The 288,358-nt window shown below is 46.7% G+C and overlaps 1 protein-coding gene across 9 annotated transcripts; it reads right to left on the reverse strand.

Moving 5' to 3' along the window:
- Positions 1-58,009: 58,009 nt before the first annotated feature.
- On the reverse strand, positions 58,010-190,958 carry EPHA4 (EPH receptor A4). 9 transcript variants are annotated; one of them, XM_064152761.1, is made up of 18 exons: positions 190,770-190,958; positions 189,837-189,904; positions 184,954-185,617; positions 141,436-141,591; positions 124,978-125,316; positions 91,444-91,568; positions 90,116-90,275; positions 89,036-89,147; positions 81,869-81,927; positions 80,994-81,107; positions 80,238-80,423; positions 76,255-76,316; positions 75,512-75,721; positions 72,382-72,531; positions 68,482-68,675; positions 65,051-65,206; positions 63,871-64,763; positions 58,010-60,465 (listed from the first exon to the last, which is right to left on the reverse strand). In XM_064152761.1, exons 1-17 carry the CDS (start codon positions 190,858-190,860, stop codon positions 64,649-64,651), a joined length of 2,961 nt encoding a protein of 986 aa, XP_064008831.1. In that variant the 5' UTR covers positions 190,861-190,958; the 3' UTR covers positions 58,010-60,465; positions 63,871-64,648. The 9 variants fall into 9 exon arrangements, with proteins under 9 accessions (XP_064008831.1, XP_064008833.1, XP_064008832.1 ...); XM_064152763.1 differs by lacking the exons at positions 58,010-60,465; positions 63,871-64,763; positions 65,051-65,206; ... (9 more) ...; positions 91,444-91,568; positions 124,978-125,316 and adding an exon at positions 140,837-141,275 and having other exon boundaries at positions 190,770-190,908; XM_064152762.1 differs by lacking the exons at positions 58,010-60,465; positions 63,871-64,763; positions 65,051-65,206; ... (9 more) ...; positions 91,444-91,568; positions 124,978-125,316 and adding an exon at positions 140,837-141,285 and having other exon boundaries at positions 190,770-190,908.
- Between the last annotated feature and the right edge of the window lie 97,400 nt (positions 190,959-288,358).

The raw sequence follows: 288,358 nt of genomic DNA on the forward strand, positions 1-288,358 counted from the left end.
CATCTGAACTGGATATAATCAGAGCCTCAAGTTCACAAATGAAATCATTCCTTGGTCAGGACCCACAACATCACAGGTGTGGAGTGGCAGTCTCAGGTGAGCCTGATCAGGGCAATGAGGAGTCACTCATTGGTGCATTCAGGGTCCTTATATACTATACACAAACCTGTGAAAGTTTGGAAAACCAAAACAAAATCCCCAGACCCAACAAATGTTGTTTATAGTTCTTCCACAGAAAGCATTTCAGAATGAACATATCTAGTCCAGGGAAGACAGACAAGAGCAGAAAGACACAATGTGGAGACTGGGAATTTGCTTTTCTCTTTGAAAAGAGGTGATCACTTCCAACAGCAGTTAAACGTTCTATAGAAACACCTCCAGCATGCAAAGGATGTGAAATGATGTAGTGCTATGCAGAGCTGATGTTACAATGTTTTCAGTCCATAGGTCACGTTAAAACAAACACTACTTCTTGTTCACCTCCAAGACATCTATCCTATGGAAAGATTAAATGAGATTTAGGCTGACAGCTATGCTTTATGAAATGGAAGTCATTCCCAAGGACAAGAATTTGTCATGTGAAAACCTGGCATTTGAGATTACTAAATGAAGAGAGATCATGGGAATAAACCACCAGATGGGAAACACTCTTGTCATGAAGGTCCCCTTAATAGGCTCCAGCTTGAGGCTAATCTGAAAAACTGGCTTTGGACACAGCAACAAACTCACCAACAAGAATCAATGGCACTGACTCAGATAACAGCCCAGGAAACAGCTAAATGAAAGTGATGCATGAACTATAAGGGTGTCTGATGTCATAAAGTTATACCAGGGAAATTATTCACCTTGCATAATTTCTGCCTGAAATGGTGATAAACTTCTAACCATTTTCCACAGCCACAGGAGCAAGACAAGCCTCACCTCACCTAAGACAGGCTGGCTAGGGAGCTTAGTACAGACAGGAAAATTCAACACCCTAGTACTAAAGACATATTCCATCTGTAAATAGCTTCACAGAATCATGTTATCCTTTACTGAGATACTGACTAGGAGTGAGTCTCATCTCCTTTCCAGTATCCTTGCAGTGATGTCAACCTCTTAATGCCAGTGGAAATAGTTTTAATTTACTGCTTAACCAGAAGGAAAAAAAGATGCATTAACCTTACAGGAATGATATTTAAATGTCTCCAACATGGGCAAACAGCTAAGTTACTTTCATTACTATGTGAACAAATAAACAAAATTATATTCTTCCTTCCCACAGGGTGTAAGCCCAATGGGCAAACTTTCTACATACTGCCTCTTAGGGGAATTGCTTTTTCAGTTCTAGTACCACCTCACCATGTTTCAAAGAGAGCATTGTTCCTAAAGCACGCTTTTTCTGCTGGAAGCAAAGAAAAACATCTCAAGATCTTGAAGTCCTGGCATCTGTCTAAAATACCCCCAAGAAGCTTGCAGTCCTCAGAAAACAGGCTTTCTCCACAAGGCCCATATTATAGACAAAGCCCCTACACTAATTGGTTTTTATTATCTTAATAATCTTAACATTTCCTCATCTAATAATGGTTAATTTAATGTGCTCCTGTAATGCACTCCTAAATTACTACTTTGTAAAGAACCAAAAAACACCCAGTGCTGATTTCAGGTTTCCACACATTGCATTAATTATCTGGAAACGTCTCAGAGACTTCCTAGAGCAGATTTTCACCATCCCCTTATTAGCCCTCTTACAGACGTTTTAAACATGCTGTAGCTACTCCAAGTTCATCATCCTTGTAATTTACACAAACCTTGTAAGTGATATTTGTAAGCATAGAAGATCTGGAAGTGGAAAGAAATATTAGCTGGCCTCCTGCTTTGAGCTCACAGATCTCCCACTTGAACAGATGTCCTGAGAATTGGCACTGTAAAGAGATGCAGACCCCCTTCTCCACGGAATGCAGGGGGATTGGGTGCATATAGCCTAGTCCATCCTTGCACACAGGTTAACTTCCAGGTGCTTGTTTGTTATTTAGAGAGAACAACTTGTGAACCCAGCAGGAAGCAGAAATGAAGGAGAAGAAAAAAATCAGGAAAATAAAACAATGTGAAAAAATGTCTTCCTATCAGAGTAGGAAAATCATTGTAAGCACTAGCATGGGGACACTGAAATACCCAGCAAGGCATAACCCGAAAGATATAACCAGGTAACTCGGATATTAAGACAAGTTCTTTGCTTTTTCTCCACTACCAGTGTGACAGAAAAGCCTGGATGAGGCACTCAGTGCCATAGTCTGGTTGACTGGATAGGGCTGGGTGCTAGGTTGGACTGGATGATCTTGGAGGTCTCTTCCAACCTGGTTGATTCTATGATTCTATGTCAGCCAGAAGCCTAAATCCTGGATTTGCTGAATAAAATCAAGCACATACCCAAGAATCACAGAATCATAGAATCAATCAGGTTGGGAGAGACCTCCAAGCTCAGCCAGGCCAACCTAGCACCCAGCCCTAGCCAAGCAACCAGACCATGGCACTAAGTGCCTCATCCAGTCTTTGCTTGAACACCTCCAGGGACAGTGACTCCACCACCTCCCTGGGCAGCCCATTCCAATGGCAATCACTCTCTCTGTGAAGGATCTGGACACAGGAAACACCTCTTAGGAAGTATAATATAGAAGGCAGGGAAATCACTCTATGCCACTGTTGCAGTGTAGAATATGAGGGTCCCTTCCACATCACAGTTCTCTGCTGATGCCAGAGTCCAGTATTCTCCCACCTGACTCTTTCAGATACTCCATACTTGGAGACATAATATTTAATATCAAGTCTATTTTTTTAAAGACAAGATAACATTACAGAGGATTTCTGATTTAGCAGAATGTTAGGAAAACAAATGCAAACCTAAGTTACACTTAGCAAAATACATATCAGTGTTCATAAACAGTTCAATCAGAATTCAAATGCGATTCTCATTACCAGTGTATGCTCACTGTCAGGATGCTGGGCATCCTCTGCTGCCAGGAATGAATATGTGGGTTGACAGCAGCTCAAACACACTGCTCTCTTCAGGTTTTATACTATATGTTGGGCCAAGCAGCATATTCACTCCCCCCATGCTGGTTTGGCTAACTCAGGGAGAAGAGTTAGTGAAGGTGGCCTCTGAATATCTTCATGCTAAGTCAGACCACTGAAAGTGCTATGGTGACTCATCACCTGCATTATCCCCTGGGCTTCACTTCACCCTGGCCTATGTCCTCTGATCTTTTTTTGCCTTTTAGGGTGCACTGATCAGTTACACAGCTCACAACCTCTCAGTGTACACACTACCTCTTTTTCTGGTCAAGTTGAAACAACAGAGGGAGGCTGGACAGCTTCTACTCTCTCAAGGAGTGAAATGAATGAAAGACTACTTATATCTGCTTCACAACAGGAAAAAAAAAGGACAGAGCAGATACACAATTTACAACACCTTAGAGAGCTATAGTGAATAGTTCACACAACTGAAACTGGGTTTATGCCAGCTGCAGACCTAGAAATATGTTGCTGGACATTAAGTATCCTTCAGCAACATTGTGGCTTGGGTCAGAATGATTTTTCCACAACTTATGAGGAGAGTCTGGGGGACCTGGGACTTTTTAGTCTGGAGAAGAGAAGATTCAGAGGGGATTAAATAAGTGTTTATAAACAGCTGAGGGGGTGGACAGGCTCTGCTCACTGCTCCCTGGGATAGGACAAGGAGCAATGAGTGTAAGTTGCAGCACAGGAGGTTCCACATCAACACAAGGGGGAACTTCTTTACTGTAAGGGTTCCAGAGCACTGGCACAGGCTGCCCAGAGAGGTTGTGGAGTCTCCTTCTCTGGAGACTTTCAAGGCCTGTCTGGATGTGTTCCTCTGTGGTCTGTGCTAGATTGTGTGGTCCTGCTCTGGCAGCAGGGTTGGCCTCGAAGATCTCCTTGGGTCCTGTGACCCATGAAGAACCACTCTTGATAAAATAAAGTTGCTAGTACTATGACTTTCAAACCTTGTACAGACATGCTAAATACATTTGAGTCTTAATCTAGCTGTGTTAGGTACGAAGAGAATGGATTTGAAGAGAGCAGAAATAGCAACTTCTGAATGAACAATAGAAGATATGACTGTGTAGAGGCAAATGTTTTCACTCACATCTCATCGTCACTAGCAAAGAGATCTTCCAACAGAAAACATTTTTGTGCAGCAGCAGAAGAAAATTGTTGATATTTTCAACACCAAAATTTTTCTAAGTATCTTTCCTCTGCTTGTACGCAGCTGCTCCCAGAGGTTGCTGACAGCTTCCCACTCTATCTCCAGATGAAAGCACATGGATGAAGGTGAGCAAGACTATCAAATACCTCCGGTATTCCCATGGGCAAATGGAATTCACCGAGCATGCTCAAGAGAGTGTTTGTGTTTGTGTATGCAGTCCCAGTGTAAACAATGTGCTTCCTCAAAGGAGTAGAGTCACTTGCTCAGCTGCAAAGTTTGACAAACATCTCTTTGCACTTGTTAGTCAGTTAGGATGAGACTCCTCATTCAATTCATTTTGTAACACTCCAGAGCTCAGTACTCAGTAGTTTGGATTTGTTAGTGTCAGAAGCAGGGTCTGCCCTGCAGCAGATCTGCAGCGGGACCTTGACCGCCTGCACAGATGGGCAGAGTCCAAGGGGATGGCTTCAATAGCTCCAAATGCAGGGTGCTGCACTTTGGCCACAGCAACCCCATGCAGAGATACAGGCTGGGGTCAGAGTGGCTGAGAGGAATCTGGGGGTGCTGATTGATACCCACCTGAACATGAGCCAGCAGTGTGCCCAGGTGGCCAAGAGAGCCAGTGGCACCCTGGCCTGCATCAGGAATGGTGTGGCCAGCAGGAGCAGGGAGGTCATTCTGCCCCTGGACTCTGCACTGGTTAGACCACACCTTGAGTCCTGTGTTCAGTTCTGGGCCCCCCAGTTTAGGAGGGACATTGAGATGCTTGAGCGTGTCCAGAGAAGAGCAACGAGGCTGGGGAGAGGCCTTGAGCACAGCCCTATGAGGAGAGGCTGAGGGAGCTGGGATTGGTTAGCCTGGAGAAGAGGAGGCTCAGGGGTGACCTTATTGCTGTCTACAACTACCTGAGGGGAGGTTGTGGCCAGGAGGAGGTTGCTCTCTTCTCTCAGGTGGCCAGCACCAGAACAAGAGGACACAGCCTCAGGCTGCACCAGGGGAGATTTAGGCTGGAGGTGAGGAGAAAGTTCTTCCCTGAGAGAGTCATTGGACACTGGAATGGGCTGCCCGGGGAGGTGGTGGAGTCGCCGTCCCTGGAGCTGTTCAAGGCAGGACTGGACGTGGCACTTGGTGCCATGGTCTGGCCTTGAGCTCTGTGGTAAAGGGTTGGACTTGATGATCTGTGAGGTCTCTTCCAACCCTGATGATACTGTGAGACTGTGATACATCTCCATATCAGGTGGGAGTGCTCTAATTGAATTTGCACTGGCCCCAAGCAGCATCAGGCATGGCTAAGGAAGGCTTCTTTTCGTCAGTATTAGTCCTTTGGACTTTGGCCTCAGAAAAATCCTGACAAAGCTTAAATTGTATCACTTACAAGGTAAAATGCGAGATGGAGCTCCTTGTGTCCCCTAATTTTATTAGCTAGGCAAATGGTATATTCTCTTGGTCAATAATCTCTCAGAACTAGCCTGTTTTAGGAAACTATACTGCTCTGTATGAAGGAAGAGAGATTAAAGACAAATAGGATCCATTTAGAGCAGACCAAGTTGTGTGCATACACACGAATATGGCTGGAACAGAAGCACTCAGTCAGAAGCATATAAACAGTAGTCGGAGGAAAGCTGTGTCAATAAATACTGAATTATAGTTCTTGGCTCATTGCTGTGTAGAGTATTTCCAATTCACTTGGATCAGCCACAGTGCTCAAGGTAAACTTGTGACAGTTTGAGTCTTCTCTCCCCCAGAATCCAAGAAAAGTGAACAATTTACTGACTCACTGGAGCCTTAGAAACTAACAATTGCATACTGGTGAGTTTGTGCCAACCAAAGAGCAGAAATGATAACAATTGTTCTTTCCACATCCAATGGATATTTTTCACATTCCCTGGTACCTTCTCATTTCCACTCCTCTTCATATTTCACAGAATTCCAGCATGCTGGCAATTGGAAAGGACCTCTTGAGATCATCTATTCTAATAATTTGCTATTGGAATGGGCTGCCCAGGGGGGTAGTGGAGTCACCATCCCTGGAAGGTGTTCAAGAAAAGCCTGGATGAGGCACTTAGTGCCATGGTCTGGTTGATTGGACAGGGCTGGGTGCTAAGTTGGACTGGCTGAGCTTGGAGGTCTCTTCCAACCTGTTTTTTATTATGATTCTATGCTTCTAACTCTCCTGCCATAGCAAGGTCACTCAGAGCAGGTTGACCAGGATCAAAAATGTTCAGGCAGGTTTGGAACCCCTCCAGATAAAGAAACTCCACAATCTCTTTGGGCAGCCCAATTTGGTGCTCCAGCATCCTCAAAGGCAGGAAGTTTTCCTCATGTTGATGGAACCTTCCGGGTTCCAGTTTATGGCCATTGCCGCTTGCCCTGTCACTGGGCAGCACCGAAAACAGTCTGACCACATCTTCTTGCCTCCTGCTCTTCAGCTATTGATAAGCATTGAGAATCATAGAATCATTCAGGTTGGAAGAGACCTCCAAGATCATCCAGGCCAACCTAGCACCCAGTCCAATCCAGTCAATTAGACCGTGGCACTGAGTGCCTCAGCCAGGCTTTGCTTGAACACCTTCAGTGACGGTGCCTCCACCACCTCCCTGGGCAGCCCATTCCAATGCCAATCACCCTCTCTGTGAGGAACTTCCTCCTAACACCCAGCCTGTACTTCCCCCGGCACAACTTGAGACTGTGTCCCCTTGCTCTGTTGCTGGTTGCCTGGCAGAAGAGACCAACCCCCTCTGTCTTCTCCAGGCTAAATAGCCTTTGGTCTTTCAGCCCTTCCTCATCACAGAGATGCTCCAATTTGCTCAGCATCTTTCTAGAACCCACTGGACTCTCTCCACTACTTCCCTGTCTCTCTTGAACTGGGGAGCCCAGAACTGGACACAACACTCCAGATGTGGCCTCACTAGGCAAAGTAGAGTATGTTTATCTTATTGCCACTGTTCTCTTGGTTGTTGAATACTTTGTTCACCCTTTTAGATAATGTCACCTTCTATATCACCTCCCTTGGCTTTGACTTTGCCAACATTTCCCACCCTTTTGCATTTCATGTACTTGATCTTTTTTCCCTTTCTATTTCAGTAAACTGCTGTTTCCACATTTGCCCTTTCTTTGGATAAGCTTTCCCCTAGAGTTTATCAGCCCTGACACTCCTCCAAACAAGTTATTTGTGAGACCTCAGAATTTAATAAGAGAAACTGAACTCTGCTTTTTATATGGTCGGATTGCTTTGGCCTGGACATGTTGTTTCACTAAGTTTTTTTTAATTATAGACTCATAAGGACATGGTAGCCTAATAAATGCTGCAGACTGACCCAGAAAGCCTAGTAAAACATTCACATTGTCTGCTGTAGTGTATGAAGCAGTTTATATCACTTTCTTTTCTGTAATGCCTGAGCATCTCACAATCCATATCCCAGCTGTGCCAGCAGCGTGCAATGTGACACAGAGCAAGCAAGTAGCCCTGTTTTACAGCTGATTGAGGTACAGCTCTATATGCATAAACAGGATGCAGCAGCTGTCAGGAATACAGAGAAGCCTATCTGTCACTCTAGGGTTTGTGGCAGTGGACCAGTGACCCTATTTGCTAAGCCTCTGCCCTGACTGGCAGCCAGCCTCTTTACTGACAGGGCTCGTTCATCTCTCTGCAGACCACTTGATGCACCACTGGAGAGCAGCTTTGCAGTGAAGCTGACTCAGTGATCAGCCTTTATCTGGTTTGCTCTGGGAGAAAGGGCTGTAGGAACATGCAGTGTCTGCTCTGTTCTCTAGTGTAGCTTTTATGACAGCCAGCTCATTTCAATTAAATTTGTTAGAGCAGAGAGATATCTCAGCAGAGCATTTCCTGTAGATTTCAGTCAAATAGACAGAAGGATATCATGAGGCCTGACTCTGAGAAGGGCTACATCATGGTATCTACTTATTAGACACCAGGGAATGAACAGTAACTTTGTAAATGCCCATCTGTGCTTCTCAGATACTGAGGAGCAATGTAAGATAATTGTGTGGGAAACTCCAGCATCGTACTCAGAACCATAGAAACATTTAGGTTGGAAAAGTCCAACTGTTAATCCAACACTGCCAAAACCACCATGAAAATGTGCTCCTCAGCATGACATAGAATCTTAGAATGGTTTAGGTTGGAAGGGACCTCAAGGATCAGCCAATTCCAGCCCCCTGCCATAGGCAGGGACACCTCCCACTAGAACAGGTAGCTGAATGCCTCATCCAATCTGGCCTTGAACACCTCCAGGGAGGTTGTGGAGCACAGAAGCACAGAATGTGATCTTCAATCACATTGGGTGTTTCTGTGCTTCACAGCCTCCCTGGGCAACCTGTGCCAGTGTCTCACCACCCTCACTGCAAACAACCCTTTCCTAACATCTGGTTTCAATCTCCCCTCTGCCAGTTTAAATCCACTACCCCTTGTCTTGTCATTACAAGACCTTGTCAATAGTCCCTCCCCAGCCTTCCTGTAGCCCCCTTCAGATACTGGAAGGCCACTGCAAGGTCTCCTCAAAGCCTTCTCTTCTCCAGGCTGCAGAGCCCCAACTCTTGTAGCCTGTCCTCAGAGCAGAGCTGCTGCAGCCCTCTCAGCATCTTGGTGGCCTCCTCTGGACTGGCTCCAACACTTCCATGTCCTGCTTGTGCTGGGGGCTCCAGAACTGCACCCAGGACTGCAGGTGGGGTGTGAGGAGAGCAGAGCCAAGGGGCAGAATCCCCTCCCTTGCCCTGCTGCCCACACTGCTCTTGCTGCACCCAGCACAGGGTTGTGTCTGGGCTGCACTCACACTGCAGGCTCCTGTTGAGCTTTTCATCATCCCTGACCCCCAGGTCCTTTTCCTCAGGGCTGCTCGCAGCCACTTCCCACCCAGCCTGGAGTTGTTCTCCTGGTTGTGCACAATTACACATCTCTTAAATCTCTCCAGGAATGGGGACTCCACCACTTCCCTGGGAAGCCTGCTCCAGGGCTTTACAATGCCTTCAGTGAAGAAATCATTCCTGATGTCCAACCTAAACTTCCGCTGGTGCAACCTGCGGCCATTTCCTCTCACCCCGAGGCTATTTCCTCTCATCTTTATTCTGTAAGGAATGAGGCTTTACTAGTGCCAGTGCACTGCTAATTGCATGATCACAACTGATCTTGGAGCAAGCCAAGTTTGGGTTGGGTTGTTTTTAAATCAGAATGACTCAGAATTTAAACTCTCATTTATAAAATCACAGGATTGTTCCAGTTGGAGAAGATCTCTGAGATCATCAAGTCCAACTGTTAATGTCACACTACCATGGTCACTAAACCAGGTCCCAGGTCGCCATGCCAACACGAGAGGTTCTCAGCAACGAAACATGGGGGTCATTAACAAAATAACTGAAGGTTCATTTAAGACCAAAGTGACTGAAAAGTGAGCATCAAACGCTGACTTTAAGGTGTTTAAGAGGCCATGCCCTCTTATGCACATCTAGATGCACAACAGAAGTGGTATTAAGCAGTTGCACTTTCTTTCACAGGAAACCTTTTGCTTACGTTGAGCCTCAGTCGGTAACTATTTTTGTTCACCTTGCATGGCCTTTCTCAGCAAAACCCACTGGTTTGTATTTTTCTGTACAGCTCCATTTCACAACTTTCACAGCAAAAATGCCATTTCTGAAAAGAACTGTTCTCAGCACATTCACTAGTAGCCATTTTATCCTGTAGACTGAGACTTCTACGGTTGAAATATTGCCAAGTTCGGCCTTAGCAATTAGCAAAAGAGAAGACAAAACTACATCTTCAGAGGAGCTTCTCAGTGTGCATTCTTCATCCAGTGCAACCAGTTGTGCTTCAGATCACACAGAGACAAATCTTGCAGCCAATAAAATCTCCTGTCTTTATCTCCTGCCTTGTTTTCTTTCCTCTCTTCCCCCTGGTGTGGGATAATTCCCTGTAAAGATCTGTCTTGCTCTCTAGGTCCTGTGTTGTTTCTTCTCTCTTTTCACACAACAAGCATCCCTTGAGTGGAATAATGCCCTGTAAAAGCTTAATAGTACATGTGCTACATATTGTCTATTTGGGCTTTAAATGCCTTCCCTGGTGTGGCATAAATACCTAGTGAAAATCTGTCCTGTCTTTATGTTCTGCAGTGCTGTTTTCGAATACCAGCGAATTCTGCATCTGAACAACCTCAGATCCTTGTTAATGGCAATGTCATAAAAACAGGTGCTGATACCATGAAAATAAATTATATCCTGAAATGTTTCCCCTTAATTTCTGGAACAACTTGTGCCAGCAAGAATAGGTGGGGTTCTGTATGAGTCACTGCTACTGGTAAGCAGTTGAGCTGTAGGAGACTGAGTATTAACCAAGGGTTAAGGCTGGGCTACACACTAAATCAGTGGCAGACTCTTCATTCCCAAAAGGGAAGACAAGGAGCACAAGGGAAAGAGACTGATGGGCTGGGAAAGGAAACTATAATAGCTTTCATGAAAATAATAGTAATAAATTGAAAGGAATGAAATAGATACAAACCAATGCTGAACCAAATCCTTTGACGGCAGTTACATCACTGACACCACTGATGCTGTGGGGAGGAACTGGGGAAGTCCCAGTCTGCACTCAGTGGCAGATGGGAACCAGATTCAGGAGATGAATTCTGGCACTGAATTCAGGAACACACAGCCCAGGAGAGAAGGCAAGACAGAGTCTTCCTTGGACGCTGACCTTTGAAGAAGAAGCTTGACCCTGGTGATCCCTCAGCTTACTACTGAATACTTTATATGGAATGGAATCCCTTTCTGGTCAGTTTAGGGTGAGCTGTCCTGTCCGCTCCTCCCTGCAGGTGTGACCTCTTATTGCAACCCAAAATTGGGTAGAAGATTTATCAATGACCTTGGTCTGTACAGGAAAAAAGATAAGCAAGAGCCTTTCTCCACCCCAACCCTTGGTGGTAACTCTAACCGTTAGTGTTCTCGCTGCTAGAAATAACGCTTCAGAAAGTGCTGTCACTGAGAAGAGACTGAGCTGACAAGTCAAATCACTGAACAGAATTAGTTCAAACCTTCTGGCTCAAACCAAGACACAGGAAGAGAGGTGTAGTAGAGAATTTGGGCACAGACCTTTGAACAGTGTAGGTAGGAGAAGCTCACATCTACTCTCATTCCTGTCTGCAAATGATAATAAGCAAGAAATAAACACAGTTGTTCTTACTCCACCTAGAACACAGAGGAGAAGAGGATTTGATCTGGGATGGCTATTTCTATCTGCTATCTTCTGCAGCCTGCTGCTGAGGGAACAGAAAAATTAAGTGGTAGGGCTGTAGGCAGACAGCTCTCCATAATCCAGAGTACCAGGAGGCCTGGATACAGTAGATAATGCAAAGGCATGAACAATATAGGTGTTATATTCTGCAGAACATGGTGCTGCTGCCCCAGACAAGCTCACAGCCACCAAAGCTGCTTAGCTCCTGCTCAGCTGCTTCTATCACACTCATTCCACTTGGCTTTTTCCCCCTTCTCTCTATCAGCACTGTGCAAACTCATTTTCTTCTTTAGCTAAAAAAAAAAAATCTTCCTCACCCACGAGTTTAAAAAACAAGTCCCAGCAAGCTGGAATGTGATGGTCAGTTACACGTTACTGCTTTATGCATTTTCTGTGGCAAATCAGCATTTATTCAGCAGTCATTTGCTGCTCTAAACTAACGAGCAATGAGTGTGACAAATTCTGCTGGTAGTGACTGTGCATTTTAAGGTGATTTCAGAGTGCATGATCTCTGTGGGAACAGCCAAGCACAGTTTGATTCTCATATATATAACTTTAAGACTCAGTGATAAAGTCCCATTAAAGATATCCTACCCTCTCGACTGGGTTTTTTATCTCTGGTAATGTAATGTTAGTGGCTCTGATGCAGTATGGATGTCCTTGGACTGATTTAATTGGGCAGAAGTCTTTGAAATATGCCACAGGCTAATTCACTTTGAGGGTTTAAACAATGAATCCCTGTAGAAAATAATATATTAGTGGGTAAAAAGATGAATTAATGGCAGTACTCGAATATCATCTCTACAGCAACCAGAACAGCTGAATTAATAACATACCAGGGTTTTATTATGGCTTGAGAATTACAGCTATGATGACACTATGAGTAGCCCAGCCTTCCCCTTTATTGGACCTTTGTAGACATAGTAATCCTTTGGCCCCTGGAGAATGTGATCCCTTGTGATGACCAAGCAAGGTTACACTATTTACACGACCATCTCCTCCCTTATCCATCTCTCTCTCACATACATTTCTCCCCTGCTTTCCTTTCTCTGCCAGGTTCACACACAGGTCACAGACCAAAGCATCTATGGGATATCTGGATTTATTATGAATTTGGCTGCCCTAACTTCAAATCAGAGAATAAAGGAGATCTTATTCTGCCCACAAAGTTTCTTGTGATAAATATATGAGCATTTAAAAAAAATGCTTTTTAAGGAATATTAAGAAATCAGGAGGAAAACTCTCCTGCCACATGCTGTGGTAAAAAGCTGAGGTGGGTCCCTGCACAACCAAGTGAAGGATGCCAGATTTCCACAGGAGTCAAAGTGAGTGGAATGCACTGTGTATTTCAAGTGGTTTTTAATCTCATGTCATTGTTCAAAAAGGCCTCTCTGTGTGCATCTGGCATGAGAATATTTATTGTACTGTCCCTGTATCTGCACTGAGAATTTCAGGGGAAAAATCCTTCAGCTACAGCATTATCTTCACTTGGTTAAGTGCTTCCTTGATTGATACTTGTGGCATTTTCTCTCACAGAACAAGAGAGATGTTTTTACCATTATGGTTAGTTCTTGCAAGTGCAGCATGAGGCTGTTCAATATTACAGATACCTCCTAATGCTATCTGTCACTTTGGTCAAGAACTTCAGAGTGTTTGCTGTATGAAAATTGGTTCAAATGCTCCAAAAAAACTCAAAGAAACCTCAAGAATATGAAGAGGTTTGGATGAACTTGAGGGATCAAGCAGGCAAAACATCACTTACTGTCATTTTTAAATCTCTTTCAAACTGGAGAAGAGTTTAGGGTGGGACTAAAGAGACCTGTGGTTCCTAGCTACTTTGGGGGCTGGGTATTTTTCTAGTTACAGAATCACAGAAACATCCAGGTTGGAAAAGACACTCAGAAGGACCAAGTCCAACTGATAACTCTGCTTTATGAGGTTCACCCTAAACCATATCCCCAGGCATCACATCCAAACGAATTTTAAATGCATCCAGGGTTGATGACTCAACTACCTCCCTGGGCAGCCCATTCCAACGCCTGACCGCTCTTGCTGTGTGTCCTTGGTTAAGGTGGATCCCTCCTCTAATAAAGTAAACATGGATTTTGGAAAGTCAGGAACATTCACAGGCTCACAGGATGTTAGGGGTTGGAAGGGACCCGCAGAGATCATCATGTCCAATCTCTCTGCCAGAGCAGGACCATACAATCCAGCTCAGGTCACAGAAAATCTCCAGAGAAGGAAATTGTAGTTCTTATGGTTTAAACTAAACATAACAGTATAAGGAGAATAAAGTACTACAGAAATATGGTAACCTTTAGGAATATGGGAAAGGAGTCAAGCGGCAGTGAAGCAACAAAAGCAGCAGCAGCCAAAACAGCAGTGGGGGAAGACAGCAGCAGACACAGCAGAAACAGCAAGGGAAAGGCCCAAGCTGTGCTTCCAGACATAAAGCTCTGGATGCTCCACTGAAACGATATTAACTTATCTGTTGTTGCCATTATATGGCCTATCCCTAGAATGTTCACCTCTCCACTCAGAGCTTCCACTTCTAAGTTTCTCTGTTCTGACTTTTTTTTCTGTCTGATGTGGAAGTTTAGCTCAGACACACTGTGAAAACACCTCCCCTGATATCTGATCTAAACCTACCCAGCCAATGCTTAAGGCCATTCATAGAATCACAGAATCAACCAGGTTGGAAGAGACTTCCAAGATCACCCAGGCCAACCTAGCACCCAGCCCTGTCCAATCAACCAGACCGTGGCACTAAGTGCCCCAGCCAGGCTTTGCTTCAACACTTCCAGGGATGACAACTCCACCACCTCCCTGGGCAGCCCATTCCAATGGCAAATCACTCAGTGAAGAACTTCCTCCTAATCATCTCTGAGAAGAGGCCAGCACCAATCTCTCCACAATGAAGCTGTGAAGAGGTAGCTGTAGACAGCCTCTTTTTCAAACTAAACAGCCCCAGCTCCTTCAGTCACTCTTCATAAGATTTGTTCTCCAGGCCCTTCCCCAGCTTTGTTACCCTCCTCTGCACTGGCTCCAGCACCTCAACATCCTTCTTGTAATGAGGAGGCCAAAACTGAACACAACAGTCAAGGTGTGGCCTCACCAGAGCAGAGTACCAGGAGACAATCACCTCCCTATCCCTGCTGGACACAGCATTTCTTATGCAAGCCAAGATGAAACTAGATGGGGAAACAGTACATTTAGGAATTTATGTAACTACTTGTGACCAGCTCAGAATCAAAATCTGAGCTGGGCACAGCTGTAAATAGAAACACCTTTTGGCTTCCAAGTCCCTGGAAGAACATGACAAAAGAAGTAGGACAAAGATCTGTACAAAGCAGCAGAGGCAATGGTGGAAGGAAACAACATGAAAAAGCAATGAATTCAGTGTAGTAGCTTTACCTCTGAATGCAAAACTACTTTCCAACATACTCAACCCCTTTTTACAGCACATACACTTGGCTGCACTTCTGGATATTTCTATTCTATTTCATAGACATTTCCTGTAAATGGGGATTAAGCCATTTCAATCATGACCTGCTCACATAACAATTACTCAGGCAAAAGAGCTATTAAAATCAAATGGGAGAGTTTGGTCCATTTAGAGAAAGCAGAATAAAATCTATTACTACTGGCATTTTCCTAAACCTATGTTGTTATGGGGACTGAAAGGAGTCTTTTGCTGCTCAGAGTCTCCCAGAGGATAATCTTACCTGTAAGAGACTGCTAGGTTAGTAACAGATCAAACTGAGTTGGGCAAAAGCAATGCCTAGAGCTCTTGGGGTGAGAGCACGGAGCTTGGTTTTGCTGCAGGCTTTTTTGGATGTACTTGTGCTGTCATTAACTGTTCTGCACCTGGAACTCCACCTGCCTTATACTGGCTTTGCTAACTGAGATTGGCATTTCTTCAGAGAGGAAATAGTGTTTGTCTGCACTACAAATGGGTATGAGTCTGAAGCAGATATGGGCATACCTGAGCTAGGACCCACAGGGTAAAAAGTTCTAGTGGTAATAGCAGTAAAGAAAAGAAAAGAAAATCCATAGAGAAATGAAGCAGCTAAAAATTGGTAACTCAGTTCATTTAGGCTAGACCTAAAATGCAACTTTTTAAATACAGAAGATAATTAAGACATCGAAAAACACTGGCAGAGGAATGGTTCTGTTTCTCAGTCACTTAGGTCTTTGGATTCTCTACATTTGAATACGTTTCCAGTGCAAATCTTTTCAGATGCAGTATCACTCAAACCGAAGAGCTGTCAAAATTGCTAGGTCAGGTTCTCCAACCCACATCAGCAAGGTGGCAGGTACATGTTAAAAAGGACTCCCCTTACTTCAGGAACTGAGAATTTCTTTGTTAATTCCTCACTGAAGTTCAAGAGATGAAGTGGGAGAGTGTGTAACTGAGAATTTTTTCTGAGCTCCATAGATTGTCAGAGCCTCCTGTTTTGTTCAACTGTCTGAAGTCAGAGAGCTCCTGTTCAACGCTGTCTTAGTAAATCTCCTCACCTGCTACCTACAGCCATACAAGAAGATATCTCAGTTAACTTTTCAGAGGAGGGCCATGAAGCTGATCTGAGAGCTGGAGCATCTCTCCTGCAAAAGCAGGCTGGGAGAGCTGGAATTGTTCAGAGAAGACTCTGGGGAGACTTTAGAGCAGCCTTCCAGTATTTGAAGGGAGTCTCCAGGATAGCTGGAGAGGAGCTTGTTACAAAGGCATGTAGCAACAGGACTAGGGGTAATAGCTTCAGACTGGAACTAGCTGCATTTAGGTTAGACATTAGGAAGAATTTCTTCCCCACGAGGGTGGCGAGGCACTGGAACAAGTTGCCCAGAGAAGCTGTGCAGGCTCCAAGACTGGAAGTGTTAAAAGCCAGGTTGCACAGGGCCTTGATCAAACTGATCTAGCAGGAGGTGTCACTGCCTATGCCAAAGGGGATGGAACTAGGTGATCTTTAAGGTCCCTTCCAACCCAAGCCATTCTGTGAAATAGATATATGTGAGACTGAAAAATCACATCAGAACCGATAGAAACAGGCCCAACAGAGGGAGGAAAGGAGAATATGAGAATTGTCACTCATTTAAGAGGGGGCAAAACTGTCATTCTTCACTGTTATAAATACTGCCTGTGCTGCAGCAATGAAACTGTATACCTGGAGCAGAAATGTGAGTCATTATGAATCTGCCCCAGGCCAGTAGGCTATGAACAGTGCATTGTCAGCTCTGTGAGTGTAGCAGGAGCCGGTAATCTGCAGAGATTACAGGTGAGGGGGCAGGCCTGCCATCGTAGGCCAACAAAATGCACCTTGTCTTTAGCTCACAGCTCTTCACAAACACTACCCTGCATTCATTTTCAAGACATCGTAAATTGGACTCTCAAAATCAGGTTTGCTTTGAGGTCTACAAGTTGAGTTATTGGCACTCCTCCGGGAAACAGGCTGTGAAACTCCTGCATTGAGAGTAATCTGGAGCATTTTGCATGCTGGTTTCAGATCAGCTAGTTTGTCTAATGAATGAGATGTGAAATGAGGTCCTAGGGCTCAGGAGAAAGCCGAAGGAGGATTTCTCAGTCGTGCTGAAGCTCAGAGCATTAAGATCGCATACACTGTTACATGTCAGTGCGTAACAAACACCCAGACAAACCAATCCATCACCAAGCCTTCTGCAAAGCATTAGCAGGCAAAAGCGAGGGAAAGGGCAAAAGGAGTGGATTTTGAATGCCAAGAATTTTTAAAGGAAATAGATGTTGTGATGCAGAGGCTTTGCAGGTAGAACAGTGTCTGCTGGGGCGCTGAGCTTGGCTGCTGAGAAAAGCCCCAGACAAACGCAGCACAAGGCATCCCTACGCCTATAGGCTGTTTCGGGCCCAGAAGCACACACAAGACAGACTGGTAATTGGACTTTTTGTGCTGGTATAAAAAGCCCAGACTCTGTCTGTTTGCCTGTGCAGGCACGTCAGTATTGCTAAGAAACTTCGAAGGTGCTTGAAACTATTTTCAGACACCACAGTCTGAACCTTTGCCACAAGTAGATTGTTGTAGGAACTGAACGAGGACTCAGATTAAAGAAAATGTTTCTCAGTTGCAAACTACAAATGCTTTGTCACTTATTTGCATGCATAAATGTAGAGCAGAGCGTGTGGGTGCCACCCAAATATAAAAGTTTCTTACAAGCTATAATAAGGTTGTGATTTCCATACATAATGTCCCATATATAAGCACTGAAGAGTTTCTCCACAAATTCCCAGGCCTGTCCCTACCAGCCAAGCTGAGCTCTTTCCTTCTCATGCAAATATTGTATGAGAAGGGTGTGAGCAGCACAGGTTGCTGCAGTAGAAAGATTCCTCAGGCCAACCTGGAGCTTTGCTAACATCTGGGACAACCCCTGCTTCAGTGACTCTGCAGCCAGGCTCTGCCACTCGGCTGAAGGCACATCACGTAAGAGCGAGCAGGACCTGCTCTTGGTTCTCTCTCCAGAGCTCACAGGGCTGACAGGCATGAAGAGTTCAGAGAACTCACAGACAGCTCCAGTGAAGGAAGTCATCAGATGTGAGAAAAAAGGCTTTTTTTCCTAGAAGAACAGGAAGAGAGCAGGCTTTCAGAAACCAGAATGGTGTGAGCTTTTGGAGGGAAGGGAAGGAGCCAAAGCTGGCCTCACTGCTGCGTCAGGTACTGTGCTTCTCTCTACCAGAGAAAGTGTTACCAAAGCCATCAGTCGGATGTAGGCATCGGTGCTCTAGCTGAGTGAGGTCCTCCCCTTTCTGGTCAGTGCAAAAGGCAGATCGTGTCCTCACAAGAACATAAATAATCTAAGAAGGAGTTTCCCAAACAGTAGATGGATGGCTAAAACCCAACAGATCCTTTCATAAAACCAAACTTCACAGTATCACAGTATCACACAGTATTATTAGGACTGGAAGAGACCTCACAGATCATCAAGTCCAACCCTTTACCACAGAGCTCAAGGCCAGACCATGGCACCAAGTGCCACGTCCAATCCTGCCTTGAACAGCTCCGGGGACGGCGACTCCACCACCTCCCCGGGCAGCCCATTCCAGTGTCCAATGACTCTCTCAGGGAAGAACTTTCTCCTCACCTCCAGCCTAAATCTCCCCTGGTGCAGCCTGAGGCTGTGTCCTCTTGTTCTGGTGCTGGCCACCTGAGAGAAGAGAGCAACCTCCTCCTGGCCACAGCCACCCCTCAGGTAGTTGTAGACAGCAATAAGGTCTGCCCTGAGCCTCCTCTTCTCCAGGCTAACCAATCCCAGCTCCCTCAGCCTCTCCTCGTAGGGCTGTGCTCAAGGCCTCTCCCCAGCCTCGTTGCCCTTCTCTGGACACTTCATCAAATGCTCAGCATTCAGAGCCAGCAGTGACCAGCAACAATAAGTGCAGCTGCTCAGGAGGCTCCCGGTGTCTCCGATTCACTCGGCGCCCATATCTGCGGTTCCCCTGCGGATATCACTGCTTCAGGACTGAGCTAGCTACATTCTGATGAAAAAAGAACACAAATCACATCAGTTTGTGAGCAACTCTGAAACCAAATACCACCCATCCTTTGAACTCTCTCACCACAGAGTTCTTCAGCAAATAGCCTTTGTCACTGGAGTCATGGCTAAGCAGTGCTCCTATTTGTCATTTACACTTCATAGAGGTAAAGGAAGGTAGATAAAAACCCGTTAGTACTGTATGGCTCCCAACCTCCATTCGCTGGCAGTAATTAAACCCTGCTGTAAAACTGCTACAAATACCTCTCAAAAGCAGGAACAGATGTTTGTTTTTTTATGTTTTTGCAGCCAAGCAGTGACAAAAATCTGACAAGTTCTATAAACCAAAGACATGGGCACTTCAGAGGAAACTTCCTCTGTGATTTTGCTACCACACTCTCTTCATTTGCCAGCAATATTGCAGGGATAAAGCACAATCATTTTCTGATATTATTATTATTCTTTGTCTTTAGTAACACAATAAGTGTCAGAGGAGCTGTGGAAGAAAAAAAATAATAGTGGTAATAATGAAGCACAAGGCTTACAAATTTCCAGTTCTCTTTCCAAAGCATAATAAATCAGCACAATCACTCAGACTTAGTTACGACCCACAAATCATATCCCCGTGTGGCTTTTATAAGCTATGATTGTCTAATTAATTTTGGTACTCAATAAACATCTCCTGGTTATTCAGAGCTACCTTTTTTTTTGGGGAGGGTAGGTACTGAATTCAATTACAGCATGAGATGTTCACAGCAGTGCCCAAGCTGAGAGGTGCGTTGAGAGTTACATTTTGCACTTTCCTGTTTAGGTCTGCTGCAAAGACAGCCTTGGTCTTTAGCAGAATTCCAGCATGGTGGGAGATGGAAAGGATCTCAGGTTTGGAATCTCTTCAGAGAAGGAGACTTTATAGCCTTTCTCTGTATCGTGCACCAGAGCTCTGACATTCACAGGAAGGAACATTTTCCTCATGTTCAGGTAGGATGGAGGTGTTCAAAAAAAGACTGGATGAGTCCAGTGCCATGGTCTAATTGATTGGACAAGGCTGGAAGATAGGTTGGACTGGATGAGCTTGGAGATCTCTTCCAACCTTATTGATTCTATGATCTCTTGGGTTCAGTTTGTGTCCATCACCCTTTGCCCTGTCACTGAACACCACACTGAAAAGAGTCTGGTCCCGTGCTCTTGGTGCCCTACACACACACACACAGACACACACACATGCACACTTTAGCTATTGGTAAGCACAGATAAACCCCTCTTTATTCCTCTCCAGGCTATACAGCCCGAGATGTCTCAACTTTTCCTCATCAGAGAGATGCTCCAGTCCCCTCATCCTCCTGGTAGCCTCCACTGGATTCTCTTCAGTAGTTCCCTGTCTCACTTGAACTGGAGAACTCAAGAACTGGACTCAGTACTCCAGATGTGGCTTCAATAGAGCAGCACAGGTTGCTGACTTGTTGTCCAACAGCACGTCCCAGGTCCTTCTCCAAATGTCTGCTTTCCATCAAATCAACACCTAACCTCTACTGGTGCAGGGTGCTATTCCTTCCCAGGTGCAGGACTCTACAGTTGCTCTTGTTGAATTTCACGAGGTTCAAAACATGTTACTAAGCCACCCTGATGAGTTGCTTTCCCATAAAGTAAACCTCTCCTCCAATTCCAGAGTGTACATATTCACCAGGGAGTTCTCATGATAGTTTGTCAGTAGAATGAGATGAAGAGAGATGTTTGATCTTCAAGGACAAAAACTGATAGTAGAGATATCGTATTCCATCATGAGTCACATAAGCAACCGGAAAGCAAAACTCTCATCTCAGCTGGCTTTAAGCTAGTGAAATGCAGCTTAAACAAAGAGGGAGAAGACAGCAACTAGATTTGAGAGAATGCTCAGCACCCCCGACTGGGGCAATATCTTTAAAGATCCAAGACAGACACCTGCACAAACAAAGGGTTCTGCTCAGTGTCAGGAATTTATGAAAACTGGGCCACTCGGTTAAATGTCTTCACAGCAGCTGAGCTGCCTAGAAAGCCTGACACATAAATTACCCAGAAAATATAGTGCCTGCATAGGTTCCTTATTGAAAAGCATGATGACACCAGCTACCACTTATTTAAACTCGTGCATTTCATTATGTCAGGGCAATTGCTACCCCGGTACATATCTTATTAGCGCTTATTTATTATCAGTGTTAGGGAGGTTAACTGCACTGTTATTTCCTCTGCTACTGGGCTTTATTGCATGTCTGAGGCAGAGAGTTCTGACTAAGCTTAGGCAGCAAAGGAAATAACAGAGGCCGTGGCTTAACAATAAATATCCTCTAAAGGAATAGAGCAATCAGGTAGGGAAAAACAAAGCAAATTTCTTCTGAGGAATATCAAGAGAGGAAAGCTAGGGCACCCGCCCTGATGAGAGCTAGATGAATAACCCACAAAGGTCACTTAGCCAAGAAATCAACATTTTTTTCCCCTTTCTTTTTTTCTGTTCCAAAATATCTGTAGAGAGCATGATCTTCACTTGTTTGGCAAGTTCCCAATGGTTTTGATTTAACATAATGGGTTGATTCCTATCAGTTGCTAAGGAAAGTCATTTCTCATTGTACAAGAAACAGTAATTAGTTGCTGCCTGGTCAGAAAAGTTACCTTGCACTACTGCTGATCTGTCATTGCATGACCTCAAAAGCTTTTCCACTACCAATACTCACAGTCAGTTTGAGCATTCACTTGTTTAAAAGCTTTCCTGTCACCCCTTCAAACACTTGTCAATGTGATTACAAAGGAAAGTGATATCTGTAGGAGTTTGTCTCTGTAGGAATAGTACAGAAAAGAAGTGTGTTGCATTAAAAGTAGCATTTTGGTATTACCCAGCTAGTTAAGAGGAGCTCTTGTACAATAGAACAGTATGACACCAACGTTACTTGCACACAAGTAAAGCTACATTAAATAGACCAGGGGAATCTGAAAATATTGAGAGTAGCTACATGCTAATCAAACTGTAAACCCACAGCTGTAATTTTCTATGCATTTCCAAATGGTTCATTGTGAGTGCATGTCCTGGGGTACCCCAAATTAATTCTTCTACCTCCCACTCCAATGGTTTGAATGGGAGAAGAAGGTCTGAAAACCGCTTCCCCTCACCCTGCCCTGCGGGCTTGAAGGGGGGCAGCAAAAACTGCCTTTCTCCACATGAGCTGACCATGTGGAAACCCCCACTGGAATCAGACTGGTGGCTGGCTGGGTTTTCGTGCTCAGTATAAATGGTAAATGGACACATTATCTAGAAAAAGGATAAATAGAACAAAGGTTTTCACCTTGAGAGTTCCTGCCTTGAGAGTTTCTGTCTTGAGAGTCCCCTGCCACTGTGAAGAAGTTTTCTGCTGTGACCGGACTGTCTCCACTTTTGTACAGCTCTTGGTTTTATCCCACCCCTTCTTTTGGACAGTTTTCCCCACTTTTGCACCCTTTTGTGCAAACTAGCAGGCTTGGCAAGCCTTGAGGTCCTTTGAGAGAGAGCCAGAAGCATCTGGACTGCACTCTCTCAGACCCTATCAACAGCCAACATCCTGGCTGCTTTCCAGACTGAGGAACCCTAGTGGTTTTGGCTCTCCCCTGCCATTGTGAAGGCAGCATTGTTCCATGACCATCCCACTCAAGAAGAAGTGCTTGAGATGTTTCTGAGTTTGGCAGCTCTGCCTCTCACCTATGGCGTGGATCTCTATGATTGGATATTGCCTGCAGCATCAGAAGGCTGCTCCTGCAGAGGAATCCAGCAAGGGATCATTGCCGAATGCCTATCTCTCCTTCGTGAGTAACATCCACTGCTCCCTTAATCTTCTGCTCAGCCTGATTGCTAGTGGGGTAAAGCTGTGTTTATAGCTTAGCCTTTGCCATTTCCTGACTTCCTAAATATCTACATTGATCTATGATGTCCTTTTGGAAGAAATTCCTGATCGAAGTGACTCTGTTAACAAACTAAACTAGTTTTGTATATAGTTTTGGGAGCAGGGTTCCAGGAAAATAAAATCATTCTATTTTTTATAATTCCTGACTTGGCCATGTTAATCCCCTGCCTCCATGGCAGTGCTACACACTAAACTTCTTTACTTTTTGTTAAAATTAGACTAAATCAGATAGCTTTTTTGGGAAAAAAAAAAACAAGCAGACAAACAAAACAACACCACCACCACCCAGTCTTAAACATACAGGAACGCATGGATTCACCAGTTTACAAAATAAACCCCCTGTTTATTGCACAAAATGATGATTACTCTCCTGCAGGCTCCAGTAACTCACATGAGAAGGTTCCTACACACACACACACACAGACAGCAACCCCTCCCCAGCCACTGAAGTCCCTGCACTATCTGAGCCAGGAGCTGGGTCTGCCATCCACAGAAAAATCCCACTTCTGAAAAGGAAAAAGATTTGCTGCACGTATTAAGACCTTGCAGCTTTCTGTGTTCGCTGAGACAGAAGCAAGCACACAACACACAGATGGGGAATCAGAGTGGCCACCTTCGCTGCCACCTGCGGTTCCTGGCTAAACAGACATTTTCCTTCACAGTAATATTGGGAACACTGAAGCCCAAAGCACGTATCAAGCTGCAGTTGATACAATGACTGCTTTGGCTGTTGATTTTCACCTAACATAACATTTGGGAATATATTTGTTGGATTTACTGCTACACATGCAGAAAACACTTTTTAGCTCCGCTCCTCTCAGCGTGAGTCCCGTAAATACATGCACACATTCTATATCCATGGATACATTTTGTATGCATGTCTGTAGAGTAACTCTTCACTTTCAGCTCTCTTCTCATCAGATCCTAAGAGGAATATAAACAGGAGCAAATGCCCCAGCATGAGGAGAGTTACCCACTGCTGGGAAAGACCTGACAGAGGGAGATGGGGACCCCCAGAGGGGTCTGTGGGTCCATGGCAGCCCATGAGCCCACTCAGAAGAATGAGTTGAAATAGAGGCTTCCAGGCAGCACTGGTGGGGTCAGCTAGAGGTGCACTCATACTCCTAAGCAGATTTCTTTCACTCTTTCTCCCATTGCTCTTTCCCTTATGAAAGTCATTGCTTCACTTTGCTCTCTTTTGCCTTGATGAACCTCTTAGAAGAGCACAATATTGGTACTGTCTGCTCTGCTTCCTTCCAGATGCTTCTTTTCTATTTGGTGTTTGGCAGCCTTGATATTTCATCGATGGCCTGATTACCACCTGCATGGGAGATATTGCTGCTGCTTTTGCTCTTTCATCTGCATAACCCAGAGATGTCAGGGACTAAAAAAGCCTGCTCAGGTCATTTGGGCAGTGCCTCCTGCAGGAGGGGACCCCATCTACTGTAGGTTTATTAGTTCTTTAATTAATACCTATAGGATCAATTCTCAAGAATCCCCTACATCTTCATCCAGGTTATTTGAAAGGCTAAAGACAGTCCAGAACAGTTTCCCTAATATTTAAATTAGCTTTCTCTTTTTTTGTTCGTGCTGCTGCTCCTAATTACAACATTGCATCTACAATGTGGCTGAATCCTTGGTTTTCATCAACATACATCAATTCTATTATTTTGCATCATTTTGCTCCTTACCTGGTATCCTGCTAAGCATGTAATATTTACCAGAACACTTTATGTTTGCCTCTGTACAGCAATCCTTCCATCCCACTTTATTTCTCTCTTATCAGTACTTTTCAGGTCTCTGATATCTTTACAAGATATCCCACACATAAGCACAGGAGGATGCACGCAGAGATATCAAGGCCCCAAGATAGCACTATGAAAGACCAAAGGCAGCTAATCTGAGGAAAAATGGATGGCACTAAACCCTCAAGGAGTTAAAGCAAGCCCCAGCCTGTGGTTTATTTTCTTCAGGACATGTTGCAATGAATGTTTTTCTTCCCATTATATCACTGCTATATCTCACTGCAGATCAAAGCTAATTTTATTAAAACGATCAATCCCAAGTCTTTTTGCTACATCTTTTCTTGTTATATCACTCCCAATTTGGAGCGCGCTGTAGGTAGGTTTTGTTCTCATATATATTAGTTTGCACTTTTCCACAACGTATTTCATTTTGTTTTCAGCACAAGAGTCAAATCTACCTGTGGAATGAATAGTTTTCACTAGATAAATTAGATTTTATCCATAGGCAGAAGTGGAGTGGGGTGGATAATGCAAAACTAATGCAAAACCACTCAAGGAATAAAGGCATTTTGTAAGAAGACTCATTAAAATTTAACACAACGATGCTCTGGTTTTATTACCATCCATACCTTTGCTTTCCACAAATATCATCCAAAGTGAGTTGTAGAAGATTTTCTCTGAATGGCTGAGAAAACAAATCTTAACTTTCTGTATATGACCCTAGAGACAGGGATCTGATTAGGAGAGTTTTGTTGAGATAGATAAGAAGTCAAAATCGTATCATACACATGGTGGCAATCTGTGCTGTAGAGCAGGTGTGAAAGTTGATTCCTTTGACTACAGGACTGAATAGAAAGGCTATAGACAACCTGAAAGGCTGAGTATGGAAATAGTTAACTAAATTGAAAGTTAAATTTGTGAAACATTTAATCAAATCATTTTAAAATGTGGCTGAGTTTTAAAAAGAGTCAGAGACTGTATCCAAACACTATGGATAAAAAAGTGAAGACATTGGGAAGACACTGTTCTTGGAGTTACACAATTTCTTCCATGGGAGAGTAAATTGGGCTACACAGTGTAAGACTAAATTCAGGTAAGAGGACTTCTGAGGTATGAAAGAATAAGGCTGGGGAATAATAATTAAATCTACTTAATCTGGATGAGAAGCATGAGGAGAAATAAGTGAGAGGAAAATCCTACTGCAAGTCTGGACAAGAAGTTCCACAGGGAGTTTTCTAACCATAGGAGACAACCAGCCAAGGTGCCAAGGAGCACAAGGATGCTCAGCAGTTCATTTGTCCTTGCATTGTAGAGATCCTGCAAATCCCTCTCTTGCTTTCTGCTTAGATACAGGGAACAGGCATGAGCCCTGCTCTGGATGAGGGCTGCTCTAACTCATTTCTAGATGCAAGGCCCAGATTTCCAAATTGATGAAAAGCTCAACATGAGAAACAGTGTGCACACGCAGCCCAGACAGCCAACTGTGTCCTGGGCTGCAGCAAAGCAGTGTGGGCAGCAGGGCAAGGGAGGTGATTCTCCCCCTTTACTGTGCTCTCATCAGACCCCACCTGGAGTACTGTGTACAGTTCTGGAGTTCCCAACACAAGAGGGACATGGGACTGTTGGAGCCAGTCCAGAGGAGGCCTTGAAGATGCTTAGAGGGCTGAAGCTGCTCTGCTATGAGGACAGGCTACAAGAGCTGGGGCTCATCAGTCTGGAGAAGAAAAGGATTAAAGGAGACCTTATAGTGGCCTTCCAGTATCTGAAGGGAGCCTGCAGGGGGGCTGGGGAGGGACTATTTACAAGGTCTTATAATGACAGGATGAGGGGGAATAGATTTAAAGTGGCAGAGGGGAGATTTAGACTAGGCGTTAGGAGGAAGTTCTTTGCAGTGAGGGTGGTGAGACACTGGCACAGGTTGCCCAGGGAGGCTGTGGCTGCTTCCTCCCTGGAGGTGTTCAAGGCCAGTTTGGATGAGGCCTTGAGCAACCTGCTCTAGTAGGGGGTGTCCCTGCCTATTGCAGGGAATTGTAGCTGGATGATCTTTGAGGTCCCTTCCAACCGAGACCATTCTATGGTTCTATGCTTCTCTTTCGGACACCTGTGCTGTGCTTACCTCAACAGGCTTCTGCACTTCATAGCTTGTGTGCTGCACCCAACTGCTATGCAGCAGTTGAAATTCAGTTTGAAAGCAACAATTCTTTCCGGAATTGTGCATTAAGAAAACAAATTTGGAAGCACATTGCTCTGTCCTGTTCCAGGCTTTTCTTTCAACAGAAACAGCCCACCATATGGATAGTGTGATCATGTTCTCCTGTTGTTCTCCTTCCCTTTTTAAACAGACACTGGATACAGAGAGTGCATCTCAAGCCATTATGGATACTATATGCTGTAATAGGATCCTTCTCCTGTAACATCTCAGAAGCACACGAGAAATGACTTTCTTGCCATTCTTAGGTGACCATCTTTAAATAATGCATAGGCAAATGGGTGGATTGCCATAGAAGGGCGGGGGGTGAAATAATTTTTTTCCATAGTTTCCAATGTTACTTCAACGAAACACTCAAAGATTTTATTTATTCAATTGCTTTAGGAAGTGTTTGAACCCACTCAGCCGAGAAAAGAACAAACCAGTGCCATCTGGAAAAGGAGCTCCTAGCTAGGGTAAACTTGGATTACTGTATACAAGATGTGTCCTGTGATTTTCTGTCTTGCCAGCCTAGTGGGAATGTTTTGCATTGCAACACAGGTGATCCCAGGTTTGATTTTCGTTTCTACTTCTCCACCTCAGGTGAATGAAGGTGCCAAATCTGCTTGAAGATAGTTATCAAAACCACATTCTCACTCCCAACCACATTCTCAGCTCATTCAGCCTTCAAGGATCAGTGCACCCCAGTATGAGGTCAGATTGGCAGAGGCACTAGGAAAAGGTCTGACAGGATGAGAAACACCCTGCTCATAACAATCCAGAATCAGCCAGCTACTGGAGGAAAAAGAAAAGCCCAGGGAAACCAAAACAGCTCTCAACTCATTTCAGGACGTGCCTTGCCCTGTGCAACACAGAGCTGGGGAAATCCTTGCTGGAAGCCCAGTTGATAGCACACAGGTTAATCACCAGGCTGTGCAAGACAGTAAGTAGGTGCACAAATTCCTTAGCTGTATTCTGCTTTGCCCAGTGCAGCCTTCCTTCACTTCAATGTTGGCAAGCTGTGGATTTGGTTTTAATTTCTAATGATGAACTACAACCTCTCTTGTTATCAGTTATGAATACAACAAGCAGTCTGCTGTTTCACTTCAAATTCCATATCACTCATGCAAGTTGTAGGTTTAGTCAGCTTAGTATCTCTGAAATAAAGTATTTGCCAGCAGGAAAATGGAAGGTTATCTCGTATTAAATAAATGCATAGCGATAGGGCTTGCTAGGGAGAATTCCAGCCAGATGACTTGTGTTAGTCTTGTAATGCCATTCCACACATCCACATTCATAAAGCATTTCTCAGCCCGTATGAAACTGTAAAAATGCAGAAGGAAAGATATCTTGTGATTAAAGAACAACTTTGTGATCCTTAAAGCTTTACTTCTGTTCCTGGCTTTGTCACATACTGTCTGGGTGACCTTTAATAAAGGAACTACCTCTCAGTGTGCCTCAATTCCTACTTTGAAAACTAATAAAGCATTCTCATTTTATAAATAGACCATCTTTGGTAAAGAAACCATAACTGACATGTTTAAATAACACAAGGGGAGCACCAAAGACAGATCTTCTGACATCTTAATAGTACTGACTTACAAAAACAGCAAGAAAATTATCGCTGTTTCCATCTAGGGCAGAGGGTTGTTAACTGTGGACGTTAGGAAGCTGATAAATGACTTTTTATTTCATGCATTACCAAACATTAGTCTCAGGCAGACTGATGAACTCTGCAGCTGTGGAGTTTGCTTCTGCCATGCTCTGAGAACCAGCACTCCTCCTTTCCCTGCCCTCCCCTCAGGTCCTTCACCTCTGTCTCCTGCCGACGTCTCCTTTACTCTATTCTCAAGACTGTCAAAGCTACAAGAGGTTCACGTTTGAGAACTTCTGACGCACTCAGCAGCCATAAAACGAGGTTGTCTGCCTTCTGCAGAGAAGCAGATAATCTTTCATTTTTCTTAGGACAGCAGTTTTAGAAGAACTTGCTTTAACACACCTCGTCAGCTACAGGGATCAACAAATCTGTGAGAGGGAAATGCTGTTACTAAAAATACCTTTGAAAACCTGACTGGCCTCTTTTTTTTTTTTCTCTTTTATTTAAGGAGGAGGAACAGAAAGTCTAGCCAAAGCCTTTGCTAACTTGACAGACATGCTGTAAGAAAGAGAAAATGGTTCCAAAGCTGAAGCTGTGCTGAAAGGCAGCACTCAGGACTACAGCACGTGGCGATAGGCAGCGCGCAGGGAAACGAGCTCGCCTGGAATTCAGGAATCGACAAACTGGTTTCTTAGAATAATTATGAATCATCATAAACTTCAACCTTCTAACTCATTATGTATTATTAACTGCTAATTCAGCTCTTCTCTTTCTTGTCTTTTGTCTCCTGGGAGAAATGGGAAAGGCGTTTCAGAGCTTCCTTGGAACCTGTGCTTTACAATTGATTACTTCAGCGCTATCCCCAGGAGCGTTTAGTTGCCATCTGAAACGGTGTCATTACTCTAATTTAGAGTGGTATTAACAATTATGTTAATCCATCACTCTGTCCAGAGAGTAACTACATGCACTAATACAGAAGTTTTTCTAGCAGAAATATGCTTTCACATAAGTTATTCTATTCCAAGCTTTTGAGGGCAGGTGACACTGTGGCTTTATTACAGACTTGACATAGGAAATAAAATATTTACTAAGCAAAGATAAGCCTTCCTGGGAATCCACATTGTTAATCATCAAACCTCACCTTCACTCTGGAAAAATCAATGCCACCGAGCAGCTGAGGTTCCATTTCAGCGAGAGCAAGGTACAACCAGGTTTAGGAGGTCTCCTGTAGCCTCAGAAACCTCTACAGTCTGTAGCATTGTCTGATTAAGCAGAATGTACAAACACAAGGAAACAAAAGCTATTCTCTCCACTACAAGGGAATGCATTTTCTTTAAAGAATAAGTACTAATAAAGTTAAGTAACTCTGTGACTTTTGTATTTTAAAAGACTTCTTACAGCAGGTACTCAGCCAAAAGACCATTTCCTGCCAGTGAAATCAATCAGTAAGGAATGCTTTCCAGCAATTTCAGAGGAAGGGAAGCAAGACCTGAGACCTAGATCTTACATCAAGTTAAGCATCCAACTCCCAAAAGTCTGACATTCAAGTGGGGTTCTTACAAAGCATAAGAGCACCTAACTGAAGTGTTCATAGGTCTAAACCAACATGTTTCTGGTGATAGAAACAGAAGAAAGAGACACAGACTCAAGTTGTGCCAGGGAGGTCTAGGCTGGATGTGAGGAGGAAGTTGTTGGCAGAGAGAGTGATTGACATTGGAATGGGCTGCCCAGGGAGGTGGTGGAGTCACTGTCCTTGGAGGTGCTGAAGCAAAGCCTGGATGAGGCACTTAGTGCCATAGTCTAGTTGATTGTCTAGGGCTAAGTGATAAGTTGGATTGGATGAGCTTGGAGGTCCCTTCCAACCTGGCTGATTGTATGATTCTATGAAACCATTCAGCTTCTTTCACTACCCATATTGCTTAGTAATGCCTTGGTAACAGATCTTGGTGCAGATCTGCTTGGAGATGGAGCTGGAAAGAGCCTCGTGGACCTGCTATCTTTGGATCTCGAGTGAAAAAATACAACTGCAGCAAATAGGCTGTTTAGAAAGTTATTAAACTTAGTTACAACCCTTTACCCTGTGCTTTAAAATGAGCAGCAAAATAAAGCATTTAAATCCCCCAACCAAAAAAAAAACCAAAGCCCCCCCAAAATCTCTTCAGTTCTCAGAGGCCACTGTGCAAAGTAACACAAGAGAATGTAGAGAGTTAGCTGCGGTGGGGCGCATCACTTTTAAATTTCAACTAGGGCAATGCTGTTTGGTTCATTGGCATGAACACTATGTACACATCTATGTACACATCAAGGACTGCAAAGCTGGTTTACAGGCAGCTTCACTGAGCAGGTAATTTCTGTTACATCAAGCCCAAGACCAGCCTGTGTCTTTCATATGCCATTCATATAGTTAGAATCATAGAATCATAGAATCATAGAATCAACCATGTTGGAAGAGACCTCCAAGATCAGCCAGTCCAACCTAGCACCCAGCCCTATCCAATCAACCAGACCATGGCACTAAGTGCCTCAGCCAGGCTTTTCTTGAAGACCCCCAGGGACGGTGCCTCCACCACCTCCCTGGGCAGCCCATTCCAATGCCAATCACTCTCTCTGTGAAGAACTTCTTCCTAATATCCAGCCTATACCTACCCTGGCACAACTTGAGACTGTGTCCCCTTGTTCTATTGCTGGTTGCCTGGGAGAAGAGGCCACCCCCCACCTGGCTACAATGTCCCTTCAGGTAGTTGTAGACAGTAATAAGATCACCCCTGAGCCTCCTCTTCTCCAGGCTAAACAGGCCCAGCTCCCTCAACCTCTCCTCATAGGATTTGTGCTCCAGACCCCTCACCAGCTTTAACACAGCTCTAACAGCAAACGCTTAGCTGTAGGAAAACATTATTTGTTCAAAAGTGTTGACACAATTAGTCAAACTTCCTCATTTCCCAACCTTGTATCTATTTATCTGAATCTAAATATATCCCAGGGACAAAGCGGTTACAAAGGCATGCAACAAAACGCACACTTCTATTAAAGCTGGGTGAAACCAGAGCAGAAATGAAGCTACTTTATCCCATTACCAATGTGTGCTTCAATAGCATCAGGTCACAGCCTTGCCCACCTGTACCAACACTTCTGTAATTGATTCCTACAAGTCCTCACATGCTATGGCTTCCAGTTCAATTTAAATGCAGATGGGGACTAATGGAAGGGCTGCACATTTCTGAGCAGAAACTCAGAGAACATATTACTTGCCCATTCAGTCATCTGAATGCTTTTATTCTTTTCCTTCACAGCCTTTATTTTGTTGTGTGTATTTCTTTTAATTATTTTTTTTAAATTTGAACAACATGGGGCTTTTCTCCACGCTCTCTTAAAAGAGAAAAGGGGGGGAAAGAGCTAATTATATCTGAACTGGAGTGTAACCACGGCCCTATTAAATAGGTAGCAGTTATGGGCTATTGATCGTAGTTCACAGGAAAAGCTTGTCATGTAGTGTCAAGAGGTTAATGTAATTACAAGAGCGGGCAGCAGGATCAGCTGTGTCCTCCAACAGGCGAATAACTAAAAGCTGCTTTAGAGACACATAATGTTGTCAAAGCATAAATAATTCATCCCAGCATTTGAGAAGAAATTACTGCTCTGTTCCAGCGTATTATTCAGCCATTAAAATCCTGCCCTTGTAAAGTCTTTTGATGTAGTCATATTTTCAGTCCTAAGAGCAGTTTTGGAGCGTTCAGCTTTTATTAAGCCTTATATTGTGCAGTTTTCAAAGTCTTAAAAAGGATATGAAATAGACTTACAATTTGTTTAATAACTGCATTGCGACTCAGATAAGGAGAGGGAGGCGTGTGGATTTATGGAGTGCCTGTGCAGCGTGAAGAGGAAGCTGTAGTGTGATGTGATGGAATTTTTAACTCCCCTAAGCTGGCCAGAACTAAACGGGCTTCAGCTATTTAGCGGCATTGATAGCTGCAGCAGCCTTCACAGCACTTGGTGACCCACTTCGCACCAGGCGGCTGAGAGAGCCATGGGGAGTATCGGTATGCCCAGCGCTTCTCCTCTTACAGCCTCAGCAACACAGCTTTTTGCTCCTCCTTGTCAAAGTCCGTGGCAGTTTGATAGTGAATGGCTTCCCCTCTTTGCATTTGTGCTGCTTGACATGGACTGCAATGCCTGCAGTTGCCCATCTTTAATACCAGGGGTTATGGTGCTGATTTATGCTGAATTACAAGAAAAAGATGCTAAGTAATTGCTTATTTCTCAGCCTGTGGCTAGACCTGTGCAGCTCAGTACTTCGGTGGGCAGAAGGACAGGCTCCTACAAGGAACTGCTCTCTCCTCCACCCTCCCATCCCCATATCAAGCTAATCTGATGCTCAGACAATTCTGTTAGCCAAAGTCCCCAAACTACCCTTCACTAACAACTCCTCAATGCAATTGATAGAATCATAGAATCACAGAATCAGTCAGGGTTGGAAGAGACCACAAGCATGATCTAGTTCCAGCTCCTCTGCCATAGGGGGAGGCACCCACCCTACCCTAGATCAGGCTGGCCAAAGCCTCATCCAGCCTGGCTTCAACCACCTCACTGGGCAACCCATTCCAGGCTCTCTCCACTCTCGTGCTGAAGCACTTCCTCCTCACATCCAGTATGACTCTCCCCATCTCCAGCTTTGCTCCATTCCCCCTAGTCCTGTCACTACCTGAGTGACTAATTCCCAGTTAACATTTGAAAATATAAGAGAGATTGGGAGTCTCAACTTGTCTGTTCACAAACTTAGGGTTTCTGTGACTTTGACCACCCCTGTATAGGAAAAGACACATAGACACATTGCTGAGGTACATGGCCTAGCACCAGACTCAGGAGTGTTGGGTTAATGATTGGATGCAATGATCTTAAAGGTCACTTCCAGCCTAAATGATTCTATGGTTCTGAGATTTCAAGCTGACTAAAAGTCAGCCCTCTGCTCACACCCCCAACCAAGCTCTCCTCATCATAATTGTTCATCACCAACTCAAGAGCGAGAGAGTGATCTACTGGGAAGAGTCCAATGGGTAGTTATAAGAATGACTGGGGGACTTGAACATGCCTCCTATGAGAAAGACTGAGAGAATTTGGGCTATTTAGTCTTAAGAGAAGGCTGAGAGGGAATCTTGTTCATGTCTATAAATACCTGAGGGGTGAGTGTCAAGATAAAGGCACCAGCTTCTTTTTCATGGTGCCCAGTGACAGGACAAAGAACAACAGTTACAAGTTGGAACACAGAGAGCTTCGTCTCGATATGAGGAGAAACTTCTTTTTGGTGAGGGTGACAGAGCACTGGCACCAGCTACCCAAGCAGGTTGTGGACTCTCCTCCCTTGAAGGCTTTCAAAACCTGTCTGGATGCACTCCCATGTGTCTTGTCCTAGCTGATCCTGCTTTGGCAGGGGATTTGGAGTGGATGATCTCTAGAGGTCCCTTCCAACCCTTAACACTCTGGGATTCTATGGTCTTACTCTCCTGCTAAAGTCTGGTTCCAATCCTTCCTCTGCTCACAAACATGGAAAGCTACAGCTGGAGAAATGCACCTTATGTTGCCCTCTGCCAGGATCACTTCTGCAAGAACACTGATAATATTAGGAGGTCTATAGCGAGCTCTCCGATAATGGCAGCTGTGAACCACTGTTCACTGCTCGTAAAATAAACCATCAGGCTGTATTTGGCATACCACTACAGAAAGCAGTCACAGAGCAGGTGCTGGTCTCTTCTCACAGGTAATTAGTGATTGAACAAGTGGGAGCCTCAAGCTGCACCAGGGTAGGTTTAGGCTAGACATTAGGAAAGAATGGTCAAGCATTGGAACAGGCTGCCCAGGGAGGTGGTTGAGTTACCACCCCTAAAGGTCATTTAGATGTGGCACTCAGCAATACAGTTTCGTGGTGAACTTGCTAGAGTAGGATTGATGGTTGGACCTGATGATCTCAAGGTTCTTTTCCAACCTGAGTTTGGTTCTGTGTTCTATGATTATGCCTGCCAGACTCCAAAGTGATTGGCAGCAATCTGACAGAGAGGAATATAAAGGCAGGACAGGAAAGAAGGTAAATAAAATAAACTGAGGGTGAAGCTGAGCTCACAACTGCATGAAGTAGAAGCTTAGAACTCATTTCAGGGGGAATGGTTCACCAGCAGAAACAGAAGTTGCACAGAAACCATAAAGAAAGCAAAAGACTACAGATTCTCCATTATCTTTTGCCTTATGAAAGCCCTTAGAACATCACCATTCTGGCATAACAGTTACCCTTCTGGCTTCTTTTCAAGAAATAGAAACCAAGTGAAGTCCTGCCAAAAAACTGCTCTTCTAGTTTTAAATCAGCTTTTGAACAAGACATCCCCAAAAGTTTGACACTCTGCCAACAGCACCTAAGGAGACCTTATTTCTGTGAGAAAGAAGAGCTAGTTGTTACCCAGTCACTTCTTTACAGCATCTAAACAGCAAACAAACTTTCAGGGGAAAATAAAAGGCCCAAAGCAAGCAAGCTGGTCCTCACCAGGAGTATGCTTGTCTTTAAGCCATGCATATCCTGGGTTTCTGTGCACTAGTGTACAGATGTTTGCTGTGTTGTGAGGGGAGTTTGTCTTGGCTTTGTGTGTATCTCTGTGGTGTTGACAGTGGGATTTTGGTGTTTCTTGCACTATTTCATTCAGAGCTCAAGGAACAGAGCCAAGCTTATTCCTAAGGGAAGTTGAATTTACTATCTTAAATTCACCATACATGAGTGAGATAATTAGGAATGTGTCAATATCCTGTATACACAGCTTACAGCCCCACATAGTTGAACAGAAGAAGAGGCAATGCTGGGGACTGCAAAACCAAGCTTGAATAGCAAAACAAATGCAGCTTTCTGATGGTTCAGAAGTTACCAGCTGTGGAAAAAAACTACAGAAGGTGCAAAATCAGGAGCTTATACTGCTCTCCTGGCACTTAGTGTTTGCATGGCCTTTGGCAGCTCTGAAGTCACAGCAGAGGGCACAGGAACAGCTAAAGCCTGGTCCTCCAGTGACTCCATGATGGAGAGATTTAGTCCTCCTGAGGACTGTATCCATGTTTGTTCTTGTCACTAAATCTCATCCAGCCCTGTCAGCTGGCCTGGTTCACACCTTACAGCACTGTTTGGCTTCCTTTAACTTATCCTGTGATAAGCAAGGATCAACACTTACTTCCTCTGCAGGCCACACAGTGAAAGGAGGTCTCTGCCTGTGTTCCTGTGCTCGGTTCAGAGCAGCTCAGCCGTTTCCCAGGGCTGTGTGAAACCATGTTGTGGGAGGGGTGACTGGCACCCTGTCAGGCTGTGCTGCCCTTCACTGCCACCTGCACAGGCTGGAGAGGTGGGTGCAGGGGAACCTCATGAAGTTCAGCAAGGGCAAGTGGCCCTGAGCCTGGAGAGAGATAACCTCATGTACCAACCCAGGTTAGAGGCTGATATGCTGGAAAGCAGCTCTGGGAGTGAAGTTGGACAGTCAGTTCAAGACGACCCAGCAATGTGCCCTCATGGGCAAGAATGCTGATAGTGTGGCCAGAAGACCAAGGGAGGCTCTCCTCCTCCTCTGCTCTGTCTTATTAACGCCACATCTGAGGGAGTGTGTCCAGTTCTATGGTCCCCAGCTCAAGAGAGACAGGGAACTACTGGAAAGAATCTAGTGGAGGTGATGAAAATCTGAGGGGATTGGAGCACCTCCCTGATTAGGGAAGGCTGAGACCTGGAGCTGTTTAGCCTGGAGAATCATAGAATGGTTTAGGTTTGAAGGGACCTCAAAGCTCATCCACTTCCAAGCTCCTGCCGGAAGGAGACACCTCCCACTGGAACAGGTTGCTGAAGGCCTATTCCAACCTGGCATTGAACACCTCCAGGGAGGGAGCAGCCACAACCTCCCTGGGCAACCTGTGCCAGTCTCTCACCACCCTCACTGCAAACAACTTCTTCCTAACAGCTACTTTCAATCTGCCCTCTGCCAGTTCAAACCCATTCCCCCCTGTCCTGGCATTACCAGACCTTGTCAATAGTCCCTCCACAGCCCTCCTGTAGCTTCCTTTAGATACTGGAAAGCCACTCCAAGGTCTCCTCAAAGCCTTCTCTTCTGCAGGCTGCAGAGCCCCAACTCTTGTAGCCTGTCCTCATAGCAGAGCTGCTGCAGCCCTCTCAGCATCTTGGTGGCCTCCTCTGGACTGGCTCCAACACTTCCATGTCTTTCTTGTGCTGGGGGCTCCAGAACTGCCCCCAGGACTGCAGGTGGGGTGTGAGGAGAGCAGAGCCAAGGGGCAGAATCCCCTCCCTTGCCCTGTGCCCACACTGCTCTTGCTGCACCCAGCACAGGGTTGTGTCTGGGCTGCACTCACACTGCAGGCTCCTGCTGAGCTTTTCATCAGCCCAGACCGGGTCCCTCTGGATGGATCCCTCTCCTCTAGCAAGTTGCCTGTGCCACACCACTCTGTGCCATCTGCAAACTTGCTGAGAAAACAGAGAGAAGGATCTTATCAACACATCAATATCTAGAGGGTAAGGGGCAAGAGGATGTGGCCAGACCCTTTTCAGTGCACCCAGTCAGAGGTTAGGAGGTAATGGGCACAAAGTGGAACCTAGGAACTTCCTTCTGAACATGAGGAAAAACTTACCTGTAAGGGTGTTGGATCACTACAGCAGGCAGTCTGGAGAGGTTGTGGAGTCTCTTCCTCTGGAGAAATTCCTAACTGCATGGACACTGTGATCCTGGGCACGCTGCTCTGGATGGGCTTACTTTAGCAGAAGGGTTGGGTTAGATGATCTCCAGACGTCTCTTCCAACCCCCACCACGCTGTGACTGTGTGTGATTGCTGTAGGTTGGACATGCACTCAAGCTGTTCTTAGGAAACAAGCCAATTGCTGATGTTTTCACCTGGCTTGAATTTGAAATCTGGGCAGTTCAGCAGTTTTGAATAACATCTGTGAAGAAAGCTACTAAAAGGAGAGAGTTAGGCTTTTTCAGAAGGTTTTATGGCAACCTTTCCAGAAAGCTGATTCCACGATTGCAGCTCACAAAGCTGTCTGAACCCCATCCTTCCCACAGGGCAGCACTGGCTGAGCAGAGGTTTTTTAACTGTTAAGAGATTCACTAAATGACAATAAAATAAGACACAGGTTAAAATCTTCCTTCTTTTGAAGACCATGATAAAACTCCCGGGGGGGCTGGGATTTAACTTGAGGATTACAGCTGCAGCAAGCCAATCCTCTACCAACCTTAGAAGAGTTAGGCCAATTAACACCAGCCAAGGGCACAGCCCTTTGATTCTACTCAGAAAGCAATAATACCCAGCACTGCTCTGCCCAGCCAGCTCTCTGCCATTCTTTTTCATCACAATTTCCCTTCCATCCCTCACCTTTTCTCATTTCCCTGTTCTGACATTTGACTTCCAGAGCCCTCTGAACCCTTAAAAATATTTGCTCCCTGACAAGCAGTGGAAAGAGAGATGAGTTTTTCCTTTGTCAGGAATCTGCTTTACTCGTGTCCAGTTAAAACAAAGATAAAAAGTGATGTCCTCATCTTCAGTGACGAAGGAGCTGTGGCTTTTAAAACACACAAATCAAGTGAAACGACAGCGCAGACTGCCAGCTCCTAATCAGATGTGCATGGAGGGATGTATGCAACACATTCCAAACACTCATGCTGCATCCAGGGATGTCTCAGGTCCATTGTCCATGTCCCGAGCCCTTTAATGCTCAGACTTTGTGTTCTCTTTTGTAAACGTAGTTACATGTTTTCAGTTCATCAGAAGGTGTTAATTTGTGCCTTCTCTTTTCCTTACAACACATCTAAAAGAGTGACCAGAACTTCTCTGAAAAATCTTTGTGATGTGCTTTTTGGCACATTGTTACAAGTTTTTCCTCAGCTCCTTTTCCTCTCCTTATTCCTGGCTTCCCTTTTGTTTCTCAGCCTGGCTGCAGCTCTGCCCCAGCCTCCTCCTCCTCCTTTCAGAGAAACTTTTCAGAGCCTGGAGCCCAGACTGAAGTGAACACAATCTCCTAAGTCATCAGAGCTGCACAGATTTATACCTGCTTACGATGTTTGGTCAGAACTCAAGTTTGTAAGACAAACTGCACTAACCCTGTGCTATTTCATGCCAGGAAAACCCCAGCTGAATTTCTAAGCCATTTTTGAGGCTCCTTTACTCTTCTAGAAGTCTGGGCTTTAGAATATGAACAAGGGGGTTCAGGTTTGTGTGTTTTGCTTTGAAATTACCCTTTCTCACTGGGAAAGTTTGATTGATTCAGGCAGCATAAAATAATCCCATGTAACTCAGTTGCCCAGTCACAGAATGAATTTCAAATAGCCATGAATCAAAGAGAACAGCTCATGAGCCAAATGCTTGGCTGTGAGCTTCAGCAAAGCCACTAAAACTATCCATTTTGGTTTACAAAAGGACATGGAAACAAAAAGAGCAACACTATATATATCAAATGTGACCTACAGTGAGCACACAGCTGAAATGCAGCTGCTTTAACTGGGTTCCTCTTGAACCAAAGCCTCAGAATGTAACATCAAGGCCAAAGGGGAAAGAAGAAACTGAAAAATAAAACAAGTCACAGAATCATAGAATCATAGAATCAGCCAGGTTAGAAGAGACCTCCAAGATCATCCAGTCCAACCTGTCCCCCAGCCCTAGCCAGTCAACCAGACCATGGCACTAAGTGCCTCATCCAGTCTTCTCTTGAACACCTCCAGGGACGGTGACTCCACCACCTCCCTGGGCAGCCCATTCCAATGGCTCTGTGATGGAACTGTAAATTCCCAGGGAAGAGAGGCTCCATGCCATCTGTCCAATGCTGCCCTAGGTAAATACTCAACTGCAAGTCACCTCATCTCCAGGGGTAAATGCCAGTTCATGCAGCTACCTATGGAAGAGATGTGTTGTTCTTTCTGTACAGACTCAGACTATACAATAATCACAATTTGCTCACAAATAAGACCCCCAGTTGCTCAGTTTAAGACTCCATATGCTCTTCCTGCTGATAATGAGATATCAAAGATTATGAGCTAAACCAACAAGACATTCTGATTCAAAAAAGGTAAGCTCATAAATCCATGGAAATCCCTTTTTAATACGAGCAGAAAGGGCTTAGCATTGGTACAAGTTTGTTCAATACTCAATAAAAATTAGAATCAGTGAGGAACAGGGTGGCTGAACAAAAGGTGGATATTCCAGCAGGAAAATAAGACTTAGTGCAACAAAAATCACCTGGTGACTTGTCCTGTGCTCTGAAGCCATTTGCATTATCTGAGCTCTTGTAATTGCCCAGGCAGTCCTGTGCCTGTTGACAATATCAGGTACAACTGTTCTGTCACAGGCAAGGAGCAGTCATCCTCAGAATGTGAAGGACATACATAGGAACGTGGATAACGTTACCAACTTGTGCTGGTTTGAAGCTAGCTAGAGTAGTTTGGTGAGAAGAATTAGATGCTAGGCTGTGAAAAGGGAACAATGGTGGTGGCTGCTGCACTCAGAGGCTTGCTGAGATGGATAAGAACAAGAACACAAACATAGATAACAGAGCTGCTCTCTGGCTTTGGCTGTCTCCCTTCTCTCTCTCTAACCTGCTGTCTGCGTAACTAATCCCTCTGCTTCCTCACCTTCCTGGCTGATTCTCCAAACTCACCTTGAACGTAAGGCAAAGTCTGGGATAAGGTGGAAGGGTAAAAGGGTGGTTGGGAGCCCCTCCTGGGGACTCAGGTTTCTGGGAGGGCTGTTGTGTTTCTGTATTACTTTTTAACTTATCTATTGCTGTATACAGCTGTAAATGGTGTGAATACCTGCTTGTATCTTGTGCTAAGCTGTGAATATGAAGCTTCATTCTAATGCCCAGCTCAGCTGAGTTTAGTCTGGGTGATTTCATAAGGGGGGGGAGGGGAGGCAGTTAACACCCAAACTATCACACAACTGCTTTCTTTGTACACAAAGGTAAGTTGCCCAGTTCCTTGTCTTTATTTCTCCAATTTAAGGGGAGCTGCTTTTTGTTTCTTCCTGAAATACATTTGTATCTGCATCACAAAGCTCCCGTTGGACTCTCTGGATGCATGTCACCATGCTCAGCATGAGCATCCCCAGCCCTGTAATCAAAGTGGGGCTGCCAGAAAATCTCAGTGCATCCAGAACTTGGGGGAAATGGGAAATCCTCACTAGCAGCTATCTGAGAGTGAGAGATGTGTGAGATGTAACAATGGGAAAGAAAAAATGGGAGCTGGAGAATAAGAAATATGAACAATGTGGGATGAGTATAGGAAGGAAGCAATAAAAAATAAAAAAGCCTGACTTCATCAGGCAGACTTTGGAAATTGTCTGCATCAGGAATGAGTGTGGAGGGACTGATGAACCAAGGACAGGTGAGGAAACCCAGTGCTGGCACTGCTGATAGCTGTGTGGGGAGAAATTACCAGTTGGGCTAATTTTTCAAATGAAAACGTGCAGGTTCCTTGAGAGAGAAGGAGAATTTCAGGTGAAACCTGCCAAGTATCCCTAGGGATTCTGCTGAAAGTCCAGCCTAGGCCCTTGCTTTATTTATTGCTCTGTCTGGTTTCTTTAATCAACGACTACAAGTCTGAGCTCAGGCTCAGAACTGGCCATCTGCACTTCTGGAACAAAACTAGTTCTGTCCACCTTTTCTTCCTCTACTGTGAATAAAAAAATCAGTTGGCTTAGTGCTTGACAATAATTAACTTTGGGAGGAGGGAATGGAGACCACATCATTTTTCATCAAACTATAAAACTATAGCCTAAAAATGAAAATAGTTTTAACTGCTTTCAGTTAAAGCACATCCACATACAAGCTCAGCATAAATTTGAGTGACTGTGATTTAAGCCATGCTTCTTTCTTGTTTGCTTCTTTCTCTCTCCCTCCCTCCCTTCAGTAAGCAAATGAAGCTGAAGATTTGCTATGGGACAAAACAAACCATTAACACCCACTGCGAGTCATCAGCTCTCTTGTTCCTCAACCTCTGAACCCAGAAAAGGTTGAGGTACTCAATGCCTTCTTTGCCTCAGTCTTTACCAGTCAGAGTCATTATCCTCAAGCTATTCAGCCTCCCGATAGAGATGGAAAGCAGCATCAACTCCCTGTAATCCTGGAAGAAGCAGTTTGTGACCTGCTGTGCCACCTGGACACTCACAAGTCTACAGGCCCTGATGGGATTCACCCAGGAGTGCTGAAGAAGCTGGTGGAGGAACCTGACAAGCGGCTCTCCATCATCTGTCAGCAGCCCTGGCCAATAGGGCAGGTGCCAGACAACTGGAGGCTTGCCAACATGACACCTATCTACACAGGGGGCCAAAAGGAGGATCCAGGCAACTGCAGGCCTGTCAGCCTGGCCTCATTCCCAGGGAAGATTATGGAGCCGTTCGCTTGGGTGCACTCACACAAAGGCAGGATCCGGCGGGAGCAGCCCAGCCAGCACAGCTGTGCGAAAGGCAGGTCCTGCTTGACCAACCTCATCTCTTCCTGTGGCCAGGTGATCCTCCTAGTGGATGGGGAAGGGCCACCTGGACTTCAGCAAAGGCTGTGACATTGTCTCCCACCGCACCCTCCTCAAGAAACTCGCTGCCATGGCACAGCCAGGCAGGCTCTTTGCTGCGTGTAAAGCTGGCTGCAGGGCCAGGCCCCAGGAGCTGTGGCAAGGGGAGCCAAACCCAGCTGGTCACTGGTCACAAGTGCTGCCCCGGGGCTTGGTTTTGGCACCAGTCCTGTTACTGACTGGGATGAGGGGATCAAGGGCACCACCATCGAGCTTGCAGGTGGCACTAAACGGAGTGGAAGTGTAGATCTGCTCGAGGGCAGGGCAGCACTGCAGAGAGTTCTGGGCGGCTTACTTTGATGGACTGAGGTCTAACATGACCAAGTGCCAGGTCCTGCACTTTGATCACAACAACCCCAAGCAATGCTACAGGCATGGGGAAGAGTGGTTGGAAAGCAGCCCATTGGAAAAGGACCTGAGGGTGCTGGTGGAAGGCTGAGGGTGCTGAACATGGGCCAGCAGTGTGTCCAGGAGGCCAGAAGGCCAGTGGCATCCAGCAGGAGTAGGGAAGTGACTGTGCCTCGTACTTGGCCCTGGTGATGCCACAGCTTGTGTACCATATTCAGTTCTGGGCACTGCTGTGTAGGAAAGACATTGAGCTCCTGGAGCATGTCCAGAGAAGAGCAAGGAGGCTGGTGAGAGCTGAGGAAACAAGGGATGTTTAGTCTGGAGACAAGGCAGCTAAGATCTTACTGCTCTCTACAACTGCCTGAAAGGAGGTTGGAGTGAGGCTGGTGTTGAACTCACCTCACAAGTAACTAGCAACAGGATGAGAGGCAATGGGTTTAGGTTGTGCCAGGGGAAGCTCAGACTGGACATTAGGAAAATGTCTTTACTGAAGGAGTGCTCGAGTGTTGGAACACACTGACCAGGGAGGTGGTGGTGTTACCATCTTTGGAGGTATTCAAGAAGCATGTAGATGTGGTGCTTCAGGATATAGTTTACTGGTCAGGGTAGTTGGTTTACAGTTGGACTTGATGATCTTGGAGGTCTTTTCTAGCCTTAATGATTCTATGAGTTATGAAACTCTGTCCCTTGGGATGCCCCAGGAAGCACAAAGCTCAGATGAGTCCCTGGCTAAACCTGGAAGCACTCTGTGGTCAGGAAGGGCTTGTACCACGTCCACATTTAATTCACATGGAGACAGCATTTTCATCATAGTATCACAGTATCACCAAGGTTGGAAGACACCTCATAGATCATCAAGTCCAACCCTTTACCACAGAGCTCAAGGCCAGACCATGGCACCAAGTGCCACGTCCAATCCTGCCTTGAGCAGCCCCAGGGACGGCGACTCCACCACCTCCCCGGGCAGCCCATTCCAGTGTCCAATGACTCTCTCAGTGAAGGCCTCCACACAGGCCTCCCCACAGCCACCAAGCAGTCACCTGATCATAGAAGGAGATCAGGTTGGAGAGGCAGGATCTGCCCTTCCTAAACCCATGCTGGCTGGACCTGAGCCCTTTGCCATCCCTCAGGTGCGCTCTTATCACCCCCAAGCTAACCTGCTCCATCAGTTTCCCTGGCACTGAGGTCAGGCTGACAGGTCTGTAGTTCCCAGGTTCCTTCATCCGACCCTTCTTGTGGATGGGGACCATGTTGGCAGTTTCCAGTCTCCTGGGACCTCTCTGGTGAGCCAGGACTGCTGGAAAATGATGAAGAGCAGCTTGGCCAGCTCAGCTGCCAGCTCTCTCAGCACCCTGGGATGGATCCCATCTGGTCCCATGGACTTGTGGGTGTCCAGGTGGCTCAGCAGGTCCTGAACTAATTCCTCATGAATTTCCAGGGGAACACACTGCTCCCCAACCCCATCCTCCAGTTCAAGAGGCCACTTGCCCTGAACTCCTCTCTCCTTGCTGTTGAAAACTGAGGCGAAGAAGGCATTCAGGACCACAGCCTTTTTCTTGTCTCCTGACACTATACACACTACACACACTACACAACTCCCAGCCCTGCTACCCAGCCCAAAGATGAAAAAAAAACTTGTATCCTCTAGGAACTGACTCATTGTGAGCTCCTTCTCCCTTCCCAAGTGGCTGCTGGGGGGCCAAGAGCATGGGCGCACTGTAATTGCAGCTCAGACTTCAGAGCTACACAGCAGCTGTGATAGCTTGTGGACAATTTCCACAGCTGGCAAAGGCTAGATACACATTGACCACTGACTTTGCAAAGGTCATGCTGACATGACACAAAAACAGTGCAGGTCAAGTCAGTACAGGAAAAAAGACGCAACGTTAGCAGTGTATTCATCATTTATCTTTAGGCAGACTGTGCCCAGGTGAAAAGTGGCTCCGGAGAAGGAATTTCACCAACCAAATCTCTCTCATTTCAATATATCACCAGTACCACTCAAACCCTTCCAGTAATGCACAGGAACAGGGGGTGACTGAACAGGGCAGATGTGGCTGGGTTGGAGGGCAGAAGGGCTCTGCAGCAGGACCTTGACCACCTGCACAGATGGGCAGAGTCCAAGGGGATGGCTTCAATAGCTCCAAGTGCAGGGTGCTGCAATTTGGCCACAGCAACCCCATGCAGAGATACAGGCTGGGGTCAGAGTGGCTGAGAGCAGCCAGACAGAGAGGGATCTGGGGGTGCTGATTGATACCCACCTGAACATGAGCCAGCAGTGTGCCCAGGTGGCCAAGAGAGCCAGTGGCATCCTGGCCTGCATCAGCAATGGTGTGGCCAGCAGGAGCAGGGAGGTCATTCTGCCCCTGTACTCTGCACTGCTTAGACCACACCTTGAGTGCTGTGTTCAGTTCTGGGCCCCCCAGTTTAGGAGGGACATTGAGATGCTTGAGTGTGTCCAGAGAAGGGCAACGAGGCTGGGGAGAGGCCTTGAGCACAGCCCTACGAGGAGAGGCTGAGGGAGCTGGGATTGGTTAGCCTGGAGAAGAGGAGGCTCAGGGGTGACCTTATTGCTGTCTACAACTACCTGAGGGGAGGTTGTGGCCAGGAGGAGGTTGCTCTCTTCTCTCAGGTGGCCAGCACCAGAACAAGAGGACACAGCCTCAAGCTGTGCCAGGGGAGATTTAGGCTTGAGGTGAGGAGAAAGTTCTTCACTGAGAGAGTCATTGGACACTGGAATGGGCTGCCCGGGGAGGTGGTGGAGTCGCCGTCCCTGGGGCTGCTCAAGGCAGGATTGGACGTGGCACTTGGTGCCATGGTCTGGCCTTGAGCTCTGTGGTAAAGGGTTGGACTTGATGATCTGTGAGGTCTCTTCCAACCCTGATGATACTGTGAGACTGTGATACTTACTTGTGACTTGGCTTCTTTTATACAAAGGGAGAGGTTCTTTTCTTTATGAAAACGTTCCCAAGCTATTTCTTATTGTTACTAATGAGGCTCAACTAGGAAGAAGCCTGTGCTTTATGGGAATGGTGATTGCTCCCAGGAATTGCTCGTGGCATGTGATGGTTTGGGTGTTCCCTGCCCCCACCCCCACCCCCCCCCCCCACTTTAGAGATCACCCAGACTCTGGAAATATGAATGAAGCTTTAATTTACAGCTTAGCTCAATGTACAAGCAGATAGTTACAGTATATACAGAAATAGACAAGGGAAAAGGTAATACAGAAACACAACTCCCCTCCCAGAAACCTGAGTCACCAGGAGGGGCTCTCAACCACCCCTGCACCTTCCCCCTACCCCTCTCAACCTTACCCCAGTCCCAAGGAAGAATGGAGGTTCAGCCAGGGGGTTAGGAAGCAAAATGGCTTAGCCCAATCTGGAGGGTGAGGTTAGAGAGATGCAGCTCAGCCAGCAGCCCCAGCGAGAGAGGTGCCGAGAGATTATCTAATGTTTTTATTTCTTGTTCACAGTATCACAGTATCACAGTATCACCAAGGTTGGAAGAGACCTCACAGATCATCAAGTCCAGCCTGTGAGGAAAGTAGCCATCACCATTGTTTCCTTTCACAGCCTGTGATGTAGTTCTTCTCACCAAAACATTCCAGCCTGCTTCAAACTAGCACATGGCAAAAATCCCTACATCTTCAGAAGCATTTTTAAAATGGCCTCCATGGATTCCACGAGAAATCTGGTCCCAGTCAGGCATATCTGAAAGCTGAGACTGATGGGTGAGTGTCCTGGAGCCCTGGATATCCCAAAATTCCTCTTCCTCCGTGGTTTGAATGGGAGAGGAAAGGCACAAACCCCCTGTTCTACTCCCCTGCCCTGCAGGCGCAGAGTGGGGATGCAAAGGGCCCTTCTGGCACCAGGGGTGCCCTGTGCAGATGCCCGCACTGGGATCGGGCTGGGCATTGGCTGTGCTCTTCGCGCCTGGGAAGTGGTAACTCTGCTCTGTGTCTAGGAAAGGGATAAATATTGGAGGTCCCTGCCTTAGAGTTCTCCCCCGCCTGGATAGTCCCTAAAGAGTCCCCTGGCACTCGGAAGGACAAGCTCCTGAGGGACCTGACTGTCCCTGCTTAGGACAGCTTCCCATCATAAGCACCCTCTGTGCAAGCTTAGTAGGCTAATAAGGACTCTGGGCTGTCCTTTGAAAGAGAGCGAGCTGGAGCTGACAGGCATCTGGGCTGCCCTTTCTCTCAGCCAGCCTGACTCACCTGTGCGTAAACTTTCTGCTCAGCCTGACTGACACTGGGAAAGCTGTGCTTATAGCTTAGCCTTTTCCATTTCCTGACTTCTTCCCCTGTGCTCAGCATTGCTCAGACCACACCTTGAGTGTTGTGTCCAGTTCTGGGCTCCTCAATTCAAGAAGGATGTTGAGGTGCTGGAACATGTCCAGAGAAGGCTAAGGGAGCTGGGCCTGTTTAGCCTGGAGAAGAGGAGGTTCAGGGGTGATCTTATTACTGTCTGCAACTACCTGAAGGGGCATTGTAGCCAGGTGGGGGGTGGCCTCTTCTCCCAGGTAACCAGCAATAGAACAAGGGGACACAGTCTCAAGTTGTGCCAGGGTAGGTCTAGGCTGGATGTTAGGAAGAAGTTCTTCCCAGAGAGAGTGATTGGCATTGGAATGGGCTGCCCAGGGAGGTGGTGGAGGCACCGTCCCTGGGGGTCTGCAAGAAAAGCCTGGATGAGGCACTTAGTGCCATGGTCTGGTTGATTGGATAGGGCTGGGTGCTAGGTTGGACTGGATGATCTTGGAGGTCTCTTCCAACCTGGTTGATTCTGTGATTCTATGATTCTAAAATGTCAAATTTATCTGTGGTATCCTTGTAAGATCTTCTCAATCAAACTGAGTCTGCTAATTAAAGTAAATTAATTGTTGTATAAAGCTTTGGGGCAGGGTTTCAGGAGAATAAAATAATTCTATTTTTAGATGTATTCCTGACTTGACCACACTAATTGCCTGCCTCCACAACAGTGAGTCCTGCTGAATGAGGGCTTGGACCTTTGTTTGGGTCTGAGTCACCTTCTGATAGGTTCTCTACATCATACTAAAAGCATCCCTGTATGTTATGCACCTTCACTGCCAGCTGGAGTTGTCTTGTGTTGAAAATAAACTATAATGACATTCCTGATTTGCCCTGGAACACACACTGGCAGCAGCACTGCTGAGGAAATCACACTTCAGCACTTGACAGGTTCATTTTCAATTGTGCAAGTAAAAGTAATTGCCAGGAAAGTAAAAGTAAAATCTGACACTGGTATTACAAAGTCTGTCTGAATTGTCTCCTAGGGGTGGTCCTGTATTTACAGGCTCTCTCACCAAAAAGATAGATTTTGTACTACCCTGTTGAGATGAAAGACATCTCTCTCTGAAAAAAAAACCTCATTGCTGGATGCTACCAGGCAATATGACAGCAACTTCTTACAGGAAAAAAAATATCCTCAAACTCTTTTCAACAGATCCATAAACTTATTTCTCCTACTATAAAAGCTGATTCAAGACAAGAGAAAAAAATTCATAGAATCATAGAATCAACCAGGTTGGAAGACACCTCCAAGATCATCCAGTCCAACCTAGCACCCAGACCATGGCACTAAGTGCCTCATCCAGGCTTTTCTTGCAGACCCCCAGGGACGGTGCCTCCACCACCTCCCTGGGCAGCCCATTCCAATGCCAATCACTCTCTCTGGGAAGAACTTCTTCCTAACATCCAGCCTATATCTACCCTGGCACAACTTGAGACTGTGTCCCCTTGTTCTGGTTACCTGGGAGAAGAGGCCACCCCCCACCTGGCTACACTGTCCCTTCAGGTAGTTGTAGACAGTAATAAGATCACCCCTGAGCCTCCTCTGCTCCAGGCTGCACACCCACAGCTCCCTCAGCCTCTCCTCATAGGATTTGTGCTCCAGGCCCCTCACCAGCTTTGTTGCCCTTCTCTGGACATGTTCCAGCACCTCAACATCTTTCTTGAATTGAGGAGCCCAGAACTGGACACAGCACTCAAGCTGTGGCCTGACCAGTGCTGAGTACAGGGGAAGAATAACCTCCCTTGTCCTACTGGCCACACTGTTCCTGATGCAGGCCAGGATGCCATTGGCTCTCTTGGCCACCTGGGCACACCGATACCTCATCTTCAGCTTACTGTCTATCAGTACCCCCAGGTCCCTCTCTGCCTGGCTGCTCTCAGCCACTCTGTCCCCAGCCTGTAGTGCTGCTTGGAGTTGTTGTGGCCAAAGTGCAGAACCCTGCACTTGGCCTTGTTAAATCTCATCCCATTGGCCTCTGCCCACCCATCCAGCCTGGCCAGGTCCCTCTGCAGGGCTCTCCTACCTTCCAACAGCTCCACACCTGCTCCTAGCTTGGTGTCATCTGCAAACTTACTGATGCTGGACTCAATCCCCTCGTCCAAGTCATCAATAAAGATATTGAACAGGACTGGGCCCAATACTGATCCCTGGGGCACACCACTAGTGACAGCTGCCAACTGGATGTGGCACCATTCACCACCACTCTCTGAGCTCTGCCATCCAGCCAGTTCTTGAACCAGCACAGAGTGAATCTGTCCAAACCATGAGCTGCCAGCTTGGCTAGGAGCTTCTTGTGGCAAAATCCCCACCCACTCTAGTCCAGCACAGCTCTGGCACACCCAGCTGTATAGTTTGCTTATAATCCTTAGTGCCCCTGAATTCTAACACAGGTTTAGCACATAACTTACAAATTATTCCCAGAATTGAAACAGTTGTGTGGACTTCCTCGGGGTTCAGAATAGCTCCTTCAGAGAAATGCCACAGTCAATCAATTAAGCAAGCTAAAAGTAATCAGTCACCCACGGTTGATTGGATTTAGCAGTTGGTGAGTGCTTTTTGTTCCTGGATCAACTACACCCACTCTCAAAGCTGATTAAAAATTTTTTGATGATCTCTTCCACCTGTTCTGGATGATGAACTGGCTCCAAAACTAATCAACTCCAAAACTAATCACCTCCAAACCCTTGGGTAAGTCAAGAGTAACTCCTAGCAGGCTGCAGCTTGGTGTAGAGACAAAAGTAGGTGAAAAGTGAAACAACATCTGAAAAGTTTCTGGACATCCATTTTTGAGAGCAGTGGCACTGAGGAAAGTGGTATCCTTGGGCAAGGCAAGAGCAGAAATGCTGCCTGCACATACTCAGTAGTTACCACTGCCTGGCATTTTCCTCCCTACCTCACCCAGGGCAGTAGGAAGCCACCACAGAACCGAACACAGTGTACAACAGCATCATTGTGGGTGAGCTTACAAAACTTCAACAAACAGAAACTGAGCTGCTGATGCTTCTAGAGAAGTAATAGCCATATAATGAGGCTCCTTCCCCTCTGTGAGGGATCAGCAAAGCCAGCAAAAGACCCTGAATCCTAGTTCCTGCCATTTCATGGCTCCTGCAGGTGGAGCTGAGCGGCCCCTGCCCATTTGGACTGTTGGATGATTGGGACTATCTCATATCACTGTGTGTCTACCCAAGCCTGAGACTCATTTAATGGCAGAGTGGGTAGTTTAGTTCTCCATTTCTGTCCTCCATCTGTGGGTACTAGAGATCAGAAGTTGGTGAATGACACACATTTTCCCTGCCTCTTCCACAACCACAGTGGAGCACTCTCAGAGAGTCTGTTAAAAAATTCCAGTAGAGGTCTCTAAGGACACCGTGCAGCAATCCTAACCATTTGGCCAAGCAAAACCCATATGCCATCACAATATGAATCTGAAGACAAAGCTGACAAAGAGGAGCTGTGGCTTCCACAGAAACCTCCCTGTCTGTTGTTGGATACCAATATTTTGTCTTGTTAAACATCTCCTTCAAATATTTGCATGAGTAATGGCCACATAAAAAACCACAATAGGCAAAAAGACCAACCCAAGTGTGCTATTGCTGCTTGAGTCATTGCCAAAACACACTTTAAAGTGTATTTTCTGGTGAAAAAAAATATAAAAAACTGCCTAAAATTTTATGTGGCTGAAGAGCAGATCTCAAAGCTGATGCAAGGCAGAGCAGTCCTGCAGAAATCAGTTCACCTGGGAGACTAAATCAACTCACTTATCCCCACTTTCTCCTTATTATCAGTGCCACCTTTCCTAGACCTATATTATGCTGCTTCTATCAACTCAGCAGCCTGAGTGGAAAAGCATCATCAACTTCACCTCTTTTTTTCTTTTTTGTAGCAGCATTTTTTTCTCCAAGAGAGTTGTCACCACTTTTTCAGAATGACAGAAGTGTCACACATTGCCAGCCTGCTGGATGGAAAGTCCCAGGCAAGCTCTCGGAGACACAGTCATCCGGTAAGGCGATGGCTGGGCATTCCTTCACTTCCCTGGGGATTCTTGTCCTGGATTTCTAAGCATTGAAACTTCCAGGTGACCCCAAGGCATGTAGCAGTGAGATCATAGAATCAACCAGGTTGGAAGAGACCTCCAAGATCATCCACTCCAACCTAGCACCCAGCCCTATCCAGTCAACCAGACCATGACACTGAGTGCCTCATCCAGGCTTTTCTTGAACACCTCCAGGGACAGTGACTCCACCACCTCTCTGGGCAGCCCATTCCAATGCCAATCACTCTCTCTGGCAAAAACTTCCTCCTAACATCCAGCCTAGACCTGCCCTGGCACAACTTGAGACTGTGTCCCCTTGTTCTATTGCTGGTTGCCTGGCAGAAGAGCACAACCCCACCTGGCTACAGCCTCCCTTCAGGGAGTTGTAGACAGCAATGAGCTCTGCCCTGAGCCTCCTCTTCTGCAGGCTGCACACCCCCAGCTCCCTCAGCCTCTCCTCATAGGGTTTATGTTCCAGGCCCCTCATCAGCTTTGTTGCCCTTCTCTGGACACCTTCCAGCACCTCAACATCTCTCTTGAATTGAGGGGCTCAGAACTGGACACAGTACTCAAGGTGCTGAGTATAGGTGAAGAATAACCTCCCTTGTCCTACTGGCCACACTATTCCTGATGCAGGCCAGGATGCCATTGGCTCTCTTGGCCACCTGGGCACACTGCTGCCTCATCTTTAGCCTACCATCTATCAGTACCCCCAGGTCCCTCTCCTCTTGGCTGCTTTCCAGCCACTCAGTCCTCAGTGGGGGGACCGAGATGGCACTGAGACTCACAGTCCTTCTGAAAAGCTGAGACCAGAGTTTTAGAGGATTATTGGATTTCAGCCTCCTGAAAACTCTCTCTCTGATGCCTACTCACCTCCCAGATGTTTGCTTGTTCAAAGCATACCTGACCTGACCAGCCACAACCAATGAACAGCCTAAGTGATGATGCTGTGCCAGAGCTAATGACCTCTCCCCAGCTTTCAAATGAGCAGCAGCTCAGCAGCTGAGAGAATATTTCCTAGGACAGGGGGCATCTACCCATCCCCTCACTCACTTGCTTCATGTAACTTTGACCCTGCTTAGGTCAGGCAACAGGATGTTAAAGTCAGTCCACTATTGGTGAAGAGGAAGCAAGACAGCATCTTTTGTGAAAGACACCACCCCAGCAATACTTTTATTGTGAGAGTACCGATTGTGAAGGCCATGAGAGGCAGGAAGAAAGAGGACCTGCAAGGGCAAGACCTGCCTTGGCAGCTCTCGCAGAGACCGGCTCACAGCAGGGTTTGCAGCAGGCTCTGAGGCATGAGGCATCAAAGCAGCACAGCAGGTCCCTCCATAGCTTCCTAACCTGCTTATATGGCTTTTTTGCTGTGATGGTTGGCTTCTGAAAAATCCCTTCCCCAGGTGATTATGATGGAGATGTTTGGGAAGCTTCGTCAGCAAGACTTAGTGCAAAGCTGAAAATCCATCCAGGAAGCAGGAGATCATTACGTGAGTGGTTGCACCCCTCAGCTAAGCAGCTCCAAAGCATTATTAAAAAGTTGGCAGTAGGCACTTACCTGCACCTGTAATTGCCCAACAGCCCTCACTGCCCGGCCTAGAGAGTTTAGTTATTGACCCCAGGGGAGGCAGGTTACCTCTGCAGAAAGGGAGGAGAGCAGGGTGGTGGTTTTGTTGTGCTGGCCAGCACCTTCTCCTTTTGGCCAAAAAATGAAAGCCAAAGTGCCCCAGCCCGTTTCATTCATTACAAGACTTTACAGGCAGAATCATGAGCACCTTCAAGAGCACTGTGAAAATGAGGATTTCATTATCTTCTGTTGGGCTGGTTATGGGCCAGTAATCCACAGCAGGTTACTGGACTATAATTGCCTTATATATATGTACACGTATGTATGTATAAGAGTAAGGTAGTGTAACACACTCCTGTGGCGACTCTCTCCATCCATCCATGGAGAATACATTTCCCTAAGCTGATTGGAACAGAATGCTTTAGGTTTTCATTTCTTTTTTTAAAGAGAACCTCTACATATTCACATAACTTTCTTGGAGGCTCCTGTAAACAAAGAATTATGTTCAGGGCCACTGCTAGAAATAAGATATGTCAGAGGTCTGTAACCCATTCAACAGACAATCAGTCAATGGCCCAAGGGTACTTCCTTGCAAGGGAAAGGGTAAAATAACCAAGGTCAAGGCCTCAAACGCAGCTCTAGTTCTAATCATGTTGTTGATTTAGAGCGTAACATGCCTTTTTTTTTACCTTTTTCCCCTCCCAATTGTCAAAACCTATTTTGTTTTTCTTGATATGTCTAGAAAGGCCCCAATGTCTCTAGAGAAACTATGTCTGCTCTTTGTGCTACTCCAAGGGTAGCTATGAACACTGTCACCCAGATGCAAATAGGTCAGCTTTAAAGTAAATAGACTCGCTTGCCTCATACCACTGCATAAATATGTGGAAAGGATGAGGGGCAGGGAGAGAATAAATATCTTTTGGTAAGGAAATGTTTTGGTAAAATAACACAGTTGGAAGAGTAAGCCATCAGGGTAAAATATTTGGGCAGGATGATTTCCTGGATTTAGGAGTTAAAGGGGAGAAAGAGACAAGAGTCAGAGAGAAGGGAAAGCACACAAGCGTCATAGAATCATAGAATCAACCAGGTTGGAAGAGACCTCTAAGATCATCCAGTCCAGCCTAGCACCCAGTCCTGGCCAACCACTGGACATCTCACTGTTTCTTGAAAAGCTTTTGCTTTCAGTTCACTAAAAGCTAAATTAACTTGAAAAGCTTCTTTGTCTGTGTGAATGACAAAATTGTTTGGGTTGGAAAAGTATAAAGTCCAACTGTTAACCCATCACTGCCAGGTCACCACTGAGCCATGGCCCTCAGCTTCACATCAACCTGTCTTTTAAATCTCTTTGGGGCTGATGACGTCACCACTTCCCTGGGCCAGCCTCTTACAGAGCTTAATAAATCTCTCAGGGAAGAAATTGTGCCTAATGTCCAACCCAAATGTCCCCTGGTACAACCTGAGGGCAGAATTAGAATCTGTATTTCCACCCATGACACATTCTCTCTTAATACATCAACAAGCTGAATAAAGGCGTCAGGAAACTCTTAGTTGGCTGAGCTGCTCCCCCAGGTATGCAAGGAACCAGCCTTTGAAACACGGTTAAAAACCCGGTGGCATTGCTGGGACTTTCTTGTGGCCAACTCTGCAACAAGTTGGTGGCTACCATCACCAGAACCTTTGCCTAGAAGAATTTGGTTAAAAGCTCAAGAAGCTTTCTAAAGAGCTTTCTTTCTGTGGTACCTGTGAACTATGTACATATGTAATTCTGATGGTCCAAGTGCCAGGAAGCCTCTATGTCCTACTCCAAATGGCAGCATCATGAAGAAGCAATCACAGGCTCACAGGATATTAGGGGTTGGAAGGGACCCAAGGAGATCATTGAGTCCAATCCCCCTGCAGGGCAGGATCACACAATCTAGGACAGATCACAGAGGAACACATCCAGACAGGCCTTGAAAGTCTCCAAAGGAGATAAGGCCATGGCCCTCCTGGCACTAGGACTATGCAGCACACCCACACATGTCACCACTACACTGCAAGATCCTTTACACAGCATCCACTCTCTTAGTCTCTGGTTTGGAGCTCTTGTCTTGGAAACTGTCTTTCTCCATGCTCTGATGCCCCTGGTTTGCATTTCATCATTCAGCTTCCCCCGCTCTGACCATGGTTCTCCAGCACAAGCCCACTAACCCACACAAACTCAGCCCACAAACAGAGCAGCAAATACAGCAACTCAACAGCAAGGTCACAATTCCCCTGAGAGGCAAAACCTTGGTGAAGGTGAAAAAAATGGTAGGATTTCTGCCAATGTGACATCTGGCCCCAGGCAAGGTTCAGACAGCAGGATACAGGGGAAAGAGACCATTCCCAGATCATCCCAGGAAAGCAAATGTAACAGTATTATGATCCTGCCCCTCTGCTCTGCCAAGGCCCCCACCTGCAGTGCTGGGTCCAGCTCTGGATTCTCAGCACAGGAGAGACATGAAGTTGTTGGAGAGCTTCCAGAGAAGGCCACAAAAATGATGCTCTGCTGTATGGACAGGCTGAGGGTTGGAGCTCTTCAACCTGGAAAAGAGACCCTTCTGGGGAGACCTTACCATGGCCTTTCGCTACTTAGAGGGGATAGAAGAAATCTGGGGACAGACTTTTTTTGCAGGGTCTGTTGTGATGGGACAAGGGTTGTACCCTAAGAGATTCAGAGTAGGCAGAAGAATGGCATTTTTCACACTGAGAGTGATGAGAGACTTTCCCTGGCTGGCCAGAGCGAGATGGTAGATGCCCCATCCTTGGAACTATCCCAGGTCAGATTGTGCAGGGCTCTGAGCAAATTTCTGTGGTTGAAGATGTCCCTGCTGAGCACAGGGGACTTGACTAGATGAGGTTTAAAGGTCCTTTCCCACCCAAACCATTTCATGATTCTATGATCCCACAGGTTTTTCCAAAGTGTAGTACCTGTTCTCCAAGGAGAAATCTCTAAGATCATTAACAAGATCATAGAATCAACCAGGTTGGAAGAGACCTCCAAGATCATCCAGTCCAACCTAGCACCCAGCCCTGGACAATCAACCAGACCATGGCACTAAGTGCCCCAGCCAGGCTTTGCTTCAACACCTCCAGGGACAGCAACTCCACCACCTCCCTGGGCAGCCCATTCCAATGCCAATCACTCTCTCTGCCAACAACTTCCTCCTCACATCCAGCCTAGACCTCCCCTGGCACAACTTGAGACTGTGTCCCCTTGTTCTGTTGCTGGTTGCCTGGCAGAAGCGCCCAACCCCACCTGGCTACAGCCTCCCTTCAGGTAGTGGTAGACAGCACTAAGTATAGCCAATGTAGTTCATATTGTCGAATGGCAACAAAGAGAAGAGCAGCAAAGGGCTAAGAATAAGAGTTGAGTTACATCAGTAGGGAAAAAAAAAACTAACCAAAAGAAAAAAAGGGAAATAAAACAGAAAAAGAGATAGGAAAAAAACAACACTGCAGTGAATTAACAAATAGGCATTTTTCCTTCATATAAAAAAATCACTGGCACCATTTGAACATAAACTTCATCACACAAGATGTGATGTCAGAAGACATGAATTTGAGAGTGACTGCTACATCTATAAGACAACTAGCCTTGATTTTTGGTTTGGGTTTTTTTTTTCTTCTGTTCAAATCAAGCTGGTTTTGATCTGCTGAGAATCAGTAGTAGGCATCTTTGGTAGAATTAATATTTCTAGGTTTTTTTAGCTTTGAAATAAAGTACATCAGCTCAAAAAACAAAAAAGGAGAGAGTTTAATAAAATTAATAAGATCAGCCTAAGTTCAGCATCCTTCCAACATTACAAACAGCCACAAGATCTGAGATGGTACCATGAAGAAGTAACAGAGCTTGTGTGGTGGTAGGCTTGATGGGGCAAACATGAGTTTATCTATGCTGGCTTGCCCAGACCTGTTCCCCTGCTCCCCTGCACCTCCTGTGCTGGGGGAGGCAATCATGAGAGGGGAGGGCAAAAGTCTTGGCTTCACCTAGTATGGTGAGGCCTGGCAAAGTGTCATTCTGATTTGCTATGTCCAATGCCCCACTAGTTGCAGGCTGGATATTGATAAAACGGATAAGCAGGTAGCATGAGGCTGCTGCTGCCTCATTTTGCATCCTGAATTTGCTTGGAGAGCTTACCAGGAACAGGCTCTAAATGCCTGCACACGATCAGCCTGCATAGCCAGCATGACATTGTACTGAGTCTGCACATTGAAAGTCTTCCTGCTAAGACCAGAGGTCCTGGAGATACACAGATTGTCCAGAGGAGGCAGGAGACAAGGTCAGAGATTGTCTGCCTCCTTTCCCCAGAAGCCTGGGAAGAATCAAGTCTCAGTGGTCAACAAGACAGAGTTCCACATGCTTTGGGTACTGTCTGATTTATAACTTTGGGAGTAAATACTTAAAGCCTCTTCCAGTATAATTTGCATTTGACACTTTAAGAAATAAGTGCTCTCAAGTTTTGCCTGTGCCCTGCCTGTATAAATCTCCAACCTGTGTATTTTTGAACCTGGTGAGTTTTAATGTTAATAAACAGCTTTCACAGTTATTAACAATCATCATCTGGATATCAAAATTCATATAAATTATTAATTTTGCATAAATCCTTCACAGCTTGGAGGTACATGCCAGAGTCATGCAGTTTAAATGAACTTCAGGAGCACGTTCCTCTGAAATCCACCGAGGAGAATTAATCCCTCTGAGACAAACACCAGGATTATTACCCTGAGTTCAGTGGTGGACAAACACTAAGTTAATGGCACAGTCCCTCAGGGATCAGTCCTAGGGCCAGTCTTGTTCAACACCTTTGTCAGTGACATGGACAGAGGCATTGAGCGCACATTCAGCAAGTTCGCTGCCCACAGTAAGTTGTGTGGTGCAGCAGCCAGGCTGGAGGGCAGGGATCCATCCAGAGGGACCTGGACAGGCTGCAGAGGTGGGCACAAGCCAACCTCAGGAGGTTCAACAAGACCAAGGGCAAGGTCCTGCAGCTGGGTGGAGGCAATGCCAAGCACAAATCCAGGCTGGGCAGTGAGTGGATGGAGAGCAGCCCTGAGGAGAGGGACTTGGGGGTGCTGCTGGAGGAGAAGCTCAACAGGAGCCAGCAGTGTGCACTTGCAGCCCAGAAAGCCAAGCAGAGCCTGGGCTGCAGCAGCAGAAGTGTGGCCAGCAGGGCCAGAGAGGGGATTCTCCCCCTCTGCTCTGCTCTGCTGAGACCCCACCTGGAGTACTGCATCCAGTTCTGGAGCCTCTATGACAAAAGGGATGTGGAGATGCTGGAGAGTGTCCAGAGAAGGGCCAGGAGGATGCTCAGAGGCTGCAGCAGCTCTGCTGTGAGCAGAGACTGAAAGAGTTGGGGCTGTGCAGGCTGGAGCAGAGGAGGCTCCCAGGTGACCTTCTTGTGGCCTTCCAGCATCTGAAGTGGGCTACAAAAAACTGGGGAAAGACTTTTCAGGATATCAGGGAGGGACTTCTTAGGCTCTCAGGGAATGACAGGACTGGGGGGAATGGAGCAAAGCTGGAGGTAGGTAGGTTCAGGCTGGAGGGGAGGAGAAAGTTCTTCAGCATGAGAGTGGTGAGAGGCTGGACTGGGTTGCCCAGGGAGGTGGTTGAGGCCCCATGGCTGGAGGTGTTTCAGGCCAGGCTGGCTGAGGCTGTGGGCAGCCTGCTCTAGGGTAGGGTGTCCCTGGCCATGGCAGGGGGATTGGAACTGGCTGCTCCTTGTGGTCTCCTCCAACCCTGACCCACTCTGTGATTCTCTAATACAACATCAACAATCAGAAATATTCCATTTCAGGTTTGTACAGCAACTACTTTATTATTTTCAAATGCAAATGTTTGCATTGTTTGCTATTTTACAATTTTACAAACTAGGTATAAAAGACCATAAATAAATGACATAAGTTATGTGTACCTAAAATTCATGGAAGGGGGGTGGGGTGGGTGGAAATTACAAATTAAAACAAAATAGAAAAAATCTCTATATCTAACCCAGAGATCATTCAAATGCACGAACCAAGAAATGCTGTTAGATTCTTTTTCTTTTCAGTATGAACTAAAGTATAATATGCCTCATACATTCTAGTTTTAACCACAGTCCTTGCATATTCCAACATACTTGCAGTGATACAAAAAAATAAATGCACTCTCTTTTTATTTGTCAGATTAGTATTTCAGATTTTTTTTTCCCTTTTTTTTTCTCTTTTTTTTTTTCCTTTTTTTTTTTGTTTCTGGTTATGAAAATGTCACGTGAAAGAAAAATACTGCTTCTCAAGTCCTGTCTGCTGGTCACTCACCAGCCTTTTGTATTTTATACATATATATTTTTAATACATAAGATCCATCACAAAATTAGTACAGCAAGAAACCCAGACAAACATCAACCAGTGGTGTGTGAACAGGACAATGTCTTAACGAACAGAGGCTCAGCGTGTGAGGCAGTGCTGGTGATGACCTCTTCCCAAAGAGGAAGAGACACTCCAGCCTTCGCTTCCCTTCCATCCCCAGCTCCACCTGGAGCAGCCATCCTTGTTGGCACCTCACTCAGCATGACTATGCTTGGCCTTGGCCAACAGCGTGGTTGCCCTCCTGTCCCTTCAACTGACCCTGTCAGCATGGGCAGGAGTATGGTTAATGATGGACTTGGAGGGTCAGTGAGGAAGGACAAGAGGACGAAGCAGGAGCACCTTTGGGACACCACTTCACGACTCTCTCTGAGCACATCCAGTCTCTCCAGGTCTAGAGGAGCTGTCTTGTAGCAGTTTGCTGTGGTGTGGGTAGCATGGCCAGGAGGCAAGCAGAGAGCACGACCTGCCCCCTCCAAATACTCAGCACTGCATGCTCTCTGGGCTCTGGCACACTGCTGAACTGCTACATTAACAGGGAATTCTCCAATCACAGACAGCTTTTCTGGGTAGTATCAGGAAGTTCCAGCACTGTTCCTTGAGCCACGGAAGAAACTGGGCACTTCACCAGCTCCTCATCATCCACATGAGGAGCAGGACACATCTCACAATCCTCTTGCTGACTACTGTAACCTTACAAGTCTCACTGCATTTTTGTTCCTCACCTGTGCTGGGAGCAAACCAAGCATTTGGGTTCCTACAAGTCAATCACAGCTTGCACAGAACGAGGTGCTGCTGCAGATGGAAGAATTGCATATATTTGTTCGCATTCAACAAGTCTTCAAAAACCTCTTTTTGCAGGTGGAAAAAAAAAAGGCTACTTCAGAATTCAGTTTGGGGTTACCAGGGGATGGATGTGCAGGTGTTTGCTCCATCACCTTGCCACTGAGGAACTGGTTAGCTATGATTGTGAACAGGGCATCAGGATGAATAAATGCCACTTGGAAAAGTCTTTAGCACCCTTACGGATCCCCTGATCCACAACTCCAAAACTAACTGAAATTGCCCCGTCTCAGGCTGCAGAGCTACTCAGGAAGGTTGGTGTGGCAGATAAAAGGTACACTTCCAGATGCAGAAATCTGAACATCTTTTAACATGTGCGTTCTGGCTCCCGTTGCAGACATGAGCTACTGGCCTGCTCTCACATGACAGGGGACTCCTGCACTTCCAGAGGTGTTCCCAGCACATTCATAGGCAGCTCTGCAGAGGAGGTGACCGACAGGCAAACGCACGCACACGAGCACAGGTACGCACCTTTCTGAGGAGATACTCATCCATCACCCATTCAAGGAGAAGACCCCAAACATTTATCACTGCAATGGCACCTTTTGTGTAAAAAGTCACTTCAGTAACGGGTACAGGCAGCTCACAGGACCTGGGCTCTTCCCTGAGGCACCTGGCCTGGCGTCCATGGCAAGATGTGTAGTGCTCTGTCACCTGCACTCATCCGAGGTGCAGCAGTGACAGCAGGATGAGGAGAGAAAACAACAAAATATATAAATAAAACCCAAAATAGGAAGAGAAAGCAGAAGGGGAAGAAAAAACTCAATCCAGAAGTCTGTAGGGCTTTGACACAGTACATTCCTCAAATGACAACTGGGTGCTGAGTCTCAACGAGTTTGTTGTCTCACAATGAAGAAAAAAAATCAGAGTGGGTGGCACAGGAAAAAAAGAAAGTAAAAGTCACTCTCTCTTCAGGGACTGGTGAGTGTCAGCGTGTGGTTTCCAGAATCAGTGCTATGGAAGACACAACTGTGGATCCAGAAGGCTTCATATCTAGTCTGCGTTCCTCCATGGTCAGTATGGTCAATGGGGTGGGCCATGAAAGCAAAACTCAATTTCCCTGTGCAGAAAGCAAACACAAACATGTTAAACAACAAGCAGCCAGCCAGACATGCACCTTTCTGAATGGCTCCTCTTGGAAGGCCCAGCAGAAGTGCTGCTGGGTGCAGCCAGTCCCTTCTTGGCTGGTGCAATTGCTGTTTCATGTCAAAAGGAAAAACTTGAAGTCATCTCTGCACCAGCAAAGAGGTGACATGGCTGCAGGCTCACGGAATTAAACCTCTCCCCACAGGCTGGGGGAAGACTTCCTAAAGCTACAAGAGCTGGCTTGGGCCAGTGAGACAAAAAGAACCAGCAGCTGTCGAAGAGTGATAACCCCTTTGCCTTCCTTGCTCCTTTTTCTCCTTTTCTTTCCCTCACACTACTTCAAAGTCTTGCTTCCATTCCTATAGTAACCTACATACCTGTATTGAGGGACCTGAGACTGTTCAGCCCGGACAGAAGGAGGCTCAAGGGGAGACCTTCTCGTCTCCTAAACTCCCTTCTCATCTAAAACTACCTGAAAGGAGGTTGGAGTAGGGTGAGGGGCAGATTCCTCTCCCAAGGAACAAGCAATAGGACAAGAGGAAACATCCTCAATCTGGGCTAGGGGAGGTTTAAGTTGGACATTAGGAACAATTTCTTTACTGAAAGGGTTGTCAACCCCCAGAACAGGCTGCCCAGCAGAGTGGTACAATCTCCATCCATGGATGCAATTGAAAGCCTTGCAGATGTGGTGTTGAGAGACATGGCTTAGCAGTGAACTTGGCAGTGCCGGGTTAAGGGTTGGACTTGATGGATCCTAAAGGTCCCTTCAAACCAAAAATGATTCTATGATTTCTACATGTCACCTAGTTTGGTTTTTTTCACCTGCTCCCCCCTAGCAAAGCTCCAATTCCAGTGGCTGTCCCCTCACTGGCCATATTTTACCACAGGGAACGCAACCATCAAGAGAAGCCCGAGAACCTGCTGTCAGAGCTGCCATCATGATCCTCATGCTGTAGGGACCCAGTTTACCATTCCGTGTGGAAAACCTTGCAGTGTTGTGAATTACTGTTATTAAGCTCCAAGAAAGCAATTTTACAGACTGGCCAGAAAACTGACTGGTTTACTTGTACGTCAAAAGACCATCTCAGCACAACACAACGGATTCACAGCAAGAGGAAACCTGAATTATCTCTGCCCTTAAGAAGCAAAATAATTTTTGCTGCTGCAAGTCCAAGTGTCAGGTCTTTAAAATGAATGACTGCTGCTGATGTGGCCTGGCAAAGTGACACTAAAACCTGCTGCTTTAAGTCATTGTTCAAAAGAAATCTTACATTTCTTGAAATGGAAAAGCTTTTATAAGTAACGCTGCAGAAGAGTTTTTACTAAGCTGTCATGACTTGACAGGATCCAAATTTAGCATCTTATATTCTGAACAACTTGTTTGCTGAGAAAAGTTGGGAGTGAGGCAGAGTTAGTGGTTCAAATCAGCAACTTAGTGGTCAAAGTGAGAGAGAGTGACGGGAGTGACGACACAGTTAAGTGCGACTTGTCTGAGCGAGCTGCTTTGGGTTTAGAACAAGGGCAATTATTACTGACATAGAAAGCCACTAAATCACTTCTGAATTTGCTGTCAGGTACAGAGTGGGACCCAAATATTACAGACCAAAGAATCAGCCTTAGCACCATCCAAACATAAATGTGACCTTCCTGATAGTGTGCCTGGCTCAGCTGAAACACGATGTCTGTTCTAGAGAATTTGTCATGAAAATCCTCCTCCTACCCAGCACAGCACAAGTGGGCCTGATGCTGTCTTTTTATTAAGGTCATCTCATCACTTTGGTCCTTGAAATGCCTTCAAAAGGAATCTAATTTATAGACTCTGTTCAAAGGGAGTAATAAGTCTTCAATATCATACAACCATAGAAAGGTTTTGGTTGGAAGAGACCTTTAAGATTAATGCTGGGTTACCAGCACAGCCAGGTTATCACTAAGCCATGTCCTTCAGCACTACATCTGCATGGCTTTTAAATCCAGGCTCCAGGGTTGGGGACTCCAACATTTCCATGAGCAGCCTTTTCTAGGCCTTGACGACCCTTTCAGGGAAGAAATTGTTCCTGATGTCTAATCTAATCCTCCCCACGCACAACTCAGAAGTATTTCCTCTTGCCCTATTGCTTGTTCCTTAGGAGAAGAGACTGATCTCCATCTGACTCCAACCTTCTTTCAGGAAGTTGTGGAGAATGAGGTCTTCCTTCCCTCAGCCTCCTCCTCTCTAGGCTGAACAGCTCCAGCCCCCTCAGGCACTCCTCACAAGACTTGCTTTCTAGAGCCTTTACTAGCTTCATTGCCCTCCTTTGGACATCCTCCAGCACCTACCTCACTGTCTCTCAAGCCTAAATGTCTTCAGAGTTTTATCACATAAAGCTTTACACTATGTTGCTTAATGAGGACAACCACATTTTGCAACAGTCACCTCCAGTTAGGGGATGCTTTCACTCACCCTACTTTCCATCCATTTCTCAAAGGAGTTGGAGGGCAGCTTCTCAGGCAGGTCATGCTCCACCTTGTCTGCCACACTCGTAGAGGATGCTTAGACCTTTGCCAGGCAGGCTACACCTGGTCCTCACACCCTGATAATCCAGCTTGTGAGGCTGGTTTCAGAAGTGGTTCCCACAGCCGATGAGGCTGGATTGCCATGTCTGAAGCATAAACTGCTGTGTAACAGATCCATTACCATGCCTGGGACTCAAACTGGGCCAAACAGGCAACATCCACAATCCTTCTCCTATAAAACCCCTGGCACAGCCATCGACACTGATCTTTCAGCAACACAAAGAGAGGTTCTTCTGTTGTTCATGAGAGGACAGAAACAGTTCCTTGTTCTTGGTGGTTTTATGAGTAACTGCTCTTTACAAGTTTATTCTTACTTTCTATGTGATCCATATGTGGTTTGTTTTGTTGTTTTTTTTCCCAAAAAACAAGGGCATTCCTCCTGCTCTTGGTCTGAAATGCCTCCAAGCACTTTAGTCAAGCTCTTACCACTGAACTGAGCCTCAAGATGTACTCCTACAACTTGTCTGCATATCCTCCTGCTCTTGGTCTGAAATGCCTCCAAGCACTTTAGTCAAGCTCTTACCACTGAACTGAGCCTCAAGATGTACTCCTACAACTTGTCTGCATATCCTAGCATGGAACGTCTTGAGAGCAAAAGCAGGTTTTGAAACAGTGCCATTTTCACTAGCATCAAATAGAGCAAACAATGTGAAACATCAAGCAACTAGTATAGGAAACCAGCACAGGTTCAACAGAGGCCAACTGGGAACCCAAAACCCTACACACACTGCACTTCTGGGTTTTCTTTACCTCAGTGGTGATGAAACCCCAGCACAGTTTAAAGAATAAAGCACCATGAACATGTTGGGCTCTGTACTCCACTGACCTTCTTCGTGTGGCAAAGGGAACCCCCTCTTGAAAGAGAAAAGAAGTCTGACAGCTCCACAGACAGGATTGTCACTGCTGACTGCTGGCAAGATATTCACGAGGTGTCTTTAAGCAGTAGGCTTCAGCACAGCACACCACCAGCCAACAAGCTCCCCAGAAGTCCAGCTTTGCCCAACAATCCACGAGGTGGGTCCTTCCACGTCTCAAGCCCATAAGTGGGTACATCACTAACCGGCAGGCACTGATGAGCCACGTGATGTTCTCACTGAGGTTTCCACAAGGTATCGGCGATGCATCGAGTCTGCAAATAATATCCTAGGGTGAATTCTTCATTCCAGTGAACGATGCACAACGGTGGTTTCACCCACAAAGAAAACACTATGGTTGTAATCCTACAGGTCACAGGGAGAAGGGAAGTCGTTCTGGTTTTGTTTTGTTCTAAGCACAGTATCTGGCACCAAACATAGCATCAAAACTCGAACGTGACTTTATATTTATATAGATACAGGTATTTTACACATCGTCGATCAACAGAGAAGCATGTTCCAAGAAACAATTTGTTCCAGGTCTGGTTTCAAATGACAGCTTTGTCATTTTCTGGAGGCCCCCCGCTCCCAACACACACGCTCGCTTTTCTACAATCTGTACATCAAGCAACGCTGCAGATCTTGATTTCGACGGGCGAGGAGACGAAGTAAGAAAAGTGCAGTTCTTCAATTAAAGTGCATGGATGAGGTAAACTAATTTCAGGAGTTTTGAGTTTATTCAGTGCCGGCTCAGACGGGAACCATCCTGCCGTGCATCTGTTGCATTTGGGTGCGCATCGCTTGAACGCTGCTCAGGATCTTGTTCTGGTGCGTGATGGCAGTGATGCCGATCCTTGCCAGGTCTCTGTGGAAAGCAAGAGAAGAAGCAGGGGGCTGAGAAACGTGGATCAGACACTGGCGCAGGGGAAAAAAATATTGAGTCAGCCCCAAGCGGCACAGCAAAAGCAAGGCAGATGTACAGAAATGTTTAATTAAATAAGTGAAGGCAGTGTGGAGGCATTTGAAAGCTCTCCTCCATCCAAATGAAAGGCATTCCAATCCTTTAATGAGTGCAATGATATGCAGCACAAAGCAAAAGAGGCCGATTAAATCCAGATTTACCAGTTTTTTGTTATATTGCTGAGTACTTACTCCTGGTTCATATGCACCACAGCCTCTAGGGTGGTATAGCCGGCAGCTGTGAAGTTATCCTTGTATCGCTCCATTTTGATGGCTTGGAGCCAGTCACCAACAGAAACAACTGCCGAGAACTCTGGGGAGCTGGGATCCAGGAGGGCTGTGCTGGGTCTGGGTGCCAAACAGGAAAAAGAGAGAAAAGTGGTGTCATCTGGGTCAGGAGTCACAGATCAGCGTGTGGTCACTGCAACTACCCTCAATGACTGGGCAGCATAAGGGCGAGATGTCGTGCCCAGTGAAACCAGCGGGAGGGTCAGCACAGCAGCCTACATCACTGCAACAAACTGAGTGAAACCACGGAATCTCAGAATGGGGGGGTTGGAAGTGACAGCAGGGTCACTCAGAGCAGCCTGCCCAGGATTGCAATGTCCAGGCAGGCTTGGAATCTCTCCAGAGAATGAGACTCCACAACCTCTCTGGGCAGCCCTGTTCCAGTCTATGCCTCCTGCCTCTTGTCCTGCTGTCGGGCACCACTGAAAAGGGGCTGGCCCCATCCTCTTCACCCCCACACCTCATATATTGATAAGGGTTGAGAAGATCCCTCTCCTCAGTCTCCTCTTCTCCAGGCTAAACATCCCTAGGTCTCTCAGCTTTTCCTCATCACAGAGAAGCCTGACATCCCTTGTCATCTTTGTAGGATCCATTGGACTCTCTCCAGTATTTCCCTGTCTCAAGAGCAGGAGCCCCAGTAGTACTTCAGACATGGTCTCACTAGGGCAGAGCAGAGGGGGAGGAGAACCTCCCAAAAATACCAAGTAATAGGCCAATTTCTGCTAAGAATTAATTTGACCTTAGGTTTCTCTTTTTGCTTTCAGATCTAATTTGAACCACAATGCTGCTTACAATTTCCATCTCAGACAGAACCAAGTTCACAGAAAGCTCTTTTACTTCATGAGACAAAGAGGATGGCAGCGCTGGAAGGCGATCAGCCAGCTGGGTCTGAATCTCACCGGCAGCAATGCAAGACCTTGCCAATCCTGCATGTGTCAGACCTCAGCTCAGCAGCTATAGAAACACCGCTGAAGCCTGTGCCAAGGAGCTGGGAGCTCACAACCCGCCAGACTGGTTTGGAGGACAAAACTCAGGGCGGGTTCAGATAAATCCTGTTTCTAGCCAGGTTTGCAGGCAAGCTCGGTGTGTTTAATCAAACCCAGGACAGCAGGGAGTTAATCCCCTCTTTAATCAATCCATTCCTGACCCGTGCGTGTGCCAGGAGTGGCAGGAATCAGGCGAGCTTTGATCTTTGTTTGCACCGTGGAATGTGCTTCACATTTTCCCCTCACACAGATCTGCGAGTAATTATTTGCACAGAATTTGCTCCTCTTATTGGTATCTCAGTTTATGATTCCATGTATATTGTAAATCACAGGTGCATGAAACCATTGTAAAATCACTACTGCCTAACCAAAACAATTATCATTTAGCAATTTATGTGAGAACGCACATCATCAAAGATTAGGTGTGCAACAGCATCGTTATGGCTTGCCTGAGGCACGGAGTACGTGCTGCTACTACTTGGTACAACTCTTTCACCCTATTATCTAACGTAAGACCAATGATGGCAACCTAATTAGAGACAATTAAGCTTCACCTATAAAGTCAAATAATATATTCATAATGCTATAAGCAGATCTGAAAATCATATTCCACAGAGAAGAAGAAAGATCTATAAATACCCACGAACGTGAATTGACCTTGAACAGGCTATCAGCTCACACACATACACACAAAAGAATGACCTTGGACAGGCTATCAACTTCTGTAAAATCTATGTATTTTAAAAGAGCACCTGTAAATTGGAAATAAAGCAAGATGGAGGACTTCACACTACGATCCTGAAATCAAATTATCACAGCAGATCATACTGGGATTCTCACCATGTAAATTATTTAAGCCTCAAGGGTAGATACATTTTTACCAGGCTATCAGTGTGATTGAGGCAATCTAGAAGGTATCACAGAATCTCAGCATGGTGGTGGTTAGAAGGGACCCGTAAGAGAATTAGTCCAACTGCGCTGCTAAAACAGGGTCACCCACAGCAGGTTGCTTGGGATCACATTCAGGTGGGTTTGGAATCTCTCCAGAGAAGGCAGCCTGGTCCAGGGATCTAGCACAGTGATAGGAAAGCTTTTCCTCGTGTTCAGATGAAACCTCCTGCATTCCATTTTTGTGCCTATTGCCCCTTGTCCTGTTGCTGGGCACCACTAAAGAGTCTGGCTCCATCCTCTTGCTCCTCACTCCTTAGATACTGATCAGCATTGAGAAGGTCCACTCCCAGCCTTCTTTTCTCCAGGTGAAGCAACCCCAGGTCCTTCTGCTTTTCCCTGTCAAAGAGATGCTCCAGTCCCCACAGCATCTTTGTAGGATTTGCTGGACACTCTGTCCAGTAGTTCCCTGTCTCTCTTGAACTGAGGAACCCAGAACTGGACACGACACTCCAGAGGTGGCCTTCTAGGGCAGAGCAGAGGAGGAACCTTGTACCTTCCCATCTCTTGAAAGATCATTTCCCATTATCTTCCTCGTGTTTCTTTTCTTTTAATCCTTTTTCCATACTCACCGTAAGCAAATTTACCTGACACAGCAAAGTACGTTTGACAGAAACCGAACAAACCTGGTGTAAATTAGTACAGCTGCTCTTACTTCAGCGGCGTTTCACCACCTGAAACAAACCGCGATCTGTCCCAACAGAGACAGTCTGCTTTTACCCTGCAACTCTGGGAGTTTCCTTCCTACCACACTTCTTTTGCACGTCCCAGGTACACCACGCTCGGCAAGCAAAACAAAAGGCAGATGTAATGCAGGATCGGTGGAGACATGAACCTGGCTTTCCACAAAATTAAATTCAAATTCACATAAAAATTAATCCACACCTCCCCAATGCCCGCCAGGCGTTGGCTCTAATCCCAAAATGCTCATTTGCAAATCTTACACAAATCTAGCCTTTATAAAACCTGATGATGTACTTTTCCTGCAGAAAACCACACTGCTCCTCTTAGCCACACAGCATCAAGGCTGCCCATTCAAGCCCTTTCACGAGGAGGGAGAGGGAAAAGAGGCAGCAAACTCTGCCTTCGAACAGAGCATGCCTGCATCAGAACTTCTTTGGGATGTGCTTAAGACCATGCTGTAAAGCTGCTCAGCACTAGTGTGCTACAGCAACAGCTCTGATTGTTCAGTTTTACTCTCTCACAGAGCTAGGAGAACCTGGGGGGTCGAGCACTGTGCCAGCATGACCCCAGTGTCCTCCTGCACAGTGCAATGTCTGCTGTGCCACCTGGCTCTGCACGCTTTAATCCCACTGCTGCAGAGCTGGAGGTGACTTGCGGCTCTGCCTGTCACCTCCACTGTGCTGCCTCATACATCAGCATTACAGAAGCCCAGCTGACCTGGAGCTCTCGCTGCCTGTCCTCTTCAAGCTGTTGGGGTTGCGGATGAGTTTGTCCAGCATGTTGACGATCTGTCCAAATTTGGGCCTGTCACTGCGTTCCTTCTGCCAGCAGTCCAACATCAGCTGATGGAGAGCAATGGGGCAGTCCATCGGAGGTGGCAGCCGGTACCCTTCCTCAATGGCTTTAATAACCTACAAATGGCACAATTAGGAAGGCATTAGAGAACATCAGACACTACTCGCATCTACCATCTGAGTATCATTTGTCCTAGGGCGATCCAAAGTATGGAAACAAATCCACAATTATGTGAAACAACATGGAAAATTGCACTCAGACTCAGGCAGCTGGTGGTCTCAGAACTGTCATTTCTCCTCAGCAGTTCCAAAGTGAAAGGGTACAGCACCCAAAGCAGGCATCGGATACAGCAGGGCGATGCATGGGATACAGGGATGACAAAATAGCCCAGGCTGGAATTAAGCAACAGACCTCACTAGACTAAGGGTTAGAGAAACAATAGCTCCAAGAGCTCTACAGCTAGACTTTAATACCTGTCAGCCTGGGGTCTGATGTCTTCCAGTTGAAATTTTCTCCATCCAGATTGTCCCCACCTGGCCTAGCTCATCTCTGGCAGTACTAAGGGCTTTGTAGAGAACCTGTTCTTTTGCCATTGCAATACAGCAACGGGAACCCTTCTCTGCATCTTCAGCAAGGAAGTTCCACAAGTCCAGCACATCAGCCTAAGTATGAATTTCTTATTTCATAGAAACCAGCAAAATTCATAAGCTGAAGTAATTTCAGACCCTCCAAGAAGGGCTCCAGAGCTTTGATGATTTCCTAGCTCTCTCAGGAGAACAGGACATGGCCAAGACTCAACTCTGATATGACAGGGACATGACTCAGAAGTCTTCAGATCCTAATTAACCTATATGACTTGGCTGTCAGGAATCGCCATGAGACTAGAGACCAGGAGTGCACACAGAACGAACTGCGCTAAATTCCCCTGTTCTGGTCTTGTCCAATTAGTGGCTAAAATCCACTGGGAGGGCAGGGCAAGAGATATGCTTGTGCTATTCATTGATGACAAAGTGGCTCTCAATCCTCCAGAAAGGATGAAGAACCTTGTTTCTTTTGATTTAATAGACACCAAGAATAATTTGAACTCCACTTCTGATGTGTTGTGAAAAGCACTGCTCTTAGCACTGCTGAAAAGAGAAAATGCTGTGCCTATACCACGTACTAAAGAGAGGATGCTAACAGAGTGACGTTGGCTTTTGCTGCCCAGTTCAAGCCACCTATACGATGGTCCAGCACCATACAGCAGCCCAATACGCACTCCCTGCATTCATTGGATTGAGCTCTGCTGTGCTGCGTAGACACGTCTGACATAACAGAGACACATCTGGTGTTTTATTTTCTTGCTAAGACTTGATGACTTCCTGTTAGCAGAGGAAGGCAGGACTGGGTGCCAGAAGAGACATTTCACATCAGAAGGAAATTAAAATTACATCCCTCGTTCAGATTAAATGCCATCCCCATCCAGACAGCTCTGAAAGCGTTCAGCTCCACAGAAGGAAGCAGATGACTTGTAAAACGACTTAACCACTCCCATGACCATATATTCAGATTCACATTTTCTTTTGCCTTTATATGCTTGCAAATCCCCTGGGAAAAGAATTAGGGATAATCTATGTCTCATTTTCACTGCAGTTCTTCTTATTTTTTTCTTCCCCGTTTAATAAAAATTCTATTAGCAAAAGCTCTTATTAGCATTATTATTAAATACTCTTCTGCAAGAGCAGCCATTGTGCACGCTCCCTCTCGGAATCCACTGAAGTAGTCCAGATGGTACAGTTAAACAGGACATGCATAATTTAAGAATGGTCATTTAGTAAAGCTGCTTTTTAATGCCCTCAGGAGGCAGCAGTGCAATTGTCACTAGGATGCTCTGACTGATACACAGAATTGGATTTCACATAGAATCATAGAATCGTTTACGCTGGGAAAGACCTTTAAGAGCATCGAGGCTAATCATTAACCTGACACTACCAAGTCCGCTGCAAAACCACGTCCCTCAGCACCACATCTACAAGTCTTTTAAATCCCTCCAGGGATGATGACTCCAGCACTTCTCTGGGCAGTCTGTTCCAGGGCTTCACAATCCTTTTGGGGAAGAAATTTTTCCTAACGTCAAACCGAAACCTCCCCTGGTACAAGATGAAGCCATTTCCTCTCATTCTGTGACTTGCTACTTGGGAGAACAGAGCAACCCTCACATCACTCCACATTCTCTTCAGGGAGTTATAGAGAGTGAGAAGGTCACCCCTGAGTTTCCTTTTCTCCTGGCTGAACAATCCCCAGTCCCCTTAGCTGCTCCTCATAGGACTTGCTTTCTAGACCCTTTATCAGCTGTGTTGCCCTCTTCTGGATCTGCACCAATACCTCAATGTCCTTCTTGTAGAGAGGGGCCCAGAACTGAACAAAGTATATATCCTACTCCAGATATCCTATGAGAAATAAAATCATATATAAGAATTACAAGCCTACTGAAGGTTGAAAAATTAACCAGGAAGTCCCATTAAATTCAAGTGTTTCAATAAAGCTGAGATTTAATATCAACACTCAAATCTTTCCTCCCCTGACAGGATTATGACCTGCCAGTTTAAACAGATTCATTTCCCTTTCTTCCATTCTTCTTTCTTATTTTAATTGTTTATAATAATTTTCCTAAAGTTAAAAGAAAAGAAAGGAAAAAGGAGAAAGGATTACATAAAATCATAGAATCATTTTGGGTAGAAGAGACCTTGCAGATCATGCACAAGTGGCAGCCACTAACTGGAGAATCACTGACCATAATCCACAGCTGAAGTTTTCAGAGAGTCATAGAATCCAAGCATGGTAGGGTTTGGAAACCCTCTAGATGAGTCTAGATGGGGACCCTCTGGAGGTCATCTAGTCCAACTGTCCTGCTAAAGCAGGGTGACCCAGAACAGGTTGCCCAAGACTGTATTGTCCAGGTGGGTTTGGAATCTCTGCAGAGAAGGAGACTCCAAAACCTCTCTGGGCCAGCCTGGTCGAGAGCTCAAATACCCTCACAGGAGAGGAATTTTTCTCCTGTTAGATGGAATCTGTTGTTTTGGAACTGTGCCCATTGCCCCTTGTCCTGTCACTGGGCACCACTGAAAAGAGCCTGGACCCCACTCTCTTCACCCTCACCCTTTAGATATCAGTACTGATGAGATCCTCTGCTCTCAGTTTTCTCCAGCGGAAACAGCCCTGGGTCTCTCAGCCTTTTCTTATCACAGAGACACTTAAGTCCCCTCAGCATCTTTGTAGCATCCACTGGACTCTCTCCAGTAGTTCCCTGTCTCTCTTGAACTGGGGAGTCCAGACCTGGACATGATACTCCAGATGCAGCCTCACTAGGGAAGAGAACTCCCCATGACCTGCTGGGCACTCCCTTCTTAATGCTTCCCAGGATACCACTGGCCTTCCTGACCACAAAAGCACACTGCTGGGTCATGATGAACCAGCACTTCCAGGCCCTTCTCTGCTGAGCTGCTTTCCAGCAGGTCAGCCCCTAACTTCTAATGGTACATGGGTTTATTCCACCCCAGGTGCAGGACTCTATGCTTGTCCTTGTTGAACTTCATGAGCTTCCTCTCTGCCCAGTTCTCCAGTCTGTCCAGGTCACCTGGAAGACTTCAAGGAAATCTTAGTTCCAGAAAAGTTCTCTGGGCAAACAGTAATCTACCACCTATGATGGCATTCTGAAAACCCAAAGCACATGTCTTACGACCACACAGCAACAGGCACTGAAACACATCAGCAGACATCTGAGGACTAAGATAAAAGCGTGGGGGGAAAGGAAGAGAAAAGGAAGCTCAGAAGGAGACTCACATCTTGATTGGACATATCCCAGTAAGGTCTTTCTCCGTAGGACATGACTTCCCACATGACGATGCCATAGCTCCACACATCACTAGCTGATGTAAATTTTCTGTAGGCAATTGCCTCTGGTGCAGTCCATCTGATGGGGATCTTGCCACCCTGTCACGAATAAAAGAAACCACAGGCTTGTGAGTCACTGACCCACTAACGTGTGTGCCTGTCACTGTCCTACTCTGCCACTACAAACACGAAATGGTTTGCTGCCTGTAACTCCAGATCCTTCAAAGGGCACCCAGCTTCTCTTTTTCTTGCCATAGTCAGATGCAGTTAGGAGGCAAAGCTGCCCACCTGCTTTCTTTAGTTGCAAGGAGAAAAAACAACAAACTGTTAACTATTGTTAAATGTATTTTTATCAGCCCTCTAAGAGAGCTCTGCTCAGAGCTATGCTGAAGCATGAGAACGAGCCAGGGGTTTTACAAAGTATATACTACAGATGTAGTTGACAAAACAAATAAGCAGAGGCTGTTAGTCCCTGTTTCCTTGCCTGCCTGTCTGACCTGTTTAGCCTGTTTCAGAAAAACGGGATTACCAACGTTCTGCTTTTCAAAAAGGTAAAATAAAGAGAGGATGAACTGGGAAGATTTCTGAATGCTGTGATGTTTCCCATGGGCAGTATCCCAACTTCTGCCAGAGATGAGAGGAGGCGAGCGAGCCTCTGGGCTCTCCCAGTGCCTGGGGGAGGAGTTCAGCACCAGAGCAGGGTATGAGGCTGCTTTGATACCTGTTGGAGAGAGCTGTCTCTTGTTACCAAACTGTTTAAAGAAATGAACCCACTTGAGCAGCTGATTTGGGCCACTGAGGTCCTGCACTATTTCAAAAGGAACTCACTCCATCCTGTTTAGCTGATTTTGCTGTAGCTGAACGATCCCAGGCCTCAGATTTTGCCTTTTGTTTATGCTAATATGCAAGGTGTTTTTAATTGAGCTTTTGGTTTCCTGCAGTTCCATCTGGGGAACAACTTAGGCTGAACAAAGCTTTTTAGGTTTTTTTTTCATTTGCTTTTATGCATTTTTGGTTATGTTTATTTTGGTAGGTTCTTTCTCAGCAATATTCTGGATAGTTTTTATCCCTAAGTGAGTGCAGCGTGCGCATACTTAATGGTTTATTGTTCTAATCTCCCTCTCAAGTGTTTAATATGGACTGGTTCCAAAGGCGAGCGAAATCAAAGGGGTCCTTCTCCCGGCGTCTCTGGCGTTTGCATCAGGCCCTTTGTGAGGCAGGTTACAGCAGTATGTGCCTGTGTGGCTGTAGGGTGCTCTCACTTCAAAGAGTTACACTGGGAGCAGAATATATATATGTCTTTTTAAGAAGGATGCTTTAAAAGCTGCGTTCTATCATGTCATCTCTGCTTATGAAAAAGCTCTGCTCCCCTTTCAGACACAGATGCATGGACATTGTTTATACGTGGTTGTCATTCTAAAAATTGCCAATAAGCTCTTGTTATTTAGCTGCTCAAGTACTGTGGAGCTCATCCAAATTTTCCTGATCCTTCATTACTGATACCAGATGAAGACAATGTGCTGTAAAGCAAATGTCATTGATTCCCTGCAGTTTACTCTTGAGAGCAAACATAATACTATATCTCCACTCACTACATTCAAAAGGAAGCTTTTCAATCATGTCTGTCTTGCCCTTGGGTGTTTGTCTAAACTTTGATTTCCCTGACTACAGCTTTTCAAACCTCTGCTTCTGCTCCTTCCACTTGCCACCCTGATGAGAAACACCAAGGCTGGCCAGCGTTTAATACTACATGAGTCTATCCTCCCCTGTAATAAACTGTGAATCCATTAAAGGATGAGTGTTGGGATTAAACTGCAAGATCTGAGTGCTGCAAACAAACTCTGCACTAGGGAGAACAGATGGAGAATGGCAGATATTTTAAAATGAAGAAAATAAGCAATTAAAAAAGGAGACTTAGAAACTTCAATGCTTTTTTTCTTTGCCTGCATGTTAATTACAGAGGTGTTGGTACAAAGGCTGGTGTGATGGTGGGGATGCTGTTTTGTGGCCAGAAGTACCTGCATTAGTACTATTCCCCATGTAGCATACTAAAATGGCTTTCCCAAAACTAGTTAACAGTGGGGTGCTACAATATAGATGAAACAAGAAAGAAACAAAAAAAAATGGGAATGCAGACCAGAATCTTATCCCACTCAAATTGTTTAGGCCAAATTTGCTTTGTGATGGGCAAAACTGCATTTATCCTTTTTTTTTTTTCTTTTGTGGCTTATCTTGTCCCACTTGTGCCCTTAGTGGGACTTGGCACTAGGAAATCATTAAGCATGTCTGTAGACAGCAGAAGCAGTAGAAGTCTAAACTAATTTCTGGCATCGGATTCCTGTCATGGACTCCAAGACACTGAAGGAACCAGAGGAATAGAATCATAGAATCAATCAGGTTGGAAGAGATCTCCAAGCTCATCCAGTCCAATCTAGCATCCAGCCCTAGCCAGTCAACCAGACCATGGCACTAAGTGCCTCATACAGGCTTTTCTTGAACACCTCCAGAGAGGGCGACTCCACCCCAATACATGGGTCACATCCTCAGAGAAGAAATACTGATGCGGGCACTGCTATAGCAGTAACACTACATCAACTACAGTAGCCATGGAGGTGAGGCCAGTGTTCATTCTTTGGCAGTGATAATGGACTTTGCTTGGGACTGAGATTAGTTTAAAACAAACTCTTGTCAACTCCCACACAGGCAAACACAGCCATTAGGCAAGAGAATCATAGAATCATAGAATTAACCAGGGTGGAAGAGACCTCCAAAATCATCCAGCCCAACCTAGCACCCAGCCCTAGCCAGTCAACCAGACCATGGCACTAAGTGCCCCAGCCAGGCTTTTCTTGAACACCTCCAGGGACGGTGCCTCCACCACCTCCCTGGGCAGCCCATTCCAGTGCCAATCACTCTCTCTGTGAAGAACTTCCTCCTAACATCCAGCCTATACCTACCCTGACACAACTTGAGACTGTGTCCCCTTGTTCTATTGCTGCTTGCCTGGGAGAAGAGGCTACCCCCCACCTGGCTACAATGTCCCTTCAGAACACACTGGACATTTTCTTTCTCCCCTTACCCTTGTGGTATAAGCTGCTTCAGGGTCATCTTCCAGGACGCGGGACATGCCGAAGTCAGACACTTTGCAGACCAGGTTGCTGTTGACCAGTATGTTTCGAGCAGCTAGGTCCCGATGCACATAGCTCATGTCAGACAGATACTTCATTCCCGACCCAATGCCACGAAGCATCCCCACCAACTGGATGACTGTAAATCTGCCATCATTCTTCTGCATATGGGGAAAGGAAGAAAATCACAGAGCATTAAGCTGAAAGCTGCATTAGTGCCGTTGCTGGAACTGGCAAAAAAAATCTCTCTGGATTCCCATCTCCTCTCCAATAAAATGTGATGCTATTTCCTCGCTCTCCTGACTAGTGCCCATAATTCACCTGCAAAGTAAAAACGCAGAAGTCCTGTCACAGCTCCCAGTGATGCCATATCCAGTTCGCAATGCATCTGCTTTTAATGAGCCTGTAGCATCGCAGTGCTTTAGAAGTGGAGCAAATCACAACTGCCTCCATTACATGTGGGTTACTTAAGACCCTGCTACTTTAAACACCACATTTCTTCCATATCCTTTCACACTGATTTTGGTTTTCAAGAGGAGCAACACTAGAAAACAGAATTTCCCAAGTCCATACACAATTCCTTTAAAAAAGCTGAATTCTCAGTCTCACTCTGCACAAAAAAGAATCACAATGAAAATGAGAAAATGTCTCCCAGTACAAAATCTCCTTAGCTTATCACGAAGAAATCACCTACCCTGAGGAAGGCATCCAAGGACCCGTTCTCCATGTACTCAGTTATGATCATTACTGGTTTACCTAGAGTTCACAGAAAGAAAAACACAATTCCTTGATGAACGCTGATGTTAATGGGATAAAAATGGGCTGCACATGATTTTACTGCCAAGACACCTGGCTTACACAATCTAATTTAATTTGAAAAGCACCAAGCTTATGCCTCAGCTGTGGGGAGCAAGAGAAGAAATATTATAGGACAGCAACATTTCAAGGACTCCATCTGGAAGGTTAACCCTTTGGTTGACTCACTGACAAGATCTTTAACTAAGTGGCTCCTGTTCTCTAAGGAATACACCAACTGATAATTGAGAGTGAAGAGACAAAGATCTGCTCAAACTTGACAAAAATCTTTAGGGTAATTGAATTTCTTGCAGACTAGAAAGCCTTCCTCTTTCCAAATGGAATTTCAGAGTGCTTTGGTCTCTCTGCCTCCTTCAATGACCAACGCTTTAGGCAAATTAGGAGCTGTCAGCAGCCACAGGGGATTCCAAGATAACTATTCAAGAATGCAAAATTCAAGCTCAACTTGAATTCCTCTCAACTTTCTCTGTCCTGAATTTGTATCCTGTGTCTCTAGTTATTTATAAATGAGCCAAAGCCATTTGCCTTGTGAAGTCAACCAGAGGATAACTGATTCAATGTATGGTGTCACATGTAGGGCATACTGCTTCAGCAGCACTCAGCTTTCCATGATGCAATGCAGAGAGCTGAGCTAGGTATTCTGAAGAGAAATGTGATGTTATCAACATGGGGATGCTTCCTAAGTACCCTTTTGCCTAAACAACAGCAAATATGCAAATAACGCTTGATGTTGTCTTTAAGAGCTTTGCAAAGCCATCTGACACTGAAACTGCACACATTTTGGTACATACAAGGACTATCCATTGTTTCACGAGGTTAAACCACGCTGGATATTTCAGCACCTAGATATTTTCAGAAACAGGTCCAATATCATCTCCATTCAATAGATGAACAATGGAAGACGTAGAGAAGTGCTTATCAAAGGTCACATGGCTAAAGCCCAGTCCCAAGATGAGCACTGTTAAGCTCACCTGAAGCCAAGGGAGCCCCTGACAATCAGCACCAGGCTGGCAGGGCAACCCTTCCTCCTACTTCTGCTTCAGCTACAGGAGCTATAGAGTTTCTTTCTAAATAAATGGCAGTGTGCCAGAGAAACTCTGTTTTTGTACTTCCTGGAGCAGCTCTGAATAAGGGAATGCTATGGGGACAGAAGGGTTCAGTGGACAGGTCTTATTAACTGTAGACAGCTCAGTTCTGTCTTGGTATCAGAACTACTTGACTTTTCTTTGTTTCTGTTATCAGCCTTCTCCAGAACAATCAGCTATCAAAATTATTCTACCATGAAATGTTGCAGCACTGAAAGTTCCCCATATCATTTCTACCTCAAAATTGGTTTGTGTTTTTTTGACCAAGATGCTTTTCCTTTGCCCTTGATCTCTGGTTTTGGAGCAATTCTTTTATTAGAAAACATGCTATAAGGAAAGACTGTATTAAAAATCTTACATCATTTCACTTAGGCCAAGAGCTATGTGTGATACATCACCTCTTTTACTCAGCGTTACTTGTTTCACATTTTCAGTCTCAACCTACACTTTTCAGGCCCTTTCCTACTCCTGCTTCTCCTTCCTTTCCTAACTGATACCAAAACTCTTTCCATTTTGCACCCATGCAAACTGACATATGCAAGAAATGCCTGCCTGGCACATGGGCCCTTTCTGATCTGTCTAAGATAAGTATTACACAAAGCAAACTGCTCTGGACGAAGGGCTGAGTGACCTTAGCTGTGTATCTGCACCCTTAAGGAAAGGGACATGATGAAACATCATTCTCCTTCTAATGCACTTTTGCAAGCATTCTTTGGTAGCAAGATGAAAAACTCTACCCAAATCTGCACGTCACTCTTTCATTTATCCTTTCCAGCCACGACCAGAACCTTTCCACTGAACAAATAGAGCTAAATGAGTTTTAATTAACCTCCCTCAATCAAAAGATACTATGTCAACGTAGAAAGGAGGAAAGGGAGACTCTTTCAGTGCATTAACATGTAATTTCATTACTCAGGCACTTCTTTAGCAGGGGAGGGGGATAGAGGAGAAGTTACCATCAGCGAGTCAATTATTAAAGTACTTGACTAGCAGCCAATAATCTATTCACGGCTTTTTGCTGCCTCTCTCAACCCCCAGCTCCACCACTATTTATCTCACATTTTAATTTTCAGTTTATTAAATGCATTCATTTATCACAGCACTCAGAAAACCTATGGAGAAATTAAGATAAATGCCTTCTTAAGTAGCCCTGTTTACCAAACACACCAGCTTGGAGGTAATGCAGCCAGCTTGCTGTGGAAGCATCACTGACTAGGAGCCCTGCAATGAAATGCTCTTGGGTCAGGCTACCAGCCCCTTGGTGAACACTTCCAATCATTTTCATTTAGTGACAACTGCATTATGCAAATGGAGACAGTCATTTATAACTGCTCAAGCTGGCAAGAGCGGATCCAGCTTCAGTGGGATTCGAACACAAGGATTCCCCTGTTGCCTTTCTTTTAGAGGTGCTAGAAAAATCACTGTGTGAACGTCACAGACTGGCCACAGCTTCCCCCTCTCTCTTTGTTACAATAATAAAAAGAGAATTAGACCTTCAAAACACCACTTCATTTAAGTTTTGAGGCAGGCCCTCAGTAGATGATGGCCAAACTACTCCAAATCTCTGTTTGCTCTAGTGGAACTGGTCTTTCAACCAAACAGCAACCTACTCTATAAGCCACTTTCAATGACTGTGGTAGAAAGCACAGACTAGGAGAGGGGAATGCAAATGGGTGTGGGTAAGACTTTCAGAAACACAAGTGGCAGGTCCCACCAACAGCCAGGTGGGACAGGGGCTTTGCTGTAGTACTGATGGATTTGGCAACCCTCTACAGGTTATAATTTGCTCTAGCCATGTTCTACTTTTTTATCTTTTCACCCACAGTTAATTTTAGTTCCTTGCTCTATGAATATGCTGCATTCATGTTCATCATGCACATCATCAGCCCCAGGTCGTCTCTGCAAACTGCAGCTCACAAGATCACTCTCTGCTTTCTTTGCTACCTGACTATGAGTTCCTACATCTAAAGGGGCTTTTAGCAGCAGGCTTTGCCTACATCCTACCTCAGGCAGACAGAAGTGGGACAACATCCACACCACTGTAGTGGTCCCCTATCAAGTCAGACCCAAGCGTGTCTGTCTCGCAGGTGTATTTTGAGTTCCAGCCTACAAACAGCACCCAGCAAGCACTGTTACTCTCTAAGGTGGGGTCCATGGCACAGTGAGCACAAACAGAATTAACACAAAACCCAAGCCCAAACAAACATAGATGAGCCAAGTAAGTTCAGCAGAGTGAAATTATCACACCTGTATGTCAGAGAAAACAAATAATTAAGTTTCACACTGAAATAGTCCATTTCATTTCAAAGGCTTGCGCCTTACATCTGTGCTTTGTACCTTAAACACATGACTCTCTGGTTTTGTTTTGGTATTTTTCCCCCAACCATTTAAAATTCTTTTCTCACCATCTGCTTCGGCCTATCCTGTAACAATCATCTCAGTCTAGCAAAGATGTGAAAGATGCTGCTTGGCATAGCAAGAAGCAGGGGGAGGGGGGAAGGGAAGCCAACCCTTGCAGTATTAATTCCCCCTACAAAATCTTGTACAAGCTGCCTACAGATAGAGTATCAGTTGAAACCATAAACCCATTTATAGCTGACAACAAGATTAATGACTTGTCCTGCACTGATTTCCTCCTATTAGCTATCAGTGGATCTGTTCCATCTGTCATTTCACAGGAGAGAGGGTAAAGAGAAAAAAACCCAGCACACACCACCAGAGACTTAATTTCTCAGTGACTTCTAAATTGGCCTTGTCAGGAAAATATCCTACTTACATTTAGTAACTACACCTTCCAAGTGGATGATATTGGGATGGTCAAATTGTCCCATGATGCTGGCCTCGCTCAGGAAGTCTCTCCTTTGTTTATCAGTGTATCCAGCTTTTAGAGTCTTAATAGCGACACAAATCTCCCTTTTTCCTGGTACTTTGAGGCGCCCACTGCATACTTCACCAAACTCTCCTTAAGGAAAAAGGCACAAGAATCCATGAACACAAAGCACAAACTGGTGTTGTCAAACTGTTTTGTCAGCTCCTCTGGGTGAACTGTCATACAAAGCTCAGAGGATCAGGCTGAGAGTCAGCGCTGTTCAGCCTGGAGAAGAGAAGGCTCCGGGGATAGCTCAGAGCAGCCTTGCAGCGTTTGAAGGGAGCCTACAGGATAGCTGGAGAGGGACTTGTTACAAAGGCATGCAGTGACAGGGTGGGAGGCAATGGCTTCAAACCTGAACAAGTCAGATTTAGATTAGATATTAGGCAGAATTTTTTCCCCATGAGGGTGGTGAGGCACTGGAACAGGTTGCCCAGAGAATTTCTGGAGGCTCCAATACTGGAAGTGTTCTGAGACAGGTTTGATGGTCCCTTGAGCAATCCAGTATAGCAGGAAGTGTCTCCGCCCATCACAAGGGGTTGGAACTAGATCTTTAAGGTCTCTTTTAACCCAAAACGTCCTGTGACTCTACAATCTCATGTTTTCTAGAAGGAAATGTAAACCTAGACTTAGAACTAAAAATGCAAAAGCTCTGGCACTTACCCACACCAATAACTTTTTCAATCTTTATGCAGGAGGCATCAATTTCTTTGGCAAATTCCCTCACAGCCTGGTTCGGATCCTCGTATGTAAAAGGATCCACATATGTTCTAACACCTGCAAGGCAGAAATGTTTGATTTGAAGTCGCTGATCTACATGCTGCTGAACACAGAACATATGAGACTGAAGCCATAATGATATGCAACAGCAAGGAAAGTGTACAATAAAGATACACTGTCAGCCAGGAATGGCTTGATGAAGAAAGGAAGGACTCGATGTACTTCCCCTCCAATGCAGTTATTTTCAATGTAAACATTTAGTATTTCCCAATGGTGATGTAAGGAACCAGGTTTTTGCCAACAAACGAGCTTCACAAATCACTGCCATCACTAGGAGGCCAACAGCCTGTATATGGACCTGTGAGACTAAACCACATCTCACTTCTCTTTGGGGAGCACAGGTCCTAGGTTTGGTGCCTGGATGACTCAGTAGGATTCAGTCTGGGGAAGGGGGAAGTAAAGCTCACATACTCTTTCCTTCAAGACTGACTCCAGCCCATCTGAAAACTGCTTTAGCAGAGTATTGTGGGGAAAAATCATGCTGAGGTATCACAAGCCAGGAACACACATCTTTCAGTGGAAAGGGACAAAAATCTGATGAACCTTTCTCTTGCCTGTCCCCTCAAAACTTTTTACCCAGGTGATTCTGTTTTCCTGGTTATTAAAGTACATAGTATTGAAGAAGGACGTTTGCAAGAGAGAAACCCAGAAATATATTCATCTCAAGAGGAATGTCATCCCTGATTTTCCAAGCATCACAACACGGCACATGTTTTATGAAGCAAATCAAAGAACCCAAGCAGTGCTGTCTCTTTTACCTTGGTTCAAATGTTTCTCTTCATCTGCCTCTTGCTTAGCCTTACTGTACTTGCTGCGCCTGTCAGAACAAAAGAGAGCATTTCAGTTCAGAACAAGTATCTTTGAGACAAGCTCAATCTTCTTGACCTGCTCAGACTTGAGCTGCTTGCACCTGCCATGACCTGTGCTCCGCAGCTTCCCTCCAACAGCCCGTGACACACCATGAACTTATCAGGAGACTTCCTGACTGCTCCTAAGTGTTACTGGCATCAACAAAACACAAATCTATTTGCATCTCAGCATTTAAAAAAAGACAGCTTGTGTTTTGGCTACTCTGTACTTGCAATCCAGTGTAAAAGGGGGTCAAATTGATTTTCAGCCCTATTTTACATAAGGATTTAAATGCTGCGACAGGGGTGTGCTGGTAGATTGATTTTCAAACATAATTAGGCAAATGCCAATAACAACCCACTTATGTAACTGCAAATTTAAAATGCCAACAAGTCTATTCATCCAGGATGGCAGCAAAAAAAACCCAGCCTTGATCATCAAAAATGCAGGCCCCAAGGATCCTAATTCTTTAATCATTGTATAATCAAAGAGGGCAAAGAACTCCTGACAGCAGAGCTCTTCTACTAACCCTCTCGATTGGAGACTATGGAGTATGTTCATTCTATAGATTATTATTTCTACACCTAAAGACACAATATTGGGCCTGTTCAACATGGAGAAGAGAGGGCTCCAGGAAGACCTTCCTGTGGCCTTCCAGGACTGAAAGGGGTTAATTAGAAAGATGATGGCTCTAACCTAAAAGCCTTGAAATGTTCCAGTTCTGGTGAGACAGAGGGCTTTAAGTAACCTGGTCTAGTTGAAGATGCCTCTGCTCACTACAGGGAGGTTGAACATGATGACCTTTAAAGGCACCTTCCCACCCAAACCATTCTATGGTTCTGTGATACTGTAGCCATCTACACTGGGACTCAAAGTTCCCTATTACCTAATGGTATGAAGATGCAGATGGATTTGGGCTTTTACCCATCACTCACTGGCAGTTCAGAACCACACATAAGAACAGACACTGCTGAAGAGAAGGGACTGGTGCTGTTTACTCATTATCTGCCTGTTCCTATGGAATTCCAAGTCTCCCAGCGTGTCAGACCCAACTCAGCTAACCAGCAAGAGTTTGGGCTGGAGTGAAGAAGAGAGATGGTAAAAGGAGATATCAATCTTGGAAAACAGGACTCAAGACTGGCACTGCCTGTAGCATGAAACCACTACATGGAATGGGGCAGGAGGTGCCCACCATGCCAGGAACACTGGGCTGAGACTGAGTTGATACCCAGAAAATAGTGAACGGGTAATGAAGGAAAAAGTTTGGGTGAGAGAAAGACCTCTCAGGAAACATGAGTTAAAGGGGCTCAAAAACTCAGGAAGAAAACTTATGACTGAGAGCCTCACTGGCAGCAAATTTTCCTGAGTCTCTCCATTCCCCTCCCTCCAGCAAAACCCTTCTGTCCTTTTAGCAAAAAAGCATCCAGCTTCCCTCTCTGTGCCTGGGGAGCAGCAGCTTCCCGTTGACACCAGCAGCCGTTTCCCAGCCCCTGCCTTCGCAGTCTGTTAGTGCTGCTGCTGAAAGCACTACACTGATAATAAAAACTATAAATTAACCATGAAACAGGAGGAAAATACATCTTGTTTGACAGGTGAAGACTACCTGATCTTTGAACCAAGCCCCAGAGCTCCCAACAACACCAAGAGGACTTGAATTCAGACACAAAAAGCAGGTACACATCCAAGCATAAACGGCTGGGAGCGTCTCTCTTGATGAAAGCCAATTAAACACAACTGGCTCCAAATCACACGAAGAGCATTATTAAAAACTACACTGGATCCAAACACCCATTTAAACCATTTGTTTGCCCCAGGCCTTACTGCTCTGCTATAACAGAGCTAAATAATATCCCTCTGACAATGAAAGGCTGAGAGATCTGGGGCTGTTTAGTCTGTGGAAGAGAAAACTGAGAGGGAATCTTCTCAACGCCTACCAACAGCTAAAGGGCAGAAGGCAACAGGATGGAGATCAGACTCTTTTCAGTGGTGCCCAGCAACATGACAAGGGGCAACAGGCACACACTGGAACTCAGAAGGCTCCATCTAAACATGTGGAAAAAGTTGTTTCCTCTGAGGGTGTTGGAGCACTGGAGCAGGCTGCCCAGAGTGGTTGAGAAGTCTCCTCTCTGAAGAGATTCCAAACCCACCTGAACATTGTGATCCTCAGCAACCTACTGTGGGTGGCCCCAATTTAGCAGAGCGATTGCACGAGATGATCCCCAAAGGTCCCTTACAACCCCTACCATGCTGAGAGTCTGTGAAAAGCTGCACAGAATCACAGAACCAAGCAGGTTGGAAGAGACCTCCAAGATCATCCAGCCCAACCTAGCACCCAGCCCTATCCAGTCAACCAGACCTTGGCACTAAGTGCCCCAGCCAGGCTTTGCTTCAACACCTCCAGGGACAGCAACTCCACCACCTCCCTGGGCAGCCCATTCCAATGCCAATCACTCTCTCTGACAACAACTTCCTCCTAACATCCAGCCTAGACCTCCCCTGGCACATCTTCAGACTCTGTCCCCTTCTTCTGTTGCTGATTGCCTGGCAGAAGAGACCAACCCCACCTGGCTACAGCCTCCCTTCAGGGAGTTGTACACAGCAATGAGGTCTGCCCTGAGCCTCCTCTTCTGCAGGCTGCACACCCCCAGCTCCCTCAGCCTTTCCTCACAGGGCTGTGCTCCAGGCCCCTCCCCAGCCTTGCTGCCCTTCTCCAAACACCTTCCAGCACCTCAACATCTCTCTTGCATTGAGGAGCCCAGAACTGGACACAGCACTCAAGGGGTGGCCTGAGCAGTGCTGAGCACAGGGGCAGAATAACCTCCCTTGTCCTGATGCCCACACTGTTCCTGAGCCAGCCCAGGATGCCATTTGCCCTCCTGCCCACCTGGGCACACTGCTGCCTCAGCTTCAGCTCCTCTCTACCAGCACCCTCAGATCTCTCTCTGCCTGGCTGCTCTCCAACCACTCTGTCCCCAGCCTGTAGTGCTGCTTGGGGTTGTTGTGGCCAAAGTGTAGAACCCTGCACTTGGCCTTGTTCAATCTCATCCCATTGGCCTCTGCCCACCCATCCAGCCTGGCCAGATCCCTCTGCAGGGCTCTCCTACCCTCCAGCAGATCCACAGCTGCTCCTAGCTTGGTGTCATCTGCAAACTTACTGATGCTGGACTCAATCCCCTGCTCCAGATCATCAATAAAGATATTGAACAGGGCCTGCATGTTCTTCTCCCAGTTGCTGAACTGGGTGAGAAGGAAGAGGCAGCACAAAGCCCCCCGGTACCACATGGGATCAAGTCAGCTAAAGGAATACAGAAATGGTTTCAGGTATTACACTTCTCTAAGAGTTAAAGAAAAGCAGGGGGGGAAGGTTCTTCATTTTAAGCAGGACACCTTTACACTGATTTTATAAGAGCTCAGCCACAGATGGCAAACATGAAGCAGAACCAGGCTCTGCATGAAAGCATTTTAAGTAGGAAAAAGTGTTCTCTGCCATAAAAGCACAGGTACCCTAACGGCAGCTAAAGCCTCCCCCTCCCCCACTACAACCCAAAGACATGCAAAAAGCAAAGGGAAACAAAGGGATCACTGTGCAAGCAACATAATTGCAGATATTGAGTTTAAATAATACCTTCCCAACTAACTACCTACTTCCACTCCTCCCTGTGTCACCTGTTGACCTCTCCTGCTTGGCTGGGGGTCGGACACTCCTGCCTGCCATTGTCCCCCGGCCCCGCACCATGGGGCACAGTGGGTGCAAGCAGCCTCCCGGGGCAGCTCACCTGAGAGGCAGAAGGAGCCTTTGTCGTAGATCTGAATCCTGTAATTACGGGGATTATGGTGGTGGTGATCAAATAGCCGGCTTCTGGGAGAACACAGAGCCTTTCAGAAGCTGCAGGGGGTCAGGGGCACAGGCACATCTACAGCTGGGGGCTGGCGACAGAGGAGTGGCTGCTCCCACCTCAGCGCCCACCCTCCACACACAAGAGGCTGGGGATGTTGCAGGGCTCAGGCATCAGGCTGGCAGAGCTCTCAATCAAACACCACCAGCAAAAAGAGGGTCACGTCTGAGGTACTGCGTCCAGTTCTGAGCTCCCCAGTTCAAGAGAGAAAGGGAACTACTGTCAAGAGTCCAGCAGAGGCTACAAAGATGATGAGAGGCCTGGAGCCTCTGATAAGGAAAGACTGAGGGACCTTGGGGCTGCTTAACCTGCAGAAGAGATATACTGAGAGGGGATCTTCTCTGTGCTTATCAGTATCTGAAGTGCAGGGGTCAAGAGAATGAGGCCAGCCTCTTTTCAGTGGTGCCCAGTGGTAGGAAAACAGGCAATGGGCATGAACTGGAAAACAGGAGATTCCATCTGAACATAAGAAAAATGTTCCTTCTGGTGAGGCTGCCAGAGCCCTGCACCAGGCTGCCCAGAGAGGTTGTGGAGTCTCCTTCTCTGGAGAGATACCAAATCTATCTGGACATTTCAGTCGGGGGTAACTCGCTGTGTGTGACCCTGCTTTAGCAGAGAGTTTGGGCTAGATAATCTCCAGAGGTGCTTTCAACCCTCACCACACTGGCATTGTGGGTTGTGTGAAATGTATTCTGCTGTTGACGGAGCAGAAGTCAAATCAATCTCTCCATTGGAAGAACTTCACTTTTAGATGATCAGAGGATTCTGCAGGACCATCTTATTCCAACCCATCTGTCTTAGAAAGTTGCTCTTTTCTGATTTAGACTCTCCCAAATCCTTTGCAACTCTATTTGAGACACTAGTTTCAGTCAGTGCTCCTGCAGTGCCTGGTGTAGAGAAACATACACTATCTCCTGGACGCTCTGCTACAGATGCGATCTTAACCTCAGCAAGTTTAAACCAAGCTTTGGGCAGATCAGCTCTTGTGTTAACACAAACACTGTGGTCACAGGACAGAACCAAACAGCTCGAGTTGCATGAAGACAAAGACCTTTAATATGTTCTGTTGTAAAGATGAATTTGGGGATTTGAGCAATGAAAAAGTGTAATGTTAAATAAGCAGTAACAACCCAGGGTTCAAAAGTGGGCACCTGGAGCACTCCTCTCAGCTTCCACACTTGGCTCAGGGATGCAGAGGCCATGTCTGCAGGACAAAGCATGGGCTTGATTGTACTATTCTGACTTTTAGGTCATGGCTAGATTACAAAACCTCCTCCTGGGGACTGTATGGACAAAAAAGCCTTTTCTTCTCTGAAGTAATTTTGGAACAAAGTACAATTATTTTGCTATTAACTTCTGCTGATGTAGGAACATCGTGAAGTGTCCCGAAAGCCCACACCTCTAAATGACATGAATAAAGTGGTTAAAACTGTTAGAGTAATGTTGAATATTAAACTAGATTCTGTTTATTGAGAGCTACTGGAGAGCTGTGCATTGAGGAAGGCTACTAATTAGCAAAGCACCATGCATTAGTATGCACAAAGCAGTTCCAGTGTCCTAGTATTTTATTCTTCTAACTAAGTGTATCCCCTTCCACGGCCTCTCTGAGACCTACCAGTACTGAGTTCTATGACACCTCTGAACCCACAGCCACAGAGAAACTTGCATCTCCACTCCCACCAGTGCCTGGATCTGAATTGTTTCCCACCTGCCCACATGCTCTTTGCCACGTGTTTGTCCAGGGTGAACACTTGTGGGTAGGTAACTGAGGAGACAGCCTGGGCGGTGAGAAGACCTGGCTGAGTGTGCACTCACATCAGCGAGTCTGTCAGCTACCTGGCTCCAGGCAGCCTTTCCTCTGACAGCTTTATAGCTGATACTGAAGAGAATCAATATGAGGGCAAGGGGTTGACATTTCATTTTCTAAGGAGTGATCCATTGAGGGCCAATCACCAAGCAGTGTTTATCAGCCTTGGGAAACGATGGGTTTTTATAGAGGGAGGAGGAGATGGAATCATCTCAAAGCAGCTCAACAGGCTCAATTCTCCAAGGTGGCGACTCATAATTAGAAAGCCAATGTATCCTGCTATCAATCCTGCCTTAAATAATAAAGTGATCAATAAAAGCAGAGAGCAGATTAAGTCATCAAGCTCGGTGATGCTATTTGCTGTTGCAATGGCTTTTAATAAACCTGTCTCTCCACATTACATTTTCATATGTTCTGCTCTCCTTTCCTCCTGTCAGCATTGAGAGATGAACACCCACAGAAAGCTGCAACAATGCATGCCTGCTTGCCAGATATTATAATCATGCTGACTTAACTGCTCTTTAAGACGATTTAAAGTAAGAGCAAACCAAGAGGAATCTGTGCAAGTTTATGGCTGAGGCCATTAAAACTGATCAACAGGGACAGACAAAATGTGCATCTCTCAGATCCCAGGCTTCAGACGCAGAAATGGTACATCCACTTTCATCTCAGAATTACACTGAAGCAAAATCATGCTGACCTTTCTAAATGAGGCTGAACACAGAAATAAAGACAGAAACACTCGTGCTGTGGTTCTGCTACACTGTCCTCCCAGTCACAGGACTGCTTCTGATGCCCGGGCTGAACGCAGGAGAAGGAGCAAGTACTCTGGAGAAGATAATGGTTCTGCTCTGCTGAAATAACCATCGATCCAGTCTGCTTGCTACTGTGTATGCTGCTGAATGACCGTGGCTTCTGTTTTACAGTCACATCCACTCACGCTGTAAGGACTAACCCAAAAGACAATAAAGACTCGTACAGACTAACACAAAAATCACAGGCAGTCCCACGGCTTAGCTGACAACAGGGCAGCTGTTTATTCCCTGTCTACCAGGAGTCACTCCAAGAAAAACTACTGTACCCATATCCATTAAACTTAACTTCCAGCATCCAGAGATCTCTAGCTGGCTCTCTCCTCAATGCCCAGTTACTGTAATCATCTTTGCATGTGAAGGGCAAATAGAGCTGGAACTATTGCCGTTGCATCACACGCTGTTTGGTACTAATGTTGAGAAGATCAAAGCTACATGGGAGAAGGCTTGTAATGCAAATTTACTGTTTATGATGCTAATCAAAGAATTTAGCTTTGTTTGGAGAAGACAAAAAACTCCCTCATGAAAGAGAGAAGGGGAGAGAGAAGCTTAAGTTCTTACCTCCTGCTGATGACAAAGGCTGCAATGAGAATGACCACAAGAACAACACTGCCAGCCACCGAGACAAGCAGCACTGTGGGATTGGTACCATCGCCAATGATGGGGGAAGGAACTGGAAACAGAAAAGGGAGCATTAGGCGTCAGATACCTCCAAAAAAAATCAACCTAGGTAGCACTGAGGGAGGCTTTCTGGCTTGCAAAGGCAGTCTAGAGTAGCACTCAAATCTACTTTCAGGCCTTCATTACATACTTAGTTGACACAACTTTCCAACAGGGCTGTAATTAGCTGAAGATGTGAAGTTTGATAATGATTTGGGGAACTTCGGTTGGCTGGGAACAAGTGGACACTCCTCTGACTTCTACCCTTCAGTGTTGCTCAGAGGATATAATGGCTTTTTTTTCCCCCTAATTGCTTTCCACTCTTCTTTCCTCCTCTCTTTTCTCTTTGTGGGGCCAGCTGATCACTCCCCAGCTAACACTAAGAGATCAAGTTATTTTACAATGTCTGCCCTCTTCCTGCTGGATTGATGATCTTCATCTGAAGGATGTTTCTACTATTGTACATGACCTTAGATCCATTTAAGCAGACCAGTACATCCAAAACAAAATAGACTTGGTCACACTGCCCTCCAGACACCAGAAAGCAAATATTTTGGGGGCTAAGTTTGCATGCTTCCTCAAGCAAAGTGAAAAGCTCTATGGACAACATAATTCAAACGTTCTGTCTTCATATGACTCACTAAGGAAAGGTGTAAATAGGTGAGCTGATGCAGCATACTTAATTGATCTATACCAAGAGCTTGCAAAGGGTTCTGCTGTCATTCAAATGAGACATTCCAAATGCATGTGTCTCCTTACACCACAATAAAGTATTGCCCTTGCTAGAATCTAGAATGTACCATATCCAAAAGGAGGTCTCAGATCAGATGGATGGCATCACCAACAGTCATGGAAGAACACTGTCCTCGAACATACACTCCACAGCCCACGCAACCATTGGTAAACTTCCAGCACACAGCTCAGTTACATCTGCACTGTTTACTTAGGGCAAGACAAAGAAATCAAGGGGCATGTCGTTACCTGTGTTAGTTGTGAACTCGAACGGCCCACTGAAGTCTCCATAGCCTGCTGCTGTCCTTGCCCGCACATGAAACACGTATGAAGTCAGGGGGTTCAAGCCTTTGATGTCTGTGTTCCTGGAGGCTGTCTTCACAATGCGATAGCTGCGCTCATTTTGGTCCTACCAACAAAGAGCACAGGGGTGATCCAGTGAAAATGGATGGCTGTACTGCGAACCATAGAACCCCACTTCCTTGCCAAAACTGTCATGAAAAAACAAGGTGAGTAACAGGGTTGGAACTCTCAAAATACATCCTGAGGGCTCTTGCTGTTGGCCTTGCTCAATACCTCCTGAGCTGCATGCCGCACAGAGCTCTGAGCAGGTCAAAAAAGGAGATGAGGAGGTAGTCTGATGCTCATACATCACTGATTATTTAAGAAATCACATAATGAAATCCTTTGGAAAACAGCCAAGCCTTCAAATAGAATCCTCTTGATGAACAAGCAATATTTTACTCACACATGCTGGCACTTTCTTTTTCTTCCTACCAGGCAGAAGCCATAAAAAAAAATTAAGAAAGAAAGGGCTAAAAAAATATCTTCCAGCAAATCCATTCTTAAAAACTGCTCTATTTTTGGCTGGGAAATCCATCAGAAAATATAATCATCTAGCTCCCCTGCAAATCGGATGCCTTTTCCTGCATGTGTTAGGGAGGCAAGCAGGGATTATCTTTATTAAAACAATTCAGAAGCAGGCATACACATGGACGAGAGCACCGACACAAGCAAGACCAGGTAATTGCTCCTTTCTGCAGAGAGCCTTCAAGTGAAATAGCTCTTTTCATAGTTCCATAGCTGAGAAGTGATTTGCAGGAATAACATCTCCCTCTACCTGGAAAGGCTGAAGAATGTAATTTTCTTTCCTTATTCTCTATTTAAAGCCATCCAGCCCACACTGTCGCTCCCAGCCGAAGCTATCGGCAAACAGATCTAATCATTATTACTGTGTTAGATACTTCGTTATTACACTTCTGTCTATGAAGTAAAGCTAATGTCTCACTTCTGCCCAACGTTATTGATTCTCATTATTAATATGCTTGCTACAAAAGATGAGTTTCTAGGCAGGAAAAAATAACCCACCAAACTCATACCGTAGAGCTGGAACAGCCTGAGAATCTTCTTCTTTCAAGGAACCGTTCAAGTGGATGAAATCCTTAATTGGATTTTACGAAACCGAATCTATTGGTTTTCAAATGACAGAACTCTATCTGGGAATAAACTGCAATGGAATGAAGCAAAAAGCCCTTTCTCAACCCAAGTCGGGCTCCTTGTCCGATTTTGAACCATACCTTCTCGTAGTATTTGACTTCGTACTCCAAGATGACTCCATTTGGCCTGTCGGGTTCCAGCCAAGCCAAGGCAACGCTGTGCCTGGTGATCTCTTTAGCCTGGATCAAAGCAATAGGGGACGGAGCTGCCAGAAGAAAATAAATACACATAAGCAGTATTTTAATGAGGAACATGTATTTTTAATCATAGCTTTCACAACATGAGCACTACTAGAACCTGGGGGGGGGGGGGAGGTGGTTAGAAGCATTAAGTATTTTTCCTGTTCTCTCTCACAAAATTACACGTAGTCCTCTCTTGTTCTTGAGCAATACTAGATTGCTGGATTTTGAAGTAACAATTACAGTTGTCCAAATACTGCCACTTGCATGACACTCAGATATAAACCTCCACAAGAGGCTACGGTACTAAAAGAGTCTGCCACAGTTTTGTCCTTTGCTAGGCACAGTGCATGCAGACTTTTGTTTTTGGTCCACAGTGATTCTCCCCTTCTATCGCTGGAAATGAACTGATGTCACTTCATTAACTACTTGCCTGAACCATGAAATTCCTGAGGGACCTATTTACTCTTCTCTAAAGCTGAGAAAATATTGCCACTGAGTTAAGTCAGAATAGAGCTGAATACATATAAATTTGGACCCTCCCAGGAAAACCAGGAAACTTACACTTCAAGAGCCTGTGCCAGTTAGTTGCTTCAGAATTTCCCCTGCTTATGCCCAAGTCTGCAAGCAGTCCCCCTGGAGAATGAAGCACCTCAGCACCCAAAGGCCAGATTCTGGCTTTGGCAGACCCTTTCCAGGCAGAAGATAGCCAAGACTTGTCCATTGTGCACCAAAATGGCACCATCTGACCCCATCCCACGTGGCAATATTATTGATGCAATGAATAAAACAGGCAGGATTATGCTGCCAAGGGTAAAGGCTGCCCAATCTCTGGGAAAAACTCTACCTAGCAACAAGATGAACTCAAAGATCCTTTAAACTGTATCTGTGCGTAGTAATAAGGGCTGCAACGAAGAAGATAATGGAAAACATCTCATTGTGTGCCCTGCACTCTCAATAGAGCCCCTGCTAATGCTGAAGTTCAGGGTTTTGCCTGGCCGGAGGACAAAGCGTTCTCCCTTTGACTGTGATAGCAGCAGATTCACGGCTGTGCTGGGGGAGCAGGCTTTCTAAAGCTTCATGAACCCGGCTGCCCCTTCCTTGCTGTTGTGTTGTTGTGTGGTCACGTCTCTAGCCAGCTGTTATCAGGCTCTTTTGATGCTGACAATAGCTGGTATAAATGCTGGAGTCTCCAGGGATAAAAAGGGACATTCATGAAATTTTTAATCTTATCTAACAAAGCTGTCCTGTATAACCAGAGATTAGAGGTCTTCCTAAATTGAATATATTTCTTCTTTTGTCCCCCAGAGCTGTAGCCATGTTGCTCTTTTTTCCTCCCCTTTCCCTTTTTGTTTTGTTTCTCTTCCTGCCCTTAACTTTGGGATGACTCTCCATGAAAACATTAAGAGAGCAAAAAGTATCCTTGAAACCTGTATCCTTGAAAACTACCAAGAAAGGCAAATAAATAAAACAGTCACAATATATGAAAGGAAAATTGAATGTTGAAAGCCTCAAACCTACTTGACCATATCAGACAGTTCTGATGGAAGGGAAAATCACCAGTAGATGCCGCACAGTCACAAAAGGGTGTCTCCTCTTGATGTGAAACCATCAGGGAGCCGCTTCCTGATTTACTGTTTGACAGTTTGGCATCTCTGTTAGAAATGCCTCCAGAACCTTCCTCTCTTTTCCCTTGTCTGTCTCTCACATGCAAAGGCAAATACTGGATGACAGAGGAGACTATAAACGCAGCCAACAGGGAGGATCCTGGTGCACTCCATCACGTTAGATCCGTGGCATGACTGAGAACCTGCTTAATAGCCTCCCGGTTCCTCAACGATGACTTTTTTTCCCCCATCCTCTTTGCAGCAAGAATACTGCTCAGCTAATAAATTAGAAATCAGATTTGTTCCCCTAAAATGCACACACGTATGACATTACTGATGAACCAAGAGGAGAGAAACCCGCTTAGTTAATCAGTGCCTCATACAGGGCAGACAGGCAATTCTTTTTTACTGAGCAGCTGTCACTTATGCTGCTCTGAACTCAAGAATTGCAGGGAGAAAGTTCCCTTTCTTTCCTTTATCCTCTTTTTAACCTCCTTGGTTTCCCACTTCATTTCTGCAGGCATTTCTATTTATTGCGTCCTTCAATATTGGGCTGCTAAGTGCTGTATGAAAGCGCATTTCTTCTCTGCTGTAAAATGGCTGTTTGCAGCAGAAGAATATATATAAACTGCTCCTTTTGGTGAAAGACACTTACTTTTATACAGTTTAACAAGTGCTTTCTCATCTCGCTCAGAAATGGACAGCAGCGCACGATACTGGAATAGACAATGTGCTCCTGTCCTCCAGGACACAAAGAGGACTTGCGCCTTAACTCCTTTGTCACAATCGCAGTTGTGTGTGCCTGCTCTGCTTTCCCTTCATGCAAATTCAGCCTACTTGAATATTAACCTCCTTTGTTCTGCATGCCATAGATGAGAAGTTTGTTTCTGTGCCATTTTGTTCTGTCCAGGCTGCCTTTCCACATGCTCCATAGAAATCCTTAGGGTGCTGGAGTCCAGTGACAGCATGACGTATCAGAACTGCAAGAGGCTGTCCAGAAGCTCTTCGACACCTGTGTCACACATGGTCAGCGTAACAGTCTATGCAATAAGGTGCTGAGCTGCAGGTTTGGACCTTGAGGAACTAGGCTCAGTAACCACGGATACCCCAATGCATAGACAGAATCTTACAAATACTTTCTTACTTCTGAAAATAGTCATAGAATCACAGAACCAGCCAGGTTGGACCTCCAAGCTCAGCCAGTCCAACCTAGCACCCAGCCCTGCGCGACCAACCAGACCATGGCACTAAGTGCCTCATCCAGGCTTGGCTTCAACACCTCCAGGCACGGCAACTCCACCACCTCCCTGGGCAGCCCATTCCAATGCCAATCACTCTGACAACAACTTCCTCCTAACATCCAGCCTAGACCTCCCCTGACACAACTTAAGGCTGCTTGCCTGGCAGAAGAGACCAGCCCCACCTGGCTACAGCCTCCCTTCAGGTAGCTGCAGACAGCAATGAGCTCTGCCCTGAGCCTCCTCTGCTGCAGGCTGCACACCCCCAGCTCCCTCAGCCTCTCCTCACAGGGCTCTGCTCCAGGCCCCTCCCCAGCCTTGCTGCCCTTCTCTGGACACCTTCCAGCACCTCAACATCTCTCTTGAATTGAGGAGCCCAGAACTGGACACAGCACTCCAGGGGTGGCCTGAGCAGTGCTGAGCACAGGGGCAGAAGAACCTCCCTTGTCCTGCTGCCCACACTGCTCCTGAGCCAGGCCAGGATGCCATTGGCTCTGCTGCCCACCTGGGCACTGCTGCCTCATCTTCAGCTCCTCTCTACCAGCACCCCCAGCTCCCTCTCTGCCTGGCTGCTCTCAGCCACTCTGTCCCCAGCCTGTAGTGCTGCTTGGGGTTGTTGTGGCCAGAGCGTAGCACCCTGCACCTGGCCTTGTTCAATCTCATCCCACTGGCCTCTGCCCACCCATCCAGCCTGGCCAGGTCCCTCTGCAGTCCTAAAATTCAGGTTTATTTTTCCCCCTGATTTCCAGGACCCACCAGCTGACCTAGGACATATATAACCAGAAGGGTATACAAGATTGGTCAGTGGAGTCCAGTACAAAGAGAATGTCTCCACTGCCAGCTCACCACGACAACCCAGTTGGCAGGCACAGCCTTCTGGGTGAGTTTCTGTGAAATACTCACATTCTTTGTTCTCTCCATTATGCCTTTATATTGTCTCTTACAGGTGATGTGAAACTAAACATGTAACAGGTTGTAAAATGATGCTTTGATCACGAGCAGAATAAAAGACAGCATCTTCTTTTCTATGTGCGTGGGCTGACAGTTCATTACATACACACATTCCTACACAAAACACACTGAAGACAGCTTGACCACGTACACAATTCAGATGTTCACACAATGTTTCAGTCAGAGAGTGGGGGAGTGCTTTTTACTCAGCTTTTTGCACATTCCTTCTCCCTCGTATTTAAGTATCATAGAATCAACCAGGTTGGAAGAGACCTCCAAGATCATCCACTCCAACCTAGCACCCAGCCCTAGCCAGTCAACCAGACCATGGCACTAAGTGCCTCATCCAGGCTCTTCTTCAACACCTCCAGGGACAGTGACTCCACCACCTCCCTGGGCAGCCCATTCCAATGCCAATCACTCTCTCTGACAACAACTTCCTCCTCACATCCAGCCTATACCTACCCTGGCACAACTTGAGACTGTGTCCCCTTGTTCTATTGCTGCTTGCCTGCCAGAAGAGCCCAACCCCCACCTGGCTACAGCCTCCCTTCAGGTAGTTGTAGACAGCAATGAGGTCACCCCTGAGCCTCCTCTTCTCCAGGCTAAACACCCCCAGCTCCCTCAGCCTCTCCTCATAGCGTTTATGTTCCAGGCCCCTCACCAGCTTTGTCACCCTTCTCTGGACACCTTCCAGCACCTCAACATCTCTCTTGAATTGAGGGGCCCAGAACTGGACACAGCACTCAAGGTGTGGCCTGAGCAGTGCTGGGGCAGAAGAACCTCCCTTGTCCTACTGGCCACACTGCTCCTGAGCCAGCCCAGGATGCCATTGTCTCTCCTGCCCACCTGGGCACTGCTGCCTCATCTTCAGCCTACTACCCACCAGTACCCCCAGGTCTCTTTCCTCCTGGCTGCTCTCAGCCACTCTGTCCCCAGCCTGATTTGGAAAGGCAAGACTTGTTTCTCAGTCCCCATCGCTTACAACAGCAAGCACACAGACTGTACCTCTCAGCCCCAGCTCCACCAGAAGAGCCCATTTCACCACGACAAGGTATTTGGGTGTTCAAAACGAGGTCCCCTTGAACAAAAGCACCAAATGTGACTTTCTCTAGTTCAAAGCTCAGCAGTTCCGCTCCCTTACCAACCCCACTCCCTACTGATGTGAACATTGCAGTTTTCCTTTATCTGCTTCCTCAATGACCTGCCATTAAACACCTACCAGTAGTTTTATTACTGTGGTTCGGAGCTTGCGGCCCACAGAGAGAGAAAGAGCACAGCTGCACTCCAAAGCCTTCACCCTAATGCCATAAAGCCATATCCCAAGGCTATGAAGTGCTGAATTGTAACAGTTTTGGGGCACTTTAAAGGATGGTAGAAGCCAAGTGTCAGCTTTTCATTACTGCTCCAAATTAGGAGAGGGGGGGAAAAAACCAGGAAATAAATAGATGCAATAAAGTCTTGGCCACGTAGGCATCCGTGAGTGAAAACAGCCCTTTCTAAAGCTGCAACACACCAGCACGCAGATATCAAGGACCTCACAGTGCCCAGTGTGTTAGTGAAGATGCCTCCTTAACCACAGCAGGCTTTGCTTTCCACTCCCCATGATATGAATTCAAATGGATCGTGTTTACTCGAGGGGTCTTTGGCTGACTGAAAAATATCCCCACAGTTTGTACATTATCTCAGCTAAATTCAAACAACAGATTTAAATTTAATTACTTGAAGCTTAGGGGTTTTTCATGCTTTGCCTTCTTATTTTCCCCCCTCCCCTCAATTGCACACAACACCACTTATTTGTTCTTATCAATGGCTATGTGCTTTGTCAAGCATCAAAATTAAATGCTTGAAAGCGCTAATGATGTTACTATGATTAAGGGGTTTTACCTTCCAGGGTAGATACTAAAAGCCTGCTCCATTATTAATTACTCAAAAAAAAAATCTGAAAATTTAACACTGAAGAAAAAGTCCTCTTAGAAATCAGAAGAGGACCATAAAAGATTGTCTCTTAATTGAGACAAAAGGCGCTGAGAAAGCCTGAAACATGGCAGGTTGCTGTTTCTGAGGGTCTACCTGGGAATATTGGATTTTACAGTGGGATTCTCTAAATTACATTATCAAATAATCTCCCAGCACAGAAAGGATAGACAACACAGAGAATCAAATATGGGTTTAATCATGTCTAAAGGCTACATTTTTCCAGGGCAGATTCTGGCAATTTTATTCATGTAAGAGAGCAGCTTACTCTACTGGCTGTCACACTGACTCAAATCAAGCTAAGGGAGAAGTACCCAGCCCTGTTGAGTTACACGTACCAGAATAAAGCAAAAAGAAAGCAGATCTGCTCTCTCCTGCAAGGCTGCTGTTTGGTTCCTCTTCCCACTGGCCCTTTGCTTGCTGTTCTCTCCTGTTCAGGCAGAAGTGCTCCTGTTTCTGAGCACCACCCCCCCTGTGCTTGGAGAAACGGTTTGGCAAACAAAGGGGAATGCGTTTTGGCTTAACCAACTCTCCAAACACATACACAGCTCCATACAAGTCACATATGTACATAAGGATAAGCCACAAAAGGCTTCTGCACATGTGAATCTATGTGCACACACAGACTAGATGTCTGTGCACATCTGAAGAGCCGAGCTAGAGGCTGGCACCCTGGTTCTTCCCTGCCTCTATGACAGCTATGCCTCTCTCCTCATGACCAGCAAACCTGTGGGCTGGAGGTTCGCTTTAAAAACTAACCACAGGCACATCTTAATTCCTTTCATTATTCCCTCTAAGTGGAGCAAACACTTGTACTAGTGATGATTGGGCCAGGTTAGGACTTGGACAAAGATGTAGAGGCCTGATTGCTCAACCGAGCCACTGGAAGCTTCCCAAGACATTCCCGAGTCCTCTGTCTTCCCACCGTCTGCCTCTCCCTCCTCCAGGAATGATGACTGGCAAGGAACACCTCCCAGCTTGGAAACTGAGACACGCCAAGATCCAGGCCAGCATTTCCAAGCTTTAGCATTGAAAGCAAAGACTTTAAATCTACGCCACTGGAGTAAAGTGCCCAAGGTTATCCACCCACACACGAAAATCCCAGCTGAGGCAACGTGAAGCGGCGTGACAGCTGAGGAGCTTGGCCTCTTTCTCTCAATCCCTTCCACCAGCCATAATACTTCTGCACTAAACCTTCCCTCCCCGTTACTAGAAATTGAGCTGCTCAAGAAAAGCACCAGCTCAGCCACGGGGTACTCTCACAGGACACTTTCATCCCAAAACGACAGGCACGAGGGATCCTCCCTTTCTTTCCAAGCTTCATTGCCAAATTGCCCCGAGAAAGAAAAGCGACAAGCTCTCCAGCCTAGGGACCAGCTCTCATCACTTATGCTTGCAATGATGTGTTCATCAAGAAAGGGGCTAGAAAAGAAGATTTTAAAAGACTGTTAACACAGCATTATTATGCCTCAAACATTTCCTCCATTTTCAAGTTTTCATTTCTTGCCTCTCCCAAAAGAACCGGAGCTGCAAATCCTGCCAAACCACAAAAGCTGGCTTCGACTTGCATCAAATCAGAAGCTTGAAGGAAAACCCAGGCTGTTAGCAGCAACAAATAGTAGTAACTGAGGATTATTTGAGTGCTGTATTTTTACCACCCTACTCCTGCTTCAGTTCTTGAAGACAGGCAGTGTGTATTGGAGACAGAGCCTGTGTATTTTTCGAGTTGCCCATCCACTTCTGTGTCAGTTTTAGCACAGACAGCTCCAGCGTACCAGAAACACTCTAATTTAGAGCAAACCAATCACAGGAGCTGAGGTCTGACCACAGTTCCTAGTGGCTTACACCAGGAACCGCAGAGCTGCTCCAACCCCCCTGATCATTTTAGTGTCCGTCTTCTGGACCTGCTCCATAGGGTCCATGTCCTTGCTGTGTTGAAGGCTCCAGAGCTGGACACACTACTCCAGGTGAGGTTTCAGCAGAGCAGAACAGTGGCAGTGCTGCTTTGGATGCAGCCCAGGCTGCCACTGACCTCCCTGTCTGCAAGCTCACACTGTTGGCTCATCTGCAGCTTTTCATGCACCAGCATCCTGAAGACCTTTTCTGCAGGGCTGCTCTCCCCCGGCCTGGATTGATAATGAGGATTGTTTTGACCCAGGTGCAGGACCCTGCACTTGGTTTTCTTGAACCTCATGAGGCTCTCCTGGTTTCTGAGCTTATCCAGATCCTTCTACATGCCATCTCATCCCTCTAGCAGGTAAACAGCACCACTTAGCTTGGTGTCATCTGCAGATTCACTGAGGGTGCACTCGAAGGATCAGAAATGGCCAAGGCTGGGTGCTAGGTTGGACTGGATGATCTTGGAGGTCTCTTCTAACCTGGTTGATTCCATTGATGAAGAAGATTTTGCACACCCAGGACATGGCTCATTTTGGCTTTCACTTTCTGAGGACCAGATCTTGACAGCAAAACATTATTTTGCAACACTGCCCCCCAGTTCTGAAGGCCAAATACCAAAGTCAGCTAACGCACTGCAGGGCTGGAGTCACTCCAGAGATCTGAATCTACAACCTGCGATCCCAAAGACTGCCTTAAACCCGGGGACCAGAGAATCTGTGCAGCATTTAGCAAGAGATCTCTATTATCACTCAAGCATGGGGGCTGTTTAGTCTGGGAACTGCTTGTTTTCTTTCTGCTAGTTTGCTAAGAAATCCTGTTGGCATGTTCTGACAAGGATAACTTCACTGCTGCCAGCAGAAACACGGCAGAATATTGTGTGTTTCCTGTACGTACGAATGCCAGCTTAAAACAAACAGGAAAACAAGGCTCCGAGTTGGGAGGCAACTGAAAACCTGTCTGAATGGCAAAACCACTTACAAAACCCAGCACTGAAACACTCCTAAATGCTTAGGCTAGAATGATTAACGCAAGAAGGGCGAACGTCCCTAGCACCCTGAATTGCTCTAAGAAACTCTAGAGCTGTAAACAATTTGAGCAGATGGGGAATTAGTCAGCAGCTGTCTGACCTGAGCAGGTTTGGAGCTGCTGGTCACACAGCAGGTCATGCTGCAGTTACTCTTCCCCGTAGCTGAGGTTAGAATCTGACTCAACATAAACAACAATACATTTTTGTAGCCTAAAGAAGGCAGTGTCGATGGGAGGAAATGGACTGAAATTGCACCAGGAAAGGTTTAGATTGGATGTGAGGAGATATTTCTTCACTGAAAGCATCATCAGGTGCACCTTATGTTGGATCATGAGATGCAAAGGCAACAGGCCATGCAGTCCAGACAGAAATTGCCACAGCCATGGCCAGCAAGAACAGGGAAGAGATTGCCCTTCTGTACTCAGCACTGGTGAGGCCACATCTCAAGTGCTGCATTCAGTTCTGGGCCCCTCACTATCGGAAGAACACACTGATGTGCTGGAGCATATGCAGAGAAGGGCAGCAAGGCTTGTGAAGGGCCTTGTGCATATGTCCTACCAGGAGCTGCTGAAGGAGCTGGGGTTGTTTTGTCTGGAGAAAAAAGAGGCTGAGGGGCATTGCTCTCTACAGCTATCTGAATTCAATTCAAGAGAGATGTTGAGGTGCTGGAAGGTGTCCAGAGAAGGGTGACAAAGCTGGTGAGGGGCCTGGAACATAAACCCTATGAGGAGAGGCTTGAGGGAGCTGGGGGTGTGCAGCCTGGAGAAGAGGAGGCTCAGGGGTGACCTCATTGCTGTCTACAACTACCTGAAGGGACATTGTAACCAGGTGGGGGGTAGCCTCTTCTGCCAGGCAAGCAGCAATAAAACAAGGGGACACAGTCTCAAGTTGTGCCAGGGAAAATATAGGTTGGATGTAAGGAGGAAGTTCTTCCCAGAGAGAGTGATTGGCATTGGAATGGGCTGCCCAGGGAGGTGCTGGAGGCACTGTCCCTGGAGGTGTTGAAGCAAAGCCTGGATGAGGCACTTAGTGCCATGGTCTGGTTGAATGGCTAGGGCTGGGTGCTAGGTTGGACTGGATGATCTTGGAGGTCTCTTCCAACCTGGTTGATTCTATGACTCTGTGAATGAAGGCTGGAGAAAAGAGGGGCTAGCCTCTTGTCCCTGATGGCAAGTGATAAGACCAGAGGTAATGGCATTGATGAGGCACTTAGTGCCATGGTCTAGTTGACTGGACAGGGCTGGGTGCTAGGTTGGACTGGATGATCTTGGAGGTCTCCTCCAACCTGGCTGATTCTATGAAATGGTTGCAAGCAGTGCCAGGAGAGATTTGAGCTGAATAATGGAAAATATTTCTCCACTAACAGCTTTATTAAACAGTGGAATTGTCTCCCCAGGTGACCCATGTGAAGTCACCATTCCTGGAGGTGTTTAAGCAGTGCTTAGGACCTGGTGCTTAAGGACATGGCTGGGTCAAAGGTTGGACAGGATGATCTTGAAGGTCTCCTCCAATCAGATATATTCTGTGTTTCGTAACCCTCGAGAGTCCTCCTTTAGAGCCAGGACTAGACACAATTACAAGTAGGATCCCATGACACAAATCTGAGTTGAACACTTGAACATGTTACAATTATCCTCTTACTTCCCAGATGCTTGTCCAGCAAGCAAAGACCACCAGAAGCCAGTGATTCTGGACACAAGATAGAGCATCCCTAGAGTACAGTGGCACTGAGGGAGCAGGAATGAGAAGCTGGAGAACGTAGCCTCTAGTTATTGAAACAGGCAATAGTGTTGGAAATGGTGCATTCATCAATCACTCAAAATAAGTAGTCTGGAGCAATCTGCCCCATTTACATCATCTCCTCAGGGTGCCTACCTCATCACCACACCCTGCTGGTTCCTCTCGGAAGCCTGAGGTAGCCACCAGAACTAATTCCTCCCCAGAAATAGCCTGTCCTTTACCTTTATGTTTTGCTGGAGGAGGTTCTGCTGACCTGCCTTCACAAAACAAACCACCACTCCATCTCTTTCCACAAGGACACCAAAGCTACAGCAGATCTCTCAAAATGAGATGGGTGCAGGGGGAAACACGGTGCCTAAGGATGAGGCACTTCATGCTTTCTTTGCCTCGGTCTTTAATAGCAGGACTAGCTGTCCTCTGGTTAGCCAGCCCCTTGAGCTGGAAGACAGGGACAGGGAACAGAACACAATCCCCATAAGCCAGGAGGAAGTGGTGAGTGACCTGCTGAACCACCTAGACACACAAGCCTGCTGGGCTAGATGGGTTACACCCAGTCGTGCTGAAGGAGCTGGATGTGCTCACCAAGTCACTCTTCAAGATCTGTCAGCGGTCCTGACTAACCAGGGAGGTCCCAACTGACTGGAGACAGGCAAACGTGACACTCAATGACAAGAAGAGCCAGGAGGAGGATGTGGGGAACTACAGATGTGTCAGTGACCTCAGGGCCAGGGAAGGTCATGGAAAAATCAACAGGGGAGCCATAATACCAGTTACAGGACAATCAGGCCTGGCAGTACGGGTTCATGAAGGGCAGGCACAACTTAACGAACCTCCTCTCCTTCTGTGACAAGGTGACCCACTTGGTGGATGAGAAATGGCTGTGGATGTTGTTTACCTGGACTTCAGCAAAGCCTTTGATACTGCCCCCCAGAGCATCCTCGTGAACAACTGGCTGCCCTAGGCCTGGATGGGATGGGTCAAACACTGCCTGGGTGGCTGGCACCAGACAGTGTAGGGAACAGAGCTAAATCCAGTCAACAGCCAGTCACAAGTGATGTTCCCCAGGGCTCAGTGCTGCTGCCAGTGCTGTTTCACGTCTTTATCAATGACCTTCATGAGGAGATTGAGAATACCCTCAGTAAGTCTCCATCTGCCTTCAAGTTAGGCAGGAGTTTGCTCTGTTGGAGGGTGAGAAGGCTATTCAGAGGGACCTGGACACTCTGGTTCAATGGCCTTCAGTCAATCATACGGGCTTCAACAAGGCCAAGTGCTGAGTCCTGCATCTGGGTCACAATGCAGAGTCATTGGGAAGCTGCTCAGCAGAAAGGGACCTGGGGGTGTTGAATGACAGCTGGATGATTATCAGCCAGGGTGTACCCATGCAGCCAAGGCAGCACAGAGAATCCTGGTCTGCATCAGAAACAGTGTGGCCAGCAGCTCCAGAAAAGTGCCTGCTCCCCTGCACTCAGCACTGCTGAAGCCATACCTTGAATACCACCTTCAGTTTTGGGTGCCACAGTACTACAGAGACATCAGCTTGCTGGAGCAGGTTCAGAGGACAGTGAAGGGTCTTGACAGTAAGGTTTATGAGGCTAGGCTGAGGGACCTGGGCTTGTTTAGTCCGAAGAAAAGAAGGCTCAGGGGAGACTTTCTTGCTCTCTACAACTACCTGAAGGGAGATTGCCAAGAGGTGGGTGTTGGTCTCTTCTCACAAGTCACAGCTGACAGGACAAGAGGCAGTGGCATGGAGATACACCAGGGCAGGTTACATAGTGGGAAAAACTTCCATAGCCAAAAAGATTATCACAGGCTGGTAGAGGCTGCCACGGGAAAGTGAGTGAAGAGCCTTCTCTGGCTGTATTTAAAAGCTGTCTGGGTATGGTGCACAGGGATACGATCTAGTAGCAGTCCTGGGGAGGTCTAGGCTGGATGTTAGGAGGAAGTTGTTGGCAGAGAGAGTGATTGGCATTGGAATGGGCTGCCCAGGGAGGTGGTGGAGTCACTGTGCCTGGAGGTGTTGAAGCCAAGCCTGGCTGGGGCACTTAGTGCCATGGTCTGGTCGATTGGCTAGGGCTGGGTGCTAGGTTGGACTGGATGAGCTTGGAGGTCTCTTCCAACCTGCCTGATTCAGTGATTGTATGATGTTTGGAACTTGATGATCTTGATGCTCTTTTGCAACAGAGTGCAATTTTGTTAGATCCCTGTCCCATTCCCCAAGCCCTTCCTCAAGTCAAGCAACCACCCAGCCACTCCTCCCTTTTTCCCATCCTACCTAGAGTTAAAGATATGTATGCCTACAATTGATGAGTCAGACAACAAGGGAGTGTAGAGCTCTTCTTAAATCACCAGTCACCAATGACTTGTGGATCTGTGCCCTGAAAACCACTCCCACACAGCTTTCCAAGCACTTAAAACAGCACATCATGACACCTAAACAATACTGACCCTCTAACTAACGTCCCAAAAGTGCAACCCTTTATCTTGCCTTGCAAAGAACAGCTCTCACACGATGTCTCACGTTTGTCTCTATCAATGGAAAGCCTCATTTCTGCTCCTCAGTCCTTTCTCATAGAGAAAAGATGATAGTTAGGGCAAAATGTGCAACCTGGCACCCAAGGCAACTCATCTCCTAATGCTGTTTTTGGTCCTTGCACAGTTACTTCTTATTTACTCACAAGATGAATGTCTAGATGATAGATGCATGTGCTAAATAACTTCCTCTGACACTTGCTTTCAGCATTAAGAATATTAGATTTTGTAAAAAGAGCTGCTTAAGAGGCTTTTAGAAACTTGGACAAATAAAAGCCTCTGCCCTGTGCATGACTTAGATGCTCTGGAAATAGTGAAGCACCTCCTAAACAAAATAAATAGACGTATGTTATGACTCATTTTGCCAAAGCAGCATTCACTGCTGCCTTGATAAACAGATTGGGCCACATTGTCTCATCCTGGCTTCTGAAGTGCTACAGAAAGAAGTAGAGAGTTGGACTTGGCCACTTGGGTTACTCATCTCAATCACCTGAAGTCAGAAATGGCAAGAATCTTGGAGGAAAAGACAGCAAAATCAGAAACATTCTCATTCAGCTGCGATACACAACTCCAACAGCTACCTCAGGCTGGCTCTCAGACATGCCCTCTTGAGTCCATGTGCTAGTTTGAGGTGGTGTATAGGGTTAACACTCCTGGGGGAGTGACCCTGAACCTGACCCTAGGGGTCTCGGCCCCTCCTCAGGGGTGGGCCACACTCCAGGTGATGGTTAGCCCACTCCCCCCACTTCCTGTGGTATAAAAGACAGGAGTTCTCCTGTCTCTTCCTCTTTTCGCCCCCTTGCTCACTACCTGCGTTCATGACCGCACACACACACTGATACTGTATACCAGCCACGAGGCAGAGACACCATCACACTACTCGGGTTGTATCCATCCCTGTTTTGTATTTTGCTGTTTTTCCCTTCCTTATCCTTTGTAAACTCCCCTACCTCCAATCCCTTTTTTTTTTCTAAGTTATTGTTAAACTTTTCCTTTTTAACTTCCAAATCGAGTGAGATTGATTTATTGGGGTGTCCCTACCTTTTATCTCTCTCCCTGTCTTTTGGGGAAAGGAGGGGGAGGAGGGGAGGGCACTCTATAAACTCTATAAATTCTATAAATTGTCATTGGGTCTACCAAATTTATAAGAGTCTCTGGGAACTTGCATTTGAACCCAAGACAATTTATTTGGCGTCTCAACGTGGGGCTAGGTAGAAAGAATTCTTTCAGAGAAGATTTGGAAGTTAAAAAATGGATATTCTGAAAGTCTTAATCATTAACGCTTTTGCATGGCTGTTGTGGGGCTGGCTGTTAAAGTTTATAAGTTACCATGTCTTCTGGATTGTCATTGATATGCTCTGGGAATATTCTAAGCATTTGCCTGCCCGAGTCTATGCCTATTTCCTGAATTCTGTTAGTAATATCACTGTGTTTAGAAATGTTTCTGGAACATGGAATCAATCTGAGTATATGCATTGGAGCACAGAAGCTCCAGATATTTTGGGGGAAAAATGGTACTGGATAGCTGTTATTTCACTGTGTGTAAATTTGGGTTTGGGAATTAATAAGATAGCGGTGAACTGGGACACGTGGAAATATCGAGTGGGCGCCGCCATTAGGGTGCTTAGGGGGAGGGGTGGTCCTCACTGCCCCAGCTGCAACTGCGGGGGATGGGCGACAGGGCAGACCGCCCCTAGCGCGGCTCCGCCCCGAACTCCGCCTCCGGTCCCGCCCAGGGCAGCCCCCCGGACCCTGCCCCCTCAGCCCAGCCCCCTTCACCTGGCGCCAATTACGACGCGGCCAGCAAGATCAAATCAAAACCCTCCCGCAGATACCGATCCAGGGCAAGGGACCTCTTCGGGAACCAGCACCCCCCAGCAACAGCAACCAGCTGGAAATGGACCTGATAATGGAGTGATCCTTATCAGCTCCACGCCCAGAAAGGAAATCAGGCACATAAGGCAGGAGTATGCAAGGGCAAACGGACAGTCCCTTTTAGCCTGGCTTTTGAAATGCTGGGATGCAGGAGCAGAAACAGTGGACCTAGATCACAGGGAGGCGAAACAGCTGGGATCCTTGTCGAGGGATGGAGGTGTGGATAAGGAGCTGGGAAGGCTCGATGGTACCCACTCACTTTGGGCCAGGCTTCTGATAGCTGTGAGGTACAGGTACCCGACTAAGGATGACATGATTTTCCATCCCCTTAGATGGACAGATATGGAACAGGGGATCTCATACCTGAGGCAAATGGCGGTTCAAGAGATAATTTATGGAGCCGACCAGAGGCCCTCGGACCCTGATGATGTCCGCATGAAGCCAGCCCTCTTAAAGAAACTGACTCAGTGTGCCCCTTCCACATATGCCCCCACATTGGGAGCACTGCTGCTGGGCAGAGACCCCAACAACCTTCCCACAATCAGGGAGTTTGTGAATGACCTAAGACAGTTTGAAGACAGTTTGTCGAGGAAAACCTTAATTGCCACTGTAGAGACCCTCACCCAAGAAATGAACGAGCTGAAAGCCTCTTTCTCTGAAATGCAGAAGGCAGAGGATGACTGCTCCTCACCTTCAGAATGGGTGCAAGTCTCAGCTGTAAGGAACACACGCCGCCGTGCTCCTCCTCCTCCCCGCAGGAGACCAGCCCAGAGCAGACAGGGTACACACAGGGGGTCACTCTGGAGAACACTGTGTGACCATGGGGAAAACATGGACAGATGGCATGGCCAGCCCACCTCAGCTCTATCGGCCAGGGTAAGGGAACTGCAGGGGACAAACACAGGGAATAACTCCTCCAGAAGAGGGGTTGCCCCAGTGTCCCGCAGGCAGCGCTCACGCTCAAGGGGTGGTGAAGCCAGTAACTCAGGTCCATGTGCCTCATGCAGTCACACTGCTCAGAATTAGAGGTGCCCTGTCTCCAGCCAGGCGGAGGCCAGGGATAACAGAGTATATTGGGACGTGTTTGTGAAATGGCCTGGCACTTCTGAAGCCGAGAAGTACAGAGCGTTGGTAGACACCGGTGCCCAATGCACTCTGATCCCCTCCAGCCACAGGGGGACAGATACTGTTACAATTGCAGGAGTCACAGGGGGGTCTCAGGAGTTGACTGTGCTGCAGGCTGAGATAAGCCTCACCGGGAATGTGTGGGAGAAGCACTCCATAGTAACTGGCCCTGATGCACCTTGCATCCTGGGGATTGACTTTCTCCGGGAAGGGTACTTTAAAGATCCGAAGGGGAACAAGTGGGCATTTGGCATAGCAGCTGTAGAGACTACAGACAAAGAGCAGCTGTCTATCATGCCTGGCTTGTCAGATGACCCTTCCGTGGTTGGTACCCACAAGGTGGAAGATGTCAAGTTACCTATTGCTTCTCGTGTAGTTCATCGCAGGCAATACCGCACCAACAGAGACTCCCTGCTACCCATACAGCAGCTGATTCGCCGCCTGGAGCAGCAGCTTGTCATCAGCAAGAGCCACTCGCCCTTCAACAGCCCGATATGGCCAGTGCGAAAGGAGACAGGGGAGTGGAGACTCACGGTGGATTTCCGAGGCCTGAACGAAGTGACTCCTCCAATCAGCGCAGCCGTGCCTGACATGTTGGAGCTGCAGTATGAACTGGAAACGAAGGAGGCCAAATGGTATGCCACAATTGACATTGCTAATGCTTTCTTCTCCATCCCCATTGCAGAAGAATGTAGGCCGCAGTTTGCCTTCACCTGGAGAGGAGTCCAGTACCACTGGAACAGACTGCCTCAAGGGTGGAAGCACAGCCCTACAATCTGCCACAGCATCATCCAGACTGCACTGGAGAAGGGTGGAGCTCCGGAACATCTGCAGTACATCGATGACATCATTGTATGGGGTGAGACAGCAGAGGAGGTCTTCCAGAAGGGTGAGAAGATCATTAATATCCTGTTGGATGCTGGTTTTGCCATTAAGAGAAGCAAAGTGAAAGGTCCTGCCAGAGAGATCCAGTTCCTGGGAGTTCGATGGCAGGATGGCCGACGCCACATCCCTATGGATGTGGTGAATAAAGTGGCCACTATGGTGGAACCCACTAACCGGAAGGAGACACAATCCTTCCTGGGGTTTGTGGGCTTTTGGAAGATGCACATTCCCGGGTACAGTCAAATTGTGAAACCCCTCTTTGACGTTACAAGAAAGAGGAATAACTTTGAGTGGGGACCTGAGCAGCAGGTGGCATTTGACCAGATCAAACGAGAGGTGGTCCATGCCATGGCCTTGGGACCAGTTCGAACCGGCCCAGAGATTAAGAACATTCTCTACACAGCAGCCAGTGAGAATGGTCCTAGCTGGAGCCTATGGCAGAAAGCTCCTGATGAGACAAGAGGCCGCCCACTCGGGTTCTGGAGCAAGGCGTACAAAGGCTCAGAGACCAAGTATACCCCCACAGAGAAAGAAATCCTAGCTGCCTATGAGGGAGTCAGAGCTGCCTCTGAGGTGATTGGGACGGAGTCACCACTCCTTTTAGCTCCAAGGCTTCCGGTCCTGACTTGGATGTTTAAAGGGAAGGGTTCGACTCCGCACCATGCCACAGATGCCACTTGGAGTAAGTGGATGGCTCTGATAACTCAGAGGGCTAGGATGGGGACTCTCGAGCGTCCAGGCATTGTGGAGGTCATCACCAACTGGCCAGAGGGCACTGACTTTGGAAAGCCAGCAGAAGAGAAGGCAGTGACCCGTGCCGAGGAAGCCCCCCCATACAGTGACCTTCCTGAGGAGGAAAAGGCATATGCTCTCTTCACAGATGGATCTTGCCGCCTGGTAGGCAGCAAGCGAAGATGGAAGGCTGCCGTCTGGAACCCCACACGCAGGGTTGCAGAGGCAAGAGATGGAGAAGGCGAATCCAGCCAGTATGCTGAGGTGAAAGCCATCCAGCTGGCCCTGGACATTGCAGAACGAGAGCAGTGGCCAATGCTATACATCTACACCGACTCATGGATGGTAGCAAATGCCTTATGGGGGTGGCTGAAGGAGTGGAAGAGAAATGATTGGCAGAGAAAAGGGAAGCCTATTTGGGCTGCTGATCTCTGGCAAGACATTTCTGCACGCCTGGACAAACTACCAGTTAAAATCCGCCACATCAGTGCTCACATCCCAAAGAGCAGAGCCACTGAAGAGCAGCAGCATAACCACCAAGCTGACCAGGCTGCCCACATCTGCCAGATTGACCTGGACTGGAAGCACAAAGGTGAAGTGTTCTTAGCTCGGTGGGCACATGACTCTTCTGGTCACCAAGGAAGAGATGCCACATACCAATGGGCCCGAGACAGGTCCGTGGACATATCCATGGAGGCCATAACTCAGGTTATCCATGAATGTGACATCTGTGCCACCATAAAGCAAGCCAAGCGCATGAAGCCTTTGTGGTACGGGGGAAGGTGGCCAAAGTACAGGTATGGGGAGGCCTGGCAGATTGATTACATCACTCTGCCTCGGTCTCGTAGTGGCAAGCAGTATGTGTTAACCATGGTGGAGGGAAGCACGGGGTGGCTGGAAACCTACCCAGTACCTCATGCTACTGCCCGTAACACCATTCTGGGCCTGCAGAGCCACATCCTGTGGAGACACGGTACCCCAGAGAGAATAGAGTCAGACAATGGGACCCATTTCAAGAACCACCTTGTAAGCAACTGGGCAAAAGAGCATGGGATAGAATGGGTTTATCACATCCCATACTACCCACAAGCTGCAGGAAAGATTGAGCGACACAATGGCCTGCTGAAAACCACCCTGAAGGCTATGGGAGGTGGAACTCTCAGAAACTGGGAGAAGCACCTTGCAGAAGCCACTTGGCTGGTGAACAGCAGGGGATCAGTTAACAGAGCTGGTCCTGCTCAGTCTGCCCTACTGCCCACAGTTGAGGGAGATGGAGTTCCTGTAGTCTGTGAAAGGAATCTACTGGGAAAGACTGTGTGGGTTGCTCCTGCCTCTGGTGGGGGAAAACCTATCAAAGGGGTGGTATCTGCAGAGGGTCCTGGTCACACATACTGGGTGATGATGGAAACTGGTGTTATCGAGTGTGTCCCTCAGAGAAACCTCTCTTTAGCTGAAAAGGTTTTGAAATCTCAGAGTTGATTCCATGTGTTCCAGATACTTTCAGGTTATCTTGTATTATAGTTGTATCATAGTTGTGCAATACTTGTATCATAGTTGTGCAATACTTGTATTATAGTTCATAAGGGGTTACAAGTTGCTTTTGTAGTTATACCCTCACCACTACACGGCGTCCAACAGAACCTACATCACAGCAGCAGCTATCCAGAGTCCTACAGCATCGCATCACACCACGGCGTCCAACCAGAACCCTGCATCTGATTCGTCACTGATGCCCTGCAGTGAGAGACTGTTCCTGATTTCCCTCCAGAGGATGTCTACAGCCAGCTCATCTACACCTGTTCCCCTGATGCCAGACACCAAGAGAGACTGTTCCTGATGTTTTTTTTCTTCACAGAGGAAAAAGACTTTCCTGAGTTCCAACAAGAACTGTTCCTGTTTCACTGACTTTTCTTCCGTTCCTGCCCTGCTCACATCTCAGCAACCTGCACCGGGCCAGAGGAGCACATCGCCTTGAGATACAGCCGGGGACCAAGAAGGACTTCACGAACTCTTAACCCATGGACACTTTTCCCATCTTTGGAGAAGAAGACTGTTCTTAGGAAGGTGGAAGTGGTCTAACCAAGGGGTGGAATGTATAGGGTTAACACTCCTGGGGGAGTGACCCTGAACCTGACCCTAGGGGTCTCGGCCCCTCCTCAGGGGTGGGCCACACTCCAGGTGATGGTTAGCCCACTCCCCCCACTTCCTGTGGTATAAAAGACAGGAGTTCTCCTGTCTCTTCCTCTTTTCGCCCCCTTGCTCACTACCTGCGTTCATGACCGCACACACACACTGATACTGTATACCAGCCACGAGGCAGAGACACCATCACACTACTCGGGTTGTATCCATCCCTGTTTTGTATTTTGCTGTTTTTCCCTTCCTTATCCTTTGTAAACTCCCCTACCTCCAATCCCTTTTTTTTTTCTAAGTTATTGTTAAACTTTTCCTTTTTAACTTCCAAATCGAGTGAGATTGATTTATTGGGGTGTCCCTACCTTTTATCTCTCTCCCTGTCTTTTGGGGAAAGGAGGGGGAGGAGGGGAGGGCACTCTATAAACTCTATAAATTCTATAAATTGTCATTGGGTCTACCAAATTTATAAGAGTCTCTGGGAACTTGCATTTGAACCCAAGACAGGTGGTACTAAACTACTTCTGCTCGGGGACTTGACTTCTCAACTCAGTCTCTTCCCAGTGACAGCACCACATGTTCTCACACAGAGAGATCGCTTCCAGCAGCGACAACACTGATAGCTACAGTGGCTGCCCACAGCATCATTACCATCAGGGGGTTTAGTTTGATATCAGTTTGGATCTATTAGCATTCATTTTATTTTATTGGTGCTATTTCCATTAAAGCCAGCTTACTTTCTTTCCCAACCCATCAGTCTCTCTCCCTTATTCCCTTTGGGAAGGGAGAGGAATTAGTAGAGAGAACATCTGTTACTTACACAGTGGCCAGCCCAGTACTAAGCCCTGATTCTCAAAAGAACCTAAATCCCCATAATAATCCAACAAAAAAAAATCACAACTACCATCTTAACACTTGAGAGTAACAATTTGTTCTGAAGCCACTAGTTTAAGGAACTTCATCTTTCTTTAAAGAGAAGAGACTTTTATGGAAAATTTGTACTTGCACATGTGCATTGCAGCTCAGAGATCTCTCAATCTTACTTGTAGTTCATACACAAAGCATTCAACTAAACCTCTGGCACACTACCTGCTGTACTACCTGCTAGATGGACTCAACGTGATGCAATCCCTACCTTCAGGCTGTTGAGAAACTCTTGAGACTGAATCAAGGTTTTGGTTTTCTGGGCTAAGATTATTAGTACGCTGTGAAGGACATTGATCTGACAGCACCTGGAGATCCACAGGTCTTCCCAGATGCTGCAAGACACTGCCATATTCCTCATCAAAGCTTCTGAAGTGCCTGGAGGGCCAGGCTCAGAGAGTGGTGGTGAATGGTGCCACATCCAGTTGGCAGCTGTCAGTAGTGGTATGCCCCAAGGATCAGCGCTGGGCACAGTTCTGCCCTATATCTTTACAGACGAGCTGGACCAGGGGATTGACTTTGCAGATGACATCAAGCTAGAAGCAGGTGTGGAGCTGTTGGAGGGTAGGAGAGCCCTGCAGAGGGACCTGGCCAGGCTGCATGGGTGGGCAGAGGCCAATGGGATGAGATCCAAGAAGGCCAAGTGCAGGGTTCTACACTTTGGCCACAGCAACCCCAAGAAGCACTACAGGCTGGGGACAGAGTGGCTGACAGCAGCCAGGCAGAGAGGGACCTGAGGGTGCTGGGAGAGAGTAGCTGAAAATGAGACAGCAGTGCCCAGGTGGGCAGGAGAGACAATGGCATCCTGGGCTGGCTCAGGAGCAGTGTGGCCAGCAGGACAAGGGAGGTTATTCTGCCCCTGTGCTCAGCACTGCTCAGGCCACACCTTGAGTGCTGTGTCCAGTTCTGGGCTCCTCAATGCAAGAGAGATGTTGAAGTACTGGATTGCATCCAGAGAAGGGCAACGAAGCTGGGGAGGAGCCTGGAGCAGAGCCCTGTGAGGAGAGGCTGAGGGAGCTGGGGGTGTGCAGCCTGCAGCAGAGGAGACTCAGGGCAGAGCTCATTGCTGTCTACAACTCCCTGAAGGGAGGCTGTAGCCAGGTGGGGTTGGGCTCTGCTGCCAGGCAAGCAGCAACAGAAGAAGAGGACAGAGTCTCAAGTTGTGGCAGGGGAGGTCTAGGCTGGATGTTAGGAGGAAGCTGTTGTCAGAGAGAGTGATTGGCATTGGAATGGGCTGACCAGGGAGGTGGTGGAGTCACCATCCCTGGAGGTGTTGAAGCAAAGCCTGGATGAGGCACTTAGTGCCATGGTCTGGTTGACTGGCTAGGGCTGGGTGCTAGGTTGGACTGGATGAGCTTGGAGGTCTCTTCCAACCTGGCTCATTCTGTGATTCTCTACTTCACTTTGTGCTTTTGGAAAAGTTGAACTGCAGCACACCTAAATCTCACACTTGGAGCTTTTCTGGCAAGTCCTCTCATGGAACAGAATTAAGCTCCTTTTCCTTCATCCTTAACAGGCAGATTTCTTCAGGAAATTAAAAGCCATTAATAGACCCAATGAGAGAGAAAACAACCTTCTGTGCACAGTATGGCTGCAAAAAGTGAAACTACCTGAAGCTTGATGTTCAATTAAAAAAAAAAGTGACGAGGGACAAATTGGGGAAGAGTCTTGAGCTTCCTAAAACACATAAACCTTAAAATTAAAGTCTTAGTTCATGATGTCAGCAACAGATTACATCATAGGTGGCACATAATTAAACTTACAAAGGGGTTTCATTATTTTGGTTTTATGGCGGATGCCGAGAACTAGTGCATTATTCATCTAAAAACTGTGTCAATTAGAAAAACCCCAAATGGAATAAGCAATTAAATATTAAAGGTGGCTGCCTCAGTGGAACACAGTCAGAAAGATAATTGGTAACGTTTCCTGTGCAATGCAAGGGCCATTACACAGTAGGAACAACTTCGAATCCTAAAATAAATAAGTTAAAATAACAAAGTCTACCTCGTGAGGTTCTGAAGAGCTGTACAAAGAAGCCAACCAGGTTTTGTTTCTGCAGGAGCACTGAGCTACAGTCTGGGGAAGCTTGTAAAAACAGTAATCATAGAATCACAGACGGACTAAGGTTGGAAGAAACCTCCAAGAGCATCGAGTCCAACCGTTAACCTAAGTCCGCCAATCCACCACTGCGCTCTGCCGCCCAGCGCCACGTCTGCACGTTTCGTGCACGCCTGCAGGGATGGTGATCACACCACTTCCCTGGGCAGCCTGTTTCAGGGTTTAAGCATGCACTCTGAAGAAATTTTTCCTGATGTCCAAACTAAACTTCCCCTGATGCAAAATGAAGCCATTTCTTCACATCCTGCTGCTTGTTACCTGAGAGAAGAGATCAACTCCCACCTTGCTCCAACCTCCTTTCAGGTAGTTGTAGAGAGCAATAAAGCCTCCCCTTAATCCCAGCTCAGCAACTGCAGAGCCGAGTTGGTATTGTGAGACTGGGCCTTCATGTTCAGTTCTAGACTTGCAAGAGGACATGGGGAGCCTGCAACAACTTCTTGCAGTGGGTCACTTCAGTGAGCCTAGGACCCTGAGGGAACCCAGAAGTGCACAGGCTGGGTTCTACAAGGCAAAAAACTATCTTCGCTCAAAACCTGCAATCCAAAACATATTCCTTCTTCCAACAGCATGCAAAACCCTGATGTTACATCTCTCCTCCTTGTAAGGGTCACTATGTCAACTCTAGTTCAACTGGGCCATCAACTGATGCAAAACTTTCATCCTCTTCTCATTCGATCCAGACAAAGATGGTAGCTTCCACTAAGGATCAGTCAGACCGCAGAGAAGGCAGGAAGCTCCTGCGATACAGAGCCCCTCGACAGCTGATGTTCCCAGATTAACAAATATCAACACAAATATTCCCTGGTTAAAGACACATATCACCCCTGTGAAGAGTGCTCCAGCCTCCTTTTGAGCCCAGCCTACTCTCTTCAAATCAGTTCTTCCCAGCACTTGCCTAATTGCCATTTTAACCTTAACAAAGGCTCTTGGAAAGGTCCTGCCAGGTCTGCACATCGCATCTGAATGACACTGGAAAGCCCAAAACCTCCGTAGCTCCTAGAGGACTCCCCTTGGCAGCCCTGCCCCAGAGTGCCTGGGGACCTGGAACACTGTAAGATTTAACACTCAGCCACTTCCATATTCCAGTCACTCTGTCTTATTGATGTGCACGCACAATACCCTGATAAACTAGAAGGGAGGCTGCAGTCATTCCATCTGCATTCCCTTTCATCCTAAGAAAGATAAATGGAGGCTGATTCCGAGGACAGATTTAAGGCACGCAGTATGTTATCGAGACAAGTGCAATCTTCCCAGGGAGCCCTTGTAGTGGGTTGTCTTCAGATCATGCCTTTATTTGTTTGCTAAAACAAATGGACGCCACACCAAACTCAATCCGCGCCCGACATCTCTCCCAGCACACTCTACCTTCCCGTTTGGCTTAGCCAAAACTGTCCAACTCCATTATTTACTGACAGGACCGTTTAATGGCACAGGGAAAATCAGAAATAACAAAAAGCTAATTAAAACCTTCAGTGCTTTCCTTTCAGTCTGCTGTGATCTATGGAACTGAAAGACATTTCTATCCACAGGCTGCAGCTTGAGAGTTCTTCTGTTTGTAACAACCCATGGATGTTTTCGATGGATTTTAATACAGACAAAAGCAAAAGAGATTTTATGGAACTGTATAAGTATTCAATAAAAAAAAATGAATCAGTCAATTGTCTTTTTAGGACTAGGCAATAGAATTTGATAGCAGGGATAAAAATCCTAATGAATTCTGTAGGAACAGTTCACAGGACTGAGACAAAAGTTATCATTCCCTTTAAATTAACACTAGGACTTTTCCATAAGGGATGGTTTGACATGATAATGACCAGAGGAATAAAATGCTTCCCAGATCTCTCCAGATTGGATTTTAAAAGGTAAAGCCAAAATCATCATCGACTTTTGTTTTTACCAGTTTGTAACTTTCGGTCAGCCCCAATCCATTCTCACAGTGCCCTACTAAGAGATCTGGGACTCTGCTCCTTGAATTTAGTAATGAAGGCAGATTACCTTAATTGAAGGAGACGCCATGAAATCCTTCAAATAGATGCAGAGAGAGGCTATGCATTTGCCGGCTTTGTTTGAGAGGGGAAGCCCACGGGAGCCCTGCCATGATAATAAAGGGCTCCCTGCACACCCGTTCACACGTGGGGCTAAATGTGAAGTGACATCTCTCAATGAAAGGAGCAGTATTCACTCGTGTGCTCAGCATTCTGATGGCCGCCAAAAGCTGGCAAACATGATTATAGAGATCCAGCAGGCATGCCACAGCTCTATTTAGCCCTTCTGGTTTAATGCAACACTACGCAAAAAACCAAGCAAACAAACAAACAAACACACACCCCCATCAAAACAAGAACACAAAGAAACACTCACAGCATCGAAACAAAGACACCATCAAAACAAAGAAGCCAAAACACTACCAACAAACAGAACAAACCCAAACCAACCAAACCAAAAAACCCACCCAAACCGGGGCCGCCATGGGATGGCATTTTGGGAGCATGACTTCACATACACGGATCGATTTGACATACTTTGTCCTTATATCAGGAGCTGCAAAACATCTGAAGCAAAGAGGGCTGCTTTACCCACCCCTTGGGTCAGTTCAGCATCCTGCCCCCGAGCCACAAGGCACTGCAGGGACTTCAGGCTTCAGGGACTAGTGATGTTTATTTGTGCCACTCTGCATGGCATTTTAATTAGTAACTGTATGGATTTCAAGCCTCTGAATGGACACACAGGGGCAGTTGTGCAGCCTAGCTTTTGTGTTTCCACTCCCTCAAAAAAATCCCGTTTGAGGACATCAGCAGGGGGTTAATGGAAGCTTTGATAAAGTTCTCCGAAGCCTTTTCTTGTTGCTCAACTCCAGACCGGACTCTGCTGTCTCTCTGGCTGCTTTCCAATTAATTTAGTTCTTGCAAGAGCAAGAAGACTTAGCAGCCAATCTAAACATTCGGTAGCCACATTCTCAGGCAGAATCTCCTTCCACATGACAGTATTTCCTTGCCAGCTGCTGAGGAAAGGGCTCAGACTGGACAGCAAGTTTCGTGGATGTGAAATATCGGTGTAAGAAAACATGCAGTTAGTTCAGGGCAAATAAAAGCTGCAGGACCTCTGCAGCTTCACCTCTGTCAGTTCAGTAACTATTCATCTGCACTGACATCGCCGAGACCAGAATTTGACCCAATTTGATGCCCCCTAAAAATACATTTAACTTAAATATAGACAAAGCTACTCAGTCCTGAAATAAAACACTGCAGGTCCCTGTCCCCCCCCCCTCCATTTTCTGTAGCAAACCATGAGATTTGTAAAGATGTGACCAAACTCTTACTTAATTGCAGCATTTATTTCTTGCTTCTGACAAGCAACTTGTCTAAGCTGTTCGCTGAACCCTGAAGCTGGTTATTTACTAAGGATCTTTAGAAAGCACTACTTTTTGTCTCCCTTCTGACCAAGACTTGTATCCCCCACCTTGAATACAAATTCATGGAAGTGGGTGGTGCAGGCAGCTTTGCCAGCAAGCAGTCACTTGTTCTTTTCATTATTATTTCTTTGTGGAAAGATGTAGTTACCTTAAAATAATAATTGAATCCCTCCCAACAATGGTTTTCCCAGTTTTGTTGATAAGAAGGGAGCACGTACGCTTAGGACAACTCCTTTATTACAGACCATCAGCTAAAGCTCGTGCAGGAACACAGAGTTGTTGACAAGAAACTCCCACTTGCATCTGCCACTTCTCAGAAGCTGCTTCCTCAGACATGATCCTACCCACCACTAAACGTGCAGTAGAAGAAATCTGAAGTGGTCAACACAAGGTATCGCTGAGGTTCGGAGAAAGCTGGCACTCAATACTGACACTACCCACCGAAAAGTACTCTCTGGGCATATGCTGCCATGAAATGCAGTGGAATCACTTATCTCTCTGTATCTCTCACTGTCTGAAAGCTTTGTGGTTTCCCAAAATTCATTGCTTGGTTTGCTTCAGAAGTCCTCGCAGTAACTCCTCTTTGATGTACATCTTCAGACAGCTGAAGCCAAAACTCCCTTGGAGAAGCAAAATGAGGGAAGACAAGAGGCAGGTTCTTGTCCTGCACAACCTGGCAGGTCACCTGACTGAGCAGGGCAGAGGAAATACTGCAATGGCAGACAACATCCCAACCCTTCTGCTGGAAAATGTGTGCACAGGGAGGTGGGGAAACTGTTACTTTTATCTAGCACCACACTGATTTAGATTCAAAACCAGAAAGTTGCATATAATTAGCCTGGAATTCTGCAAGATGCTGCAACAAATCACTCAGAGTGTCACGCTCACTGATCACTCCTTGTTCAAGTGCCTGCTTACTAGTTTTGAATCTCTTTCCCTGTTGAATTCATGCCTGACACAACTCCATTTGAGGAACAAGGAGACTACTGATCCATCATCCTTAGCACAAATACCTTTAAAGCAAAATAAAACCTCCCCTTTGCAACTCCCTTTTTCTATTACCCTGACACTCTGCAGGGGAAAAAAAAGAAGAATGCATCAGTGAGAAGCATCACACACACCCCTCCATGCTCTGGACATCTGGCACAGATCCAGATGTTTGCCCAGAGATTATTGTACAGCAAGCCTAGGGGAACCGGGTGGCCAGGGTGCTGCGAGTGTTTATACACACCCAGCTACATGCACGAGTTTCCTCCTGGGTTTGTATGCCTGTACAAGGACTCCTGGTACAGACTATTTGTATCTTTTGGCCAAAGGGAACAAGTAACTGGAAAGGGTGGGACGATGCTCACGGCAAGGACTTTGAAGAACAAACAACAACCAAAAAAAAAAAAAAAAAAAAAAAAAAAAAAAAAAAACCCAAACATTTTGAATTGACTGCTGGATATCTGGAAATGCTACGTGTAGATAGTGCTGTGCCCAGCATGCCTGGGCAGAGACACAAGCTCACCCACCTTCCCTCCTCCCATGCTGGACCATCCAAATTGCTGCAAACATCACCGCTTTCCAAATGGTCCAAAACACTCCCCTAGAAACAGCCTGTGCCAGCACCTTACAGCTGCCCTCCACAGTGCCCCACCAGCTACTAGCCCATCCTCACATCACCCAAAGGAGCCCAGCAGAGAGATGGATTGGAAAATTCTGCAGCCACGAAAGGAAACCTGTGCTGGCCTCCACGTACCCTCAGCAGGCACTAGAGACAGGTGATGTTAGAACAGAAAATTACTTCTGCCAGCTGATGCTGCCAAACTGTTTTGCAACTGCGTGATGAATCTTGTCTCCAAGTTCCCCAGCTATTCAGAGATGAGGTCTTCCTTGGGGTTATATAGCTTTTCAAAACCATGCTTCAACACAACAATAAACAGTTCACCATCAGGACTGCATTAAAAAAAGAATAGGAAGGAGCAGCCCAAACAGCTACAGATCATTTTTGAGAGCAACATTAACTTCTTTTACCACCTCCCTATCGATAAGATTCTCAACATGCACATAAATATCACCACAGAAAGCCAAACAACGTACTGTTCACTCTCAGCGAACTGGAATGATTTACTGTTATTTATGCTGAAACCAGGACTAGGCTCAAGGAACACAATGGAGTTCAGAGAATCAGGTGGATCGATCGACCTTCAGAGTGCCTGTTAATTTTATTTTCCAGGCGTAGTTTAAGGGTATTCATGCAGTCACCCAAGGAAAGCTCTGCGGCTGAAGTCTACTTAACAATATCTTTTGATGTTTCGCTACAGACCAATTCCTTATAGGGAAGTTATAAATATCCAGGGAAGCAGCACATTAAAAAGAAAATAGTGAAACCCGTTGCTTTCCTGGACGTGGCATGTGCTGCTTTTGATCTGCCTGAGCAACTATTACTCTGTCGATGCGAGGAGTGCACACTGACCAAGGGCAATGTCTGCCCGGGAATCTGTACCGCTGCACATCGAGCGCTGCACAGGCTAAATCGCACGGGCAGAATGCGAGGCCTTACATGCATTTGCTGTGCTGTGCTCTACCACACGGGAGGAATGCTAATCAGCCTCTGAATGCAAACGTGGGCTTTCAAAGAAGGTCCACTAAAATACAGAATGGGAATATATATTCCCCTACCAAAAAGTCCAGAAGGACTTGTGAGCCATCTAGAAGCAAGTAACTCCCCGTTTATTTCCTCCTCCCCATCATTTCTAACTTAAAACACAACAACCCTCAAAGGAGCAGGATATTTCAGCTATCCCCCCCCCCCCCCCCCCTTTTAGTCATGGAATTAAGAACATACACAAACAAACAAACCAACCCAAAGGCTAAATAAAACCAAGCTAACATTTTCCTTCCCTGCACTGTCTATATTTCGGGTTCACCAGAGTTTTGCCACCACAGCCAGCCTGTCCCAGAAGAATACTGCATCTTTTCCGCACTGTTCTAGTCCTGGTGGCACCATGACTCATTTTAGCTCCCGCCTGGCAATGGATGCTGAACTACCTCAGGGCTCTGAGGGATGCTGAGGGACCAGGGAAGCATACAAAAGAGGGGGGGAGGATAGCAGCAGAGACAGTCACACTGCACTGTCTCTAAGATGAAGCGGCTCTAAGACAGGCAAACAGACAGGCAGACAGGCAAGGTGTGGGGGATCATACAGACAAAGGAGCTGGGGAGAGAAAGGGAGAGAATGGGATTGAGAGCCTGAGATATTCATAAGAAAGATTAGTTCTTGATCCTGAATATAGGCATCTTGAAAACACCCAGCCTGATGCGATGGGAGAAAGAGTAAGTTTATTTATTTGTACTGTATTTTCATCCTAATTGGCACATCCTGCCTCCATCTAGCTGTGCTGGCCCACTTAAGGCAACACTGAGCCCGAGGTAACCTAACAAGGTAACAAATCAGCAGGCAGCCTGTTTACTCAGAAATACCAACCCTTTCAACTCCAACAAGCAAAGGAGCAAGGAGGACACCCCTCCCTCATAAAACACAAACAAAAAGGAGGGAACTGAGCAAGCAGCGTAACGAGTTTGGATTTTAAATCTCATTTAGAGCTTGTGTATGCTCTTCCCCTCCTCGCACTGCCTTACAAACATCTTTGGCATCCACAGAAAGCATCATTCTTATGGTACTTCCCTCTTGAACATGCACGTAGCAGTGAACCTGGCTGTCAGGCTAGAGATCAACACAGCCCTATTATAATCATTAATAAAAACATACACTGGTCACTGTCACCTCCAAACAACCCCAAAAGCTTTCTGCTTGCTGTGAAAAGGGTCCATTTATTGAGACATTTCATTTTTAATTGCTTCCCAGCATTATTCTTAGCACACATGCAGAAAGAAAAAAATATTTTTTTTAAGCTATTCAACTACCTGGTTGAGCCTCTCCCTGAAATGAGCTCCTCCCAGCAGCACTGCACGAAGAGCGCTGGTTTGCATCTCCTCCACAAGCTCTTTCACGTTTTCAGAAGACAGACAAAGCGCTGATTTCAGCCGAAAGCCACAAAAGGCTACCACCACCGGTGGAGATCCTTAATATCAGCATTTCCCAGTGCTGTGGGCTCCAGCTCCCAGTTTCAACAGCTCTTTGCTGATTTGATTTCTTTTGAATCTTATACAGGATGAGAGTGCATGTTCTCATCTCAAAAAAATGACTATATTAAACATGTGGAAGAGTGAGCTGAATTCAACACTCAAAATTCTTGCAACAATCGCAGCACTGAAGTATTTCACTGAGTTCTGATCCTGATTTGAATGGCAAAAGCTTAATTTCGTTTAAACATTTTTGTACAGTGTTGGAAGCTTTCAAAACAAAGGGGCATAAACTGCCACATTTCATTTATCTCCCAGAATAAAATGGCAAAAGCAAACAGAAACCCACCTGTGCTTTTCGACTGCACCTTTTATGTCACTGCAACACATTGCTTCGATTTTGTCCTGAACGTATTTCGTGCTGAATGTAGCAGTAACTGATTTCTCATTGCTCCCTGTCCATCTCCAAACGCACACTTTATTCTAGAGGGGCTGGCACCATTGTGAGCAAACACACAAATATTCAGATCTCTGACTCCAATATCAAAGCCACACTCTAAAATTTCGGCATATTTTATTCAGATTATATGGCTGAATATTTGGAAGGTCGATTTGAGAGTGCTGCTAAAAGGAAGGATTCTCTGCTCCCTTGCACACTCATCCCTGCTGAATTTGACTCAAAGATAACATCTCCTGTAAACAGTTCCAGTAGACTCCCTGGGCAACATCCCAAAAGCACTGCTCATATCTAAAGAACTACATTAATAGCACTTTTTTTTCCTATCGAGTATTGGGAAGCACAAGCATGGACAGCAAGCCATAAAGACATTTACACATTCTCAGTGCTGGCAGTTCCATTGTTTATTAGCGAAGCAGGAGAAGAATACTGTTAAAGGAAGAACTTGGCTCTAATCTGGATTAAGAAATTGTTGCAAAGGATCCCAAATGCCTTTAAATTAGTGCAAGAAAAGTACAGGATCAAACCCCAGCCTTGTGGCTGTGCTCTGTGGTGACAGAAGTTCTTTATAATGAAATATAGCAAAAGCAAACGAGTGGCACAAGGATTTTAACGCACCCCAGATGCACATTGACAATGATTAAACAGATCAGTACTTGTAAAACCCAAGGGTCCAACTTCACAAACCTTTACTCAAGCAAGCAGCTTCCCTGAATCAATGGGGGCATTTGCATCTGTAAGGACTATTTATCTCAGCTGAGCTCGGTTGGTTTCGGCCACACATTTCCAGTTAAACACTCGCTGCGGCAGAACACACAAAGTCAAATGAAGAACGAAGCGCAGCGGCACCTCGGAGTTCATTTCCATTTGTACCAGCACGGTTTTTCTCCGGCCCTCTGAAGCATTTGATAGACTGGGCATGCTTCTAAATTGGAAATGTTGGCAAAAATACAGATTTCCTGACGTGAACGAACTGCTACTCATGGATAATAAACAAAATCAATTCTTATTTGCATATTCAATCAGATTTTGGTTTACATATTAAAGCAGGAGACGGTAGAATTTTCACACGGTATATGGATCCCACTCACTTATTCATGCATGTATGCATCCTCTAATCCTTACACATGCTAAAATGAGTCAGAATTACTCTTTGCTGGGCTTTCACGGCACAGAAACGCTGTCCCTGCTGCTGTTCTCAGCCTTCTCTCTTCATACAGCCTATGCCAGCACTCTCCCAAGGCTCTGGAATAGTCCCTGCTCTCCATTAGTTGCCTTTTGGCTAGGCAAAGTGATAGTTTGAATTTCTGAATCATAATTTAAAAGGCACGCTGTCAACTCCACGTGTAAAGAACAAAACACGCTGGGGCAGACTTTCAAAGGAGCTGCGGTGTGGACTTGACACCTCTGCTTGTAACTGTCGCAGCAACCCCGAATCTGGCCCCCACTGTCAACAGCGAAGCGCTCTGGACTGCAGCTATAAACCTGCACATGTAGGCTACGTGTGTCTGTTCTTCAGAAGCATACTGGGAATTTGACAACACTCAAATACTGAAGTTTAAACTATTTATATAGTCCAGTACTAACAAAATACACGATATTAATACTGTCCCATCCACCACAAGCAGAAGGATAACTGATAAGCCCGTAAGATACTCTCTGAAGTGCTAAATGCCCACAGCATCTGTGTGACTTGAAGGCAATTAGCGCTGTGAGCAAGTCAACAACAGGTTCAACAGTCTTGGAGGCAGTCTGGCAGTCTGAGTATCTCATCTGCATGTAGAAGGGTGTCATATTCAAATGTATATAATTTTGTGCATTACATTAAAAATTGCACTGAAGCCCTGTGCTAGCTGCAAACAAGGAAGGTTTTCATGTAATTAAAGAACAAAATCGTCCAAATGATCGAAACTGAACCGCAGTCTGCTGAAGCAGCCTGCACTAGATCAAGCACAACTGAGAAGAACAGCACTGCCTAGGGTATGTGAAATAATCAGGTATGAAATAGTAATGCACTCTCCCAGATGAGTGGCATGCAAAAATCAGCCAGCAGGAAGATGAAAGCTCATATTCATGCCAGCTCTGATCAACTGAAACGCAGTTAGCAGCAGTTAAGAAGGTGTTTATTTATCAGTGAGATAGGATCTGGACTCTATCCTGTGCAATCTGCTCTGACTGCCCCTGCTTTAGCAAGGGAGTTGTATCTTCAGGGTTTCCTTACAACCTCCATTACTAATTCTTTGATTCTGTGACTACAGAGGAAGACAGCAAGCAGGCAGGCAAGCAAGCACCAACTCTTCGGCAGTGCTGTTTGGAAGGAAACACAACCCTGTGCTCCCCCAGTAAGTATTTTACCCTCTGTAAACATCAAAGGCATCTTCATGCCCCTGTCGATTGTCTCCTACGCAAACGGCAGAGTTGCTGGTGGCCTGGCTGGGTCCCTTCATATCACCCTGGGCTGCTGTGCTGTTCTGCTTCTGCAGAATGCCTCCCAGTGTCCCTGCAGCGTGCTGCAGCACAGCTCTGCTCCCAGCCACAGGAGTCAAACCCTCTTCTGCCTTCCCAGCTTGAAAGAACTTAAACTATCCATACAAACAACCAGAAAACAAGGGTTTGACCCAGTTCAGCATCTAAGGACTCAGTGCATTCATTTGCTAGTGCTAAATGCAATGGAAATCACAGATTTCCTAAGAACAAGCAGAGAAGAGAGGCAGAGCAATTTGTGCTTCCGTTCCTACCTGCTTGGTTAGTTGTCACAGTGACTGACACAGCTTGGTCCTGGCTGGGATTCTGTTTGGACACTCCATTCACTGCCCAGACTTCAAAGGTGTAGTTCGTGTGTGCCAGGAGGTCTGTGATGGAGACTTTGGTGGTCTTCAAGTCGTTCTGCTGGGGGCTGAAGTGCACACCGCTGCCGCAGGACCGGCAGCGGCTAAGGTCACCGGCACCACACCTCTTGCATACCACGTTGTAGGAGACGTCCTCCCGACCACCTTTGTTCTGGGGGGCAGTCCACTCCAAGTTCACCGAGGTCTCATTGACATTGGAAATCAGGTTCTGGGGAGCAGATGGAGGGCCTAGAAAGAAAGATTCCACATGGTTTTAGGAACCCGGGAAAAACAAACACCTTAGGTAGTACCTCAACACGTAAGAGTCCTGGTTAATAGTGCAGGTTTGCAGCTCCCACTTTAGTCAAGGGCTGTGGGGACTACACGGAAATTTACCTTGCTCTTAAATGAAAGCGAAATATTAACAGGTAAATCAAACTCTGATCTCTTCACCTGACAAATTAACATCACTTTCCAGCTGTAAAGGAACCCTGAAAGCCCTGCACTACAAGTAACAAGAACGTTGTTGTTTGTCATTATTTCTTAGGAAGAAATGTCTGTATTTTACATTTATTTCCCACTGTCTCCCAAGCAAAGCATTAAGCACACAAACTCATGCTTTACTTCAGACTTTTAAGGTCCCCTGCTACCTACAGGCAGATTTCTCCTGAAACAGTTGATTTCCTAATATTTCTCTCTCCATAATAGCAGCAAAATGTTTTCTGGACATATCGATGTCGGCTGACATTCAGTAAACACTGAGGCCCATCAAGCAGGCAGCCAGACGTGGCACTTTGGGATGCAGGAAGAAGATCTGAGTAGAAAACTGGACACAGAACTAAGGCTTTGAAGGAGGGAGAATAAAGGCCACAACAGGGGAGCACTGCAGAATGTGAAAGAAGTCAAGAGGAAAATAGAGCAAGCAGCTGACAGAAGAACCAGTGAAAGAAAACTGGTAAGGAACAAGAGACCCTACAGAACGCTTGGAAATAAGACTGACTCAGAGACACGAGGTCAGCTCTTGCACCACAGGGACAGGAGACTTTAAGACTCATAAACATTCTGCCAAACACTTCCCAGCTGGTTCCAGCATGGGGACTATGGGGCTGGGGACAGAGACAAAAGCAGGCTGCAGAGGACCCCTCCGGGCAGACTGGGTGCAGAGAAGGGGTGGCAGGGGTAGAGCAGGACACTCCTCCCAGCACTTTCAGCAACCTGCTGCAGGGACTGTGATGGTCGCTCTGCCTCCAGCAGTGCTCTACCTTGCTCTGCAATCAAAACACAGGCAGAAATCAGACCCCAATCCAATAAGCACACTGAAAAAGGGTAAGAGCTAATCCTGTGACTCTTCATCTAATTTCAGTACAGTTGAGGTGAGCCAATATTTACTATCCTTAAACTTAACAATGATTCAAATCAACCCCATGAAGTAGATAGGTGCTTTATATATCACAAAAACTTCCACTGAGCATTAAAAGGCAAGCTTATTCTGGGGCAAAACACAAGGATTACACATGCAATACTTGAGGATGGGGCACACAGTAAATATTGCATTGAATACAAATGAAACAGAGTGAAAATGAAGCTTGAAGGATACAACAATCCAAACCGGAATACAGAAAATATTAGCAGCCCTTAGTAATTAGTCATAGTCAGAGCTTTAAATGCAAATAATACTAGCAGAAACATTCTGGAAATAGTTCTGTAGGAAGTCACAAATTCAATTTTTATTCAAGACACAGGAGAGCTTGGGAAAGCTTCTTAAATTTGATCAAAGCACATCTGATAGCTGGAATTTGAAAGAAGTTCAAACAGATCTCCTAGCACAAGAGGAAGGGGAAAGAAAACCCCTGGCATATTTCATTCCAGATATTCCATTCCTGCTACTTATTGAACGTTATAAAGCTAGAAAGGAAAAAAAAAAATCAGCCAGCACCAATAGTTTTGTTAAGTGTATAATTAATATATTGATAATCTCTCATATGCCAAAGGGCTCAAACCAGCTATCAAGCTGAGAAGGGAACTGAACACGTTACAGTGAAATTCTGTTGAACTTATCAAGTGACTCAAATGCAGCAGTGAAAAGGTTAAGCCGTTCAAAGAGGACTGTGCTGAAGATTCATTCTGGCTGCCTCGATTCATCAGGTGCCTCTATCGGGAAGCCTGAGACCTGAGCACACTGAGGATGACAAGGTTTGGAGGGCTGCATCATGTCTGTCCTTGAAGCCACCGGGATCTAACACATTCATCAGGAGCAGAACTTGTACTTCTAGAGAGGCAGATGGGTTAAGGAAAGAGTCTTAAATTACACAGAGGTCAAATGTTTTTACTTATCTTCAGTACCACAATGAAATTACTCCTCTGCAAGAGTAGCTTGAGCTGAGATTGTTCCTCTGTGCTCACTTCAGATATAAGCGATTAATATATTCACTTGGAAAAGAGGGAAATCCTCCCTTCCTGCCAAACCTTTGAGTTAATGAGGGCTGACAGGTAGAATTACTGCAAGCAGAAGAGAGCCCAGGCAGCCCCTCTGCTGCCGGCCCTCCTGCCTGCTCCACCACAGCCCTGCCATTCCTGACTTTTATTTATAGACTGGCAACACTCAGGACTCCTATGGACAAAGCCCTTTGACTCAAAGATCAGTTACCAAACACAGCAAGAGGCATTTCCTGCTCCAAAAGATGCATAAAGACCAGCCGAGAAAGAAAAGGGAAAGGAATTGCTTTTAATCACTCTCCACCACATGGAGATGTGGTGAGACGAGGGCATGTAAGTCAAGCCCTGCACATCTGGACATCGGTCACAGCTATTCCAAGTCTCAGCCTCATACCTCTGCCCCACAGCCGAGTTTGCCTGCTCCCCTGAGTAGGAGAAAGCAGTCTCTGCTTAGCCTGCAGAGGCACAAACCTCCTTTGAAAAACTACATTGAGAGTGCAATGGGGTGGAAGACACTCCAGAAATCACCAACTCAAGCAGCAGGACAAGAACCTATCTAAACCTCATCTACCTCAAAACTCCCTTAACTGGAGCACCGGCACAGGCTCCCCAGAGAGGTTGTGGAGTCTCCCCTTCTCTGGAGACTTTCAAGGCCTGTCTGAATGTGTTCCTCTGTGATCTATGCTAGATTGTGTGGTCCTGCTCTGGCAGGGGGGTTGGACTTGATCTCCCTGGATATCTTCCAACCCCTAATATCCTGTGATCCTGTGAACTGCCTCACTAGGGCTCTCTCTTCAGGACAGGTCAGTGCCCAAAGGTGACAACATTTGTCTTTCTGCACAAACAAGGAGGCAGAAGAACAAACAACAGCCTCTGGAGCAAACCAGCAGCCTAAAGAGACTGCAAACCCAAGTCCAAAAGGTCTGCTCTCGCTAGAGCAGCTGCTGGAGCTGGTGAGAGCTGAGGATGTCTGCCCTCTCAGAGTACGCGGCAGCAGCAACCCCTGAACAGAGACTGCTCCTGTGGGAAACGCCAAGAGCTTTGCAGCAAGCAAAGGAAAAAGCATTTTCTTCCACTTGCTGCAACCACACCAGTGAGAGCATCGCCTCCGCACAGCCAGGAGAGCCGAGATAAGGCAGTGCCAGCGCAAACACCTCCTGCCCCTGCGCACCGCCCGCCTCTGCCGGGGCTGCCCGCTGGTCGGGGGCACTGCGAATGGAAGCGCTCCGCGGGAGGGCTCCAGCGCCCCGGGCACGGCCCGAAAGCGGTGCCGTTTAGCTCAGATACAGCAGGCAGCGCGGGGTTAAACTCAGACTCGCTCTGGTGTCCATTAAGATATTTTCCAAGGCTCTAGGTCCAGTTTCACATGGGAAAATGTGCCAGAATGAATCAAGCTCCGGAGAAGCAAGAAGTCAGTAATTAGTATGTGGGACAGGGCATCGCGGTGTCTAAACAGAGACGCACCCGAGCGGAAAAGCAGGGGAGCAGATGCTTGCAGGTCACGGAGACGAGTGCAGCACCTCCGGCATGAAAAGGAAGATGCGGGGGAGTCTCCCAGCACCGGGCTGACATTACAGCGAGGGGAAAGGCAATTTCTTTTCTTGCTGGAGCACAGTCATCAATGGAGCTGTTGGCACCGGGAGTGGGGAAGAGTTTCAGATTGATGGGCCTCGTTTCAGATGTTGAAACACAGGGCGTATCTGCTCTTTCAGTGGCGCTCAGGATTTGCCTTTTCTTCTGACAGCAGAGCCGCTGCCAATAGATGAGACTTAAACCCTTTCAGGGCCACGGCAGGCTGGAAATGCCAGCGCTGTTTCAAGATGAACCTGGCTAGCAGGATCCTGCAGGAACAGCATCCTGCAGCCAGACCTCTTCCCTTACACAGACCCTTCTGCCCTCCTGCAGGAACCCCAGCCATGGGGCAAGTGAGGGAACTGTTCCACTGAAACATCTGGGATTTTGTCCTGAACCTCAGGATTTACAGTAGTTTCCTAAAGGCCTGCTGTTGCCTGAACCATTTGGCATTTGGAAGCATAGATGTCCAGAAGAGCTTAAAACTGTGACAGTCCATACAGAAAAAAAATAGTCTGTAAGTTTAGGTTGTAAAACAATGAAGTTCATTTTATGAGGTTAGGAAGCTAAGTGCTCTCACTTTCCTTGCTCAAGACAACAGACCTGGAGAGATAAATCTAGAGAGCTGCTTGCACATCTCCCATCAGGAACTGCAAAGCAGGACACGGGGCCTGAAAGCTGGATCCCTTATCCAACCCCTTCAACCAGGACAGGGGAGTGCTCCTCTGTGGGAACACAGGGAACGGAAGTTTTTCATTTGATTCCTTCCTGCAGGTCCATAAATCTTGCTTCACAATAAACTCCTCAAAATCAACTGAGCCATGAAGAAAATGGAAAGGCCTGGGTGGAGCAGTTCATTGTGTGTCTCAGGACTGAAGGAAACACTGAAAAGTCTGTTTAGCAACTAATAATCTTTGTCAAGCTAATCTTGCTATCTTCCTCAACCCTCCTATTAGATTTACCTAAATGTGTTGGGCAATGCAGGTTGTTTGCTTTTCTGTTGCTGCAATAAGCTATAGCTGTGATAACTCTGTCTCCCTCACCCACAGATGGTTCTCTCTGTGTTAAGGACATTGTTGGATCCCACGTCAAATGAATCCTCAGGAAAATGAGAGCTTTTAGGGGGTTAACAGTGTGAGCATTACTTGTACACTAAAAGGACTGCTGTGTTTTAGCACTCTCACCACCATCTCACACTACTTTAACTTCTAAGCATACATGAATGCTTAGAATCATACAATCAGTCAGGGTTGGAAGGGACCACAAGCATCATCTAGTTCCAACCCTCCTGTTATGGGCCAGGACACCCTAGCCTAAATCAGGCTGGCCGGAGCCTCATCCAGCCTGGCCTTAAACGCCTCCAGGGATGGGGCCTCAACCACCTTCCTGCACAACCTATTTCTCTCCCTTCCTATGAAATACTCCAGTCCGAAGCCTCACACACACACCACTGCCAGCCTGATAAGAAGCCTGATGAAAACCATGACAAGGGCACATATTAATCCCTGATGAGCTCCCTCCTGCCTTCCAGAGCTCTGGACATCTCCACGTGCTACGCTGCGTGCTAGCTCTCCGTGGATTACAGGTCTCTGTGGAAAGAGTTAAGGAGGCTCTGTGATTCATACCAGGGGCCAAACTTGGTCCAAGCACTGAAGTGATTACATCCAGGCTGGCTGAGGCTGTGGGCAGCCTGATCTAGGGTAGAGTGCCCCTGCCCATGGCAGGGGGGGTTGGAGCTGGATGATCCTTGTGGTCCCTTCCAACCCTGACTGACTCTGTGATTCTAAGTGACTTACATAGCAAGTTCTTCCCTGTGGAAGCTCTGCGTGAGACTGAACCAGCATGTGTGGAGGTGCAGGTGACAAGAGCCCACAGCTGGGAAGCAAAGTAGGCTGCAGACTAACCCTAGGCGTAACAACATTTCATCAGCAAACTGTTCATTTGCAAGGAAAATAATGTTTTGCATTTACATCAGCTGCCCTGCAACTGAGGGACTGCCAGAGGTTATTGGCTCAAAGTCTGGCTGCTATTCAGATGCCAACCTGCTGAGGAAGTTATCCCAAAGCTCTGTTCTTCCTGACACCAAAAGGGTAAGATATAGAAGGCAGATTTAGTCTAGAGTTAAAGAAGAAACTGTCTGCACTGAGGGTGGTGGCCCAAGCTGCACAGACAGGTGGTAGATGTCCCATCCCTGGAAACATTCCTGTTCAGACTGGGCTGGGCTATGAACACCAGTTGAAAATGTCCCTGCTGACTGCTGTGGAGTTGGATTAGAGGAATTTCGAAGCTCCTGTCCAACCCAAATTGTTCTGTGATTCTATGAACTGGAGGTGTTTCAGGCTGGTGGAGCTGGCAAAATCATTGTGTCAAGGACAAGGAAAGCTTATCCCGAATGCAAGGAACAATTTCAAAGGCAAACAGCACAAAGATGATTAGCTGCAGCCAAGTGAATATTTCTGCTCCCCTTGGGGATCTGTTGAGCTCAGCCCTTCGTGCTGCCAAAAGGGAACTGCAGGAACCAGTGCTCCCAAGTGCCCAAGGACAGGGTCTAATCAGGCTGCAGTGGGACTGCAAGTTCTGCAACATTGCAAGACAGGAGCTCCTCCCTGACAAACCCCACAGACTACAGACCCATGTCAAAGGGCCTGCTGGGCTCCCCAAACTGGAGGAGTTCCAGCAAGACAGGCACAACTTGCCAGGCGTGCAGACAGACACCAGCCAAGTCAACCCCCCCTTTTCTCCCTACAGCTGTAGACCTGACCCAACTACACAACTGAGAAGAACCTCTGGAAACTAACCCTGGGAGCAGAAACGCAAGCACGCTGTGCTGGGGAGCTCGATTTAAATGGTAATGACAAAGTTTTTAATATCCCTGGTTTTACATCTTCCTTTTTCTATTACTGATCTGCCCAGCAAGGTGCTGCTCTAGATGTCTCTGTGGGTGTATGCAGTAAATTCAATTAGAGTTCTCTACAGCTGGACCAGACAGACTCGTTTGACAAAGAACACTGTCTTCATTAAACCAGTTAATTCAGCTCAGCAACAGTAGATGGTTAGGAGGCGTGGATTAAAGGACAGTGAAAAGAGAAGAGAAAGAAATTATTTCCATCAAAACAGCTCCCAAATGACTTTGTTGATCAATAAAAAGCCAAGAAATAAGGAGGGCTTTGCAGCTTGGCTGTATGCTGCCCCAGGATGCCAGAATCCCACGTTTGGACAGCTAACAGCTCCAAAGTTTGGCCAAACAGCTTTTGTTCACTAAAGCTATAGGCAAATAAAAGAAATTCTCCCTTTCTCAGCAATCCTGAGGGCAGAGCACTGAAGACAAAGTACTGAGCTTTGGTTTGGCCAATGTTATCAGACCTATGTAGCCATTCTGTACTACTTTCTCAGGTTGGGGAAAAAAACCCAAACAACAACAAAACACACCAACCCCAAACCAACCACTTCAGAACAGGGCTCTGACACTTAATGCTTTTAAAGTGAATTTAGCACTGATGAGAAATCCACTCTGATGGCACTCCAAATAAAGCACCCTCTGGTCCTGAGCAGCCACCTGTCCACAATCTTCTGCCACAGCCCACCCCCTGGCAGAGGGCTCCTGACCAGGAGCTCCTCTTTCTGTGCCAGCTCAGTCCTCAGCCATTAATAGTGGTAGGGTTTTGGCAGCAACATCACCCATTAAGAACTAAACCGATGTTATCAGCGTTTGGACTGTAACCACATCTTTTTACTACTAACCTAGGGTACGGTTAATATTTATTACCTTGAAAGGTCTGTCTGGGGAAGGAGAGCTATTAAAAATTCAAGCTGAAAGCCACACTCTCCATGGAAGTGCTAATGGAGATATTTCAAATGTACACCCTCCAGAAGGCAAGCCTTCCTTACATGCATCCTGCCAGTCGGTCAACAGACCAGTGTATCTTATACCCACTTTTAAAAGAAAGCTGCTTTCAAAAGGCACCTATGCCACTCAGTAACAAGCAGGGTGAAGCTTCTGAGCCTTGGAAGGAGAAGATGATTAAAAACCCCCAATGGTTTACTGCGCGTGTGTGCGTGCAGCTGTGTCAAAGCACATTTCTCAGGTAGCGGATGTCTCTGCAGCCAGGGCAATGGGTAATTCTTCTCCAGCGGGTTGTCACCCTGCATTCGGTCCGCGTTTGCCTGACGGTGTGAAATCGGAAGGAAGCTTCATTGGCAATTCCCACCAGACATCGGAAAACCTCAAGCATGCAGAAGAGACTTTAATCTTCTTTAACCATTCCTGCGCTCTCCTCGAGGAAAATATCACCTCTCTCTTTTGAGGCAGAAGAAAGTCAACCGTAGCTCCATGAGGATTAAAAATTATTCTAACAAGCAACCACCACCAACAACAAAATACAATAACCTTGCTTCACCCTCAGACTGAGAAAACCCTATAAACACACAGTTAAACGCAGCAGAGTGCCAGCTCTGGGTGTTTGTTAATCCAAGTCAATCAAGGCAGACCAGCAAGCTTCAATGGGCTTGGGACCAGGGCTGACAAAAGGATCCTCTTTATGAGCCTGCTCCAAAGACGCTGACCCACTTCATCTCTGGAGCTTTCAAAGGGATGGCAGGGTATTCAGAAATCTTGAGCTAATTTGCTACATAATAAACAAGATTCATACGAGAGGGAAGGCTGCTATGACTCACCGTCGTTTAAAAGGAGCCTGGTATGAACTGGCCTGTTTGGAATTGGCAGCTTGGCCTTGGCTATACTACAGAGGAGCAGTTAAGTCTTTGATAAGTTACAGCAGCAGGAGGCACCTGGGAATAAGCATCCAACTGCCTAATAGCAAGAAAAGCTAATGAGAAATGCACTATTAGAAGGAGTGGAAAGTCAAGCACATCTGCAACACAGGATCTGAGAGGCAGCTTTTGTGTACAATGCAGCAAGAAGAAAGAGAACAAATAAAGAGGTGTGAAAAAGAAGAGAGCCTTACAATGACCAACTCCAAAGATCTTTAGAGCAGATCTAAAGAGAACAATGAGATGTCACTGGAAGTCCATCATGCGCCTTTAAAGGGGCTAGGCAGACTCTGCAGAGGCTTTCAGCTGTGTCGCCAGCCTTGCCAATGCGAGCACACTGCTGCTACTCTCTCAACAAGATACCTTTACTGGACGGATCACCTTTAACAACTCTAATTGATGCTCTTTTAACTTGACTGTGATCCTAAAATGCACCTCCCAGGAGGTCGGGCTGAACGCATACCAGAATTTGCTATTTTCAGTGGATGCAAACAGTAATTATTAATCAATCTCTTTAAATCCTGTAAGGTCCCTCAGTTAAATGTCTGGCAAAGCAGTGCCTTCAAGAAAAAAGCACTTTGGCCTCTTCTCTCCATCTCATAAAGCTTCATTAAACCTGGTCAACTGTGGAGCTGTCAATAATGCTTCAGTATGTGAGCTGTGAAGCCCTTCAGATAAGCCTTTGCTGTTGATCTTTAACCATTTGAAAGGCAACTCATAACGCTGAGTAAACACCCGGGCTGTGCAATTCTAGGCTGAGAAATAAGGCCCACGCTTTGCTGTGACAACTGTAGATGTTGCTGCCACTAATTGCTTCTTTCAAGCAGTTGTGAGCAGAGCTCCTGTTGCTGTGGGCTAATTTACACAGGCAGTTCAGACAAACCTCTCTTCTCAGCCTGACTATTCCTGACTATTTCTGGTTATAGATTATGTTTTTACAACTTGAGGCCACAGTCAACAGTCTGCAAGATGCAGCAGCCACTTAGAATTCTATCAGTCATCTGCTCTGCTTCCATCCCCTTTCCTTTCTGTGTGTTACAGCTGGGTTTTAATACAACAACTGATTTGGTAAACAATTCTTAAATTACTCAGCCAAGACTCCTTTGGCTTAGTGGGAGCGATGGCAGAGTGGGGATCTCAGACTGGTACCTATGATACACACACCTGTGAAATGGGCATTTTGATTTCTTGTTTACTTGACAAAAGAGCCCTGCTTTACCAGCTTCACAGTAGGCTTTGCCTCTTCCACCTGAAGAACAATCCAACTCATGTTTCTTCTTCTCCCCATGTTAAGCAAAGAGGTCCAGTTACTACTGGCAGAGCTGTGGGAAAACCGGTGTTTGCAGGTGCCACCCCACAGGATCTGGGTTCCTCTTCCAGAGACCACCACAAGAACAGTTTGGATGTGCTAAGACACAGCACCTCCTCTAACACACTATGCTGTAGACAATGCTACCTCTGTTCTCTCACTCTCTTGACATAAAAAGAATTCCACTGTGGATACCAGAAAGTTATCTGACAGTCTGACAGGAAAGAAATCCAACCAGGAAAATAAGTTGTTCTGTCATTGGCCTGTCTGCTGAACTTCTTATTCTGTTAGCCCTCTAATTTGCTTCAACAACTCTACAGAACTGGGTCTTGACTAACCAAATCAAAGCCCCCATGTAATTGAGTAAATGTCTCTGTTAATTTAAGGCTCCGGCTAGAAAATCAGAAGACAGCTAATAAACAGTCTCTCTATTTAAAGAAGTGATGATTTTAAGTCTGCTGATTACAAACACACATTGTCAAATTACTCCCGTCTCTTCTCTCCCGGCCACAACCACTCCCCCTTCTTATTCAGCATCTTCCCGTTCCTTCAGCCCATCACCACAGATGAAGGGAGACAGCCCTCTCCTTTCAGATTCCCGTCACTCACAGCCCTTTCTCTCGCTCTGGCAGCAAAGGCTAGTCTATTTTTCCAGCCTATGCAAGGAAAGAAGGAAGAAAAACGCCACAACACAACATTCTCTCCATATCACTTCCCCCCCTTTATCTCTCACAACTGCCATGCTGCACCTTAAAAAGCATTCTGACACCTGCTTATACCATAAACAACCTTATATGATTTTTTAAGGGATAATTTCTATAAAGTACACACATATATAAAAACTATGAAGACTTAAACAGTAGGTTTAACTTCTGAAGATCAGAGGCTGCGTTGGCATATACTTCACATTATAGACAGTGGGCTGCAAGAGCAGAGGTTAGACTGAATTAACACCATAGTAAGAGTACAAACTCTGGGCAGGAAGCAAGGCAAAGCTGCCTATAACATACTAAGCCAGCATGACTGTGCATTGTACCTTGCTTTTTTTACTCTTCTGAAGGCTAAACCAGTGATAACCAGCACCTGTCTGGAAATTTAGAAGAGGCACGAGAAGTTAGGCTGAAGGCAAAAAAGCACATTTGTTTATTTAGGAGTCTAAGCAATCATCATAAACATATGCTCAAATAATCATCTCCTGGGTAATGACTCACTTGCGAGCACAGTTATTAGGTAGGTAAATTCAGTCTTTTTTGGAAGTGCAGGCCAAATATTTATCTCTGAGAGACATTAAATGCAACACAAAGGATTGCACTGGAGGCATATATTGGGCTGCAACGTTCATAAAATTCAGGTGTTTGGGACCTTTCAGGCCTTTTTTAAAGCCTTGACCTTGGGAAGAAAGGAAGGACAGTGTGATTTTAATACACATGCAGATTTTAACACCACAGTCACACGGCTCTAGTGGAATCCACGTTGGGTTTCCACTGTAGATTGCTCATCATTTCATTATGGTTCATTATGCTGATAACTGTCAGAAAGCATTAGAAGCAGGAGCCTTGAGTAATGGCACTGAAATGGTAATTTAAAAACAATATACTTTCTGGAGGAAATACAGCAGTGCACTAAATTCAATTAGAAGAGGCGAATGTAAAGACAAGTAAGTGAGGTTTGCTGTTTGAAGTCAGCCTCTTCGATTTCTTGATAACCTAAACTGGAGGAAGCCCTTTTAAAGCAAGCACTTTTCTCTTGCATCTCACTAAATTTGCTCTCATTATCTCTAAACTCCTCCAGTTCAAACCGTCTTAAACGCAACCGCTTCAGAAATATTTTGGGCGGCACCAAAATCTCAATCAGTCCATCACCGTTCGGGTGGCACAGCAGACTGAATTATTCAGGGTCACTTACTGAGACAGAGCTCAAGCTGGACAGTCCAAGCTGGTAGTCTTTCTTTTGTAATGGCCTCCCAATTAAAAATCATTAATAATCGGAACCGAACAATCTGAACAATACAAGCCCGTCCTGTTCTCACTCATAACGCCAGCGTTGTTTGTCAAGGAACGGTTACAGATCCCAACTCATTAACGGTGGGGACCCAGGACCAACGCCTGTTAGCTTGGGTGGGAACTCCACCTGCCCACGCCCGGCTGCCATGCAGCCTTACAGAGAAGGAAATGCAGAGATGAGGACCAGGACTGAGACCAATTCATTTCCAGCCTCCTAGATTTGTGTGTTGGTAAAGTCGTTTGCTCTTCGTTAGACTGGTAACCTTAGGAAAGAGTCATCCTCTCAGCAAGTACTGAAACATAATGAAGGTCTGGAACCTTCTCTTGAAGAGTTGCCTTAACATTATCCTTGCAGTGCTTCCAGAAAGGAAACATTTGTGTTTTCCACAGCTTATGCTCAAGTGTTACAGGTCATTCACACACCACCTCCGTGCCCAGACACATGGCGGCTGAGCCCTCTGTGCTTCATATCTGAAAGTATAAACTCCTACGCAAGGCCAAAGCAGAAGAGTCAGTGCAGTTCTGCTCCTCAGTGGCCACAGACATAGAATCATAGAATCAACCAGGTTGGAAGAGACCTCCAAGCTCATCCAGTCCAACCTAGCACCCAGCCCTATCCAATCAACCAGACCACGCCATTAAGTGCCTCAGCCAGTCTTTTCTTGAACACCTCCAGGGACGGTGACTCCACCACCTCCCTGGGCAGCCAATTCCAATGGCAAATCACTCTCTCTATGAAGAACTTCCTCCTAACATCTGTGTGTCCAGGCATCTATGTCTGGCCTTCCGACAGAGCCCACTCCATTGTATCCTATGCTCATGTCCTGCCATATTCTATTCCTACGTCAACGTGCTTTCAAACAGACATAACTACACACCATAGCAGAGCTAAAATAGAACAGAATACTACAAGCACAGTTTGAGTGATTTGTTTGGTAGGATGCCTGGCTCTTGAGTCCACAGTGAAAGGAGATGTCAATGAGAAAACCATGGAGCACCTCTCCTGCCCAGTGCATCAGGAAGTAGGTGTTGCTTTTATGATTCACCATGGGAATTGCGAGGAAGGAAAAGAAGAATAATTCTCCAATTTCCCTTCATCCATGAGCACAAACAGGCTAATGGAAAATCCTGACGGTCTTCCTCCCTCAACCTAGAAGGCAGGGTAAGTGATGAGGCCAGCTAGTCTATTACTAAAGGAAATCAATAACCAGGAGTCAAAGCTTTACAAAAACACATCCTAAGAAGGCTGAAGTTCTTCCTCTCAAAAAGTGTTTAGGAATAAGAAAGAAAGGATCAATCCCCAGTCCATTCCAGGTGTTCTCTTCACATGACCCAATGTTGCATTCATTCACCTGGTCTAATAGTTCTCCAAGTGAACAGAAACCTGATTTTACAAGCCAGTGGAGCAGAGTCTATCTGTTTGCTAGAAGAATGGATCTCAGATACTGTGTTTTATTTCTTCATTAGTGCACCGTCACACTGAGTGATTACCAAATGCAGGGCTGAATGAGAATACCCAGGTTAAAGAGAGCATAATGAACAAAAAAGGTGCCTGATTACTATGGCTGTCAGCACAAGGGAATTGGGTTTGTCACCTGGTTTAACCAACTGGTAAGAACTGATTAGAGCCTGAACCTGTCTGAAGGAGCCTTCAGTGTTCATGCTCCCTTCTGTCTCCACACCTCATCAGGAAAGGCAGACAAAAGAGGAGCTCCTTTCAAAGGGGCTTCCTTCAGCAGAGGTCTTTTAAATACTTTCTGTCACTCATCTTGAGCACATGGGCAGAAGGCTACTCCATGTGGAGACCACAATAAATCCCTTGGGAGTCTCTTGCACTTCAGTGCAGAGGCACACCACAGACTCAGGGCTGTATTTTGTGCCTTTGCAGGTACCACCACCACAGCAACATTCAAGCGCTGCTAAGGTAGACCTCAAAGAGTCAGTGAGAACAGCAGGGAGTGAGGGAGTAAAACTGTCCTACAAGTTAGCTCAGAAATAAGCTCCAAATCTTCCTTCACCTGGAATCACAGAACAAAAAAAAAAAAGAAGCCCTTAAGCTACAGGACAACTCTAATCTGTGAAATGGGACTTCTAGAGACAGGACTGCAGATGGAATTCTGCACATCAAATCCTCCTAGGCCGTTGCAGAGATAAAGACTGAAGCCAGCACCATGGCCCCTGCCCTTTATTTTCAGGGTAAAAGTTCAAGATCAGGGACTTCAGCCCTGACTGGCCTCCAATGGCAGGAATGGGGAAGAGTGCCAGAAGCAGGTCCAAGATTTGACAAAAAGAGCTCATCTTGCAAAAAAAGAAAGCAAACATACATCTCATTTGCTCACAATTCCCCCATCTGGAAGCATTTTGCTTTCTCCTCACACATTTACTCCCTGCACATGTCTATTTAAATTCAACCAATTGATTACTAACTTGATTTCAATTTAGTCAGGATATCACTCACTCACAGGGGTTTAAGAGAAACTTTTGCAGGCATCATGTCATTTAGGGTGCATCATTGGAACAACAGTTTTATTGTTGCAAAAAATACACTTATCATAATGGGCAAGCTTTGTACCTCTTAGTGTACATTGAGTTACAAAATGTGTCTTCCCTCCCCACTTCAGCAAGGCTTCATAATACAGACCTCCATCCCCAGTCAGTGTTTGGCAAAGGATATATGGACCTCTCTACTTTCCTGCTAAGCCAAAGCAGCTGCTCCTGGCTATGCCTAGACCTGCTTAACCACTACCCAGAAAAATTCACAGCTGAAAAGGAGATCACTGAATAAATACTGGAATCAAGAGAGTGTGGGGAAGGGATGAATGCTGGCTTAGTTATGGACATACATTGTTCCTGCCTTGTAAGGTAAAAAATAAGATTTAAATAAATGTGAGTCATCTCTCCAAAAATTATTTAGAATATATTAAAGTGTTACAAAAGAAATATCTCAGTCTTCTCTCAGAGAGATGCAGACTTTCTACATAAATATAGGTCTGAACTCCCAAAATCTAAAAGCATGTCCAATAGCTTTCAGGGAGGGCCACACAAGGATACCCTCTGCTAAAACACAGCCCCTTCACTTACTGCCTCAAACCAACCTGCACAGAGAGCAGATGGATGTTAGGAGGAAGTTCTTGACGGAGAGAGTGCCTGGCACTGGAATGGGCTGCCAAGAGAGGTGGTGGAGTCACCATCCCTGGAGGTGCTGAAGCAAAGCCTGGATGGGTCACTTAGTGCCATGGTCTGGTTGATTGGATAGGGCTGGGCGAGAGGTTGGAATGGATGGTCCTGGTGGTCCTTTCCAACCATAGTGATTCATAGCAATTAGATGTTGTGCTGAGGGATTTGGTTTAGTCAAGGACTTGTCAGTGTGACAGTAATGATTGGACTGGATGATCTTGAAGGTCTTTTCCAATCTAAGACTTTCTGCGATTCTCTCTCTTCCAACCTGGGTGATTCTATAGACATGAAAATTATAGATGATCATGACTTCACAACAAGGCACACCTGGAACCTCAGGTCTTTGGCTGTGTGAGCCATAACAAAGAAGACAAAGAGTTGTTCCAGCCCCCCCATGGGTGTGTTCAGTACACTGTGCCTCTTGTCCTCCCTGATACTAAAGCACATTCCGTTTGTCGTACATGATGTGAATTTCTCTGATAAAATAAACTATACTTCGGGGTTTGGATTCATTAAGGCTTAAGATTTTTTTATTACCACCCCTTTCAGGGGAACACTTTGATGTTCCTAAGGGGCAGCAGCTATATTTTGAACAAATCAGACATATAATGAGCTTATAAATACAGCCAATTTACTCTAGGTAATACAATTAAGGGAAAAGCTTTCACGATTTCAACAACTGTCAAGACATAGAGAGATAAAAGGTGATGTGAGGTACTGGACAAGTCCTCAGGCAGGAGCTTAGACTTGTATTTTATTTCCAGCTCTGCTACAAAGGTGTGCAAGTCACTCCTCTCTTGCAGCTCCTTCTTCTCCCAGTCTTCTGATTTATTTAGGCCATAAGCTCTCAAGGGTCAGTGCAGCCATGCCATTGTTAGGAATTCAGTGCTGTGAACCAACACTTTCTCTCCCAGAAGTGCAAGCCAAAATGCAAACTGCACCTGCAAAAGGCTGTGAGAGCTACTGAACGTTGCTCTCAGAAGTAGGACACTTCTTAGAGACACAGGTCTCCAGGTAGTATTTACTACACATGCTCTCAAAGAAAGACAGGAGAGGAAGTGGATGATTAAAGGGGAAGAGACTGTTCAAACACCAACTTACGAGTGCAGGGCATGGAGGCAGCATCATTTTCGGCTCGGAAAAAGCCCCGATCGCAGGTGCAGGAGGTAGAGCCTTCCCAGATGGAGTAGCTGTGAGGCGGGCATTTGGCACAAGCCACATCTGTCGAGAGAGCCTTGTAGTATCCGATTTTGCAAGCTGGATGGAGGAACAGGAAGGGAGAGTGTTACTTGTCCAGGCTGTGATCATAAATTGCTAGCTTACTTATTCAAAAATCAAGGAAGGAGACATTTCAAAGAGATCTAATGATGTCCTCTTAGCCCCAGGTGAAGAATTAACAATCATCACATGCTTAATGAGTAATCCTATGTCAGGGGATACTGGTTTCTAATTCCAACAAGAGCCATTTCAAAAGCTGGCTTGGAGATGGTAAAAAACCCTAAAAATTATGTTCTTTTATTGACACTGCCAGAAAATCAGCTGCCTCTTTGTGCCTACTGTGGAGTTGCACATTGCTTAACCCATGTCCACCTGCATTCACACGCACACACACACAGCATGACAAAAGGGGAGCAATTGGTTTATTCTATGACCACTTAAGGAATGGCAGCTGACAGTCAGACACTGCCAAATTTTAAGAGGGAGTGGGACAGGAACCCACTGGGATTGGCAGCAAGGCCCTCAGCCCAGCATGCCTGGAAATGGCACGTCTCCTCCTGGCAAGGCTGCATTTATTTGGCTCCTTCTCCCCAAGGAAGGAAATCAGCAACACTCGCTCTCCTCCTCAAAGCCAGGCACAGCAGCAATTGCACCGCTGCCACTGGGTCCCATTTGCAGCTGGCAAGCTCTTGGTGACATCACCTTCAGAAACACCATGCTTACATGAATGGCTACTTTTACATCACTTGGAAAAAACTCATTAGCATCATTAATAACACATTTTAGCAGTGGCTAATGGGTATGTCATCCTAGAAATGCCTCCCTTGGCTAGAGAGAAACTACCACCATCACCACTGGCTTTCAGCACTTCACAGCACAGAGCAAACACCAGCCAAAAAGGAAAGGTCATTCCCAGTATTTACCACGTCCCACATCACATCATTTGTCACCTACACAGATGTCAGGCTTTCCCTTCTCTGCATAGGCTTCAGTACATGGGGTGCAGGCCTCACACAGATGGGACTCACCCATTCCATTTTAGAATCATAGACTGCTTTGGGTAGGAAAGGACCCCTAAAGGTTATCTAGTCCAATCGCCCTGCAGTAAGCAGGGACATCTTCAACTAGATCAGGCTGCTCAGCACCCAAGTCAAGCACACCTGGACTATTTCCAGGGACAGGGCATTAGCATCTCTGGGCACCCTAGCCAGTGCCTCACCACCCTTCTGTCTAGTCTAAATCTCCTCTCTTTCAGTTTAAAACCATTACCCCTTAGAATCATAGAATCATAGAATCAACCAGGTTGGAAGAGACCTCCAAGATCATCGAGTCCAACCTATCACCCAGCCCTAGCCAGTCAACTAAACCATGGCACTGAGTGCCTCATCCAGTCTTTTCTTGAAGACCCCCAGGGACGGTGCCTCCACCACCTCCCTGGGCAGCCCATTCCAATGGGAAATCACTCTCTGTGAAGAACTTCTTCCTAACATCCAGCCTATACCTACCCTGGCACAACTTGAGACTGTGTCCCCTTGTTTTATTGCTGGTTACCTGGGAGAAGAGGCCAACCCCCACCTGGCTACAATGTCCCTTCAGGTAGTTGTAGACAGTAATAAGATCACCCCTGAGCCTCCTCTTCTCCAGGCTAAACAGGCCCAGTTCCCTCAACCTCTCCTCATAGGATTTGTGTTCCAGGCCCCTCACCAGCTTCGTTGCCCTTCTCTGGACATGTTCCAGCACCTCAACATCTCTCTTGAATTGAGGGGCCCAGAACTGGACACAGTACTCAAGGTGTGGCCTGACCAGTGCTGAGTACAGGGGAAGAATAACCTCCCTTGTCCTACTGGCCACACTGCTCCTGATGCAGGCCAGGATGCCATTGGCTCTCTTGCCCACCTGGGCACACTGCTGGCTCATCTTCAGCTTACTATCTCTCAGTACCCCCAGGTCCCTTTCCTCCTGGCTGCTCTCCAGCCACTCAGTCCCCAGCCTGTAGCACTGCTTGGGGTTATTGTGGCCGAAGTGCAGAACCCTGCACTTGGCCTTGTTAAATCTCATCCCATTGGCCTCTGCCCACCCATCCAGCCTGGCCAGGTCCCTCTGCAGGGCTCTCCTACCTTCCAACAGCTTGGTGTCATCTGCAAACTTACTGATGCTGGACTCAATGCCCTCGTCCAGATCATCAACAAAGATATTGAACAGGACTGGGCCCAGCACTGATCCTTGGGGAACACCACTTGTGACTGGCTGCCAACTGGATGTGGCACCATTCACCACCACTCTCTGAGCTCTGCCATCCAGCCAGTTCTTGATCCAGCACAGAGTGAATCTGTCCAAACCATGATCTGCCAGCTTGGCTAGGAGCTTCTTGTGGCAGACAGTGTCAAAGGCTTTGCTGAAGTCCAAGTAGACTACATCCACAGCCTGCCCCACATTCACCAGGTGGGTAACCTGATCATAAAAGGAGATCAGGTTGGTGAGGCAGGACCTGCCCTTCCTAAACCCATGCTGGCTGGGCCTGATCCCTTGGCTATCCTGTAGGTGCTTTGAGATGGCACCCAAGATGACCTGTTCCATGACCTTGCCTGGCACTGAGGTCAGGCTCACAGGTCTGTAGTTTTCTGGCTCCTCCTTACGACCCTTCTTGTGTATGGGAATCACATTGGCAGCTTCCAGTCTTCAGGGACCTCTCCATTGAGCCAGGACTGCTGATAAATGATGGAGAGTGGCTTGGCCAGCTCAGCTGCCAGCTCTCTCAGCACCCTAGGGTGGATCCCATCCGGTCCCATGGACTTGTGAGGATCCAAGTGACTTAGCAGATCCCTTACTGCTTCCTCATGGATTAGAGGGGGACTGTACTGGTCCCTGACTCCATCCACCACTTCAGGAGTCCAGCTGTCCTTGTCCCATCCCAAGAGGCCCTGCTAAAAAGTCTGTCCTCATCTTTCTTATAGACCCCCTTTAAGTACCAAAAGGTCACAATAAGGTCTCCACAATATGTTTTACTCTTCTCTGAGTCCTCTTTCTCCTTTCCTTCTGTTAGGAAACTCTCCAGTGGGAAATGGAAAGGGATTTTAGCCACACATCTAATAAAACAGTAAGTTACTTCACTTTTATTAACCAGTATGGAATACCCATAATGAGCCCTAAATTTACAACATGCATTGGAATTCCAGTCCACTGTTGCTGGACCAGAGGGTCCTGCACAAACATTGCTCAACCAAGCAAGATTTACGCTTCCAGAGTTTACCAGCATCACGCTATTAGATAAAGTTCAACTTGCGAGGTGCTTTTTGGCCATGCTTCAAACCGCCTTGGGGCTTCAATTAAAATCAGAAGCCACAGCTTTGGCAGGAAGAATAAGGGAGGGTCAAACCCAGCCTCCCCACATTGGAGGCAATTAGTCCCTGAACGCGGATATGAACCCGCTGCAGCCAGGCAGTGGCAGTCACTCGTGTGAAATAGATTAACCTGCCTGTGGTGTGAGCTGCTCAGAAAGGGGGAAAAAAAAACTCCACCGTGGAAAATTACCTTTCATTTTTTGACACGATTTGCAGTATCTGCTTGTGCTATTGCTACGCATCGTCTTGTGCCTGGCTTAACAACAGCAGCAGTCAAGGGGCAGATGCTGAGCTGAGATATTATTCCTGCTTTCCTCTGTCACAGTTCAGCTGGGAAATGCAGCTAAGCCTGTATGCGACCAGGACGGATCCCCACAGACAGAATCTTGTTGTCGTAAAGACAAGGCACGGAAGAGCAGAACATCAGAGGAGAACAGGATGTCTGTTCTTACCCACAAAATTCTTTCTATTGCTCAAGGCTTTAAAATAAAACACAGAACCTCTCACAGCACTGCTAATATGAACAACATCGCTCACAGAAGTTATTAAACAGATTTCAGTCTGTCACATCTCCCTGGTAATAAACCACTCAGGTGACAATCCAGTACCAGGCTGAAGATCCTGCTTGAGCTGTAGCACGCTGTTGGAAAGGCAGGAAAATATCACAGGTAAAGATTTTTGAGACTATTCCTCCTTCTCGGTGACTTTTCAGACTGTGTTTTCATAGAATGATCTGGGCTGGAAGGGACCTCTAGAGGTCATCTAGTCTGGCCTCCCTGCAGTCAGCAGGGACACCCCCACCAGCCCAGGTCACCCAGGGACCTGTCAAATCTCACCTCGAATGTCTCCAGGGAAGGGGCCTCAACCACCTCCCTGGGCAACCTGTTCCAATGCTCCACCACCCTCATAGTCAAGAGCTTGTTCCTAACATCCAATCTAAGTCTGCTCTTCTCAAGCCTGAACCCATTGCCTCTTGTCCTGTCACAGCAGGACTCTGTAAACAGCTTCTCTGCACCCTTGCTGTAGGCTCCCTTAAAAAGAAATAGATGGATTCAGTGGGTATCCCAAGGCCAACAGTCTGTAATGGAAGGTTATCTTTTTTCCCCTCCTTTGTTTCCTGTACTGTATTTTGTTTTCTGCTATATTAAGCCAAGATCATTAATATTTCAAGCCCTGAATAAAGCTCTGTATGCCGTTCCTGGAGCATACATGGCCACTTTCGCTTCAAAAAGCATCTCTGCTCCCAAACACTTCATCCTCCTCATTTCAGCGTGCTCTGAGATTCACCCACCAGCATTTCAGCACGTGGCATAAAAAGACATTGGAGAATGTGTTGTATTAAACCAGTAGCTCCTTGCCCTTAAGAACTCGGTGGTGCTGTGCCTTAAGAACTGGAATCTAATCCTGTAAAAGCTGTGGGTAGCATGAAGCACTGCTGACACACCTATTACAGCCAGCACTGTTACAGCTACAGATGGGCCTTTTTGGAAAGTTAATGATTTAGTAGGCAAACAAGAAACCTGCACAGAACCTGTTCTCTGAAAGTCTTTATTGCTTGCTCATGACAAATCTTCCTGCGGCTGCTTTTCTAGGAAGGATTTGCTGGGTGAGACCTGGCATGAATGGGCTTCTTACAGGGCTTTGGAAAGATACCATTGTAAAAAGATTAGTTCACACGTGCAATGCAAACCTGGAATTCAGTTCCTTAGCTCTGCCTTAATTAGTTCTCTGAGGGGCTGGGGGGGGTTGTTTTGTTTAAAAAAGACCCCACCACCAAACCACCCCCCACACTAGAGAATCTTTTCTCGCATTCTGATCACCCACAAGGTTACAATGACCTGTGCTAGGTCCAAGGAAAACTCCAAGAAAAACGTTTCCAGCATGAAAAAAAAAAGCTCAGTTTTCCCCCAGATTAAATCACACTGGCATGGGCTTGAAATAATTATGCTGATATCTTTGAGTTATCATGTTGAAATCAATGTCATGTCTCTTTCTCTCAGAGGGAGACAGCATTTGTCAGATGCTGCTGGCCATTATTGTATCTCTTTTTCTTCTCTTTTTGAATTTACCAGAATGATACATGCCGAAAATGTGAACTCAGCTCTGAACACTCTCAGGACTCAGTGTCATGGTCTGGTTGATTGGAAAAGCTGGGTGATAGGTTAGACTGGATGAGCTTGGAAGTCTCTCCCAACCTGGCTGATTCTATGGTTCTATGCTTCAATGAAATCTGGGTAGAAGTTCTCCAAAGCTGTTTTTCCAATTCAGTTTTCTCATTAAAACATGGACAGAGGCATTGAGTGCAGCCTCAGCAAGTTTGCTGATGATACCAAGATGTGTGGTGCAGCAGACAGGCTGGAGGGCAGGGATGCCACACAGAGGGACCTGGACAGGCTGGAAAGGTGGGCACAAGCCAACCTCATGAGGTCCAACAAGACCAACTGCAAGGTCTTGCAGCTGGGTCGAGGTAATGCCAAGCACAAATGCAGGCTGGGCATCGAGTGGCTGGAGAGCAGCCCTGAAGAGAGGGACTTGAGGGTGCTGTCAGACAAGAAGCTCACCATGAGCCAGCAGTGTGCACTTGCAGCCCAGAAAGACAACCAGAGCCTGGGCTGCAGCAGCAGAAGTGTGGCCAGCAGGCCCCCTCTACTCCACTCTGTTGAGACCCCACTGGAGCCCCTATGACAAGAGGGATGTGGAGATGCTGGAGTGTGTCCAGAGCAGGGTCAGGAGGATGCTGAGAGGGCTGCAGCAGCTCTGCTGTGAGCACAGACTGAAAGAGTTGGGGCTGTGCAGGCTGGAGCAGAGGAGGCTCCCAGGTGACCTTCTTGTGGCCTTCCAGCATCTGAAAGAGGCCTCCAGAAAAGCTGGGGAGGGAATTCTGAGGCTCTGAGGGAGTGACAGGACTGGGGGGAATGGAGCAAAGCTGGAGGTGGGGAGAGTCAGGCTGGATGTGAGGAAGAAGTTTTTCATCATGAGAGTGGTGAGAGGCTGGAATGGGTTGCCCAAGGAGGTGGTTGAGGCCCCATGCCTGGAGATGACCCATGTCTTCCTACCAGTCCTCACCAGAGAGATGCTCCAGAAGGTCCAAGCAAACCATCTCAGAGCTGGCACTTGCTGGGAAGCAGCTCCTGTTCAGCATCCCTGGCAACCAGGGACCCCAGCCAGAAGCAGCAGCTCCTACATGCTGCCTCAGCCTCTGCTGAAGAGGCGAGCTTGAGAAAGAGACTGATTTCCAGACTAGGAGCTCATAAAGAGGCGAGCGAACAGTCAGAGAAACATGGCTTTGCTGGAGTAAATCTACTTCAGTCTATGAACTTAAAAGAAAATCTGACATCTATATTCTAAAATGCTTATTTGCAGCAGCAGCAAACAGCAGACATGTACAGAGGGGAGGTACGGAACAGGAAGAGAAGATGCGAAGCATTTTAAAGGCAATGATTGTAGCCAGCTTTAGTGAAAGCCTCTAGAACAGTGTTCCTGGTGAAAGGAAGGACAAGGCAAAGAGTTCCAGAAAAGATACTCTGGTGGTAGGCTAATAAATTCCAGTGGGCAAAGAAATGTGCATTTAAAGGCTTGAAAAATAGACACTTTGATAGCATATTTCATGTCTTTCATCACTGGTTACTTTTGCTACAGCTCTTCCCTGTCTAGAAATATATTAAGCTCATGTTTTAACTGCACCCTCAGGAACAAAGAGTTACTTTTAATTTTCCCTCCTCTAATGTTGTTCTTAGTCTTGAAGAGGATGGATTTTCTCTCTCGGCTTGTAACAAAACCACATCTGCCACCTAAGAAGGCAGCATCTCCTCAGCTCTCTTTTACTGTTATTACCATTTCTGAGCACATTTTTGTGTTAATTATAGAACTCAATTGTTTGGATAGTCTCTTTTGATGAGCTTTCTGCCCCGCACCATGAACCCCTCTGTTATTGTACAGCTGTTTTACTTCCAAATGCTCATCAGGGTTGTCTAATTGTCAAGCTGTCCCAGCGACTAGTTCTTTTGACCTAGAAGTCAAAGAAAGGGAGTCACCCTTGTCTCCCCGACATGAATACCACAGGAGTCCCAGTGGCCCCCTCATACCGACAAGACAATGCCTTTCCAGATCATTGCCACTACAAGCATAATTGGGTTTGGGGTGAAATGAGAAGATTTTAAATAGGATGAATTAATGAGTTTCTTGTAAAATTAAGTCGTTCTCCTGGTCCAATCTAATTACTCACTGTAAGGCCCCTGAGGGTGATAAATAAAGATCCTTAGAAGCCAGGGGAAAAAAAAAAAAGGAGAGGAAAAAAGAAAGAAAAAAAGAAAAAGAAAAAAATCTCTTGAGCCTTTCTTAAAAGTCAAGTTGCAGAATTGGATGTGATGCACCAAATGCTGTTCCCAAATAATGTCAGGCTCCTTTGATGTGCACATTGTAAGATCTTTGCCTCCTGCTAATGGCTGTACGATTGCTACAAATTAAAAGGAGTTCCCCACATTTAACTCATATCCCTGATGAGAAAACCAGAATTTCTACACACTAAGCAGAAATTTGTTTGTGAATGACAGGAGGAAACACAAACAATTCCACTAGGAACACAGCCCAGACAGAATTCAGAGTGCTTCTGCCCCGTGACTGACTACTGATGTAGGAAGTTTAAAACAGAGCTAAAAAGGACCTCAAGAGCACAAATCTGCTAGGATGTGAAAGTCAAACTCTGCTTAAGCCACTGAACAGGGCACAGGCAGGTACACCTGCAGATGTGCATGCAGCCCCACCCCATGCAAAGCTGTAGCCCTTGGTCACCAGGTCACCAAACAGTGGGACCATCTTCTCCTCAGCAGCAATCTCCTCACTGGAGCACTACAGGTACAAAGACACCAGGTGCATGAATCAGAAGCTAGAATGGCTTGATTAAAGCCATGGAGGCTTGGGGTGCCCAGAGATCATTCTTAACAACCTTCCAAGTCAATTACCAGACATTTTCACCTGCACTTGGGCACCACATACTGTGGGCACAGAGCTATGGTACCACTGGCATCATTATGCCTCCGAATGCTGTAGAGGTAGTGTTTTTGGAGTAAAGCTGTATCAGCTCTCCTGGGATTTACACAAAGGCTACGGTTATTTGCTACAAAAACTTCTCAAGCCAGCTTGTCTCTCATACAAAAGAAATAGAAGTATGCTGGTAAGTCATTTTAAAAGCTGAAACCTACATTACTGTGATGGTTTGGGAGTTACCCACACTACCACTCCTATGAAATCACCCAGACTAGACTCAGCCCAGCTGGACATTAGAATGGAGCTTTATATTCACAGCTCAGCACAATATACAAGCAGGTATTTACAGCTATATACAGGAATAGACAAGTTAAAAGTAATACAGAAACACAGCAGCCCTCCCAGAAACCAGAGTCCCCAGGAGGGGCTCCCAACCACCCTTCCACCTTCTTTCCACCCCTCTACCTTATCTCAGAATATGCCTAACAGTCAAGGTGAGTTTAAAGGATTGGCAAGGAGGGTTAGAAGCAGAATTAGTTGGGTTACACAAACAAAGCCCAGGAAGAAAAGTACAGGCTCCAACAGAGACACACACACTCTGTCTTATTTATGTTTGTGTTCTTGTTTTTATCCATCTCAGCAAACGTATGAGTAAAGCAGACATCACCATTGTCTCCTTTTCACACCCTACCATGTAATTTTTCTCACTAAAATATTCCAATTAGCCTCAAACCAGCACAGTTACCCTTTCCCAAGGAAAGTAGACAATCAAAAGCATAAAAGAAAATATTAAATATATGCATAATTGACACATTAAATGTTTAATAGGCACATGTGGGCAAGTGCCACCATGAAAAATTCGCTTTTGTTTTTAAAACCTACTAAGAGCTGTTTTGAACTTTACTGCATGGCTGATAGATAACAACTGATCAAAAAGTTGCCAACAAAACACAAATACCCTCTCAAAAAAAAAAAGTAAACTTTATATCCTATCTATGAATTTAGAAAAACAATAGTTACCAATAAGAACAGCTTCTGTATTCTGTGCATCCATCTTTGCTATAGCTCTGGTACTAAGAAAAGAGGATATAGTTGGGGTCAAGTTGGCATGGGTGGCCCAGAGAGGTGGTTGAAGCCCCATGGCTGGAGGTGTTTAAGGCCAGGCTGAGTGAGGCTGTGTGCAGCCTGATCTAGGGTAGGGTGTCCCTGCCCCTGGCAGGGGGTTGGACCTGGCTGAACCTTGTGGTCCCTTCCAACTCTGACTGATTCTGTGATCGCAAGTTTGACACATTCCCCAGACTGATTGCTACTGATCTCTGACAGGAGCCTGATCGTGCATCTGTCAACACCGCTTCCTGCTCTGCCATAGAAGTCAGCTGAAAAGGCTCATTAAGACATTCTAAAACTGAAACTAAGATATAAAAAGTATATTTAAAAATATACCTATTTTTAGGCACTGAAAATATAAATACGTATGTTTATAAAGTATAGGTACAAATATATAAATAACAGAGTATTTCCTGCAAGGGGATTTAAAGTGAAAAATGAGGAAGCTGAAAATGTCAGAGGTAGGGTGAAACAACTCCTGACTGCACAAAGAAACAACCCACCAGAACTCCTCTCTCAGCGAGCAGCCAGTGCTCTGCGGGAGGAAGGAAAATCCCAACTTGCCCTGCTCTCTGCTGGAAGATCCCTGCTAGGACTGGCGCTGGGGCGCGAAGCGGCCAGCACGGGAAGGACTGTGCATCCTCAGCGGCTCCAAGACATGTGCCCTCCCTTCTGGTCAGCTGTAGGATCTAACTCGGCAATGACAAGCAGCCCTAAGCACGCATTTCAGTGCTGAACGGAGGACTCGGCACCTCGGCGGTCTGCATTGTGTCTTTAATAAACAATAAACAGATGCTCTGGTGTCATAGACCCCCTGCCCCAAGCCAACAGTTGTGGCTGTGTGCTTTCTTCAGTGCAGAGAACTGACGTTGCCGTCACACTTGTACAAGTGCTAAAGGATGTTTAAACCCTCCTGCTGGAGCCACGTTTGGACGTTCTCCCTTCCGTAGCGCTCAAGCCGTCACTCTGCTCCGCTGCAGACTCCATCTAACCTGGTGAGTTTAATCACCTTGAGACAAGCTGTGAGCTTTAGGAGATGAGCCATCTAATCCGATTCAAATAATTATTCAATTAGAAAGCAGAAGCTGATGGCTCCCCTCAAACAGAAGCAGTGCCAGGAGTCCCAGCGCGAAGAGTTCTGAGCGAGCTGAGAGGTTAAGCGCCGTTTTAGAGATAACATACAGAAAACTGGGGCGTTTGGTGTTCAAACAACGAAACTGCACAGGAAAAAGAGAATGGCCACTGAAGTTTCACACCACCCTCATGTGCAAGCTGATTCATTGGCCTGAATCTCCACGCTAGCAAGCCTTAATCCTCCTGTCAGGAGACCTGCTCGCAGGCTTCTCTCTCCAGCCCAGCAAAAGCCCTGATGGGGAGAGAGATCTGTATCTCAAAGCACAGTCCAGGCAGCTTCTGATTACCTCAGTCTCCTAAGTCTTAACAGCTCTGTAGAAAGGCAATTAAACTTCCAAGGTGAGATGAAGCCTATGATAGAGCTCAGTAGCAGCCTGAGCAGTTTGACATGGAAAGGTGCAACACATAATCGAGGAGCAAATAAACATTTCAAACGGTGTCAAACAAGCATCAGGTGAGGGGGCTTGGACTTGGGCACCTGCTGGTAAGGTATTAAAGAGCATCTGAAGCATTGTTTTCAGTGACTTTAGAAATCCTTGCATGTGATACACGCCAAGGAGACACTGCAAGGTGGATGAAGTAATTATTCCATTAATACCCTTTGCAAATTATCTACTGCCAAGAATTTGTGGGTTGATCCTGCACGGAAATCCTGTGTGCAACACTGAGTTTCACTTTGCAGCAGAACTCAGCATTGCTGCAGCGTTTGCTGCTACTGTTTGAACTTGGATGGTGACTGAGGGAGCCAGAGCACAGCAGCAAAGCGTAAAGTTTTTCAGGGTTTTTTTTACTCTTGGGTTAGCTGTGAGCAGCCCAAACAAAGCTCAAGTCCCCATCTCCAGAGCTACAGCAAGATGCCTTAATATGGTTTAATCACCACATCCTCTGTAAATGGCTCTATAACATTATTTAAAAGGAAAAATAAATAAAGAAAAGCTATTTTGGTCTCCCCAGCGCATTGCTTGACACAAAGGTTTTAGAAGATGCCTAAATATAGACAGTTCTAGGGAGATCTGGGTCTAGGCAAGATAACAACTCGGCACTATTTTTGACCGTTTAACAAAGATGCTGGGAACACAATGGCTTCAAACAAGCACTGCTTTGGCTCTCTCCAGCTCGGCAGAAAATAGACAGAGGTGCTTCTGTGAGACTCCCAGCAACATCACTCTGAAAAACCTATCAATCCTCTTGTAAGTAGTACATCAATCAAAACAGTGGCATGCAAATCATGATCCATTAAGCACTTCATACTTGATTACCCAGGACAGTTTAGAGAGGGTCATACATTGATGAGTTGCTTCTCTCTTATTTGCCCTTTGCTATTTGGAGCATGTGGCCACTTCAAGTTCATTACCAAGGCAAAGTTTAGCAGGAAGCTTAACTGCAACAGGAAAACAGCAGCTCAATGGCTTGTCCTTTTCTCCTTACATTTGTTCAAGGTGTATCTTCCTCTACCCTACATGGATCATAGAATCAACCACGTTGGAAGAGATCTCCAATCAGCCCAACCTAGCACCCAGCCCTGCGCAATCAACCAGACCATGGCACTAAGTGCCCCAGCCAGGCTTGGCTTCAACACCTCCAGGCACGGCGACTCCACCACCTCCCTGGGCAGCCTATTCCAATGCCAATCACTCTCTCTGACAACAACTTCCTCCTCACATCCAGCCTAGACCTGCCCTGGCACATCTTCAGACTCTGTCCCCTTCTTCTGTTGCTGCTTGCCTGGCAGAAGAGACCAACCCCACCTGGCTACAGCCTCCCTTCAGGGAGTTGTACACAGCAATGAGCTCTGCCCTGAGCCTCCTCTTCTGCAGGCTGCACACCCCCAGCTCCCTCAGCCTCTCCTCACAGGGCTGTGCTCCAGGCCCCTCAACAGCTTCATTGCCCTTCTCTGGACACCTTCCAGCACCTCAACATCTCTTTTGAATTGAGGACCCCAGAACTGGACACAGCACTCCAGGGGTGGCCTCAGCAGTGCTGAGCACAGGGGCAGCAGAACCTCCCTTGTCCTGCTGGCCATACTGCTCCTGAGCCAGCCTAGGATGCCATTTGCCCACCTGGGCACACTGCTGCCTCATCTTCAGCTACTCTCTACCAGCACCCCCAGACCTCTCTCTGCCTGGCTGCTCTCCAACCACTCTGTCCCCAGCCTATAGCGCTGCTTGGGGGCGTTGTGGCCAAACTGAAGAACCCTGCACTTGGCCTTTTTGGATCTCATCCCATTGGCCTCTGCCCACCCATCCAACCTGTGCAGGTCCCTCTGCAGAGCTCTCCTACTCTCCAACAGCTCCACAGCTGCTCCTAGCTTGGTGTCATCTGCAAACTTACTGCTGCTGGACTCAATCCCCGGGTCCAGATCATCCATAAAGATACTGAACAGGACTGGATCACACCTTCTCAGAACCACCACAGCAGGGTAGCCAATTGGAAGGGACTTCTGAAGATCATTTAGTACCAACTTCCCTGCTAAAGCAGGGTTACACAGAACAGGGTAAACAGCCACAGGTCTCTCATCCTCTCCTTGTAAGAGAGCTATTTTAGTTCGCTGATGGTCTCAGACACGGGGCACGTGCAGGTGCATCCTTGTTTAAACATGGTATTCGTTACATTCTGAAAGGGACTCAAACCACTCAGAGTTTCTCTAGGTACTCTCAGTTTATTTTGGTCTTGATTATTTCCTAGATGTGATACTCAGGGTGAATATTTGCTCACCAAATCCCAAAGGTACATCTGGACACCATCCTTCTACACTTGTTCTCACTTATGGCCCAAAGTCTCAGAACAGGGCGGACCAAAAGAGTCATCCAGTTCCTGCCTCTGAAGACAGCTTCCCTGACCTTCCTCTGTGTATCACAGCATTAGGAGAAAACCAACAACCATTCCATCCCTTCCAACGAGGTCTGCTCTCACCCTCTGCTCGTTAGCTCCCCACTCATCAACTTCTGACTCATCTCCCTGTGGACCAGGGGAGGTCCTTGGGCATGCACAACCCTTTGTCACAAGAGTTAATGGCAAGAAAGAAGCAGGGAGCAGTGCAAGAGAGAGAAGGGCTGCTCCTTTGGGCCCCTTAATTTGAAGGGTGTGACAGCAGCCACTCGGTGCATAAACTTCAATATCCCTGCCTCAGTTTACTCACTTACAAAGTGGCAATAAAACTCACAATAGATACACCTCAGAGCTGCTGCGGCTTTAATTGAGCAATGAATGCATATGGAGTACTTGGAGATCTCCAGATAAGAAGGTGCTCCGGCAAGAGAGAAGGTGATTATTCCCAACCAAACAAAACCTCATGGCAACAAGCTGGCATGCTCGGCAGGGAATATCCAGGGCTGTCTCAACTCCCCTTTCACAGCCACAGCAGAGAAAGTGCATGGAGATTGTTTACCTGCTCTTTTGCATCAGAGGCTTTAGCAGGATGTTAGAGGGGATGCAGAGAAATGCCTGCGTGGGCCAAGTGCTGGGAGCTGTGAAATGCAGTCCGTATTGAAACGAATCAAAGAGCTGGGAAGCTGCCCCTGTCAACAGGCTTTTAATAGAAAAGAAAACTTTAGCCAGAACAGATGAAATCTCCCACCTCAGGGTGATCTGGGTGGCTGTGAAGAGAAACGCGTTTTGGCAGTTCCCACATTCTTTTGTTCGAACTTCTGTTGTCTGGGAAAGAGCAGAGTGCCAGAAGGCCTTGCAGGGGAATACCTTGGCTGCTCCAAGCTCCCTTGATTCAGAGCGATAGCGTGTTTATCTAGATGTTTGGAAAGGTATTACTGAGATCAGCAAATCCTTCCCATCTGTAAATTATAAATCACCTTCAGCAATGCCATGCAAATCACCAAGTCAAGTGAAAACATGCTCATTTATCAGTGACAGTCTTTTATCACCAATAAATAAAAGCGAGAGAGGGAGTTATCTGGGAAGAAACATCTCTCTCTCAGCGCTGAATCTATTGGGTCACAAAGCTGTTGGGTGCATTAAGTCAAGGGAGGTTGTTGTGCCCCTCTGCTCTGTGCTGGAGAGGCCACCTCTGGAGTACTGTGCCCAGTGCTGGGCTCCCCAGTTCTAGAGACAGGGAACGACTGGAGAGTCCAGTGGAGTCTATGAAAGTGCTGAAGGGACTCGAGCACCTCTGACTAGAGGAGGTTGGAGCTGTTTAGCTTACAGATGAGGAGACAGAGAGCATCTCAGTGCTTATCAATACCTAAAGGGTGGGGACAAGAGGATGAAGCCAGACTATTTCAGTGATGTCCAGCAACAAGACAAGGGGCAATGGGCACAAAATGGAATACACAAGATTCCATCTGAACATGAAGACAGTCTTTCCTCTGAGGGTGAGAGAGCCCTGGAAGAGGCTCCTCAGAGAGACTGTGGAGTCTTCCCCTCTGGAGAGATTCCAAATCCACCTGGACGTCATGATCCTGACCCTGCTTTAGTTGAGGGGGTGTGGGGAAGGGTGTTGGACTGAAAAGTCCCAGGGGTCCCTTCCAGCTACAACTGCTGTTCATTTGCCTATCTCAACACCCCAAAAGTGATGCTAGCACTGCACCACTCTAGGAGAGGGAAAGTTACATGCTTGCTGTCCAGGCTGTGCTGCTGACCCTACTCAGATGCACTCAAGAATGGTTTCCACCACACTGCAGACAAAGCATGGAAGTGCCAAAGGGCAGATATTTCCTCCAAGCCTGCACTCAGTGCCTCTTCTCGTCAATGCACCTCCCTGAAGTAAAGCACCAGGTGAACAGAGGCTGATCTGGGAGACCTGTTCTAGCAAGGACAGCAAGCAAGAGCTTCAGAATAAGAACAGACAGAGAAACACCAGTTTTATGAGTGGCTGCTCTAAGTTCTGCATAGAAGGAGCTACAGCATGAGCCAAACTTAGCTTTTATATCCTCTCCCATCCCAAATTCACAAGACACATCATGCACTAATTCCTTTCAGCTGATGTATGGTATCTTTACATCACAGCTCTGCTCATCCATCTTCAAGGCCCAGTTAACCCACAAATTTACATCACCCCTGCCCCTCTGAGGGTACAGGATTTGGCCCAGTTTCACAATGAGACATCACCTGATAAGGTTTGAGAGGTTTGTTTATGGAGGCAGGCATTTGATGACTGCTCTAAGCCAAGGTTTCCTTCAACAGTGCTGCAGAAAGTGTCCCTTTGGCAGAGAATGTACATCTGAAAGCACCTAAGATTGAGTACAATTGTGAAGAGCTGCAGAACCTGATGTCAGGCATAAAAAAAAATAGCTTTGATAAGTGTCATCTTGCCCAGCTTAGCTTTTGCCAGGCAGCTCCAGGACAGCTTTAAGGCAGACACATCAGGGAGGTGGAGGACATAGTAAGTTTGGAGAGGAGTGACAGGGGCCCTCCAGCTTACTCCAAGTTAAGGATCCACAGTGTGAATACATCCATGCTGGAGCAAAACCACAGAGCCTGAAAGCTTACAGAGTGGAAGTGCTTATGCTCCACCATGAGATGGGTGCTTCAGGGATCACGTGGATCAAGGAATGATAATGCAACTCTAAGACAAGACTAGCTCCAGCACGAAGAATGAGCCCATGGCCAACCCAACCTCTAGAGCAAATTAAGACTTCTCCAGTGGCTTCAGTAGCAAGCACTGATGACCAAATGATGAGTTTCCTTCCTCTCTCCATACAGAGCCTTGGATGCCAGTCTCATATCCAGCAGGAAGAGACAATAAGCTGTCCCCAGCAGCTTACTGTCAGGAGCTGTCACATTATCTGAAGCCCTCTGGGCCCATGGGTCACCAAAGACTGGATGAGGCACTTGGTGCCATGGTCTGGTTGACTGGACAGGGCTGGGTGCTAGGTTGGACTGGATGAGCTTGGAGGTCTCTCCCAACCTGGTTGATTCTACGATTCAAAGCAGGTAGCCAGAAGGGACAGCAGAAGCAGAGACACAGCCCCATCTCCAGAGCAGTAGTGACACACAGAAAGAAAAGCTTCCTTTCAAATTCCTGCTGGATGTTGCACAGATGCTAATCAGAAGGAAGTGACAGAATAAGCAATTCTAATCTGAAATAGCATCCATCTCCAACAAAACTATTGGCAAGTAAACCCAACACTCCATTCTGGCTCAGAGGCCCTCATGGCTGACATGACAGAGCTACTTATTCAAATATCTACATGATACACAAATTAATGCAAGATAATAAACTGAGAATTTAATTGTGATAACCACAGAGCTATTTAGAAATGGCCAAAAGCACCACTGACTTCAGTCCAGGCCACAAACATTTACTCTAGGAAAGGAGTCAGGCAGCGAGGCTGAGTCTCACCCAAGGCTTCATACAGTCTGGAGCTGGAACACGACTCACACCTACCTCCATCACCCCATGCTTCTTCTGACACAAGTTATCAGTTCATACTTCCTAGAGCTACTTCTATCTGCTCTCACTAAACAATATCAAGACTCAATTTCAACTCAACAATTAACAGGATGCTATCAGCAGCATCCAAATGGGAACGAAGATAGCTTTAGCAGATGTAGGTTTTTACAGTATTGTCAACAAGGTGATCTTACACCAGTTACATATACTTGGGTAGGAAAGATCTCCAGTTCCAGCACATTTTTCACTTTTCAGGAGATCCCAAATTCACATGGAGTAGCCTCCACTTTCAAGCTTCAGCCAAACAGACCTGAGGCAGAAGTGTTCCCTTTTTTTACCCCCTCTGCCTGTGTCAACTCTCAGCAGATCCATCCAAAACCACTCAACAGAACTTCACTGCCTTCTTGGTGCTCCTGTGACTGTCAATTTGCAAGGCATCACACACTTAGAGATGGATGATCCTCAAAAGCAGCCCCAGCAGCCATGTACAACCAACAAAAACAACTTCTCCATGCTCACCTCATAGAAGGGCTAGTTGCAGTCTGCCTTTGACCACTCAAACATATTTCATTGTGATTTTGTTAGGCAGCCCCAAGCAGAAGTCTTTTGAGGACTACCAATTGCTTGAATATGATTACCAAAAGCTTCATTAACCTACCCAAACGGTAGGAGAATCTGCTGCTTCCAAAGCTAGCAACCAGATCAGCACATTCTTTGCAACTAAGAAACATGGAACATTACTTTTTTGCCTGCATCCAGTCAGTAAGAAACACAGACTCAAACAAACCCTCAGGATTCTGACAGAACCAAGGTGTGGAATTTGTGCATCATCAGAACTTGAGGCAGTTAAGTAGAGCTGGAGAAAAAGTGCAATGAATTGGTTACAGAGTGTCTGATGTGTCAAGTTTACTTTCTAGATGTGTTTTCCCTTTATAAAGGTGCTGCCACTAATGGCTCAGTAAGTTTGCACTGTGCCAAGCAGAGTTCTGAATACATGAGATCAACAACCAGCTGGGATAGAGGGAGGATGGGGTTGTGGCTATGTTATTCTTATGCATTTGCTTATATTTTGTGAATGTGTCACTTAAAGGTTTTTTTTTTCTTCTTTTAGGCTGTGCCAAACTCATCATGGGACACAAGCAATCTTTAGAAAGACCCTTATAAATCACCTTTTGTCAACATGAAGTGCATTTTGACATTGCAACTGTTAGTGACTTCATCCTGGAATACACAAACAGCTCTGCTCCTCCACACAGTAATTTCAGAGCTTCAGAGGAACACGGGGTTTGAATATTTGACTAAAGGAGAGCAAACTCTAGGCTTGAATTACAGTATCACAGTATCATCAGGGTTGGAAGAGACCTCACAGATCATCAAGTCCAACCCTTTACCACAGAGCTCAAGGCTAGACCATGGCACCAAGTGCCACGTCCAACCTTGCCTTGAAGTGCCCCAGGGATGGCGACTCCACCACCTCCCCGGGCAGCCCATTCCAGTGTCCAATGACTCTCTCAGTGAAGAACTTTCTCCTCACCTCCAGCCTAAGTCTCCCCTGGCACAGCCTGAGGCTGTGTCCTCTCGTTCTGACGCTGGCCACCTGTGAGAAGAGAGCAACCTCCTCCTGGCCACAACCACCCCTCAGGTAGTTGTAGACAGCAATAAGGTCACCCCAAGCCAGAGTGCCTTAAAGCAACAAGGAAAGAAGAAAAATTGCTCCCACAAGGGCACGTAACACTGGACTCATCCACAGCCTGCAATGCTAGGCTGCCAAGACCCCTGGTTAAAGGCTGCTCCCATATGGGAAGGTGACACTAGAAGCCCCTGCTCAGGCTGTGCCCCAAAAAGCCCGAGGCACAGCAGTCCTGACCAGACGCCTTCTCCATCGCACCCGAGACCTTCAGACCGGACCAAAAGAACCTGAGTCTAGAAGACAGAGCAGCTGCCCGGGGGTATTACAAAACATTCCAGAACATTCAGAAGCAACTTTAGCAGCCAAACAGTCTCACAGTTGCCTGAGCACTGGCAGAGCTGCTGCTGCTGACTCCTAAGCAGGCTTCTGTAAGGGGGCTGCACCACAGTGCCCCAGAGCCTGTCTGCCTTACAGACACAGAGCCCAGGACAGGCAGCGCTCACAGTTCAAAGCGCTCCCAGAGTCGAGGGCGGTTTGCACCTGCAAGAGTTCTTCCTACGTGCAAAGTCTGCAGTGCTACAGACTCATTCTCTGGCAGCTACCTTAAAGCCAAGAGGAGGCAATTCTCTCAGCTTCTTGAGGGGGATTCCCTGTCAGTGCGAGTTAGCCACTCGTTAAACAGAACGTTTTGCGGTAAATCGCAGGGAAATGTGAACTCAGCAAATGCCAGGGGCAATGACAGGCGGATAGAAGTGACAATTAGGAAGGTGTGGTCCGGATGCTTGGAGTATGAGCCACGATAAAGCGCTTGTGAAATTTCACCTGCCCAGATTAGGACAGAGGTTGTGGCCTTTGGAAAAAATAATATAATCAAATAAATCAGCTGCACTAATTAAAAGGAAAACGATGTCTGAACAGACAGCCAAATATCCCAGCCTCAGCAGGGAATAAAATCTACAGATTGTGGGAATTAGTCTGAATCAGACCTCATTAAATGGTCACAGCAAGGTTGGAGAAAGGCAACACAAGGCAGTGGTTACCACGAGCACCTCTAGCTGGTAAGACAGATTTCTTTTCACATCATCATTCATTTGCACTCAGGGGCTTCTGTAATGGATTTGCCTGTTCATCTTCTCTGAGCTGGTTTTGACTGCAGAAAATATATAGAACTGATAACAATCCTTCAAAAGGCTGAGGAAGAAAAGCAGACAGACATATTTTAGCTGATTAAATGTTTAACATTAACCGCATCCACTACCATCAGCGGCAGCGAAAGATGACTAACAGAGACGAACACAAAATCACAGCGCTGCATTCAGCAAACCTTCAGAAAAATGCTACTTCCCACAGTCAAAAATAGCATACCTTACCAGCCCAATCTCATCAGCTCCTTCTGTCAGCAGCAAAAGCTGTTTTCTAGGCCACAGCGTTTTCCATTAATGCAATCTGATTTGCCATTGCCTTTTCAGAGAGCCAAGGTGAAGGTGTGATAGGGAGAGAGGGCAGGTGGGAGTCTAGAGATCAAAGTCTGAAACATCTCCTGTAGGGCAAGGTCAAAGAGCTGCCTGTGGAAAACCCCACACAGAGGGACCTGCACACCACGTTCTTCTATCTGTGCATTCCCAGGAGCTTTACGCTAATGGTATTTTAAAGAAATAGGAATGCATTTCTCAGGAACTGATTTTAAAACGTGTAGATAATGACTTCCCAGAGAGAGTGACTGGCACTGGAATGGGCTGCCCTGGGAGGTGGTGGAGTCGCTGTCCCTGGAGGTGTTGAAGCAAAGCCTGGCTGGGGCACTTAGTGCCATGGGCTGGTTGCTTGGCCAGGGGTGAGTGCCAGATTAGGCTGGATGAGCTTGGAGGTCTCTTCCAAATGGTTGATTCTATGATTCTTAGGTGGCTTTATTACCACTTGTGCTTACAAATATATCGCCTGGGTAGTTTTATCTCACACATTATTTGATCTTTAAAAGTACTGATTATCGCTTACATTATTCCAAGCATTATATCTGCTTCTAGCCACAGAGAGAAGTAAACAAGCGCAAGGGGCGAGGGGGAGAGGGACCCAAACACACCACACCAACCACAACCACCTAGGAGTATTCTTTGAGCTACAATATCATAGCTAACCAGGATAAAATCCTGCCTCCGTATTCCTAAGAACTGTGGTACTATAGAAGAAGTGACAGAAGAGCTGGTGGAGGGTTTTCAGAGCCACAACTATCATTCATAAGCTGCTGGTGAGCTAAACAAAAATTAACAAGCTCCATAAAGCAATTAAAATTCAAAGTGTAAAGCAGACATGACGACTCAGCAGCCTGATCACTGCTCTCATAAAACCAGCCTAATGACACACATGGTCTGAGCCTCCTTGCATCGGCAGCCACGTAAATTTCAGTGGCAAACACAAATTCTCATCATTCATGGAGTTTCACTAAGGGAAAAGTTGTAACACAGGAGAAGCAAACCAAGGTCTCACAAGGAACAGGATCTATGCATGGCACCATGTATGGTTACATGAGGTGTCCCTTGCGAGCAGCTACCAGCAATATCAAACACAAACCCAGGCTGGGCAGTGAGTGGCTGGAAAACAGCCCTGAGGAGAGGGACTTGTGAGTGCTACTGGATGAGAAGCTCAACAGGAGCCAGCAGTGTGCACTTGCAGCCCAGAAAGACAACCAGAGCCTGGGCTGCAGCAGCAGAAGTGTGGCCAGCAGGGACAGGGAGGGGATTCTCCCCCTCTACTGTGCTCTGCTGAGACCCCACCTGGAGTACTGCATCCAGCTCTGGAGCTCCTATGATGAGGGCTGTGGAGATGCTGGAGCATGCCCAGAGCAGGGCCACGAAGATGCTCAGAGGGCTGCAGCAGCTCTGCTGTGAGCACAGACTGAAAGAGTTGCAGCTGTGCAGTCTGCAGAAGAGGAGGCTCCCAAGTGACCTGCTTGTGGCCTTCCAGGATCTGAAGTAGGCTACAAAAAGGCTGGAGAGGGACTTCTGAGGCTCTGAGGGAGTGACAGGACTGGGGGGAATGGAGCAAAGCTGGAGGTGAGGAGAGTCAGACTCAACGTGAGGAGGAAGTTGTTGAGCATGAGAGTGGTGAGAGGCTGGAATGGGTTGCCCAGGGAGGTGGTTGAGGCCAGGCTGGTTGAGGCTGTGTGCAGCCTGCTCTAGGGTAGGGTGTCCCTGTCCATGGCAGGGAGGTTGGAACTGTATGATCCTTGTGGTCCCTTCCAACCCTGACTGATTCTATGTTGTACAATCTCTCCAGTGCATGTTGGTTTACCAAAATCTCATTTTCTAAAGGTGACAAAGTGAGCATGTGTCTCCTTGCAGTAATAACAGAAAAAATTGAATGATGGTCTAAATATTCTCCAGTGGGTTAAAAACCACAAGTGAGTAGAACCCCTCCAAAGAGCAGAAAAGAAAAGCATAAGGACTCCCATTTTCTGGATTTTAATCCTGTCTTGTTACTGGAAGCACAGCCTACCACTCTCCACCCCCTTCTGCATCAGCAATACAACTTGCTTACAACTTCTTGTATGTGATTCAGTCCTGGAAGAGTCATTCTTATTCTAAGCTTGTAGCCAGCTGAAAAGTTTCAGAGATGCTGTAAGGCTCAGTACAATAAAACAACTGTCCCTGGTCTCCCAGATAACAAGTGAGGCTTTTCTAGTGTTTTAAATCGTCAATATGCATTCCATGCATATCTAAAGACATCTTTGTATCCTTTCTTTATAAAGACAACTTTGGCCCTCACAGAAGAGGCTGTTCATGGTCTTAGGTAATGCAGAGGATACTAATTGGGCAATACCTCACACGTATTTTGGAATGCTAACTCAGACAGACCCCAGCTCTGGCTGCACTGACTGGCCACTCCAGAGAGGGGTGCCAGTGAATTAGGGACACAACAGCATGTTCAGACTTGAATTTCAAGCACGCTCAAATGTCAGTGTGGCTCCAGCATTGCCCCTGAAGCACAAAATCTCATGGGCTAGGTTTTAATAACCTGGTTTGTGTGCCAGATGTCACTGATAGTTTGGGATTAGCTTTTAACTGCGGACGGAAGAAGAGAGTTCAAAAATTAACTAGATGGTCCCTGCCAATATCCATCACCAAGCCTCCAACAGGAACAAAGTAGCTATTATTAATTGCTTATGCAGCTCACATCAAAGTTAGCCCTCAAAGCCATGATATTAAAAAGCCTTTGCTACAGAGGCATCTGGGACACCACCTGCCTTCGGAAAACACAAGCAGGATGTTTCAGAAACCTCTGCAGCTCTGGTTTGAGCAGAGGAGCTCAAAGCAGCTGAGGATTTGCATGATTGCCACCGCACATTTCCCTCCCTTCCTCCCACCTAGGGCCCTCCCTGAGGCTGTGCCATCAGCAGTGCCTGAAGGAAGCTGAGGAGAAAAAAGCTAAGCCTGGCTCCAGCACCACCCTGCAGCACAAGCAACTGAAGGAAGCAGAGCAGCAGCACCCCTCTGAAGTCAGAGGTTGCTCAAGGAGCCCAAGGCTCCAGGATCAAACGAGGCAGCCTCAGGCTTTTTCTGATGCGTGCTCACTGGTACCAGCTTCCCAAGACCATGCAACCTATGGGCCTCCTTCCTTCAAGTGTCTCCTTCCTTGCCACTGGGACTGCAGTGTTGAATCAGCAAGGCTTGGGGCGCTTCAGGCAGAGGATGGCCTCGTGGGAAGAAGCATGGTTTTACACCACTTCAAACCCCACTTTTTAGCAAAAGCTGGTCCAGAGCTCCACTCCTTTCCTTCAGCATTTTCCAGACCAGAATCAACAGTCAAATGCCAGTTTAAACACCTCAGCTTGCCCTGCTTACGCCATCCCAGCAAAGCCAGCAGGTCCTTAGTAACGCTTGCAACATCATCTCCCCTCATATCTTCACCCTTATGTTATCTTTCCTTTCTCAAAAGGAAACTTGGTTAAATGGCCAAAAAATAAACACTAATGACCAGGCAGGATTTTTTCCCCCTCTCCTTTAACCACTTTCCACTGACAAATATTTTCTGAGACTTCATTTTTCAAAAGTAGAGCAACTGCACATCAGTGTCCAAAAGGCCACTTCCAGTTTTTATGTGCTTTTCTTACAGCAATTCAGACATCCTGATGGTCCAGTCCACGAGCTCCCTGCCTGCCCAGCACCCAGCCAGCAGCTCAGGTAAGGGCTTCCAGCACCTGCGACTCTGCCAACACATCCCTTCTTCCTTTCTTACTGCTTAGCAACACCACTGCTGACCCCAGCCCTCATTTCCTGCCTCTCCTTGCCTGTTGCAATGACACTCCCAGCAAGAGCCTTAAATACCAGCCTGGGGTACAAGCAGAGTGACTAACTCTTCACGTTGCCAGTCACACAGGGCCATCATCTCACAGCAGCGGCACTGACAAGCCCTTCCTGCAGTACCCTATTTAGCAGACATTTTGCTGTGGAAAGGTCTTCCTTAGCATATCTTAGAGCACCTAGAAACCCAAGTTATCTTTCTCTTTCTCCTCCCGGTCACCATATAGCTGTGCCCTTGAAGCAGAGCTAATCCAAGTGCTGAGCAGCAGCACAGGTAGGGCCAGCAAGGAAGTGCTGAAGGCCCTCGGCAAACATCCCTATGAGATTCGACTTCGGCTGAATCTGCCTGGATGGAGCAGAATTGCCCTGCAAAAGAGCTCAGGCAGAAGCTGCCTGGTCAGAAAAGGACCAAATTAAACAAAGAAGCAAGAACGACTGAGTTGTAAGTGGGGAAGAATATCCCAGTGGAAAATGCAGTTGACTGGACATGTCAGGCTGTTCTCCACATAACTGTTGGGTGGTTTTCAGACAGGGTTAGCTGGAGAGGTACTGGAGAGTAAATCACCTTCACCCTCCTCACAGCAGAGTCGGATGCTAACATCAGGTGAACAGGGTCACTGTGAGCTTGTCGTGCTTTATTGCCACCTTCTCTTCTCTTGGTATTGCAGAACAACACCTTCAGCTGCAACAGTCTTTATGAGTTCAGAAATTCTAAAGTGCTAATACTAAAATCAGTAGGATCTCTCAGCTGAAAAATACACTTCCAGTTTATTGAAAACTAAAGCCCTGTGATTTGGTAGCAGTCACATAACTCAAAGGAATAATCTGTCTCTGGCCCTTCGCTAAGCTCAGGAGTTCACACCAGCAAACAAAGGGAGCGCTGCAGGTTGAATCTCCTCTTTGATCTGGTAAATAAATCCATAGTGAATTCAGGTTCAATTACAGTATTTACATTTATGACAGCTACAGTGCTGCAACAAGTTAGTGACAACTGCCAGTTTCATGGAGAAAACATGCATTAACACGCACCAGCTACACGCAGAACAGTCGATTGGCTCTCCCTGTCTATCTCTCTCTCTCTCAAGTGTACTTTGGCAGTTCTGTACAATCTTCTGCAAGTATTTGTCAATACATTTGACTGTAGTTACTGTGACCAGCCCACTCACTGCCGAGGAAGTCTCAAGTGCTGAAAGGTATAAAATGGGCTTCACCAATACTGGTGTGCACGCTTCCATGTGCGCCCAAGTGCAGTCCTTGTTACTGCTGAAATTTCATTTGCATGCAAACTACCTCTGGTGCAAATTACCAATAACATAAGGGAGCCCATGAAATGTTAAAGACTTCAAAGGATGAGAGAAAAAACTATTTGCATTTTGGGCCTGATCCAAAGCACATTAAAGTCAAGGGGAGTCTTTCCATTGGCCGCAACAGATGTTCTGACTCGAGGAAGTTTTGATGCAAGCTACTGACATAGCAGGAGACCAGCAAGACCACAAAAGCCACCTTTTGAAGAAACTGAAAGTGAACTAACTTTGCTAAACACTGATTTACTACTCGTTGTCAGGGCAGCTGCCTCAGCTGATCCTGGACAGCCTTTGCTCCTCTCCTTCACTGAACCCTTCTGTTCCATATTTCACATTCATTCAAATTTGACACCACATTAATTTCTTATTATGTTTATGTATTTCTCATTCTGTAGATACTTTAGTTGGTAATAGCATTATTTAATTCCATAAAAGTGACTTGAAACCATAAAGAAAAAAGACCTGAGAGATCAGCAAGTTTAACCATTAACCCAGTGCTGCCAGGTCACTACTAAACCATGATCCTCAGCATCACATCTACACACCTTAAATCACTCCAGGGATGTGGACTCCAACAGTTGCCTGGGCAGCCTGTTCCCTATGGGGTGAGTACCTATAAGGGACAATATAAAAACTACTACAACAATGTTTGGATACTGCCTATAGAGCATACAGATTATCAGCTGCCAACCTGCTAGTGGCTCTCCTAAGAGGAGTAAACTGCTAGCTGAGAATAATCAGCCCGATCAATATTGCTTCAACAGTCTCTGTTCTGTCAATGACTTAATTCAACCTCTCATTTGGTCTGAACATAACAATGCCCTCTACACCAGGGCAGGAAAGAAAACCTGTTCATGTAAAGGACTGAAAGCACAAGGAGATAAAAGAAAACAAGTGACTGGACTTGCAGTGCTGCAAGTACCAGGGTAAGGAGTAATACTACATTTATTTAAATAAACCTGAATGATTTATTCCTTTTAGAGTGGAACACTTCTGTCAGGATGCAAAATGAAATGAAATAGTAAAAGAAGCATTTCTCTAGCACAAATATCATTAACAAAATGCCATATCCATTCTCTGTGTGGCACCAGTAAGCCAAATCAGACCTGCTGCAAGAGAACAAACAAAATGCACTAGGATGTAGTGAACATTTTTCTTCTTCTCTATACTTCAAAGCCATAAGCACTCCTCATATTTCACAGTAAAAGGTTTTATTTCTTGTTTCCTGCAGCTCAGGTAATGATATCGTAACTCAAAGGCGGTGCAAAGCTGCCTATAGCTCTGACCTCATAAACAATTTTAATATCCCTTCTCCACATCCCCACGGATATAGGACTGGCCCTGAGCAGCCAGTATCTCCTTGGTAGGTGCCTGTTTATTCAGCCTGTCGAGGAGCGCATGCTCAGCACCTTAAAACCAACCTGGATGCAAAAAGCAGGTTTCCCTGTGTGAGGGAGGCCAGCTTTCAACAAGGCAACATCAAATTTGCCAAATACCTGAGGTGTGTGGGAGGGAAAGGGAAACCAAGCCAAAACACAGCACAGGCTCACAAAGCGAGGCGCACAGCTCTGGGTCTGCTACACGCATCTGTGCTGGGCTTCCTGAAGTGCCAGGGATGGTGTATTTCAGGGTGATGAAAGCAGAACTGATGCAAACAGGGGTGGAGGAAGGACCCAGACAGGAGCAGCATTTTTCCTTGTCTTTCTAGCAAGCCTGTACCAGGCAGAACTCCTTGAGGGTGCTCCACAGCAGGTCTGCCATGCTACATCACCACCACAGGCTCAGATAGGGAGAGCACACCAAAATGAAGCTACAAACCTCCTATGTAGATCCACAACCCTTTGGAAAAGTCAGAGCTTGTTCATAAAATCATATAAAGGACTCTTCCAATCCAAAACATTCTATGTCATCTAGTGCAAACCCCCATCAGTCAGGAGGGACATCCTAAACTGGTGCAGATTGTTCAAAGCCCTGTTCAATCTGACCTTACACATTTCCAGGGATGGAGCACCTACCACCCCTCCGGGCAACATGGGCCAGCATTTCACTAGCCAGTGTAAACAAAATTCTCCCTCCTATCAAGTCTGAATCTCCTCTCCCAAAAATGTCACCCCTTGTGCTGTCATAACCACAACAGGCTCTGCTAAAAAGGCTGTCCTCATCTTTCTTATGGGCTCCAGTGTCCCTGCAGAACAGGATTGACTGGAACAAGCTGATCAAGGGGTACCCAAGATGCCTAAAGATTCTGGTTAACTGAAACTAGCTAGTCAGTTAACTGGAAAACTGAAATGCAAGTGAAGAGCTCTAGCAGCTCAGAGAAGGAAGAGGTCAGGAAACAACACAATCAAGTCTCTGTTTCTAGGGCAGTCCTCAAGAGCTACCTTTCACTACAATGATGATGATCCCATAGCAACTGTGCAAGAGCATTTACCACAAGCAGATGAGGTTGAAGACCACCCCAGCTCCTCTATTCCCCTGCCCCACAGGAAGATAACCTGTATTTAACCACACTGCCAGATGTCTAACTTACTCTGAAAGTTCTCCAGTGCAGAGATCCCCCACATTCCTGGGCAATATACATTAATGCTGCAGATCTATGTGGTTTCCCCCCACCCTCAGGTCTAGCCTAATCATCTCCTTTTGCAGTTTCCTGCCCTGTTGCCAGCTCCATCTTTACAGCCACCTTCTACACACTTTGGTTACAGAAGCATGAAGCATTTGAAGGTATCTTCGACACTAAGCAAGTTCGAACTTTGAACTCCTACAAGGGATCTGGGCAGTACATGCTAACCTAAGCAGAAGGGATGCCTTAGTCTCCTAAGCTTGCATGAGGGCTACAAATCCATCAGTCAAGGTTTGGACTAGTTAAAAAGACACTGCCTAGTATTCCAGTTATTTCCTTCTGGAATAAGGCCAAAATACACTAGTTGGTGTGAGCAGGTAAGACAGAATCTATTGCTTTCTCAAAATCCTCTGAGCAACCAATTGAAAAGTGCTCTCTGAGAAAATGTATTTCCCTTATCACATGTACTTATTTGTTACTGGAGGTCTGCTCGCAAGATTCATGATGCTGAGCTCAAGGCAACAATTTCTTCTGAAAACTCATGCACAAACTGAGTGAAGATACAGCAATTACAAGCCCATACAGAAAGAAGAGGAAGGTCAAATCAGCACTGGGGTACTTGGGTAGTATCTCTACAGAGCTTCAACAATGCTTAATAAAATTTATTTCATGCCAGGATTCTGGTTCTTCAGATTTATTGGTTTAATAAAAACTAACAAACTGCCTGCAAGAGGACTGGAGTTATGGGCCAGAAACAGCTGTGAGGCTTCATCTTCAAGGTCTTTGGGACAACCCATCTACAGCTGATGACTTCCCACAGAGAATCAGAGCAGTGGCACCAACCAGTCCAAGTCTACAGACCATGTTAAAACTCCTGGGAAATGTCATCGAATCATGGAATCAACCAGGTTGGAAGAGACCTCCAAGCTCAGCCAGTCCAACCTAGCACCCAGCCCTAGACAATCAACCAGACCATGGCACTAAGTGCCCCAGAGCCAGGCTTTGCTTCAACACCTCCAGGCACAGCGACTCCACCACCTCCCTGGGCAGCCCATTCCAATGCCAATCACTCTCTCTTCCAAGAGCTTCCTCCTAACATCCAGCCTTAGACCTCCCCTGGCATAACTTGAGACTGTGTCCCCTTGTTCTGTTGATGGTTGCCTGGCAGAAGAGACCAGACCCACCTGGCTATGACCTCACTTCAGGTCGCTGTAGACAGCAATGAGCTCTGCCCTGAGCCTCCTCATCAAGATCCAACACAGTGGCAGGAAGGAGGAGGAACCTCCATCTTTTCCATCATAAGTGCCAGAGGACCCCATTTCTGCATTTGCTTCAGACTGCCCTACGATGGGCAAATGCTGACCCTTGGCAGACTTCAGCAACCCCTTTAACTCTGTCCAACTGACACAGGCACAGTACCTCACAGAATCCTAGACTGGATCGGGTCGTGGTGGGACCTTTAAAAGGTCATTTAGTTCAACCACCCCTGCAGTGAGCAGGAACATCAACTAGAGCAGGTTGTGCAGAGCCCTGTCCTGTCACAACAGGCCCTGCTAAAAATTCTGTGCTGCTCGCTTTTACAGGCCCCCTTTAAGTACTGAAAGGCCATAATAAGGTCTCCCAATTTGACCTAATTGCATTTTAAAGCCCAAATAAAAAGTTTCTCACACCCTAAGCTGAGACAGGCAATTTTTTTCCTTGCCCTACCCACACGTCCCTGTGACACAACACTTCTGACAGATGGCAAATTTCTGGAAAGTGATTCCTTCCAAACAAGCATCTTCCTTGTTATTTAGCTGGGCCGAAGGGCAGCTGGCAGTCGCTTATGGGAGAGGCGTGGAGACAAGCGAGCTGCAGTTACTCAGCACTCGCTACAGCCAGAGCCTCACCTTTCATAATTGCACAGTCACATTTCTCCGCACAGGGTCACCCAGAACTCCGGAAGGGAGACTCACTGATTGACACAAATATGTTTGTATTTCAAAGGGCAAACTACAAAGTCAAATAAAAGGCAGTGTTTGCACAAGAGTTAACTTGGCTGCTTGGCATTCACCAAGAGCTCGCCGATCCCACGGAAAAATGTCTCTCCTTTGCCGTGCATTCCTAACTCAGGCTTTAATACAGGTATACAGAGAGGTCAGGTTACCACCATCCCTGCAGCAGGCTGAAGGCACAACCACAAAAAAAAAACAAGGAGTTGTGATCTTTGAAGAGGCAGAGCAATATGGTAGGCTAAGCTTCTCCACTGCAGCATCCCCAGTGAGCTGGCAGCTGGCAAAAGCTCTGCACATTAGAGCTACAGGGGTCCTCTGATTGTGAGAGAGGTCAAACCAATGCCCCAACGAACAGCAAAGACATGAGACTGCCTTTCTCACACTTTCATACCCCCATTACAGATCATAGTGAACTGCTGTGTTCTGTGCCCAGGTCTGGGCTCCTCAATTCAAGAGAGATGTTGAGGTGCTGGAACATGTCCAGAGAAGGGTGACAAAGCTGGTGAGGGGCCTGCAACACAAGCCCTACGAGGAGAGGCTGGGGGTGTTTAATCAGGAGAAAAGAAGGCTCAGGGGTGACCTCATTAGTGTCTACAACTCCCTGAAGGGAGGCCATAGCCAGGTGGGGTTGGTCTCTTCTGCCAGGCGAGCAGCAACAGAACTAGGGGACACAGTCTCAAGCTGTGCTGAGGGAAGTACAGGCTGGATGTTAGGAGGAAGTTGTTGGCAGAGAGAGTGATTGGCATTGAAATGGGCTGCCCAGGGAGTTGGTGGAGTTGCTGTGTTGAAGAAAAGCCTGGATGAGGCACTTAGTGCCATGGTCTGGTTGATTGGCTAGGGCTGGGTGCTAGGTTGGGCTGGATGAGCTTGGAGGTCTCTTCCAACCCAGTTGATTCTATGACTCTAACAGGAAAACGATGTGATGCTTCACAAGGTCACATACCGCTCTTGAGACTGCACCACTCCTGGAGAGAAAAGGGCAGATCTCTGCAGTGCTGGATGAGACCCACTGTGCTTCTCCTTCAGTCTCCATTAGAGCCAGCACTGCTCTTCCACACAGGACAAGGTCTCCTGCCCCTTCCTGGAGACACCTGCAGCTGGGCCCATGCTCTTTTGCCTTCTGCTTCTGCTCCACACTACTGCAATAATGATAGGTAGATTTTCTTCTCTTTTCTCTCACAAATTAAAACTGCTCTATCCATCCTAAAGCCATAACTGGGTGCTTTTACAGTGCCCACAACCCTTTGAGCTTGCTTTCCCAAGCTATTGGGTGTGTTGAATTCAAGGTTACCAAGTACATTAATTGTGGGTACATTAAAACTAGGTATCGAGTGCATGTCTTCAAAGAGCCACTGAGAACTTGAAGGTGAACCAACTAAATGGGTAAAGGATCTGCACATGGGTAGATTCAGCCAAAAAGGCTGGAAATAGTCTCGAGGGTGATTAGTGAAGCACCTTAAGTTACACACACTGACTTCACTCCTTTCCTTGATTCCTTTCAACTTTCCTCCCCACACAGACAGGCCTTTGAACCTCAAAGCATTACAAACAACCTACATTATCAGCCGTGTCTATACATATGCATGTGTGCCCAGCAACCACTCATGGGTCATGCCCAGTCTAGAGCACTGAAACCAGCATTTTAACCTTGTATGGATTTTCCAGAGTACTCCAGATTTGGGTCACCCTAACAGAACCACAGCTGGGACTAGTACAGGAGGATAGTTTCTAATGTACCACAGGAAGGACTTCAGCAAACAACCTGCAAAGAAAGTTTTCACAGTAACTGTTGCTGCTCTGAGATTAAATATTACCTGGAAAGCACTCTCATTAACTGCACAGTCCTTATTAATGAGCAGGTGGACACACATGGGGACGTGGTCCCGATTCCAGCTGTCTTATTAGCTCTACTCTGGGCACTTCTGATCACCACAAAAATGAGGAAATCCAAGAACTAATTACGAGTGGACAAAATGTGTCAAGCTGCTAACTGCAGAATGGGATTTCAGAGATTAAGGGAGGTTGGCAGGGGTGCAACACACAAACCAAAGCCACTAAATTGAAGCAGCAACACAACTCAGCTACCTTCTATCATCTCTGGTGAGCAAGACCACAGGAAGCCTCTCAACAAATAGCCTCCATTTCAACTACTGCAGTCACTTGTGTAGTGTTTTAGTGTCAATGGACACAGGAGGAACCTTAAGTGACCACCCCACTCCCATGGAGGGGTGAAGGGGCCGTCTCAGACACTGAGCACTACCCTTTGGCCTCAGGGAGGCTTTCAGAGTTCAGCATCCAGAAAACGACAGACGAGGGAGAGCATCCTATCTGGAGCTCCTGGAGGGTGCTGCTGCAGGGCTGGGGCAGCTGATCACACGTGGGGGAAACCAGAACCAGCTCCTTGGGCTTGTCAGTAAACAGCTGTATCTAAGCATCTCTTGCTTTACTTATCCAGCAGCCACTGCCCCCAAGCATTTCTGTTAAACAGCAGGGACTGCCCACACACCCTCCTTAATCTGTGTTTACTTGTCTCTCCAAAACGCTCCAAAGGAATCCTTTGCACACAGCAGCTAAGTACAACAAAACTGAATGCTCCAGCATCTGAAGAGAAGTTCAGACAACTTCTGCCCTGCCACTGATCTCCTGTTTCTCCCTACGCTTCCCTTCTAATCCTCCCCATAAATTACACAAGCTGCCTGATCTTCCCTAACTATTGATTCCCCCAGATCCATCCTCAAATTGCCTTTCTTGCAAAAGCCTGGACGCTGGATACAGCTACTTCAGCTCAACACGACCCACACCACTGTTGGTTTCCCCAGAACACAAGGGTGCAGCCGGCCAGACCTCCAGCAAGGGTTACCTAGATCCAGCCACAGCCAAGAGAAGGTATTGATCCAGCCCTTTTAACATGCCAATTTGCTTAGCCACTGCTGCTGCAGTTATTGCCAGGCTGGACACTTCAAAAGGAAACCACTTTCAAGGCTGTGATGTCTTTTTCATCTGGGGACCACGCTTAAAACTGGAAACAACTGAATTCAAGCACCAAGTTCACAGGAGCACTGACCAGTATTCTTCATCTCCCCAGACAGAGATGTTTTATGTATGGAAAGACAGGCTTGTTAATTAAGGCTGTTAAATGTGGCTTGGCTAAAATCCTCTGGGATTTAGAATAAGAAAACCCACACCCTTTCAGTGCACACTACGACGTATACATCAGCTGTGTTAGTATGAAACACAACAACAACTTGACTGTAGCCTCTTGAAGCGCTCCACTGGTCTCCTCCCTCACCAATTCTCAGAAGTTAAATATAGCTAACGTTAAAATGCCTGTGATTCAGACCAACAGTGGGGAACATGTTGGCTTTTCTTCACACTGGTAGTGGGGAAAATAAAGGCAATTGCTCAGCTCCTCCAGAGGGCCGAGAGCTCATGGCGACGGCCAGACAAAACCCTGGCTGTGACAAAGGCATTACCAAACCAGTTCAGAATGCTGCAGCGCCATTGACCGACACCTCTGCAGCCACACAGGGTCTTCAGCCACCAGCTATGTGCAGTGCAAGCCCTGGATACAACGGCAGGATTTAATTAGCAGTGGGTGGAAGTACCAAAATGTGTTACATGCACAAGATCTGCAGACAGAACAGAAATCAATGGAGTGTTTCACGTCTGTGTTTGTGGCTCACATCATGCTTCTAGGAAAACTGGAGACGAGCTGTGAAAACCAGGAGTGCTCTCCAGACTAAGGGAGATAAGTTGGAGCTCTGACCCACTCTGCTTTCAAAGATTAGAAGGCTGCAAACTTGAATTGTCCTTCCAGCATGTCACTATTTCCAAGACTAAAGTGAGCCTTGGCTGGCAAGCAAGAAGATATGAATCCACATGAAGAAAGAGCCTCAGCCACCAAGCTCAGATGGCTCTTCCAGGCCCCATCCTGTCAAGCCAAGACCCAGCTGCACCTGTGGCATCAATCAACCTTTCCATGCTCATTTGCCCCACAGCTGGAGGGAATTTGGGCTGCTGCTGACCTCTAAGTCCTGCCACAGGGAATAAAAAGCCCATCAGAAGCCATAGGATAGCGTAGGCAAATGGAAGGAGCCATCTGTCAACTTGATGCTGGCTCTGGAGCAGACTTGCTCACACAGAAACAAGACCAAGAGAGATAACACCAAAAAATAGGAATAAAATGGAACTTGTTTCCTTGCCACTAAATTGTTCACTTTATGGGACTTCATGCTGAATGGTATGAAAAAAATCCAATTTGCTTTGAAGCACATTAGTCTAACATCCTAATTACTGTTTACACTGCCATTTGCCTTCTATTAAGAATTGAATAATTACCCAGCGCTCCATAGTTTAAAAATACAAGCAAACAGGATTATCTGGGTAATTAAGACACTGTACTGCAGCTTTGTACTGGGGCTCCACAAAGTAGTCACATCCACAAGCAGCAGCAATAGTTATTGATTGCTTCCTTTCAAACCATGTCCAACGTGCAAGATAGGAACTCATTAGAGAAAGGTGAGTGATGCCTTCTGAGAAATATGGAGGAGGGAAAAGCCAGCCACCTTGAAGCTAGGACGCTGGGCTGGGTCTTCTCTCTGGTCTCATCTGAGCCACAGGAAGTCACTTAGTCTGCCTGCCTTTATCCCTCAACTGCCACAGCATCCGAGCATCCCTCTTTCTCCTCCTGCCCAGAGTTCCAACACTGCCCAGCCTGCCAAAACCACAGCCCCTCAGCAACCTACAAGACACTGCACCCCAGTAAATGCAAACCGTGCTCCTGAGCCTGCCTCTTCCAGTGGTTCTGTATAGATTCATTTCATTGTACAGATTGCTTTAGTGAGCTTTAAACCCACCCATCTAAGAACAGCAAAGTAGAGCAGCAAACTGAGTTTTTGCTAGGCAGCCACCTCTCACTAAATGAGCCAAGGCAAATGCAACTGTACAGCAGAACTCCCCCCAACCCTTAATAGCCCATCCATATTGTACTTTAAACAGCATGACCTCCCCTTCTGAGTGACTATTAGGACAAAAGCAAAGTTTTTGCACGTTCTTTTGTTGTTTTAAAGAGACTTTCCTCCATTTAATTACAGCACCAGATTTCACACTGTGCAGTTACTACCCCTGTGAAATTACCTTCAAGTTAAACACTAATTGGACATCCAAAAAACATTAACCCCCCCCTCCAACTTTGTTTTCCTTATGGTTTCTTACAGAATGGAGGCCAAACACGATCTGGGATCCCAATTTTGTACCACTGATTTATAAAGACACAAAATGAAAAGCAAGACTTTAAAGAAATGTAGTACATTTCTGCAGCATGTGTTCTAACTTATATCAATAAACCTTTCAACAAATCTGTCCCAAGCAAGCCTGTGTTTTGGGAGCATTTAATGAGCCTCAGCTTTATACCAAGCCAAAGGCAATTTCCAGTAAAGTTGAAATAAAGAAAAGTTGAAAAGGAAAGAAGGCCACTAAAACCAAAAATAAAGCAAAATATGGGTTCTTGTGTAATCATGAGGGTTAAGAAAGCAGAACTCTTCTTGCAGACTGTTTTCCTTCAATAAATAAAGACAGCAGATCATTTGTGCATGTTTACCCAAGTGCTACCAGCCCCACTGCACCAAACCACAAGCACAGGCCAAGCCCATTTTTGCTGCTCTCCCAGCAAAGCAGAGTCCTACACCAGGGCTAAGAGGGACACCCCAATAGAGAGAAGGGAGCATAAACTACAGTGCTTTCTTCATGCAGACATGTTCATAGACAGCACAGAGGGATCCCATGTCCCAGAGATGGTCACTCTTCCAGCTCAGGCTGTAGCTACAGAAGGGCTTCATGGTCACAGAATCCCACCATGGTGTACATTGGGAGGGACCTCTGGAGATCATCCAGTCCAACCTCCTTGCTAAAGCAGAGTCATCCAGAGCAGGCTGCCCACTACTGCAAAATCCAGGCAGATCTGGAATCTCTCCAGAAGGGACTATATAACTTCTCTTGGGCAGCCTGGTCCAGCACCCGCACAGGAAATAAGTTTTTCTTCATGCTGAGGTGGAGCTCCCTGGGTTCCAGTTCGTTCCCACTGCCCCTTGTCCCGTCACTGGGCACCAACTGAAGGCCCCACCTTCTTGCCCTTCTGCTCTTTATACATTGGTAAGCACTGAGATGATCACCCCTCTGCCTGCTCTTCTCCAGGATTAACAGTGTCAGAACTCTCAGCCTTTTCTCAACAGGAATGCTTCACACCCCTCAGCATCTTTGCAGGGGGTGGGCTCTCTGCTGGACTATCTCCAGTAGGTTGAACTGGGAAGCCCAGAACTAGACACAGTATACCAGATGTGACCTCACTATGGCAGAGCAGAGACAAGAGCAGCCCTCAACCAGCTGGCTGCATTTCTCCATGGACCTCAGATATTACTGGTGAGCACACAGAGGAATGCCACCCAAGACCTGCAGCCCCACCAGTGTAAGGAATGGCTGTCCCTGCACCTTCATTTAACAGACAAGGCCAGGATGTGGGGGCACAGCACTTCCCCAGGCATCTGCTCGAAGCAAGCAGAGAGGCTGCAAAAAAAAGGAGTGACAATCAGGCATTGTCTGGGAGAGACCTCCGGACGCAAGGAGCACACTACCAATGTGGCAATCTCTGTCAAACGGAAGATTAAGAAAGAAAAAACATCAAACCAGAAGCCATTTGCATCGCATCCAAACCTTTGAGCTCTGCATAAACAGAGGGAGATCCTGGGCAGCACTGCCAGAGGAAGCTCTTATCTCCTCTGTGAGCCGGGGCAGTGGCTGTGCTGCTTTGCGTGAGGCTGTACACAGGAGATGGAAATGAGGCATCCGCTGTGCCAAGAGGCAAAGCTGCCCGTCCCCTCTCACAGGGAGGCCTTCCTTAGACTCCAGCAGGAGGAAAGAGAAGAGAACCAACATGTTGGCTTCCCAGGGAAGGGAAGCTGGCTCTGAATAGTCATAAAAATGGCCATCTAGTCAGGGGAGTGTTAATTGTCTGACTCACAAACAGGGGTGACCTCACCTGCTCCCCACTACCTACCAAAAGGATGTGGCATAATGGCACGAAGCCAGAGAAGATACTGTGCTAGTTTGAAGCAGGCTGGAATGTTTTGGTGAGAAGAACTAGATTACAGGCTGTGAAAGGAAACAATGGTGATGGCTACTGCACTCATAGGCTTGCTGAGATGTATGGGAACAAGAAATAAAGACATTAAATAACCACACTTGGCATAACTCTCGCTGGGGCTGCTGGCTGAGCTGCATCTCTCTAACCTCACTCTCCGTTTTGGACTAAGCCACTTTGCTTCCTAACCCCCTGGCTGAACCTCCAATTCTTCCTTGGGACTGGGGTAAGGTTGAGAGGGGCAGGGGGAAGGTGAAGGGGTGGTTGAGAGCCCCTCCTGGGGACTCTGGTTTCTGGGAGGGGAGTTGTGTTTCTGTATTACCTTTTCCCTTGTCTATTCCTGTCTATACTGTAACTATCTGCTTGTCTATTGTGCCAGCTGTAAATATAAGCTTCATTCACATTTCCAGAGCTGCTGAGTCTAGTCTGGGTGATTTCTAAAGTGTGGGGGGGCAGGGAACACCCAAACCATCACAGATATTTATCTCACAAATCTGGGGGGAGGCTTTTTGAGGCAGTCCTGAAAGACTCAAGTGTACTGCTGAGCACTTCTTTAATCACCTCTCACAAGGGCAATAAAGACCAAGCTCAGTGGAGCATATTATTAGACAGATAATAACCCTCACCCAGACAAGATCTAAACGCTGAAGTCGCCACACACAAGATGAGATCTCTGCAAAGTTTTGCCTGGGATTTTTGGGTGGTTTGGTTTGTTGTTGGGTTTAGTTTTATTTGGCTGGGTTGGGTTTTTGTTGGGTTTCTGTTTTGTTATGGAGGTTTATTTGCTGTTTTATTTGGATAGGTTTTGTTGGGAGGGTTGTTTTGGGGGTTTTGTTGGTTTCTGTTTTGCTGTGGAGGGTTTTTTGGTTGTTTTCTTTGGCTGGGTTTTGTTGGGGGAGGTTGTTGGTTTCTGTTTTGTTGTGGAGGAGGGTTTTTTGGTGTTTTTTTTTGTTTGGTGGGGTTTTGTTGGGGTTTTTGTTGGTTTCTGTTTTGCTGCAGAGGGGTGTGCTAGTTTGAAGCTAGCTAGACTGTTTTGGTGAGAAGGATTAGATCACAGGCTGTGAAAGGGAAACAATGGTGATGGCTACTCCACTCATAGGCTTGCTGAGATGTATAAGAGCAAGAATCCAAACATAGACAGGGGAGTTGTTCTCTGTCTAGGCTTTGGGCTGCATTTTTCTCTCTAACCTAACCTGCTGTCTCTCTGATTAATCCACCTGCTTCCCAACCCCCCCCGGCTAACTCTCCAATCTTCCTTGGGCATAAGGCAAGATGTGGGGTAAGGGAGAGGGGTGGGAGGAAAGGTGGAAGGATAATTGAGACCCCTCCTGGGGACTGAGGTTTCTGGGAGGGCTGCTGTGTTTCTGTATTACTTTTACCTTGCCTATTTCTGTCTAGAACTGCACATGTTGTAAATGTCTGCTTGTTCATTGCACTAAGCCGTAAATATTCAACTTCCAGGGCCCTTAGTCTGGGTGATTTTCCCAAGTGTGTGGGGAGGTGGGGAACACCCAAACCATCACAGGGGGTGTTTTTTCCTTTTGATTGGTGGGGTTTTTTTTTTGTTTATTTGGCTGGGGTTTGTTGGTTTCTGTTTTCTTGTGGAGGGTTGAGTTTTTTTGGTTGGTCTGTTGTTTGAGGTTTGTTTGTTAAACTGAAGAACACACAAGAAACACACAGAAGAGGGTCTATATGTCCACAAAAGACAATGAAATTCTTACCACCAGAATCGTCTGGCTTGGATTTTGAAGGCTGTGCTTTTTCACTAGTAACATGGAGAATAAGGACCAGATACTGCTCCCCTGTGCATCAATTCTAGCCCTTCTCCAAGGGACAGCCAAGGGACAATTGCTTGACAACTGCAGCTTGGCTTTGGTGGGGGGTGAGGGAAGAATCATAGAATCAACCAGGTTGGAAGAGACCTCCAAGATCATCCAGTCCAACCTAGCACCCAGCCCTAACCAATCAACCAGACCATGGCACTAAGTGCCTCAGCCAGGCTTTTCTTGAAGACCCCCAGGGACGGTGCCTCCACCACCTCCCTGAGCAGCCCATTCCAATGCCAATCACTCTCTCTGGGAAGAACTTCTTCCTAACATCCAGCCTATACCTACCCTGGCACAACTTGAGACTGTGTCCCCTTGTTCTATTGCTGGTTGCCTGGGAGAAGAGGCCACCCCCCACCTGGCTACAATGCCCCTTCAGGTAGTTGTAGACAGTAATAAGACCACCCCTGAGCCTCCTCTTCTCCAGGAAGGAAGTAGGCAGAGAGGGAGGAAAGCAACAGAGCCTACAACAATATTGAAATGGAGATTTTGAAATGCACCAGGTGGTACAAAAAAAAAAAAAATCACCAGCCCTGGAATTGAGCTACACAGGCACATAACCAAACCCCTCCTTCAGCAGGGAACCAACTAAATCTGGTTCAGACAGTTTCAGCACCACTCCCATGTCCCTCCTGGGAGCTTCCATTTTCTCAGCTCCTTTAAAAATGTAACATGTTGAGTCTGTACTGATTTTTTTCCCCCTCCTTGCCAAAAATAATCAACCTGAAAAAAAATTCATTCTGAAATCTCAAATCTGCACTGTCTTAGTCACCCTTCTGATTACCCTCTTGTGCAACCAGACTGTTCATCAGTGTTACTCTGACAACAAATAAATTGTCTACGACTAAAATGGGGAAGTACACACCAATTACTTCACTTCCCCACCCCTACAAAACCCACCATCCAAAAATCTTATCACAGAAGAAAACATATAATTAGACTGCATCCTTCTGATGTAAACTGAACTGCTGCTCTCAACGATCACAGTCACTCTTCAAAGCCTCCGAGATAAAAAGGATCTTATCATTCAAATTACTACTTCTTAGGGATGCTCTTATCAAAGTTTGAAGGAGAATGCTAAAAACAGCAGTGATAGGAAACTAGGACTGAGCCATATTTTACAAGGCATTGGATTTTCTGCCAATTGGCCAATTCACAACTCAAAAAAGCAAGTGTAGACGAAGACAAAGCTGTTGGCTCTCGTAACCTTTGCAGTATCGCAGTCAAAAATCTCAACTGTCTCACATATTTATACAAAATGGCAGGTCTAAAATTGAGCTTTGTAACTTCACAGCAACAAAATCATCACAGATGGCTACAGTCTATTGCTTCTTTAATCTGTTTTTTCTCCCTTCCTGCCTGTTCTCTCTCCCCCCCCCCCCCCAAGTCCTTCCTCTGAGTTCCAAAGATATGTGTTTTATCATAAGGAAATAGCAACTAACTCCAAACCACATCGTATTAATGTGTAACAAACCCATTTACATAACAAAGATGCACACAAGAGGAACTTAAAATTACTTAGTCTCAACTCTGCCCTAAAGCACTAATTACCTTCACCTTGAGATGAGTATCCCAACTAGTAGCACGTGTTCCACCAACACTATTCCACCTTTATGCTCTCCTAAACAGACAACCATTAAGACAGGGAGTTCAGGGGAGAATAAAGAGTAATACAGGGGGAAGAAGCAACAGCAAGTAGTGGTTTTTTAGCACCAATTCACAGCTACAAAGAATCAGTGCTCACCTAATATTTCCACTGATTAGGACCAAGTTTGTGGAACCAGTTCTATGAAGTTTCCCTATTAAATCTGGATTAAATTCTTGGCTCCTTTCTCTTCCTGCCCTGGATTTTTGCATGTATAGACACACACACACAGAGATGTTCAATATGCCAATCAATAAAGTCAGCCAGGAAAAAAAATAGTAGAGGACAGTTTCTGTCACCATATTTGAACACTTCCACAATCCTGCTCAAGGTCAGGGAGTCATTAACTTCCACTACAGGAACCACTTTAGACGTGAAGTGGCTTCCCATCAGGCTTCCTACATACATCAGAAATTAAGCAAAAGCAGCTCAAGGAAAATGTATTGTTTAAAAATCAGAAGGCTGAGAAAACTCGATGCAGGTTTTAGCACAAGCCAAGCAACAGCTGCTCTGTCCCAGCACTGCCTGGCAGCAAGCAGGTCCCAGGAAAGGACAGGGAGCTCTGACATCTCCCAACAAGTGCAAAGCCTCGATCCACTGGTCCACTGGCCTCAACTATTCCTGCCTACTGAGCTTTTGTCAAACATTTAAGATCTTAATCAATCCTAACTCTGACCCTAAGATCACAAGGGAAGATGGATGAGGAAGCAGACAACCTCTGACCTCTCCTTGTATTTGTCCTGCCACAGTCAACCTATTGAAAAACAATTGAGGTGGAAACTGTTCACCAGCTCCAGTCCAAGCCCAGCACCCTTTTAAGGCCTTTCCCAACTCGGTCTCTCCCCCTGTCTCCAAATCCTCTATGCCAAAACCACAGGAATCCTCCTCACTTCATCCTCCTCATTCCCTCTGAAAACCTGCTGGAGCGGAACATTTGCTGAACTATGAAGTGAAGAGGAGAAAGAAAAGGGGAAACCTCATTCAGCCATGTCAAAGGCCAAATTGCTCTGACGGCCTCACTGGAAACCAAAGGGCAAGCTGCAGAGTTCAGTTAAACTTGATGAATCCATGAAGAGGAGCTTCCCAGCACACTGTTCTGGATGGAGAATAGCAAATGGAGAGAAGGAAACCACAGCCAACCACTGATGAAATGGGATTAACGCTTTTAAATCACATGCTGGCTCAAATCCTCAAAACGACAGGTACAACCCAGCTTCACTCTCAGCAGCTCAAGAGACAGAGCAGTTCCATCTCCTCTGGAAATGCAGCATCATCTCATCTTCTCTTGACTTGGGAAACAGAATTGGGCATCCTGAGCCCAAGCCTCCCCGGGTACAACTGAGAGCTGGTATGCAAGCTGACATTCAGCCTCAAGGTCTAGTCCAACACCACAGAAATACATTAGGAGAGCAGCCCACTGCCTCCACTGCCCACCAGCAAAACCTTAAGAGCTTTTGCTGAACAAGACAGGATTTGTTAGGCAATTAGCTCATCATGTCTGGGCCACTGATGCTGAAAAACAGTAGATCTGTGTCAATCAGAGCAACCCAGAACTGACCTAATAGGCCTTTAGAAGGCAGAATAATCTCTCTGCAATAAACCACAATGCTTCCCCCCCACCTCATTCATTTCCTCCTCTCATAACCCTGTAAAGGTGTCAAGAAGCTTTGCCTAGGAGTTGGAGGTATTAGGCAGCAACAGTATCTCCCCAGCAGTACCCAGCCAGCACCACAGCCAGCTTCATATGCTGAACAACTCACAGGTCTTTCAAGTCTCCATCTCAGGAGGTTCCAAAAAAACAAGAATCATTTATCTCAGACAGGCATCCCTGTCATCATGCTGCTTGTCTTTCAGTACTCCCTACAGCCTTGGGTAGTTTGGTGCCAATACAGCACGCTTAAGCTTTTTCCATGCAGCAAAAGCACTAGAAACTGGGGGTCAGGTTCATACTTAGCAGTTCTTTCCCGCTAAAACTTAATTTCCATGCATAATAATGCAATTCATATTAGCAGTAAATTATCATTTAAAAAAAATTGAGGGCATCCAAGAGACACTACTGAGTCTAGCACAAAAGCAGACAGTTACTTGTTCAGCGAGTTCTCAGTCTCAAGATGAAAAAAACCCACACAACCTAGTGGAAAATACACAAGGAAAACATGAAACAAAATTGTCTGCTTCCAAAGAATCAAACCATAGTTCCAAACCCACTGAAGGAGTCAAATACCTTCAACTGCATCAGCACCCATCAAAATCAAGCCCGCTGACCTGTGCAAGAATCCATTTAAGTTTGATCTTAATTTAAGTCTACATGAGCAAGAGTTTAGAAGCTGAGGCCAAAGATGTTTTATTTATAAACTCCCTTCCCTAACCTTTTACAACTTCTTTTTTTCCAGAAAGGGGAGGTGAAGAGAACGTAGTATTAAGGCTTTTTCTTTTCAGGATAATCGCTCCTTTATAGGAACTTTAATCCCTAATTCCATGGCACACAGGATGGTGTGTGTGGGAGGGTGGGGTGGAGACTTTTTAGCATTTCTAAGAGTATCCTAGCACCTCTATTATTAAACTGACAATAGAGACCCTCTGAGAAATGAAAATATTTAACAAAGGCAGCAGTGTCAAATATCAAAGAGTGTTTAGCACTAAAAATTTGCAACAAGTAAAACAGCAAAGACTTCCCCTTCCCAAAGTGGGAAAGCAATCCAGGAAAAACTTCAGCTCCCCCCTCCCCACTGCATTATCCAAAAGAGGCTTCACCAGAATTTCCTGTGCTTAACAAAAATTCACTTCAGCTAAAACGTGACAAGGCTGTCTCTGACTGCACTGTTTCACAGCCGTTCCCATTTTGGATATGACCGCAAGCCAATTCAAATTTAGGTGCCTGCTAGAAAACGTGTTTTGCCTTCTGCCCATCATGGCATCAGCATTAGATAACTCTTAGTCCTGCCACCTGGATCCCTTGGACTTCATTAAGCCCCTCTGTCCCACCACATCCCAAAGGGGCTGCTAATCACTGGCTTTACTCCATTAACTCTCATTGCCGATTCAATTACACATTCAACTAAGCCCTAACAAAGAGAACAATATGGCTTATCCTACCTTGGCATTCTCCATTGCGCTCTTCGTAGCCAGCGTTGCACAGACAGTTGCCAATGGGCACCAGCCACTCGCCATCTGCCCCACAGTACATTTTTGGCACATCCTTCTCTTCAGAGTTGTTGACGCAGGAGCCACGAACCTCCACTAGAGAGGAGGTATCAGCCCCAGTAATGGTGTCAGGAAACTGTGCCAGGTTTCGTACCGTCAGCGGGCACTTCTTGTAGAAGACACGGACAGACACCAAAGCGATGCAGGCACCAACGTCCTGAAAAGCCAAGTAAAACCCCTTCTTGCTGAGTGGCCCCACATCTCTAATCTCCGTGTTCAGCTTCATGATCCTGTCACCAATGTCCACCTGGGTGAAGCTCTCATCGGCAGCAATGGTGTCAATCTTGGCAAACTGGCTCTCTCGGATAAAACGCTCCTTATCGTTGTTTGATTCGTAGTAATAAAGGTTGAAAGTCTCCTTGCAAGTTCCCATGACACCCGGCAGGCTGTTGCAGTCTCTTAGTGTGAACTTGATCTCAATATAGACCCTCTGAGCCCCCTCACGGGGAATCCAATCAGTTCGTAACCAGTTGTTCTGACTGGGCTCCATCACATTGCAGACTTGATAGGTGCGGATCGGAGTGTTCTTCTCATCCATAATGCTTACTTCCTCCCACTGCCGAGAGGGAAAGGGAAAGCACATCAGGATCAAAAGGAACAATGGAGCTTCAGAGCAAACGACCTGCATTCCCACAGCTAACGTGGAAACCATTTTAAACATTACAGGACAACAAACAAACACCACCCACCAGTCCAGCAAGACCAAGCCATAGCCAAGACCTCAACTATGCAGACACTGAAAGAAGAATCTCTTCAGGAGAAGCAAACTTCAAATCAGGCAACACCTCAAGGAGCAAGAACGTGCTTTGAAGGCACTCTGAACCAATCCACAATTGCTGCATTGACCGAACGTGCTTATTTGCACTACGGTCCACTGAACCCTGTTGAGATCTGGGCTCCAGTCAACACTTTGGACTCACAGTACAGCACCAAATCTGTGGCATTTCTCCATGGCAGATAAGGCAAGTTACACACAGACCCCACCTCTGGCCTGGCAGTGCTGAATTAACAGTTGGACTCATGAACATAAAGTCTCTCCCAACCAAAACAACTCCGTGATTTCAAGTGGAAATACCAGTGAGAACCCAAGGCTTAGTCACACAAATAGCATGGAGCAGAGAGCAACATCCAGGTTTCTGGCATTGCTACTATGAATTTTATACTCTTAAGGCACCCTGTCAGCTACTTTGCTGGGCTGGCAAAATCCCAGACACTCTGCAAATAGTCTTTACTTTGGATCTGGGCAGGCATAGCTGCCTATAGAGACTTGGATTCTTGACTCACGTGGCACATGGAGATGGAGCAGTCTACCACCAACATTGCCATAACCCTGCTATCCAAACAAAATTTCTTATCAGTGGGAAGGTGGGAAAGAGGAGTATTACACATCTTGTCTTAGAGGAAGCATCAGAAAATAGCTGAATTCATATTCCCCAAACCTCAAAAAGATCAGCAGAATAGGCGAGTGCTGAAAGATCAAGGCTCTAAAAGCCTCTTACAACTCCTCAAACCCAGTTCAGACTCCTTCAAAAGTGCCAAACCAACAGGCTGTATAATTATGAAATAATACATGCAGGCTAAAGAAGGTATGAAAACAAGAGACCTAATTCAGCAATCCCATGTGATGAGCTTAGAAAAAGAAAGCACACATAAGCACAACAGTTTAAAACAAAACCCCCCAAAAAATCATTTTAAGGTTTATCACAGGCAGAAGAATGTTTCACAGTGCTCTCCTAAGGCAAGTTATCTTTGAGGTGAATGAAAAGAAAACACAGTGCTTCAGGATCAGAAAAATTCTCCTTTAAAAATAAGGACAATGATACACTGCCTGGGTCTGCAGGCAATACAAAATTATCCTTGAAAACAGCAGTCACTTGAAAGAGACTTCCCACAAGTGCCTTTCAGAACTACTGATGCTGTGGCTTTGAGAAACAGAAGCCTTCTTAATGTGAAGGGGCTTCTTGTATAAGATCCTGCATTCTTCTTGCAAGGACTACTCTTATGCAAGTGATTTTTACTTAAAAAGACTCAAGCTTGGCTGAATCCGTTTATAGAATGACAGTAGTTAGCACCATGAGTCACTAGGAGCAGAAAGAATAATATTTTATTTGCTGCCTAGAGATAACTGCAAATTAAAATGAAAGAGCAGGGAGGGAAAAAAAAAAGAAAGAAAAATCAATACCCAGCACATCACTCCTTTGCACAAGAGGAGGAAAAAATACATCTTAAAAAGTCATCTATCAATGTAAAGAGTAACATGGTGTTAGGAAGGAGACAGCTGTTTAATTTAAAGCTGCCACAGAGCTAGTTTACTGTTACAATATTGCCTTTAAGATCCATCACTTTCCATTCAGCTTATCTTCAGGCTGTCTACGCTACCTGCATTGTGTGCTGCAAGAGAAAGGAAGAGGCAAGGGGAAATAATACTTGTTGATGGGATTTCCTTTAGTGCACTCAGACAATGGAGGATGCTGCTGGAGGATTCAATAAGGAGAGCTCCGAGGTCAACGGCCTGACTGTGACCAAAATCACTGAGCTTGGATCAGGTTCTCAACCCACCAATACCTACAGCTGGGTGTTATCCCATGGACACACACACAGAACACACCTAGGTCTGTCTTACTGGCAGACCTAAAAACAACTACAGCCCCGATGTCCAGCTACTCCTGGTTTGTAGCTCCATGTATGTGGTCGAATCTTTCCACTTTCAAGCTGAGATCAACTTGTAGAACTCAACTCTTCCCACAGTGTAATGACACAGAGTAAAACATTCTGGGCACAAAACCTGCTTTTCAACTGTGAAATGCTACCATAAACCATTAATTACATTTATAATGCAATTCATTAATTCCTCCAGGGCTACTATGGATTTGATTACTGCTAGTCACCGCTAATTGACTGTGTTTATCTTCAGTCCTCCTCATGCTGTGTTATAGAAATGGAAAAATACTTTTTTTAACAGATAATAATCCAGTTAAAGAAAAAACAACAGCATTGAAGGACAGAACCTTCCCAGGAAGCGAGAGGAGTTTATTTCTGCTGCTTCAAATAAATCTGCAGCATATGAAGTTGAAAGAAATGCTTTCCAAGCACTGTGTCTCAGAAACAGAGCATGTACTCTTAAATTTTTCACTAGTGGGCTTAAAAATAGAACACACATATGTGGGCTTGGTGAAACGAGTCACGTCCACAATAAGAGCACACATTTCCTTCTCAAGCTCTCATGGTACTTGCAGAGAACACAGGGGGAAAAGGGGGCTCCAACAGCCATAAATAATTATACAGCCATCCTCTGAGCATCAATTCTACCACTGACTTATATTTCAAGTTCTGTTTTATTACACAGTGTAGATATCCCTTAGAAAGCCAAACGAAAGACCTCATCTCACTAACTGACCTTTCCAAGGGATGGGATTACGAAGCCAAATTTTCACCCAGATAGAGCTGTACCTTTCCACCCTGTCAAAAGCTGAGGGCAATTGCTGCAATCAGCAGTGGACACACGCTGCCAGAAGCCTGCCAATCACTGTCCCACTCGGAAAACCCGAGTTCTGGGGACAGCCCAGCATGCATAAGCCAGGGCTGTAGCCAAGTTCACCCAGACCAACAATGGGAGAGCAAAACAATCCCCCATTCTCCCATGTTAAGGTTATTCACATCTTATGCATAATGCATCACCAGCCAGCGCAACCTCAGATTCCTTCCACTCGCTGCTGGTTCCTTAGCTCTGCTCCTCCTCATTCCAAGTGGGAACACATTAAAAAGTGAATTTGGAGGTTTTCTGATGAATTCAGTGCTTTGTTGTGCCCAGGTCCTCATCTTTTATTTTTTTCAGTTTGACTTGGGTCAAACATAACAACTTGCTTATTTACTATTAAAAAGATGGAGGTGAGTTTTTATGTGTATATGAGTTTTTAGGGTGCACTGCTAGCATTTTTCTTACATTGTTCACTTCAAGAAAGTAAAAGGCTTCCTAATTGCTTATGAAAAATAAAAAAGGAAAGCCCCAAGAGATCCCAAGAAATACAGCCTCCACCAACTCAGAAGCGCAGCACTTGGGAGTTGTCCACAAAGGCCCTGGGCACACTGGAGGATGGGGCACGGAGGGGATAGCAAGGTGCCCATTAACAAATGTAAAGCTAAATTAGTAGCGCTACCTAGCTTGCAGCTTACTAAACAAAGGGTCTCTAAGCCCCACCAATGGATACATGAAAATCAATGTCATCACACCATTATCAGTGAATTCAAACACTCTTCTCTTACAATTCTCTTCCAGTAGTACAAGAAAAGACTTGCCGAGGAATCACTGTTAAGCAGCGAGTGCTTCAGTCTGCGCTCAGATGATGTTAACAGCCTGAAGTATTAAAACTGTCTCACCTCACGAAAAAGTCTAGTCCTTCCATCCAGAAATAGAGCAGCAATTGCCCAAACATCTCCCGGCCCACAGATACGACAATTGCAGTCAAGAATGCCAGTTCAGTCGCCAGATTACATTTCTCGTCGGCATTTCAGTTTTAAATAGGCATCCAAATCCGTGCCTCCACCAATCTCCTAATCCTGAAACCTCTTTTCTGCCCTTTTGGTTTCCACTTCTTCCACGATAGAGCTATCCGATGGGAGTATAGAGTTTCTCCAACAAAGAGTAATTCACCCGGTAAGCCAGGGAAGAAATCTGACCTCCTCGGCACAATCAACAATAATCGAGCCATTAGGACTCTCTGAAAATTACTAATCACCCCCTTTACCCTTTTGATCAGATAGCGGTAAAAACTTACCCCTCCTTCTAGGGGACTCGCTATCCACCCCAGTTCTCCCTGAACTGATCTGGAATCCAGCAAGGTAACTGCAGAAAGGGACAAATAAAAAGAGATTAAATTCCAGCTGCCAAAGGCAGTATTAAACTACACCGCTCACCTGAGCGTTTCCATATGCGTGGAGCTCGATGGCACCCATGCTCAACTCGAAACGAAATGTTATTTCCGACCCGAAACAACATGAAACTCTGGATTCGAGCTGGAGAACTGAACCTTCGCTCCTCGCAGAGTTCGAGCCGCTCTCAGGGCGCGAAAGAAGCGGTGAACCTCCCGGGCACATTTCGGGCTGGGTACCGAAGGGGCCCGCTCAAAGAGAGCGGCGGCGGCAGCATGTCGCTGGCCAGGATCGGTGCCCTCCGCAGGGCAGAGCCCGGGACACCGACAATGCCGCCGGACGGTACAGACGCGACGGAGGAGCGGAAAGCCATCACTTATCGGCATCTTGGGAGTCCGGCCGGGCACCGGGAGAAGCTCCTCAACGGAGTTGGCTTTTCCTGCCCTCGCGGCTGCAACGCGGGTATCCCCCGCGGAGCCACCGCCGAACCGTCCCGCAGCGCGACTGCCGCACGGCCCCGGGGAACGGCGCGCAGCTCCCGGGAGAACCAGTTTAATGAACCGCGCTCCTCGGTACAGCGCTGCTTGGCCCGTCCCGGACACCAGGGACAGGTGGGGACCGCGGCGCCCCGCGACACCTGTGCCGCCGTGGAGCGGGACCCCATTGCGCAGGCAGGGCAGGCCAGAGGCTGCGAGCGCCCAGCCGCCGTCCGGTACAGCGCAGCCCCAGCTGAGTGCGGAGAAGCGAGGCGGCGAGAGGACCGTCGCTCGCCTGGGGCGCACCGAACTTTTCCTGCTCGGCCGAGGGAACGCGGAGCCCGGCGGCGGGACGCGCCTCACCTTCGTTGGCGGGATAGACCCGGGAACCGGTGACGGCCCCGCAGACGCCGACGAGGAGCGGGAGGAGGGCGCAGAACGGGACCCCGGCCATGCCGCCGCCGCCGCTCCGGCCGCTCTATCCCAGTGGAATAACTGCCTGCATGGGCGCGCGGCGCCGATAGACATTGCCGGGGGGGGCGGGGCCGCGCTGCCCGTCACCGCGCGCCGCCAATCGCCGCCCTCCCCGCGCCCTGCGCCGCGCCCCTGTCCCGCCCTGCCGGCCGGAGCAGCGCCGGGCGGCGGTGGGGGCCTGGGGGATGCACTGCAGCGGGCCGCCGCCGTCCTGCCGGGCGGAGGAGCCACCCGCCGGGAAGAGGGCGCTCAGGGGGGAGCTTTAAAGCTGACAGCGTCCGAAAGGGAAAAAAAAAAAAAAAGGCAGAAAAAGACCCAAAAGCTGGGAGCAGCCCTCCGGCTCTGCCCCGCTGCTGCGGGGGGGAGCACCGGCAGGCGGACTTCGCCCTTCCCGAGCTTGGGCGGCTCCCGGGAGCCTAGCCCCGCCCTGCCCCGCCCCGTCAGTCGTGGCTCCAGCGTTGAGCAACAGCGCCACCTGGCGAGGCGGCGAGGTCGCCTTGGTGCCCGCTGGCCCGGAGACGAGAGGGGTGGGGGCTGAGTGGCGGAGGTGATCTTCAGTGGTCACCGGCGGAGACGGTGTTCCCGGTGTTTCTCTCGGGCGAACGCACAGTAAGGCCCGGCGGAGCTCCCCCGGTCACGGCAACAGTGGTTTACCGCGAACACGCAAACCGGCAATACTTTGGGGCGAATAACACCGCTATTGGTTTTCTCAGGTTTCAAAGTCCGCTCAGTTATCGGTTCGTCAGGTGAACGCTATCTTTGGCATGGTTTCTCCGGTACCGCGAGGAGGGAACCCGGGCGTGACCGACTCCCGGATCCGACCCCCTAAAGCTCCGCCTGCCCGCGGCTTGCGGGCTCCGGCTAGGCGCTGTCGTAATCGGTGCCGCTGCTCCGAAAAGCTTCACCAGCGGCAAACCCCTCGGGAGGGCAACCACCCCCCGCCCCCGGTAACGGATCTGCTCCCCCTGTCCCGCACTGGACAAATCTCCTGGGGCTGCATGTTAGTACCCTGCCTTCACCCCAGTCCTCCGGCGGCCTGCCGGCACCCTGCCTTCGGCCCAGCATCCCGGATGTACCCCAGCAACCTGCGCAATCCCCTACCCTGGCTTCAACCTAGCACTGCATTGCATCCCACTACCCCACTTCATCCCAGCACCTCACCTCACTTCTTCCCAGCAGCCCACGTCATCCCAGAACGTTCGTGTCATCCCCGTGTTCCGTTTCGTGCCAGTACCTCAATATCATCCCAGCATCCCATGTCATCTGAGGATCCCATTTCATCCCTGCCTCCTGCTTCATGCTGGTAACCCACCTGCATCCCAGAACCCCACTGCGTTCCAGCACTCTGATGCCTTCACAGTATTCCATTTCATGCCAGCACCGCAGCTGCATACCAGCACCCCACTTTATCACAGTACATCACTTCATTGATCACATCACTTCACTGATCAGTCATCACATCCTGGCTTCAGGGCATTACACCTAGACCAGTGTGGGTGCTGGTCTCTCTGCTTGTCCAGTCTAAAGGACTCAGTGCGGCTCAAGCACAGAACCCCACATTGCTTTGTTAGTTCAAACACATTGAAGGCACCTGACAGTCTGAAACACGGCTGTCATGACCCTGATGTTTCCTCGTTAACTCACTCCACTTGTCTCAAGAACAACACTTGCACACATGCTCTCACTAGTCCTTTTACCTCCAAAACAGAGCATCCTCCACCTCCTTGAATTTTAACTCAAGATCTAGCCAGGATGTATTTTACGTGGGTTTTAAACCAGCTCAAAACAGTTTATGGACACAGCAGTTACAGGGAGGTTTCCTCACTCTGAGGCTCAGATTTATTTTCCTTTGCCTCAGAGATTTATTTTGGAGCACCTACTGCATAACCCTACAGATAACTCCAAGAAGATAGCCCCCAGATTTGCCTCTTTCTGTAGAAAATAAATCTCATACGTGGCTTCATGGATAATGGGAGTTAGGAAACAGTGCAATCACCAAAACTGTTAAAACTGGTGCTTCCTAACTTTAATTATGTACAGGAATGCTTGGCCTAATGAGAAGGAAGAAAAGGATTAGTTCCTTTTTTTATTATTTATCCCAAAATACAGGCAGGCCACGACTAAAGCAGTCCGAGTGTCCTTGTTTACATGTCATTCAGGCATCCAGTGGATATTCTGTAAGTTATGGATCATCAAAATGTCCTCTTGTTCTAATTGAAGTTACTTTTGGTGCAATGCCAGAAAAGCCACTCCTCATAAAAAGTATCCAATACTTTGAAATGTTAGAAATAAGTATTTGTTTTTTAAAAAATATTAAATACTTTCAGTGTGACCAGAAGGTCTATCCTGCCCTGGTGAGCCCACATCTGGCTCCTATTTGAAGAGAGACATGGAACTACTGAAGACAATCCAGCAAAGAGTCCCATCCCCTACAAAGATGATGAGGAAACTGGAGCATCTCTGATGAGGAAAGGCTGAGAGGCCTGAGACTGTTTAGGCTGGGGAAGGGAAGGCTCAGAGGGAGGCGGACCAATGCTTATCAACATCTAAAGGGCAGGGGGAAAGAGGATGGGGCCAGACTTTTCAGTGGTGCTCAGCAGCAGGACAAGGGGAAATGGGCACAATGGGCACAGGAGGCTCCATTTGAACATGAGGGGAAATTTCTTTCCTGTGAGCGTGCCAGAGCCCTGGAACAGGCTGCCAAGGGAGGTTGTGGAGTTTCCCTCTCTGGAGAGATTCCAAAACCACATGGACATTGTGATCCTGGGCAAGCTGCTCTGGGTGACCCTTCTTTAGCGTGGGTGTTGGACTAGATGGTCTTCAGAGGTCTCTCCCAACCCATGCTGGGTTTCTGTGAAACCTTACAAATATTCCTATTAATGTGATCTTTATTTTTTAAAGACATTGCACTTAAAACAAACAGAGACAATGTAAAAGGGGCCTGAAAATGTCATAAACTAAAATGTGCACAATTCCACCAAGTCCACTCTGGTTTGGCTCCTAGAAAAGCTGGGTTTTTTTTTAGGAAGCTTTGCCAAAATAATCACAATTTCCTTACTTGGTGTCATTTCAACTGATTGTAAAAGCCCAGCTTGGTTTTAACAGATGTCATTGATATTTGGGATTAAATTCTGTCCTCAGCTCCAACAAGTAACTCACCTCACAGCACAGTACCCAACATCCAAATTTATTCCTTCATCTTTGGTTACGGCTGTTGGATGCGTTACATTTTCTAACCGCCCACTAAGAGAGCAGCCCATGCTGCTAACGCACCGGCTCCTGTTATCCCAGCACCAGGAGCGATTTGCCTCTGATGGGGACTCACCACATCTGCACCTTAATCAAGTTTACACCATTTAAATGCTCAATTTCACGCAGCCCAGAAAACCAGAGCCAGCACCACCAATATTTGTCTCAGTTCCTCTGCGAACCCACTCTGACTCGCAGCAGATGCTGCAATAATCCTGACATCGTGTGAAGCATTCGATCCTGTCTGCCTCAGAGAGGTCAGTTGTTTTGGGGACTGTTTGTAGGGCAGGAGCAGTGTGGACAAACAGGCATGGGAACACGCAGAGACGTGGAGGGGTCAGAAACTACACATCACCTTGAAACGAACTGACTGAAAATTTGCCGCCTCCTGCTCACCCACAACTTGTTTTCCTCTTCTTAGTGGCAATTTACTAATGTGCCAATAGTCAGGTGTTGGCACACGGGGTTTATCTGGGGTATATTTCTGCCATTAATACCTTTCTTTGAACGGGTTTAAGTGCCTCTGTCTCACACACACACACATTCCTGTACATATGTATAGCTGGTTTACATTTTTCCCCATCACACACACAACATTCGTAAGTTAAATCCATCCTGGGCACCAAAAGGGCTCTGATTTTGGGGCAAACATTCTGTTCTATTTTTGCTTTATCTTTTCATTCGCCATTTCTCTATGTCCACCTACTCCTGCTCGTCCATCTCCCCAGAAGCTTTTTGTTGTCAGTCAAGTGACAGCCTCGCTAGGAAGCTCTGTGTGTTCATGAGCCTCCTGAGGCCCAGCGCTACATTTAGACAGGGAAAAGGAAAAAAAAAAAAAAGGAAGAAGAAGAAAGCAGGGGGAGGGAAGAAGCCCGAAGCTCTTCCTTTAGTATGCAATTCCGCTGCCCGCAGGAAAAAATTCGCCGGGCTCCTCTGAAAAATGCCTTTTCCCACAAAAATGCACTCCCGGTTTGTGCCACTCCCACGCAACTTCCACATTATGCGGCTATTTGCAGAGGAGTGTAAAATAACCCCAGGAAGTTTCACACACACACACAGAGGCTCGTTGTCAAAGGGATAACGCCCCAAAGGTGCACCTTCAGCTGGCTTGGCACTGGGAGCAACGCTCGGCTCCTGCCCAGGACAGCGCTCAGATGTGCCCGGCCTCTTCCTCCCTGGAATTACTGATTCCTGTGGGTATGAAACATTTGCTGATAAACTACTCAACAAATTGATGGTCAGCTCCCTGAGAATAACAGCTTTTTATTTGCTGTGAGGGAGGTTTCGTTCCTCGGGTCGCGTTCAGCTGCAGCTGCAGCCTGTAGCAGCACAGAAGCCGTAGCAGGAGCACAGCCACGTGAAGGTAATATGCATCTCCACCAACATCAAGCTGGCAGAATGATTTTGTTTCAGCTGGGATTAGCAGGAGTTTCGCTGCTGACCTCGATAAGAAAACGATCAGGTTTAGAGCTCATTTGCAAATCCACTCTGCAAGAAAGGGAGCTTCAGGCACCGCAGATGATTTGCACTCCATATTCCTACTCGTGATCATCGGCACAGGAGTTTCCTATTTACTACCACCTAGGTGCTCAGCACTGTATATTTATCTGGACTGGCAACTCGATAACATACAGACAGATGGACGTGTAGATGTCTTGCTTTTTCTAACCGACAGTTGCCAGGAAAATGTAGCAATTGAAGTTGCAACTCTTATTGCATTGCTCCTGGACAATAAAGTCTAAAAATTACAATACAATAATTAGCAGCTCTCCAGAAGGAAATCTTGTCACCAAAACTAGTTACAAACCAAGAGTGGTTACGATGCAATTTATGCTTCCTAAAATAGCCAAATATTAAAAGGCACTGGAAAAAAAAAAAAATCTGTGCAGCAGGTCAGACAGAGCAAATAAAAGAGAAAAAAAACACCCTGGGGTGTCAAAATGGGAATAATCCACCGCTTGAATTGATCAAACGTGATAAATTCAAGTGCCCACCTCTGCAGTGCATGTGCCAGTTTAGCCCGCCCTGGCTCTCCCCCTCAGTAAGACCAAGGGCAAGCAGCAACCTGAGCTTTTTCTCCGTGAAAGTGTGACCAATAAACCAGCACAAATAACTGTGTGAGGCTGCAGGTCGTTTGCAGTGCTAGCACAGATGCTTGGCAACCCGGAGAGAGAGGAATGTGCCTGCCCACGTTTCACTGAAAGGTTATTGGAAGCGGTGGAGGTTAACAGACACCTTAATTATTACAAACTGCTTTCGAGTATCGCTGGCTTTGTACCGCCAGTGCTCGGCAGCTGGGCTTCTGACTCATTCGGGATCATCTGGGAGTAGCGTCAGCTTCCAGGAAAGAAAAGTTCCTGCGATGAAGATGTAGGACTGGCAAGCGGCAGTGGTGGGAGGAGAGCGGCCAGGGCCAGCAGCCAGCGGGGAGGCTGCCCAGCCTCCTCCCGCTCCTGAGCGCTCCACGGAGCGGCTGCAAGAGCACGGGCTCCATTAATAACGAACCAAGTGGAAGCAAATGAGCCTCGGCCAAAAATTGCGGGCAATCTGTTCGTGGCAATTTCAGAGGAGCCTTGGTTGAATTGGAAGGGTAAAGCAAAAGTCTAGGCAGAGAGACGTGCAAACTATAACCAGACTGCTTGAAAAGCCCACACCCATTTTTCTGCAGGGGGGGAAACCATGCAGACGGACAGATTTAGGTTTCTCCTTAGAGAACAGAGTCTCAGTTTAAGATTTCTGAACTCAATTCTGGCCTGTCCTGAGGCAAATTTGAGTTTTAGTAGCAGCTTAGCTACTCAGCTTCGGTTGGTGGGCAGAATCAGGCTCTTCATGTGAAGCAGAATAAACCTAAAATTAATACAAGTGAGGGGGGAAAATCTTGGATCCATTTTCACAGTGGAATTTTAGGTTTTCTCCCATAATTTACTGCAGGTATTATTTGGAATAAAAAGAATACAGGGTTAGTTTTATTGCACCATTAAATGTTCTGTATAAATAAAGGTGATTTTTGTGCAAAGTCTCTGCATTGTCTGTTTTGAACAAATAACCAAAAGGCTGGTGTCAGAGCTCTTAGTTCTTTTTTATTCAGTGTGGTCGGAGACAGTGATCTCTTCAGACATTATTTATGCAATGATGGTACCAATCAAACTGCACCACAGGCAGGTTCCCTGCAGAGCACCAAAGATTTCTGGCACTTCTAATAGAGAGTAAATCCTAATTGACTCGCATTAAACTGTCCTACCTGAGACATTCCACCCAGTATTATGAATAAAATGTCTGCCACCATATAGAGGAAAATTGTTTGGGTTTAAAATAAAAAATTTAAAAAAAAACAACCCTTCCTTTAAAAAAGAAAAAAGTTTGTTTGTTTGTTTTTATATTGAGGTGTAAAATAGGGTATAAAATTGTTGAGTTTTGTTCTAGAAAGGGGAAACCCTTTGTTTTTCTGGGCATGGCCGATATAGTCACAGGACAAAAGAAAGATTAAAACTGGGATTTCACATCTGGGAGAAGGGCTCTGCTCCGAGTTCTGCACAGACATCCTTAAACAGCTACTGCAGCAAAACCTTTGAGGCTGGATATAAGTGATTAACTCAAATACTCACTTAAAACAAGGATGTTAAATATATATCAAGTTGCAGAGATCTGCAGGCATTCAATGCCTGCTGCTCCAGTCGTGCAAAGAATATGGAGCTGTGATATCATTTAAAAGGCAGAGTGGGACATGTGGTAAGGCTGGCCAGCCTTAAAGGGATAATGATGAGCTTACCTCAAAAGCTGAAACATTGTGTGTGTTTCTCTGTCCTGATTTCATAGCAGCTGTATACACTAAAGAAAGGTCTTTTACTATCTAAGAAACTCTTTTGGAGGAACCATGAAGTGGGAGAAGTGAGGATACGCCTATGCATGTGTTCTAGCTCAGTAGTCACACTGATTTTATGGCAGAATGTGACACATTCTAGGTTGACTTCATACAAGCAAAGTAACAGGCACAGGAATGAAAAGCTGCAAGAAGGACAATGAAAGAATCACTCCTTAATTTATGTTAGGAAAATGACAGCCATCGCTTTCCTCAGTTTTGTGACTGACTTGGGAAGAGCTCAGAGAATAAAGTAATTTGTTGTGCTGGGCAATGCTGCCACCAGATTTCCTTGTTCTCTTTTTCTGTATACCCATCAGATACTCATGTAGTTTCTGTAGGGATTCTAACACAGCCAGCTCTCAATCTACTCTCAGGTATGTGAGCATCATCGCAGAACTAGAACAAGAGATGTGTGCAGGTCTGCACCCCCATCCTACAGGTGCATGAACCTCTTCATAAGATTCTCTTTAATTCATGACATCAAATCAGTTCCTCTTATTTCACACACTGATGCCATCAGCAAACCATATTTCTTCATCTGCAATCAGTCTTAGTCATGTCTCGCTCCCCTCTGAGTTTTCCTCCAGCAGTAATCATCTCATTCTTTTAATGGAAGTCAGCCCTAAACCCTGAGTATGTTATACACAGGTCCATAGTGACAAAAAAAGCTGGAACAGATCTCTCTGAATACTACCTTAAGGCAAGGTTCCCATCAGCAATGACTCATTGGTATTGCTTTTAATGAGGCGATCGATTGTACGACTGATATTTTCAACAGTATTTTCATCCCAAACATTTCCTCTTGCAGTAGCCCAAGGTAAAGCACAAAAATATTGCATACAGGGAGAAATGTGCAGCCACTACAGCTTGTGTGGGTACGAAAATGCCACCCTTCCCAGCTACTTTCCCTGCCCAGCAACACTACTAACCCTTACTCACATTACCACAGTTTTGAGCACAGACTGAAAGCAGCCACGTAGAATTTTCTTGCCCTGCTTGAACAAAGGTCCAAATTGGAGGAAGAGTGCAACTAACTATTTGCCTTGACCAGTTGCCATCTCTCATCCCCCATTTTAAGGGCTCATGCAGCACAAGGAAAACAGAAAAAAAATGCCATTTGCATTGTGCTAGAAACAAAAGGAAGGGGGTATTGGTCAATTTTCATCCACTCCCTTCTGCTCAGAGGGAACACACATGGTAAAATTTATGTTTTTTCTTCCCTTGACTATCTGAAGCATTCATCAAAATATATCTTTGGGAGAGATCAAAGTAAAAGACAATGTAGATTTGTTTGAGTTTCCACCACCATGCCAAAACATCCCCAAATGCCGGCAAGATATTCAAATAAAGTGCTGAGAAAGTAAACCAGAACCCCAGTGGTGACATCTGTTAGCATGTGAATTGTTCAAACATCTCCAAAGTTTTCCAAAGAAATGCCAGGATGGCTTCCTACCAAAAGGCAGCTTGGTCTAATATCCTCCTTGGATGACTCAGTATACAAACCATGCTTCTATATTTTGTTGGCACTCCAAAATCCACATGCGTGTCTTGACAGGGGTCTGAAAAGAATCTAAGAATGTCTGTACCAGGCAGCTGGTTTAAGCTGACCTTGGATGAGAGAAAGAACATTTTTGTGAAGCTAAACACAATTGTCAATGCATGGTTCAGTAAAAAACACACTTCTGCTGGAAGCAACTCTAGCATTTGGTGCAAGAGGGTTTCAGTTTAAGAGGACAGCAGTGTGGGCAGGGGGTCTACACTGGAGCAACTTCTGTCTGATTTGGATACAAGTGCTTGTTCTACGTGTGAATGTGAATGCACAGGCAAACGTACAAAACCTGAGCAAACATGCTGCCAGGCACATCACCAGAAGAAACACCAAGACTCTGTAGAAATCATCCTCTAAACAGAAACAGAAGCCATAGAGCTAGTCCATAGTTCACAGAACCACAGGAGGGTGGGAGCTGGAAGTGATCTCTGGAGATCATCTAGTCCAACCCCTCTGCTAAATCAGGCTCACACAGAGCAGATTGCCCAGGATCACAATGTCCAGGAATCTCTTCAGAGAAATGGACTCCACAACCTCTCTGGGCAACCTGCTCCAGTGCTCCAGTGCCCTCAAATTAAAAACATTTTTCCTCATCTTCAAATGGGACTTTCTGGGTTCTGGTTTTTGCCTGTTGCCTTTTGTCCTATCACTGGGCACCACTGAAAAGAGTCTGTTCCCATGCTTTCGACCCCCACCCTTTAGATTTGAGAAGCTGTTCTCAGACATGTCAGTCTCCGTTCTCCTCACACCTCTCAGGTGGTCTGTGCAGCCCACCTACAAACTGAGCTTGACTGAGAGCACTACATACTGGTACGGGTATTATCCCGTTGGTATTAGTTTAGCTCATGCCGGTGGAATTACATCAGTACCAATGTAAGGGTTAACACCAGCAGCTCCACACCCCACAGGGAAGTGCCACATTGGTTTCCCTACACTCGGAATTTCCTAGAGTACCTAACCTGGTGAACAAACCTCACCTGAGGATTGCAACTGTATTTATAGCAGTGAGCATGCATCCACTGGTACTTCACGTTTCCAAAGCCTGAGTGCAGTTACTTAATTTGGGAGACATTTACCAATATATCAGTGAAATTAAATATAAGATGACAGAATTTACCCTGACTCCGACACAGCGTCTTTGCCAGTGATAATTACTTTTTCCCCCCTTTAATTAAAATTCCCTTTAAAGTGTTCTCTAAATAAAACATTGCTTAAAATGCAGCATCTCCTTATGAGCCTATCACTCACACAGAGCTTTCAGAAACACTCATTGCAGCTTAAAAGGCACTATAGGATATTTAGACTGGAGTTATCTCACAACATGTTCCCCGGCTGCTTTGTTATTTGAGCTCTAAATGTTAAACACGTGGAAGCAACATGAAAGGATCCTCCCTGTAAAGCACATTTTCCAAATTCTCTCTATCTGTTGTTTAGGCCCCCGTAAAGATCCGTGCACGTCAGCCCATCTGCAGCCACATTTATTTTTACATGGGTTTGAGTGCATAGCTCTCAGTGTCAGAAGGTCTTCATAAATAAATCAGCCTACTTAGATCTGCACACTTTGAATCACAAGCCAGCCACCACCCCAGCAGATGGATACATTTTTAATTAGGTAAGCACTGGGTGCCTTTTGGTTTGAAAACTCCCTTCTTTTTCTCAAAAATAAGATGGAAAGTAACCAAATCCAACCCAAAACTGCAGCGGGACAACATTGCGGGTTTAATCCACGTGTAGCTGCAAGTCAGCTCGGAGCCCAGCCTGTGTGACAGCTTGAACAAATGCAATATTTTATATCAGGCAAACCTCACAGTGAAATATTTAAGGATCTTGCAAGAATAGGTTGTAAACAATATGTATTTTTCAATAACACATGCGGTTGCTTATGCAATCTTCTCACTTGAGCAGGGCTTTCTGATCTTAATTCGTTTACTGTGTTGCCTTTGCAATCTCTCAAGCAAAATATTTTTAAGCAGCAACTTCTAATTTACATAATCAGACATACTTTTCTGAATAACATGGAAGAAACTCAGAATTAATGGCATCTTGTACTGCTTAAATAATCCATGAAAAGAAACTTCAGCAGTTCCAGTTAACTTCTTCCTGCAGAAAGGTTTTCGGTTTGGAGGCTTGGAAGAAAATCCAGCATGATGGATCTTACCCACAAAGAGCTTTCTACACTGCTCTGAACTCCCCCTGCTCTGGGAAGTTCAGGTAAATACTCCAGGGCACAGCAGCCCTCATGGGTGAAGGCTGAATGCTGGAGAGACCCTGAGGAGACCTCCGGCTGTGAGGCCTTCCTGGGCACTGTGCTTCCCACAGGCAATGCAACAGCCTGGAGTCACCTTGCCTCTCCTTGAGATGTTTTTCTTGTTGGCTTCCTTCACCAAAGCAAAGCCTTTCTGCAGAATTTCATCGTGGTGGGGTTGGAAAGGACCTTTGGACATCATCTAGTCCATCCTCCTTGCTAAAATAGGGTCACCCAGAGCAGGGTGCTCAGGATCACAATGTCCAGGAGGGTTTGGAATCTCTCTGGAAGAGCCTTTCTGGGCCAGTGCTCTGGCAACCTCACAGAGAAGTTTTTCCTCACGTTCAGATGGAACCTCCTCTGTGTATCCATTTAATTCTCCTTCCCATAAATTTCTAGAGGTTTTCCTGTGGCTTCCCAAGTGATCTTCTCTCAGTCCTGAACTCCTGAGATCAAAGGTAAGGACCAGGAGCCTGGAGAACAAAGCAGTCCTGCTCATCACACCTCTTCCCCAGGTGCTGAAAGGGGCTGTGGCTTCATGGGACAAGAGGAGACCTGCTGGCAACTCTGACTGGCCAACAACGCTGGTAACTCCGTTTCTCCTCTCAAGAAAGCAGAATGACCAAGAGGCAGTGTCAGCTAACACAGCACCGAGATTGGCTTAACATGACCAAGTGGTCCAGAAGTTCGTGCTTTGAATAAGAAGGCTTTTCTGCAGCAGGAGAGCTGTGACAAACAACGGCACTCTGCTGAGCCAAAGCCACCAGTGCACCACATCTGGGGTTCACACTGACCGCAGTGCGCAGCTTCCCGCACGCAACACCCAGAACCCTCTTTGAGTGCCCCATGTGAGGGGATTATGGTGGTACCGAGGAGATTAAAAACCAGAAGTGTGTTTGATCCTTATGCAGTTTATGCTTTAAATAAAAATAAGAAGATTTTAAAATCCACAGAGCAGAGAAGAGCTTTGGATGTAAAATCTGATACTTAAGCAAAATAGCTTAGAAATGAACAGAGCAGGTCTAATCTTTGATGTCACTTCCTTGGGTTTCGTGATACAACACCTGAGGTGAATTCTTTCCATTTTAGCTCAGCAGGCTCTTTTCTTTTCTTTTTTTCAACCTCACCTCCCTATGCTTCTGGTAAAAAAATAACCAAGTTTCCCATATGTTAAATTATAAAGTTGAGCCCTACAATTTCTTTCTATCCCTTTCCAGTTAAGTGAATGGAAACTCCTGTATCTCTAGAGCTCACTGGAGAAGAAATAATAGTCTGACACTCATCCCACCTGTTTGGGGTCTGCACTGATGTCACTGTGCTGACTTCAAGGAAATTGCTTCAGATTTGTGCCATTAGTTAGATCCGAATCTAGGTGTCAGTGCACCCTGAAAATACCCAGTTCTGCTAAAAGGTTCAGGATTACCCTCAGAGTTTTACATCCTGAAGTCTAATTGCACTGTGTAAAATAACATTTATGAAAGATCAGATATGAAGCATAAAGATGGCAATTATCTGAAACCTTAGGATATAATATTTGCCCACTGCTCTAGATGGGCCATTACACTTAAAAACTCTAGTTGTACAGGAAATAAAATTTCGCTTATATATGGTATGGCTTTGGTTTCTTACTTGAAATGAAAACACTGCAAGATGGAGAACATTAGTAGGGCACACTGAAGTCAACTTCTGTTGCTTAGACATTCCTTTTAGCTTATAATTACTGTCCTGTGCTGCAGTTTACCTTGTGCCTCTTTTGAAACATGTCTTGTTGATCACAGTAGAGAGGGAAGGAAAATGGCACAAAAAGCATCTAAAGTACTGCATCCAGTTCTGAGCTCCCCAGGTCAAGAGAGACAAAGAAGTATCAGAGATAGTCCAAAAGAGGCTACAAAGATGAGGAGGGTACTGAAGCATCTCTCTGAAGATGACAGTGTGAGAGACCTGGGGCTGTTCAGTCTGGAGATGAGAAGATTGAGAGGGCATCTCATCAATACTTATCAATACCTAAAGGGTGGGAGTCAATAGGATGGGACCAGACCCTTTTCAGTGATGCCCAGTGACAGGACAAGGGGCAATGGGCACAAACTGGAATCTAGGAGATTAGTTTGAACATGAGAAAAGTCTTGTTTCCTGTGAGAGTGCTGGAGCACTGGAGGAGGCTCTCAAGAGAGGTTATAGAGTCATCTCTTCTGGAGAGATTCCCAACCCACCTGGGCATTGTGATCCCACACAACCTACTGTGGATGATCCTGCTTTAGCAGCATGATTGCACTAGATGATCCCCAGAGGTCCCTTCCAGCACCTACCATGTGCAGGGATTCTGTGATTCTATGAAAATGCTTTGCCCCAGGTGAGCAAAATACAGATCAATAATACAAGGTGTTGAGTTCAGTGATCTAAAAGGTCTTTCCAACCAAAATGGTTCGATGATGAAGGATAATGCAGCTTGAGTCGTTTGCCCCCAGTATTTTTGTATTGGCACTCAGAGCCTTGTGCTCAGACTGCCCTATAGACCATCCATATGGCACTGCTCTAACGCAGAGGGACAGACATTACACAACACCACCAGCACTGCCTTCCTGCTTTGTGCTGTTTCTTGGTAGGACTTGCACAGCCAGGGGTTCACGTTTCACCTTATTCCAGCAGGAAGAGGGAGCCTTGCTATTGGAACAGAGGCTTTTATGGTTTGTACCAATCGGACAATCAAAGTTGGAATAAGTTAAAGGAGGATTATGCTTGGCCCATTTAGCAGGACTTCCAGACCAGTGCTTTGGACCACAAGAGGTGGAGTGAATTTCCAAACTGTTTTTGTGCTTGTCCTCCAAGTCTATTCTTATCTCCTCTGCTAGATCCTCTTTGAAGCAAAAGAGTGTAAGAGCCTGAGGAACACAATACTATTGCTTAATTTTGTCTGCCTTTCATTAACATTTCTCTGAGTTTATGCCATGCTTTTGCTGTTTTCCAGCTGATAAATGTTTTTTTAATATTGGGTGCAGATCATTTTGCTTATAATCAAGGCTGGGGAATTAAGTTTAACATCTGAGAGCTGTAGGCAGAAATGTCAGGCGTGGACCAGATGACCACATGAGAGCCGCAGCCTGCCTTTGTGCCCCAGATTGGCTGGTATTGTTTTGATGCCGTGGCGCTGGAGCAAGAGCACTAACGTAATTATGAGATCAAGCAACATCTGGTGGCTTTGGCACCCAGCTCACAATCGGTGGTTCGTGCGGGTCAAAGGCTGAATGCGGCTGAAGCGCACGTTAGGGTGCGCAATCATAAAGCTTGCATTAGCGGGGAAGGAGGAAGAGTGGCATTCTTGGCCTTCATCACCCAACAAAATTGATGGCCCACAAAAGAGCAGTGGCACGACACACAAAAGTGATGATGCTGGAGAGACTGATGCGCTGCGGGCGGTATTTGACATCTTCTGGCTGTGGGCTGCTCTGTGTTGTGATTTATGTCACCATAATGATTGATTACTTTCAGATCATTCCCATTCTACCATATCTCTGAGAATTTCCTCCTTCTTCAAGCATCTTTTTGTTCCACAAGCCCTAGGCTGCAGATGGCATCAACCCACGCATCTCCATTGTTTGAAGCCTGCAAGAACTCCTCCATTCTTCGAGGGAATGCTTGTAGTTGAGTAGCCACTGTCCAATTAAGTCCTGAAACTGTGGCTGTGGGCACTTTAACCTTTTTATCCCCTTGTTCTTTTAGGAGTTTCATTGCATGCAATGGTTGCAGCTCAACAATGCCTAAAAAAGTCATCAAGAAAGAAAATCAGATGGAGTTACATTTTTCAGGTTATGGGAAAGTGCTTCAAGTGATGGCTACAGCTGCATCTGTCACACATCCATAAAGATTCTTCTGATCATCTTTCACAAAAAGAATTATCATCTCTGGCATGCAGCATTAGAACAGACTCCATGTAAAGGCAACAGGCTAAAGCCTCTGCATGCTGGGAAGCCAAAAATGCCTCTGGGATGCTTATGCAAATCATTGCTTTTCTCTGATATCTCAACCGTTCTGTGACACATAAAATATCAATGACTCCATATTCATATGATGGGAAAAACAAAAATTCCAGGCTCATATCAAGAAAACAGTGCTTTTTGTAGTATCTTCTTTATTTTGGCAGACCTAACATGGCATGGTGTCAGGGGAATTAGCACAGTGGAGAGTGAGTATCTTCTTCAAACCACAACAAGCCACTACAACAGACTTGATTCGTTTCTATTTTCTTCTTCATTAGGAAGCAACAACAGCAAGAAGAACATATTTGGTACAGCTTTAATCACTGGCAACAAGACAGCCAAAGGAGCTCCAGTGGCTGCGTTCTACCACATCTAACACTTTGACTCTGTTTCTGTGAAAGGTTTTTTCTGTCACTCTGTACTTGTAGTGCTGCTGCCTGCTGCTCTCTGGAGCTCTGCACTGTCTTGTTCCTTTTCTGGAAGGTCAGAGAGGCGCAAGGGTGCCACAGCCCACATGAAATCCATTGTTACTCAAGGAGCATCAAGTACCATTACTCACCTAGAACATTAAGAACTGTCAGAGAAAAAGCTTTATCTTCCCTCAAAACACACATGAGTTGGGGTTTTTAGATAGGATGTAACAAAGCTTATAATGCATTTCATTTATCAACAATATCTGTTCTGAGTCAAACAGGCAGAGGAATCAGCTCCTCTGCATATATACTGTGTCTAGTTCTGGGCTCCTCAGTTCCAGAGAGATGTTGAGGTACTGGAATGTGTCCAGAGAAGAGTGACAAAGCTGGTGAGGGGCCTGGAGCACAGCCCTGTAAGGAGAGGCTGAGGGAGATGGGGGTGTGCAGCCTGCAGAAGAGGAGGCTCAGGGCTGACCTCATTGCAGCCTACAACTACCTGAAGGGAAGCTGTAGCCAGGTGGGGTTGGGCTCTTCTGCCAGGCAAGCAGCAACAGAAGAAGGGGACACAATCTCAAATTGTGCCAGGGCAGGTTCAGGATGTATGTTACGAGGAAGTGATTGGCATTGGAATGGCCCTGCCCAGAGAGGTGGTGGAATCTTTTGGTGCCATGATCTAGTTGATTGGCTAGGGCTGGGCGCTAGGTTGGACAGAATGATCTTGGAGCTCTCTTCCAACCTGGTTGATTCTGTGATTCTGTGACTCAAGACGTAGGGCAAGCTCAGGCCCATCAGTGATGCTCACCAGCCACACAAAGTCACTTCAAAGTTATCAAGAAGGAGTCCAGTAAACACCACGTTCACTGTACATGCACCACGGTGTGTCTACCTGCTGCCAAAAGCTGGTGAAGCTTCCATCCAGACTTGAGGAGCTCTGGTAATACCAGATACAATACCCAAAGTATAGAATCATAGAATCATAGACTCAATCAGGTTGGAAGAGACCTCCAAGATCATCCAGTCCAACCTAGCACCCAGCCCTAGCCAATCAACTACACCATGGCACTAAGTGCCTCATTCAGGCTTTTCTTGAACACCTCTAGGGACAGTGACTCCACCACCAACCTGGGCAGCCCATTCCAATGCCAATCACTCTCTCTGTCAAGAACTTCCTCCTAACATCCAGCCCATACTTCCCCTGGCACAACTTGAGACTGAGTCCCCTTGTTCTGTTCCTGGTTGCCTGGGAGGAGAGACCAACCCCCACCTGGCTACAACCTCCTCTTCTCCAGGCTAACCAATCCCAGCTCCCACAGCCTCTCTTCATAGGGCTGTGCTCAAGGCCTCTCCCCAGCCTCGTTGCCCTTCTCTGGACACACTCAAGCATCTCAATGTCCTTCCTAAACTGGGGGGCCCATAACTGAACACAGCACTCAAGGTGTGGTCTAACCAGTGCAGAGTACAGGGGCAGAATGACCTCCCTGCTCCTGCTGACCACACCATTCCTGATGCAGGCCAGGATGCCACTGGCTCTCTTGGCCACCTGGGCACACTGCTGGCTCATGTTCAGGTGGGTATCAATCAGCACCCCCAGATCCCTCTCTGTCTGGCTGCTCTCAGCCACTCCAACCCCAGCCTGTATCTCTGCATGGGGTTGCTGTGGCCAAAGTGCAGCACCCTGCACTTGGAGCTATTGAACACCATCCCATTGGACTCTGCCCATCTGTCCAGGTGGTCAAGGTCCTGCTGCAGAGCCCTTCTGCCCTCCAACCCAGCCACATCTGCCCCCAGCTTGGTGTCATCTGCACACTTGCTGATGACTGACTCCATGCTCTCATCCAGATCATCTATGAAGATGTTAAAGAGGATGGGGCCCAGCACTGATCCCTGAAGGACACCACTAGTGACTGGCCATCAGAAGCACTGATCTCTGTTTTTCTTCTTCTTTTCTCTTTTATTTTTTTTAAATAAGTATCTGAGGAGTTCTGTGAAAGCATTTAATTTAAGTGGGTCACAAAGAATGAAAGCTGTCCTTGGGCAGCCTTTGAACAGGCACAAATATGTTTTCCTCCTTATTTCCTTTTTTCAACAGAACAGAAAGCATAAGCCCCTTTCTGTAAGCAGTATTTCATTTTTAACAGGCTCTACAACTCCTCAGAAACCGTAAACACTGCTGAATGTAATTCAGATAGCCTTTGATACACACACTCTGGGCCTGATTCCCACTTAAACTGAGAACTGCATTCTCTTTATACCTACTGTAGAAAGGGTTGCACTACTAGAACTGCAAGGTAGGTATCAGTTTCACAGAGAAGGCAGACCAAAAGACTTTCAGAAGGGAGAAAAATATCAGGCATTGCCAATCCAATGGGAGGCACCATGCAGGAGAGAATGTGCCACTCATGAAGTGGAATGCTTCCCCCTAACTGGTATGAAAGCCTCATATTGACCTTACCACACCAGAATCCAGCTCCCTTCAATTTACTTTCCTTAAATAACTTCTTAGATTGTACCTAAAGACAAGACAGTGGAAGTGATTTCGTGAGGAAGTAGATGAGCTCATGCACCCTGCCAGGATGAGCAGTCACAGGCCTGGCAACAGTTCTGCAGGGAAGGAATGAGCCCCCAGCATTCCACAACAGTGACCCAGGTCTTTGGCACAATAATCTTAGTCCTACAGTTTAGATAAATAAATATAATGTGGTTTAAATGAGGCAAGAAAACATGGAGATCTATTTAGAGAGTATACCTGTGGCCTTCCTTTGCTGTGCTGTCTTTTAGCTGCCTTCTGACCCTTTGAGGCTGCTCAACTTGCCACAAGCTACAGCAGCTCTTAGGTAATAATAACTTACTTGCATTGATTTGGTACTTGTGTTGTTGTACCAGGCACTGGGGGAAGAGTCACTCTTCCATTGCTATTGGCCCAGAAAATAGGTTTGACAGCTCAATCTCACCAACAAAAAAACTCCAAATAACCTTTTTGTTATGGGGCAAGATGATGTTTGCCCCAAATCCAGCTTACTCCACTGCTAAGCAATGAATTGTGTTTCCAAGCCAGCAGGTCACCTTTCACCAGTGCTTCCAGCTAAGCGTCAAGATTTCAAAGACTACGTAAAAGGCAGAGATTCGCATGCGGTGTGTGTCCTCTCTGCTCAGTGCTCTTCTAATGAAAATCATGAGTGCAGCTCTTATTCAGCCAGGCACTTAAGCTGAAGTAGTCCCTACAAAAGCACCTCTCTTGACTTCCTCAGGTTAACTTGTGTGCCTGCCTTTGGTGTTTAAGCACTTAGTCGAACCAGAGTCTATGGCACTACCTAATGAAAATAACTAAATATATTAGATGTGGTCACCATTCCTGTGGAACCCATCTTATGGAATGGGGCCCATCTGTAGAGTTAAATAGGACCAAGGTATGTATTTGTCTGTCATCTGAATCCAAATGGAGAGTATGTGGGAATTACAGAATCACTGACTGGATGCTGTTTGGCAGGAACCTCCAGAGTCACTTTAACCAACTTAAACAAAGTCACCTGCAGCAGGCTGCCCATGACCAGGAGCATCAGCAGCACGGTTATTTTGAAAGCATCTGTGAATAGCAGCAGCACCTTCAAGCTGCCAACAACCCCAATTTGATTCCTTCTATGAGTGAGTTCACAGATTTCTGACAGCACCGAAGTCAAAGCAAAGGCTCGCACGAGAACAGAAACAGTAGTGGACATCACAGAATAAACCCAGTCTCTAATCTGACAGCATCTGATGATCTTCAGATGATAAATCATAAATCACTTGTCAGGGTGCTTTTTGTGAAGGAATAGCTCCCACAAAAGGACTAAACCTCTCAGTTTAAACTGTGTACCTCTACTTCAGAAAGCTCATAGAGACATGACAAGATAGAATTGGGTCTACCTTTTTGAAGAGAAGAAGCTGTGCAATATTTTTTTCTAAGTCAACTTTCTTTTATTCCTGCTAAAAATGATATATTTTTTAATGTATATTGTACCATAAAAAGCCTACAGTACCTGCAAAATGCCTGCATGAAGCAGAATCAGCCCACAGGTTTATCAGGGAAGGAGGAAATGTGCTTTATGCAGAAATGTCCCTTTAAAGGTCTTTGCATCTTTGTGCTTAACTCAGTTCCAGTATTACCTCTGTGAAAATAAGCCTTGACAGTAGGCTCAGCATCCATGCTTTCTTTTTTGTCTGCTCTTCCCACTGGAAATAAGCCTGATGCATGGACCTGTGTCTGAATTACTGGTCATGAGAGAGGTACTAAATAAAAATCATCTCCTGGGTTTCCATGCTCCCACCATGTCAGAGAGATCCTTGGAGAAGGCACATTGTATTTGGAAGCACAGCAAGGACTGAGCAGTGTCCAGAGTGTTTTCCTCTCAGGAAGAGAATAAATCTGGAGGAACTCCACTAAAAATCAAACTATATTCTAGTATGTGGCATCCTGGCCTGGATCAGGAACAGTGAGGCCAGTTCTGGGTTCCTCAATTCAAGAGAGATGTTGAGGTGCTGGAAGGTGTCCAGAGAAGGGCAGCAAGGCTGGGGAGGGACCTGGAGCATAGCCCTGTGAGGAGATGCTGAGGGAGCTGGGGGTGTGCAGCCTGCAGAAGAGGAGGCTCAGGGCAGACCTCATTGCTGCCTGCAACTACCTGCAGGGAGGCTGTAGCCAGGTGGGGTTGGGCTCTTCTGCCAGGCAAGCAGCAACACAACAAGGGGACAGAGTCTCAAGTTGTGGCAGGTGAGGTCTGGGCTGGATGTGAGGAGGAAGTTGCTGGCAGAGAGAGTGATTGGCATTGGAATGGGCTGCCCAGGGAGGTGGTGGAGTCACCGTGCCTGGAGGTGTTGAAGCCAAGCCTGGCTGGGGCACTTAGTGCCATGGTCTGGTTGATTGGATAGGGCTGGGTGCTAGGTTGGGCTGGGTGAGCTTGGAGGTCTCTTCCAACCTGGCTGATTCTATGGTTCTATGATTATATATATATGTATATACACACACACATATCTCTGTATGCGTTTATATATCTATCTACCTATTTTAGACACACACACACACACACATATGTATGTATGCATTTATATATCTATCTATTTTAGACGTGCACACACACACATATGTATGTATGCATATATCTATTATACATATAATCGTATGTGTGTGTAATTACATATTATATATATATATTCTGGGTGGAATTATCGTTCTGCAGTTTTAGCTCAGCCACCTCAACTTTACTTCTGTAGAACTTGTTTATTTATTCTCTGTTTCAGGATGCTCGGTTAGGGCCTGCGGACACATGTGCACAGCAGCCATAAAAATCACAGGCACATTGCAATCTCTGACTGAGCAGAGCGAGTGAAAAGAGATTCTTCACGTCCTGTGCAATTCCTCTCTGTGTTAAGCTACTTTAACAGCAGCAATTGTTTTTCTGCCAACTGCACCTGCAACAATCACTACATTTACCCTTGTAAACATCTACCTGAAAACTACATGTGTCCCAGGGCTAAAAGGCAGGGATTGGGTTTTTTCCTCACCGCCACCCCTGGCTCAGAAGGTTTTAAACCGAAAAGGGTCAGAGATTTTCCCTGAGCTCCCCGGATGGCTGCAGCCCTGTGCGGGGCCAGGCAGCGGCCCGCAGCCCTGCCGCGATGGCGGGGTCGGCGCTGCCCCTCTCCGGTGCGGAGCTCGGCGCGGGCTCCACTTCCCACACCACTGCTTCCTTCTGCAGAACTCTCCAGGCGCACCGAGCCCTCTGCTCTGGTGAGCTCTGCACGTCGTACTCGTGGTAATTATGCTCCCATCTTTGATCTCAGATGAGATCTCTTGTGCATATTTTGTTCTATTTATGTCTTTGATCTTGTTACTTGTTTCCCCCCCCCCCCATCTTTTTTTTTTCCCAGTCACCGTCTTTTCATTTGCAAGACATTCGTCCTGCACCCCTCCAAAGACAAAAGGTGCGGCACTGGCACACGTGTCCGGATAACCTTGCGGAACACAGGGCAGCGGCGAGCGCTTTGCGCACATCTGGCTGTAAACGAGCGCAGCGCATCAGGCCGCTAACGTCAGGGCGGCGCCCGGGCAGCCGAAAGCCCTACGTGCTGCTGAGAGCAGTATAGTAAAGCCGAAAGCCGCCGGGTGGCTGCGGTGACCGCAGCGAGAGCAGATCACCCTGGCAGAGCGGGACCCGCCGGTGTGCATGGCGGAACCTGCTCGCCATGGCAACGGCGGAGCGGCAGCGGCGGCGCGGCGGGAGCTGTCCCGCGGCCCTCCCTGCTGCCGCCGCCAGGCCTGGCAGCTGCGGCCGCGGCCGAAGGCTCAGCCTCCAAAGCCCCTCCGCGGCAGAGCTGCCCCACAACAGGCGTCTGCAACCAAAGCGAGACATACGTGTGACAGAGACGTGCGGGGGCTGGAGCGTCTGCCTGACCCGGAGAGGCTGACGCCTGGGGCTGCTCAGCCTCGAGAAGGAAAGACTGAGAGGGGAACTTAGCAACATGAGGCAAGGGGATGGTGCCAGACCCTTTTCAGCGGTGCCCAGTGAGAGGGCAAGGGGCAGTGGGATGGAACTGCAACGCAGGAGGTTCCATCCGAACATGAGGAAGAGCTTTTTTCCTGTGAGGATGATCGAGCGTTTAACCAGGCTGCCCAGAGAGGTTGTGGAGTTTGCTTCTCTGGGAAGAGTCCAAACCCACCTGGATGCCATCCTGGGCACTCTGCTCTGGGCGGCCTTATTTTAGCAGGGAGGTTAGACTAGGTCATCTCCAGAGGTCCCTTCCAACACCCACCGTTCTGGGATGCTGCGGCACCTCACACCCACTGTTCTGGGATGCTGCAGCACCTCACACCCACCATTCTGGGATGCTGTGGCACCTCACACCCACCATTCTGGGATGCTGTGGCACCTCACACCCACCATTCTGAGATGCTGTGGCACCACACACCCACCGTTCTGGGATGCTGCAGCACCTAACACCCACCGTTCTGGGATGCTGTGGCACCTCACACCCACCGTTCTGGGATGCTGTGGCACCTCACACCCACCATTCTGGGATGCTGTGGCACCTCACACCCACCGTTCTGGGATGCTGTGGCACCTCACACCCACCGTTCTGGGATGCTGTGGCACCTCACACCCACCGTTCTGGGATGCTTCAGCACCTCACACCCACCGTTCTGGGATGCTTCAGCACCTCACACCCACCGTTCTGGGATGCTGTGACACCTCACACCCACCATTCTGGGATGCTGTGGCACCTCACACCCACCATTCTGAGATGCTGTGGCACCTCACACCCACCGTTCTGGGATGCTGTGGCACCTCACACCCACCATTCTGGGATGCTGTGACACCTCACACCCACCGTTCTGGGATGCTGCGGCAACTCACACCCACCGTTCTGGGATGCTGTGACACCTCAGCACCCACCATTCTGGGATGCTGTGACACCTCACACCCACCATTCTGGGATGCTGTGGCACCTCACACCCACCGTTCTGGAATGCTGTGGCACCTCACACCCACCATTCTGGGATGCTGTGACACCTCACACCCACCGTTCTGGGATGCTGTGACACCTCACACCCACCGTTCTGGGATGCTGTGACACCTCACACCCACCGTTCTGGGATGCTGCGGCACCTCACACTCACCATTCTGGGATGCTGTGGCACCTCACACCCACCGTTCTGGGATGCTGTGGCACCTCAACACCCACCATTCTGGGATGCTGCAGCACCTAACACCCACCATTCTGGGATGCTGTGGCACCTCACACCCACCGTTCTGGGATGCTGTGGCACCTCACACCCACCGTTCTGGGATGCTGTGGCACCTCACACCCACTGTTCTGGGATACTGTGACATCTCGTATGCTTATATTGTTAATACTAATACACTAAAAGCATAATGGTTGTCCTGCCTGTATTCTGCATGGTGCTGGCTCCAGAGCTTAGCAAGGAGCTCCCCTGTGGGCCCATAAGCTTGTGCCAGCTCCAGCACTTGAGGTCAGTGAGATTCAGATTTGTGACTGGGAGTAAAAACAGAAGAGCATTTGCTAAAGCTGCTTCTTCATGAGCTATCAAACCAGAACTGAGAAGTAAACTTTTCAGGGCTCAGAACTGGTATAGTGAATGACCTAAATTTGCTACAATGCTTCAGGGTGAAAGACCTCAACAGATCTTACGTTATGACAGAAAAAGCGTGGGGAGATAGGAACTACATAAAGTGACAGTCTTTAACTCTCAGATTCAGTAAAAAACCACAAACACCTATTTACTGTAGCACTGTTGCCATTCATGATTCCCCTCCACTCTGCTGGCTTGGCTAAAACCACAAAGGATTGGCAGTAGATCTACACATCATAAGTATCCTCTACTCTTCTTGATCAGCTCAAAGCCAAAATCTTGTATAATAGTCATCACAGAAGCCTAGAGGGCTGGTTTAGGATGAATCACAGCTTCCATGTGAGAATTTATATACATTATCATCTCTTTTGCACTAGGACTCCTCAAGCTAGGATATACTTGTGGATGAGGTGCAGGAGAGTCGTGTCTAAAGGCCAGAGTTTATGGACCAAGTCTTAGTGCAATTCAAGCAACCACGTTCATTCCCACTATGTCCCAGCACCGAAAGGTTCATAAATTTCAGACCAAAGCATTCTATGACTCTATGAAATCCCTGCTTGGTTTTGTCTGAAGCACATGGAAGTTATGGTTAAGCTACTGTGTTATGGTAACATAAACTGCCATAGCCTGTGCTTACAATGTATGTGTAATTAATTCCTCTGAGGTCTCAGTTACCTCTCTACTCATCCTGGCGTGGAAGTGAAGTTATTATCTCAGCAGGAAATAGTGTCACATTGCTTTCTTCAAACAGGTTCCTCTCCACATGACTAATCCTTCACCCACAGATATAAAGGTTGCAGGGGTTTGGTTGCTAATAGCCCCATGAAAACAGCAGACAGAGGCTGTAACTCCCAGGTCACCCCTAATCCAAGAGAGGTGTCACAAAATGTGCGAGTAAAATCTGTTCCTTGAGTTTTTTAGCTATGCTTAAACAGAAATTCATTGAAAGATTAAGGTGCTAGACAAAAGTTTTACAAGAACAGAGTGAAAAGCACACAATGTTATTGCAATATCACTGTTTGGAAACAGAATAAACAGAGAGAGTGATTTCAGTTTCTGCCTTAATCCCAGCAACAAAGAACAAGTGTGTTTGCTTTGTGCTGGAATTTCTCCTGCCCCCCTCAAAAGCAGTGCTCATATATTCTCCTGCCTTCCAAGAGCATATCAGAAATCTCCCTTTCTTCTTGACCATGAGCATTTTCCAGGCTGCTTTTTAAAGCAGAACCAGTGGATGTTCTGCAGCCAACGCCTTTCTGCTGGCAGGATCCCTCCCCCTGCAATTTCCTGCAGTTGCTGTACCTGAGCTGCAAATTGTGCAGCAATTATCCCATTCGTCGGCTTTGATGCTGCTCAGACACCCCAGATCTTTCGCAACCCAATACAACACCCCATGGGAAAATCCTCGCTGTTTAAAGAGAAGATAAATGGAAAGAAACCTCCATGTGTGTGTAATCCCATTTAAAAAAATAATACTATGGCATGGGAGCCTGTAAATCCTTATTTGAGTTTAAATTAAAAAACAAACAGAACAAAGGTTTTTTAAGCCCTCCTATCCGTGTTGTCCCATCATCCCAAGAACACGGGTTACGCTGCCCCATCTCAGAAATTCCTCTTAGTCACTGCTTGGTGACTAAAAAAATCCATCTTTCCCTTGCCCCATTTTTTGATAGAGCAAGAGGAAGTTGCCTCAGATTGTACCAGGGGAAGTTTAGGTTGGACATCAGGAGCAATTTCTTCTCAAAGCACAGAACAGGCTGCCCAAGGAAGTGGTAGAGTCACCAGTCCTGGATGGGTTTTAAAGCCCTGTAGGTGTGGTACTGAGAGACATTGTGTAGTGGTGACCTGGCAGTGCTGGATTAACAGTAGAACTTAATGATCTGAAAGCTCTCTTGCAGCCACACTGATTCTATGGTTCTGATCACTGAATCACTAGAAAGAAATAGAACAAACAAGAGTTCAGGAAGTTTAAATTGGGACCTCTGTCCCCTAGCAGGACACCATTCTGGACAGGTGTGTATGAACCTCTGCTTGGGAAGATCTGCATCACCCCCATGAAGTGCTGTTTTAACACCACTGCCATTTCCTCTCCCCTTCTGATGCCTTCCTGTCACAAGTTCATATACTCCACCAGGCCTTTATCCCACATCTTCCCTCTTAGAAGCTGAGGAGAATCACCTCTGTGCTCCAGACAAGATTTTCTTGCTCTTCTGAAGATCTCAATCATCTCCTGGGGCTTGGATAGTAACTAGAGATCACCCAAGCAACAGCAGCCCCATACAGAATGCCCAGACCCCAAGGTGCAGCTGTGAAGGATGCCAGCACTGGGCACCCTGTTCAGCCGAGAACACTGTGCCTCAGCCCTTCTGAGCCTCTGACAGCTTCACTAACTCAAGTTCGAGAGAGGACTTGGACAAAGCAATCAGGTCATAAAACTCCCAGCTACAACATTTCCTGCAGTCAGTAGCATTCATTGTGAAAAATGAGGTGGTTTGTGTCTGGAAGTGGAAATAACACATCTCTGCATCTGTGTCTGGGCGCCACCGAGGCAGAAGTGATGCCAGCAGAAATTCCCAGGGTTGGGAGCAGGGAATGGTAGGCAGGTTTGGGAACATATGAGGGTAGGAGCATGACAGCAGAGATAAGAACAGCTGGGATTGGGGAAATTACTTTTTATTTATATTTTTGCTCCCTTTTTTTTTTTTTTTTGTACCTGAGGACCAATCTGCTCTTCCAGTTGAGTGTATTGTGACTTTTACTCATTTGTCTGTACTCAGGGAATATATAGGTACCTTTATATACTTAAATAGTTTTTTTCCCCCACATAATACAGATGATTCTGTATTATACTTCATCTCTTTATTCTATATTCACCTATAAAATTGAGGTTAATACACTGCCATCACTTGGAAGCATTTCAACACCATTTTAGACAGAATAACAGAATATTGCTGAGAAACTGAGTTCAGCCAGATGTGAGAGAACATTGAAGTGAAGCGGCTCCTCTTCTTCTTTTTTTTTTTTTTTTTTTTTTTTTTTTTTTTTTTTTTTTTTTTTGGTTGGTTGTGTTTTGGTTTTTGATCCCTTAGAAGACTTATGGTCATTTTAGACAAGGTTTAAAAGTTGAGTCTTCTCAGTACTGAATTTTCTGTTGGGGTGTTTTGTTTTTGTTTTTTTTTCATAGAATCATAGAATCAATCAGGTTGGAAGAGACCTCCAAGCTCAGCCAGCCCAACCTAGCACCCAGCCCTAGCCAAGCAACCAGACCATGGCACTAAGTGCCCCAGCCAGGCTTTGTTTCAACACCTCCAGGCACAGCGACTCCACCACCTCCCTGGGCAGCCCATTCCAATGCCAATCACTCTCTCTGCCAACAACTTCCTCCTAACATCCAGCCTAGACCTGCCCTGGCACAACTTCAGACTGTGTCCCCTTGTTCTGTTGCTGCTTGCCAGGCAGAAGAGACCAACCCCACCTGGCTACAGCCTTCCTTCAGGTATACAATCATAGGATCATAGAATCAACCAAATTGGAAGAGACCTCCAAGCTCATCCAGTCCAACCTAGCACCCAGGCCTAGACAATTAGCTGGATCATGGCACTAAGGGCCCCATCCAGTCTTCAGTTGAACACTTCTGGGGACAGCGACTCCACCACCTCCCCTGTAAGCCCATTCCAATGCCAAAAATTTCCTCCTAACATCCAGCCTAGACCTGCCCTGGCACAACTTGAGTCAGTGTCCCCTTCTTCCATAGCTACTTGCCTGGCAGAAGAGACCATCCCCACCTGGCCACGACTTCCATTCAGGTAGTTGTAGACAGCAATGAGGTCTGCCCTGAACTTCCTCTCCCCCAGGCTAAACACCCCCAGCTCCTTCAGCCTCCCCTCATAGGGCTTGTTTTGTTCTCTTTTGCAGGAATATTCAGTCAAAACATTTTGGCTGAAGCAAAAGGGGTTAACAACTGTTAGTACCTTTTGACTGCAAAGATTTACATCAGGATCATTTCTTCGCCCTGTGAATTCCACGACTTAGAAACGTATCTTAATTTCGGATTGACTACAATGGTAGAGCACTATAATTACCCCCTCCCCTTTTCCTTCTCTTGCAGAAATAAAATTTGTAATTCCTCCTGTCATTTTTCCACATTATAGTCATGTCACCAGGAGTTTTAAAGTTGCTCTCTCTTTTTTTTTTAAAGGTAGTTACTGGTGGTATAATAAAAGAGAAAATTAATTTCCTGGAGTTTGAATCCAAGTGCCCCGGTGTCTCAAGATGCAATGTTAGAGTGAAACGGTAAAGTTAATGGAATATTAAAATCTGCCAGTTGAGCTTCTTGGGGAAAAATAGTTCATCGTCTGAGGATTGAGAGTGTGATGGTAGAAGAGCAACCTAAATCACCAATTAGCTGCTCAGAATTAAACTGCGAGCGGACCTGTCCTCCGCGCTTACAGCAACGAGAGCTGCAGCGAAACAACCCAAAGCTCCTTCTAATTTTGGGGGTAAATAACCATTAGCAATTCCTTTTAAATATCATCGGGCAGTAACAGTGCTCCAAACACAAACAGTGTTTCCACGCCGTTGCTGGAGTGATTAAAATGTTGAAGGCATCACAGCAAGTCCCTGAGCTCCTTGACAGCTGTCATTGCTATTGAACACAACTATAACAGCCAGAGAGAGCCTTATTGGTAAACTGCTCCATGGTGCCACAGAGGCAATCTCGCCATTTCACACAGGCAGCTGTTGCCACATTTCGGAGCTTTTATTCCTTCTTTTCCACTCAGACAGAGCTGGTGGTTTGGTGCCATGTGCAATTTCTCCCTCTTTATCAACGCCACTTGGTGAGGCTTGTGCCACCAGGGCTCGGAAGGTTTTGTTTCCAGGAAAATGAGCAAGGAAAATACATTTTTGCTGAGTATAATGGTCTCTTTCTGCTCTCGTCATCTGCAACAATAGAGGCGAGGGCTGTTCAATGGGGAGTGGTGTGACTTCAGTGTTTAAATATAAATGCACAGAGTTTTTATGAGAAGTGCTGTACTCTTCCAATTTACATCCTTTTTGCATGGTAGGAAGAGGAGAAAGCTTCCCCACAAAGAACTGGAGCTTCAACAAAGACAGCTCATCCAGCCCCCACGTCTGTGACAGAGCCCTCTGCCAAAGGCAGCCCCTTCTTAGAGTTACAGAATGCTAGAATGCTTTGAGTTGGAAGGTCCCTGCAGTGAGCAGGGAGATCTCCAGCTACACTAGGTTGCTTAGAGCCCCACACAATCTGACCTAAAATGTCTACCACCTCTCAGGGCAGCCTGAACCAGTGTCTCACCACCATTGGTGTAAGAAATGCCTTTTTTCTGTCCAGCCTGAATCTCTCCTCTTTTAGTTTAAAACCATCACCCCTTGTCCTGTCACAGCTGGCCCTGATAAAAAGTCTGTCTCCAGCTTTCTCACAGGCCCTTTCAAGTACTGAAAGGCCACAATGAGGTCTCTCTAGAACCTTCTCTTCTCCAGGCTCAACAGCCCAAATTCTCTCAACCTGTCCTCACAGCAAAGGTGTTATAACCCTTGGATTATTTCTGTAGCATCTCTGGACCCTTTAAAATCTTTGTGTCCAACCATTAACCCAGCTGTCAATCACACCTCCTATAGTCTTGGTCCTTACAAAGGCAATTGGGCAGAGGCAAAAAACATTGATCCACTTTCAATATTTTGCAGACAGCAAACTGAGGCAGAGTGAAACAGGATTCCCTGCTCAGAATCCCCCAAGCAGTCTATGACAGGGTTGAGAGCTAAACCTCAGCTTCCCAAAGTCCTTGTTTAACAAGGAGACATTCCTGGTCTCTCCACTGGGCTGCCCCAACATCTCACCTGCACCCCAAGTACACTAAAAATCCTCCAGTAATGGGAAATGCTTCCCTACAGACTACACCCAGCTCAGCCACATGCTGCAGATGCCCATATCCCCCGTGTCTCTTGCCAACACATCCCCACTGTGCAGCAGGTACTTTTATAATTTCTTACTTCCCTTCCTTCACCTCCTCCACATTTGGAGAGCAGTGTAGCTGCAGGGATACTCCCACAGAAGGGAGCTTTGGGGAGCAGGAGGGACACTGTGTCCCAGGCAGCTGGGAGGGAGATTGGGATGAAACCTGAGATTAAGCTACACTGAATATTCTCACCAAGGAAGAATTGGCAGAGCCAAGATGCATAAAAACGTTTGGATGTTTGTGCTGGATGCTCTCGGAATGATAACCAGGTGGCAGAGTACAGGTTTCATCTGCTAACAGCTGAAATACTTGGATTGCCCACCCCCAACCTAGTAGAAAATGCAGACTGGGAAAAAGTGATGTCAATCACAAGGACTACTGTGTTATCTAAAATATGTACACATCTTTGGGTGCTGAAAGCAGTTAATAGCAACATGTATTTATACAGCTCTAACAACCCAAAATGAGAGCTCAAGAACAGATGTAAAAGTCATTTTTACGCTCTCAGTCCAGATAATGCACTCCTTCCAACCTCTTTGCACCAGACAATAAGCAGTTCTCTGCTCTGAAGAAATCATTGCCTGAACAACATCTTTAAGTTCGAGGATGATGATGTCTTTTCTCTGTTCTGCGCCTTTAAATCTGTCAGGCTGACGCTACCCGCGATCCGTCTGAGGCGCCTTGTGTGCACTCATGTGTGCAGATACACACATTGTGCCACCGAGACTGCAGCACCTTCTCTCCTGTTTGCTGGTTTTAAACACAAGGAAAAACTTCTTTAGGCTGCAATGATCTATTTATTCTTTACTAAAAAACATAAAGCTTTACCCGGCACCAAACCGTGCTCGCGTTGGAGGTGCACTGTGAGAGCTGCTCGCCAGCACAAAGGAGCACCAGAGCTAGAGCTGGTTAGAAATGGATTTTCTGTCCTGCAAAACAGTCAAAGATTTCTTCTTTCCTTTGTTGTTGCCATTCTGAATCAGGGCAAGAAAGCTGCATTTCTTAATATGTTCAGATGCTGTGGTTCCGCAGGAGAGCGAATGTTTTTGGTTTGAGGTATCGATGCCTGTCATTCGTATGTGAAAGGCACACATGAAACCAAAAGCATTTTACAGCTGCATATTAGCACTCTGGAAATGTAAAAACCTCACAACACTTGGGTTCCCGCTCAGTTCTCTTTTGCTTTGCCCATTCCCTATTTGGTGAGAAGGGCCATTTTGACACAGGACTCATTTCTACATAGCAGCTGACTGTTCAAGAGAGAGAGAAAAATAATCCCAGATTCAGGTAGGCAGAAGAGTCTGTGAGCAGTCAAAACTGTCTATCCATGCAATTGAAATGCAAGCACAGAGCCTTAACATTCACTCTTCCCTAACTGCCAAGTAAATTCTCACAACCGGCAAGAGTCAGCTCTATGTTGTCAGGTGCTTCCAAGAGATCCCCTAACCCCAGCTATCAGATCTGTTCATTCCACTGTTCTGAAGCATCCTCTTAAATGTCAGAGTCTCTGCAAAAGCTGAAGGAAATTCACTATTCTTCCAAAGAATCAGCCCCACACTGGGTTAAAAAAACCCGGGAACAGAAGTACTGTTGCATTAAAATAAATGGCTAGCAAGTGGTCTAAATAAAGCATTGCTATCTGATGCCTGAAACCAGATTTGACTGAAAAGGTATGCTTTCAGACTAAGAAAGCAGAAAAAACTAATTAGACAAGAAGCAACCGTGAACAAACATGTTAGCAGAATCAATAACTGGAACTGATCAGCTATTTCTTTAATTGTGCCAGCTGGGCTCTAGCGATGTGCTTAGAGGAGCATAATTACCCGTTTCGGTTGTACAGCAGAGTTCTTTTTCTTTTCCTCTCCTTTTATTCGCCCTCCTTTCTCTTCTTTTACGTTAGGAGCTGGTCATATGCCATTAGAGAAAGAAAAACAGGGTTGAGAAATTAGTGGAAAATGGGCCATCCTCATACGTAAGCCGATATTATAGGAATAATTAGGAGTAGCCCCGAACAGTTCTGCCAAATGTGACCTAATAAGAAGTGAGCCATCAAGGAAATGTAACTAATTTCTTAATGTAAAAGGACATTGTGTGTGCTGTGTGTGCAGAGCAGCTCTGTAAAATAAAATCAAATCCAGGGAAACAGGGCCCGTTCCCTTTCATATTTCGACATGCGTACCAGGGATTGTGCTAATTTGTAAGGCTGTGACTGATCCAGGCATGGAGTTGGGCTGCTGAAGCACTGAAGTCCACGCTCTACAGCTGCCTGCTACTATTAGAAAGAAACCGGGGCAGACATGAAATAAAGCACAGAAAGGAGCGGGAAAGCGGAAGGGAAAGAGAGAAGGGGCTCACTGATTAATTACCGAGCCCAAAAAACCCAACCCACCCTGCCTTGACTGATGTTTACCCGTCTTTAATTGACAGCAAAACAAAAGGATTTAATAACTTCAAGGCTCTTATGTGCAGCTCCATGGAAAATCCATAGCGGTGCAGAGGAAGCTTGGCTTTTTTGATCTATAGCAAGGGCTAAATGGGTCTCCATTAGAGCAATGGCTGCCCCGAAAAGGGAAAATTAAAAAGTGAAATATACATTTAATCAGCAACAGGCTAATACATCAAAAGAGGCAGCCTAACCCGACAAGGGGCCTGATCCAAAACACATTGACGTGAGGAGAAAAAAGATTTGTGCCCCACAAAAGCTTAAGCTCAGAAACTTGTCCAAAGCTGATCTAAACCTTTTATGCAGCTGAAAGACTCAGAAAACCCGAGACTGGTCCTATTTTCTAGTTTCGGGCAGGTCACCTGCCCATCACAGAGGCAGTCCTACTTGGTGACATGACCTGGAGAAGCTCAGCACTGTGCCAGAGGGACTCGAGCTGGGAAAAGCTCTTCAGGAACAGGATAGGAAGCTGGAAGGAAGAAGGAGGAAGCAGAAAAGTGAGTTGCTTTGGGATTGAGAAGTGAGGACAGGCACTAGCAGCAGCCAGCAGCCTGAACTCACAGCCTGGGAAGGCTGGAATGCAGATTGGGGCTGTTTTCTCAGCAAAGGCATAGAGTGATGCTGCACACCAGAGTTCCTAATGCTGGGCCTTATCCCCAAAAGCCAGCAGAACACACTGAAGCATCATCAGCCCAGGGCTGGCTTGCGTGGGGTGCTGCTTTATCTGGGGCAGTGTTTCTATGCTTAATTTCAGTTTCTAGCCAAAGCAATTTAACCATAGAATCATAGAATCAACCAGGTTGGAAGAGACCTCCAAGATCATCCAATCCAACCTAGCACCCAGCCCTAGCCAATCAAGTAGACCATGGCACTAAGTGCCCCAGCCAGGTTTTGCTTGAACACCTCCAGGGACAGTGACTCCACCACCTCCCTGGGCAGCCCATTCCAATGGGCAATTCCCATTTAGCATCATTGTGTGTCTTTTGATATGGAAAGAAACATTCATGAGACAATATTCATAGGGGCCTGCATTTCTGTGGGCAGTCACTTCTGACAGACATCAGTTCTTTGCAGAGAGGAGTGGCAGGATTTAGAGCTCATTGGGGAAATTATGAAACAAAAAGATTAACAATGAAGGATTCTTCAATCAAGATCAGTCAATCACCCTGACAAGGAAAATAATTTGAGATTACTTGGTGAGAGAACAAAAATGCATCACACGGGGTTAAGTCCCAACAATGTTCATGTTATCTTTCAGCCTAAGTGGCTGTATAGGCACTTAGCATTATATAATACTCATGGAATATCATAACAGAAGACCTGAGTTTCATCTTTCAGCCTTTCAAAAAGTTCCTGATCATTTAAATCTTTGCTGATTATTCATCACTAGCACATTTTCAGATAGGAGATGCTAAATTAGCTACTTACTATGGATGATATTCACTATGCTGCTGAGTGGAGCCACAGAGCAAGGCTCACAGAAGCAGAGGATGATAATGCTTTTTGTGCTCATCATAGGTATGATGAGCTCCATTTCAGCACCAAGCAGCCTGGTACAAAAGGTGGCCACAGGGCTGGGCAGAGGAACAATGAAAGAACTGGTCATTACCAACATCTATCAGCTCTAACGAGGGTGACACAGAACAGTATTCCAAGGACTTCGTCTTCAGAAAGCCTGAATATGACAAAACAAACTCACGAGGGAGAAATTTGCCCCAGATTAAATCAAGCCATTGGTTAGATTTCACCAGGACCCTTGTCTAGATAGAAGGAAGACATTTTTTACATTCAGAGTGGTGAGACACTGGCCCAGATTGCCCAGAGAGATGCTAATGCCCTGTCTCTAGAAACGTTCTCAGTCAAGTCAGATGGGCCTCTGAGCAACCTGATGCAGCTGAAGATGTCCCTGCTGACAGCAGGGGAGTTGGACTAGATGACTTTTAAATGTTACCTCGACTCAACATTTCCACAGGTGTTTCAAGAGTTTGAAAGGGGTGATCTTATTACTGTCTACAACTACCTGAAGGGACATTGTAGCCAGGTGGGGGGTGGCCTCTTCTCCCAGGTAACCAGCAAGAGAACAAGGGGACACAGTCTCAAGTTGTGCCAGGGTAGGTATAGGCTGGATGTTAGGAAGAAGTTCTTCACAGAGAGAGTGATTGGCATTGGAATGGGCTGCCCAGGGAGGTGGTGGAGGCACCGTCCCTGGGGGTCTTCAAGAAAAGCCTGGATGAGGCACTTAGTACCATGGTCTGGTTGATTGGATAGGGCTGGGTGCTAGGTTGGACTGGATGATCTTGGAGGTCTCTTCCAACCTGTTTGATTATATGATTCTATGATTCTAAAGACAGCATTGCCCTGCCCAGGGTTGCCTGAGCTCCAGGAAGAGCATGCACTCCCATCAGCAGATCACCTGCTGTTCTCTGCTGAGGTGTTTCAGGCAAAAGAGGACTTTGAGGAACTTGCAATCTGGAGGAGGCTGCTTAGGAAAAGTGAGATAAAAGATTTCTTGCTCCTCCCTTTCAGCACATGCTCCCCTTCACTCTTGTCCTTAGGGCGGTTAACCTCATATGCAGGGATAAGATGCCTTAAAGACGAGGGCAGAGCAGGAGACACTGGGATGCCTCATGCAAGGCAAGAGGCACATAGGACACCAGTGCCTGTGTCTGTGGTTCAAGAGAGTGAGCTGGCTGCCCACAGTACTCCTGGTGTAAAGCAACGCTGGAGGCTCTGGATCATGCATCAGAAATTCCTCTTTGACTCCATATTATTGCTGTTTGTATTGCCTCTGTCCTCAGAGGCCTCGACTGAAGTCGGGTCCCCACTGTGACAGCTACTGCACAAGCATATGGTTAGAGACAGCCCTTCTCCCTGAGGCTTTACAGCTGAACTAGGCTAGGCAGACCAAATTAACATCATTCCCACTTTCCAAGCAGGAAGCTGTGACATAGAATGATTTCAACAGGAGTTGGGAACCTAAATGTTTCTAAACCAGGGCTTTCAAGATTTCTGGGTCTCAGAAGCAGAATAAAACTCTACCTTCTCCCACTGTGAAAATACAACCTGACTTTGGAATGACCTTCAGAGCCCAAGATACAAAGGGAGCATTTGGTTTCCTTCGGAGCCTGAAACCCAGCCCTGGTCACACAGTGCTGTACCAACCTGACAGGCTTATACATCTCCAAATGCCAAGGCGAGTGTTTACTTTGAAAGGGAAAATGTTTCAAACCCCAAACCAGCTCTGAGAACTATTAAGCAAAGCTGTCACTGGTAAATTATTCTTTTCTCCTGGTGTATTTCCCTCCCCCACCCCAAATCCTGTAGTATGATCTGAGAGCTAAGTACAGCAGTCAATATGTAGTAATCAGGCTAATGATTGTCTAATAGCTAAATTAGAAGAGTGACTCTTAATCATGCAGTTGATGCCAATAGTCTAGCACTGAAATCCAGACATGAAGCAAAACTCTTTGATTACACTCCACGTTTTTAACAACCTAATTAACTTTTATAAGGCTTCTTGATTTTTTAAAATATCTGAAGTGAACCAAGTGTAGCATCAAAACCTGACAGAAAGCAGCAAATGGTCTTGCTCGACATAATAACTTGCTAGGTCTGCAAGGAGCGTAGACCTCCATACAAAGCTGTTAAAGTTATGGACCTCAGGAACATTCATACTGGTGCAAGGCTTTTGATATTTGTAGTAATTCTCTGTAAATCTAAGCTCCCTAATATATATCATTTCAATGGTCTTGCAGAAATACAATCCATTAAGCACTAGGTAATCTACTCCAGGACCATTTTACAATGAACCCTAAGTGAATTTGGCCAGTGGAAGCTCAGAGAAAAGGTAAAGGTAAAATAGGGATGGGGGAAAAAAAAAAGGTAAAAGATAGACAATATAAAACATGGACAAAAAAGACAAATGAGCCTCTGCAATCTCCATTCTATGCACTAATATATTTGATTAGTCCTGTACCAGTTCTATCATCCGTATTAGGGAAGAGCCTCCATTAAATTAGAGTGATTTCAAATCCTTTATTGCAGATCTGTTGAACTTCTCCTAATGAAATAGGAATAGAGAGATTCTAATTTTAAAACAACCAAATCTCAAAATCTGCTTTGCTAAAGTTACTGATGATGGAACAGAGGGGCTGTCTGGCTTCAAATAAGATTACAATTCCTGATGCCACCAAAAAAAAACAACAAAAACCAACAACCAACCAAACAAACAAAAAAGGCTAAATCTCTGACCAGAGTTCATTGCAGATTTGATGATCTTGCAGAATTCCTTCCAGAAAAGCATCTCAGAAGCCAAGAGGAATTTACCATAGTCAAAAAGAAACAAGCTATAAAACTTGTGTCTAATGCTCCTGAAATCAGCAGGCAGGTTTTTGGATGAACATGGGAAAAATGAGTGCAATTAATGCAGTTAAAGACCATTCTTCTGACTTAGGAAAAGAATTTTCTTGGCTTCGAGCACACTAACTGTGCAGCTACACTGAGTGGGATTTGAGCCATCACTACTGCAGAGGCCTCGGGAACTCCGGGGCGGTGATGGAACTGCTTCAAGGGAAAGAGCAGGGAAGGGCCATGGAACTACTAAGAGTCTACAGCACAGGTATTAGGAGGAATGCCTGTGGGACTGGAATTGTTTAATCTAGAGAAAAGGAGGCTCAGGAGAGACCTTCTTGCTCTCCACAACTGCCTGAAAGGAAGTTGTAGCGAGGTAGGGATTGGTCACTTCTCCTTAGAAACAACTGACAGGATGAAAGGAAATGGCCTTGAGTTGCAGCAGAGGAGATTTAGGTTGGACATTATGAAGAATTTCTTGCCCAAAAGGGTTGTCAAGCCCTTGAACAGACTGTCCAGGGAAGTTCTGGAGCCACCATACCTGGAAGGATTTGAAAGCCATGTAGATACGGTGCAAAGACATATGGTTTAGTGGCAACGTGGCAGTGCGGGTTTAACGGTTAGACTCGATGATCCTAAAAGCCTCTTCCAACCTAAATGACTCTATGATTCTAGGAGACTGTGCATGCTTTCACCCTACCTGAATACTGAACTTGCTAAAGTTTTGGCACTCACTTTGGTCACGTCTGGCATGCTTTCCTTCTATGGAGAGGAAGCTACAATGCACCCTCTCATTTTAAAGGAACTTTGGATTACTCTCCATCCACCCAGATAATAAAATCAAGATCCTCAGGTACTGCAACCTTTCAGAAATCAGATAATGAACTGAAATCATATGTTTCATGGATTAGGCTCTCTCCGGATCAATTTATATTGGGTATTTTGCTGGGAGACTGACCCAGATTCCATACATTTTTTTAATTACTGGAAAATCACTTCAGCCAATTCTCCCATTATGGATGACATATTTCATCATTGTTCAATATTAAATCATAAGAAGAGGAAAAAAAATTAATGGTGAAGTAGAGGAGTTAGCATTTCACTTCTGTCTGCACTGGCTGAAGAATTGTACTGAATGCTTATGCCTAGACTTTATATGTGATTAGTCTGAAGGGTCATTGAATTGCCTTCAGGTCCCAAATCCAAAGGCATTTCTTTTATTATTATTACTTTAAAATTCAGTCCCCTATTTTTTTAACTAAGGTGCAAGTCAAAATAGAGTTTTCTAATATGTTATAATATGTTTTCCCTGGCGCCCTGCCCGCAGCTGTTTGGATAGCTGGCAGCACGTGGTACCTGACAGCGCAGGAGCCGTGTGGAGACTTTGCCATTCCTACAGGGATCGATCTTGGGCAATAAATTTGGACTGGATGTCTGTTAGCAGAGCGTGTCAAAACTGTGCCAAAAGCACTTTTGGGTGTATAATAATAATAAATGAGTGTTGCACAGCATTAGCAGAGGAATTCTAATACAAGTTGTCCGTCATTTCACAGTAAGTCCTTTACCATGTTACTGAATTTATGTCTCGTAATAAATTAACCGTATCAAGTACTTCATCCCATAGCTTCACTTAAATAAACATACATGAGTCTGGGTAACTTCCACGCCAGCAGAACAATGCCCATATCCCTGCACATTCCTTTAAAGCACACAACTCAAACAAACACAAGTCTAAGAGCCAAATTCATGGCTAGAGCAAGAAGGCATAGCAAAGCTTGGCCCATCTGTCTGTTGGCCTCAAGGTCTGTAGAAATGCTCAAATAATGATGGGTATCAGAGTTTGTTCCAGGTTGCACTATTCAGAGTACGTAGCAGCCAATCTAAAAGGGCTTACCTTTAAAGAGTTTTCCAGTCTGATGCATAAACGTAGACAATCAATCTTAATTTTGACTAAGTTGCTATGAGAATCATGCCAACCCTTTCTAGCAGAGCAGTTAGTGTTTATAAGACAACAGCTGCTGCTCAAAGCAAACAAATGTGTAAGAACTGCTGTGTGTTGAGTGAGAAGCCTCATAAATATAAGAACAAGTAAATATTCCAAAGGATTTGAGCATCTCCAAATTATGAGAGTACTTGTGAAAGCAGGTGTGTTGGTGTGACAGGAGTCTCTGACAGTGCTGAGGTTGGGGACACATGATGGTGTGGCAACCCACATAGAATCATAGGACACTTTCCAAGCCAAGATGGGACCCCCACTAGCTCATAGCTAGAGGTTTCCAAGTGGAGGATCGTAGAATCACGGAATCATAGAACCAACCAGATTGGAAGAGACCTCCAGGCTCATCTAGTCCAACCTAGCACCCAGCCCTAGCCAATCAACTAGACCAGAGGTCCTCAAACTGTGGCCCACAGGCTGGATATGGCACCCCAAGGTCCTCAGTCTGGCCCGCTGGTATTTACAGAACCCCTCCACCCTTGCCTCCCCCCCACCATGGGCTGGGGGAGAAACCAAGCAGCTGCAAATGTGACTTCCTGCCACTTAATCTGCTCGCTGGCTTCTGCAGCCCCCAAGCACCCACCGGGACTGGGCTGGAACCAAACTATCGTCCAGCCACCAACAAACTATAGTCCGGACCCGACAGTGTCTGAGGGACAGTGAACCAGCTCTCTGTTTAAAAAGTTTGAGGACCCCTAACTAGACCATAGCACTAAGTGTCTCATCCAGGCTTGGCTTCAACACCTCCAGGGATGGTGACTCCACCACCTCCCTGGGCAGCCCATTCCAATGCCAATCACTCTCTTTGACAACAACTTCCTCTTAATATCCAGCCTAGACCTCCCCTGCCACAACTTAAGACTCTGTCCCCTTGCTCTGTTGCTGATTGCCTGGCAGAAGAGACCAACCCCACCTGGCTACAGCCTCCCTTCAGATAGCTGTAGACAGCAATGAGGTCTGCCCTGAGCCTCCTCTTCTGCAGGCTGCACACCCCCAGCTCCCTCAGCCTCTCCTCACAGGGCTCTGCTCCAGGCGCCTCCCCAGTCTTGCTGCCCTTCTCTGGACACCTTCCAGCACCTCAGCATCTCTCTTGAATTGAGGAGCCCAGAACTGGACACAGCACTCAAGGTGTGGCCTGAGCAGTGCTGAATACGGAGGCAGAAGAACCTCCCTTGTCCTGCTGGCCATGGTCTTCCTGAGCCAGCCCAGGATGCCATTGGCTCTCCTGCCCACCTGGGCACTGCTGCCTCATCTTCAGCTACTCTCTACCTGCACCCCTAGGTCACTCTCTGCCTGGCTGCTGTCCAGCCACTCATCATTATGTTCAAGGAAAAGTTACACCATAAGCTGTAGGTGGAAGAGTCAAAAAGAACTCAATTTGGAAAATAGAGAGTCAGAGTCATAGTGTTGGGTTTTTTTGGTTGGAAAAGACCTCTAAGATCATCAAGCCCAACTATTAACCCATCATTAAACCATGTCCCTCCACACCACATCTACACAGCTCTAAATCCCTCCAGAGATGGTGAGCCCACCACTTGCCTGAGCAGCCTTTCCAGAGGCTTGTCAACCCTGGGCAGGTTTAGAATCTCTCCAGAGAATTCCACTGCACAGCCTCTCCAGGCAGCCTGGTCCAGTGCTCCTGCACCCTCAGACTGAAGTTTTTCCTCACATTCAAATGGCAAACTCATCCTTGTGGACCCAACAGAAGTTGCAGATGAGCCTACTTTTCGCAGGAGCCTAAGTTTAAAGCTGCTTAACTCCAGACTGTAAAAGGCTTCTGTTTGGTCAGTGACTCACAGGCTCTGGCTATCCAGAGCTGGCCTGAGGGTTGCACACAGGGAATGCAAATAGGCCAAGTCATAAATGCAGCAGCACATGCTGCCTTTCCCCAAGAGGTGTGTCTTCTGGAGGTGTAACACAGCCAAGAACAGCACAGGGTGGTGGGTTCGGTGCTGTATTTAGCAATGCAGATTTCCCAGCAGTGTGGCTCATGGGCAGCAAAGTTACCTGGAGTTTCTGCTGCGCTGTGTACAGCAACATGGTTTTCCCAACCTAAAGGCAATTCCTTTCCACTTCATTCCTGGTGTTTTAAAGACACTCTATGTGGCTTTCAGAAAGACTCACCACCAGCGTGGTGTATGAGACAGGCTATAACTCTCCTCCACCCAGATTGCAGCATATACCTTCTGCACATGGCAGCTCTCTGAATGGAGCAGCAGGCAGGCATCGAGCCAGGGTGCAGCTGTGATTGATGTGCTCTTTGTGGGCTTTATGGCTCACTCAATGATACTTCTAAAGGAGAAAAACTTCGGTGGAGTGACTGGCATATCAGTTGTGAAGTTCCCATCACCAGCAATGGGAGCTGCACAGCTCAGTTTTCTCAGACCCGCTGGAAAGGCACAACGTGGAGCAGAGATTCTCAGCCACTTGTCTCCATCTAGATGGGGCCAGCAGTTGGGCTTGGGCTAAGGAACAATATAGTTAGGAATAACAGCTCAACACCACATCATTTTTATTTGTGTAGGTGCTTTCCTTTGTTAATTTATGGCAGCACAGAGGTGATGGTGAAGGCCACATTGCAGCAAATGGCACCAACCACAGTGAGAAGGGCAGAGCTGGGACCTCCCTCTATGGCAATGAGCCACTCAAGCTGGGTCCAAAGGGACTAACACAGAGCAGAAACTTAGAGCTGCCATTAACAACCACCCAGTAGCCACCACCAGCAGGAACCCACCTGTTAAAACACCACCACCACCAAAATGGTGACAGCTTCCATGCAACTCTCATTTTGCTCTAAGAGTATGTATCTCTCTGGTCTGCCCTTGGAGCAGTGTAGCTGCTTGTGCCTCCTGCTACAGGGAAACCAGAAGAATGTTCTCTAATTCTACACTGGCAATTGCTGTATTTTTAAGACTAGAAAAAGCCCTTCCCCTTGTCTTCGAGGTAAATGTTCTTCAGCAGTTACGATGTTGGTTCAGCCAACTGAGATGGGGTAATTTTATTGCAATAAATGGTATTTTTCACCAGTCCCAGATGAATATTTGTATTTCTCATAATGGCTCAGGAAAGAAAAGTCAAAATGTTACACAGTGAAAGTGCTCCAACTGCCTTCTCTTTATAAATACTGTCATGTTAATTGGGATACAACTTCCATGCTTTCCTGCTGAAAAAGCTACACATTTCTGAAATAACTGCTAGTTAGGGCTGGGGCAGAGTTAATTTCCTCATAGTTGCTGATATGGGGATTTTTAATGGGAACAAGGCCCTGTGAGGAGAGGCTGAGGGAGCTGGGGATGTGCAGCCTGCAGAAGAGGAGGCTCAGGGCAGACCTCATTGCTGTCTACAACTCCCTGAAGGGAGGTTGTAGCCAGGTGGGGTTGGTCTTTTCTGCCAGGCAACCAACAGTAGAACAAGGGGACAGAGTCTCAAGTTGTGCTGGGGGAGGTCTAGGCTGGATGTGAGGAGGAAGTTGTTGGCATTGGAATGGGCTGCCCAGGGAGGTGGTGGAGTTGCCGTCCCTGGAGGTATTTAAGAAAAGACTATGATGGAATCCTTAGTGCCATGGTCTGGTTGATTGGCTAGGCCTGGGTGCTAGATTGGACTGGATAAGCTTGGAGGACTCTTCAAATTTAGTTGATTCTATGATCCTGTGATTCTATACCTGAAGGAAGGCTGCAGCCAGGTGGTTGTGGGCTCTTCTGCCAGGCAACCAACAGTAGGACAAGGGGACACTGTCTCAAATTGTGGCAGGGGAGGTCTAGGCTGGAAGTTGTTGGCAGAGAGAATGATTGGCATTGGAATGGGATGCCCAGGGAGGTGGTGGAGTTGCCGTCCCTGGAGGTGCTGAAGCCAAGCCTAAATGAGGCACTTAGTGCCATGGTCTGGTTGATTGGCCAGGGCTGGGTGCTAGGTTGGGCTGGCTGAGCTTGGAGGTCTCTTCCCACCTGGCTGATTCTATGATAACACAGGGAGTTTTTGGTAATTGCTGAGCACAGGTTACACACAGTCAAGGTCTTTTCTGCTCCTCTCACCACCCCACCAGTGTGCTGGCTATCACAGAATCACAGAACTTTAGAGGTTGGAAGGCACCTTCAGAGATCATCGAGTCCAACCTCCTTGCCGAGGCAGGAGTCAGTTTACTACTTGCCCTCCAGGGGGACTCGAGAGGCTCCTTTCTACTGAAGCAGAAGGCAAATATAGACCAGACAGAGCAAACAGAACCGAAGCAAAGAGCTTTAATTACAGAAAGGCTTTTTAGAATATTTACTCACAAACTGGTATCTCCGGGTTCCCTGGGCTGCATTAGAGTTCCAGACAGTGCCCAAAGCACTTGGAGGGAGCTGTCAGTGGTATAATACCTGTTGGAAGCTTTTGGAGTTTCCCCAGGACTCTGGCAGGGTGCACAAGTTGCTGGGAGGGGACAGAGCTGGGGCAGCTGAACTTGACTGACCAAAGGGATATTCCAGACCATACAACATCCTGCTCAGTATACAAAGCTGGAGGAAGGAGGGGGAAGGTGGACACGTTTTCAGAGTGATGGCATTTGTCTTCCCAAGCCATCATTATGTGTGATGGAGATGGCTGAACACCTTCCTGCTGGTGTGGAGTGGCAAATGAATTCCTCGTCTTGCTTTATGCACATGGTTTTTCACTTGATCTGTTCAACTGTCTTCACCTCAACCAATTTCTTTTCTCACTTTTTGCTTTCTGATTCTCTCTCCCACTCCACCAGGGAGGAGTGAGCAAACTGCTGCATGGGACTTAGCTGCCAGCTGGGATTCACAGAACCACAGAAAGATTCAGGTTGGAAAAGACATTCAGGATCACCAAGTCCAACCAATAACCCTACTCTATGAGGGTGACCCTAAACTGTATCCCCAAACACCACATCCCCATGACTCTTAAACACACCCAGGGTTAGTTATCCTACCACCTCTCTGGGCAGCCCATTCCAATGTCTGACCACTCTTGCTGTGAAAAAGTTTACTAATATCTATCACACAGTATCACACAGAATCATCAGGGTTGGAAGAGACCTCACAGATCATCAAGTCCAACCCTTTACTACAGAGCTCAAGGCTAGACCATGGCACCAAGTGCCATGTCCAACCTTGCCTTGAAGTGCCTGAGGGATGGTGACTCCACCACCTCCCCGGGCAAAACCTACCCAGTCACAGCTTGAGACCATTCCCACTTCTTCTATCACTAATTACCTCTGGAAAGAGACCAGCACCAACCTCTCCACGTCCTTTTAGGTAGATGTAGACAGCAATGAGGTCTCCCCTCAGCCTCCTCTTTTTCAAACTAAACAGCCCCAGCTCACTCAGTTGCTCTTCATAGGATTTATTCTCCAGGCCCTTCACCAGATTTGTTGCCCTCCTCTGCACTCACTCCAGCACTTCAACATTCTTCTTGTATTGTAGTGCCCAAATAGTTCAAAACGGGGCAAAACAAGTCTCAAAAACCTGCAAATACATCACATCATTTTCTGAGGGAAGAGATCATAATGTCCTTTGGGGGGCTGAAAGAGCACAAGAGCACAAGCCCTCCTGTTGTTGCCAGTGTTCCATCTCCCACTGGACTCTCCTAAGATCAATGTCTAATTTGCCCTCTCAACCAACTGCCTGCTTTGGGTGCAGAACCACCCTCTAAACGGGATAGTTGGAGATGTAAGCACCCATATGACACCTGCTTAGAATGAATTAGTTCTGGCTACACAAACATAAGGACTTTTTCATCGAAGCCCCTGGAGGTTCATTTTTCTACTTGTGTGCTGAAACACACTCTCAGGCTCGCATACATTTTGATCTCCATCTCTCTCCTGTTCCTTGAGTACTGTGTCCAGTTCTGGGCCCCTCAATTCAAGAAAGATGTTGAGGTACTGGAACATGTCCAGAGAAGGGCAACGAAGCTGGTGAGGGGCCTGGAGCACAAATCCTATGAGGAGAGGTTGAGGGAGCTGGGCCTGTTTAGCCTGGAGAAGAGGAGGCTCAGGGGTGATCTTATTACTGTCTACAACTACCTGAAGGGGCATTGTAGCCAGGTGGGGGTTGGCCTCTTCTCCCAGGCAACCAGCAATAGAACAAGGGGACAGAGTCTCAAGTTGTGCCAGGGTAGGTATAGGCTGGATATTAGGAAGAAGTTCTTCCCAAAGAGAGTGATTGGCATTGGAATGGGCTGCCCAGGGAGGTGGTGGAGGCACCGTCCCTGGGGGTCTTCAAGAAAAGCCTGGCTGAGGCACTTAGTGCCATGGTCTAGTTGATTGGCTAGGGCTGGGTGCTAGATTGGACTGGATGATCTTGGAGGTCTCTTCCAACCTGGTTGATTCTATGATTCTATGATTCTATGATTCCTGTTCCCACTGCAAATGTGTGCCCACTGACAACAGGAAATGGGAAAACCTAACCCCTGCTTCATGAGTTTAAAGCCTGTAAAGGCCACCTAACAGCAGTACACATTTTCTTAACCTAACTTAATTTGCGTACATGCAACTCTTAACGACTCTGCTTCTCCTGACAAGCAGAGCTGATGTGTTTTGATTGTCTTTTTTATTGTGTATACTGGCTTCTATTAGTACCATCATAATAATATACACAGAGCGATTAATTCATGAAGTAAAAGCTTTTCTTCCTTTCTAAAAGCCACTTAATGCAGACTGTAAACATCACGAACACTCTCGCTCAGGCCGATTCAACGTTCTTTGCTGGGGCCAAGAGGCACAAGATTAAATGTCTGCAAATGATGATGGATGGCTTTAGGCAGGGGTTGCTCAGATTTGCACTGGACTCACTCCTAGCACCTTGCTAGAGTACAGCAAGCTGAAAATCATCTGCAGTCATTCCAGACAGGTCACAATGCCTCGAAAGATCGCGGAGTTTTTCTTACATGCAGCATCTGGTGCTGAGAGGAATAGTAGAAGTCAGCTCTTCCTTTTGCATTCGTTTCTGCATTCAGTAAAACCCTTAAGCAAACCATGGAATCATAGAATCAACCAGGTTGGAAGAGACCTCCAAGATCATCCAGTCCAACCTACCCCCAGCCCTATCCAATCAACCAGACCATGGCACTAAGTGCCTCATCCAGTTTTGTCTTGTTCTGCAAGTGCCACAGTGCCTCTAACCACAGTCGAACTTGTGGTGTGTTAAGGAATATTCAGTGTAACAAATGCTGTAAACATCACAGTCTACACGTGGTCAGAAATATGTTTTTGCAGAGATGCTCAAAACTCTTGGTCACTCCAACCAGAGATCACGAGGTGTGTCGAGTTGGCCTCACTTAGGCCACGTGGGAGCAGAAAAGTCATACCAATATGGTTCACAGGTGCTCAATCCTATTGAATCCTCAATCCTTATTGAAGCTAAGCTTGGTGCTTATATCTTGGATTCAGTACAGGGGTGTGTACTTCTGATAGGCTTACATAGCAGAGTGTGGGCTGTCCACATGCATAGAGGCAGACCTGACCATCTACCCCCCTTAATCCCCCTTTGTGCAGCTAGCCACAGCATTTTCACATTCCCAGGGCTGACCTGCCTACCCTCCTCACACAGCTCAGCTACAGATAGCAGCTTCTCTGCTAGCCTCCCAAGGCCACTTTTCTGCAGCTGTGCCTCCTTATCAGAATGACCTAAGTCTGTTCAGTTAGCCATGCTCAAACCCCATCAGAGGTGCATGAGAATGTGTACAACCTCAAGCACATGTACTTTACCACTGATTACAGCTGGGCAAGTCATATGTTTAAGTACATATTAAAGGCTTTATGGAAAGATGAATTTAATACAGGTCAGTCTCACTCTGTGCCCATTAAGAACATGGAGCAGATTCTCCTGGAGGCACTACTGAGGCAAGGGTACAGTGAAGAGGTGATTTGCTACAATCAGCATGGCTTCACCAAAGGCAAATCCTGCCTGACACACCTGGTGGCCTTCTATGAGCAGGTCACAACATTAATAGATGAGAGGTGAGCGACTGATGGCATTTACCTGGTGCTGAGCAAGGTCTTTGACACTGTCCCACACCACATCCTGGTCTCCAAGCTGGTGACACATGGGTTTGATGGGTGGATAAAGAACTGGCTTGATGGCCGCACCCGAAGAGTGGCTGTCAATGGCTCCATGGCCAAGTGGAGATGAGTGACAAGCAGAGGCCCTCAGGGATCAGTCCTGGGACCAGTCTTCTTCAACATCTCTGTGGGTGCCATGGACAGAGGCATTGAGTGCAGCCTCAGCAAGTTTGCTGACCACACCAAGCTGTGTGGTGCAGCAGCCAGGCTGGAGGGCAGGATCCATCCAGAGGGACCTGGCCAGGCTGCAGAGGTGGGCACAAGCCAACCTCAAGAGGTTCAACAACACCAAGTGCAAGGTCCTGCAGCTGGGTTGAGGCAATGCCAAGAACAAATGCAGGCTGGGCAGGGAGTGGCTGGAGAGCAGCCCTGAGGAGAGGGACTTGGGGGTGCTGCTGGTGGATGAGAATCTCAACAGGAGCCAGCAGTGTGCACTTGCAGCCCAGAAAGCCAAGCAGAGCCTGGGCTGCAGCAGCAGAAGTGTGGCCAGCAGGGACAGGGAGGGGATTCTCCCTCTCTGCTGTGCTCTGCTGAGACCCCACCTGGAGTACTGCATCCAGCTCTGGAGCCCCCATTACAAGAAGGATGTGGAGATGCTGGAGTGTGTCCAGAGCAGGGCCACGAGGATGCTCAGAGGCTGCAGCAGCTCTGCTGTGAGCACAGACTGAAAGAGTTGGGGCTGTGCAGGCTGGAGCAGAGGAGGCTCCCAGGTGACCTTCTTGTGGCCTTCCAGCATCTGAAGGGGGCTACAAAAAAGCTGGGGAGGGACTTTTGAGGCTGTGAGGGAGTGCCAGGACTGGGGGGAATGGAGCAAAGCTGGAGGTGGGGAGAGTCAGGCTGGAGGTGAGGAGGAAGTTGTTGAGCATGAGAGTGGTGAGAGGCTGGAATGGGTTGCCCAGGGAGGTGGTTGAGGCCCCATGGCTGGAGGTGTTTGAGGCCAGGCTGGCTGAGGCTGTGTGCAGCCTGCTCTAGGGTAGGGTGTCCCTGGGCATGGCAGGGGGGTTAGAACTGGCTAATCCTTGTGGTCTCTTCAAACCCTGACTGATTCTATGATTCTAAGTTGGAGTTTGAGTTTCTTTACTCTTCATGTCGAGACTGATGTTTTTTTCAATGCTTCTATCATTTTTTGACTGATTATTACCCACTTTGTTTTTAAGTACATAGATACCATATTTCCTTTCAGACAGAACACTTAACTTGCTCTTTAATAGATCTCTGCTTTGAAATACTGACCTGTTCACCAGTGGAAAGAAGTTAAAACACAGGCTCTGCTGGAATGCCTACTGAAATCGGTCTTGAGCAGGTGCAGGATCTGACACACCGAGCAGCCAGTAAAATGCAAGTGGCGTTTCGTTATTGAGGCAAATGGCAAGCTTTAAAGCACCACCTGTGTATATTTTGCAACATATCATGAAAGTGGTGAGAACCCTCCTCGTTTATTCATGCATTAACTTGTGACATTTGGCTCAGAACAAAAAAAAAAGCTGTGGAAAAGGGTAAGTTATGAGATGTCAAAGAAAAATGATGTGCTGCGCTGTGAGATGGTGCACTTTGTGTTTTACTCTTCACTGCAGTGCTATCCTCAGCCCTGTATCAAGGGGAGAGGCTGCTAAGAGGGGAGAATGAGGCATTTTCCTTATGTAGTGGAAGAGAGGTCCTGGAGTTATGTTTATCAAAGTACCTTGCCAGCCCAACTTTCCCCTCCTCTTTGGCTGAAACCTACAAACCTAACAGCCTGTTCCTTGCCTTGTTTCTGCAGGACAAGATTTTCTACCTCACGTGTCCCCCCAAGAAACTCAGCAGGAGGGAAATCCACGCTCTTGGAGAGGCCAGCACAAGGCAAACTGCTCCCGAACCATTAGGTAAGGTCTGTGAGGCAGTGAGGCGGATCCTGGCTGCCGCATGACGTATCATAGGACCACGAATGCCACAATCGCTGGCGAAGTGTCCTGACCTCATGCTGCCATTAGTGCCACAAATCATCTCCCGTGTCAGCATTTTATACAAAGCTGAGATTTATTTACTTGCTATGTATTTAGATGGGTTTAATAGCTCCAGAGCCACATTTCCCTCAGAAATTGCAACGCTGCTTCGTTATTTACTTGGGTACATACACCAGTAAAATCTGACAGCTGACAGCTTGTGAATGTGATGGTAATGTAATCATTGCATTTACCCTGGATGGAACACAACTTTCTGAAGCAGTGTGGTAATATTTTCAGACTTAAATGATAGTTTAGGAATAAAGCCATAAGTATTTGTTTATGAGCAATCTATCATGAATATGTTCATTAGTAATATTCTTGAAGGCTTCCAATAAAAGTTATTTGAGATTAATTAGAACATAAACAGCTAATTTGTCCACCCGAGCGCTTGCCACATAAACCCCAGCTTGAAATAGCACCTAAATAAAACAAATATAAACCTGCCAGGAAGATGTGAACATGCTGTCCCAAAAGGCACAACCACTTAGCTGGTGTAATTGTCAGTACAGTCAAGAAAAGCTGCTCTAAGATTTGCTTTTCAACACTGGATTACACAGCATGGCCAAACAGAGAAAATTAAATTAGGCTGTGTCTAAATTAGACTTCTTCCAGATTACTTTACATCAACAGAAACATTGATCTGCATTAGGAACATCTACTAAAGATGAAAGCAGAGCCAAGAGGAGAATTCAGATCTGATCCAATTTCTCCCATCCCTAAAATACGACCACGTGCAATTTGCACTCATTGAGTTCAAAGGACGCAGACAAACTTCATTGTTCTTGTACTACTCCAATGTTTTCACGGAGAAGCTGCCTATTAGAGTCTATTCTGTTCAGCTCATCTCCTCCTGACATAAGCCAAATCTCTCTATTACTGCATTTATTTACGGAGCACTTGAGCAGAACTTTATCACCTAAGAAACATCTCCAGTGTCCTGGTGTGCTAAACCCCAACGTGAAGAGATCAATGTCAGTTTATCCACTTCTCATTAAAGTCTTCCAACAAAAGGAAAAGCCTTTCAAGGTCTCTGCTGTTGAGCTTATTTTAGGATATAAAAAGATGACCCAGAAGGCTTAAGTTTGAAGATTTCCCTGCTCCATCTTTTCAAGTCATCTTTGTACAGCACACAGAGGTGGAAGGGGCAGGGAAAGGAGAAGGGAAGCATATTTCTCTGAGGGACCCTCGAAGCCTCATTTAGAGATGTGCTGCTGAAAGCTGCATCTGCAGTTGCCATTGAGCACAAGAGGAATTTGAGGCTGACAGCCCAGAAGAGTGCTGAGATGCATCCTGCACAGAAGGTCTGGCTGAAGGAAGAGAGGGCTTTTTAGGAAATGACTTTTTTTTCACTTGGTGAACATTAGAATTTACTCCTCTAGAATTTGCCATATATGCACAAATCCAGGCTGTCAGCTATTGACTGCTTCTGATAGATGGCTGCAATCAATAGTTGAAAGAGAAACTTAAGTTTTGTAAATGGGGGTAAAAGGCTGGGGAGCTTTGCAGAGAGCAAATAGCCCTGACCAGGCTCTTCCCTTTTTCCAGCTGCTGCCAAAGGTGCTATGTTTTCCTCCCCTCTACTCTGCCCTACTGGAGTACTGGGTCCAGTTTTGGGCTCCCCAGTTCAACAAAGACAGGGAACTATGGGAGAGTACTGCAGAGGATACAAAGATGGTGAGGGGACTGGGGCATCTGTCTGAGGAGGAAAGGGTGACACACATGGGGCTGGACGACAGAAAACTGAGAGGGGATCTTACCAATGCTTATCAATATCAAAAGGGTGGAGGACAAGAGGATAGGGCCAGACTCTTTCCAGTGCTGCGCAGTGACAGGGCAAGTGGCCACAGGCACAAACTGGGACCCAGGAGGTTCCATTTGAATATGAGTAATAATTCTTTCCTGTGAGTGTGCTGGAGCCTTGGACCAGGATGCTTATAGAGGCTGTGGAGCCTCCTTTTCCAGAGAGATTCCAAACCTGCCTGGACATTGTCGTCCTGGGCAAGCTGCTCTGAGGTTAAACTAGGTAAGCTCCAGAGGTCCTTTCCAACCCCTACCACACTGAGATTCTGTGTGCACCCAGCAGCAGACAGCTGTGACCTGCCCTGCTCCATTGAGTTAAGAGATCCGTGCCAGTACCCATCAGCTCCTTGGTGACATATGTTTCCATTTCTTTTTCATTTTGAAGACAACAATCAAGGAGAGGAGGGGTTTTTATTAAAGTATGGAGTCTATCTGCTCTATGTTTTGGGGGGGAAAATCATTGCTGCTGCCTATTCAGAAAAAATACCATGGAATAGAATCACATTAACCACATCTTTGATCTTCGCCATCTCTTCTAGCCCCACATTATCAAAATAGATACCACCTTTCAGCACAAGCCCACATTTTACAGCCACAGAAAAACCTGACAGGAATGGTAGCAAGCACAGCAACAGACTGCAACTGAAATGTATCTCTGAGATTTGCTAGATTCCAGAGGAAATCACAATCTGCTGAGGAGTAGTCTATGAGCGTCATTTTTACTGGGCGGGGGGGGGGGGGGGTGGGGGTGTGGTGTATTTTATTTTTTAAAGGGAAGAAAATGAGAATCACAGAATCATAGAATCAACCAGGTTGGAAGAGACCTTCAGGATCATCCAGTCCAACCTAGCACCCAGCCCTAGCCAGTCAACCAGACCATGGCACTAAGTGCCTCATCCAGTCTTGTCTTGAACACCTCCAGGGACAGTGACTCCACCACCTCCCTGGGCAGCCCATTCCAATGCCAATCACTCTCTCTGACAACAACTTCCTCCTAACATCCAGCCTAGACCTCCCCCGGCACAACTTGAGACTGTGCCCCCTTGTTCCGTTGCTGCTTGCCTGGGAGACTGACCCCCACCTGGCTACAACCTCCCTTCAGGTAGTAAGAGTAGGACCCAAAAGATTTACCAGAGCTTTTGTGGATGAGTGACACAAGACTGCAAACTCTATGCCAGTTTTAATTGAGGATTGTGATGTTATTTGGGCAAATATTCCTGCACTTGCTTGTGTTTTGAAGGACTAACCTCTCCACTGTCATTCCAGACAATCACTGAGACATTAGATGCTGCACTGGCACAGATTTAATCTCAATCAATCTCTTCCCTCTGTCTGCATTCTCTCTCCTGACAGCACAAACCTCTGCATAGGGTATTTAGAATCATAGAATAGAATCATAGAATGGTTTAGGTCAGAAGGTACCTCAAAGCTCATCCAGTTCCAACCCCCCACCAGAGGCAGGGACACCTCCCACTAGAACAAGTCACTCAAGACCTCATCCAACCTGGCCTCAAACACCTCCAGGGAGGTATTTTGTGCAGGACGGCCATACTATGCCTCAACTCACTAAACAAGCCATGATTAATGAACATACATTTCTTTTTGCTGGGTTAATGGATGTTAGACACAAATAACTTCTGTTCTGACTTTCTGGTGAGGTGCTGGCAGTGAAATGCATTGTTGGACTTAGGCACCATTGGGCAATACAAAAGCGAGATACAGTGGGTAAAGATGTCACAGCTATATGGCAGAATCACAGAATCATCTCAGTTGGAAAAGACCTTTAAGATCATCAAATCCAACCATTCTCTAACTCTGCCAGATCTGGTGCTAACACATACTCCCCTGCACCACATCGCTGTTTCTTTTAAACACCTCCAGGGATGGAGGTTCAACCACCTTCCTTGGACAGCCTATTCCTGTAATTTGTAACCCTTTTAGTGAACTTCTCATATCCAATCTCAATCTCCTCTGGCACAAGTTGAGGCCATTTCCTCTTATTCTATCACTTGTTACTAGGGAGAAGAAGCTGACCCCCACCTCACTATAACTTCAATCTCTGCCAGATCTGGTGCTAACCCATGCCCCTCTGCACCACATCACTGTGTCTTTTAAACACCTCCAGGAATGGAGTTTCCACTTCCTTCCTGGACAGCCTATTCCTGTAATTGATAACCCTTTTTGTGAAGGTATTTCTTCTCATATACAACCTCAATCTCCTCTGGCACAAGTTGAGGTCATTTCCTCTCATCACTTGTTACTAGGGAGAAGAGGCTGATCCCCACCTCACTATAACTTCCTTTCAGGGAGTCATAGAGATCAAGAAGGTCTCCCCTCAGCCTCCTTTTCTCCAGGCTAAACAACTTCAGTTCCTTCAGCTGCTCCTCATAAGACCTGTTCTCCAGACTCAAATTCCATGCAAAGTTGAGGGGAAAACACCTCTGAATGTTTGATGGATAAGCAGAGAATCCTTTGGGCTGAAAAAGACTTTCAAGATCATTGGATTGTATTTTCTTTAAAATTTATGGGGGAGTGTTGCTGATTAAAGCTTCATCTGACTGACATCCTCCTCCTCCTCCATGCTCTATAAAGAATAAAGGCAAGCTGAAGGTCAGCTGCCCACAGTCCATGAAACAACTAGCTAAGTGCTAAATATTGTTTAGACTTCTAATGCCTAAACCACATTGCAACATTGCTCTTGGTACCAGCAAGCCTCTTGAAGAGGTAGATTCCTTCCCAACAGATATTACAAGCTTTCTGGGAAGTAGGTGGCAAAGCATTCCAAGGGCCATGCTTTACATAGGAGAGGAAGGCAGAAATGCACTGTGCACATCCCTGTGTCTATCAGGGATCAGCAGACTGGTGTAAGATGATGTGCTATTTTGAAGCTAGCTGGGATGTTTTGGTGAGAAGAATTAAACTACAGGCTGTGAAAAATAAACAATGGTGATGTCTGCTGCACTCATGGGCTTGCTGAGATGGATAAGAACAAGAACATAAACACGGATAACAGAGTTGCTCTCTGGCTCTGGGGCTGCATGAACTTTTCTCTCTAACTGTCTGTGTGACTAATCCTTCTGCTTCTAACCCCCCTGGCTGACCCTCCAAACCACCTGAAATGTAAGGCAAAGTCTGGGGTAAGGTTGAGGGGTGGGAGAAGGTGGAAGGGTGGTTGGGAGCCCCTCCTGGGGACTCAGGTTTCTGGGAGGGCTGCTGTGTTTCTGTATTACCTTTAACTTGTCTATTTCTGTACATATTGGAAATATCTGCTTATCTATTGTGCTAAGCTGGAAATATAAAGCTCCATTCAATTTCCACATCCACTGAGCCTAGTCTGAGTGATTTTTCACAAGTGGGGGGGGCAGGGAGCACCCAAACCATCACAGATGAAGGAAAAGAAAGAAAGAAAAAATTGAGCCTGCAGTGAATGGTATCTCTCCCACGAGCAAAAAACCTGCTTTTTACCAAGCACACACCTTCATTAAGCACCAAGGTGGGTGCCTGGATAAATCTAGGACAGACAGAAAAGTTAGGAAGCACTTGAAATTTAATTTGAACATTCAGTGATGGCTTAGAACTATTTTCTCCAGTTTGCAAGTATTTTCTCCAGTTTGCACTTTTCCACTAGATGAAGATTCCTTTTACCCTTTTACCCAAAAAAGAGGGTAAAAATTATCCAGGAGAAGTGTGGCTGAACAAAGAGTGAATCTTTCCTCGGGTCTGGCACTCCTGGTTTGCATCATAAAGAAAGAGGTGGCAGAACACCTGAAAAGAGAGAAGGCATCAGAAAGCCTGGTGGGGAAGTGCAGCCAGGCTGTTCAGGACAGCAGCAAACACACACTGGTGCTCTCTCAACGCTGGATAGCCCAGGGACAAATAACAATCATCTGCCAGTGTCTAAACCAACCATTATGGGAAACACAACTGTAGCATCACAGAATGGTCTAGGTTGGAAGTGACCTTTGAAGGTCACCTACTCCAACTGTTCTGCAGTCAGCAGGGACATCTTAACTAGATTAGATCCCACAGAGCCCCATCTCACCTGACCTGCAATGTTTCCAGGGAACACCTGGAAACATCCTACCACCTCCTAGGCAACAGTTACTTCCTTACCCCTAGTCTAAATCTCCCCTATTTTAGTTTAAAACTATCATCCTTTGTCCTGCTGAGACTTGTGTATAAGACAGTTTAAATCTCATGATTGAGACACTCAGTGCTGCTCTTTACAACAGCTAGTTATGTGAGGTTAGCTGCTACTACAGGGAAGGAAAAATGATACCCACAGCCTCATACTCTACAACATTGCTCTGGGCCCAGGAAGGAGCAGGTCCTCTGCTCAGAGGTACAGGATCAACCTATAGTGTGTTGTTTGTTTTTTTTCTCCTGGGTACTTGTCCTGGTTGCTGTGGTGAGAGACATCCAGCAGGCTCTCAAAAGCACAGGCATTGCTTTCCTCCTTTTTTTCTCCATCGATCCAAAACTTTCCTAAGCTCTGCTCTGAACCTTCAGTGCTGTAGTTTGAGTTCCTTCCTGCTGTTTTTTAGCTCCACAGACATGGGGAACACATTATCTCTTAGCAGCTTTTGCTTGCTTTTTTGAGGCATACTTAGTCTCCTTCAAGGACTTTAGGTTGGTATTAGGAGGAAGTTGTTGTCAGAGAGAGTGATTGGCATTGGAATGGGCTGCCCAGGGAGGTGGTGGAGGCACTGTCCCTGGAGGTGTTGAAGCCAAGCCTGGCTGGGGCACTTAGTGCCATGGTCTGATTGACTGGCTAGGGCTGGGTGCTAGGTTGGACTGGATGACAGTGGAGGTCTCTTCCAACCTGGTTGATTCTGTGTGCAACATGCTATGTGTTTTACTATAGTTGTTCATTATATTATTAAGAGGCAATGACTGAAGTCTTTGGCACAGACAGGTGACAATCAGATAAAAAGGAGGGGGCTGATATCACTAATTAATTGTGCATATATTTGGGGCAATAATATGCACAATTAATATGAAAATAATATGCAATAATATGAAAATATTATTTGGGGGAAATAATATGAAAAACTGGAGGAGGAGGCTGATTATGAACCGAAAGGAGAGGGAAAGGAAGAAGGTAAAAATCAAATTACAAAAGGGAAATAAGCATAAAAAAAAAAAAACCAAATGGAACATTTCTCTGTGCTGTGGAAAGGAACAAAAATGTAGATGGTCTCCAGAAGGAAGGGAAAGTGTGAGTGAACTCTCAGCAGATCTCCTCTAAGAGAAAATACAGTCCTTCCTGACATGGAGGAGAGTATTTGAAAGGATAATTAAAGCAGCTCCTGGTGAGAAGTGCTGTATAAATACACCGACACTGAGCTGATAAATAATGTGCTCGTGACAATGTTGGGGGTTATTTTCGGTGGAACCTATAAAGTTTCCACTCATTTGTCATCTCATTTCGTTTCATTTGCTATCATTTCATTAAGCATATCCAGGAGAAACCTCTCCATAACAGGAACAATGCATCATACTGCATCTCACAGGCTGCAGGAAAATTATTTTCAGGGACAAAAATATATCCTGTGAGACATTTTCCCATCAGGTTATTAGTATAAGTACATTGGAAACGGGGAAGAAAACATGGATCAGAACTGCTTTAACAGAATGTCTGCATCCAGACCTTGGGTTTAACTCTTTCTTGTTGAAGGACTTGTTGTGCAAGGGCAGTGGAAGAGGAGGAGCAGGGAGGTCATTCTGCCCCTGGACTCTGCACTGGTTAGACCACACCTTGAGTACTGTGTTCAGTTCTGGGCCCCCCAGTTTAGGAGGGACATTGAGATGCTTGAGCGTGTCCAGAGAAGGGCGACGAGGCTGGGGAGAGGCCTTGAGCACAGCCCTACGAGGAGAGGCTGAGGGAGCTGGGATTGGTTAGCCTGGAGAAGAGGAGGCTCAGGGCAGACCTCATTGCTGTCTGCAACTACCTGAGGGGAGGTTGTGGCCAGGAGGAGGTTGCTCTCTTCTCTCAGGTGGCCAGCACCAGAACAAGAGGACACAGCCTCAAGCTACGCCAGGGGAGATTTAGGCTGGAGGTGAGGAGAAAGTTCTTCCCTGAGAGAGTCATTGGACACTGGAATGGGCTGCCCGGGGAGGTGGTGGAGTCGCCGTCCCTGGAGCTGTTCAAGGCAGGACTGGACGTGGCACTTGGTGCCATGGTCTGGCCTTGAGCTCTGTGCTAAAGGGTTGGACTTGATGATCTGTGAGGTCTCTTCCAACCTTGGTGATACTGTGATACTGTGACTTGTGTGTTGTGGTGGGACACCTGTAAAGCACATCAAAAGTCATTCTGTGTTCAGGAGAAGTTTTGTTTCTGCAGACCTAGATACAAGGTTTTACTGGTGATAAATCTCTCCATCACTTAATTTAGGTCTTCTGTAACCACACAATGTCTCTGGCTTCAAAGAGATATTGGAGGTGCTCGAGCCAGGGTTATTGCTGTGCAGGGCAGCTTTTGCAGAGCAAGGATAGGTCTCAATTCAGAATTTCTGTGCAAATGATGCTAAAACAAATCAGTAGGAGAGTGAGAGAAAGAACAGCTTGTTCCCTGTTCTAACAGCTGCGGAAGCCAGCCCTGGAGTCAGAGCACCCAACTGCCTCCTTGTGCAAAGACAGAGCTTGCAAACACCCATTGCGGCAGGCAGCCTGCTGCAGAAAGGGAGCACTTAACAGCTGAAGAAATTGTCCCAGAGCTCTTTGACAGAAAGATGCCTTTTTCTCCAGGTCTGCTGGAAGGAATATTTACCCTCTGGTTTAAAATTAGCCTTGATATTTGTAATGCATAGTCCCATTAAGGTCCCTCAGCTGTCACTTGCAGCGCTCCATCCTCCTGTAATCTCTGCATATTCGCGTGGGGTTTTGACGTCCTTCCCTAATGGGCTGAGAACTGATGCCAGGCTTGCAGGTGTAGGCCAGTTCCAGTTGAGACTACTGCTGGATTACTGCTGTGCTACTAGAAGGCAGAGCTTGAGCTAACTGCACCATGGGACTGAGCACTGCCCTGCCGTGACAGACACCAAGTCACAGAACCATGGAATTGTTTAGGCTGGATAAGACCTTTAAGATCAAGTCCAATTGTTAACACACTACCAGGTGACCACTAAACCGTGTCCCTCAGCACCACATCTACAAGGCTACCAGACCCCTCCAGGGATGGTGAATCCAGCACTTCCCTGGGCAGCTTGTTCCAGGGTTTGACAACTCTTTCAAGAAGAATTTTTCCCCATTACCCAGCACAAATCTCCCCTGGCACAGCCTAAGATCCTTTCCTCTCATCCTGTTACTTGCTCATTAGGAGAACAGACTGACCTCAACCTCACTTAAACCTCCTTTCAGGTAGTGGTAGAGAATGAGAAGGTCTCCACTGAGCCTCCTCTTGCAAGGCTACACAACCCCAGTTCCCTCAGCCCCTCCGTGGAAAACTTGTGCTCTGGACCTGCTCTGGCATTTCAGTGGCCTTCTTCTAGTGAAGGGCCCAAAACTGGACCCAGTATTCAAGGTGGGGCTGCAGCAGTACTGAGTATAGGGGCACAATCCCTGCTCTAGTCCTGCTGGCCACACTATTGCTGATACAGGCCAGGAGTCACTTCTCAAAGGAACTTGGCTAAGCACTCTGTCATTAGCCTGGGTGTCCATTCCAGCAGTGACTGCTCTCCTGGCCACCCAAGTGTCTAATGGCTCTTCATCAAGCTGCAGTTGAAATCTGAAAACACACATGTGCTTTTTAAACACCACTGTGCTTTCCTTCCTTTTAACTCGACAGACAGCACACAGCTGCTTGGAGCTAATGGAGGTTACTCCTATTGGATGATTGCTTGAAAATAGAAGAGATCATACAATGGCAAACCAACAAATACATTTTTATCAGCCTCTGAAACGAGTCATTTATCTTCTGGGCTATGCACTGAATCGTGACACCAAATGATAAGTTTTATCTCTTTTACTGTCAAGCTCAATCTCAGTCAAGCCCCAAATACAAGCGAGGAGTGAGTTTTCCCCCCAAGTGGAAGTATTAAGAGAGGCTTGGCTAGCTGGCCTTTGCCTAAGTGGCTTTAATCTCTGCAAGTTTGGGCTTAAACGAAAACGTATGGAAGTGTCAGCCTGCTCCAGCAGTCAGGCACAGCTCTGTGGGCTGGGGAGGTTATCAGCCAGCAGAGAGCCTGTCTGCCCTCTCTGCCTTCACCTCCTTACTTTTCCTCAGAAAAACATTAAGCATTCTCTAGTCACCCAGCCCCGCTCTGCTCTTTGGTCCAAAACATAAATTTCTTTTTATTACCTCTTTTAAACAAATCCAACTTTCCATCATGCTCTACAATTAAACCTTAATTTTGTGTTAATCTTTGATAAATGATATCTAATATAAAGGCTGACCCCATGGAACGGGCTAACGTTTAAGGCTTTGATGAAAACCGAGCGCTAATGATCTGTAAGGCAACAGCTGTAATATCTTCACTTAACTCATGGAGAGTTGGCTCATTTACATGGCACTGCATTAGAAACTCTATTGTTTCCTTCTAAATTACTTCAGAAGGATCATGAAAATTGAAGAGTGACAAAGGAGAGCCCAATACAGATGCCTTAAGAATCACTAAACTAGGAGCAGCACAGCAAGCATACTCCTCAGGTGGAGGGTGCAAGCCCTGGTGATGGGCAGCCCAGCAAACATTCTTCAGTAATGCAAAGCTGAGTTCACCCTCTTGTGATCAGCTTAATATCCACTAAAATTCCTCTAAGTCTATCTTAAAATAAATATATCTGAAAAAGAAAAAATGGAAGCACACTGACATGGAACCAGAGCCTGTGGCAGAAAAGGAAGTGAAAGGAGATTTATGGCGGGCTAATTTCATTTGAAATAACCTGTTTTCAGCCAGCCGAAGCAAACAGAACCCAAAGGAAATTTAGAGGAAATAACCTTCGGGTCAATTTGATATCTGTTTCACTCCGTGTGAAGACACATCCTTCACAAAACCTGGAGCCTCTAGTCATGGGAGAGCTGATAATCAAAAGTAATGTGGAGAAGAAATTGTTGATTGCCGTCCTCGACCATCACGGACAGGCACTGCCACGGTATCAAACCCGCAGGCACAGCGCTCCCTGGCAGGAAGCATGGAAGAATCCAGACACAAATGTGTTATTTTAATAAGTCACGACTTGAAATGGAGAATATTGCTGCTTGTTTTCCTCCTACATGTTCCTGGACATGATGTCAAGGCCAAAATACTTTCTGACATTTTGTCTGTGTGTTCCTTTATTTGCAACCCAACAAGTAAACAATTCCTCCGATCCCTCTGCCAACAACATGGAGAAAGAAACACTGTCCTGCTAATTGGTTTGTTTGTATCAGCCTGTAGTTTCTACAGAAACCAATTTCACCTGTTATCTGTCTCTCCCTTAACCTCTTCTGCCAGCCTGGTTTACATTTTTGGCCATAACCCTTCCACACAACATTGATCTGTTGTGAGTAATTGAGGTGCCACCATTCTATGCATCTCTGTTTCAGTACATGTATGGTGTACTTAGAATGACAGAGTCAGTCAGGGTTGGAAGGGACCACAAGGACCATAGAGCTCCACTCCCCTGCCATGCCCAGGGACACCCTACCCTAGAGCAGGCTGCACACAGCCTCAGCCACCCTGGCCTCAAACACCTCCAGCCATGGGGCCTCAACCACCTCCCTGGGCAACCCAGTCCAGCCTCTCACCACTCTCATGCCCAACAACTTCCTCCTCACCTCCAGCCTGACTCTCCCCACCTCCAGCTTTGCGCCATTCCCCCCAGTCCTGTCACTCCCTGACAGCCTCAAAAGTCCCTCCCCAGCTTTTTTGTAGCCCCCTTCAGATGCTGGCAGGCCACAAGAAGGTCACCTGGGAGCCTCCTCTGCTCCAGCCTGCACAGCCCCAACTCTTTCAGTCTGTGCTCACAGCAGAGCTGCTGCAGCCCTCTGAGCATCCTCCTGGCACTGCTCTGGACACACTCCAGCATCTCCACAGCCCTCTTGTAATGGGGGCTCCAGAGCTGGATGCAGTACTCCAGGTGGGGTCTCAGCAGAGCAGAGCAGAGGGGGAGAATCCCCTCCCTGTCCCTGCTGGCCACACTTCTGCTGCTGCAGCCCAGGCTCTGCTTGGCTTTCTGGGCTGCAAGTGCACACTGCTGGCTCCTGTTGAGATTCTCATCCACCAGCAGCACCCCTAAGTCCCTCTCCTCAGGGCTGCTCTCCAGCCACTCCCTGCCCAGCCTGCATTTGTGCCTCGACCCAGCTGCAGGACCTTGCCCTTGGTCTTGTTGAACCTCTTGAGGTTGGCTTGTGCCCACCTCTGCAGCCTGTCCAGGTCCCTGTGCATGGCATCCCTGCCCTCCAGCCTGGCTGCTGCACCACACAGCTCGTTGTCAGCAGCAAACTTGCTGAGGCTGCACTCAGTGCCTCTGTCCATGGCACCCACAGAGATGTTGGTGTGATTCAATACCAAGCCCATTAGCTTTTTGAAACATCCAAACTGTATGACCAAAGCAGAAAGTATTTTCAGCAGGGACTCCCAGAAGTTACTGCAAAACTCCTGATGAAGTAAACAATAAACGTGGAGCCAGAGTGGGGAAATGGCAGAGTCCATGGAAATCTGTTTCTACAGTTCCTGTGCAGGAAAGACAACGAAAGAGGTAACATAAAGTGAAAGAATTACAGACTCATGGAATGGTTTGGGTTGGAAGGGACTTTAATGACCATCTTGTTCCAACCCCCTTGCCATGGGCAGGGACACCTCCTTCTTGACCAAGGCCCTGTTCAATATGGATTTGAACACTTCCACATTTGGAGCCTCCACAACTTCTCTGGGCAACCTGTTCCAGTGCCTCACCACCCTTCTGAGGAAGAATTTCCTCCTGATGTTTTCTCAAACCTGAGCTTTCCCCACTCTGAAGCTATTACTCCTAGTCCTGTCACTGCATGCCTTTGTAACAAATCCTTCTCCAGCAATTATCACAGTATCACAGTCACAGTATCATCAGGGTTGGAAGGGACCTCACAGATCATCAAGTCCAACCCTTTACCACAGAGCTCAAGGCCAGACCATGGCACCAAGTGCCACGTCCAGTCCTGCCTTGAACAGCTCCAGGGACGGCGACTCCACCACCTCCCCGGGCAGCCCATTCCAGTGTCCAATGACTCTCTCAGGGAAGAACTTTCTCCTCACCTCCAGCCTAAATCTCCCCTGGCACAGCCTGAGGCTGTGTCCTCTCGTTCTGGTGCTGGCCACCTGAGAGAAGAGAGCAACCTCCTCCTGGCCACAACCTCCCCTCAGGTAGTTGTAGACAGCAATAAGGTCTGCCCTGAGCCTCCTCTTCTCCAGGCTAACCAATCCCAGCTCCCTCAGCCTCTCCTCGTAGGGCTGTGCTCAAGGCCTCTCCCCAGCCTCGTTGCCCTTCTCTGGACACACTCAAGCATCTCAATGTCCCTCCTAAACTGGGGGGCCCAGAACTGAACACAGCACTCAAGGTGTGGTCTAACCAGTGCAGAGTACAGGGGCAGAATGACCTCCCTGCTCCTGCTGGCCACACCATTCCTGCTGACCACACCATTCCTGATTCTCTAGGCCTCCTTCAAATACTGGACAGTTGCTCTAAAGTCTCCCTGGAGCCTTCTCTTTTCCAGGCTAAACAACCCCAACTCTCATCTTGTCTTCATATTAGAGGGCCTCCAGTACGTGGATCATCTTTGTGGCCTCCTGTGGAACCATTCCTTGAGTTGGAGGCTGCACAGCTGGACAGGAAGGAAAACAGGAGCACTGCACAAAGTTCTAAGGAGGCAGAGCCCAGGGCCATGCACTCTGCTGAGGCTGCTCTAACGCAGCTCTAATCCCCTGCCTCAGTCACGCACTGGGCAATTTCAGCTTTACCTACTTGGTAAGCACTGCTTCAGAGAGAGGAAGCAGAGTGGGAGCTATTTTAAGCTTAACTATTTTTGATGAGGAAAGAGGGAGAGAGCAGAATCTGTGGCAGGGTGTCAAGTTCTGCATGCTTAAAAATAACTGTGGGCCAAGTTCTCTGCTCAGCACATGCAGCAGAACCTCATTCTCTCTGCAGATCCAGTTCCAGTTGCAAGACTTTAACTCTGCACTGCTCATGAGTCAGCTACTGAATAAAAGCACTTTGGGCTTGAGTACCAAAGTTCCATTCCAGGTGATGCCAGAAAGTCAGTATTTAAACATAATTTAGTCTTGATTGTGGTTACTTTGGGGACAGATGTGGATAGGAATTGCCTCTTACACAGCATAGCCTCATCTTCTTTTGCATGAGTGGATTCCAAGCCATAACTGCCTTCTGCTGGGAAATTACTAGCCCTGGGTAAATATCCTTCTCTCAGGGTTATACTTATGCAAGTACCACAAACCCACATAATTGGGATGGGACAAGAGACATGGGACTGCTCATCCTTCCCTGTAAACATTAATTCAACAGCAAATAATTGGGGCAGTCACTGAATCAGTCACAGAAAATCCAGAGAGCAGGGATCCCACTCTGCATAACCCACACAGGACCATGACTGCAGTGCCTTGTCTAGCCTGTGTCCCTGCTCCCAGCGACCTTCATTTCTTTTCTTTGTGGCATCATATCTTCCTTCACAACCGTGAACAGAGCATCCTTCCAGAAGGAGTGTGGCTGAATTTAGCCTGGCAGAAGAAGGAATTGATGAGGGTTAGCCTGTTAAACTATTATATAATGAGAAACATCACTCTTCCTTTTCCTCTTCTAATTGTTTTATTTTCAGAGGGAGGCAAATAGAGATTGAGCCCTTCTTGGTTACCTGAGAAGAGGTCTCTTATCTGACAACCTCAGGAGAGGTTGTCAAGGTTTAGAATCAGAGAATCAGTCAGGGCTGGAAGGGACCACAAGGAACAGCCAGTTCCAACCCCACTGCCGTGGCCAGGGACACCCTACCCTAGAGCAGGCTGCACACAGCCTCAGCCAGCCTGGCCTCAAACACCTCCAGCCATGGGGCCTCAACCACCTCCCTGGGCAACCCATTCCAGCCTCTCACCACTCTCATGCTCAACAACTTCCTCCTCACAATCAGCCTGACTCTCCCCACCTCCAGCTTTGCTCCATACCTCCCACTCCTGTCACTCCCTGACAGCCTCAAAAGTCCCTCCCCAGCTTTTTTGTAGCCCCCTTCAGATGCTGGCAGGCCACAAGAAGGTCACCTGGGAGCCTCCTCTGCTGCAGCCTGCACAGCCCCAACTCTTTCAGTCTGTGCTCACAGCAGAGCTGCTGCAGCCCTCTGAGCATCCTCGTGGCCCTGCTCTGGACACACTCCAGCATCTCCACATCCTTCTTGTAATGGAGGCTCCAGAGCTGGATGTAGTTTCAATCATACATTGCATGGAGCCTTTCTAAGACTGAAGAGAAAGCCTGAAGACTCACCTCTCTCCCATGTCCCAGCTGGCTGATTTAAACAACCTTTCCCAACACATGGTTTAGAGCCTGTTCTGAAGCAGCACCATCCTTTCCTCATGGACAGCCATGGAGCTCAAGGCACTGTATCCACTGCAGCACCTCCTAGATCTATTCCTGTTCTCAACAAAGCTACACTGGGTTTTATGGAAATTGAACTGAGCACTTGGTTCTGCAGCTCCTACTTAGAATTGATGACATAGGAAAAGTTTCAAGAGATGAACACTCAGCTTAACATGAAAATATTTTCTTCTACTGTCTTCTTTTGTTGTTATCTCTTACAGTATCAGCAACCCTGTTCCAAATCAAGCACAAGCTCTTCTTCTCCTGTCTGACACAGAAGCAGCTGGACTGTGTTTCTTTGATGAGCTCTCACCACTCATAGACCTCTAACCTTTTCCCCCTCTTGCCTTTCTCATGCAACAAGCAGAGGAAGATGAATTTTAGTAGCCTTCTTACTCAAGGCTAGAGACAGCCTCCTGACTTCCCTCACTGTGCAGGCAGTACCAACCATCAGACTACCTCCACACACAGTTCTGAACCTGATTTCACCACATCTGTTCCTCCAGGTAAGGCATAGAAAACCACTGTGATGGTTTGGGTGTTCCCCACCCACACACACACTTTGAAAATCACCCAGACTACACTCACCTGGCTCTGAAAATTGAATGAAGCTTATATTTGCAGCTAGCACAATAGACAAGCACACATTTACAGTGTATACAGTTATAGACAGAAATAGACAAGTTAAAGGTAATACAGAAACACAGCTCCCCTCCCAGAAACCTGAGTCCCCAGGAGGGGCTCCCAACCACCCCTGCACCTTCCCTCTACCCCTCTCAACCTTACCCCAGTCCCAGGGAAGAATGGAGGTTCAGCCAGGGGGTTAGGGAGCAAAGTGGCTTAGCCCAAAATGCAGGGTGAGGTTAGAGAGATGCAGCTCAGCCAGCAGCCCCAGTGAGAGGGAATATCAAGTGTTTTTATTTCTTGTTCCCATACATCTCAGCAAGCCTATGAGTGCAGTAGCCATCACCATTGTTTCCTTTCACAGCCTGTAATCTAGTTCTTCTCACCAAAACATTCCAGCCTGCTTCAAACTAGCACAACCACCCACCCAACCTCTCTCCATCCCCACAGCAGACTTCCAATCAGTGCTGTGCTCCATCCCAGGGACTGCACATGTGACTTATGCATACCGCCAGGCATGCATTTTGGCACAGCAGCTTCAAGAGTCAAAGAAAGCCTATAGAGCCTAAGGTCACTGCTGTTGTAGAGCAAGCTTCAAAGATACCCATCACAAGTCACAGAATAAACAGCAGTGGAACTTGTCCTGCCTGAAGAAAAATGAAAGAACAATGATTAATATGTTGTAATGGACCTTTTCATCCTTATCGCTTCCAGACTGTGGAATGTTATTTCTGGCACAGAGATTCTTGGTCAAGTATGAAGAGTCATCGATTGGATAAAGTGCTTGATTTAGCCCATTTTTATTCTATTACAGAGTGACAGAAAGAGGTTTTAGGCAGGAATAAAATCAATAAAGGGGAAAAAGTAAAACTTGGTAAAACAGCTGTAGCTTGAAAGGAAAATCACATAGCTGTAATGGTGAATTTTAGGATAAGGAGTCATTAACAATAAAGGCCCAGAAATCCTCTGTCAGCCAGCAAATATGAATAATAAGCTACTGTTGTTTACAAGTGTCCTTTATCCTTAGGTTATCCCCTAGACCAAAAAAGCTTTGCAAGCTGGTGCAAGCAGGTTCTTTGACTTGAGCTGTCATGCAAAACCTCCTTCAAGGAAATGCCCAAGTGGCAGGCAGGATCTTGCTGTTCACTGTTCACCCTGTTCCCCTTCTCCTTATGAGATTTGATTCCCACGAGACCCAGGAGCCTGGCAGCTCTGCACTGCACTCCTCCTGTGCCAAACACCAGGGCATGGCACATCATCCCTCACAGATACCCAGGGAGAGTGCCACAGAGCTGGCACAGAGGAGGGACAGGGCTGAGAATAGCTTTCCTTTATGGCTGCTAAATCACACCTGACAGGACTAGGCCAGATCTCTGGTCACATATCTGAGGCTGAGAATGTTCTCTTCCTCTCCAAAGGGTATGAATTATTGATGTGAAATAACCCCCCAAGGTCCAGGTTGAAACCGGGGCCTCGAAATGCTGTACACTCCCCATACCTGCAGTCAGGTACTTTCAGCACCTTGAAATGTTCAAAATGTATTTCTTAGAGGAATTAATTCAGAGCAATGGTGGAGGAAGTGCAGTGTGAGCAGTTGCAACACTCCAGGGCACTTCTCACTGTCAGTCATTAAACAAAAACTCTCCCTGAAAGGTGCTCTACCCCAAGTGCCATCAATGGACGCAGAGTTTAAGCAGCTGACCTCTTGGGCACAGCACATTACAGAGATTCCCTGGGGCAGGATTTAAAGATGGAGATGATTCTGATTTTTCAGATCAGCCAAAGAGAGATTGGCAAAAATCAAGCTAAGCAGATATCCCTCACCCTGCAATAGAATCATAGAATCGTCTTGGCTGGAAGACAGCTTTAAGATTATCAAGTTCAACTGTTAACCCATCACTGCCAGGTCACCACTAAACCATGTCCCTCAGCACCACATCTACATGGCTTTTAAATCCCTCCAGAGATGCTGACTCCAGCACTTAACTGGTCTTGACAACCCTTTTGTGTGGAGAAATTCATCATGTTCAACCTAAACCTTTCCTGGCACAACTTGAGGCCATTGCCCCTCATGCTGCCACTTGGTGCTTGGGAAAAGAGGTTGATCCCCACCACTCTACAGCCTCCTTTCAGGTAGTTGTAGAGAATGAGAAAGTTTTCCCTGAGCCTCCTTTTCTCCAAGCTAAACAATGTTCCCCAGTTCCATTAGCCTCTCACCTAAGACTTGTGCTGTAGGCCCTTCATCAGTTTCACTGCCCTTCTCTGGACCCACTCCAGCACCTCAGTGTCCTTGGTGTGAAAGATCCAAAACTCAAGCCAGTATTCAAGGTGCAGCCTGACTAGCGCTGAGTACAGGGGCAGGATCACTGGCCCAGACCAAAGAGGTGGTGGGAACAGATGATCTCACCTGGGGCCCCAGAAGGCAATCTGTCTGTAGAGAAAAACAAGAGTGGGAAAAGTAAAATATCTCTACTAACAAGAAGATCCCATCCTGGTTACCATGACAGAGCTGACATGGTCCCTGGGATAGGCAGGACTCACTGTCCTGGAGACAAATCTGCTTTTGCCCTTGCACTTTTACCCTATTAAATATGGGTAGCAAAACTAGGATATGACCTCAGAAGGTTTTTCTCTCACCACTCACTTTCTAACTGGGACTTTCTCCTACCTGTCCTCCCACTCCCTTGCACAGGCAACTGTGTCCATACTGCTTTGGCACAGCACCAGCAAGGCAAACACTCTGCCAAATGTCAAGATCCTCAGGAAGAGTCAACACAGGCTCATTCTTCCTTCAGTTCTCTGATCAAACCTTCCACAGGGAGGCTGATAAGGCTAGAGGACTGTTATTGTCAAGCACAGCAAGTACACACGGGGTAGATTAATCTCCATTTTACTCCCAGGTGACTGATAGCCTGAGTGGAGGCAGAGAGATAGGAAAACAAGTTTCTTTCTTTGCTTAATATTACATTAAGATTCTTGCTCATCAGAAGAGGAATGCTGCTCACAGGGGGGGAAATCTACTTATTCATAAGTTAAGGAAGGGGATCTGTGACAAGTGGTAAGGTCACAGGAAAGGGTGGGGAGCACAAGTATCACATCCATTGAAGAGAGGAAGGCTTCTAGTGAGCGCACAGAAAGGTGCTGGGAACTGGATCCACTCTGGAGCAGAGACAAACCTGAAGGCCAGAAGGGGCTGCTTTTGCCCTTTCTTCCAGGCTGCCCCTCCAAGCACTGAGAACATTTCAGCTTTCTCCATCTAGGTTGTCCTCATTAACTTCATTTCCCCGTGGTCCTTCCATCCTGAGAGTCTGCTAGCCAATTTGGTGCACTTTAGCCACAGGCTCTTTCCTGGTGAGAAAGGATAGCTCAGAGGAGCTCAGCAGTGCAGCCCAGCTCCAGCTCTTTGCATGACAAAGAGACAGCCTTAGTGAAAGAGCCAACCCTGAGATGCCATGGTTTGATCTCTTTCTAATGCACTTCCCTGCGGTTTTCTGCCATCCTCCTCCTCCTCCCTACACTTCCCCTGCCACACTCCCAGCCCCTGTCCTCCAGCTATCCTTTCCTGGGGGCCAGGGTGACTTGAAGGAGTGACATTTTGCCCTGCCCCAAGAACCGCATAGGTAAATACCACAGCTCTTACCTCAGAAGATGTGAGAGTCCATATCACATTGTAGTCCAAGGCCAGGGCCAAGGACAGACTGCTTCTTTGTAAAACCGAGACCCAGGGGAGTGGGGGGAAGAGGGTAAGTCAAGCTCTTATGGAAGTCAATGAGCAGGATCAAACCACTAATCTAGGTAAACAAAATACAGAAAATGACATTGATTGCAGATTGGCCTTAACAATGAATAATTGTGCTTTGATGTGCACATAAATGTGATAAAAATCAGGGCAGTGCATTCAAAACAAAGGAAAAGGAAAAACACAAAGGGAGATTTTACAACTAGGCTCCATTAGCATCCCTCCTAACCAGATTAGCAGTAATTGCTGTGTCAAGAAAAAAATATAGTGGGCTTGGGGAAGGAAAGATCAGGATAGGGTCCTGCTGTACCCTGGGCTCAGGTTTAGCTGAAGAGCAGTGGTGGGATTTTTACAACACTGCACAAACCTGGGGTTGTTTTTGCTTTCAGTTTTTTAGCATCAAAGGCCTCTCCCTGGAAAATAAAAGTATTGGTCTTCAAATGTCTCTTCAAGTCCTTCTGAAGCTAGCTGCAGGCTTTTTACTCCTTCACTCCAGTACAAAAGTGTCTGGAGATGAGGAGTGATTTTAAGCAAGCTTTTCTGCCCTGTTTTTTTGCAGAGGATGTAAGATTTCTACTAGTGTGGGTTTTTTTCGTTGGAGGTATTGCTCTTGCTCACCTCAAAGTGCAGCCTTCAGTACAATCTATGATTAATGAATAATGGATAAAGACAGGAGTTTGCTGAAGTTCTTTGAGCGTGCAGTGCCCTGAATGTTAGCCAGGTTCCTTTAGGCTCGTGGGCTTCACAGAGGCTTTAAGAACCAGACACACCAACAGCAGACTAGAATTCAACAGAAATTAAGCAATTACACTTTCAAAGTGTCTTTGAATCTTTCTGCATTGATATCTCCTTGGACCCATGCACTGAGTATAAGGCGCACAAAGGGCAGGAGTGAATTGACACATTCTCTATAGCAAGAGAGCACTGGATTTCTTTGGCATACATGGAATTGCATTAAGATAAAAATAGCAAGTCTAGAATTAAGCAGCAGGTGGAAGAAATTCTGCTCCTTGATCTCTTTGTTGCTGAAATCCTTTACAGAATCACAGAATCAACCAGGTTGGAAGAGACCTCCAAGATGATCCAGTCCAACCTGGCACCCAGCCCTGGCCAATCAACTAAGAGATCTCCAAGCTCAGCCAGTCCAACCCAGCACCCAGCCCTGGCCAATCAACCAGACCATGGCACTAAGTGCCCCAGCCAGGCTTGGCTTCAGCACCTCCAGAGACAGCAACTCCACCACCTCCCTGGGCAGCCCATTCCAATGCCAATCACTCTCTCTGACAACAACTTCCTCCTAACATCCAACCTAGACCTGCCCTGGCACAACTTGAGGCTCTGACCCCTTCTTCTGTTGCTGCTTGCCTGGCAGCAGAGCCCATCCCCCACCTGGATACAGCCTCCCTTCAGGTAGCTGCAGACAGCAATGAGCTCTGCCCTGAGCCCCCTCTGCTGCAGGCTGCACACTCCCAGCTCCCTCAGCCTCTCTTCATAGGGTTTGTGTTCCAGGCCCCTCACCAGCTTCCTTGCCCTTCTCTGGACACCTTCCAGCACCTCAACATCTCTCTTGAATTGAGGAGCCCATAGCTGGACACAGTACTCAAGGTGTGACCTGACCAAAACAAATCGGCTACCTTCTGAGACATGTCCACATAGAATAGCCTATTCCAGAGATGGTTTGGTGCTAATATTAATGAGTGGTGAAGGCACTTGTGTCAGCAAAGGCAATGCAATTGGACAATAATGGAGCCAACTCTCTGGGACATGGGGATGGACAGTGGTTGTAAAGCTCACCTTAAGACATATTCCGCAGTTTGAATGCTGCACGTTGATACTGGTGTCAGTGTGATGCAAATTTGGGGCTACTGGTAGCCAGCTTCAGGCAATAGAAATAGTTTGTCACAGAAAGGCCTCAGGAAAGCAAAAAGAGTCCAGCTGGGGTAAAAGGTGAGAAAGGAATTTAGGTTTGGTCTTCCCTACTTAAGGGACCAAAGCAAGTGAGCTTCAGTGGCAAAAGAAAGCAGAAAAGGAAAGCAGCAGAGAGTGCTTCTTTTGTTCTGTCAGCTCAGCTGGAGCTGATGAAGTCATCCCTCGCCCTTTTTCCTGCTGGCTGCCTCTAAACAAACTCTACGTGACAAATTACGCCAGCAAGTCAAACCTCGTGCGTGAGGCTTCATCACTGGAGCCAGTACAGCTGCTGCAGGTTTTGTTCCCATCTGCTCCTTGCTAAGGATCCACAAGGCAACAGCCTCTTCAGTGGCATCAGCACCAGTCTGCTGGGAGCCACCACTCAGTGTGATGGGCAAAGCCAGCCCTTCTGTCTTAGGAGTGCCACACAAAAGAAAAGCAGGCTCCTTCTTGCTCATCCTGGTTCCTTCCTCACTGTGTGATCCTCGCCGTTCTGCTGTGAGAGCCCCTCTGTGGAATATCACCTCTGGAAAAAATGAGGGTGGCAAAGCTGGGGAGGGGCCTGGAGCACAGCCCTGTGAGGAGAGGCTGAGGGAGTTGGGGGTGTGCAGCCTGCAGCAGAGGAGGCTCAGGGCAGAGCTCATTGCTGTCTGCAGCTACCTGAAGGGAGGCTGTAGCCAGGTGGGGTTGGTCTCTTCTGCCAGGCAAGCAGCAACAGAAGAAGGGGACAGAGTCTGAAGCTGTTCCAGGGGAGGTCTAGGCTGGATGTGAGGAGGAAGTTGTTGTCAGAGAGAGTGATTGGCATTGGAATGGGCTGCCCAGGGAGGTGGTGGAGTCACTGTCCTTTGAGGTGTTGAAGCAAAGCCTGGATGAGGCACTTATGCCATGGTCTGGTTGACTGAATAGGGCTGGGGGATAGGTTGGACTGGCTGAGCTTGGAGGTCTCTTCCAACCTCACTGATTCTAAGCACGAGTGTCCTCTTGGGAATCTGCCTCTCTGTAACACCCATTCAGGGAGGTGTTGTCCTCACTCTCATACCTATCAATAGCAAGACTTACAAACTGTGCAGGAACAGCAACAGGTTGTAATGGTACCCTGTGTGCAATTTCATAGCAGCACAAAATCCCAGCATGGTAGTGGTTGGATGGACTAACCTCCCTGATAAAGCAGGGTCACCCAGAGCAGGCTACCCAGGATCACATCCAGCTGGGATTCAGAATCATAGAATCAGTCAGGGTTGGAAGGGACCACAAGGAGCAGCCAGTTCCAATCCCCCTGCCATGCCCAGGGACACTCTACCCCAGAGCAGGCTGCACACAGCCTCATCCAGCCTGGCCTCAAACACCTCCAGCCATGGGGCCTCAACCACCTCCCTGGGCAACCCATTCCAGCCTCTCACCACTCTCATGCTCAACAACTTCCTCCTCACCTCCACTCTGACTCTCCCCACCTCCAGCTTTGCTCCATTCCCCCCAGTCCTGTCATTCCCTGAGACCCTAAAAAGTCCCTCCCCAGCTTTTTTGTAGTCCCCTTCAGATCCTGGAAGGCCACAAGAAGGTCACCTGGGAGCCTCCTCTGCTGCAGCCTGCACAGCCCCAACTCTTTCAGTCTGTGCTCACAGCAGAGCTGCTGCAGCCTCTGAGCATCCTCCTGGCCCTGCTCTGGACACACTCCAGCATCTCCACATCCCTTTTGCAACAGTACTCCAGGTGGGGTCTCAGCAGAGCAGAGGGGGAGAATCCCCTCCCTGGCCGTGCTGGCCACACTTCTGCTGCTGCAGCCCAGGCTCTGCTTGGCTTTCTGGGCTGCAAGTGCACACTGCTGACTCTTGTTGAGCTTCTTGTCCACCAGCAGCACCACTAATTCCCTCTCCTCAGGGCTGCTCTCCAGCCACTCACTGCCCAGCCTGCATTTGTGCTTGGGACTGCCTTGAGCCTGATGCTGAATCTCTCCAGAATAGGAGACTCCAGACCCTCTCTGGCCAGCCTAGTCCAGGGCTCCAACACTCTCAGTGCTCAAATGAAACTCAAAGGAAAGTTTTTCTTCATGGTCAGTTGGAACTTCCTGGGCTCCAGTTTGTGCCCATTGAAACTTGCACTGTCACTGTGCACTACTGAAAGGAGTCTGGCCCCATCCTCTTCAAAACACATCATCCTCTTGTATTTCATGATGTAAATACCACAGATAAGGAGCCAAAGCCCCTGCAGTCAGCAGGCTGGTACCTGATGAGTGTTAGAGTTGTTCAGCCTGGATAAGTGAAGGCTCCAGGGAGGCCTTAGAGCAGCCTTCCAGTATTGGAATAGGGCTTCCAGGCTAGCTGAAGAGGGACTTGTTACAAAGCATGTAGTGACAGTAAACTGTCCCCCACAGCAAACTGCTGGCTAAGCTGTCAGCCCATGGCTTGGATGGCAACACTCTGTGCTGAGTTAGGAACTGGCTGGAGGGCTGAGCCCAGAGAGTGGTGGTGAATGGTGCCACATCCAGCTGGCGGCTGTCACTAGTGGTGTCCCTCAGGGATCAGTGCTGGGCCCCATCCTCTTTAACATCTTCATAGATGACCTGGATGAGAGCATGGAGTCAGTCATCAGCAAGTGTGCAGATGACACCAAGCTGGGGGCAGATGTGGCTGGGTTGGAGGGCAGAAGGGCTCTGCAGCAGGACCTTGACCACCTGGACAGATGGGCAGAGTCCAATGGGATGGTGTTCAATAGCTCCAAGTGCACGGTGCTGCACTTTGGCCACAGCAACCCCATGCAGAGATACAGGCTGGGGTCAGAGTGGCTGGAGAGCAGCCAGACAGAGAGGGATCTGGGGGTGCTGATTGATACCCGCCTGAACATGAGCCAGCAGTGTGCCCAGGTGGCCAAGAGAGCCAGTGGCATCCTGGCCTGCATCAGGAATGGTGTGGCCAGCAGGAGCAGGGAGGTCATTCTGCCCCTGGACTCTGCACTGGTTAGACCACACCTTGAGTGCTGTGTTCAGTTCTGGGCTCCCCAGTTTAGGAGGGACATTGAGATGCTTGAGTGTGTCCAGAGAAGGGCAACGAGGCTGGGGAGAGGCCTTGAGCACAGCCCTACGAGGAGAGGCTGAGGGAGCTGGGATTGGTTAGCCTGGAGAAGAGGAGGCTCAGGGCAGACCTTATTGCTGTCTACAACTACCTGAGGGGTGGCTGTGGCCAGGAGGAGGTTGCTCTCTTCTCTCAGGTGGCCAGCGTCAGAACGAGAGGACACAGCCTCAGGCTGTGCCAGGGGAAATTTAGGCTGGAGGTGAGGAGAAAGTTCTTCCCTGAGAGAGTCATTGGACACTGGAATGGGCTGCCCGGGGAGGTGGTGGAGTCGCCATCCCTGGAGCTGTTCAAGGCAGGACTGGACGTGGCACTTGGTGCCATGGTCTGGCCTTGAGCTCTGTGGTAAAGGGTTGGACTTGATGATCTGTGAGGTCCCTTCCAACCCTGATGATGCTGTGACACTGTGATACTGTGACAGGATGAGAGGTAAAGGCTTGAAACCGAGAGAAAGTTGACTTGGATTAGGCATTAGGAAGACATTCTTCCCCATGAGTGTGGTGAGTCACTGGAACAGGCTGACCAGAGAGGCTGTGAAGGCTCCAAACCTCGACATGTTCAAAAGCAGGTTGGATGAGGCCCTATCAGCCTGGTCTAGCAGGAAGTGTCCCTGCCCACGGCAGGGGAGGGTAGGAACTAGTTGATCACCAAGGTCCCTTCCAGCCCAGCCCATTCTATGATTCCAAGAAAACAATCCATTTTTTTGGTTTATTCTATCCCTTCTCAGCCATGATGCAGTTTTCCATTGTTATGCACTGGTAATTGGTGTTTATGACTTACATCTCACAGTGCAGAAGGAGCAGATTGCAGCAAAGCTAGCAAGAGGCTGCTCTTAGCTCAGGAGAAGCTACCAGGGAACCATGTCAACAGAGAGCAACATAATGACCTGCTCACTTTCTGCCTTTCATGCGAGACGCTGTAATGATTAGGTTTCAGACGCTGCACAAGGATGCTTAAGGATGAACTATTAAACCATTTCACATCTGTGTTTGGTTTATTAGCAGAAGCATTTCTGGGGAAAACAGGAAAGCAAACACTGGTCCAGCTGCTAATTCTGGATAACTCTTTTATGCCACTAACTGCATTACCAAACACTACCTCTTGTTCTCCGCTTTCCATCTCCTCCTTTCTCCATTAAGTTAAATTTCTTGTCATTTCCCCCATCAGTGCTGAAGCATAATTAGAGCTAATGTTAATTGCACAGGTTTTATGTTCCATGTAAACCGCTACGGAGAAGATGGTTTGTCGATGGGAGATTGACAGGCGGTACCTAGGAAGAGAATAAATAACACATGGAGAGTTCTGGAGCAGCTCAGGATGGGAGACAGTAAAACCTTTGCCTTTCTCATTTCCTTCTTCTTGTTTTTTCTTTTTCTTTGTCTTTTTCTTTCTTTTTCTTTTCCTTTTTCTTTTTCCTTATCTTTTATTTTTTCTTTTCCCTTTTTCTTTTATTTAAAATTTTTGCTTATATATTTTTATTTTTACTTTTCCTTTTCTTTTTCACATTTTCTTATTTTTTATCTTTCCTTATTTTTCTTTTTCCTTATTTATTTTATTTTTCCTTTCTTTTCTCCTTTTTCTTTTTCTTTTTTTAAAATTTTCCTTAGATTTTTATTTTTATTTTTTATTTTTCTTCTTCCTTTTCCTTTTTATTTTCTATTTTAAAAAATCTTTGTTTTTATTCTTATTTTTCCTTTTCTTTTCCCTTTTTCTTTTTTTATTTTTCCTTATATTTTTATTTTATTTTTTCATTCTCTTTTTCCTTTTCCTTTTTCTTTTTTTTCCCTCATTATTTATTTTATTTTCCCTTTCCTTTTTCCTTTTTCTTTTCCTTTTCCTTTTCCTTTTCCTTTTCCTTTTCCTTTTCCTTTTCCTTTTCCTTTTTCTTCTCCTTTTCCTTTTTGTTTTCCTTTTCCTTTTCCTTTTTCTTTTCCTTTTCATTTTCCTTTTCCTTCTCCTTTTCCTTCTCCTTTTCCTTTTCCTTTTCCTTTTCCTTTTCCTTTTCCTTTTTCTTTTCCTTTTCCTTTTCATTTTCCTTCTCCTTCTCCTTTTCCTTTTTGTTTTCCTTTTTCTTTTTTTTCTTTTTCTTTTTCTTTTTCTTTTTCTTTTTCTTTTTCTTTTTCTTTTTCTTTTTCTTTTTCTTTTTCTTTTTCTTTTTCTTTTTCTTTTTCTTTTTCTTTTTCTTTTTCTTTTTCTTTTTCTTTTTCTTTTTCTTTTTCTTTTTCTTTTTCTTTTTCTTTTTTCTTTCCCTGTTCCTTTTTATTTTTTCTTTCTTTTTCTTTTTTATTTTTATGTTCCTTTTTTTCTTTTTTCTTTTTTCTTTTTCCTTTTCTTTTTTCTTTTTCTTTTCCTTTTCTTTTTCTTTTCCCTTTTTATTTTTAGCTTTATTTCTTTTTTTTTTCCCCCATGTAACTCCTAAGTTTATGATTAAATGATGACAAGTGACAATCACCTTGAGCTGAGCAGACCTGTCCATATGCAATTGCTGCTCAGGACCACAGTTCAGCAACCATCAGGCTCCAAAGCTGTTCCTTACTGGATCAGCAACCCCAGGCCACCCTGCATGGATAATCCCATGCAGGTAAATTCACTGAGACTATTAAATCCACTCTAAATTAAGATATGCTGAGTTGATTTTCTGGTGGATGAGATTAGCAAACATGGGGATCCAACACCCCTCTTCATTCTGAAAACCTGAATATTTCCAACCTTCCCTTCCTCGTAAAGCTGCCATCTTTGGGGAAATCTTTTCACATGCTACTGTTCTTTATCTCTCTCTCACCCTTCTACCACACACACACACACACTAGCTGGTGAGATTGTTCTTGAGTCTGTCATTGTAACAAGCTTGTGCTTGATTAATTAATAACTCCAGTAAAGGGTAATCAGGGAAATATGCTACTCCCCCTCCCCTCTTTGAAACCTGCAGCTCAGTGCTGGCTGACTGCAAAGCCAGAATGAACAATGACACTTTGAAGTCGACAGCTCTCTGTGCTCTACTCCAGAGTAGCAAAATGAATCATGCTATTCCTAAAAGCTCAGCTGTATCTGTAAAGTATCAGAAAACACAGAAAACTGTGAGAAAACCAAGAGCTGTCTCTCTCTGTCTGTCTATAGCTTCTCTTGCGGTGTCCTGATAAAATTCAGATGCTGTAACAAAGGCAGCAAAGGAGCATCTGTGGCAGGATCTGCAGTGCTCGTGAGCAGCTGCCTGCATGCCAACTTTACAGGCTTTCCCCTCAAAAAAATTGTGCATAACTAAAGCAATGCAAATGCCAATAATCTTGTGCTCAGGGAGACTGCTACCTTTGTAGAGCAGATAATTCTCCCCCTCAGACTGATGAGCAATGACTATAAAATATAAACCTTCTTCATTTCTACTAAAAAAAAACTCCAACCCAATGCTGCCAGCTAGCCATTAACTGAAAAATAATGAGGGCTAAGGAAATAGCAAGAGTCCAGATCTTTCAGTGCTCAGAGAGGTCTCTTAAGGGAGCTGAAAATGAATTAGCCTGAGTTTGACAGCAGAAAAAAAAAAGGCACCTAAAGACACTGGAAGGTGGGGACGAGGCTGTCAGAGAAGCAGTAGAGAGCAGATTGACAGGCAGCCTTATATGAAAAAGAGTAATTTAGGGGTTACAGAATAACTCTGGGGAATGTTATAATGCTTAGTAGTCATTTCAGCAAAGTACTGCTAAGCAGAGTCTTTTATTCCAGCATTAGGACTGCTCAATGGCCCTGTATCATCATGAAGAGGGTCAGAACAGATGATCACAATGTTCCCTTCTGGCCTCAAAATCTCTGGCTTTAGTGAAACCATTTGGACTATGTGCTGCTGCAACTTGTGTTCCCAGAAAGGACTCCTCCTTCTCTCTCTGCATAAGTAAAGCTTATTCTGCAGAATTTTTATCACCCTACTTCATCTATTTACTGGCACACAGGTAACAGGGTGGTCCCAACAGCTGAGCTTGGACATCATAGAATCATAGAATCAACCAGGTTGGAAGAGATCATCCAGCCCAACCTAGCACCCAGCCCTAGCCAGTCAACCAGACCATGGCACTAAGTGCCCCAGCAAGGCTTGGCTTCAACACCTCCAGGGACAGCAACTCCACCACCTCCCTGGGCAGCCCATTCCAATGCCAATCACTCTCTCTGCCAACAGCTTCCTCCTCACATCCAGCCTGTACTTCCCCCGGCACAACTTGAGACTGTGTCCCCTTCTTCTGTTGCTGCCTGCCTGGCAGAAGAGCCCAACCCCACCTGGCTGCAGCCTCCCTTCAGGTAGTTGCAGACAGCAATGAGCTCTGCCCTGAGCCTCCTCTTCTGCAGGCTGCACACCCCCAACTCCCTCAGCCTCTCCTCATAGGGTTTGTGTTCCAGGCCTTTCACCAGCTTTATTGCTCTTCTCTGGACGTGTTCCAGCACCTCAACACCTCCTCTGAATTGAGGGGCCCAGAACTGGACACAGTACTCAAGGTGTGGCCTGACCAGAGTTGAGTACAGGGGAAGAAAAAAGTTCCAGCACAGGATATAGAAACTGATGCAAGCATCTGTGGGCCTTAAGCACTTATTGCCAGGGTTAAGATCCTCTAATGTGAGCCCTTCTTTGAAGAGGGAATTAGACTAGATGAGATCCAGTTACCCCTTCCACCTGCATTTTTCTATCCCAACCAAGGCATCAGCACAGGAGGAGCTGAAGAACTTCATACTTCTACATTTCACTCTCTGCAGATTCACTTCTGCATTTATTCAGAACAGACTCGACCTGAACAAATCAAGTACCTATCCCTGGATAATGTCTGGTCCAGGTCCAAAGGCAGACAGAACCAGACAGTAGCCCTCTAGAAAGGTGCCCCTTCCACTAGCCACAGTCAGAGCAGGTCTATGGAATGAAGTCTTCACAAAATGCACCTGTAATACTGTCATTTGACAAACAAGCATGATCAGAGGAGTGGTAGTATCAATGCCATCTGTGCTTTGTAGAGCAGGGGAGTAGCTGGAGGACTTGCAAGACTTGGATGTTAACCCAGGATGTCACATCTCCTAGGAGAGTGGTGCAACCTCTGAGTGACAAGCTGAGAAAGCTTCACTCCTGCCTCAGAGGCTGTGGAACTGTGCAGCAGGAGGTGGTGCAGGTCACAGTGTCAGAGGACATGCAGGACAGGGCAGGAGGCACACAGTTTGATGCTTGGATTTGAATGGTGGCACAAAGAGGAAACAGGAAACAAGACCAGGAAAAACGATCCTGGTTGTTGTAGCTCTGCAGAAGGACAACTAATAAACCTCTGCCACAGAAGTCTGCCATTTCTAGGAACTCTGGTCCTGGGCAGGAGAGCAAAAGCCTCCAGTCCAGAATGAGTCTGAGTCTAGCTTAAACTAAACCATCAGGTAGCAGCAGGTATCCCAGCTGGAGCAGGCTCTGGTTTAGATGGAGCTGCATGCGAGGAGGCACAGATGTTCATGTTAACAGACCCTCGTGGCACAGAGCAGCTGCCCAAGAACAGACTGAGGCCTTGGAAGGGTCACTTCAGCACCTTCCAAGGAAAACAAATGCAGTACAAACAGTAGAGCACATACGAATCTCCTGGATGAGACACGAGAAGACTAAGATAGGCAGGTCCTATCAGCTTAAGCTCTTCTTGTACTCTTGATTAGCAAAGAAGTTAGCAAGGATATCTGGTTAATAACATATTCTCTCATTCACTGCTTCTGTTGTGCCTCCAAGGCACAGCATTTCAGTGCTGCATGCAGCATGTGGTGTACAAACAGTCTGATTAAGAAGTGATACAGAGACACAAGGTACCTTGTTTCTGTTACATGCCACAGCACAAGCCCACTTGCATCCAAGTCTCTCAACTCCTTGGGAACAGCTGAGATCATTATACAAAGCTCAGCCAGCTTCATTTCTACGTACAGGCAGTTAAAAAGAGAACACTGAGTAGGTGTAACCTTCTTTTAGAATTACTGCCCCACATGATGGCTACTTCAGCACCTCCTCTGCCCATAGCAGTTTCGTGCCTCTTAGGAAGGTGATGCCAATAAGCTCAGCACCTTTTACTCTGGTCCATAGGTCAAGATGTCTTTGTTAATTGAGAATCTGCCTGAGTAATCTGCTCAGGTACTTGATTATGATTTTGTATAAAGCTCTCAGATATTGCTCCCAAAGAACCTTACTGTAGAAAAAAAAAAGGGGGGGGGGGGGAAGAAAAAAGAAGAAAAAAACTCTAACTCTTCTGTTTCAGCACTTGAACACCTGCAGGAGGTTGTTGTTCTCAACAGTTCCTGGAATTAGCTGATATTGCTACATCCTGTTCAATATCTTTATTGATGACCTGGACCAGGGTATTGAGGCTACCATCAGAAAGTTTGCAGATGAAACCAAGCTAAGAGCAGATGTCAATCTGTTGGAGGGTAGGAGAGCTCTGCAGAGGGACCTGGCCAGGTTGCATGGGTGGGCAGAGGCCAAGGGGATGAGATTGAACAAGGCCAAGTGCAGGGTTCTGCACATTGGCCACAACAACCCCAAGCAGCACTACAGGCTGGGGACAGAGTGGCTGAGAGCAGCCAGGCAGAGAGGGAGCTGGGGGTGCTGGTAGAGAGGAGCTGAAGATGAGGCAGCAGTGCCCAGGTGGGCAGCAGAGCCAATGGCATCCTGGGCTGTACCAGGAGCAGTGTGGGCAGCAGGACAAGGGAGGTTCTTCTGCCCCTGTGCTCAGCACTGCTCAGGCCACACCTTGGAAGAGAGCTCCAAGCTCAGCCAGCCCAACCTAGCACCCAGCCCTGGCCAAGCAACCAGACCATGGCACTAAGTGCCCCAGCCAGGCTTTGCTTCAGCACCTCCAGGCACAGCAACTCCACCACCTCCCTGGGCAGCCCATTCCAATGCAAATCACTCTCTCTGACAACAACTTCCTCCTAACATCCAGCCTAGACCTGCCCTGCCACAACTTCAGACTGTGTCCTCTTCTTCTGTTGCTGCTTGCCTGGCAGCAGAGCCCAACCCCACCTGCCTACAGTCTCCCTTAAGGGAGCTGCAGCCAGCAATGAGGTCTGCCCTGAGCCTCCTCTTCTGCAGGCTACACACCCCCAGCTCCCTCAGCCTCTCCTCACAGGGCTCTGCTCCAGGCCCATCCCAGCCTTTGTTTCCCTTCTCTGGACACCTTCCAGCACCTCAACATCTCTCTTGAATGGAGGAGCCCAGAACTGGACACAGCACTCAGGGTGTGGCCTGAGCATTGCTGAGCACAGGGGCACAAGAACCTCCCTTGTCCTGCTGCTCACACTGCTCCTGAGCCAGCCCAGGGTGCCATTGGCTCTGCTGCCCACCTGGGCACACTGCTGCCTCATGTTCAGCCGATGGATAGTTCTGTGAGCTAATTTTTCACTTTAAAAAGACATCTGTTTTAATATGAAGATAGAAAGGTATAAAGAGTGCAGCTAAAACTTCAGCGTGAGGATGAATCAATGCAAATCCTCAGAGTTCCACAAATGGAAGCCATATACATCAGGGTCTGCTTCTACTTGCTTGCCCACTGCAGGCTTATTGACAAACCCAGGATTTCTCCTGTGAGAAAAGGGGATTCCAGGTCTTCAGATAGTAAATCTATAATTAAGTTAGTAGCAAATTATATGTAATTACATTTATTTTTGTCTTTGAATGTATCTATTATTGACCCAGGCCAACCTCATGCTATTCAACAAGGCCAAGTGTAAGGTCCTGCACCTGGGTAGGTGCAATCCCAGGCACAGCTCCAGGCTGGGTGGGGAATGGCTGAAAGCAGCCCTGAGGAAAAGGCCCTGGGGGTCAGGGGTGATGAAAAGCTCAACAGGAGCCTGCAGTGTGAGTACAGCCCAGACACAACCCTGTGCTGGGTGCAACAAGAGCAGTGTGGGCACAGGGCAAGGGAGGGGATTCTGCCCCTTGGCTCTGCTCTCCTCACACCCCACCTGCAGTCCTGGGTGCAGTTCTGGAGCCCCCAACACAAGAAGGACATGGAAGTATTGGAGCCAGTGCAGAGGAGGCCACCAAGATGCTGAGAGGGCTGCAGCAGCTCTGCTATGAGGACAGGCTGAGAGAGTTGGGGCTTTGCAGCCTGGAAGAGAGAAGGCTTCAAGGAGACCTTGGAGTGGCCTTCCAGTATCTGAAGGGGGCTGCAGGAAGGCTGTGGAGGGACTATTGACAAGGTCTGGTAATGCCAGGACAAGGGGGAATGGGTTTGAACTGGCAGAGGGGAGATTGAAAGTGGATGTTAGGAAAGGGTTCTTTGCAGTGAGGGTGGTGAGACACTGGCACAGGTTGCCCAGGGAGGTTGTGGCTGCTCCCTCCCTGGAGGTGTTCAAGACCAGGCTGGATGAGGCCTTGAGTGACCTGTTCTAGTGGGAGGTGTCCCTGCCTAAGGCAGGGGGCTGGAACTGGATGATGCTTGAGGTCCCTTCTGACCTAAACCATTCTATGAATTCTATGATTATTGCATTTCTCCCTGGTGGGCTGCTAGAGATTCCAGTTCTCAGCAGCCTCTCACCCTTTCAGAGCTCCCACTGAGTCTAATGACAGCAGGACTGGATTCATGTATAGCAACAATAATGTGCTGGGGACATGCTCAAAGTGGGACCTGCATGCTTGTTCACAGCACAAACTCAGCAGGGAGAACCCGAGAGGAGCAGAAAGCTCTGCAGGATAGCTGGTGCTGCAGACAATAAAACCTGCAGCAAAAAGCACAGATGGATTGCTGGCCTTCAAGCAAAGGCAGTGTGAAACGAGTGGGCATCCTGCCAGTGCACATTCCAGAGCACATCTAGAGGAGTTTAGTTTTGTTAGAGTGTGACAATGCTGAAACCATGGAGAACTCAGAACTGGAGCTGTGTGTCCAGCTGGTCAAGTGAGGTTTTCTTCCTCCTCTGCTGTGCCCTAGTGAGGCCACATCTGAATCCGGTTCTGGGCTTCCCAGTTCAAGACTGAGAGGAAACCACTGGAGAGAATCCAGTGGGTCCTACAAAGATGTCAAAGGGGCTGAAGCATCTCTCTGGAGAGGAAATGTGGAGAGACCTGGGAGTGTTTAGGCTGGAGAAAAGAATAAGAGGGGATTTATCAATCTTTATCAATACCTGAAGAGCAGCATCAAGAGGATGGAGCCAGACTCTTTTGAGTGGTGCCCAGCAACAGGACAAAGGGAAATAGGAACAAATTGGCACCAGAGGGTTCCATGTGAACATGAGGAACAGTGTCTGTTCTGAGACCACTAGAAAATGCTGCCTAGAGAGGCTGTGGAGTCTCCTTCTCTGGAGAAATTCCAACCCCGCCTGGACATTGCGATCCTGGGCAGGCTGCTCTGGGTAACGCTGCTTCACCAGGGGGCTGGACTAGATGCCCTCCAAAGGTCCCTACCACACTGGATTCTGTAGTTTTGTAACATAAAGGTCAGATGAGGGCAATGTAGAGTAGTTCTGGGTGGTGGATTTTTTCCCAACTTGAAAGGAATGACTCTAATACTAAAACATACATACCTGTGATAAAAACATTGAGTATTTCAGAGTAAAACCTTCTTATGTAATATTAATGTATCCAAAACTCCTCTGCCACTGTTTCCACTGAGTAAAAATACCAGAAAAAGCAACATCTCCATCTGAAAGAACTTCTGAAAGGCCATAAATAAAACTGCCTTCACAGCACATGATATTCTACCTTGACAGAGAGAGAGAGAGTAAATGCTAATGAAACAAGCTGTGGTCTGCAGGTAACAATACAGTCTCGGTAAGGCAGTCTTTATTTCTCCATCAGAAGTGCCTGTGGCTCTGTGCTAATGCCTGCTCTCTCTCTTACAGGAACAAAAGCATTACTGTTGGAATTTATATCTAAATAAAGATGAGTTGCTGGAGGTGCAGGATGCTGAACAAACCACATTTCAGAAAAGGCTTCAAATCACTTTGAGTTTAGTGCCTTTTTTTCCCCCCTCTTAAGTTAGCTTAGACAGACAAAACATTTCATAGAATCATAGAGTCATAGAATCACAGATTCAGTCAGGGTTGGAAAGGACAACAAGAATCATCTACTTCCAACCCCCTGCCATGGGCAGGGACACCCTACCCTAGAGCAGGCTGCACACAGCCTCAGCCAGCCTGGCCTCAAACACCTCCAGCCATGGGGCCTCAACCACCTCCCTGGGCAACCCATTCCAGCCTCTCATCACTCTCATGCTCAACAACTTCCTCCTCACGGCCAGCCTGACTCTCCCCACCTCCAGCTTTGCTCCATTCCCCCCAGTCCTGTCATTCCCTGACAGCCTCAAAAGTCCCTCCCTAGCTTTTTTGTAGTCCCCTTCAGATGCTGGCAGGCCACAAGAAGGTCACCTGGGAGCCTCCTCTGCTCCAGCCTGCACAGCCCCAACTCTTTCAGTCTGTGCTCACAGCAGAGCTGCTGCAGCCCTCTGAGCATCCTCCTGGCCCTGCTTTGGACACACTCCAGCATCTCCACATCCCTCTTGTAATGGGGGCTCCAGAGCTGGATGCAGTACTCCAGGTGGGGTCTCAGCAGAGCACAGCAGAGGGGGAGAATCCCCTCCCTGTCCCTGCTGGCCACACTTCTGCTGCTGCAGCCCAGGCTCTGCTTGGCTTTCTGGGCTGCAAGTGCACACTGCTGGCTCCTGTTGAGCTTCTCCTCCACCAGCACCCCCAAGTCCCTCTCCTCAGGGCTGCTCTCCATCCACTCCCTGCCCAGCCTGGTTTTGTGCTTGGCATTGCCACGACTCAGCTGCAGGACCTTGCACTTGGCCTTGTTGAACCACAGGAGGTCAGCTTGTGCCCACCTCTGCAGCCTGTCCCTCTGGATGGGTCCCTTCCCTCCAGCCTGTCTGCTGCACCACACAGCTTGGTGTGGTCAGTCTTCTAACCTGCATTTTTCCATACTGAAGAGGAGAAAACAGACCTTGAAATTTTACAAAATTAGCTCCATTATATCACAGTATCACCAAGGTTGGAAGAGACCTCACAGATCATCAAGTCCAACCCTTTACCACAGAGCTCAAGGCCAGACCATGGCACCAAGTGCCACGTCCAGTCCTGCCTTGAACCACTCCAGGGACAGCGACTCCACCACCTCCCCGGGCAGCCCATTCCAGTGTCCAATGACTCTCTCAGGGAAGAACTTTCTCCTCACCTCCAGTCTAAATCTCCCCTGGCACAGCCTGAGGCTGTGTCCTCTTGTTCTGGTGCTGGCCACCTGAGAGAAGAGAGCAACCTCCTCCTGGCCACAGCCACCCCTCAGGTAGTTGTAGACAGCAATAAGGTCTCCCCTGAGCCTCCTCTTCTCCAGGCTAACCAATCCCAGCTCCCTCAGCCTCTCCTCGTAGGGCTGTGCTCAAGGCCTCTCCCCAGCCTCGTTGCCCTTCTCTGGACATGCTCAAGCATCTCAATGTCCCTCCTAAACTGGGGGGCCCAGAACTGAACACAGCTCTCAACCTAACCCTATGTGAGATTAATTACAATTTTCAAACCTGTGGAGCTTGACTAACCCAGACTCTGCTGTCACTGGGGTGGCAATCCTTTGATGCAAAAGTTGAGAGGGAGGAAAAGACTAAGGAGAGTGTAGAAGCCCAGGAGAATTTACTAGAAATATCACAGGGACATAGATATTTCATAAAAGGTTCACTTCTTTCCTTGCAGGCAACACTGGAGTCCAAGATGATATTTAGTTAGACCCAATGCCATCAGAGTTGGCATCTGCTTCCATTTCCCTCAGTGAAAGCTCTAACTAATGTGTGACAACCTCAACACACAAAGTGAGTTGCTGGCCCTGCATGAGCTGTGAAACGTTTGGAGACCGTTAGGCTCTTTTACAGTCAGCCAAACCACCAGAGAACCTCAACTGGGCACCCCTTGGTGCATTTCTGGGTAACCAGAAGGTTGACCCTTTGTACCCATAGATTCACAGGATCAAAGAACATGATCGCTTGGAAGGGACCTTGAAAGACCTCTGAGTCCAGTCCCTCTGACAGAGCAGGATCACCTAGGAGAGGTCACACAAGGAAAGCATCCAGGCAGGTTTTGGTTGCCTCCAGAGAAAGAGACCCCCACAACCTCTCTGGGCAGCCTATTCAAAGTGTTTTGTCACCTTCACAGTGAAAAGGCTTTTCCTTATGTTCGTGCAGAACCTCCTATGGTCCAGCTTGCATCCATTGCCCCTTCTCCTATCATTTGACATCACTGAGAAGATCCTGGCTCCATCCTCCCAGCACTCGCCTTCATATATTGATAAACATGAACCAGGTCACCCCTGAGTCTCTTCTCTGAGCTAAAGAGCCCTAGCTGCCTCAGACTTTCCTCACAAGGAAGAAGTTCCACTCCCTTAATCACCTTTGTGGCTCTGCACTGGACTCTTTCAAGCAGTTCCCTGAGGTCCTTCTTGAACTGCCTGAAGAATCTGGTCCCAGAGGTTTTGCACAGCATACTCTGAGTTGTGTTAGGATCAACCTGTCTCTGCTCCCTGCCAGGACAGGCAATAGCATGAGAAGGTTGTTTCTTTTTTCATGTGTGCATGCATTTGCATTGTTTAATTAACTTCCTTCAACAAACACAACATTCCTCATGCTGTGAGATGTACGGGAGGTAAATCACTACAAGATGGCAGCTCTTTGTCTCTCCTGCAAACACAAATTGCTTCTTGAAATTACAGTTTTTCTTCCTGCCTGGACTGATCCCCAAACCCAAGAATTAACTTACTGCAGATGTAAACACCATTGTGCACCCCCCGTGGGTTCTCTGCCCAAGGCCCGAGCTTTTGGGCTTTCTCACACTCAGGTACAGAAAGCAGAAGCCATTGTCTTTCACCATCTAATCAAAGTAATAATTACAGACAGCAGATCTGGAGCTAAGAAGAGGGAAAAGGCTTTTCAATCACTGCCTCTGCATTTCAATCGAAGCCCCATGCTGTAGGACACTGGAGAACAAGGTGTAAATCAGCTTAAGAACATAGTTCTGCATTCAATGCATTGTGGTTTACAGCTCCCAAATGACCTTCATCTATCTTCCTTAGCTGTAGAGGTGTATAATTGAACTAAAGAGAACCTTGAATAATGAGGTTGAGAGTGGCAGCTCCGCTGCTGTTGCTTAATAGTGTACCAGTCTTGCACTTTGTTTTCTGATATGTAACAAAATTCTGTATTGGGTCCAATTCTTCAGGGTGACACTTGGTGATAGTCCCTCTTCTAAAACAGAAAAGAGCAGAGGGTTTGCAGGCAAAAAAACTATAAATCTTTGGCTGCGACCAGGCTCCCAAAAATACAATTATGTGGACCATTTTCTATTCAATATCTGCTCACAAAAGCTCAGAGAGACAAATTGCAATTATCTGCTCTTCTTTAAGGCAGGGAGTCTGCTGATTTGTTTCACTTTTCATCCTTCCTGGTAAAGAGTCCTCTCTCAGCCCAGAGGATAACAGTGTGACACTTGCTAGCAAGAGGCCAGTGGAGGCTACAAAGGTGGTGAAGGTACTGCAGCATCCCTCTGACAAGGGAAGCCTGGGGCTGTTTAGCCTGCAGAAGTGGAGACTGAGAGGGGATCTGATAAACTGTTATCAATAGAAAAAGGGCAAGGGTCAAGGACGTGGGGGCAGACTCTTTTCAGTGACGCCCAGGAAAAGGACAAGAGACAACAGGCACAAACTGCAAGCCAGAAGGTTCCATCTGAACATGAGAAACATTTTTTTTTCCCTGTGAGAGTGCTGGAGCACTAGAAAAGGCTGCGCAGAGAGGTTGTGGAGTCTCCTCCTCTGGAGAGCTTCCAGACCCTCCCAGACATTGCAGTTCCAGGAAACCTGCTCTGTGTGACCCTGCTTTAGCAGGTGGGCTGGTCTAGGTGATCACCAGAGGTGCTTCATGACGTTGGCAGTGATGAAGTCTCTGAGAGCAGCCTTTCAAGGCATGCTTTCAGATCATGATTTTCTCATATGAATGGGTGCTGGAGTCATCCTTCCTCTCTGTTGCTGAGCTTAGCATTACAAGGCTCCAGTCATTTCAGCCCTTCAAAGTCCTCCATACCACCAGTTCATTACTGATAACTACACTGGAAAATAGCTCTGGCAGTCCAATAGCCCTGGATCAGTGCAAGAGATCTTCCCAGTCAAGTGGCTGTTAAAACCAAATTTTCCTCTTGTGGCACTTTTGTTGATTTCATGGGCTCTAAAAGACTTTCTCCTGCCTTCACTGAACCAATTAAGCAGTCACTCTGCTCACTGCCTCCCTGGACACCTTGAGAACTTGTGAGTTAGTACAAGATCTGAAAAGCCCAGAGGAATCTGGAGCAGGGGCTCCCAGAGCTCAACTACGCAGCCCAAGAAGCAATCAGCATGCTCTGTAGACCCATCTTGTGGGAGCAGGGTGACAGAAGTGACACCTCTTGAGCCAGAGAGGAAAGGTGCACAACAGAAAGAACATTGGATGCAGCAGCCAGTGTCTGCAGAGGCATCTTCCCTGGCTGAGGAAGCAAGTCACAACCTACTTTGTTCACATCCCATCCTGTGGGAGCAGGGTGACAGAGGTGCCAACTCTTGAGCCAGAGAGGAAAGGTGCACAACAGAAAGAACACTGGATGCAGCAGCCAGTGTCTGCAGAGACATCTTCCCTGGCTGAGGATGCGAGTCACAACCTACTTTGTTCACATTTACATCTGGTGAGAACCACTGCTTTGCATTTCCAAAGTCACCCCTGCAAGAGCTCAGAGAGCACTGTGACAGCATTTCCTCCATGGCCTTCCCCAGACCACCTCACACTTGACATAGAGGAGAAAAAATGACAACTTTGATTGAGTATCTTCCCTTATTATTTTTTACTCTTCTCCCCTTCCACTTCTGTTGTTTGTCTCCTTGACAGGGTGAACTTATTCTGGGCTGGTGGGCTAGCATTCTCATTTTGCAGCCTTTCCATAGAGCACAGGAGAGAAGCACTGCCTTCAAGAGCCCCCTGAGTTCCTCAGCAGTCTGACCTCCTACAGTTCCATCAGCAGGGTGATACAGGTGACAAGAGTGAGGCAAAGAAGGTCTTGGAAAACAGTGAGACTAACTCCTCTTGTTCAGAATAACACAGAGACAAAAGTTACTATGCTTTACCAATGAAGCAACATTTCCTGGAGTGAAGGGAATTCACACTTGAGAAACAATCACAAGGAAAACAAACCAGCAGCCTTTTGGGCATTCTATAGGAAAATCTGCCCTGCAAAAGAGCACTTTAAAATAGGCATAATAGACAAGTGACCAAGTCTGGCTTTGTTGAAATGACCATGGATTGCTAAAATGCACAGTGCTCTGAAAGGAGAAAACATGAACTTACCAAATTCATGTGTTTCCTGGGTTGAGTAGAAAATCATGGAATCACAGAATCAACCAGGTTGAGAGAGATCCCCCAAGCTCAGCCAGTCCAACCTAGCACCCAGCCCTAGACAATCAACCAGACCATGGCACTAAGTGCCCCAGACAGGCTTTGCTGCAACACCTCCAGGGACAGCGACTCCACCACCTCCCTGGGCAGCCCATTCCAATGCCAATCACTCTCTCTGCCAACAAATTCCTCCTAACATCCAGCCTAGACCTGCCCTGCCACAACTTCAGACTCTGTCCCCTTCTGTTACTGCTTGCCTGGCAGAAGAGCCCAACCCCACCTGGCTACAGCCTCCCTTAAGGGAGTTGCAGACAGCAATGAGCTCTGCCCTGAGCCTCCTCTGCTGCAGGCTGCACACCCCCAGCTCCCTCAGCCTCTCCTCACAGGGCTCTGCTCCAGGCCCCTCCCCAGCCTTGCTGCCCTTCTCTGGACACCTTCCAGCACCTCAACATCTCTCTTGCATTGAGGAGCCCAGACCTGGACACAGCACTGAAGGTGTGGCCTGAGCAGTGCTGAGCACAGGGGCACAAGAACCTCCCTTGTCCTGCTGCCCACACTGCTCCTGAGCCAGCCCAGGATGCCATTGGCTCTGGTGCCCATCTGGGCCCTGCTGCCTCAGCTTCAGCTCCTCTCTCCCAGCACCCCCAGCTCCCTCTCTGCCTGGCTGCTCTCAGCCACTCTGGCCCAGCCTGTAGTGCTGCTTGGGGTTGTTGTGGCCAATGTGCAGAACCCTGCACTTGGCCTTGTTCATTCTCCCCCCATTGGCCTCTGCCCACACGTGCAGCCTGGCCAGGTCCCTCTGCAGGGCTCTCCTGCCCTCCAACAGCTCCACAGCTGCTCCTAGCTTGGTGTCATCTGCAAACTTACTGATGCTGGACTCAATCCCTTGGTCCTGATCATCAATAAAGATATTGAACAGGACTGTGCCCAGCACTGATACTTGGGGCACACCACCAGTGCCAGCTGCCAGCTGGATATTCTGACCCATGTCAAATATGTCCAGGAATATTACAAGGTCATCATGTCCACTTTATTGTGCCAGCAGACTTAAGCTCCAGCTGGCTTCACTTGACTCATGTGTTAAATCTTCTTTAAATCAAAACAGTAGTACCAAAGGCTGCAGGTGTATGAGGCTGTGCTGTATGAAGCTGTAAGTCAAATGCTGTGATATATAAATGTTTGGGGATTAAGTAATAGCAAATTAATGCCTTCAAAGGCAGCCTGATGCAAGTACCAACTTCAGAGAGTAGTTCTGCATATTTCCTGTGGGCTTTTGTTTGCAAGCAAAGTCCAAAGTTGCTTGGTCTTGTCCTAAATCTTATCTAAACCACAATTCTGAGCAAACTTCCCTCTTCTTAGGATCCAACTGATGTAGCAGTTTGTTGAGGTTGAATTTTTCCCCTTCAGAAAGGGCAGAATCTCTGTGTCAAGGTTTAAAAGCATTAAAGAAAGCCAAGAAAACCCAGAATGGCAGGAGTCAGAGCTTGCCTGTAGGGCACACTGGCAGGTGCAGCAAAGGCTGCTGTCTCATCTGTGATATGGGAGGTGGCTTTGCCACAAGTCTGAAGAATCTCATTAGAGACAAAGCAACGAAGGTGGTAACACTGTCCCCTGGGACTCGCAGCCTTTAAGTAAGTACAAGAAACCTGTCTGGAAAAAATAAGGTAGGAAGCACTTGTGGCTTTTTCAATTTCACACCTCCAGTAGCTGCCTGCGTTGGTTAAACACAGACCCACACTGCGAGCCTGGCGATCGCCTCGCATTCGCCCTGGCGCCTGACTCCCTGCCTCTCCTCCGGAGCAAAGCAGCACCTGCTACTAGTCCTCTGCTTGCTTCCACTGACACACCTGGGACTTCTGCTGGGCAACCGTGGAGGAACTGTCCCTTTGCTGTCTAATGGCTCCTGCTGCCACCACGAACTGGAAAGTAAACTTCATTTACCTTCAAATATCTCCTTGCCAGAAGCATTCTGCTCTCGTCCCTTCCCATGTGAGTTTGCCACAACACCCTCAGCCGCAGCTTAGTGGAGTTACATTGGACTGACACCAGCTAACCAGAAGCATGGGTGTCCATGGGCTGCTTCCCATCAACCTACACTCTGTGGAGTACTTCAGAGAACTGAACAGAATAAAACCTCCCTTCCCTTCCTTCACCATCAGGGCCACTTGTGATAATAGCCCCTAGCTATTGGTGACACTACTTGCGATAATTACCACTTAGAATCACAGAATCAACCAGGTTGGAAGAGACCTCCAAGCTCAGCCAGCCCAAGCTAGCACCCAGGCCTAGCCAGTCAACCAGACCATGGCACTAAGTGCCTCATCCAGGCTTTGCTTGGACACCTCCAGGGATGACGACTCCACCACCTCCCTGGGCAGCCCATTCCAATGGCAAATCACTTGTGATAATGAACCTCACAGATCCCCGTGGGTTCCTCAAGACAACCTGTCCACATACAAACACTGGAAAGCTACTGGTAAATTTAGCACCCAGGGAAGAAACACTTCTGGGTTTGTAGGACTGTGTCTTGCACTCAAGAGTGAAAGACTTGGGAATGCCTCCTCTCTCCCATGCAGAAGGAGCCCAGCAGTTTCCAGAACCTCAGGCTCTGGAGGTAGTGAAATTACCCCAGATCCAATGGCATCAGGGAGCTTTATGCTGTCTGAGATGACTAAATCACTGCCTCTACCTTATTACACATTACATCTTCAGACAGACTCTTAATTAGTCCAATTTACTACAGTCCCCTTGAACCTAGTGGCAAAATCTGACCATTTAGAGATGATATAATGCTTTGCTTTCTTGCCAGCAACAGAAAGATAGCAAGCAAGGAGAACCTCAGTCATGAAACAGGACAATGCTTTGAACTGGCAGAATCAGGGTGAGTATTTTATTGATCTGACTTTGGCCCTTTAGAAGTTGGACTAGACTCAGGACCACAGGCTGCTCTGTTTGCAGCCTGGTAATGATGATCTTTATCCTTGATTATCAATAGAGCACCTACATTCAGCATTCCAGCTACACAGGTAACCTTAGGATGTAAGACAGAAGGAAATGGCTGTTTGAATTCTAGCAGGCAACATCTACTGGCCAGATAAAGCCATTTTGGAGCTGTTGCAAGCCACACAGACCTGTGAAATATCAATCACCAGGCTCACTCTGACTGGCAGCTGGGTCACTGTCACAGGCACACACAGCTTGTTTAGTTCCACCTCACATGAAGATTTCTCATTGTAAAAGTTACTACCAGAGACCTGAGAAAGCTGTGGCCAGGGAGGGGACAAGGGACAATATTCTTCACCTGTACTCAGCACTGCTCAGGCCACACCTTGAGTGCTGTGTCCAGTTCTGGGCTCCTCAATTCAAGAGAGATGTTGAGGTGATGGAAGGTGTCCAGAGAAGGGCAAGGAAGCTGGTGAGGGGCCTGGAGCAGAGCCCTGTGAGGAGAGGCTGAGGGAGCTGGGGGTGTGCAGCCTGCAGCAGAGGAGGCTCAGGGCAGACCTCATTGCTGTCTGCAGCTGCCTGAGGAGAGGTTATAGTCAGGTGGGGTTGGTCTCTTCTGTTGCAAGCAGCAACAGAAGAAGGGGACAGAGTCTGAAGTTGTGTCAGGGGAGGTCTAGGCTGGATGTGAGGAGGAAGTTGTTGTCAGAGAGAGTGATTGGCATTGGAATGGGCTGCCCAGGGAGGTGGTGGAGTCGCTGTCCCTGGAGGTGTTGAAGCCAAGCCTGTCTGGGGCACTTAGTGCCATGGTCTGGTTGATTGTCCAGGGCTAGGTGTTAGGTTGGACTGGCTGAGCTTGGAGATCTCTTCCAACCTGGTTGATTCTATGATTCTATGAAATGTATTTCTTGTTGGCATGTGGAGAACCCAGCAAAAGGAATCCTGGTTCTTGCTTTCACCTTCTTTGTTCTCACCTGCTATGCTGCACATCACAGCAAGGTCCTCCTGAATGACTGAACTGCTTCTGCTCAAACTCAGCCTGCCTGTGGCACACAAGTAACTCATGCCAATCACAGCCAAGGCCTGGCAAGGAGAGGATGCCAGGAGGAGCCTGTCACTGCAGATCCCTCTCTCAGTTGTGTTCTTTAAAAAATCTCAGACCTACACTCCACCTCTCCCTTCCCTCAGTACTTACACTGAGGCACAGAAGAGCATTACTCTTCTGGGCATTTCACTTTTCCTGCAAGAGTCACCAGGATCCAACCCCAAAGCTTACCAGCCCCTTTTAGTCAAGCCCACTTTCCCTTGAGGAGCAGTGGCGTCCCTTTGAGAGGTGTCCTCTCATGAGGCTGAATCCAGGCACCAGGTCATACACACACACAGATGAACTTTTCTCCTTTATGACTGTCCTCTCCATGTCCAGTGTGCTAGTTTGAAGCAGGCTAGAATGTTTTGATGAGAAGAACTAGATCACAGGCTGTGAAAGGGAAACAATGGTGATGTCTACTTCACTCATAGGCTTGCTGAGAGGTATAAGAGCAAGAATGTTAGATAACACAGGTGGTCTCTGTCTGGGCTTTGGGCTGCACCTCTCTCTCTAACCTAACCTGCCACCTGTGTGACTAAATCCACCTGCTTCCTACCCCCCTGGCCAGCCCTCCAATCTTCCTTGGGCATAAGGAAAGATCTTGGGTAGGGTAGAGGGAGGTTGGAGAAGGTGGAAGGGTGGTTGGCAGCCACTCCTGGGAACTCAAGTTTCTGGGAGGGGAGTTGTGTTTCTGTATTACCTTTTCCCTTGTCTATTTCTGTCTATAACTGTATCGATTGTAACTATCTGCTTGTCTATTGTGCCAGTTGTAAATATAAGCTTCATTCAATTTCCAGAGCTGGCTGAGTCTAGTCTGGGTGATTTCCAATGTGTGGGGGAGTGGGGAACACCCAAACCATCACATTCAGGGAGAGCACTTCAAACCACAGTCAAATAGAGTAAAACACTATGTCCTCTCCATGGAAGAGTTCAAGGCCAAGTTGGACAGGGCTTTGAGCAACCTAATCTAGCAGAAGGTGTCCCTGCCCATGGCAAGAGGGTTGAACTAGATGATCTGTGCTAGATTCTGTTGTCCTTCTCTGGCAGGGAGGGCGGACCCAATGGTCTCCTTAGGTCCCTTCCAACTCCTAATATCCTGTGAGCCTGTGAGCCTGTGATCTTTAAGGACCCTTCTAACATAAATCATTCTACGATTGTTCAATTGCTACAAGTAACAAATAAAGCAAAGCCACCAAACCCTTCACTTCTCTTGGGATTCACTGTAAACAGTTACCAAGGTATGTAGCTGGGACAGACAATGAGGTCCAGTCACTTGAAGTAACTAAAAACCCTTCTCCCCTGCAAGGTCAGCTATGAAAAGAGCCACCAACATTTGGCAAACTGATCAAGCTCTGCCAAATGCTCGGTGCAGCAACTTGTCAGTCGTGCAGCCTGTTTGTTTTTGTGGGATGGAGACTCTGACTCAAATAAAGAGGAAAACACAGAAGAATTGTTCCATCTTTCTCCAGGAGTGCTTTGAAAATTAGGGCCTTTTGGTGCCTTTTGGGCCCTTCTAAAAGCAAACAAGCTTCTCCTGAAAGGAACCACTTTAAGTGCTCTCTGATGAGAAGGTTTCAGCTGACTGCAAGGGCAGCACAAACCACCAAAGGATACACAGCCCTTTCCATCCTCTTTCTGCACTCCACAGATACACTACTGCATATCTAGAGGCTAAAGACACAATCCCCCTCACCTCTTCAGAGGTTCCCTCCAACCTGCACCATGCTGGGATTCACACTGCAGCAAGCAGACTGGTAGAGACCCCAAAAGGAAAGCATCTTGTTGCAGTTAACAAAGAGCTACTGGATGATCTTGGAGGTCTCTTCTAACCTGGTTGATTCTATGACTATGACTAAACTCTCCAGCTGCTGCTTACCCTGTCACAGGGAGCTGCTCTAAGAAAGGGGGAACCACTGCAGCAAGCAGACTGGTAGAGACCCCAACAGGAAAGCATCTTGTTGCAGTTAACAAAGAGCTCTCCAGCTACTGTGCACAGGGAGCTGCTCTGAGAAAGGGGGAACCACTGCAGCAAGCAGACTGGTAGAGACTCCAACAGGAAAGCATCTTGTTGCAGGTAACAAAGAGCTCTCCAGCTACTGTGCACAGGGAGCTGCTCTGAGAAAGGGGGAACCACTGCAGCAAGCAGACTGGTAGAGACTCCAACAGGAAAGCATCTTGTTGCAGGTAACAAAGAGCTCTCCAGCTACTGTGCACAGGGAGCTGCTCTGAGAAAGGGGGAATCCCCTTGATCCATTGCTTTTGCTGAGAAACATTACAATTGAGAGAGTAATAGCGTGCTGTTTGGAGAGCCAACACCTAATATCAGCATTATCAAAGGAAGCTGATGAGGCTGGCTCCTAACACAGTGGGAGCACAGTCTTCAGAGACTGTCACCCAGATTTTTTATTCCTATCCATGCCTCTGGTCAGACATCAGTAACATTTCTGCAGCGGTACAATGTAAGGATTGAAAGTGACTGCTCTGAGCTGATTGTTCTCTGGAGACTAAGCAAACAACTCTACAGAGCAGGCTCTCAATAGCAATGATAAAAAGTGCAAACATTTCATTCAGCAGACACCTTGGTGAAGAGGCTGCCATGTCCATTTGTCAGGTGGTAAAATTTCTCACTGAACGTTTCTGCCTCTCGCAAGTTAATATTTCCCCAGCGCAGAGACTGAAGGAATTTAATGATCACAGCATCCTTTAGATCTTCTGAGCAAACCCAAACTCCTGCCAGGTAATACTGGCATCGGCCCCTGTTTACCAAATGCTCTTCAGCCTATGGCCAATAAATGATTAACAAGGAACCTCAAGTCACTTTCCAGATGTTGTTTGTGGAGACATCCCCGCGCTGCAATGACAAATGGGGCAGAAATAAGCAATGCATGGCTTGGTGAGGCCCTGCCGCTCAGCACAATATCCCCCAAGGCTGAATACTTTGGGTGAACACCACCGTACAAAGGTTAAATCTTTCCTGTCTGCAAACAGCAGCGTGTCCCAGCTGGTATTTATTAGGTTTGAAGAACCAAACACTTGTATTTTCTTAAAGCAGGTAGTAGCAACAAGCCTTTAACTGGAGAGCAAAGGGTAACACTTCAGGGTAATGCTCTTTGATGTGCCTAATGCTTTACTCTCTTTTAGCTGCAGAGGAAATGTTAAGAGAGCCACCGAGCTTGCTAGAATGAGCTGTGAAAAGTTACACTAACGACAGAAGTGGGAGGGAGGATGGATTTCTTTCCCCCATTCTTTTGCACCTCATTATGCTCCTAAAAATAATCAAGTTGTTATTAATGACGATTCCAAAACAAAGTAATTTACACAAGATCCAGCTGCATGCGTGCATACTGCATCCAGGTGAGGATGACTCCAGAGCTGAGAGAACTCAAGTGACCACTAAACCTCAGCACAGTTCAGATAGCAGAATTTGTGTCAAGGGCCGTTCTGGATTAGCATCTGCACATCCTCTACTGCTCCAGACACATGCAGAGTGATGGAGCTCTGCCCTCACAAATACTGTGACAATTCTGAAATCCATGAACAATTTTCATTCCCAGACTATCAAATGGGATGAGATTAAAAACCAAACCAAACCAAAAACCAAACCAGACTGCACATGTGTAACTAACATCAAGTATAGCAGACCTGGAACAATAAAACAATAATTGGAGCATTATTGGTACATTTCAGTGACCAGAATTATAGGTGCAGTGCTGTAAATCTAGCAGCTGGTTTTGCAAAATTGGAGTCTCAGGAGGCTGAAATCCCCCAGAAATTTGCATATTTCCCAGTACCCTCTGTTTAAATGGGTAATGATTCAGGCACATTTGAATAAGAGACAAAACGAAGGATAATAGGACCTGTCTAGTTTGGGATTCAATCAAAACCTGGGACCCTCCCTTCCACTGCGATGCCATTCTGCATCAGACACACAGCAGTAACAGTTCCTGGGATAACAAGTGTGCTTTGGTAGCCAGGGGGGAAGAGGAGCACAACACAGCAAAAAGAGCCTCTTTCTTCTCCTCTTCCACACCTGCAGCACTAATGTCTTGTGTCTGACGAGGATGTTCCTTTCCAACTGCTGCAAGTGACATCTGTTGATGCTCTAACAAACCTCACTCTGATTCTGTCCCCTCTTTCAATCCCTGTGGCCTATCTGGGGATAGGAGAGGCTGGGGTGGTAGGAGAGCTGGTGCATTCCCACTTATCCAGATGCCCAGGGGCTTTGGGTCCCTGTGGTTTCATCCATGTGCTGGCAGGTCCCCGTCAGTTTCATTGGCATCCTCTAACCCGAGAGGATTTAGGATTTAGTTCTGCTAATCTCTGGATCTATGAGATCTCTTCCAACCTGGCTGATTCTGTGATGATTCCATGAAGATGATTCTATATAACAGCAGATATTTAGACTGTGCATATCAGGCAAGGATTTGTCCCTAGACTCAGATTGCTAAATTGCTGGGAAACCAAATAATGAAGGAAATATATAATGAGGAATATTAGCTAGAGATGTATTCCATTACATACACACACACAAAGAACCCCCAAAACCCAAAAAAACCCAAACTTGAAAGGCACAAACAATCTCCTTTAAAAGGAAGTACTTCCTTCAATGGGGCAAAATGGCCATGCTGGGCTGCAGCATCATCTGGAGGCTGCTGGACATTGCTGGCTGTCAATCTGGGAAGGCTGCACTGCACAGCTCAGCCCAGAGCCTGGTTTTCCAGCCTCACTGGGGAGATGCTGGTTGTTTTTTCAGTGCCAGCATTGCAACTGGGTAAACTTTCTTTATCTGTTCTCAATCTCAGCTATACCATTCTCCTGCTCCAGTCAGCCTACAGACAGTGAATTTAAGGAGGCATCATTTTCTTCAAACTTAAGTTTAATCCCAAGACCTTGAAAGCTTCCAGGAGGAGCCAGGTTGAGGCCTTGCAGAGTGGTCTGCTCTACCCTGTAGCCCTCAGATGTCCTCAGTCAGCAGACCACAAGAGGGGATTCAATCAATGTTTCTAAACATCTGAGGGCCAGGAAGGGGGGGGGGGGGGTTGGTGGGACGGGACAGGCTCTGCTCACTGCTCCCTGGGCTAGGACAAGGAGCAATGGGTGTAAGTTGCAGCACAGAGGTTCTGCCTCAACACAAGGGGGAACTTCTTTCCTGGAAGGGTCCCAGAGCACTGGCACAGGCTGCCCAGAGAGGCTGT

The sequence above is a fragment of the Pogoniulus pusillus genome, chromosome 13 (genome assembly GCF_015220805.1).
Source record: "Pogoniulus pusillus isolate bPogPus1 chromosome 13, bPogPus1.pri, whole genome shotgun sequence".
Classification (NCBI taxonomy): Eukaryota; Metazoa; Chordata; class Aves; order Piciformes; family Lybiidae; genus Pogoniulus; species Pogoniulus pusillus.

Excerpts from the sequence above, each read along its gene's own strand:
- EPHA4 (XM_064152761.1), bottom strand. The coding sequence starts at position 190,860 with ATGGCCGGGGTCCCGTTCTGCGCCCTCCTCCCGCTCCTCGTCGGCGTC. Across the intron at positions 141,592-184,953 it reads GCGCAATGGAGAATGCCAAG|CTTGCAAAATCGGATACTAC; the intron begins GTAGGATAAGCC and ends TCCTCCATCCAG. Across the intron at positions 90,276-91,443 it reads AAGTCAAATACTACGAGAAG|GACCAAAATGAGCGCAGCTA; the intron begins GTATGGTTCAAA and ends CTTTGTTGGTAG.